The 288,358-nt window shown below is 38.0% G+C and overlaps 2 protein-coding genes and 1 long non-coding RNA gene across 11 annotated transcripts; 1 reads left to right on the top strand and 2 right to left on the bottom strand.

Annotated features, from left to right (window-relative positions):
* The first annotated feature begins 50,163 nt into the window (after positions 1 to 50,163).
* Positions 50,164 to 151,927, top strand: VPS54 (VPS54 subunit of GARP complex). 5 transcript variants are annotated; one of them, XM_006064792.4, is made up of 23 exons: positions 50,164 to 50,297; positions 76,147 to 76,302; positions 79,647 to 79,888; positions 82,213 to 82,291; positions 84,928 to 84,962; positions 86,893 to 87,024; positions 90,172 to 90,557; positions 102,614 to 102,740; positions 103,673 to 103,780; positions 105,761 to 105,816; positions 107,758 to 107,854; positions 117,056 to 117,396; positions 122,783 to 122,912; positions 123,501 to 123,682; positions 124,891 to 125,003; positions 128,034 to 128,097; positions 130,622 to 130,727; positions 131,612 to 131,699; positions 132,263 to 132,384; positions 132,495 to 132,575; positions 141,642 to 141,749; positions 143,786 to 143,880; positions 150,532 to 151,927. In XM_006064792.4, the coding sequence occupies exons 2-23, from the start codon at positions 76,167 to 76,169 to the stop codon at positions 150,635 to 150,637; spliced, it is 2,934 nt and encodes a 977-aa protein (XP_006064854.2). In that variant the 5' UTR covers positions 50,164 to 50,297; positions 76,147 to 76,166; the 3' UTR covers positions 150,638 to 151,927. The 5 variants fall into 5 exon arrangements, 4 of the variants coding, with proteins under 4 accessions (XP_006064854.2, XP_025118112.2, XP_006064855.2 ...); XM_025262327.3 differs by lacking the exon at positions 50,164 to 50,297 and adding an exon at positions 67,045 to 67,179; XM_006064793.4 differs by lacking the exon at positions 50,164 to 50,297 and having other exon boundaries at positions 79,683 to 79,888.
* Positions 151,928 to 152,548: 621 nt separating this feature from the next.
* On the bottom strand, positions 152,549 to 220,736 carry UGP2 (UDP-glucose pyrophosphorylase 2). 5 transcript variants are annotated; one of them, XM_025262338.3, is made up of 10 exons: positions 220,638 to 220,736; positions 189,555 to 189,682; positions 188,612 to 188,719; positions 161,878 to 162,063; positions 160,334 to 160,467; positions 159,315 to 159,612; positions 158,014 to 158,211; positions 157,251 to 157,493; positions 154,160 to 154,264; positions 152,549 to 153,006 (listed from the first exon to the last, which is right to left on the bottom strand). In XM_025262338.3, the coding sequence occupies exons 1-10, from the start codon at positions 220,687 to 220,689 to the stop codon at positions 152,899 to 152,901; spliced, it is 1,560 nt and encodes a 519-aa protein (XP_025118123.2). In that variant the 5' UTR covers positions 220,690 to 220,736; the 3' UTR covers positions 152,549 to 152,898. The 5 variants fall into 5 exon arrangements, with proteins under 5 accessions (XP_025118123.2, XP_006064853.1, XP_044781981.1 ...); XM_006064791.4 differs by lacking the exon at positions 220,638 to 220,736 and adding an exon at positions 209,829 to 210,064; XM_044926046.2 differs by lacking the exon at positions 220,638 to 220,736 and adding an exon at positions 209,462 to 209,486.
* On the bottom strand, positions 195,273 to 199,457 carry LOC123464771. The gene is made up of 2 exons (XR_006639803.1): positions 196,425 to 199,457; positions 195,273 to 196,348 (listed from the first exon to the last, which is right to left on the bottom strand). It is a non-coding gene; the product is annotated as an uncharacterized LOC123464771 (long non-coding RNA).
* Positions 220,737 to 288,358: the final 67,622 nt, after the last annotated feature.

The raw sequence follows: 288,358 nt of genomic DNA, 5'->3' as shown, positions 1-288,358 counted from the left end.
TACACCCATTTCATACAAAAACTTCATGGTCCTCAAAGTGAACATAAAACCGAACTCCTGATTCTACCGTTTTCCACCCAGTTAGGCAGTGCGAGCCTGAGTCATTCTGGACTCTTCTCTTTCCTTTGCACTCCGTATATAATTCATCTGCTATTCAGAACCACCAAAGGAAATGGGAGACTTTTTCTAATTGTCACAAAAGCAATGTATGGGCCAGTAGCGGCCTTGCTACTGAAACCCTCCGCCCAGCCACCAGCATGTCATTGGACTTCTCCCATTGTCTCCTCCCTGGTCTCCCCACTTCTGTGTTTGACCTCCTACAATCTATTCTCCACAAAGCCAGACTTTTCCTTTTAAAATATAAGTTAGATCCCTAATTAAATAAAAATTATTACTTCCCAGCTTCCCTGCTTTAAATCCTCCAGTAGCTTCCTATTACTCTTTGACCTGACTCTGCCTTCCTCTTCAGCCTCATCTCCTCTCTTCCAGGCCTTCCGTCTTACTCTGCTCCAGCCCACCTTTCTGGCCTCAAATACACCAGGTTCATTTCGACCCCAGGTCCTTTGCACTTACTGTTTCTTTGCTTGCAGAGCTCTTCCCTAGACAGTAACACTGTTGCCTCCTCCTCAGCCTTCAGATCTCAATTTAGATGTCACCAAGCAGCTGCATTCCACCCCAGGTACCATTGGCTGCTGCTGCTGCTAAGTCACTTCAGTCAGTGTCCGACTCTGTGCGACCCCATAGACGGCAGCCCACCAGGCTTCCCCGTCCCTGGGATTCTCCAGGCAAGAACACTGGAGTGGGTTGCCATTTCCTTCTCCAATGCATGAAAGTGAAAAGTGAAAGTGAAGTCGCTCAGTCGTGTCCAACTCCTAGCGACTCCATGGACTGCAGCCCACCAGGCCCCTCCGTCCATGGGATTTGCCATTGGCTATATTACCCTATTTAATCTTCTTCAATAGCCCTCAGGTCCTGAAACAGTATTATTTGTTTGTTTAAATGTTTATTACCTATCTGCCCTCACTTGGAATGCAACCTCCTCGGACAGGGACTTGGTTTGCCTTCTTCAGCTCTGTATTTTTGCATTAAACAATGCCTGACACATAATAAACAGTAAATATATGTGGACCGAAACCAACTAAGTTCATCCAGTGGGGAAAAGGAGAAAGACAATATTTTTAAACTCAACAAGCACTCATGGATACCTTTTTATTAGTTTACCGTTTAGAAGAAGTTTACTGCTTCTAGTTTCTATGTAAGGGAATCATAAGGTTAACGTAGCTTTCTGGTGAGAAACTTGGCTGCAAGACAGAACTAGTGTCTATATATATGTTGCTGAAAAGCAGCTTTTTCAAATAATCAAGTCAGATCAAAGTATAAATTGTTAGTCTCATACAAAATTTGAATGATTGCGTGTGTGTTGCTGTATGCTTAACCTGCTACAGATCACTGCTATTTTAAGGTTCCCTGATTGCTAAAAGTTGTTTACCTGATTCCTTTCATTTTAAGTGTAGCTGAAGAGGCACGGCTGATCAGAGGCAAGATGTAAAAAGAGAGGCAACATTAGTGGTTTTTCAGGAACACTATAAAACAATTACCCACAACCTTTAGGTATTTCTTGTACTTTCAAAACTAAAAACCAAGCTTACCTTGATATAGGCAAAAATTTGTTTTGAATAACTCATACCCTGGAAAGTCCTGAACAGTTATACGAACAGTGAAGCAGGGACCTTAAAGCTCAGCCCTGAGTGACATGTTTTAGAACAAAGATGCAAGAAAATTAGGCTTAATCTTGCTCATAATAGATGAGGTCAAACATACTTCTCCATTCCTGGTGTCACAGAGTCTGAAATTTCTATCATTAGAGCTTCATTTTTTATCCTGGAGTTCTCTTTTAAAATGCATATATTCCTGGAAATATATTAGACTAATTCATGAAGATATTGAAATTAATAAGGTCCATTTTCCTTTTAGTGGGAGAAATTATCAGCAAAAGAGTCCTGAACAAGGAGGAAAGATATATGGAGAGAGACTAGTAGCCCCAACTCTGGCTTTTCTGAACCTATACTAGGCCCAGTACAGTACAGTACTTGTTGAAGTACTTTGGCTAATAATACTGTGGGGCAAATGATTTTAAGAGTGAGTATTGTGATATGAGTTACTTAATCTAAGAAAATGGATGTTTTAAACTTCAAGTGTTGCTATGCAATATGAATTTTGATGAATTTTTCCCAGTTAGGGTCCCAACAGGAAACAGATGGTACAGTTAAATTAGGATAAGTTGAGAAGAGTTTCTTTTCAAAGTGACTGTTTGTAAGGGGGTGATGGGATATAATGAAAACCCAAGGGACAGTCTAGGAGCTAGGGGTTAGAAGAAGCAGAGTGGTTGACATCCTTGGGCCTTAAGGCAGAGATTATTAGAATACAGAAATGGAGTGCTACTTGGAGCAGACCACAGTAAGAGGTCAATGATCTTGACCAAGCCAACTAGAGGCAGCCTCACTGGGAAAATGCCAAAGGATGAATACCCTGACCTCTGATCTTCTGCAAGGTCTCACCATTGGCCAGACCCAGCTGGAAGCCAAAGAGAATACATTCATACAGGGTCAGTCTCCTTGGGCAGAGACGAAGGTGAAAAATGGTGGCGAGTGGATCTCAGGAACAGTGTAGTGATATTTCTATTCCCTTGACAAGAAGCATTGAGAAAGAGCCATCCAACATCCCTTCCTCTTCCCGCTGCAGGCTTTCAGAGTGAAGATGTCTTAAGATGGAGGAGAGGAAAGGATGTGTTCCTAGAGTCAGCTTTGGAATTTTGATTAATATCGAATTTCTGCATCAAGACTGTGTTTATAACTTAAATTGATAGTCTATGATGCCAGAGTGCCAGAAAATTTAAAAGCCTGCCAGAATTTTCAGCCTAGAGCAGAGAAAGACTCCTCTCTCCCCTTACCACCTGACTTTACATATATGTAAAGGAAGAGTCAGGGCAAAAATAAGTATATAAACTTGCCTTTTTATTAAGTCAGAGAATTGCACTTATTCAACATACCACTTACATAATCTTTACCAACTTTCTCACGTTACATATAATGAAACTAAATTCACATGCCCTCTTTCAGCAAGCCAGTGAAGTGAAAGTTGCTCAGTCATGTCTGACTCTTTGTGATCCCATGGACTATACAGCCCATGGAATTCTCCAGGCCAGAATACTGGAGTTCCTTTCCCTTCTCCAGGGGATTTTCCCAACCCAGGGATCGAACCCAGGTCTCCCGCATTGCAGCAGATTCTTTACCAGCTGAGCCATAAAGGAAGCCTATCAGCAAGCCATTTCATACCCAAATCCAAACTAGAACTATGAATGGAGACATCTATTATGTAAGCTATAGGCTTACATAAGCAATTAGCAAGGGGACAAATTTCAAACAAGGCCAAAGACATTGACTAGCTATCTTTGCTCTGTCCCTTGACTATATACATTACCTTTAGATAGCTCAGTATAAGATGAGTGAGGAAGTCTCCCTAGCCAAGCTAGGCTTCTTGGTTCAGTGATATGTACCTCTGCTCTGAGGTTTAGATCTTAGATGTGTGATTCAGAAACTTAATTTCATCTGTTCACCCAAGAATAATCAGGCCCTGATGAACCAATACATGGTTGGGGCATAGACTTGGATTATCGTGATATTGAATGGTTTGCCTTGGACATGAACTGAGATTATTCTGTCATTTTTGAGATTGTACCAACTACTGCATTTCAGACTCTTTTGTTGCCCATGAGGGCTACTCCATTTCTTCTAAAGGATTCTTGCCCACAGTGATATATATAATGGTCATCTGAATTAAATTTACTAGTTACCATCCAGTTTAGTTCACTGATTCCTAAGATGTCTATATTCAGTCTTGTCAGCTCCTACTTGACCACGTTCAATTTACCTTGAACCATGGACCTAACATTCCAGGTTAGGGAATTACTTTGGGGTGCACTAAAAATGTAGATCCCTCATATTCCCACCAAGAGAGTCTAATGCAGTAGGTTTAAGGGAGACCCAGACAAAGATGGTTTAGCATCAAAGGCTATTTTTTTCCTCCAGTGAGTGATGTCTGCTCTCTGGGAATGAAGTCTCATAAAACCCTAAAAAAAAAATTCATGGAAGGGAACAATAAGGGGTAAAATGTCTGAAGTCTTCATTGGAAGCAATAATGAAAAAAGAAGTTTAGCAACACTGACTTAGAATTAGTATTGCTTCCTGTGTTGACTATTCCTGAATTCGTTAGAGTTCTCTTTACTCCTTAGTAGTTAATTCCACTTTTAGTTAATATCCTTTATATTAAGCTTCCCGTGTTCAAATGACTGTGTCATTTAAGGACTACTGCAATGGAATTATACAGTAGGGGAGAATGGGCTCAATTCCAAATAGTGGGTAAGTGAGCAGGGATGGAGGAGTCAGCGAATGGAAAATTACTAAGAGGAAAAATCAGGGGCCAGGAGCATTCTGGCTAGAAGACAGACCAGGGTGATCAGACATCACCTGGGGGATGGTGAAGGATGAAGAACCTGATGAGATATCCAAGGTGATCAGATATCAAGGATGGGGGGTTCTGGTTAAACTGACTTAGCAGGGTTGGTTCTTGCTAAAGCTGGATCTCATAAGGAAGTTCAGAGAAGAGATGAGCCTAGGAGAAGGATTAGGAGCCTGGCTAAAGTTTGGTGAAGCAAAGAATCTTTGTCAAAACATTGACAAATGAGCATATCTATGAAACAGAAACAGACTCTCAGACACAGAGAACAGACTTCTGGTTGCCAGGTGGGGGGAGGGTAAGGTTGGAAGTTTGGGATTAGCAGATGCTAACTATTATGGATAGATAAACAGCAAGGTTTTATTGTATAGCACAGGGACCTATATTTAATATCCTGTGATAAGCCACAGTGGAAAAGAATATGAAAAAGAATATATGTATATGAATAACTGAGTCACTTTGCTGTGTAGCAGAAATTAACACAACATTGTAAATCAGCTATACTTCAATAAAAAATTTTTTTTAAGTTAAAACATAAAAACATTGACAAAGAGTGAAAATAGCCTTGCTCACAAGTAGAAACACAAACAGTTAAGAAGTTCCACATCACCAGTAAACAGAGAAATGCACATTAAGACTTTTTAAGACACCACCTTACACACAGATTTGTAAAAATTAGAAAGTCGGACAATGCTTTGGCAGTCTTGGCAAAGATGTGAGAATACAAGGACCCTCACTGCTGCTGGTAGGCCTGTGAATAGATACAGGTATTCTAGAGAGCACTTTTAACAGTATTTAATTGTGTGTGTGCGTGCTTGCACATACAGCCTGTGACTCAGAATTTCCTCTCCACGCAAGTTCATAAAGAGATGTGTCTAAAGACGTTTATCACAGGGTTATTTGTGGTACAGGGTAGTTAGCGGCAGTCCAGGTGTCCCATCACTAAGGGAACAGATACATTAAAAGTATCTGACACGATATGGAACCTTATGTAACAGTTCAAAGAAATTAGCTGGATGTGTGTAAAGGAACATGGAAAGAACTTAAAAATAGCCCTGTGTGAAAAATCGGTCAACAGAAATAAGAGCTGTTGAACAACACAGATTTAAAACACATACATTCATAAAACAATATTATATTAAAAACTTTAGGGGTCCATTCATATCCAAACACAAATCAGAGTGTCAATGCTGTAGATGAAAGGAGAAAATAATAAAACAAGAATATGCTGAAATTAAACAGGAAAAGGCCTTGCATGGATGATCATGTACCATCATGAACTGAGGAGGGTGATTACTCAAGTCTTTGCACTTAAAGTCCAAAAGAAAAAAAAAGGAAAGATGTAAACCCTATTTTTCTCGATATTTTTTCATTTCACAAATGAGATGTGATGCCTGGCTTTTGAGATAATCCATGTGAAGTGCTACATGAGTAACTCATCCATTTAACCGCACTTGAGCAAAGCACACAGCAATGGAAAGCCAGAGGACAGGAATAAAATAGAGTGGAAGACACACCTGTAAACTGAACTTAAACCAGAGCCTAAATGCAGCCTTCTCTGTGAAACTGGAAGTACAGCGTGGAAACAAGAATGAGCATATTGTCTGTGGCATCAGATCAGTGACCCTAGCCTTATTTCCGTAAGCAAAAAAGAAAAATTGTTTGAAATTATATCTAACTATAAAAATTAGAATGGAGGAAACAGGTAGCCCCAAGACATCTGCAAAGACAGTTTAGTTGGCAAAAGTAAATTGTTTGGTATCATCGGGCAGTATAAAATACACTGTATACATATGTGTGTATACATCATATTTTAAGTGAATTGATCTCAGGATTCTGTTTGTTTCCAAAGTGGCTTCAATCAAACAGAAAACACAAAAGAGCCTGGTCTGATTCCAGGACTCTTCCTTTTTAGAGCTGCCAGGTCTACCCTCTTGCAGGGAATGAGAGCGGACAAGGCTGAATATTTCTCTGTTTCTGAAAGGGGCTTGGCTCACCGAATCCTTGCAGCTGCGTAGGCCACCTGTGGAATGAATCTGTTGCCCTTTTTGAGTTCATTCTTTCTCATCTCCAACTGCCTGCTTAGACAGATGATTGCTGGGAATTCACATATCTTTTATTTTTCCTTAGCTTTAAAGCTGTAGTACCCTAACTTAAATTACACTCTCAAGTGAACAGGAGCCCTTTTAAATGGAAGACTCAGAGGTGAGGAAGTGAGGGAATGAGTGAATTCTTGAGTCTGCTGCAATATTATCATTTGACCCTCTGAATGTTTTTCTTTGGTTCTTAAAAATTCTCTTATTGGGATGTTAAAGTGAATGATCCTATAAGCTGTTTTTCATCAGAGTACTTAGATATTTGAAAACATTTTTGGCTACCATTTCATTTGGCTATTATTTCACAGCAGACTCACACTACAGGGTTTAACTAAAACTACATCAAGATATTCTTTAGCAGCATACCAAGTTTAATTCAAGAAAATTAACTTTAAAACGTATATACTACACTTAAAAAAACATAACTTGTAAAAAGTAAAGACATGCTGTTAAAGTAAAACTATCACATAGTCTGGATTTTATAGGGAAAAACTGTAGCAATTACTGATAAGTTCTCAACCTCTTTTTTCCACCCCCTCTACCTCCACTGAACAGCTCTCCTACATAATGAGTCTCACCTGGGAAGGACAAACATCTACACTATAGTTTGAAACGATTCCTCTTCTCTTTCCTTGTACCGTTTATTAGTTTTCAAAGTCCATATGGTGCTAATGATAAAAGTAACAGCATAATTCACAGACTGTTTCATGGACCAGTTCCTGCTTCACCTTGAACGGGATGACATAAAGCAGGCGTCCACGGAGCCACTGACATAAAACAACCGAGTCCTCACAGCAGAGAAGCAGTGAGTACCTGAACACTGTTTATGGCTCTTTTTAACCTTATAATTAAATTCTGCATTTCCTCTGCTATTAAAGTGTTATTTAGCACTCAATTTAAAGTTTACTGGCTAGTATTAAAGTATTTGCCATATTATCAAAAGCTTAAAATAATATTGATCAAACATTTTATGATGTAGTATCTGGATTTGGTTTTGAATGTTACTACATATTCATGTAAAAAGTTACAAAATAGAGCAAACATTTTGAACAAAAAGGAGAAAGGGCAAAAAGAGAAAATATTTTTCATAATTGTACCACCTAGAGAAGACTGCATTTTCCCGTACATACTTCTAGTCCTAGATAAGAATATTTTTGTCTTAAACAAGAATATTTTACTTGAAAATTTTCACCCAATGAGACATGATTTCTACAAAGGTGAGCTTCTGAGAAACCAACTTCCTTTGTGCAGACAGCCGATTCTACTCTGGGGGGAAGGAAATGGCTCATATCCTGAAAACAGGGCATCATTGTTACTCTATCAGAATTGGCATAAAGCCTTCTTCAGCCAGAAAGACAAATGACAGAGAATCCAAGAGCTCACCCGGTCTTAGGGGAAAGTGGTTTAAAAGCAGATTTTACTCACATACAGAGTACGCTAGGCATTTTCCATGTCATCTCTCTAATTATGACAACCCCAAAAAACATGTGTTTGAATCCCAGCTGTTCCTCACAAGGCAGGTAACCACAGATCAGTCAGAAGCCAGTCTCTGTCACATGTTCCTCATCTGTTAAACAGGGACAATAATAGCACAGACCTCACTGGGTTTTCACAAAGACCAATGAGTTAGTACAACAGAGGCCTTGGTGCCTAGCCTGCAGTAAGGTTTCCAAAACATCGGCTGCAGTGTTGGTACAGTCTTGGATTGCCTTCAGGATTGTATGAAATATTCTATTTGAAGCTCCTACCACATTTAGGAATTATTATTACAATACTTAGTATTACAAGGAGGATTTGTTCTTAACCACCCACCTTTTCACTTGGCAGCATTCCTCAGTTTTTCCCTCTAGTTCAATGCTTTCTGTGATCATGGAAATAGTCAATAATCTGTGCTGTTCAACATGGTGGCCATTAGCCAAAGATGGCTATTGAACTTAGAGGTATGGTTAGTGCAACAGAGGAATTGAACTTTTTGCTTTAATTTTAATTAATTTAAATAGTCACAGCTAGTTCCTTGATATCTGAGTGCTCCTACCCCCATCTCATCACAGTAATTGCCTTTAGTTGTTGTTGCTTAGTTGCTAAGCTGTGTCTGACTCTTTTGCGACCCCATAGACTATAGTTCTCCAGGCTCCTCTGTCCGTGGGATTTTCCAGGCAAGAATACTGGAGTGGGTTGTCATTTCCTTCTGCAGGGCATCTCCCCAACCCAGGGATTGAGGCAAAAAGCAAATCCACCTGTGAAGACTTTAGCAAACGTTTCCTCATTCACACTGTTTTGAACATCATTTTACATAAAATCTTTTATTCAATTGAAATATTGTTGACATAGTTCCTTCTTGATAAATGATAATACAATCATCCCCTTAAGAACATAGAAACAAACTGGATATATATCCAGTATCAAGCTTCTTGGCCAAGTCTGGCTTTCCAGTGAGCACTTCGCAAACTTAAAGAACGTAATAATCTTTTCCAAAAAAAGACATTTGGCAGTTTAGTTTTAAGTGTTTCTTTACAGATCTGGAATGAAAAAGGGATTCTTCTGTTATCAAACGCCCTGATTTTGTCTTTCGGTCAGTTCTTTGCCTCCCTGTGGCCTCTAACCCAGAGCCCCCTTCTGAACCTCAAGCTGATGCTTTCACCCACACCTCTTGGTGCTGAGTCTGAACTTGATGAGGTTCCCCAAGGGCAGCTACTCAGTAATTCAGAGCCTGTGACTAAGAGGCTAGGTTCCGAAAGTAAGCCAACATCCCCTTTTCCGAGTTCCAGAGTCCTGCTCCTCTTCTCTCTGTTATAAAGCCAATCTTAAATTCAGGCTCTAGATAAATCACCTTACACTTATATCAAAGAAAAGCTATAAAATCAAAAGCAATTTTGCATTAGGTTAGACTAGCTTTTCCTTCTCTTCTGGGGAAAGGCTGCCACCTGCTGTAATACATTAGCATTGGGCTTTTGCAAGGTCACTGAACAACCATTTGCACATACAAAATAATGCATCACAACCCCACCTGCCTTCACCTGTGTGTGTCAGGGTAAATAGGAGGGTAAATCAGGAGGCATTCCTCTTAGTTCCTTGACATGGGGCAAAGAAGCAAACTTATCTGCTTGAATGGAGCCCAGAAGGAACTGGCATCATATATTCTAACTGGCATCTTAAATTCTAATTCTGAATATAAGAGCATCTTTTTTTCACTATTCAGCAACACTTTTTCAAATTAGCTCATAGTAACTTCATAAAATCTCTGCTGTTAAGAGGCTTATCACTTCCTCAATCCTTCTAGCCTCATGTATGTTTATCTATTCTTCACAGGCCTGGCAAGTCTTTGGTAGGTGAAAGGATGAGAGAAGAATAAAAATTAATAATTTGCTGGATAGTATCCCTGAGCCTTGCACTCAAAAAAAAAAAAATCCCCACAACTCCCTCCCCCTTCCTATCACTCTCCACTCCCACTGGGACGCCATCAATCACCAACTAGCTGTTGTAGTCTACCTATACAGACACACACACACACACACACACACGCGCGCGCGCGCTCACTCAAAACTTTTTAGGAGTTGGTTTTACTTGTCATTTTCTTCCTGGCAAAAAGTGCTCACACCTCCTTCTCCCCTCCCTAAATTATGCCTTTGTACCTGAGAACTTAACAAACTTAAAGAATTACTTAGGGATTCCAACATTGAGTAAACGCAAATATAAACAAGATTATATTTACATCCAAAAATGCAATATCCAAAAAGTTTGCAGTATGACAAAAATAGAATCAAAACCCAGTAACTTTTAAGCAAAAATAGCTGAAAGAAGAATACCTTGATGTCTGGGTTTAGCTTTGTAGAATTCATGCCACTGATAACACTGATACAGATGTAAAATATCTGTGTAACATTTGCCAACCTCTTCAGGAAACTGTTCCTTTCCTTCCTGTAAATCAGGAAATTGCTAGATGACCACCCCAACCAACACCTCCTGCCTGCATTTACAGACAGGAAGAAGCAGGCTATGGAGGCAGGAAAGGAGAGAAATGTTTTTGTTGATGTAGGAGAAGCCTTTTTAAAAGTTGTATTAATAGTCAAAGAAATGAATCTTTGTAGTATCTGATGCTGCTGTGAGTGTGTGTGTGAGAGAGTATAGTTCTTTGAATACGATTTTTATGGCAATATTTTATTTATGGTAAGATTGTAACAATACACCTTCCCAGTTTTTATTTTCTGCTTCTACAGTTTTTTTAATCCTTTTAAAAATTCCTTTACACAGTTTTGTAACCTACACAGCACTTTTAATGTCTTGAACTATTACTTTGAGTTGTTACAGCAAAATTTACAAAATTATTCCCCAGTTGTTGAAGATTTAGTTTCCAAGCTTTTCATCTTAGTTAATACTGAAATAAATATCTTTGTGGAAAGTGCTTTTTTCCTTCTTCTAAGTTGGTTCATCATCCATTACGTGAGGGGCATGTAGTAAGAGCTTGGTAAATATTTGTTCTGTAAGTAGATTATTTGTAATAAATTATTGGGAATGAGAATATGAGATCAAATATTAAAAGAATTCTGGTGTAAACAGATAGTGTCTCTTGGTATAGATTAAGTAGATTTCCAAAAGAATTTTTACTTATTTGCAGTGTCATCAGATAAGTTGTTTAGCACATCATTTTCATCTTTTGTAATCTTGTTAATTAACAAGAGGTCACGGCATGACAATAATACTGCTGAAGCCAAAAGATGTGGAGAGGGAATCAATATGGGTCACATTTTAATTGTTTTTAAAGTCTGTGTTTAATATAGTTTAATTCTTTCTTTGAGTCATCATTCTAACTCACAGAGCAGACCATGTAATAGGATCAGTTAACGTCCCAGACTTTAACATCTTAGGCAATTTGAGTTTACTGACTTTAACCCAAAGAACCAAAGTGGAACAGAATTTGTTATAAGGTGAAGTATGGGCTACAGCAGAGGGACAAGAGGCCAAAGACCTTGGCCACTCAGACTGTGGTTCCTAGACAGCTACCTCCGCATCACCTGGGATGTAGGAAATGCAGAGGCCCAGACCTACTGAATCTGAACCTGCTGTTTAACAAGAGCTCCAGATGATTCTTTGCACATTAAGTTGGAGAAGCAGTGCCCTTGACAGTGAAAATTGCTGTGGCCAGTTGTCTATGGGCAGAAGTGGAAAAGAGAGCCACCGTGAATATTTAAGAACATGAATCTAAAGACAGTAAAGAGCTGTTGTAATTTTAAATTGGGAGCTTCTTTTGAAAGCATTCTCAATAGTATACACTGGCTTTTTAAAAAGTCAAATATATTTTATAGAGCTTGATATATAAGCTTATTTAGTGTATCACAGTAATTCAGACCCATTTATTTTTCAAATACAGATTAAGTCATACTAGCAGATAATCAATTATTTGATTTCTAATATCCTCTTAGAGATGATTTCAACACTCTTTGCTAAAATTCTTCCTGCCACCAATGAAAATAACTTGCTTCTCTATGAGATTTAAGCTACTTGAAAGCAAGAAACCTCACTTACTTATATCAGAGACTGTCTGAGTTACCTCTTTGGTTGACTTGTATCTACTTCCCTCTTGAGGACTTAAAACATCCAAAGATTTGGGTCTTAATTCAATTCTCTGAATCAGAATCTGTGGGTTTGGAGCTTAAGAATCTGTACTTACAAGTTTATTCTAATGCACAACAAAGTTTGAGAGCCACTATCTTTCAAGTTTTAGAAGAAAGCTAAACTGAGCTGTGGTTCTTAACCTCAGATGAACAATGGAACCACCTGGAAACCCTTAAAGAAACACTGATGTCTGGGTTCCACTCCCAGATATTTTTATTTAATTGTCCTTTACAGAGTCGGACACGACTGAAGTGACTCAGCAGCAGCAGCATATAGCCTCAGCATGGAGAACCATGGCGACCCACTCCAGTACTCTTGCCTGGAAAATCCCATGAACGGGGGAGCCTGGTAGACTGCAGTCCATGATGTCGCTAAAAGTCGGACACTACTGAACGACTTCACTTTCACTTTTCACTTTCATGCATTGGAGAAGGAAATGGCAACCCACTCCAGTGTTCTTGCCTGGAGAATCCCAGGGACGGGGGAGCCTGGTGGGCTGCCATCTATGGGGTCGCACAGAGTCGGACACGACTGAGGTGACACAGCAGCAATAAATAGTTATCTCATTGTACTCATCATTCACTTTGTGTGGAAAGAGAAGTGGCTGACGGTTAGAGTAGACTTAGAGTCCTGAGCAGTGACAAAGGGTTGGCCAACTGGTCAAGGTCTGAAAGAAGAAAGATTGGAAGATCATATGGTTCTAAAAATAAGTGAATTCTTTTAAGACTTACCTGTTGGTACATATGGATCTCTGCTCCATCTCTTATCCATACTGCTCTTAAGAGGCTGCTACTTTCAATGTCTAACTATTTTATCTATTACTTATCTCTTTGTACTTTAGTAATTTGCTCACTCAGCTATTTCTTGATTTATCAATTTAAGATATTGTCTTTTGACATCCTGTTATGGTGGTTGAGAATTTACCTCTTTTATTCAACCTCCACTTTCCTTCCCTACCTCCTCCCACTTTATCTTTATGATAATCTTTAAATGTCACAGGGCTTCCCTGGTGGCTCAGCTGGTAAAGAATCTGTCTGCATTGTGGGAAACCTGGATTCTATCCCTGGCTTGGGAAGATCCCCTGGGGAAGGGACCAGCTACGTACTCCAGTATTCTGGCCTGGAAAATTCTACGGACTGTGTAGTCCATGGGGTCACAAAGAGTTGTATCCCACTGAGTGACTTTCACTTTAAATGTCACATGGCAAGACTTCTTGGCAAAAATGTCACAGGCAAAAATATTTTGATTAATTCAGTAATAAGAATTTACATGATTATATATATAAAGATTTTCGAGTCTCAAATGGCCAGCAATATTTTTTAAAATATTTTTTCAAGTCTCCACATGCAAAATCATCAATCTAACAGTTCCATTTTTCTTTTTTTTTCCTCAAAAAAGAAAAAAAATCCCCTCTCCTCTTGATCTAATCAAGACTGAATGAACCCTAGGCTTGAGATATGGTTGTCGTTCTAGGACTTCTCTCACCGTCCTCTGGGTTAGCACTTTCCTTTCCTGGAGTCCTTGTCATCTTTCTCAGTTGACTCTCTTATAGCTCTGAAATAGTAATCTCTTTGGAAAGGGTATATAAGACATAAATTTTTGAAGTTTTGAATCTCTTAAAATGTCTTTATTCTACCCTCACACTATATTGGTTGGATGTAAAATCTTAGCTAAACAAAATTTCACTTCAGAATGTTGAAGATAATATTCCATTGTCATTCCAAAATGGAGTGATACTGTTGATACAATCGTCTTTACCCTCTTTGGAAGCTCTTAAGACTTTTATTTTCAGTGCACTAATATTTCATCATCATCTCCTTGTTACAGGCCTTTTTTCAAACTTTGGGTTGGAAATTTCAACCTGGAGATTCATGTTCTTCACGTTAAATAAATTTTCTAGGATTTCACTTATAATTTTTTCTCTGTCATTTTTGTTCTGTGCTCCTGGAACTGGAACTCTAAACAATGGAATTTCTGTTTGATTTTTTAAGTCTTTTCCATTTTTCTCCTCCTTTCTATCTCTCTATCTTCTTTGTCTTCAATATTCTCCTGAACTTCTTTGGGACTTTTTATTTCAGTGATCAGATTTTTAATTTTCAAATTATTTTTTTAAATATTTTTTTTTCTGCATCCTGTATCGTTTGTTTTCTCCAAGTTCCGTTTTTAGTTGTCTCTGATGTTGTGAGCTTTTTAAAAAATATTTATTTATATTGGAGCACAGCTGATTTACAGTGTTGTGTTAGCTTCAGGTGTGCAGCAAAGTGATTTAATTCTCTGTTTGCTTAGTGGTAAAGAATTTGCCTGCAATGCAGGAGACACATGTTTGATTTCTGGGTTGGGAGGATACCTTGGAGAAGGAAATAGCAACCCGTTCCAGTATTCTTACCTGGGAAATCCCACAGACAGAGGAGCCTGGGAGGCTATAGTAAGTCCATGGGGTTGCAAGAGTCCAAGAGGACTTCTTGACTCAACCACCACCACATACATATTATCTATTCCTTTTCAGATTCTTTTCCATATATGTTATTACAGGGTATTGGGTAGACTTCCCTGTGCTATATAGTAGGTCATAGTTAATTATTTATTTTATATATAGTATTGTGTATATGTTAATCCCAACCTCCTAATTTACCCCTTCCCCTATCTTTCTGCTTTGGCAATCCTAAATTTGTTTTCTGAGTCTGTTTCTGTTTTGTAAATAAGTTTATTTGTCTCATTTTTTAGATTCCACATATAAGTGGTATATGGTATTTGTCTTTGTCTGATTTACTTATTCTGATAATCTCTCATCCATCTGTGTTGTTGCAAATGACATTATTTCATTCTTTTTTATGGCTGAGCAATATTTCAAGGCTTTACTTTTTAATTTTTTGGTTGCATTCTGCAGCATGTGGGATCTGGTTTCCCCAACCAGGGATCGAACCCATGTCCCCTGCATTGGAAGCTAAGAGTACACTGCCAGGGAAGTCCCCCACGGCTTTTCTTAATTGTCTGGTGACTCTTAGATCTCTGTTCTGTTAAGTTACAAAATCAACTCAAAAAGTTACACATGTATACCTGTGGTGGATTCATTTCGATATTTGGCAAATCTAATACAGTTATGTAAAGTTTAAAAAAAAAAAAAAAAGTTATTTGAAAGCACTTGCTGAGGTGAAGCGGAGAAGGCCATGGCACCCCACTCCAGTACTCTTGCCTAGAAAATCCCACGGACAGAGGAGCCTGGTAGGCTGCAGTCCATGGGGTCACAAAGAGCCGGACACGACTGAGCGACTTCACTTTCACTTTTCACTTTCATGCATTGGAGAAGGAAATGGCAACCCACTCCAGTGTTCTTGCCTGGAGAATCCCAGGGACAGAGGAGCCTAGTGGGCTGCAGTTTATGGGGTCGCACAGAGTCGGACACGACTGAAGCGACTTAGCAGCAGCAGCAGCTGAGGTGAAGGGAGCAGGTCATATGACAGGCTTCTCTTAGGATGATCAGCTGGTACACTAGCCTTTTTTATTGGCCAATTACCTAATGCCAGTGTGTGAAAATATCTTTTTCTGAGGCTATTTAGTTTTTCCATGGAAGAATCCTCCATTCTCTTAAACATTTTGTAAGCAAGGTGTAGAAATGGATCTGAGTAACATTTGACTTACTACTTGCTGACCTTGTTTACATATTTAAGGCTGGAGATTCAAGATTCAAACCCACATTAACAAAAATAGATGGAAAGTACATATACCAATATTTAAAAATAGTTATCTCCTATTATGGATTCATGGTTGGTTTTAATTTTCTTCTTTTTCTGATTAATTAATTATGTGATTTTAAAAAATTATTAAAATAAAGATAACATATATGAAACAAACTGCTGAATTTTTTAACGGGAAAAAAAGATTTCAACATATATTTCACCAAAGAAGATAGATAGCAAATAAGGGTTAACACATGAAAAGATGCACAAAATCTTTGGTCATTAGGGAAATAACAAATTAAAACCACAATGAGCTACCACTATACACTCATTAGAATGTCTTCTAAAAACAAAACTTATACCAAGTGCTAGGACACAGAGCAATTCTGATACATAGTTAATGGGGATGAAAAATTCTGAAAAAATTTTGGAAACAAGTTGGCAGTTTTCATGAAGCTACACACTTATGATCAAATAATCCCACTCCTAGGTATATACCCAAGAGAAATGAAACTATACATTCACAAAAAAACTTGTATGTGAATATTTATAATAGATGTATTCATAATAGGAAAAATCTGGAAATAACCCAATATCCTTCAAGTGTTATACCTCTGTACCATGGAATCAGTTCAGTTCAGTTCAGTTGCTCAGTCGTGTCCGACTCTTTGTGACCCATGAACCACAGCACGCCAGGCCTCCCTGTCCATCACCAACTGCTGGAGTCCACCAAAACCTATGTCCATTGAGTTGGTGATGCCATCCAACCATCTCATCCTCTGTCGTCCCCTTCTCCTCCTGTCCTCAATCTTTCCCAGCATCAGGATCTTTTCAAATGAGTTAGCTCTTCGCATTAGGTGGCCAAAGTATTGGAGTTTCAGCTTCAACATCAGTCCTTCCAATGAACACCCAGGACTGATCTCCTTTAGAATGGACTGGTTGGATCTCCTTGCAGTCCAAGGAACTCTCAAGAGCTTCTCCAACACCATAGTTCAAAAGCATCAATTCTTCAACACTCAGCTCTCTTTATAGTCCAACTCTCACATCCATACATGACTGGGGAAAAACCATAGCCTTGACTAGATGGACCTTTGGTGGCAAAGTAATGTCTCTGCTTTTTAATATGCTGTCTAGGTTGGTCATAACTTTCCTTTCAAGGAGCAAGCGTCTTTTAATTTCATGGCTGCAATCACCATCTGCAGTGATTTTGGAGCCCCCCAAAATAAAATCAGCTACTGTTTCCACTGTTTCCCCATCTATTTGCCTGATGAGACCGGATGCCATGATCTTAGTTTTCTGAATGTTGAGCTTTAAGCCAACTTTTTCACTCTCCTCTTTCACTTTCATCAAGAGGCCCTTTAGTTCATCTTCACTTTCTGCCATAAGGGTGGTGTCATCTGCGTATCTGAGGTTATTGATATTTCCCCTGGCAATCTTGATTCCAGCTTGTGCTTCCTCCAGCCCAGTGTTTCTCATAATGTACTCTGCATATAGGTTAAATAAGCAGCATGACAATACACAGCCTTGACATATTCCTTTTCCTATTTGTAACCAGTCTGTTGTTCCATGTCCAGTTCTAACTGCTGCTTCCTGACCTGCATACAGGTTTCTCAAGAGGCAGGTCAGGTGGTCTGGTATTCCCATCTCTTTCAGAATTTTCCACAGTTTATTGTGATCCACACAGTCAAAGGCTTTGGCATAGTCAATAAAGCAGAAATAGATGTTTTTCTGGAACTCTCTTCCTTTTTCAATGATCTAGTGCTCAGCAATTAAAAGATATAAATTATTGAAATGCCAGCAATATGGATGAATCTCAAATGCATTATGCTGAGTGAAAGATGCCAGACTTAAGAGGCTATATATTATCTGATACCATTTATATAGGGATAGAGAACAGGTCAGTGGTTGTCAAGGGTTTGTGGTGAGGGGATGGACTGACAAAGGAAAGCCTTAGGGAATTTTTTGAGTGATGGCAGTGTTCTGTGTCTTGATTATGGGACTCTTTATGTTTGTCAAAACATATAATGCTATTCACCAAAGCCAGTGACTTTTATTGTACATAAACAGTAAAACAAAAACAAAAAACAAAAAAACACCAACCATCTCCATGTGTTAAGATTATAAGAAAATACATTCAGTTCAGTTCAGTCGCTCAGTCCGACTCTTTGTGACCCCATAGACTAGAGCATGCCAGGCTTCCCTGTCCATCACCAGCTCCCGGAGCTTGCTCAAATTCATGTCCATCGAGTCGGTGATACCATTCAACCATCTCATCCTCGTTGTCCCCTTCTCCTGCCTTCAATCTTTCCTAGCATCAGGGTCTTTTCCAATGAGTCAGTTCTTTGCATCGGTGGCCAAGGTATTGGAGTTTCAGTTTCAGCATCAGTCCTTCCAATGAATATTCAGGACTGATTTCCTTTACAATTGACTGGGTGCTGAGTACTTCAAAAGGATCCTCTAGTGGTTCCGTGAAATAGCAAGACCCCTCTGGCATTAAAATATAATTAAATTGATAAAATTAATTCACATAGAGATTCTGAAACATATCTATCGTATGTTGCCTTTTTTTAAAAGCAGAAAATGATACACCAAAATTTATTACAATACCACAACCACTCAATTAGCCCAAACCCACCATAAACTTGTGAAGGATTTAAAGAAAAACCTGAAAAAAAATAACTACCAAAATAGTACTCAAAACAAATACAATGTATGTCATCATTATTCTTACAGGCAATAACTTGTAAAATCATCATCACATCTTAACTATAGGAACACTAATAATCAACATTAAAAAATCCCATGCATTAATCAAAATTGTTAACAGTGCGTTTATTGACTTACCAGCCTTATCAAACAGTTCAGCATGATATCATGTTGTCTTAACACTGATAATGCTTAGCCTATGAAGTCCTAAGAACTACATCTTTAGCCTTTGAGAAGATGAGACATGAGTCAAAGAGAATTTGGATAAGACAAAGTTACATCGATGCAACTCTATCTCTCCTATTCCATTTGTTAAACACAAATTTATAATTATTCACAAATATTTGTTGGTGTCTTTATATATATAATGTGTGTATATATATGTGTGTGTGTAATATGTATATATAATATATGTATTAAAGAAGTGATAGAGAATAGAGAGATGAATCTTATGCTTAATGTCTAGTATAGGAAACAAGCCTCATAATATGTGTCCATATTAAAAGGCAGAAAATGACTAATGCCTCATAAGTGGTATAGAGGAGAGATAAGGAGAAGAATCTTGCTTTTTCATAGTAGTGAGCTCAAAAATCACTTTCTGGAATAAACTTCATTTTTAAAAGTTTATTCAAAGAAGAGATAGAATGTGTATTTGCAGATTTGGGGCAGGTAGGCAGAGGCCCAGGGAGAGTAATCCAAGAAATGAAGAAAAATAAAACAAAAAGAAACTAAAAGAAATTCTTTTTCAAATAATGAGGAAGTAGCTATGAATACACCAGCTCCCACCACCACCATTATCCTCTGAACAGATCTGATATATTGGCCACTTCACTCACCATGCTGATTTGTCTCCAACCTTGCAATAGCTATTATAGATACAGAAGAATCTTCAGCATGAGCCCACCTAGTTCTTGGGTTCTAATCACCTGAAATTTGATATTGTTGTTTGTCATTAAATGCTAATATATATGATTACTCAGTTAAAAATATATTTCTTATTTCAGCCTTTCTCTCCATGCCCTTCTTTGCCATTATAAATACTATCCCTTTAAAAATATCTCATGAAATCATAGATGCTTCTCTAGTATTTCCATTAATATTAAACTTTATTTTAAATGTTCTTGTTCATGTATTATTCAACCAGATTAAAAGGAGGAACAGATCAAGTTTCATGAGCCTCTTTAATTGCAATTTTCAGTACCTCAATCATGTTCCTTTATACTCTTTTTTCTCTCTTGCAGGCTAAATAATCACTTTGAGTCAGTTGCTGCAGTGAAACTTGAAACCTGTTCATTGCAGAAGCCTGCAATTTAGCAGAAAAGAAGACACACCAGAATCTTCTGTTCCAGCTGTAACTTGAGGATTCTGGTCTTTTTTTTTTTTTTTTTTTTAAAAGGCTTATATTTCTAGTTAGTTTAAATAAGTTTGCAAAGTTGTTGTTCTTAACCAATTATACTTGCCCACAACTCCTAGACAGCCCACTGTAGTCTTAAGAGACATAACACTGTGTGTGTTAGTTGTTCAGTCGTGTCCGCCTCTTTGCCACCCCATGGTCTGTCCATGGAATTCTCTAGGCAAGAATACTGGACTGGGTTGTCATTCCCTTCTCCAGGGTATCTTCCCCACTTGGGTCAAACCTGGGTGTCCTTCATTGTAAGTAGATTCTTTACTGTCTGAGCTACCAGGGAAACTCAAGATATAATACTAGGGCCTCCCTGGTAGCTCAGACAATAAAGCGTCTGCCTGCACAATTTGTGGGAAATGACACATGCTGGTTAAATGAATTTTCTGGTAATTCTTTCTCTCTATCTAGTTGAATGATTCAGAATTTTGAGTGGCTTCATTTCTGGAAATGGTGGTGTTATTGAAAGGAGGCAGGTGCTGCTAGTGGTCGAGTGTACGTGATAATACTGTGTTGTTGTCATTTGTTTCTTTCTCCCAAGGGCAAATCCTCTCTCTCTCCCCCTCCCTCTTCTGTGTGTGTGTGTGTGTGTGTGTGTGTAATAGGAGGTGCCAATTAATTCTAGTTGAGTTCTGGTTAACTTCAGGTTTTATTGTTAAGAGACCAAATTACCTCAGCTCTAAAATACCAGAACTATTATTTTTTTACTCTTAAAGTTACTGGGCCTTCTAAACTAAAAAAATATGTTATTCACAAAGCTATGTCACTAAACAATGTGAGACATGACATTGTTCAGTTCAGTCGCTCAGTCGTGTCCAGCTCTTTGCAACCCCATGAATCGCAGCACGCCAGGCCTCCCTGTCCATCACCAACTCCCGGAGTTCACTCAGACTCACGTCCATCGAGTCAGTGATGCCATCCAGCCATCTCGTCCTCTGTCGTCCCCTTCTCCTCCTGCCCCCAATCCCTCCCAGCATCAGAGTCTTTTCCAATGAGTCAACTCTTCGCATGAGGTGGCCAAAACTGGAGTTTCAGCTTTAGCATCATTCCTTCCAAAGAAATCCCAGGGCTGATCTCCTTCAGAATGGACTGGTTGGATCTCCTTGCAGTCCAAGGGACTCTCAAGAGTCTTCTCCAACACCACAGTTCAAAAGCATCAATTCTTCGGCACTCAGCCTTCTTCACAGTCCAACTCTCACAACCATACATGACCACAGGAAAAACCATAGCCTCGACTAGACGGACCTTTGTTGGCAAAGTAATGTCTCTGCTTTTTAATATGCTATCTAGGTTGGTCATAACTTTCCTTCCAAAGAGTAAACGTCTTTTAATTTCATGGCTGCAGTCACCATCTGCAGTGATTTTAGAGCCCCCCAAAATAAAGTCTGACACTGTTTCCACTGTTTCCCCATCTATTTCCCATGAAGTGATGGGACTGCATGCCATGATCTTAGTTTTCTGAATGTTGAGCTTAAAGCCAACTTTTTCACTCTCCACTTTTACTTTCATCAAGAGGCTTTTTAGTTCCTCTTTACTTTCTGCCATAAGGGTGGTGTCATCTGCGTATCTGAGGCTATTGATATTTCTCCCAACAATCTTGATTCCAGCTTGTGCTTCTTCCAGTCCAGTGTTTCTCATGATGTAGTCTGCATATAAGTTAAATAAGCAGGGTGACAATATACAGCCTTGACGTACTCGTTTTCCTATTTGGAACCAGTCTGTTGCTCCATGTCCAGTTCTAACTGTTGCTTCCTGACCTGCATACAGATTTCTCAAGAGGCAGGTCAGGTGGTCTGGTATTCCCATCTCTTTCAGAATTTTCCACAGTTTATTGTGATCCACACAGTCAAAGTCTTTGACATAGTCAATAAAGCAGAAATAGATGTTTTTCTGGAACTCTCTTGCTTTTTCCATGATCCAGCGGATGTTGGCAATTTGATCTCTGGTTCCTCTGCCTTTTCTAAAACCAGCTTGAACATCAGGAAGTTCATGGTTCACGTATTGCTGAAGCCTAGCTTGGAGAATTTTGAGCATTGCTTTACTAGCATGTGAGATGAGTGCAATTGTGCAGTAGTTCGAGCATTCTTTGGCATTGCCTTTCTTTGGGGTTGGAATGAAAATGGACATTTTCCAGCCCTGTGGCCACTGCTGAGTTTTCCAAATTTGCTGGCATATTGAGTGCAGCACTTTCACAGCATCATCTTTCAGGATTTGGAATAGCTCAACTGGAATTCCATCACCTCCACTAGCTTTGTTCATAGTGATTCTCTCTAAGGCCCACTTGACTTCACATTCCAGGATGTCTGGCTCTAGGTCGGTGATCACACCATCGTGATAATCTGGGTCATGAAGATCTTTTTTGTACAGTTCTTCTGTGTATTCTTGCCACCTCTTCTTAATATCTTCTGCTTCTGTTAGGTCCATACCATTTCTGTCCTTTATCAAGCCCATCTTTGCATGAAATATTCCCTTGGTATCTCTAATTTTCTTGAAGAGATCTCTAGTCTTTCCCATTCTGTTGTTTTCCTCTATTTCTTTGCATTGATCACTGAAGAAGGCTTTCTTATCTCTCCTTGCTATTCTTTGGAACTCTGCATTCAGATGTTTATACCTTTCCTTTTCGCTTCTCTTCTTTTCACAGCTATTTGTAAGGCCTCCCCAGACAGCCATTTTGCTTTTTTGCATTTCTTTTCCATGGGGATGGTCTTGATCCCTGTCTTCTGTACAATGTCACGATCCTCATTCCATAGTTCATCAGGCACTCTATCTATCAGATCTAGGCCCTGAAATCTATTTCTCACTTCCACTGTATAATCATAAGGGATTTGATTTAGGTCATACCTGAATGGTCTAGTGGTTTTCCCTACTTTCTTCAATTTCAGTCTGAATTTGGTAATAAGGAGTTCATGATCTGAGCCACAGTCAGCTCCCAGTCTTGTTTTTGTTAGAGCTTCTCCATCTTTGGCTGCAAAGAACATAATCAATCTGATTTCAGTGTCAACCATGTGGTGATGTCCATGTGTAGAGTCTTCTCTTGTGTTGTTGGAAGAGTGTGTTTGCTATGACCAGTGCATTTTCTTGGCAAAGCTCTATTAGTCTTTGCCCTGCTTCATTCCGTATTCCAAGGCCAAATTTGCCTGTTACTCCAGGTGTTTCTTGACTTCCTACTTTTGCATTCCAGTCCCATATAATGAAAAGGACATCTTTTTTGGGTGTTAGTTCTAAAAGGTTTTGTAGGTCTTCGTAGAACCATTTACCTTCAGCTTCTTCAGTGTTACTGGTTGGGGCATAGACTTGGATTACTGTGATATTAAATGATTTGCCTTGGAAACGAACAGAGATCATTTTGTCGTTTTTGAGATTGCATCCAAGTACTGCATCACGGACTCTTTTGTTGACCATGATGGCTACTCCATTTCTTCTGAGGGATTCTTCTCCGAAGTAGTAGATATAATGGTCATCTGAGTTAAATTCACCCATTCCAGTCCATTTGAGTTCGCTGATTCCTAGAATGTCGACATTCACTCTTGCCATCTCTTGTTTGACCACTTCCAATTTGCCTTGATTCATGGATCTGACATTCCAGGTTCCTATGCAATATTGCTCTTTACAGCATCGGACCTTGCTTCTATCACTAGTCACATCCACAGCTGGGTATTCTTTTTGCTTTGGCTCCATCCCTTCATTCTTTCTGGAGTTATTTCTCCACTGATCTCCAGTAGCATATTGGGCACCTACTGACCTGGGGAGTTCCTCTTTCAGTATCCTATCATTTTGCCTTTTCATACTGTTCATGGAGTTCTCAAGGCAAGAATACTGAAGTGGTTTGCCATTCCCTTCTCCAGTGGACCACATTCTGTCAGATCTCTCCACCATGACCCGCCCATCTTGGGTTGCTCCACGGGCATGGCTTAGTTTCATTGAGTTAGACAAGGCTGTGGTCCTAGTGTGATTAGATTGACTAGTTTTCTGTGAGTATGGTTTCAGTGTGTCTGCCCTCTGATGCCCTCTTGCAACACCTACCGTCTTACTTGGGTTTCTCTTACCTTGGGCGTGGGGTAGCTCTTCACAGCTGCTCCAGCAAAGCGCAGCCACTGCTCCTTACCTTGGAAGAGGGGTATCTCCTTTCCACTGCCCTTCCTGACCTTCAACATGGGATAGCTCCTCTAGGCCCTCCTGTGCCTGTGCAGCCACCACATTGTTAACAGCTATCAAAACCCCTCCTATACATCAATTTGCCAGCTTAAGAGCTGGTGATTCTGAATGCAAAGGATCTGTTTGATATGTGTATAAATGATTCACTTTGTTGTACACCAGAAACTAACACAATGTTTTACATCAACTATAGTGCAATAAAATAAAAAAAATAGATAAGCAATAAGGATTTACTGTATAGCACAGGGAATTATACCCAATATCTTATAATAACCTATAGTGGAATATAAGTGAAAATGAAGTCGCTCAGTCGTGTCCGACTCTTTGAGACCCCATGGACTGTAGCCTACCAGGCTCCTCTGTCCATGGGATTCTCCAGGCAAGAGTACTGGAGTGGGTTGCCATTTCCTTCTCCACGGGATCTTCCTGACCCAGGGATCGAACCCAGGTCTCCCACATTCCAGGCAGATGCTTTAACTGCTGAGTCACCAGGGAAGCCACAGCAGTGGAATATAGTGTCCAAAAAAAAAAAAAAAAAAAAAACCAAATTGAATTGCTTTGCTGTACACCTGAAACTAAAGCAATCTTGTAAATCAACTATACATCAGTGAAAAACTTTTTAAAAGATCCCTTTGAGTCCCAAGAAACCATGCAGATTATGTGATAAGAGGAGAATATGGGATATGAGGCAATTTAATGATGATTTGCACAGTCCGGAAGAAGCACAAGCTGGAATCAAGATTGCCAGGAGAAATATCAATAACCTCAGATATGCAGATGACACCACCCTTATGGCAGAAAGTGAAGAGGAACTAAAAAGCCTCTTGATGAAAGTTAAAGTGGAGAGTGAAAAAGTTGGCTTAAAGCTCAGCATTCAGAAAACTAAGATCATGGCATCCAGTCCCATCACTTCATGGGAAATAGATGGAGAAATGGTGGAAACAGTGTCAGACTTTATTTTTTTGGGCTCTAAAATCACTGCAGATGGTGACTGCAGCCATGAAATTAAAAGACGCTGACTCCTTGGAAGGAAAGTTATGACCAACCTAGATAGCATATTCAAAAGCAGAGACATTACTTTGCCAACAAAGGTCCATCTAGTCAAGGCTATGGTTTTTCCTGTGGTCATGTATGGATGTGAGAGTTGGACTGTGAAGAAGGCTGAGCACCAAAGAATTGATGCTTTTGAACTGTGGTGTTGGAGAAGACTCTTGAGAGTCCCTTGGACTGCAAGGAGATCCAACCAGTCCATTCTGAAGGAGATCAGCCCTGAGATTTCTTTGGAAGGAATGATGCTAAAGCTGAAACTCCAGTTTTGGCCACCTCATGCGAAGAGTTGACTCATTGGAAAAGACTCTGATGCTGGGAGGGACTGGGGGCAGGAGGGAAGGCGACGACAGAGGATGAGATGGCTGGATGGCATAGTGATGGCTTAGTGACTCGATGGACGTGAGTCTGAGTGAACTCCGGGAGTTGGTGATGGACAGGGAGGCCTGGCATGCTGCGATTCATGGGGTCACAAAGAGTCAGACACGACTGAGCGACTGAACTAAACTGAACTGAACTGAAGCCCTAACCCACTCCAGTGTTCTTGCCTGGAGAATCCCAGGGATGGGGGAGCCTGGTGGGCTGCCGTCTATGGGGTCGCACAGAGTCAGACATGACTGAAGCGACCTAGCAGCAGCAAGCCCTAGATGGGCTTCCCAGATGGCTCAGTTGTAAATAATCTGCTTGTCAAGCAGGAGATGCAAGTTCAATCCCTGGGTCAGGAAGATCCTCTGGAGAAGAAAATGGCAATCTACTCCAGTATTCTTGTCTGGAAAATTCCATGGACAGAGGAGCAAGGCAAGCTATGGCCCATGGCATCATAAAAGAATTAGACAGGACCTATTGACTAAACAACAACAACAAGCCCTAGACAGCAAGACCAAAAAGTTACCATTGCCACCATTAATTAATCTACCATGTGCAAGTCACTGTGCTAGGGGCCAGAGAGGGACACGCCATGGAGCAATAGTCTAATATGGAGCCGAAGAGGTCTGCTAATAGCTTGAACAGGAGCTAGTGTGTCGTAAATGTCATGTCTGTGTTTCAGGAAATAAAGGATATGGCAATTGAGAAGAGGAGGATGTCACTTCTGGCTAAATGATAAGGGAAGATTTCATCAAAGAGATGACATCTGGGCTGATCCTCGAAGAAGGGACAAGATTAGCAGGCAGAATTGGCAGAGCCTAGCAAAGACAGAGGCAAGGAAACCCAAGTTTGTTGGGAGGCTGTGAGAAAAGATACGTGAAGGTGAATGACAGAAAGGCTTAGTAAAGCAGGTAGGATCCAATTATGGACAACTTTTGAAAATTAGCATCTGAAACTTATTCCAAATAAATAAACATTTTTGACCAAGGCAGTGGCCAAGAGCCCAGACTTCGGCATCAGATAGATCCAAGCTCAAATCTTGACTCCACTTAACTGTGTGTGATCTTGAGCAAGTCACCTACCTTACCTCTCCAAACCTCAAGTTAATAATCTCTATCTTACAGGCTGTTACCAGAATTAAATTCAATTTGGATATGAAGCACTCATTCAGAAAAGACTTATTGACCCTCCGTCGTGTATGTCCCAGACAGTGAACTTTGAACTGATGAAACAGAGATATAGGCCAAGTCATAAGTGTTAGTCACTTAGTTATGTCCGACTCTTTGCAACCCCATGAATTGTAGCCTGCCAGTCTCCTCTGTCCATGGGATTCTCCAGGCAGGAATACTGGAGTGAGTTGCCATTCCCTTCTCCAGGAGATCTTCCTGACCCAGGGATCAAACTCAGGTCTCCTGCATTGTAGGCAGACTCTTCACGGTCTGAGCCACCAAGGAAGCCATATAGGCCAAAGCCTGTCCTAAAGAAATGCATGAGGCAAAGGGTGAGACAGATAAAACAGAAAATTCTGATACCATGTAAACAGAGTCACAGGAGCTGAGTAACTCAGATCAGGGAATGTTAAGTTGCTCAGTCGTGTCCGACTCTTTGCGACCCCGTGGACTGTAGCCCCCCAGGCAAGAATACTGGAGTGGGTTGCCATTTCCTTCTCCAGGGGATCTTCCTGACCCAGGGATTGAACCCAGGTCTCCCACATTAGAGGCTGATGCTTTAACCTCTGAGCCACCAGGGAAGCCCAGGAGATGGTAAATAAAGCTTATCAGAGGAGGCAGTCCCTAAGGCATCTGAAAGGTTTGTAGAAATAAAACTTATTTTCCAAGGTCTGAATATTTTTTTGTCAACCATTGTAATTTCTAGAAGACACAGACATTGGAAACTCCAAATGGATTTTTGCTATTAATTTTTGTTTGGTTGATTTTAGCTTGTTTAAAACCAGAGAAACAGGGAGTACCCTGTTCAGTGAATGAAAGGGAAGAAAAGAGTCTATTTGCAATCTTGTTAATAGTGGAAGAAGTAAGCAACACAGATCTTTGAAATGTGTGATAGATGCAAGAGATGAAGGGTAAATTGACCTAATCTGCTAAGTCGCTTCAGTCGTGTCCCACTCTGTGCAACTCCATAGACGGCAGCCCACCAGGCTCCTCCGTCCCTGGGATTCTCCAGTTGCTACTTCCTAATAAGAAGTAGCAAATCTGGGTTTTAATTTGCAGGAGACCGGCCGTGTAGCTTTCCTGGGTTTTCAGCCTACATTTACTTCCTCTTCTGAAATGGGGCCCCAGTTTTGTTTTTTGTTTTGTTTCATTTTTCTTTTTCTGGAGAACCACATCTTTCCTCATTCTTACCTTGTATGTTCTGCTGAAGTTCACTGTGGTTCAGGCCTGGCCAATTAAGAACCTCACACTGACCTCAGTGATGGGAATTATCACCCAGTCAGAGCCAGAGAGAGACAACCTGGACCTTTGGCTGAGTCTCTAAAACTCAGAAAGAAAAGTGCCTTGGCTTCTGGTTTGAATATGGGAAGTTGTAGAGGAGGAGCTTCTGGAAGCTGTCTTCCCGTTTCTTCCCACAGCTTGAAAGACTGAGGCTGAAGCCAGACAACACAGAGGAGAACAGGGAGCCTCACAGTAGAATATAAAATCCATGAGGGTAGGAAGCTTGGCATGGTTTTAACATCTTTTTATTGATACATAACTCATATACAGAAAAAAAACTCTTTGAGTAAACAATTATTACAAAGTGAATACACTTTTAGCTAACACCCAGATCAAGAAATAGAATATTATTTACCTCATACTTCTCCCAATCTCTCCTCTTGACTGTTAACATCATAGTTTTGAGTTTTCCAATTTTGTGTAAATTGAAGTATAGTATTCATTCTTATGTGTCTGGCCTCTATCACTCCGAATTATTATAAATGCCCTTGATGAACATATATATGTATTTTATTGGATATATTAATAAGACTAGAATTGCTAGGTCATAGAGTATACATGAATGTACATATGTTCAATTTTAGAAGATGTTGTAAAATTATTTTCCAATGTGATAGTGCCATAAAAAATTTCTTCTATCAAAAAAAAAGTGATCATACTGATTTATCCTGTTATGTACCTGTTGCTCCACATCCTAGACAATATGTGTTATTTTCAGTCTGTTGAGATTTTCATTGGGATCACATTAAATCCATAAATTAATTTGGAGAGATTGACATATTTACGACACAGAAATTCTAACCCATGAACAGTGCACATGTTTCCATTTATTTAGGTTATCTTCAATTTCTCTCAGGAGAAGGCAATGGCACCCTACTCCAGTACTCTTGCCTGGAAAATCCCATGGATGGAGGAGCCTGGTAGGCTGCAGTCCATGGGGTCGCTGAGGGTCAGACACGACTGAGCGACTTCACTTTAACTTTTCACTTTCATGCATTGGAGAAGGAAATGGCAACCCACTCTGGTGTTCTTGCCTGGAGAATCCCAGGGACCGGGGAGCCTGGTGGGCTGCCGTCTATGGGGTTGCACAGAGTCGGACACGACTGAAGTGACTCAGCAGCAACAGCAGCAATTTCTCTCAAAAAGTTCTATAATTTTCTGTGTAGATGTTTTACATTCTTTAATTAGATTTATTCCTAGGTATTTGATATGTCTGTGCAATTGTCAATGGTAACAATTTAAACATTTTTTTCTGTTTTTTGCTAGTATATAGAAAAACAATTGAATTTTGTATTTTGACCTTCTATATTGGTTTTCCATTGTTGCATAACAAGTTATCACAAACTTAGCATCTTAAAAAACAAAGTTATTATCTCACTGTTTTCATGAGTCAATCATGAATATGAGTTAGCTAGGTCATCCTGCTCAAAGTCTCACCAGGCTGAATCAAGGTGTCAGCCATGCCTATGATCTCACCTCAAGCTGAGAGTCCTCTTCTAAGTTCACTGGTAATTGCCGCAATTCAGTTCCTTACAGCTGTAGAACTGGGGTTCCTCTTTAATGCTGGCTTACTGGCTAATTAATTCAAGTAGATTCATTGAGGTTTCCTAAATATACAGTTATATTATCTAAATATAACAGTACTTTTAACATCCCAAATTCTTATGCTGTTAAAATTTCTTTTTCTTAACCTATTGCACTGGTAGAACTTCCAATACAATGCTGAAAAGTAGTGAAATTGGGCTTGTTTTTTGTATCATTGTATCGCTAGTACTTTAAATAGACATAGTAGCTTTTCAATGAATATTTTCAAATGAATAAATGAATGAAAGTAAAGGTGAAAAATGGGGAAAATTTGTTCCTGCTTGATCATTTGAATCTCTAAATATCACCATGTAATAGTCATTCCTAACCAGGGACTTTTAAATAACATAAAGTGATAAATTATCCTCTCCATATCCCATCCCCCTTTTTCTTAGTTTAAGCTATATATATATATATATATATATATAATTTTTTTTGTCAAATTCTATCAGAATACATTCCTGACCCACAGAATAGGAATGAAAAATATTTGGGAGAAAATTAATTATAATGTCCAATGGAGTTACTTTTTTTATTTTCTTTTTGAAGAGAACTCCCAGGAAATCAAACATGTTCAAATATCTACCATATTAAGAAAATCCTCCCTCACTTCACTCCATCAGTCCCTCTCTCTACCTTATTTTTTGTTCACAAGTAAGCTTTTCAGTTCAGTTCAGTTCACTTCAGTAGCTCAGTTGTGTCCGACTCTTGGTGACCCCATGAATTGCAGCATGCCAGGCCTCCCTGTCCATCACCAACTCCAGGAGTTCACTCAAACCCATGTCCATTGAGTTGGTGATGCCAACCAACCATCTCATCCTCTGTCATCCCCTACTACTCCTGCCCTCAATCTTTCCCAGCATCAGGGTCTTTTCAAATGAGTCAGCTCTTTGCATCAGGTGGCCAAAGTATTGGAGTTTCAGCTTGAACATCAGTCCTTCCAGTGAATATTCAGGACTGATTTCCTTTAGGATGGACTCGTTGGATCTCCTTGCAGTCCGAGGGACTCTCAAGAGTCTTCTCCAACACCACAGTTCAAAAGCATCAATTCTTCGGCGTTCAGCTTTCTTTATAGTTCAACTCTCACATCTATACATGACTCTGGAAAAACCATAGCCTTGACTAGACGGAACTTTGCTGGCAAAGTAATGTCTCTGCTTTTTAATATGCTGTCTAGGTTGGTCATAACTTTCTTTCCAAGGAGCAAGTGTCTTTTAATTTCATGGCTGCAGTCACCATCTGCAGTGATTTTGGAGCCCCCCAAAATAAAGTCAGCCACTGTTTCCACTGTTTCCCCATCTATTTGCCATGAAGTGATGGGACTGGATGCCATGATCTTAGTTTTCTGAATGTTGAGCTTTAAGCCAACTTTTTCACTCTCCTCTTTCACTTTCATCAAGAGGCTCTTTAGTTCTTCTTCACTTTCTGTCATAAGGGTGGTGTCATCTGCATATCTGAGGTTATTGATATTTCTCCCGGCAATCTTGATTCCAGCTTGTGCTTCTTCCAGCCCAGCGTTTCTCATGATGTACTCTGCACATAAGTTAAATAAGCAGGGTGACAATATACAGCCTTGACGTACTCGTTTTCCTATTTGGAACCAGTCTGTTGTTCCATGTCCAGTTCTAACTGCTGCTTCCTGACCTGCATACAGGTTTCTCAAGAGGCAGGTCAGGTGGTTTGGTATGCCCACCTCTTTCAGAATTTTCTACAGTTTATTGTGATCCACACAGTCAAAGGCTTTGGCATAGTCAATAAAGCAGAAATAGATGTTTTTCTGGACCTCTCTTGCTTTTTCGATGATCCAGCGGATGTTGGCAATTTGATCTCTGGTTCCTCTGCCTTTTCTTAAAACCTTCTAGAAAGCATTTACTCATTTAGTAAATGACAAAGCCATTTATATAAATGTTTTGTTTGTTCATTGATTTGAAATATGCTGATGAATGCTTGTATGGACTTACAGGCCCTCTCCCCTTCTTTTTCCTTCTCTCCCCTTCCCTTCTCTTCTTATCTCTCTACTCCCTCAAGAATCTCATACACATCTATCCTTTCAATTATTAGCTACATGTTGATAACTTCTTAATTTATATCTTCATTCAGGTTTCTCTTAGATCTAGACTCTAATATCTAACTGCCTTCTTAATATTTTGAGATAGCTAGTACATTGACATTCCAAGTTAGACATATCTATTACTAAACTTATGGTGCTAATTCTTTCTCTTCTCCAGTGTTTCCTACCTCATTAAATAGTCCTACCATCCTCCCAGTTGCTCTTGTCAAGAACCTAGGAATCATCAACTTAGAAATCATCCTTTTTGTTGTTTTAGTCGCTAAGTAATGTCCAACTCTTTTACAACCCCATGGACTGCAGCCCACCAGGCTCCTCTGTCCATAGAATTCCCAGGAAAGGATACTGGAGTAGGTTTCCATTTCCTTCTCCAGGGGATCTTCTCAACCTGGAGACCAAACTTGCGTCTCCTGTATTGGCAGGTGGATTCTTTACCACTGAGCCACCTGGGAAGCCCAGGAATCATCCTTAACATCTACTTATTTCTTAGCCCCTTTGTCCAACCAGTCACCAAGTACTATCAATTCTGTCTCTAAGGATACTTCTCAGTCTGTTTACTGCTCTTTGTCTTTATCACCACCACCTTAGCCCAGCACCTGGACCACTCAGACTCCAGCTGCAATAACAAAACACATACTGGATTACTTATACAATAGACATTTATTTCTAGCAGTTATGAGATCTGGGAAGTCCCAGATCAAGGTGCTGGTAGACTGAGTTCCTGGTGAGAGCCTTCTTCCTGGCCTACAGACAGCCAACTTCTCACTATATCCTCACGTGATGGAGAGACAGTGGTATCGCCCACTCTTCCTCTTCTAATAAGAGCACTCTTCCCATCATGGGGATTTCACCCTCATGACCTCATTCAAATTTAATTACCCCCCCAAATTCCCACCTCCAAATACCATCACAATGGGGGAATGAAGCTTTCAACATATGCTTTTGGGTGTGGGGGACACAAACATTCATTCCCTAACAGATAGCTTTCTAGTTGTCAGTTCCACATGTTTTCTTGGTTATGTCCACTAATTCATTCTCCACAGAGTGGTCAAACTGATCTTTTAAAAACATGTTTGTGTCATCCTTTTCCACAGAGTCCTGTAAAAACTTATAATCAAGTTCAAATTCTACCATGACCTATAACTCCTTGAATGGTCTGACTTAGGCCTACTTTGGCCTTTTTGCTGTTCCTTCTGCTTACCTAACTGCTTCATGTCTTGGAGTTTCTTTCTGTTGGCTATTTCCACTGCCTGTGAGTCTTCCATCACTATTGCTTCACCACCACTATTCCATTTCCTTGGCAAATTCCTATTTATTTTTCAGTTTAAATGCTTCTTCCATGGGCAAGGATTCCTTGTTCACCTACATTAAATTACACTCACCTTTACAAGCTCTCAAGGCTTCTTTTCTTTTCCATGACAATGTATCCCAACTGTTGTTGGATAGTTCTGTAATGCTTTGTTGAATGTCTCTATTCTGTATTCCCTTTCCAACCCACCCCAGGTTGTGAGTGCTTTGAGAGCATGAACTGAATCAGTCTCATTTACCATTAGCATCTAGGACCCAGAAATATGTTTGATAAATATACACTGAGTCTGAATGGATGTTTTGTCTATTGGAAAAGTAGGATTAGGGGTTAGCCTAAAAGGGGGTTAGGGAATGTTGGTATATGAAAACTTTCCCTATCTCTTCATTCTAATAAGAGATATAGAATCAGAATATTACCGCTAAGAGGGATCATGATTTTGACAAAAATTAACCTCATTCTGAGGAAAAGTACTGAGGTAGCCTCTAGCATACTGGGGTAAAAGGCAGGCAGCTCAGGCATGCAGTAAAGAATTTCCCTCTGGATGTCATTAACTAGAGAGATATGCTGACCACCTGTAATAGAAGCACTGCTCACTGGCATGCATCAGCAAGCCAGTTGAATCATAAAGACAGAGCCATTAGACAAGCTTTTTGTTTGCTCACTGATTTGATATATGCTTGTTGTAGGGATCTATGGGGGAAAAATCTATCACTAGCCTGACTTTCAATTTATAATAGACACAAAAATACTTATTTGGTAAATGGGACCTGTATGCTCCCTTTACCATTTCTTTTGTTATGTATGCTGCTGCTGCTGCTCCTAAGTTGCTTCAGTCGTGTCTGACTCTGTGCAACCCCATAGACGGCAGCCCACCAAGCTCCCCTGTCCCTGGGATTCTCCAGGAAAGAACACTGGAGTGAGATGCCATTTCCTTCTCCAATGCATGAAAGTAAAAAGTGAAAGTAAGTCACTCAGTCGTGTCTGACTCTTGGCAACCCCATGGACTGCAGCCCACCAGGCTCCTCTGCCCATGGGATTTTCCAGGCAGGAGTACTGGAGTGGGGTGCCATTGCCTTCTCCAGCTGTAAAATAAAGTTGGGATAAACTTCAGTTCAGTCACTCCGTCATTTCTGACTCTTTGCGACCCCATGGACTGCACCACACCAGGCTTCCCTGTACATCACCAACTCCCAGAGCCTACTCAAACTCATGTCCATTGAGTCAGTGATGCCATTCAACTATCTCATCCTCGTCATCCCCTTCTCCTCCTGCCTTCAATCTTTCCCAGCATCAGGGTCTTCTCTAATGAGTTGGTTCTTCACATCAGGTGGCCAACGTATTGGAGTTTCTGCTTCAGCATGAGTCCTTCTAATGAATATTCAGGACTGATTTCCTTTAGGCTGGACTGGTTGGATCTCCTTGCAGTCCAAGGGACTCACAAGAGTCTTCTCCAATTTCACAATTCAAAAACATCAGTTCTTCAGTGCTCAGCTTTCTTTATAGTTCAACTCTCACATCCATACATGACTACTGGAAAAATAATAGCTTTGACTAGACAGACCTTTGTTGGTAAAGTGATATCTCTGCTTTTTAATATGCTGTCTAGGTTGGTCATAACTTTCCTTCCTAGGAACAAGCGTCTTTTAATTTCATGGCTGCAGCCACCATCTGCAGTGATTTTGGAGCCCAAGAAAATAGTCTCTCACTGTTTCCATTGTTTCCCCATCTATTTGACATGAAGTGATGGGACCAGATGCCATGATCCTAGTTTTCTGAATGTTGAGTTTTAAGTTAACTTTTCACTCTCCTCTTTCACTGACATCAAGAGGCTCTTTAGTTCTTCACTTTCTGCCATAAGGGTGGTGTCATCTACATATCTGAGGTTATTGATATTTCCCCTGGCAATCTTGATTCCAGCTTGTGCTTCATCCAGCCCAGCGTTTCTCATGATGTACTCTGCATATAAGTTAAATAAGCAGGGTGACAATATATAGCCTTGACATACTCCTTTTCTATTTGGAACCAGTCTGTTTTTCCATGTCCATTTCTAACTGTTGCTTCCTGACCTGCATACAAGTTTCACAAGAGGCAGGTCAGGTGGTCTGGTATGCCCACCTCTTTCAGAATTTTCCACAGTTTATTGTGATCCACACAGTCAAAGGCTTTGGCATAGGCAGTAAAGCAAAAGTAGATGTTTTTCTGGAACTCTCTTGCTTTTTTGATGATCCAGCAGATATTGGAAATTTGGTCTCTGGTTCCTTTGCCTTTTCTAACCCCAGCTTGAACATCTGAAAGTTCATGGTTCATGTACTGTTGAAGCCTGGCTTGGAGAATTTTAAGTATTTGCTAGCGTGTGAGATGAGTGCAATTGTGCAGTAGTTTGAGCACTCTTTGGCATTGCCTTTCTTTGGGACTGGAATGAAAACTGACCTTTTCCAGTCCTGTGGCCACTGCTGAGGGAGTCATGAAGGAGGAGAAGTTTCCACACAATAGGAAACCCTCTCACACGTGGGTTTGTGCGGAATTTTGGAATCTCAGAAGGCAACATAACTGGGAGAAAAGAAAAACAAAATTCCCACAGAATAGACAACCTAATCGCAACTGCCAGAAAAGAGAACTTTCCATGAAAGGCGCTAACCTAACAACCTAAGGTGCAGCCTGGCCTGCTCACAGAACAAAGGATTGAGCAAATATCAAAAGAGAGCTAGTCTGCTGTGTACCAGACCCTTCCTGCCCCAGAGGCAGAGAAGCAGGCTTTTGACAGCCGGAGCCAGAAGGCAAGGGGCTGCTACAATTTCAGCTCCAGAAAGGGCATCTTCCACCAAACTGTGAGCAGGCTCCCAGCTGCTAATCACATTTTCCTGAGATCCTGGATGGTTGACATCCACCAGGAGGGTCTCAGCCTGAGATCAGCTCTCCAGAGGAGACATACAGTACATCTGAGACAGTGCTCTTGCGGCAAACCAGGAAACCAAGCAGCCGGGACTGGGGAGGTGATTAAGACACATGGCCCACCTGGAACAGTGTGTTCACCAAGCACCTGGTTGCCTGAGCTGCTCAGACCTGAGAAGGGCACAAAATGCATGCCCAACCCACAGAGACTTAGCCAGATCTGTGCCTGAGTGTCTCCTGTGGAGGTACAGGTCAGCAGTGGCCTGTTGCAGGGGCTCTGGGTTCAGCAGACCTGGGTTTGGCATAAGCCCTCTTGGAGGAGGTCACCATTAACCCCACCGTAGAATCACCAGAACTTACACAGGAGTGGGGAAATAGACTCTTGGAGGGCACAAATAAAACCTCGTGTGCACCAGGACCCAGGAGAAAGGAGCAGTGACCCCACAAGAAACTGACCCAGACATGCCCATGAGTGTCCAGGAGTCTCCACTGGAGGCGTGGGTTGGTGATGGCCTGATGCAGGGTTGGAGGCACTGAGTGCAGCAGTGCGTGCATGGGACCTTTTGAAGGAGGTCGCCATTATCTTCATTACCTCCACCATAGTTTTGTCTCAGGTCAAGCAACATGGAGGGAACACAGCCCTGCCCATCAACAGAAAATTGGATTAAAGATTTACTGAACATGGCCCTGCCCATCAGAACAAGACCCAGTTTCCCCCTCAGTCAGTCTCTTCCGTCAGGAAGTCCATAAACCTCTTATCCTTATCAGAGGGCAGACAGAATGAAAACCACAATCAGAGAAAACTAACCAAACTGATCACATGGACCACTGTCTTGTCTAGCTCAATGAAACTATGAGCTATGCCATGTAGGGCCACCCAAGACAGACGGGTCATCGTGGAGAGTTCTGACAAAACGTGGTCCACTGGAGAAAGGAATGGCAAACCACTTCAGTATTCTTGCTTTGAGAATCCCATGAACAGTATGAAAAGGGATAATCTTAGAAGAGTGGAAATAGGCTTCTTCTTTATAAAGGAGGAATACACAAAAATAAGCTACATATTTTGTAAAATGCTTCATTCTTAGACAAAATATAGGAACAGTTTCTTGGATTTGTGAACTGGTAAAGAATACCAGTTTTCATTCCAATCCCAAAGAAAGGCAATGTCAAAGAATGCTCAAACTACTGCACAATTGCACTCATCTCACACGCTAGTAAGGTAATGCTCAAAATTCTCCAAGCCAGGCTTCAGCAATACATGAACCGTGAACTTCCTGATGTTCAAGCTGGTTTTAGAAAAGGCAGAGGAACCAGAGATCAAATTGCCAACAACCGGTGGATCATCAAAAAAGCAAGAGAGTTCCAGATAAACATCTATTTCTGCTTTATTGACTATGCCAAAGCTTTTGACTGTGTGGATCACAATAAACTAGAAAATTCTGAAAGAGATGGGAATACCAGACCACCTGACCTGCCTCTTGAGAAACCTATATGCAGGTCAGGAAGCAACAGTTAGAACTGGACATGGAACAGCAGACTGGTTCCAAATAGGAAAAGGAGTACGTCAAGGCTGTATATTGTCACCCTGCTTATTTAACTTATATGCAGAGTACATCATGAGAAACACTGGGCTGGATGAAGCACAAGCTGGAATCAAGATTGCCGGGAGAAATATCAATAACCTCAGATATGCAGATGACACCACCCTTATGACAGAAAGTGAAGAAGAACTAAAGAGCCTCTTGATGAAAGTGAAAGAGAAGAGTGAAAAAGTTGGCTTAAAGCTCAACATTCAGAAAATGAAGATCATGGCATCTGGTCCCATCACTTCCTGGGAAATAGATGGGGAAACAGTGGAAACAGTGTCAGACTTTATTTTTTTGGCTCCAAAATCACTGCAGATGGTGACTGCAGCCATGAAATTAAAAGACGCTTACTCCTTGGAAGGAAAGTTATGACCAACCTAGATAGCATATTCAAAAGCAGAGACATTACTTTGCCAACAAAGGTCCGTCTAGTCAGGGCTATGGTTTTTCCAGTAGCCATGTATGGATGTGAGAGTTGAACTGTGAAGAAAGCTGAGCACCAAATAATTGATGCTTTTGAACTGTGGTGTTGGACAAGACTCTTGAGAGTCCCATGGGCTGCAAGGAGATCCAACCAGTCCATTCTAAAGGAGATCAGTCCTGGGTGTTCTTTGGAAGGAATGATGCTAAAGCTGAAACTCCAGTACTTTAGCCACCTCATGCGAAGAGTCGACTCATTTTGAAAGACTCTGAGGCTGGGAGGGATTCGGGGCAGGAAGAGAAGGGGATGACAGAGGATGAGATGGCTGGATGGTATCACCGACTCGATGGACGTGAGTCTGAGTGAACTCCAGGAGTTGGTGATGGACAGGGAGGCCTGGCATGCTGCAACTCATGGGGTCATAAAGAGTTGGACACAACTGAGCAACTGAACTGACTGACTGAACTGAAAGAATACCTAAAATATTAAATTCATCTCATTGATTATTTCCTAAGTTATTAGATATCTATTTACCAAGCAAAATCTTCCCTACAAGATGTTTTCTTTTCTTACAAGTAATGAGAACCTTCAAATTCCATACTTTGAAGAAAGCCTCAGCTTTTCTTTGGAGGAGAAGGGGAATCTGCTATTTTTTGGATTCAAATAATAAGTAATTCCACTTAACACAATTATTTGTTTTTCAGTAGTTTGTTGCTGTAGCATTCCAACGTGACAATATAATATGGGACAAAGGGCATGGGACAGAAAGTGGAAGTTCTTAAACCTGGTTTCTGATTGGAAACCAGCTCCCACCACTAACATGTTTTGTCTCAGCCCTTTGGACCTCCATTTCCTCATCTGCAAGTGAAAAACCTCTTCCTTTCCAAAGTCATCAATTTCAATATTTTTTTTTTAGTTTTTCATTTTTTTTCATTTTATATGACTCCTTAAAAGTTAATAAATAAAAGTATGGAAGGGGAAAATACTGTTTTAAATCTAAAATGAGATGTTTGGAAATAAGACTTATAGATTAAAATAAAATTCTGACTAAGAACTTGTTAACACTCAGGAATTCACACAAATAAAGAGAATAAGGCAAGAAAACAGAGATATTTTACTTCCTGGTAGATGGGAACCAAAATGACCAGACAATTGCATGAGAACTAAATGTATTTTGGTATCCAAGGAAAATCCATTTTATAATTGCAATCTATTGTTATAGTAATCTTTTACTTTGGATTATGTTGTGAGATTGTCCTGTTTCTATGATACCAAGTGGGGTTTTTTGGTCTCTGTTTATTTTGCTTCCGAAATATTTCCTGTTTGATTTTTTTTCTCTCTGTTTAAAAATATTACATTGTGGTGTAAGAATTTGTATTCCTGCTGCTGAGGGGGTCTTTTCTGAGTGATGGCTGGTATTGAGTCATGTACCCAGTTGACGTAGAAGGTGGTCAGCCATTGAGAGGCCAACCATGGCTTCTGTTTCTCTGAAAAATGTATGGTTTCTAAATCACCCATAATTTCTCTTGGAAAAGTCTTAAAGAAATTTCTCCTTAACCTAGGGAACTTATAAGTGAAAATTTTTTTTCTAATAAATGTTTAGCCATTCTTTCTCTTCATTATAGAATTGCATATTTAAAAAATTATTCCATATAATTATTACTTAAAATACTCCAATTGTAAAATAAGGCAAGACTGTCATTATCTAATAATTTAATAGTTACTTACAAATATCCTGAGCCCTATAACGTATCAGTTGCTGCTGCTGCTTCTGCTAAGTTTCTTCGGTCGTGTCCGACTCTGTGCGACCTGATAGATGGCAGCCCACCAGGCTCCTCCCTCCCTGAGACTCTCCAGGCAAGAATACTGGAGTGGGTCACCATTTCCTTCTCCAATGCATGCATGCATGCTAAGTCCCTTGAGTTGTGTCTGACTCTGTGCGACCCTATGGACAGCAGCCCACCAGGCTCCTCTGTCCACAGGATTCTCCAGGCAAGAATACTGGAGTGGGTTGCCATTTCCTTCTCCAAACATATCAGTGACAAGCCTTGAAAAAACACTGGACTAATTGGTTACAAATTCTGCTTAATATATGGGGAAAAGTGGTTTATAAGCACTAGTCTGCCTTTATCTTCTGTTCATTATTTCAACAAGTATTTATTGAACTCTCAACTAGCACCAGGCATTGTTCCAAGTATGGGCAGGGGTAAAGTGATAAACAAAACAGATAAAACTCTCTGTTGTCATGGGGGAAGATAATAAATAAGTAAAATATATGGGTGGGTTATATGATAATAAAGACTAAGGAGAAGAAGTGGAAAAACACATAGGGCATGGTGTTGCAATAAGAAATATGGGTGTCACAGACTGTCTCACTGCAAAGGTAAGATCTGAATAAAGACCCAAAGAAGGTGAGCGAATTAACCTTTTGGATACCTGGGGGAAAAGATTTCCAGGCAGAGGGAAGAGTAAGTGTAAATGCTCTTGAAGCAGGGTCATGCCTGGCATCCCAGGAACAGTGAGGAGCCCAATATGACCAGAGCAGAGTGAGAAATGGGGGGAGCAGGAGGAGATAAAGTTAGAGAATTAAGAGTGGTATGAGATCAACTAGGACCTTGTCAGGACTTTATCTTTTACTGTGAATGAGATAGAGCCACTGGTGTGTTCTAAGCAGAGGAATGACATGACATGACCTGATTTAAGTTTTAGCAAGGTCAAACTTGGAAGAAAAGTTATGACCAACCTAGACAGCATATTAAAAAGCAGAGACATTATTTTGCCAATAAAGATCTGTCTAGTCAAAGCTATGGTTTTTCTAGTAGTCATGTATGGATGTGAGAGTTGGACTATAAAAAAAGCTGAGTGCTGAAGAATTGATGGTTTTGAAACTATGGTGTTGGAGAAGACTCTTGAGAGTCCCTTGGACTGCAAGGAGATCCAACCAGTTCATCCTAAGGAAAATCAGTCCTGAATATTCATCTTAAGGACTGATGCTGAAGCTGAAACTCCAATAGTTTGGCCATCTGATGTGAAGAACCGACTCATTGGAAAAGACCCTGATGCTGGGAAAGATTGAAGGCGGGAGAAGAAGGGGACGACAGAGGATGAGATGGTTGGTATAGCATCACTGACTCAATGTACATGAGTTTGAGTAAGCTCCAGGAGTTGGTGATGGACAGGGAAGCCTGGTATGCTGCAGTCCATGGGGCCGCAAAGAGTCAGACACGACTGAGCCACTGAACTGAACTGAACTGAAGGTCAAACTGATTATTATGTTGACAGTAAGCTGGTGGGGGACAAAGACTAGGAGACTTTTGCAGTAATCCAGGCAAGTAGGATCATTGCACTACATAACTCCAAGAAGCATCATTCACCTGTTATGTCTGTGAATGGTGCTTCCTGTAATGAGCAGTATATAGCACAACAGCTGTAGTTTGTGGCCCATAGGCAAGATGTCTTGGACCAGGGTGGATGCAATGTGAATGGTGAGAAGTGTTCAGTCAAGATATATTTTGAAGATAGAACTAATAGGATTTTTTGACATGGTAGATGTGGAATATGAAAGAATCAAGTATGATTTCAAGGTCATCCATTACTTTCATGAATTATTATTTTTCATTAAACTAAATGCCATTTACTAAGGAGGAATAATTCATATTTATTTTTTAATTCAACAAACATTTATTGAAAGTCTACTTTGTAGTTCTTTGTTCCAGATTCTGTAGGATATTTGAAAAGTACAATAGCAGCAACAACAGAAAATCCTGTCCTGGAAACATAACTAGTTTGTTACACAAAGCCTCCATAGAGAAAAGAATCAGTACTGAATAGAGCAACATAAGAAAAAAATTATTATAATGGGATGGATTAGGTACTATATATATAACTACTTCTCTAGGGAAATGGTCCAATTTGAAAATAATTTTACATTTGTCAGGATATGGCCATATTTTTTATTGCTGTGTTCTACTATTTATTGCTAAGAATCTGCCTGCAATGCAGGAAACCTGGGTTCAATCCCTGGGTCAGGAAGATCCCCTGGGGAAGGAAATGGCAATCCACTCCAGTATTCTTGCCTGGAAAATTCCATGGACAGAGGAGCCTGGTGGGTGGGTTACAGTCCACTGGGTCACAAAGAGTCAGACACAAGTGAGTGGCTTTCACTTTCATTGCTATATTGCTCTTCAACAATTTATTAACTATTTTCTGATGTTAAAGGACTCATGTGTTTCCTGTTCCAAATGCAAATAGATACGCTCTATGGTTGACTCCTGCTCCAGGAGGAAGTGTAATATATAAAAGACTTCATGTCTGAGGTAGGAATTGTCTGTTTCACATGCCCTTCTCTTGCTGATGTCTTACATTACATTCCTCACAGGTTGGTTGAGAATTCAGTCTTACCTTGGCCCCTAGTTCCTACTTGTCCAACTTCTGACTTGCAAATTTTCATACTTCTGACCACCTATCTTCCTTGCAGCCCTTTGGTTTACGAGAAGTTCTGAGATCTTTTGACTTCTCATGCCTTACTTCACCCACTTCATTCATAGTCAAGTCTTGCTGATTCCTGTTCTGTGGTTTTCATTAACACAGCTTTCCTAATAATGATGAGATAGCAAAGATTATAATAATGGGTAGGATATCTAACATTTTTAAGTACTGACTATGGGCTAGGCAATGGCACCCCACTCCAGTACTCTTGCTTGGAAAATCCCATGGATGGAGGAGCCTGTTAGGCTGCAATCCATGGGGTTGCTAAGGGTCGGACACGACTGAGCGACTTCACTTTCACTTTTCACTTTCATGCATTGGAGAAGGAAATGGCAACCCACTCCAGTGTTCTTGCCTGGAGAATCCCAGGGACGGGGGAGCCTGGTGGGCTGCCGTCTATGGGGTCGCACAGAGTCGGACACGACTGAAGTGACTTAGCATAGCATGGGCTAGGCACTATGTGATGCTATTTAAATACATTTTAAATATACTTTAGGAGTTCTGGTTAGTGGGTACTATCATTATTCCAATGAGGAACTGAGCTTTAGAGAGATTAACATGCCTGAAGTAACTCAGCCAGAAAGTGGCAGAGCTAGGATGCAAACTCCAAGTGCATGAAGACTACTATGTAAACATGTCCTTCTGTACCATATGCATATTTAATATGATTCAGAGGGAGGGGGAAGCCAATCCCAACAAAGTTCTCTAAACTCTCAAAGCCTCCATGTTTAATAATTATCTTTCTAATATCATGGATTTATCCATTTTTAATTTTGCTTAGTTGAAGTTAGGAGATAACATTTTGCAATATAGTCCTATTTTTAAAGGTATTGATACTAGAGTTAGTTTTGTATGCCCCTAAGCACAGGTACAGATTTTATTTTCTAAGGCTCCAAAATCACTGTGGATGGTGACTGTAGCCATGAAATTAAAAGATGCTTGCTCCTTGGAAGGAAAGCTATGACAAACCTACACAGTGTTATTAAAAAGCAGAAACATCACTTTGCTGACAAAGGTCTGTATAGTCAAAGCTATGGTTTTTCCAGTAGTCGTGTATGGATGTGAGAGTTGGATCATAAAGAAGGTTGAGCACTGAAGAATTGATGCTTTCGAATTATGGTGCTGGAGAAAACTCTTTGAGAGTCCCTTGGACTGCAAGGAGATCAAACCAGTCAATCCTAAAGGAAATTAGTCCTGAATATTCATTGGAAGCACTGATGCTGAAGCTGAAACTCCAATACTTTGGCTACCTGATGCAAAGAGCCAGCTTGTTGGAAAAGACCTTGATGCTGGGAAAGACTGAAGGCAAAAGGAGAAGAGGGTGGCAGAGGATGAGATGGTTAGATAGCATCACTGATTCACTGGACATGAATTGGAGCAAACTCAGGGAGATAGTGAAGGACAGGGGAGCCTGGCGTGCTGCAGTCCATGGAGTCGCAAAGAGTTGGACACGAGTTTGTGACTGAACAACAGTAACAGACACAGGTATACACACAGACACATACACATTCTATGAACATAGGCTAACAAAGTAGCAACTGAAAGTAGAAATAACAATGGGAACTTCTAGTAGACCAAGATCAAAATTTAAAAAAGGAGGGAAGAGGAAGAAAACTAGCAAGTGTGTTTTGAGTCTTTCATGTTATTAGTTACTATGTTAAAATGTTCATTTAATCCTTACAACTTTATTATTATCCTCACTTTACTCAGGAGAAAAATAAACTGCCAAGAAAATATCACTCCTAATTGGCAGATGAAGAAATAAAGGATTAGAAATTGAGATCAAAATCACATAAAGTGTCAAAGCAGAGCTTAAATTACAAAGCCTGTCAAATTAATCACTGCAGGTGGTAGACAGATTCCAGGGTAGCCCCCTGATTCCCACTTCCTAATAGTCACAACTTTGTGTAATCCCCTCTTTTTGAGTGTAAGCAAAACTTGTGACTTGCTTCTAACCCATAGAACATGGTGAAGATAGAATATTATCATGGTGAAGATAGAATATGATGCTAGGTGACTCTCTTTAGAGAGTTTAGAGACCCTCCTTGCTGTTTGGATGAAGTAATCAGCCGTAGTGAGAAAACCTATATGGCAAGGAATTGCAGGAGGCCTCTAGGAGCTGAGGGCAGTCCTCAGCTAGCAAGAAACTATGGTTCTCATACAATCGTAAGAAAAGGAATTCTGCCAATAACATGCATCACCTTGGAAGCAGATTCTTCCCCAGTCAAAGCTCCAAATGAGAACACAGCCTGACTGATATTTTGATTGCAGGCTTATGAGACCCTGAGCACCAGACCAAGCTAGGCTGTGCCCAGACTCCTGATTCACAGAAACTATAACATAATAAGTATGTGTTATTTTAAACTACGAACTTTGTGGTAATTTGTACACAGTAACAGGAGACTCATAACACCATGCTACCTTGGTTTTCCCTATCTTGGAGCACAGTAAATTCTTAGTAAATGGTACTTGCAGTACATTCTGAAGGAGATCAGCCCTGGGATTTCTTTGAAAGGAATGATGCTAAAGCTGAAACTCCAGTACTTTGGCCACCTCATGCGAAGAGTTGACTCACTGGAAAAGACCCTGATGCTGGGAGGGATTAGGGGCAGGAGGAGAAGGGGACGACAGAGGATGAGATGGCTGGATGGCATCACCAAATCGATAGACGTAAGTTTGAGTGAACTCTGGAGTTGGTGATGGACAGGGAGGCCTGGCATGCTGCGGTTCATGGGGTTGCAAAGAGTCGGACATGACTGAGCGACTGAACTGAACTGATTTTCATGGTAATCAAATGAAAATTTGGAATATCAGCATGAAAGATAAATGTAACAGGGCAGTTTAACAGAGTTAAATAATTGTTTCCAAAGTAATCAAGCAGCTGATTTAGAAGATACAAGCAATGATGATATATTGAAAAATTATATGAGTCAAACAATTATTGAGTGTATTATTATCACATGAGATATCATAACATTTCTGTTGCTTATCCACACATTTAATTTTAATATCTTACACCATACTCAAAGTAAACTGGAAAGTTTTCCAATAGTCCCACATTAGATATGAAGATATTAAAACATAGTTTCAAGTTTTATCATGTTATAAATTGTGATTTAAAAACACTGTTACATCTTAGAATAGCTGAAACATGATGGATCAAATAATTCAGGGCATTGGATCAAAAAATCAAACCCTGATGAAATTACTACCAGCATAATACTTTTAGTGCTTGAATGCATGTTGACTTTGTACCAATGGTAATTTATATTAATAGAAAAACACACAATGTAATTATACATATTTAGGGGCTTCCTTTCTTTGGGACTGGAATAAAAACTGACCTTTTCCAGTCCTGTGGCCACTGCTGTTTTCCAAATTTGCTGGTATATTGAGTGCAGCACTTTCACAGCATCATTCCGATCCCAAAGAAAGGCAATGCCAAAGAATGCTCAAACTATCGCACAATTGCACTCATCTCACATGCTAGTAAAGTAATGCTCAAAATTCTCCAAGCTAGGCTTCAGCAATATGTGAACCGTGAACTTCCTGATGTTCAAGCTGGTTTTAGAAAAGGCAGAGGAACCAGAGATCAAATTGCCAACATTCGATGGATCATGGAAAAAGCAAGAGAATTCCAGAAAAACATCTATTTCTGCTTTATTGACTATGCCAAAGCCTTTGACTGTGTGGATCACAATAAACTGTGGGAAATTCTGAAAGAGATGGGAATACCAGACCACCTGACCTGCCTCTTGAGAAATCTGTATGCAGGTCAGGAAGCAACAGTTAGAACTGGACATGGAACAACAGACTGGTTCCAAATAGGAAAAGGAGTATGTCAAGGCTGTATATTGTCACCCTGCTTATTTAACTTATATGCAGAGTACATCATGAGAAACACTGGACTGGAAGAAACACAAGCTGGAATCAAGATTGCCGGGAGAAATATCAATAACTTCAGATATGCAGATGACACCACCCTTATGGCAGAAAGTGAAGAGGAACTAAAAAGCCTCTTGATGAAAGTGAAAGAGGAGAGTGAAAAAGTTGGCTTAAAGCTCAACATTCAGAAAACGAAGATCATGGCATGCAGTCCCATCACTTCATGGGAAATAGATGGAGAAACAGTGGCAACAGTGTCAGACTTTATTTTTTGGGGCTCTAAAATCACTGCAGATGGTGATTGCAGCCATGAAATTAAAAGACGCTTACTCCTTGGAAGGAAAGTTATGTCCAACCTAGATAGCATATTGAAAAGCAGGGACATTACTTTGCCAACAAAGGTCCATCTAGTCAAGGCTATGGTTTTTCCTGTGGTCATGTATGGATGTGAGAGTTGGACTGTGAAGAAGGCTGAGCACCGAAGAATTGATGCTTTTGAACTGTGGTATTAGAAAAGATTCTTGAGAGTCCCTTGGACTGCAAGGAGATCCAATCAGTCCATTCTGAAGGAGATCAGCCCTGGGATTTCTTTGGAAGGAATGATGCTAAAGCTGAAACTCCAGTACTTTGGCCACTTCATGCGAAGAGTTGACTCATTGGAAAAGACTCTGATGCTGGGAGGGATTGGGGGCAGGAGGAGAAGGGGATGACAGAGGATGAGATGGCTGGATGGTATCACTGACTCTATGGACGTGAGTCTGAGTGAACTCCGGGAGTTGGTGATGGACAGGGAGGCCTGGCGTGCTGCGATTGATGGGGTTGCAAAGAGTCAGACACGACTGAGTGACTGAACTGAACTGAGGGGCTTCCTAGTTGGCACAGTAGTAAAGAATCCACCTGCTAATGCAGGAGACACAAGGGACCAAGAGACGCAGGTTTGATCCTTGGGTTGGGCGATCCCCTGGACTAGGGAATGGCAACCTACTCCAAAATTCGTGCCTGGAGAAGTCTATGGCCAGAGGATCCTGGTGGGCTGTTACAGTCCATGGTGTTGCAAATAGTTGGACACGACTGAGGGACAGCATGTGCATGAGTATGAGCTATAGAGTAAGTTAGAGAACTTGAATGGGTTTCCATTTGATAGGTTTAAGGTTTGCTATTTAGAAAAAGAGTTTCCCAGGTGGCTCAGTGGTAAAGAAATCTACCCCAGTGCAGGAACTTGGTGGGCTACAGTCCATGGGGTCCCAGAGTCGGACGTGACTGTGCACATACATTGTAGAGAAAAGAGGGGCTAGTGCTCGTATCTAACTAACTGCAAAATTCTTTTTCTGATTGTTCCTACAACTATGTTCCCTTTCCCTTCTGTATTTATATTGGCATATGAAAGTATAGTTTCTGTCAAACAAGTCATTAAAAATGGTATTTACTGATTGAGAAACATGTTAGTCTCACAATTGCCCCATACACAAATACGTGCTGAGCATATAGCAAACATGACATAGGCTTTCATAGGTGTTGCAGCATTAGAAAATTTGCCCATTCTCCATCTAATGAGAATATCTGACCCCGGTGACTATCACCATTCATAATTCTCAACAGGTTTAATAAAGATAATGCCAGATACACTGTTAGTAATAGGGTAGCTAAATATTGCCTTGATATTTGCTTCATTTGAGGGCAATAATGATTTCTATCAGTTATTCTTAATTTTCTGTGATCTGTGCTTTCTGGAAATTAATACTAATTACATATCTCTACACATTTGTTTTCAATTTGGCCTTTCTTTTTAATACTGCAATGATTTAAGGGATAACAGGTGAACATATTAATCTGAAATATACCTACTTCTAAATTAAATTCCTTATCCAGTTAATAGTCTTTTGTTATGTTTTTGGCAAACCTGATCATCAGCATTTAGTTTTAGATTTAGATTCATGATTATGAACTGTTCTGTGAATTAGTAAAAACAAAATCATGCTGGATCCCTGAAAGAACTCAGTGCAATACTCAACATGTATTTTCTTCCTATGGTTTGTTATCTACAAATGGATGATAAGGAAAGCAAACCTGTCTGTCTTGTGCTAGTGTCTGAGAGATACTTCATAGCTATTCTCTAACCCAAGTGCCAACTACGGCAACTTGGAATCTTTTTCCGAGCAAGGTCGGGTATAAGCGCACATATTTTTTAAAAGGCCAAACCACTGGGTATAAGGCAGCTTTTGAACTACTGTTGGTTTCCTGATGTGGTTTCAAAATATAGGAACTTGTTGCATCCATTTCATAGTATAATCTATGAACTGATTCTAGATTTAAAGTGAATTATTTTTCTCTCTGGCCTTTGGTGAAATTTGGTGGGTCTTTCCTTGTGTAATGTATGTAACGTGTGTAATCTGGTTTTACCCAGGATTTAGGAGAGTTTCTTTATTATTTTTATAGTTAAATTTAGTTCATGTTGGAGATTATTGTTCTCATTCTCCTTATTACAAAATTGTAGAAAATTGAATTTAGAACAATATAAAGAATTTCCTCTCAACTATTTTTGTTTCTTCTCTATTGTCCTTCCCTTCCCCCAACCTTAGCTCTTTAGTGGGTAAAATAAAGAGTTATGTTTGCAGTTTTCAAAATGACTTCTTAGAAGTGAAATTGGAAACTTTTTTTTTCAATCTCCAACGGTAAGAGTTACATTTTCACTTTTGATTTGATAAAACACATGAAACACACTAGCTGATAAAATAAGCATTCAAAAGGCCCTTTTCTCTCTTTTAAAAAGTATCCTAACACATTCTCTTTCTTGTGGATTCTATTAACTGGATTAAGATCACCAGCCCTCCGAAACCAGGCTAAATTGGATTACTGTTGAGAATCATAGTGAGGAGGTATTAAATAATACACATACACACACACACTCTTCAAGTATTTCAATCAAAGAGCAGGAAGAACTGGTTCCACGGCTAGACAAGTGTGATAGGTGCCTGAGAGGAAGGCCTGGAACTTGGGCAAAACTTGGGATTTGGTGGGAGAAGGCCTCCATAGGGAGTGCACTATTTCCAGAGTCCAGTGGATTGTTGGGCAGGGGGTGACCTTAAACCTTTCAAAGGACACTTAACTGGGAAACTCTGAACAGCCTTCACTTTAAAGGGGTGAAAGGAGAGGTGGAATGTTGTGGAAGTATCTGCTTTAATAGGTGCTGAGTGATTGAGGGATGTTTGGTGTCGGTTGGTCGAGGGGTTGGGCGAGGGCCACCCTGAGGGGTCGCATACAGACCCCGGAAGGCGGCAAGCGGCACCTGGCTGCAGCCAAGAGCACCTGGGGGTGGGGGAGGGGTCGTAGGGAAAAGTCGAGTTCAGCGTGGGTTTCTGTCTCTGCCTGGGGAGTTATTAGAGATTAGAGGAGGCGCTGAGCAGCCGCGCGGGGTATTCCCCGCTCCGGGGTAACGCCGGCGGCGCCCGCTCCAGGCCCAGCCCTCCCGGGACGGCAAGCGCTCCCCCCGGCCCGGGCCGCGGCCTCCCGCCCCGGTGGAGCCGCGCGGTGGATTGTGGGCTGGGGGCTGCGGCGGCCTCCCGGCGGCCTCCGACACTGTCTCCCCGGACCTAGCCAGACCGAGGCGGGCGGGCGGGGTGAGGAGAAGCAGTAGAGCAGGGAGCAGAGTCGCTAGGGGTAGTGGTCGCGGCGCGGCGGCGGCGGCGGCGGCGGCTCCTCTGGAGGCCGGGGATGTGGGAGAGGCGGTGGCAGCAGCGGCGGAGGCGGCGCTGCGGACCCGGGGGAAACTGCTGGCTGACAGGACACCCGGGAGAGACGTGAGGGAGCCGCCGCTGCCGCCTCTCACCCCTGAGCGGAGCTGGGCTCGAGAGGGCGGCCCTGTGCTCCCCCGGCCGACGGGCCAGCCGGCGCGGGGCGGGGGCGGGAAGCCGGGCTCGGGCCCAGCCGGGCTCCGGGCGGCGGCGGCCGCGGAGCAGCAGCCTCGGCGCGACGTGGAGGCTTGGAGGCGGCGGCGATGCACTAGGCCTCGCTCTAGGGCGGCTGCCCGGGACCCGCAGGTAGGTGTCGGGCCGGCCCCACGCGGCCCCCAGCGCTTCGCGGCCCACCCTCGCCCCGACTTGCCGTGGAGGGAGGACAGAGACCCCACCCCCTCTGTCTCCTCCCAGGCCCAAGCCGGCGGAGTTTCGGTCACAACTGACCAGCGCCGAAGCTTCCATTCCTCCCGGCCACCACCTCCTCCTCTTCCTTCTCACTCTCCCGCCGGGATCCGGGCCGGCAGCTGTACTCTTCGCCCCTAGCCCGCGGCTGCGACGCCGCTCTCGCCCCTCTCGCCCCTCTTGGGATTTCGGCTGTGGAACTTCCACCACCCTCCTTAGACGCTGCCCCCAAACTTTCCCTTTCTTTTTCTAACCGGGCCCTTAAGCTGCTTTTTGATCCTACTGAAATAATTGAAATTTAAAAAGTAATTTTTTCTTCCTGGAGATGGCCAGCCCAGAAAATAACTCGGTGTTTTGCAGTTTGGCAGTTTAGCTCGCAATCATTTTGTTCAATAATTAATTTTCTTCAGTTATACATCTTTCCGTCTCTGCATTGATACAAAGGCAGGCCTTACCTGCCCTCCTGTCGTTGACAGGGGAACTTTTGCCTGCCCATTATGATTAACACTTGGTCTGTCCGTGTGCTGAGTTTGGGATGGTATTTTTAGAATTTTGGCTGACCCGGGTTGCAGTTTGTTTTTAAGAGTTCCCCATTAACTAGATTTATTTTGATCTTTATTTAGGCTCTCTTTACTTTCGAAGAATTCAGTTGGAATGTTTTTGTGTTTTGTTTTTAATTGGTTCTGTGTCTGATTTCTCAAACCCCAGGGCAGTCTTAATAGTAAATGCTTTAAAAAGGCAAGTGATGTCATGATAGTGTACTGAGAAATGTTATTGTGGTAACTTAAATTGCAGATTTTGACGGACATTCAGGTTGACTTTTATATCTGATGAAGTGTTCTATTTGGAAAAGTAGCTTGAGAGCCTTAATGACTTCTAAGATGGAATGATGGGATTTGTTTGATTGCAGTCAGATTCTGATTTCCTGGAAATAGGTATTACTTGATTGTTCATAGTTGTCATCATTGCTTATGATAGGTTTTGATAAAAATCAATGTGCAAATTTTGGGTGCTTGATAGTTATGGTCTAAGGGATTAGATGTTTGCGATTTTATTGTGATTTGGCTATTTTAAAATGGTACTCTCTTAATTTTAGAATTATTGCGTTATCAGGACAGGCATTACAACCTGAGGATCACTTTTAAAAGAAATTAAAAATATCTCTATGGTTTTCTTTACAAAGAGTGAACTACAACAAAACTGTAAAGACTGTCCCTCTTTGGTTGTTGATGATGATGTTAATATATTTTGCTCTTAGAGAGGTTTTGACTTTTCACTTTCATGCATTGGAGAAGGAAATGGCAACCCACTCCAGTGTTCTTGCCTGGAGAATCCCAGGGACGGGGGAGCCTGGTGGGCTGCCGTCTATGGGGTCGCACAGAGTTGGACACGACTGAAGCGACTTAGCAGCAGCAGCAGAGAGGTATTGTTACCCTAACATTTGGCTTTCTGAAATGTTTTTCATTGTGTTTAAGTTATCCAAAGTTTATTAGAAAAGATGATTAAATTTGTATTTATTTTCTGGAAAAGTTAATTTCTGGATAGGTATTAAGTTTTTGTCAGAATTAAAATCAAATCTTACACAACTCTTGAAATGGGAAACTTTGCAGAATTTGTTCTTAATCACATTCCTTTCCTATCAATAAGAGTTGATTAAAATTCTTTTTCTGCTTTAAGCTTTTTACAATATTTATTGAGTAGGGTACACTTATTTAAAGTGTTAAATTCGTCCATTTTTAGGTAATTTACATAGTTGTGCAACCATTACCATAATGTAATTTTAGAACATTTTCATCACCCCAAAAAGAAACCTCTGCCCATTAGCAGTTACTCCCCATTCTCCCCACTCCACCCTACCCCCAGACGTAGGCAACCACTAATCTACTTTCCATCTCAATATTTGCCTGTTATGGTTCACTCATATATACAGTATTACTCCCTGAAAAATTTTTCTTTTAATTTCCACGTTTAAAATAGTTTGAGTCAGGCAATAATCAACTGATCACTGGTATTAAAAAGTGATATTTTAAACAGGTGACATCCTGTTTGGTTGTATTCATCATAGATTACTACTGGAGAAAGAAAAGTTAGCATGAATGACTTCAGTGATCTGAGGAGGTGGTTTAGTCAGCTGGGAGTCAGTAAGTAAAAGCTGAAGGAGTGTTTTTGCCATTGGATATTAGAGTTGAAAAGATCTTAAAGGTCATCTGCTTACTTCTACTTCCTTCACAAATAGATGGCGGGAACCAGATGAGGAAATCTGGAGTGGAAGCTTGAATCTCTAGGACACATGATTTAAGAACCACAGTGTTACCATGTAAAGCAAGAAATGGGGATTTGCGAGTTAGAACTGTTAAGATCTTATGTGTATATAAGTATGTACGTATATATGGATGTATGTATTTGACATTTTACTAGCAGAGTAGTGAGAGAACTGGACATTTCCCCATCTTTGGGATGGAGGGAGGAAGGGGACGATACATGCGATTCATATTACAAAATCCTATAAAATGCTTTAAGCTAAAGGAAGATGGCATATATATTATTTAGGTATCTTTTTGTACTGTTACCATCTTAATTTTTTAAAAATCCACATTTTAGAAACACAATAAAAAAAAAATTATACAGGGCTGGTTGGAGGCCTCTTTTTTCCAAGACCTAGGACCCTAACTTTTAAATTGGTGGTACTCAAAGAGGGGCAGTTTTGCCCTCCGAGGGATATTTGGAAATGTCCAAAGACATTTTTGATTTCACAGCTGAGGGTTGCGTGCTGTTGGCCTCTAGCCAGGGATGTTGCTAAATATCTTATAATGTGCAAGACATATCCCATTCTACCCTGCCTCCCCCCAACCTCCTGACACACACAACAAAGAATTATCTGACCCTAAATATCAGTAATGTTCTAATCCTGTGGTTTGCATGATTCTGGTAAGGGCCTGAGCTAACGTTCCTGACTTCCACCAGATGGGAAAATATTCTCATTGGGCTCTGTTTGGTGGGTAAGGTTAAACTTTAGGTCCGCTGGCAATTCTCTCTCTTTGCAAGAGGAGGCAGTGAGGGAAGAATCTATGACATAATGCAGATACTTTAAAGTCTGCTTAGTTGTCTTCAAATCTGAAGTAAAAGAATTGATTTTCTTTCTGAAAATGGCAGCCTTATTTTATTGCAGATTTGAGCTATTATGTTTTGAATTGTTCATTACTGGTACATAGGTCTTTGAATTTAAAATAGATAAATAGTGTTTTCTTTACCTAGATTATTTTTTTTTTCTGGTAGCTTCAACTGCCAAGGAAGAGAAGTAAGCTGTGTTTTAATTAATTAATAATGTATATGATGATATAGAAAAATTCAAAGCTTACTCATGAATCGCATCTTTTTTTCTTATTGGCCCCCCTTTTTGAAAAAATTATTTCTTTTTGGTTGTGCTAGTCTTGATTGCTGCATGCAGGCTTTCTCTAGTTGCAGTGAGCAGTTCTACTCTTCATTGTGGTTCGCAGGCTTTTCACTGCAGTGGCTTCTCTTATTGTGGAGCATAGGCTCTATGTGAACAGGCTTCAGTAGTTGCAGAATATGGGCTCAGTAGTTGTGGAGCATGGGCTTAGTTGCCCCAAAGGCATGTGAGATCTTCCAGGACCAGGGATCGAACTGGTGGCCCCTGCATTGGCAGGCAGTTTCTTTACCACAATGAGAGTAAAAAGTGAAAGTGTTAGTTATTCAGTCCTGTCTGACTCTTTGCGACCCCATGGACTGTAGCCTGCCAGGCTTCTGTGTCCATGGGATTCTTCTGGGGAGAATACTAGAGTGGATAGCCGTTCCCTTCTCCAGGGTTCTTCCTGACTTAAGCTTGAATCTGGATCTCCTGCATTGCAGGCAGGTTCTTTAACATCTGAGCCACTGGGGAAGCCCCCTTTACCGCAGTACCACCAGGGAAGTCCTAGGCCTCACTTTTGACTCTTATTTAATTTCTTTGTAGCAAGTTTAATTTGGTGATGAAAGGAGATTGAAAAGTTGGAATCACTTTTGTTATTTACCAGCCTTATGACTTTATTAGATAAATTACCCAATCTTTCTGAGCCTCAGTTTTCTCATCTATAAGGTAGGAATAGCGGTAATTTTGGTATTTTAAAGTTATTGTGAGAATTAAATGAGGTAATATGTTAAGATGCTATGTCAGCTATAAAATACTATATGAGTTAGTTACTGTACCTGAAATTAATATAATGTTGCATGTTAATTATGCTTCAATTAATAAAAAAAAGAGTTACTTGTTTCAGAGGATTCAAATTAGAAAGGGATATAGATGGTGCTGAAGCAAGAATCCAGAAAGCCAGGCAGAGAAGTAACTGCTGAAAACCTCTCTAGGGAGAAGAGAGTTCTAAAAATATATTGATAATAAACTAGTGAAAGAACTAGTCAGTTCAGTTCAGTCACTCAGTCATGTCTGACTCTTGGCAGGCCCATGGACTGTAGCTCGCCAGGCTTCCCCGTCAATCACCAGCTCCCTGAGTTTGCTCAGACTCATGTCCATCGATTTGGTGATGCCATTCAACCATCTCATCCTCTGTCATCCCCTTCTCTTCCTGCTTTCAATCTCCCAGCATCAGGGTCTTTTCCAAAGAGTCAGTTCTTCACATCAGGTGGCCCAAATATTGGAGCTAGTACTATCACCATAATTTGAAGCTCTTTGACCTAGAGGCAGACTGACTTCCTTCAGTAGCACCTGAGGGCATCACCATTACAACATAATATAAAACAGATTATTAAAATGGTGAAATTGAGTTATCAAGGAAAGATTACCTTGTTTTCAAAATATGCTGTTTGAAAAGCCATAAAAAATGTATAATTTAAGAATTAAAAATTTCAAAAGTGCCTTATACAAAGAGTTTTGACCTTACCAAGGGTAAACTATAGTTATCCTGGATCATTTCCCTTATTGGGAATAATCCCTTCTGCCTTCATTTATTATTCATGCCTTCCTTTTTTCTAGAAGAATTTTTCTACCTCTGGTAATTGCTCTTCACATGTGAGGATTTAATTGAAGACATAGGGGTTTTAAACCTATCCACTATTTGTAAAATCCCATTTATTTCTAGATTTGTTTCTTTATTATTTTTCAACATCCTTTTTTATACAATAAAGAAATGTTTTGATTTTTCTGTATGTTTGATAGTTCATTGTTGTGCATTGTGTGAAATACTTGAAATGAATGGGGAGAAATGTAATCTTAGAATTTTGTTAAACTGGTCAGTTTTCCTTCACAATCATACAAAAGTAAAACTGCAGATAAAACAGAGTTCCAGCTATCCAGTGAGATTTTTTTGGACAGCATGAGGGTAGAATGGTTGGAGACAGTATTCAAAATAAGTCATGTTGTGGTATTGGTAGGATTTTTTAAAAAGTATGGTGAACTTTAATGGGAACCCACTTCAGTATTCTTGCCTGGAAAATCCCATGGATGGAGGAGCCTGGCAGGCTACAGTCCAAGGGGTCGCAAAGAGTCGGACATGACTGAGCGACTTCCCTCTCACTTTCACTTCATGGTGAACTTAAAAAATAATCAGATTGTAGGAGGTTCCCTGGTGGTCTAGTGGTTAGAATTCCAGGCTTTCATTGCTGTGACCCAGGTTCAGTTATTGGGAAACTGAGATCCTGCAAGCCACAGCTGGTATGGCCAAAAACAAAAAACAAAAAAAATCAGATTGTAGAAAGTGGGGGCAAATTTTCATGTCATAAATGCTACTAATTTGAATAATTTATATTCAATTAGTTAGCTTTTTGATTAAAACTAAGTTCAGAGATTAGGTGTTTGTGTATGAATATTGTGGTAATATGTCATGTTTTATAATGTTTTTTTTTCCCCTATGGAGTGAATAATTTTGAAATCATAATAGTTATCAAGAAAGTTTGTGACCTGGTTTGTTCTGTTTTCTTTTTCAGTCTGGCTAAATAAAATCCTAAGCTATAGCAGTGTCAGTTGGAATGGAGAGCAAGGGCTGGATTTCTGATTAAGAGTAGAGTCCATAGGACAATTTAAATTGGTGCAGAAACTGAAGAATGTAGAGAGGTCAAAGAGTTAAGTTGGCCCTATTTGTCTTTAGCTTGGTAAGCTAGATAGAGAAGGAAGGTAGAGAAGGGTGGATAAAGATAGTGAATTTAAGTTTTGGATATCTTGAATTTTAGGTGTCTCTGAGAGTTGCAGGTAAAGATACGCCCAGTAAGCAGTTACAGATTTGGGTATGGACTACTGACAAGCAGTTAGAGAAAATATGAAATCCATCTAGTTTTTTCCATCTTCTCTACTGTTATCTGAGTTGAGTCTGTTGTCATCTCTCACCTACATTATTACAACTTTCCTATTTCATCTCTTCTAGTCTTAGTCCTCTCCAGTCCATTTTCAGTGTTACAATCAGTGATCTTTCTTAAGGGAAAATTTGATTATTATCATTCCTCAGTTAATTTATTTCTGTGATTTTCTTTTATCCTCATGATGAAATCCATATTCCCTATTGCTTTAGCAAATTTATAAATTCATTTAAGTTCTTTTCCCAATTTATCTCTCGAGTCTAGTGACTCTCCACAACTCCCTGTTCCCCTTAAATAAACAGATTGAATTACTTGTGGTTTCTGACAGTAGGCTCTCTCTTCCCTCCAAACCCTTGTACTTACTATTCCCTATTCCTGAAGGGTTCTCCTTATCACACTCTTTTCCCCCTTCATCTAACTGACTCGTTTCTGCTTATCTTCAGTTCTTAGTAAGCCTTCATTGGTCCATTGATTCATATTATTATTACTGAAAAGTTTTAAACTCACAAAAAAGTCAAAAGAATAGTAGAATGAACACACACACATTTTGCCAAACCTGGTAACAGGATATGGATATTACAGTGCTTCATTCTTAATACTTAAGCATGTATCTCCCAGTTACAGGGACATTCTCTTATATAACTACAATACCATCATGATACCTAGTAATATCAACAATTGCTCAATAACATTATTAAACATATGGTCCATACTTAAATTCTCCTATTCGTTCCAAAATTCTTTATAGATTTTTTTCTCCCTTTAGTGCAAGATTCGGTCAAGAGTCATATGTTGCATTTGGCTTCTATGTCTCTTCAGTCTTTCTCAGTCTGAACTAGTCTCATTGTCTCCCTTTCTTCTTGGGTTTAGCGTTTGAAGAGTAGAGGTGTTTGTCCTCCATATTCTGAATTAGTCTTTTTTTTTTTATGATTCGATTCTGATAGAATATTTCTGATGAGAATACAAAACAGGTGATATATACCTATCACTTTATCACATTAGGAGACACCTAATACCAGGCTGTCCTCTGTTGGTGACTCTAGCTTGATCATTTGGTAAGAACTGACAGATCTCTACTATTTAATACATGATTGACTTTGTGATACTTTGTGGCCATGTAAATATCATGTTCCTAACAATCTTTTAAACTTAAGGTTTTAGCATCCCCATTAATGACCTTTGCTTGGATCAGCCATTTGCATTGGAGCATTACAAATAGTGATATTTCTAATTCTTTCATTCCGTCTACATTTATTACCTTCGCTGACTTTTGAGAGAAGTGAGAGCAGAAATGCTGAATATAAGCAACTGAATTTAGAAATCAAGTCATTTCTCACCTTTTCCAGAGCCAAGTAAGTAGTGAAGATGAAAGATGGATTGCTAAGGAGGTAGACAAGAAAGAGAATAGAGGTTTGCCAGCGAAGAGAGAGAAGACTAATTAGCTTGAATAGATAGAGCTGAAGGAAAGAACTTTAGTACTTGACTTTTTTTTTTTTTTTTTTTTTTTGATGAATTGGTGAAATTGACAATAGGAGAGTCAGGAAATAATTCATAGAACAAGGTCTTGGAGTGGAGAAAGATGAGATCAAGAACAGCAGTTTGGGGGATTAACTCTGGAAAAGAATGGACATCTTATACTGTACTCAGAAAGTTTAGGAGTTGTGTGTAGGTGAGAATTAGGTATGTTAGGGTATGAATAGAGAAGGCAATGGCACCCCACTCCAGTACTCTTGCCTGGAAAATCCCATGGGCAGAGGAGCCTGCTAGGCTGCAGTCCATGGCGTCGCTAAGAGTCCGACACAACTGAGCAACATCACTTTCACGTTTCTCTTTCATGCATTGGAGAAGGAAATGGCAACCCACTCCAGTGTTCTTGCCTGGAGAATCCCAAGGACAGGGGAGCCTGGTGTGCTGCCGTCTGTGGCGTCGCACAGAGTCGGACACAACTGAAGCGACTTAGCAGCAGGGTATGAATGGAAGAAGTCATATCTGAGGACTTAATTTTATTGATATGTGGTAGATAGTTACTTTTTGAGCATGAGATTGGAGGTAAGCTAGGGAACATTAAAGTAATGAAGTTTGTTATAAACACTGTGGGGACTGGGAAAGCGAAGTTCTTGAGGATAAATAAGTGAAAGGACTGCTGAGCAGAACCTCATTTGAGATCGGAACTCATAAATGTATAATCTGCATGTTTTACATAAATTTTCTCTGGCTGTATTCTGCAGCCAGAAACAAAAGCAAAGACAGATTGTATTGAAGATGGATGAGCAAGGAGAAAATTAAACATGCAAGGGAGACTGTTGAAGTTATTGACCATGAGATCCAAGCTAAGTAGAGAAGCTTGTAAGGCAGAACTGGGCTAAGAGACCCAAACACTGGGGAGAGGTGTAGAGGTAATACCAAGCAGTAATTCATTAAAATGCTGTTTCATTGTTGGTTTGGGATTATAGTACTAATGAACTTCATAGTTACAGTTACTTACTTTATACCTCAAACTAACATTTAAATATTTTCATTCTTGAATCACTTACTGACTCACTGCAGATGAGTTTCTAGCTATTTTGCTTTATTTTTCTCTCTAAAAAAATTTTTAGCAGCATCATCTTTATTATTTTTTATAGAGTACATACTTCTTTAGATTATTTGAAGACCATTCCCTTCAAGGACCTAGGTAAAATATATAGTTTATTAATAAAGATCGACTTAACACTAGATTATTTTTACTCTAGAAAAAAGCAAGGCAGGATAACCTAAACAGTGGATAAATCCTAGTGTCATTTTTGTCCTTCTTGAGAATACTGCTGCTGCTGCTGCTGCTAAGTCGCTTCAGTTGTGTCCGACTCTGTGCGACCCCATAGACGTCAGCCCACCAGGCTCTCCTGCTCCTGGGATTCTCCAGGCAAGAACACTGGAGTGGGTTGCCATTTCCTTCTCCAATGCATGAAAGTGAAAAAGTGAAAGTGAAGCCGCTCAGTCCTGTCCGACTCTCGGCGACCCCATGGACTGCAGCCTACCAGGTTCCTCCGTCCATGGGATTTTCCAGGCAAGAGTACTGGAGTGGGGTGCCATTGCCTTCTCCGTCTTGAGAATACATTATTATGTAATTTCCTTTTAGCAACTACTTTCAAGGTAGGGTAGATTATATAGATTTTATTTTAATTTTAATATTTTTGTAGACATGTTAATAAGTGTCTACCGATTTACATATTTTAGACATTTGTATTCTCCAGTAACTTTGAATGAGTGATTTTAGGATTTGTTACTCTTTGGCCAAGACACCAAGAATAGAATACTATGTTCTTATCTGATTCACTGCGACAGAATTTCACTAGTAATACAGTAATATCAATGCCCTAAAGGAGTAAAATAAAGCATCCAAGTTATATTTTGTTTACATTCAACTTTTTATATATTAAGACAGATTTTTCACAGTACAGTTATATCATTCAGTTCCAGGCTTATGAACCTTAATTTCAGTGGCTGCTATAGTATGTTTTTTTAGCATATTGTATGATAGATGCTGGGGGAAAAAGACAGTGTTTTTATTTTTAATAACATCTAGATTTTTAAAATGTATTTATATTATATTTTGAGGATATTTGTGATTTTATTCCTAATAAGAATGTCACACATTAAATATTACTTATTTTATAACCATTTAAGAATATGTAAATTTAATATTGTAAATATTTATATTTCTTATCCTTCCAGACAAGATTCTCTTTTATTGTTCCTTTTTGTCACTAAATCAAAAGTAAATAAGGAACTTAAGGAAACACATATATTTAGAATTTCCTGCAAGGCACAGGGTCTCATAAATGTCAAATGGGAGTGTAAGGAAAAAGCAAATTAGATTAGCACAACTCTGTTCTTATTTTCTGTGTTTCTTTAGTTTCAACTTGATTTCCCTCAATTTAGAAATACTGATATGTGCAGGGAAAAAAAAAACACTCTAATGTCCAACCAAAGATAGATTTGATAAAAATTATTAGAGATTATTTTTTAATCATAGTAAATTTAAAATATCTCAAATATGTGATATTCTAAGAAACACTTGGCACAACACTTTTGGAATTTTAAGAGCTAATTTCTGGCTAATGGTATAGTTAAACTTCTTTCCTTCAGCTAAAATGAAAATAATATACTTCTCCACTGTGTAAGATTTATCATCTGACAGAGTCTAGTTTAATCATAATTTTTAAAGTAGCTAAGTTATAAAATATTATATATCATATATATTATTGCTTACAGTGATCTCAATAATGAAGCTAACTATTAAACATAAAGATTTGAGCTTTCAAAAAATACTAACCAATTAATGCTGTCATATAAATAAGTACTTGTCTTCTCATGTTGGTGACCCATTGTAACATATTTATCCCTCATTGCAGCTCAGAAATTACCCTTTTGCTTAGAAAAATGGTAAATTATACTAATGAAAATGTATAGTGTCTTTTTCCTTAAGTAATAATTTTCTACCCATTTCAGTCTTATAAAATTATTTGAAGCTAAAACTGCCCTAAAAATAGTCATTAAAAAATTATCAAAGATATTAATTATTGTTGCCATTTATTTTTAATATAAGATGGAACTTAATAATTGGTGCTTTGGGGACAGAGATATAGAATTTAGAATCAGAAGATCTGAGTGCAAATCACATCTTCACAACTAACTAGCTAAATGGTGTGAAGCCAAGTTACTCTTGAACCTGTTTCTCTATCACAGAATGGGGATCACTGATTCATTCATTTATGAATTCATTCAGAAGTGTTTTTCTTGCAAGGTTGTTAGCAGGACTGGCAAAATCATATAAATGAAAGTAAGCAATTATGGACCATATAGTGTTTAGTAATTATTCTTGTTATTATTATTGTTTTTCTGTTGCTTCCCTCTCCCCTGCCATCCTTCCTTATTTCATGGATAACATTTTCATTGCCCTTTTGACCTTAGGACTTCAGATAATTTTCAGAACTAGTGGTGGGAGTGAGGCAGTCCAGATTCACCCAAGTCCCAGCTGATCTCCCTGCACATCATCAGTAAGGGCATTAGGCAGAAGAGTAGTGTAGAAGGCAACTCTTCTGGATCAGCTTGCTCATTTTTTTACTGTTGCCTTACAAAGTCCTGTTTTTCTCAAAGTAGGGCATAGCCCAAGGTAACTCATAGTCTCTGGGTATAACTATTCAGTATCTTTTCTGCTTCCTCCTCTCCATCCATTCCATCCCATCCCCCTAAGAATCTAATTCTTCCTTCTCTCTCATCTCCTTTTTCCACCACTTTTTCTTATTTCTTTTAATCTCACCTCCAGTTGATTTCTTGCTGTTTGCCTATAGATGTGCTTGTCTCCCATGGCCTAAAAAATTCTTTTTTTTTTTCAGTTTAATGTAATTTATTTATTTATTTATTTATTTTTGTATTTTCTTTTTTTTTTAATTTTATTTTATTTTTAAACTTTACAAAATTGTATTAGTTTTGCCAAAAAATTCTTGCTCAACTCTTAATTGCTTTTCTTTCATCACCAAAAACATGTTGATATTGTTGCCTTTGTTACTTCATCATTTACTTAACCTCTTGTGGTATGGCTTCTGCCCCAAACTTTGTCCTAAAACTGTTCTAATCCAGCATCCTTTCTGAAGTTAAAAACCTCCTTGACCTCTCTCTCTGCAGCATGTTAACACTACTGTTCATACTTTCCTTCTGGACCCTTCTCCCTTGGCTTCTGTAGGATGATTTTTCTGACTGCTTTCTTCCTTACCTCTTACGTGTATTTGCCCCACTCCTTGCTCTGAGCTCTCATTAGCCCTCTTTTTCGGCACTTTCTTCCTTTGTAATGTTACTTTCCTGTGACTAGAATTATTTATTATTCCTGTAATGTGATTGAACTAGGAATGGTGATGCAAAATTCAGGGAAGCGGGATTCTGTTTACTACAAGAGATATTTTTTTCCTAAAACAATTATAGTTGCTTTGTAGTAATAATCTGCTTTTGAAGCAGTCACTTCTCCATTACTGACGGTTTTCAAATGGAGACAGAGAGAACCCGAGTAGAAAGGATTCATATATTGATAAACAGATGAGACAGATGATCTTTTAAACTCTAGTCCAACTATCTCATCCACTCCACTTCAGTGGATTGAATTTTGACCATTATTAAATGTCTTCCAAAAATAGTTTTTCTAGCTTCTGTGCCTCATCATCCCTCTTCTTTCTAACAAACAGTTTTGCTTTTATTTTATCAAAAATTGCTAAAGTTTCATCATTATTTTCCACTACTCTTTTTTTTCTTTCCTTTGACTGGCATGGCTTTGAGGACCACCGTTGCTTTGACCACTTTTCTGATAGTAAATTCTATCTGCCCATATTGGTTTGCTTCCTCCACCTCAAACTAGAGGCACTGAAGCAATAGAGGAGGTTTGGAATCCTAAACTTTAATTTTAAAACTTTGTATGGCACTGGAGAAGGCGATGGCACCCCACCCCAGTACTCTTGCCTGGCAAATCCCATGGACGGAGGAGCCTGGAAGGCTGCAGTCCATGGGGTCATGAAGAGTCGGACATGACTGAGCGACTTCACTTTCACTTTTCACTTTGATGCATTGGAGAAGGAACTGGCAACCCACTCCAGTGTTCTTGCCTAGAGAATCCCAGGGATGGGGGAGCCTGGTGGGCTGCCGTCTATGGGGTTGCACAGAGTTGGACACGACTGAAGCGACTTAGCACAGCACAGTCCAAATGTTAAGGCTTAAGATATTTATGATGATAAATAGTAGTAGTGCAATTATTTGTTGAATGTCTACTATGTGCCAAGATTTACATAGATTATGTAAATTATATTTCATTTAAATGTTAAAACATTGCTATGAGGAAGACACTGTTGCTGTCACATTTTACAAATAAGGAAACTGAGAGCATCCTAAGAAAGTTGTCAAAGTTCACACTACTAATAAATGACAGAGGTCTAACTCACTTTATGGTCAGTTTTCTTAACCAATATATTATACTGTGTTACAGGAAAGATAAAAATCTAGAATCAAATTTTAGGATGTCAGGTAATGTTATACAAACAAGGTAACATATTTTTGCCTTAGATTTTTAGATTGTTTTGAACATGAACTTATAAGAAACATTATTATTGGCTTGTTTGTGCTTACCTCTTTTTCCATGATAGTCATTCATTTGTTCATTCATTCATTGAACATTCATCTATGATAGGTGTGGTATAGAAAGATGAATGAAACAAGTATAATTTTATGATGTAGTGAGAAAGACAGGAAATAAGCAGGTAAATAATCAGTTGTAATTTGAGAAAGTACTATAAAGATCACAAACCATAAGGCTATAGTAGAGAGTAACCAGGATATGTGTGTTGGATGGGGGATAAGGTAAGAGGAGGAAGTACTTAAATACTATGATCAGGAAAAACCTGCTATTTACCATCATTAACATTTTGTCATATACCTTTTCATACATTATATATACGTTTTTATATCAAAATGAGATTGTACTATGTATTGTTTTGTAATCTTATAATCGAGTCTCTTGAAACAATAACCATTGTGTGTTAATTTCCTCACCTATTTCACTCCAACCTCTGCATTCTGCTTCCACCCCCGCTATTGGACTTGACATTGCTTCCCAATGTGATGTGGTTACTTCCTAATTGCCAAATGTAAAGGAGGTTTTTTCCCTTAGTATTAATATTTTATTTGTGAATTCTGAGCTGATTTTTCTTCCCTTTTTCCTTCTACCTTCTTTGATATTCCTTCTCTTCTTTATCACAAGCTTTTCTTTATATCTTTCTTTCTTCAGAAATGTTGCTGGAATCCCCTTAGATACTGTACTTGGCCCTCCTTACTAATACTCTTCTGGAATGATGTATCATCAATTCAACACCAGTGTCTTAAGTCTATAATGGCTCACCACAGTCTTGTGGATTAAGTCTAAACTCCGTTGTCAAATTGCACGCAGCTTAAGGAATATTCATTTTTTATCTAAAGAAAAAAGAAGTGGACTTTTACTAATATTTGTTATGAAGTTTGATACCAACATCTTCAATCAGTCCACATGTTTATTTATCAGATAGTCACATTATATAGATAAGTGAGTAAGCTCAAGGGATTAACAGTAGTATCCTTCACTTAGTTTATTCTTGTGATGTAATAGCCTTTTATGAGTAGTTAATTAGGTTTACAAATTATGTTATCTAGTTTTAAATAAACCAACTCTTACAAAATGTTCAATAACTCCTATAGAGAAGTCACATCTTGGATAAATACTAATAATGGAACCACAGTAAATAACAAAGCACAGAGTTGGATTTTCCTACTCTTAATACAAGCTTTTCCATAGCCATATATTAAAGGTACAAAAGAGCTGTCAAGAATGTGTTAAACTCAAGAATATGTTATGTATGTTTTTATTAACCAAGAAGAAAAAGCATTTCAAACTTGCTAATTTTTTTTCAGAAATGGCATGTGACTTGACAATAATATGTAACCAGACAGAATGAAATACACAGACACAGACAGACAGACATATTAAATCTGTCCCCACAGGATATTTTTGTTTGTTTTTAAATAAAAAAGTTTTATATATAAAATTTTATATGTAAAGTATAGTGAAAAAATAGAGTAGTTGATTTTTTAGAAACACTCAAGCTGTTGTAAATCTGTTTTAAAAAATGGATGTTTGGAAATATTTCATCATTGTACTATTTTGTTAAATGATGATCTCTTTAAAAGCCCAGGGTGGAGTTTTCTTCCTTGTTTTAAAAATCTCAAAATAGAGAGTTTAGGCAGTGTGATCAGTGATTTCTTCCATTTGGGTCTACATTCATATGTGAGATACTTCCCCCTACCCCAATAACAAGCATTTAAACCAGGTATAAAAATAAATTGAACTCAGAGCCAAACCTTTGAATTACCATTTCATGAAGTTTAAATCAAGATTTTTAATAATAATGAATCATAATGAAATCAATCACATTCAGTTCAGTTCAGTTCAGTCTCTCAGTCGTGTCCGACTCTTTGCGACCCCGTGAATCGCAGCCTGCCAGGCCTCCCTGTCCATCACCAATTCCCAGAGTTCACTCAAACTCATGTGCATCGAGTCGGTGATGCCATCCAGCCATCTCATCTTCTGTCATCCCCTTCTCCTCCTGCCCCCAATTCCTCTCAGCATCAGAGTCTTTTCCAATGAGTCAACTCTTCACATGAGGTGGCCAAAATATTGGAGTTTCAGCTTCAGCATCAGTCCTTCCAATGAACACCCAGGACTGATCTCCTTTAGGATGGACTGGTTGGATCTCCTTGCAGTCCAAGGGACTCTCAAGAGTCTTCTCCAACACCACAGTTCAAAAGCATCAATTCTTTGGTGCTCAGCTTTCTTCACATCCATCACATCACATCACATCCATCACATTCCATCCAACTCTCACATCCATGCATGACCAATAGAAATCACAGTACTATCTATTAAAAATAGAGTAAAAAAGTACTTTTTTGCCAGCAATTAATAGATTATTTTAAATGTTTTTCCTTTTTTAAAAAAATTCCATTTAGCATAATTTTATATTGCATGCATTAATATAATGCATGTTGTACCCTATATAATTTATAAATGATGATTTTTAAAAAGTTTTTTAAACTGATGGGCTATAGGATCAAAAAAGTTTGTAAATTGCTGATATAGATCATAAGTATCCTAGATCAAAGGAAGGCTAGTTTTCTCAGGGTTATTGTTGTTTAGTTACTAAGTCATGTCCAACTTTTTTTGTGACCTCATGGACTGTATAGCCCACCTGGTTTCTCTGTCCATGAGGTTTTCCAGGCAAGAATACTGGAGTGAGTTGCCATTTCCTTCTCCAAGGTATCTTCCCGACCAAGGGATTGAACTTGCTTCTCTTGCACTGGCAGACAGATTCTTTACTACTGAATCACCAGGGAAGCCCTCTGAGGGTTAATAGCCATTAGAAAAGATTTATAGTGGAGGTAGGTATAAGGCTGAACCTGAACTTTTGCTGCTTAATAATAGCATTGTTCCTGATTAATGAAGCATCATAGTTAATTTTATCTGTCAATTTGACTGAGCTAAAGGATACCCATATTGATGGTAAAACATTATTTCTAAGTGTGTCTTTGAGGGTGTTTTGGAAGAAATTAGCACTTGATTCAGTGGACTGAGTAAAGATATCTGCCTTTGCCAGTGTGGGCAGGCATCATCATCATTTAATCCTTTGAAGGCCTGAATAAAACAGAAAGGAAAAGGAGGGTGATTTGTTCTCTCCTCTTGAGCTGGGGCATTTATCTTCTCTGGCCCTCACACGTCTGAGCTCTTGGTTCACAGCCTTTGGACTCGGGTCTTAATGCCAGTGGCCTCCTGGATTTCAGGCCTTCGACCTCAGACTGAATTATACCTTTGGCTTTCGTGGTTCTCTAGTTTGCAGAAATCAGATGGTGGGACTTCTCTTGGCCTCCATATCAGGTTGGTGAACCAATTCCTTGAATAACTAACTATCTTGTAAATATGCTACTGAGTCTGTTTCTCTGGAGACCCTGACTAATATGTATAGAGTAATAAGTTTTCATAGGAAAACATTTGGAAAATTCCAAAAAAGCACAAATGAATAAAAATGTCTTGTAACTTTGTCTTTGGAGGTAACCATTGTTAAAATTGTGGTATATGTCTGTGCATTTTTTTTGGAAATACATATGCTTATTTTAAATTAGAAAATTGGGATCATACTGACATACTACTTTAAGACCTATTTCCACTTAACAATATATGTTAAACATTTTTATGTCATTCAGTATTTTGCAATTCTATTAGACATTTTTTTAAATTGTAAAAATATATGTAACATAACATTTACCATCTTAATAATTTTTAGGTGTGCAGTTCAGTAGTGTTAAGTATATTTCACGTTGTTGTGGAGCCAATCTCCAGAACTTTTTCATCTTGCATAACTAAAACATTATAACATATTAAACAACTCCTTATTTTCCCACCCCTGGCCCTTGACAACCACATTCTTTCTGTCTCAGTGAATTTCACTGTTTATATACTTTGTGTAAGTGGAATCATACAGCGTTTATCTTTTTGTGATTGGCTTATTTCACTTCGCATAGTGTTGTCAAGGTTCATCCATGCTATAGCAAACGTCAGAATTTCTTTCTTTTTTAAGGCTGAATAGTAATAATATAGTATAATATAATATAATTATAATAAAGTATAATAATAGTATATATAATATACTATATATAGTATATACTAGTGTTTATATACTTATATATATAAGTATATATGCTTATATAATTATATATATAATTATAATATAAATAGTATAATATAATATAATTATAGTATAATAATACTTGATAAACTGACTTGATGAACATGAGTTTGAGTGAAATCTGGGTGTTGGTGATGGACAGGGAGGCCTGGCGTGCTGCAGTCCATGGGGTCGCAAAGAGTCAGACACAACTGAGCAACTGAACTGAATAATACTCTATTATGTATATATACCACATTTGCTTATCCATTCATCTATCAGTGAACACTTGGGTTACTTCCACCTCTTGGCTATTATGAATAATGTTGCTGTTACATGAGTATACAAATAACTCCTCAAGATGCTGCTTTCTGTTCTTCTGGGGATATACATAGAATTGGAATTGCTGTATCATATGGTAGTTCTATTTTTACTGTTGAAGGAAATGCCTTGCTGTTTTCTGAAATGGCTGCACCATTTTTCTTCCTACCAACAGTACATAAGGCTTCTAGTACCTCCACATCCTTGCCAACACTTGTTGTTGTTGTTTGATTGGTTGGTTTTGTTTTTCTTGGATAGTAACCATCCCAGTGGATGTAAAGTTTGCAATCCTATTTTTAATGATAGTGTAATCCATTGGTTGTACTGTAGCTTATTAAATAACCAGTTTCTTCTTATTTAGGAGTTTGGTTGTTTCAACTTTTTCACTTTTAAAAATAATGTTGAGATTATTTTTGTTCATATTTTAGAATGTGTGTATTTTTTCTTTTTTTATATTTTTTCTTAATATATATAATCTAGAAATGAAATTTGAAATGAACTTTGAAGGTAGAAGAGGCAATGAATAGGTAGAAAGATGGTATGAATAGTCCAGGAAGGCGCAGTCTTAACAAAGACGAGGAAGCCTTGATAGCCTGATGGATTAAAGCGACATTTAGACCACCCTATCTAGAACAGAGATTATCCATGGGTAATAGGAAATAAGGGTAGAAAGGAAGGTAAGCATCAGATTGTGGAATTCCTTGAGTACCAACTTGTAGAGCTTGGCATTTGTTTGGAAAATAATAAATAATTTTAAAGGTTTTTGATCTGAAGTATGACAGAATGAAAACATTCTAGAAGGTTAATCCTGAAGCAATGTGCAGAATGGTTTAAACTGGAAGCTGAGAGACAATTAGAGGACCACAGTACGATAGAAGGTCAATAGAGGGCAAGCACATTTAGATTTTATAAAGTAGGGTATATTATAAAGTAGAGTAATCACTTTTGAAAAATAGAAGGGAAGTAAAATGATTAGTTAGTATATCTGTGTTAACCACTCTGGTGAAATGTTTTGTATACATTGAAATGGTAGAGGGGAAAAAAAAGTCTGGCTATTACTTTACCTGTAATAGGCAGTTCCATAGATAGTTCAGAGTTGGCTGTGAGTGATTTTATAATATCAATGTTCTCTATAAGCAGCTATTACTTTAATATAGAAGCAAGAGAGATTTTTACATAGTACCTGGGTAGTGCATCTAGTAAATGTTTCCCTGTCTCAGCTTCCTTCTCATTCAGCTTTTAAGGAATTCCAGGTTCTATATATGGTATTACTCTTCTACAACATTAAAACCTGATTGAAATTTATTGATTTTTCTTCCATATTTGAAGTTGTACAATAATGCCATCTTCAGGGCAGATTAGCAATTACAAATTTAATGTTTTTCCTTCTCTCTGATACTTATATTTCACATTATTTATTTAATGTTTGAAAAATATGAAGTTTCTTTCCCCCAACTTTTTATTGTGAAAACTAAAAAACACACAGAGAAGTGAAAGAATAGAACATGTTATAATCATATGTATTTGACTTAGATAAACCATTTTTAACATTTTGCCATTTTATCTGTGTGTATTTTTTACTCAATCATTTGAAAATAAGTTGTAGGTGACATATTTCACTCCTGAATACTGTAGTGTTCATGTCCTGAATATAGGACAATTTTCCCATAATCTCAATATCATTAATCCACCTAAGAAAATTAATTCTAAAATCTCATACAACATCCAGTCCACATTCAAAATTCTCCAGTTGTTCCAATAGTGTATTAGAGCAAAATTTTTTTGAGCCAGCATCCAGTCAAGGCTCACAATTGCCTTTAGTTGTCTTTATTTATTTTAATATAGAATACTTACCCACCTTTCAAAAATGACATTGATTAAGTGTCCAGGCCAGTTTTCTCGTAGATTATCTCATATTCTCAGTTTGTTTCCCCATGTTTGTTTTAAATCCCAACATCCTATTTCCATCTATTTTCTTAGACTGGAAGGTAGGTCTAGAGCAAAAAATACTTAACCTGCAGTTCACATATTCTTTAGGGTCTGTGAATAGAATTCAGGGAGTCTGAATTTTGGATGGGGAAAAAATTACAACTTTATTTTAATTCAGTGGTTCTCAACTGGGGTGATTTGTCCTCTCACCTCTCTTTCCCCACATAGGAATGTTTTGACATTTTAGTTGTCGCAGCTGAGTGGAAGGCTGCTATTGGAATCAAATGGATAGAGGCCAGGGATGCATCTAAAGATCCTACAATGTGCAGGGGGAGAACCCCCAACATCAAAGAATGATGTAGGTCAAAATGTCAGTGTTAATGGTGCCATGGTTGAGAAACCCTGCTTTAACTGAATTTAGGATTTCCTTTAATTGTAAATGTAAGAAACCCCTCACACGGATATTAATGCTACCTATAACTTTGTTACCAAGTGAAATTTCACGTGTTTTCAGATCATATTAAATTGTTGCAAATATCTCAAAATATTTATGCTCATTTATTGCTTAAGAATTAGATGTTGTTATAGTTCAGTCACTAGGTCATGTCTGACTCCATAGACTGTAGCACATCAGGCTCCTCTGTCTTCCACTATCTTCTGGAATTTGCTCAAATTCATATCTGTTAAATTGATAATGCTGTTTAACCATTTCATCTACTGCTGCCCTCTTCTCCTGCCCTTAATCTTTCCCAGCCTCAGGGTCTTTTCCATTGAGTCAGCTCTTCAGATCAAGTGGCAAAGTATTGGCGCTTCATCTTCAGCAATAGTTCTTCCAGTGAATAGTCACAATTGATTTCCCCAGTCAGTCCTAAAGGAATTAGATAGATTTGCATAATCAAAAAGCAAAAATAGAGGCAGTTCAGGAGGGTGGAATAGAAGGACATACACTCATTTCCTCCTGTGAGAGCACCGAAATCGCAACTAGCTATTGAAAAACCAACAAGAAGATGCTGGATCCTATTTAAAAAAGATATCCCACATCCAAAAACCCAGTAAAAAAAAAAAAAAAAAAAGCCAGGAAAAAACCCCAAATTATTACTGTATTATAATTTTAAAAGATAATTTGATAGCTATATTTAAGTGTAATTTTGTAACCTTATATATTTTATGCATTGTAAATATTATTCTGCTAGGGTTCTGTAGACTTCACCAGAGTGCTGAAGGAATCCACAGAACAAAGAGGCTTGACCCTCAGTCTAGAGGGTTGATTAGATTGGGTTAAACATTTTTGGTGAAAGTGCTTCATAGGTAATGATATTTATCTCATATTGTCATTTCATTAATCACATAATATCAAGTTGTCTTACTGTTATGAATGATGCCAAGTTTGATGACTTGGTTAATTAAGGTGGTGACAGCCAGATTTTTCCATTTTAGAGATACATTTTCCCCTTTGCATTGCGAGATAATCTGTAAGGTGATATTAATTCTTAGGTATTAGGTGAATTTTCTGTTTTTGAGCAGCCTTTCACCTAATAGCTTTAGCATAAATTGATGATTTTTACATTGGGGTTTACAAATGTTGATTTTCTGTTTCAGTCATTTCTTCACACTTACTGGCATTCCTCTGTAAAGAAGAGATTTCCTTTACCTACCCCACTCCACCCCTCTTCCTCATTCCTTTTCCTCCAAGTATCATGATAGATTCATTTTTTGTTTGTTCAGTATGTTACACTCAGTTAGGGTTGGTTGTTTAGAGTGCTCAACTTGTCATAAATGTGACCAGTGGGAGCCCCTTTAACTTGGTCCTTGGTCCTTTTGATAAATCCTACTGGTCTTAGAGGATTTCCTTGCTTTCTGACACAAGAGTTCTCATGATCGACTTGTTCTTTCTATGCTCCAGGTTTGGAGTCAACTATTTCTTTAAAGAATCATTGTTTCTTTATAGGGAATGGTATTTAGAAACCAGGGTCTGAGCAGTTGGTGTGCTCATTGCTTCTGGAGTGACACTGTCTAGCCCTTTTTAATAGAACATCTTAACTAAACTTTTAGCATAAAAAGATGTTTTGAACTACAGGAAAGAAAATCAAATGTTTCTGACTTATTCATCCTTCCAGTTTCTTGCTTTTGAAATGAATGAGTCTGTTTATTCCTTTATCAGCCCAGACCTATGCTTTTATCTGTTCACTCAAGGATTATTGGTAATTGTCTCATGTTTCTCTCTTCTGATCTGTCCCGCATAACATCCATTTCATTCTTCTGTAGAATATTATATACTGCCTATGTGACAGGAACTGTATTAGGTGTGTAGAATACACAGGGAAATGGAAACGTCAAGAAGTTCACAGTCTAATAGGAAAGATCTGTATGAAAACCAAAATTTCAGTATGATTGGTGCAAAATAGAAATGCATAAACAGTGACTAAGTGTAAGAAATCAAAGAAGGCTTCAATAGAAGATATTTGTATATAGTATTGATGTAGTTATGAGAAGATTACCATGTGAAGAAGGGTAGATCTATTTATAGATTCTCATTGTTGGTGACCACTGGTTAAGTGCCCAGTTTGCATCTAGGTGGCAGTTACAAGTGCAAGTGTTATTAGTAGAAATCAGGAGTTGCCTGCGATTAGTGCTGAGAGCTTTCCTTTTTCCTGTATTCTGTGTTTTTTTTTTTTTTTTTTTTTTCCCTGAATAGACTATTCTTTGCTTACACTGCTGCTGCTAAGTCACTTCAGTCGTGTCTGACTCTGTGTGACCCCATAGACGGCAGCCCACCAGGCTCCCCCGTCCCTGGGATTCTCCAGGCAAGAACACTGGAGTGGGTTGCCATTTCCTTCTCCAATGCATGAAAGTGAAAAGTGAAAGTGAAGTCGCTCAGTCGTGTCCGACCCTCAGCAACCCCATGGACTGAAGCCTACCAGACTCCTCCGTCCATGGGATTTTCCAGGCAGGAGTACTGGAGTGGGGTGCCATTGCCTTCTCCGCTAAAACTTTCTTATTATGATGCCTCATCATTTCTGCTCTTTAACCTTTCAGTGAAAGATTATTTCTTTGAAAGATTGCTGCTGCTTCAGTCATGTCCGACTCTGTGCAACCCCATAGATGGCAGCCCACCAGGCTCCTCTGTCCATGGGACTTTCCAGGCATGAGTACTGGAGTGGGGTGCCATTGCCTTCTCCATTCGAAAGATTATTCTCCTGAAATTGTGTGGTTTAGAAGCCATGTAGGTTTACTGTATTTGTTTATACATCCATGCTTTTTGAATAAATCCAGTGTGTTTTATTACCAGTGATTACACTTATTAAATGTCTGTATCATACTTGTTATGTGGTTATGAATACAAAGTTTGGTTCTTACTGTGTCTTAATAAAAGCAGGGTGATAAGAGGATTTGAGAGATGGTTAGAAATTGGGGCTCACTCATGTAGGTAGTACTCTAATTTTACATAATCTCCTTATAGCTAGAGATTGTCCCTCTTTTCATAGGAATTAGGAAGGATGTAGGGGAAAAAACCCCAGAAACTTGTATATGTTAACCAATTCAAAAACTTTAAGGAGTAAATAAGATATCTTTATTTCTGCACCCAAGAGTGAGAAGTAACTTATAGGAGTCTAGAAATTTTTTTTTATAAGTCCTCATCTTCCCAAGTATTTCTAGATTCCTAAGATGGCAATTAGACTTTATTTTCACTGTAAAAACAATGGAGGAATCAATGTTTAATTTATCTGACATCAAGCAATGGGTGTTTGACATAAATACATTTTCCATATATTTGTAGCCTACATCTTTAAGTGTCAGAACATGTTTATTTTAGCCATTTTATTTGTTGAAAGTAACAAAAATGTTAAACAGACTTAATGTTACATTTACAGTTGTCTTTACCAAACACTTAATGTACAGGGTTCTGTGTTATCACTGTTTCTTATCTTTTGGATATTTCTATTTCTTTAAACATACAAATGCTTTTATACAGAAGTAACTGTATACTTAATGTTCAGTTCAGTTCAGTCACTCAGTTGTGTCTGACTCTTTGCGACCCCATGGACTGCAGCACACCAGGCTTCCCTGTCCATCACCAATTCCCGGAACCTACTCAAACTCATGTCCATTGCCTCGGTGATGCCATCCAACAGTCTCATCCTCTGTCATCCCCTTTTCCTTCTGCCTTCAATCTTTCCCAGCATTAGGGTCTTTTCCAATGAGTCAGCTCTTCACATCAGGTAGCCAAAGTATTGGAGTTTCAGCTTCAGCATCAGTCCTTCCAATGAACACCCAGGACTGATCTTCTTTAGGATGGGCTGGTTAGATCTCCTCGTAAAAGGGTATAAATGCAATGGGCCAGTGGTGCCTTTCAAATCAAGACCCTGATTAATTTTCCCAGATATTTTCATCATCGTATTCTTTTCCCCCTAAACTTCTAATGGCTCCTGTAGTCTGGCCATACTGTCTTTGTGTGTGTGTGTAAATATGGTTTATTTGTCAGTACTTTTGGTAGCATTTTTGTCAGCAAACAGCAAGTCAGTTTCCGTACAGTCTTATGATTATATCATGTCTCGCAACTTTTGTTCATGCTGTTTTTGCTTTCTGCTCAGGAATTTTGAGGAAATTACTTATCTCTGTTCTTTTCTTAGCAGCTTGTTTCTACTAGTCTCAGTGACTAGTATAATTGAATGTGTTTCCTTTGTGTTAGCAGGACTGAAACAGGTATCCTGGGAAGTCTGGGATATGTAATTTTAAACTTACTATCAAACTACAGAGGAGTTAGAGTGGATAACTTTTTTGTCACCAGTCTTACCCTTATATCTCTGCTGCTTATAGCTTACTCTTATTTTTCTATTCACCACATTTCCTAAATTGACTTTGCAAAAAACTTGTTAAATCACATGTATCTTAGTAAACTACCTAGTCCTTCTGGGCCTTGCTATACTTATCTCTAACACTGGGGAACTTAGACAAGGTGATCTCTTAAGTGCCTTTTCAAATAAAGGCTTCTGTTTATGTTCATTTATTTATTCCTTCATTAAAAATATTTATTGAATGCCTAGTGTTTGGTTGATATGATCAGCAATGTAAGAGTTTCTACTATCCGATAATAAAATAATACATATTCTTCATTATCCACGTTATGTATTACTTCGTTTGTAAAGTCTTACCTGACATTGTAGCCTTTATTATGTTGTCTTGCCCACAAATTCTTTCTGTACTTGTTAAAAAGTGTAGACATAGATTAACTTGTGTTTTGTTTAGGGATTTGATTATTTTGATTACCTAATATAATTGTGAGTACCTTGAAGAATGATACTTCTTTTATAAACATTTAATATAGTGCCTGTCACATAGTAATTGTAATCATAATGATAACTGACATTTGTAAACACTAACTTTGAGGTAGGCATTGTTTTAAGTGCTTTATATACATCTGTTCCTTTAATTCTTACAAAATGTTTATGAGATGAATGCTTTTCATCTCCATTTTTACAGATGAAGTAAAGCATACAAAGGTTAAATAAATGTCCTCAAGGTTATATTGCTGGTAAATGAAGCTGGGATATGAGCTCAGTCAGATTTCAAAATTCCATGCATTTACCCATTTTGCTGTAATGCTGAATTATATACTTGTTGAATGAATGGACTGTTTTCAATTTTAATATATATATTGGTTACAGTTTTGGTATCTAGTTTCACTTTGGATAAAAGGCTAAGGATATTGCACTTTGAGGAGAATACTTTTTAAACAAGGACCAATAACTTTCTTAGCAAACTAAATATAATGAATGACTCCCACAATTAATAGTATTCAAATTATGTGCTTACACCTTGATGGATTTTAAATAGTATGTTTTTGAAAGAAAATTTATGAAGTGCATAATACTTTTAGGTGAATTATGATTTGTATTGTGTCTTGATTATTGTTTTTTGCTCATTTTCAGTTGAGTGGTGATTTTATGCAATGGCTTCAAGCCACAGTTCTTCACCAGTGCCTCAAGGAAGCAGCAGTGATGTTTTCTTTAAAAAAGAGGTAGACCCGACAAAACACATTCGACCTGTGCAGTCACTGCCAGATGTGTGTCCCAAGGAACCCACAGGTAATGCTTTTTTTTTTAAGGAATTTTATTGAGAATTTGTGATAGTTAGATAGTTAGATTAGAATAGTTAGATTCCATATACTTAAAAGAGTAAATGTGAAAACTAGGATGACATATAATTTGGAAATAAATTGATTGGGAAATTGGAATATGGTTCTTTTTATACATTTCCATAAAAGAAGTCACTTAGAGAAATTGAAAAAAAAAATTGAAGATGAGGGTACAGATTGAAAGCTCTTCAGTTAAACATAGTACAGTCAATCCTCATTATTTGCAGAGTCTACATTTGCAAATTTACCTAATTCCTAAAACTTAATTGTAACCCTCAAATCACTATTTGTGTCACTTTCGTGGTCATTTGCAGACATGCACAAAGGAGTGAAAATTTTGAATTGCCTGATGTACACGTTCCCACCTGAAATTGAACAAAGCAGCACTCTGCCTTCTTTCAGCTTTTAAGCTGTAAACACATGTCCCTTTTGTGGTCTGTTTAGTGCCACACTTCTTTGTATTTTTGCTGACGATTTTGCTGTTCAAAATGGTTTCCAAACATAGCACTTAGAAGTGCTTTCTAGTGTTTCTAAGCACAGGAGGGCTACATGAGGGAAATATGTTGTGTAAGCTTTATTCAGGTATGAGTTATAGTGGTATTAGCCATGAGTACAGTGCTAAAGACTGAACAATATTTATTAAATAAAGTGTCTTTAAACAGAAACACACACAAAATAAGATTATATGTTGATTGGATGATGAAAGTTCCAGAGATTTGTAGGAGCATAACCCAGTATTATGCATAACCCATATGGAGAAGTGAAGAAGAACTAAAGAGCCTCTTGATAAAAGCGAAAGAGGAGAGTGAAAAAGTTGGCTTAAAGCTCAACATTTAGAAAACAAAGATCATGGCATCTGGTCCCATCAGTTCAGTTCAGTCAGTTCAGTTCAGTTGCTCAGTCATGTCCGACTCTTTGTGACCCCATGAATTGCAGCACGCCAGGCCTCCCTGTCCATCACCAACTCCCGGAGTTCACTCAGACCCATGTCCATAGAGTCGGTGATGTCATTGAGCCATCTCATCCTCTGTTGTCCCCTTCTCCTCCTGCCCCCAATCCCTCCCAGCATCAGAGTCTTTTCCAATGAGTCAACTCTTTGCATGAGGTGGCCAAAGTATTGGAGTTACAGCCTCAGTATCAGTCCTTCCAATGAACACCCACGACTGGTATCTTTTAGGATGAACTGCTTGGATCTCCTTGCAGTTCAAGGGACTCACAAGAGTCTTCTCCAACACCACAGTTCAAAAGCATCAATTCTTCGGTGCTCAGCTTTCTTCGCAGTCCAACTCTCACATCCATACATGACCACTGGAAAAACCATAGCCTTGACTAGATGGACCTTTGTTGGCAAAGTAATATTTCTGCTTTTTAATATGCTGTCTAGGTTGGTCATACCTTTCCTTCCAAGGAGTAAGCGTCTTTTAATTTCATGGCTGCAATCACCATCTGCAGTGATTTTGGAGCCCGAAAAAATAAAGTCTGATACTGTTTCCACTGTTTCCTCATCTATTTGCCATGAAGTGATGGGACCAGATGCCATGATCTTCATTTTCTGAATGTTGAACTTTAAGCCAACTTTTTCACTCTCCTCTTTCACTTTCATCAAGAGGCTTTTTAGTTCCTCTTCACTTTCTGCCGTAAGGGTGGTGTCATCTGCATATCTGAGGTTATTGATCTTTCTTCCGGCAATCTTGATTCCAGCTTGTGCTTCTTCCAGCCCAGCGTTTCTCATGATGTACTCTGCATATAAGTTAAATAAGCAGGGTGACAATATACAGCCTTGACGTACTCCTTTTCCTGTTTGGAACCAGTCTGTTGTTCCATGTTCAGTTCTAACTGTTGCTTCCTGACTTGCATATAAGTTTCCCAAGAGGCAAGTCAGGTGGTCTGGTATTCCCATCTCTTTCAGAATTTTCCACAGTTTATTGTGATCCACACAGTCAAAGGCTTTGGCATAGTCAATAAAGCAGAAATAGATGTTTTTCTGGAACTCTCTTGCTTTTTCGATGATCCAGCGGATGTTGGCTATTTGATTTCTGGTTCCTCTGCCTTTTCTAAAACCAGCTTGAACATCTGGAAGTTCATGGTTCATGGCAAATAGATGGGGAAACAGTGGAAACAGTGGCTGAGTTTATTTTGGGGGGCTCCAAAATCACTGCAGATGGTGACTGCAGCCATGAAATTAAAAGACGCTTACTCCTTGGAAGGAAAGTTATGACCAACCCAGACAGTATATAAAAAGCAGAGACATTACTTTGCCAACAATGGTCCATCTAGTCAAGGCTATGGTTTTTCCTGTGGTCATGTATGGATGTGAGAATTGGACTGTGAAGAAAGCTGAGCGCCGCAGAATTGATGCTTTTGAACTGTGGTGTTGGAGAAGACTCTTGAGAGTCCCTTGGACTGCAAGGAGATCCAACCAGTCCATCCTAAAGGAGACCAATCCTGAATATTCATTGGAAGGACTGATATTGAAGCTGAAACTCCAATACTTTGGCCACCTGATGCGAAGAGCTGACTCATTTGAACAGACCCTAATGCTGGGAAAGATTGAAGGCGAGAGAAGGGGACAACAGAAGATGAGATGGTTGGAAGGCATCACTGACTCAATGGACATGAGTTTGAGTAGAATGGGAGTTGGTGACGGACAGGGAGGCCTGGTGTGCTGCAGTCCATGGGGTCACAAGGAGTCAGACACAACTGAGTGCCTGAACTGAACTGAACTGTGTATTTCCCATGGGAGCAAAGGTTCATTATTTGCTTATTACGTGTTCTAGTGACTTTATAGAACAAACCGAGTAATGAGAACCAACTGCATGTTTTTCTTTCCTCTATGGTTAATGTTACAGCAGCATTTCAGTTATCTAATTATAAACTGCAGAAAAGGATATTGGAACCTGGTCTGCCATAAAACAATAGAAAAATATGCCTACCCATGAAAAAATCGGGAGTAATAAAGAACAGAAGATATATAGTAGAAGGTAGAAGAGTTTTGATGTTGAAAAAAAAGTTTTTGAAAAAAGATAAATTTCCTTAATTGTACATTAAGGAAAGAGATTAATGAAAGACTTTCTTCACCCCACTGTTCAATTATAACCCTCAAATTTTGTATATCCTTTATCTTGTACATATTTTTCTTCCCCTTTGGCAGTTGATATTGAAAGCTGAAGGTTAAGACAATTGTTATAGAAGGGAAAGTTTAGTTGCTTTGTATAATCTAAACATCTTTTTTTCTAGAATGTATTTTCAAACATCAAACTTACTTTACAAAGTTCTCTTGTTTACTTTTTGCAGGTGATTCAAATAGTTTATGTGTTGCCCCATCTCTAGTTACAGATCAACATAGATGGACTATATATCATTCCAAAGTAAATCTCCCAGCAGCATTAAATGATCCTAGATTAGCAAAAAGAGAATCTGACTTCTTCACAAAAACATGGGGATTGGACTTTGTGGACACTGAAGTCATACCTTCATTCTACCTCCCACAGATCAGCAAGGAACATTTTACAGTATATCAACAGGAAATCTCTCAGGTAATATCTAATCTTTAAGTAATAGGTCAAAAGTGAAACATTTCTTGTTTGATTTATTCTGCCAGTTGTGAGGTAGTATCTCATTGTGGTTTTAGTTTGCTTTTCCCTAATGATTACTGATGGTGAACATCTTTTCATGTGTCTGTTGACCATTTGTGTCTTCTTCACATGGCTCCTGTGGGGTTGTGACTCAGCCAGTGGCTGTGGCCTACTGGAGGGATGGGGCTGAGTCCCCATGTGGCTGTCTGCTCAGCCTGGGGTGGGCTCAGGGCTGGGTTCCCAGTGCTAATAGACTAGAGGGAGGGTTCCAAAACGGTGCTTACCAGCACTGGTGTCATTGCAGTACAGCATGCTCCCAAAATGTCTGCTCCCATTATCTCCATTCCCTGGAGGCATCCCAGTTGCCTCCTGCCTCTTCCAAGTTTATCCAGTGAGTTTCGAGCAAGCTCCTTTCGGATAGCTGTCTATGGTTAAGTCTCAGAGCATATGAGATTTTGTAAACAGCCTTTCAGAGCAGAGTCTCTGTTCCCTATAGCTCTCCAGCTGTCCTGAACGTAAGATCCTCTAGTTTTTAAAGTCACACATTCTGGAGGCTCATCTTCCCTGTGCAGGACCCTGGACTGGGGAACCTGAAGTGGGGCTCAGACCCCTTGCTCCTTGGGGAGGACCTGTGTGATTGTGATATTTCTCCCATTTTTGGGTCCCTGACCTACAGGTATGGGTCATACTTTCACCTTTCCTACCTGTGTTGTTGTGGTTTCTTTTCTGTGTCTTTAATTGTGAAAAATCTTTTCTGCCATTCTTCAGGTTCTCATTGATAGTTACTCTGTAAATAATTCTAATTGTGGTGTGTCTGTGGGAGGAGGTGAGTTCAGATTCTACTTCACCATCTTGGCCACCTCCACTAGTGGTTTTAAATGGTAAATTTTATGTTATGTATATTTCACCACAGAAGAAATAGACAAGGGATCTGAACAGGCATTTCACCAAAGAAGAGATGCAGATGGCTAGTAAGCATATGACGGAGAAGGCAATGGCACCCCACTGCAGTACTCTTGCCTGGAAAATCCTATGGATGGAGGAGCCTGGTGGGCTGCAGTCCATGGGGTCGCTGAGAGTCGGACAGGACTGAGCGACCTTACTTTCACTTTTCACTTTCATGCATTGGAGAAGGAAATGGCAATCCACTCCAGTGTTCTTGCCTGGAGAATCCCACGGATGGGGGAGCCTGGTGGGCTGCCGTCTCTGGGGTCGCACAGAGTCGGACACGACTGAAGTGACTTAGCAGCAGCAGCAGCAGTAAGCATATGAAAAGTTGTCCAATATCATCTGTCAGTCAGGAACTGCAAATTAAAATGAGGTGCCACTACATGTCTTTTAGAATGATGAAAATCCAAAAAGCTGTCAAGACCAAAAGCTGGCAAGGATGTGACTAATAGGAACTCTTATTCATTGTACGTAGGAATGTAAAATTTTACAGGCACTTTGGAAGATAGTTCTAGAATACTGCCATCAGAATTCTGAATATTACTAACCCAGCATTATTTTTCCTTACCACATTGCACTTTCCTATATGTCCTATGTATGGTATTTGAAAAGATAACAGTGTTGTTAGTGGTCATCTAATCTGAAATCAGAGTGGAGTTTCTTTCTGACTTTTTTTTTTGGACTCAGAGGATGTATTAACTAATAATCTGTCTTTCTATTTTGGGTGTGTAGGTTTTAAATTTTTCTTCCTTATTTTAAAAAAGTTGCTTAAAAAAAATTTGGCTGTGTTGGGTCTTCGTTGCAGCATTCGGGATCTTCCTTTGCAGTACATGGACGCTTCAGGGAGGCACGCAGGCTTGAGCTTCTCTTTAGTTGTGGGTGGGTGCCAGTGCGAGGGTTTCAGTAGTTGCAGCTCACAGGCTTAGGTGCTCCAAGGCATATGGGATTTTAGTTCCTCCACAGGGATTGAACCCATGTCCCCCTGTGTTAGAAGGCAGATTCTTAACCATTAGTCCACCAGGGAAGTACCCCCATTGATTTCTGTTATAAAAATAAGGGTTTTTTTAATTGACTTTTCCACTTCATTCCAAATTTATGGAGATTTTGCTGTAACTGTATAAAATGGGTAAGTATATAGACATTCATGCATCTAAGTGATATTTGGTTTATTAAGCATATTTGTTACTTGTATTTAAGTTCAAGAGGCTAGTGATTTCATATTAGAAAATTTTAGAACTTATTTGGTATATTCTGATATTTTGTTGTTAAATATTTTAATGCTTTGAATACTCATATTGCCACATAGCATTGATAATATTTATTTGTCTTTTAAATAGAGAGAAAAGATTCATGAGAGATGCAAGAATATTTGTCCTCCTAAAGATACCTTTGACAGAACTCTCTTACATACTCATGGTAAGAATATTTGCTGTTTGTAGCATAGCATAAATATTAATGAACAGAATCTTAATTTGGGGACCTTGTTAACTGTAATATCTAATTTTATTTCTAGCGAAATTTCTATAGCCTATAATCATAATCTTTTGTAGAACTGTTAAAAAGAAAAATCATGGATCTGATGGTAATGTTATCTATCCTTCAGTTCAACAAATACTTGTTTAATATTCAGGTACTTTGTACTTTGCTTGTTGCCTAAAAATACAGGAATAAGAAATAGTCTCTATCCTCATGAAGCTGATGGTTTCCTGAACAAGGTTAAGCAAACCAATTGCAGCACTGTATATTGAACAATAAGTTCAGCATGGTAATATTGTAAAGAGTTCCAACTTAGGTTTATGAAAACTCCTAGTAATGAGGATTGTCTGTGTTTTAAACTATCAAGAAATATTTATGTGGAAAAAGGCATTCCAGGAAAGGAAACAGTTTATGCAAAGTCTTAGCATGTTCTAGACCTGCAAGAACTTAGTATGCTGACTCTACTGGGAACCAGAAATGAGCTGAAGAAGTAGGTAGGAGTCAGATCATGAAGAACCTTGTGTATCATGCTAAGGAATTTTTCTTTTCTAAAAGTAGTGTAGAGCTCCAAAATATTTTAAATCAGACATGTTCAGAGTTATGATTATTCATTTCACTGTAAAAACAGTTGTGGATAGTAAATTTATAGATGATAAAACTGGAGGCAAGAAGAAAGTTGAAGGCTATTGCCATAATACAACTGAGGAATCATGTGTCTCTAATGGCAGTTATAATGAAGATGGAGAAAAAATTAGATCTTTAAGATATGCCTCAGAAATGGAGACACAAGTTTTGGTTGTCAATCGTTCGTTAGTAATGGAGCAAGATGGTTAAAGATGATTCCCAGATTTTTTACTTGGACAGCTGGCCAGGTGAGAGGTACAGTTTGGTGAGAGGTAATATTGGAAGAGCAGGAATCCTGGAGGAGATGGAGGGTGGTTTAATTGAAGTTTTGCGGAGAAGGAGAAGTCTGGTATTTAACCCAAAGCTCAGTAAAGAGATCTAGGCTGGAGATACCAAGTATAATAGATGTTTTCATAGACCACATGCTGGCCAATAGCATGGTAGCTGAATCCAAGGGCCTAGGTGGGATCACCTAGGAAGATGTGAATAGTAAGGAGAAAAGAACTAATGATAGAACAGAAAGCTGTCACATTTAAATGGCAGTAGAAGATGAGGTACTTGGAGACTAAAAAGTAGTAGTCAGAGAGTAGGAGAGTCAACCAAGAGAGAGTTCCACCTTAGAAATAAAAAGTAGCTAGAATTTCAAAGAAATGTGAATGATTAGTCCACAGTGTCAGAATACTTCAGGGATAGAGCAAGTTGGCACACTGAGAAGTCTCTATGGATTTGGCGATCTGAGAGATCTTAGGGAGAACATTTAGACTGAAGTAGTGGTTTCACTTTTCACTTTCATGCATTGGAGAAGGAAATGGCAGCCCACTCCAGTGTTCTTGCCTGGAGAATCCCAGGGACGGGGGAGCCTGGTGGGCTGCCGTCTATGGGATCACAGAGTCGGACATGACTGAAGTGACTTAGCAGCAGCAGCAGCAGCAGCAGGAGCAGCAGCAGTGGTTACAGAAATGTCAATAGTGTGTGCTAAAGGAGCAGGTATAAAAGTAAGAAGTGGAGACTGCCAGTATGAATGTGACTTGAAGATCTGAGATGTAAAGTTTTGACTAGAGGGAACAGAATCCCTCTAGTTTGTTTCTACTAGTAGTTGTGGTAGAAGGATGTTTTTGCAAGGCCAGGATTAGATGAGGCAAGAGAGATATTTGCATAATCCTGCGAGTGAGTGCTTCCTGAAATTCGCACCTGAGATTCTCCTTTGCCTTAGTCTACACTAGGCCCTGGGTTTTATCTTTCTTCATCATCATCATCTTTTTTTTTTTTTTTTTTTTTTGATGGAAAAGAACTGAGCATGTTTGTATGCCAAGAGGAAAGGCCTTCTAAAAGGTTACAGGTATGGAGAGGCAGGGTAGTTGATGAAGTGAACTCAGAGAAGAGGCAGGAAAGGATGGAGTCTAAGTACAGAAAGCTGAGTTTGGAAAGGAGGGTGCCTTGTCTTGAGATCTGATTGGCAAGACGAAGATAAAGGAGGTTCATTTTCAAGAAGCTTGTAGATGATACAAATTAAGATGTCTAAGAAGAAAACTAATATGGTATTAAAAAAAACCTTGATCAAAGAAATTCTGGATGGGATGGTAGATATTTTGAACAATAAAAATAGTATTTCTGTAAGATAGTACCAAGCTTTCTGTGTCCATTTTAAAAAGATTTGAAACGTATTTAGTTGTTTTATTGCTACTATACAAGTGATAAAAATTATTTGAAACATGTCTTATTCAGCACTTTGCCTACTACTAGACATAAGGAGGTGTTTATTGAAGAAAGAAACTTTTTTTTCTCCATCTTCATTATAACTGCCATTAGAGACACATGATTCCTCAGTTGTATTATGGTGGTTATTTAGTTGTGACCTAGTATAGTGTTGAATCTGTCAAAATATATTTTATGGAAATAAAGTGAAAACAAGTTTTAAAAAATCATATTTTTCCTTTTCTTTTTAAAAATAGATAAATCCAGGACAGATCTGGAGCAAGTACCTAAGGTAACAAAGCCTGAAAAATGAGAATACAGCTTTTTAATATTTGATCTTTAATTTTGTCTTGAAAGAAACTTTCACTGGGCTGTTTTCTGATGCTTTGACCACTTTGATTTTTCTGGGACTTTGTTGCATCACTTTTATTTGCTCTGTTTTGCATTATCAGTCTCTTCTTTATCACCAAAAACTACAAGTATGTTTAAATCTCTTCATTAAAAAAAAAAATTTGATCTTATTGCATCCTCAGTTGCTCAGTCATATCTGACTCTTTGCAACCCCATGGACTGTAGCCTGCCATGCTCCTCTGTCTGTGGGATTTTTCAGGCAAGAATACTGGAGCAGGTTGCCATTTCCTCCTCCAGGGGATCTTCCAACCCAGAGACTGAATCCGCATCTCCTGCATCTCCTTCATTGGCAGGCCAATTCTTTACCACTGAGCCACCTGGGAAGCCCCCAATGATCTTATTACCCCACCAAATTATTAGAGATATTTTCTTTGTATGAAAATTTATGTAGAGGCATGTAATAGATGAATGTGTTTTTGTTTTCTGGGGAAAGAGTCCATTGCATTCGTCAGATTCTCAGAGGTCTATGATAATTGCTTTTTAGGGTGAGAAGAGACAGAAAGATGAAAGAAACAGGAAAGGGCAGTCATGTTTAAAGTTCTTTGATTTCTACAAAACAAAATTCAAACTCTGTCATTTAAGGCCCTTATTCATTTCCATCATAGTCATGCTCTTAACTTTTGCCTACTAATCTTAGAAATCCTTTATTTTTTCTTTTTTACACATTTTTTACTTCAGACTTTTTGCTGGCTTCGTGCTTTATTTGCACTGTTCCTTTAGCCTGAAAGACTTTTACCTCTTCATATCTTATCTTGTACAGTTTCTTGCTTAAATGGCAACTTGTATGAATACATTTCCCCCCAAATGAAGATCACTGGACCCTTTGCCAAACTCTCATGGCATTTTATCTAGATCCCTACTGTCCCTTTTAAGACATTTGTCACTCTTTTCCTTATAAAATATTTATGTATATGTTTTATCACATCTTTGTGGTGAAAGATCCTTGAGATTAGGATCTCTGTAATAATTTAGCTTTGTTTCCACCTTAGTGCCTAGCATAAGAATAAATCATCATAAACATGTTTTGAATTAATCAATCCTTTTAGTTATACTAGAGGGATTAGAAAATACACTCATGTCCCTAGTTCCTAGTTCGATTTCCCAATCATCAGTTAGTTCAGTTCAGTTGCTCAGTCATGTCAGACTCTTTGTGACCCCATGGACTATACAGTCCATGGAATTCTCTAGACCAGAATACTGGAGTGGGTAGCCTTTCACTTCTCCAGGGGATCTTCCCAACACAGGGATGAAACCCAGGTATCCCGCATTGCAGATGGATTCTTTACCAGCTGAGCCGCAAGGTAAGCCCCTTGTGTTTAGAGATGGGGTTAAATAAATATTGTAAAGTGTGAGGTAAATAAAGCTCTTTATACCTTTCTAAGAGAGTTTGGTCTGTCAGTCATGGGAATTCACTGAGAAATTTAAAAAGAGAACTTGATTATAATAGTTACAGTTGCATTTTAATGGTATGTCTGACGGTAGTATAGAGCATGGATTAGGGAAGGATATCGGTAAGTAGCCATTTGCTGTAATCCAGAGATAGATTTTTATATACATAGCTTGTTATGGCAACCCACTCCAGTGTTCTTGCCTGGAGAACCCCAGGGACGGGGGAGCCTGGTGGGCTGCCGTCTCTGGGGTCGCACAGAGTCGGACACGACTGAAGCGACTTAGCAGCAGCAGCAGCAACAGCTTGTTATCACTTCCTTTTTCTGTATATGTCTGAGATTCAAGTTAATTATTTTAATGAAGGGGATATTAGATGTAAAGAAAATGTTTATCTAATTGAGGGAAATGCATTTTTTTATTAGATTTTTATGAAACCAGATTTTGCCTTGGACGATTCCTTAACTTTTAATTCAGTTTTACCATGGTCTCATTTTAATACTGCTGGTGGAAAAGGAAATCGTGATGCAGCTTCCTCAAAGTTGCTACAAGAAAAGGTAATTTTTATTTTTTCCATGTAGAAAACTATTTTAATCAAATGATACAATTGGGTTAGCCAAAAAATTCATTCAGGTTTTTTGTGATATCATACAGAAAAACCTGAATGAACATTTTGGCCAACCCAATATTTGTGTGTGTTCATAGTTAGTTATTTAGTAGGCACTAATTCCTTTAATTTCATCCTTATTGTTACTGATAATTTGAACCCTTTAAATCTTAACTGATAAAGTAATAGTATTTTGTTTCAATACAATACCAGTTGTTCTGTTGAAAAGGAGAAGCTTATTGTTTGAGTGCTTCTTATCCAAATCAGCAGTTGACAGAAATTCAGATGAAAGGATGTAGTAGATAATGCAATTAATTGTTTTACTTTTATTCCAAACAATATATTGGCTAATTTTATATTCTTTATGATTTAAATCACAGAAAATGAACTTTTCCTAAGAAACTATTTTTCCTCCTTTACACATAGTAATGATGATTCTTTTGAAGCAAAAATATCATAGTTAAAAATTACAGTGTTCATTTAGCTTTGCAAAGCTTTGCAAAGCCTAGCCTTTTGCATGTCTGCAGTTTTTCAAAATCTTACAATGTTCTATATTTCAGAAGTCAACACCTGAAAGTCATTTAAAATGTAAAACTTTAAACAGAACTCACATATCAAGACTCTTTTAAAACTGGAATAGGAAGTAAAGACCTTTGATCTCTGTTCTTTCCTAGCACTCAGTTTAGAACATTTCTGAAACTGACTGTGGTTCCTAAACTGAGATGAGGCATTCCGTTGTAGTCTAATGACAGCTCTTGGCAGTCTGAAAGCTTGTCTCATGTGGGCTATTCAATAAGTTGGGCCTAGTCCTCTTCAACTGAAGAAAGGGCAACTTAGGAAAGGAGAAGAAATGTGAGGAAAGAATTATGAGTATGCCTTCCTTATAGTTGAAAACGAGTTCCCCCTTTTTTTTTTTTGGGCAACATTTTCATCTATGAAGGTTTTCCTTGAGTAAAAATAAATTCATAAATCTTAGGAAAAGGATAGATTTATGGACATAGACTCACTCCCAGACTTTTTTACATTCCAAGTATATCCCGTTGTATACCTTAAAAGAGAAAAACAACAGAAGCCAATAAAAATTTCATCAGTCTATACAAATACTTTTATAAATACTTTAAAAAATTGTTCCCTTTATAGAATTTTTAATAGGAAATGAATTATGAAAATATTATGTCTTTGAAAAGAATATATCAATGGAATATTGATAAATTGCAAAAATCTTTGAAACTCAAATGAAATACTTTTCTTATGCTAAATGTTAAGAGTGACTAATGGATTTTTTTTTTTTGGTAAGTTGCAAAATCAGCTTTGTTACTTTTACATTTTGTTTCCTTCTCATTCTGCTCTCTTCTTAGAAAAGGAATGGAAAACAGGAATGGAAGACAGGATTCAAGCTTACTATATGATTGATGACAATTGTTTTATCTTGCTAGTTTTAAAGAGGGGATGCTAGCAAGGATTAGAGAAATTTATATCTTATTGTAGTGCTGCTATCCAAAGTTGTGTTCTGCGATGAGATTAATGAGTTTGGTTTAGAATGTAAATCATTGTACTGTTTCCTTCATTAAGAAAGTCTTTCTATGAAAAATTCTAGCCAAGTTCCTCTTTTCGTCTTGGACCTCTTGAACAGTTCACAAACTGGCAGCAGCATATGGACTGCATTCCGAGTAGCACTGTTCTAAAAGAGTTACTCGTTCTCCATTTTCTGAAAATTGAGTTACTTTAGTTTGTGATGTAACTAAGTACTTTCATCTCCTTATTGCTTTTTAGGTAAATAAATGAGCAGTCATTGAAGATAAAAAGAACAACAGCAAAAGAGTATAAATGCAAGAGATTTAAACTATAAAACAATGTCTTGTTTGTAACCTATTTATGAATATATTATTGAAGGAGCCTTATTGAAGATATGCATCATCCTGCATAGTTTTAAGGAAACAAGCTTGGTGACCAAATAATCTCCTAATTTTATGAGTCCTAAATGTAGAAAGCCCATTAACCCTTTAACACTGTGAATTCTTCTGAGATACTCAGAGATAATTCTTGAAGTTTGAGCTATGGGTTGAAGACTCTAAAAGTAAAAAAGTGAGAGACAAATAGAAAGATAATGTAGCCAAAAAAAGACATATGCAGTTTTGAAGGAAGAAAAGACAACTCAAATTTTAGGAGTCTATATTTGAAATTAGAAATCATTTTTAATATATGTTACTCTAGGAATTAATTTTGATAGTGTTACCAATAAAATATATATGAATTAATTGTTTGAGGCTTCTATCAATTATTTAAGAGGAAAGCACATTGGAAATAACCTGGATTTTATGAATTGATAAAAGAATAATTGCTGAAATGTAAAATAAACAGCCCTGGGGAAAAAAAAGATCCAAATGAATTCTGGTACATTCTACAATTAGTGACTTGATCACCAATCTGTCTTTCATGAATTCTGTAGTGTTTTCAGGCAGCGTGGTGCAGTAGAAAGAACTTCAGTTTTTGAGTTAGACAAACCTGAAATCAAATTTCAGTTTTTCTGCTTACTAATTATATGACTTTATTCAAGTAATTTAAAGTTTCTAAACCTTAGTATCTTCATCTGTAAAAGAAAATAATAATAAAACCTATATTCTAAGACTGTTGAAATTAGTAAATTATATATGTATAAAATACCAGTTCCTGATACATAGAAGGAAGAAGTCAATAAATAATAACCTATAATTATCTTTCAGTCAGATAAATGACTTGATATTGGTGATAATGATGATGTGTAGAGGTTAAGAAAATCAATATTCTCTCTCTCTCAGATCTTAGAACTTCTGAAACTAGCTTATACTCTGAGGTGACTGTGGGGTACTTTTACTTTCTAGAAAGTAGTTGGTGTTTGGAGGGCAGTAGTGGCAGGAGCAGAGGAAGAAGGTAAATCACCTACTGTGATTTTGTCTTACATTTATTAATCTTTGGGCTCTACCTTTCATCACCTTTCTATTTTGTGTGCCTAATAGCAAGCATCATATAATCTAATGGTTCACACAATGGGATTTAACATTTGGATAGTTAAAATATACTTATAATTCTATGATTTTTTTTTTTCTTTCCTCTTAAGCTGAGCCATTATCTGGATATTGTGGAAGTAAACATTGCTCACCAGATCTCTTTACGTTCAGAAGCATTTTTTCATGCAATGACCTCTCAACACGAATTGCAGGACTACCTCAAGAAAACTTCCCAGGCTGTAAAAATGCTTCGAGATAAAATTGCACAGATTGATAAAGTAATGTGTGAAGGATCACTACACATTTTAAGACTGGCACTTACCAGAAATAATTGTGTTAAAGTATACAATAAACTGAAGTTAATGGCCACTGTACACCAGACTCAGCCTACAGTACAGGTGTTGTTATCTACTTCTGAATTTGTTGGAGCATTGGACTTAATAGCAACAACACAAGAGGTTCTACAGCAAGAACTTCAGGGCATTCATAGCTTCCGGTACGTCCATTAAGTAAGCCATTAGAAATAGTGTTAAATTTTCAAAGGATAAATTTTAGTGTGTAATGAAAACTGAAAAAGTATGAGTGTATTTAGAATTACATGGGTATTTTTTTCTTCTAGATTGACCTGTTTAATATTATCATTCTAAAATTTTAGTCTTACTAAAATAAAATCTTAAGGACCAATATTTACACAGATATTTGAATCAGTTCAGTTCAGTTGCTCAGTCGTGTCCAACTCTTTGCGACCCCATGAACCTCAGCATGCCAGGCCTCCCTGTTCATCACCAACTCCCGGAGTTTACCCAAACTCATGTCCACTGAGTTGGTGATGCCATCCAACCACCTCATCCTCTGTTGTCCCCTTCTCCTCCCGCCTTCAGTCTTTCCCAACATCAGGGTCTTTTCAAATGAGGCAGCTCTTCGCATCAGGTGGCCAAAATATTGGAGTTTCATCTTCAACATCAGTCCTTCCAATGAACACCCAGAACTGATTTCCTTAAGGATGGACTGGTTGGATCTTCTTGCAGTCCAAGGGACTCTCAAGAGTCTTCTCCAATACCACAGTTCAAAAGCATCAATTCTTCAGTGCTCAGCTTTCTTTATAGTCCAACTCTCACATCCATACATGACTACTGGAAAACCATAGCCTTGACTAGATGGACCTTCGTTGGCAAAGTAATGTCTCTGCTTTTTAATATGCTGTCTAGGTTGCTCATAACTTTTCTTCCAAGGAGTAAACATCTTTTAATTTCATGGCTGCAGTCAGCATCTGCAGTGATTTTGGAGCCCCCCAAAATAAGTCAGCCACTGTTTCCACTGTTTCCCCATCTATTTCCCATGAAGTGAAGGGACCGGATGCCATGATCTTAGTTTTCTGAATGTTGAGCTTTAAGCCAACTTTTTCACTCTCCTCTTTCACTTTCATCAAGAGGCTCTTTAGTTCCTCTTCACTTTCTGCCATAAGTGTAGTGTCATCTGCATATCTGAGGTTATTGATATTTCTCCCGGCATTCTTGATTCCAGCTTGTGCTTCATCCAGCCCAGCGTTTCTCATGATATACTCTGCATATTAGTTAAATAAGCAGGGTGACAGTATACAGCCTTGATGTACTCCTTTTCCTATTTGGAACCAGTCTGTTGTTCCATGTCAAGTTCTAACTGTTGCTTCCTGACCTACATCCAGATTTCTCAAGAGGCAGGTCAGGTGGTCTGATGAACAATGGAGGGAGGTTTGTGACATTGTACAGGAGATAGGGATCAAGACCATCCCCAAGAAAAAGAAATGCAAAAAAGCAAAATGGCTGTCTGAGGAGGCCTTGCATATAGCTGTGAAAAGAAGAGAAGCAAAAATCAAAGGAGAAAAGGAAAGATATACCCATTTGAATGCAGAGTTCCAAAGAATGGCAAGGAGAGATAAGAAAGCCTTCCTCAGAGATCAGTGCAAAGAAATAGAGGAAAACAATAGAATGGGAAAGACTAGGGATCTGTTCAAGAAAATTAAGAGATAGCAAGGGAATATTTCATGCGAAGATGGGCTCGATAAAGGACAGAAATGGTATGGACCTAACAGAAGCAGAAGATATTATTGAAGAGGTGACAAGAATACACAGAAGAACTGTACAAAAGAGATCTTCACGACCCAGATAATCACGATGATGTGATCACTCACCGAGAGCCAGACATCCTGGAATGTGAAGTCAAGTGGACCTTAGGAAGCATCACTACGAACAAAGCTAGTGGAGATGATGGAATTCCAGTTGAGCTATTTCAGATCCTGAAAGACGATGCTGTGAAAGTGCTGCACTCAATATGCAGCCAATTTGGAAAACTCAGCACTGGCCACAGGACTGGAAAAGGTCATTCATTCCAATCCCAAAGAAAGGCAATGCCAAAGAATGCTCAAACTACCGCACAGTTGCACTTATCTCACATGCTAGTAAAGTAATGCTCAAAATTCTCCAAGTCAGGGTTCAACGATACGCGAACTGTGAACTTCCAGATGTTCAAGCTGGTTTTAGAAAAGGCAGAGGAACCAGAGACCAAATTGCCAACATTCGCTGGATCATTGAAAAAGCAAGCGAGTTCCAGAAAAACAGTTATTTCTGCTTTATTGACTATGCCAAAACCTTTGACTGTGTGGATCACAATAACCTGTGGAAAATTCTGAAAGAGATATTTGGATAAAGAAGTAAAATTAAATTCTCTAGTAGATGAAATTGATAAAGGGCCAGTAACAACTTTGAAACTGATAACATTTTGAAAATGTTGAAACAGCTTTGTGTCAAAGTAGAGAAAGTGGAAAAAGGAATACCACTTCATTTTAAAAGCTATTGAGTAAGTTTTAAATTAGATAATTATTAAAACTCATTTCTCATTGTAGTCTATCACATTGCAAAAAATTTCACATGATGATGGAAGATACCCAATTTCTTTTGAGGCTTTATTTTGAAAATACCTTTAAAATTAGGGTTTTAGTTATTTTATGTGTGATCATGTCAGATATTTAATTTACAGATCAGACCAGTTATAAGTCATCAAAATTTCTTGATATATTCTGAAAACCTTCAGAATATATTACATTATAGAGCACATCTTCCATAAAACTTCTCTGTAGTCACTCAGTAGTGTAAGATTTAGGTGGGTTTCCCAGCAGATAGGACTTCAACAAGGACTTTGCAGGCCTGCTTAACTGAATGAAATCTTCAATATGGGCTTCCTTGGTGGCTCAGCTGGTAAAGAATCAGCCTGCAATGCAGGAGACCATGGTTTGATTCCTGGGAGGTATAGGCTACCTACTCCAGTATTCTTGGGCTTCCCTGATGTCTCAGACGGTAAAGAATCTGTCTGCAATGTGGGAGACCTGGGTTCGATTCCTGGGTTGGGAAGATCCTCTGGAGAAGTGAACGGCTACCCACTCCAGCATTCTGACCTGGGGATTTCCATGGACAGAGGAGCCTGGCAGGCTACAGTCCATGGGGTCAGAAAGAGTCAGACACAACTGAGCGACTTTCACTTTATCTTAAATATAAAATTATTTTAATTGAATTATAAGTTCTTACTAAGAGTGTGTAATTGGAATATTTATTTAGAAAGCACTTTAAAAAAAATTGGCCCAAATTTAATTATGCAAGTGAATGATTCATTTATTTTAGAAATGGTAATTGATCATCTGTTAAATGAGAGACACCTGGCAGAATGCTGGGACTATAGCCATGAACAAAGCAGAGATGCTTCCTATTCTGTTTCTGAAATTTATTTGTCAGTAGGGATACAGAAATTACTAGGTAGTTATGATACAGTGCAGTACAGTATGATGATGAGTGTACAGATTGCTATGGAGTTTAACCTTAGGGGAAAAACCTCCAAACATTTATGTTTACAGAAGTTTGGATTACAGATCTCTTTGAAAATGTATTTTAAGCTGTGGTCAGACCTTCTTTCCATAAAAGTATACCTGTACATAATATTTTGCAATCAGTTTTGGGTGGTTTGTAGTCCTTTGAAGTCTACTTTGAATTTCTCAGCATGGGAACCCAGGGTGACTAAATGATTTTTCAGTTCAGTTCAGTTCAGTTGCTCAGTCGTGTCCGACTCTTTGCGACCCCATGAATCGCAGCACGCCAGGCCTCCCTGTCCATCACCAACTCCTGGAGTTTCCCCTTTACCTCTGAAATTTTAAATATTTCTCTCTTAAATGTGTGCATGGAATATATTTTTTAAATTAATAATTTTGTCAGTATTTTAGCAAGATGGACTTCTGTAATAACAGAAGCTGTTTTTCATTTGTCACTACTATATAATTAAAATGTTGATGAATATTAGCAACTGATTCTACAAAGTAGAATGCTTCATCCTCTGAACAGAGAAATAGAAACAAAGATTAAATGCTTGCCTGCTGAATGCAAATTCTGAAACTATTCTAATTTTTACTCCAAAGGTCATGCAGTTTATTTCATTTTCTTGACTCATAAGTTTATGCTCAATAATATTGATTAAAAGTATAGTTATCCAAAGCTATTTGGAAAATATTTAAGAACAGGGTTGAATATTTATTCCTAGTAGATTATGATTTATTGGAAGGCAAAGTGAAAATTTTATAATCTTGTAATCATCTTGAGCTGGAACGCAAGGAAGAGTTTACCTTTATTTTCAGGCTCACTTTTTTGGTTTGTATCTTAACTCAGAGGACAAAATATTCTTCATAAAAAAGGGCATATAATTTTTTAAAGACTTTCAAATATTCTAGTTGTCTACCTTTTGCTCATGTATCTTTCTAATATTTTTTAAGACCTACACTTTTATAAAGAGCATTTATTCTTCACATAAAATATATATGAAAATATATTTGATCCTTGATATATTGCAGGTTTTGTGTAGAAAAGATTTAGTTATGTTGAAATTCAGGGGTATAATGTTATTTGCTCTGTCTTATTGTAAAGGTTTATGTAGAACCTCTTCTCAGTTTTCACCATTGTTAGTTTTTTTTGTTACTACTTAATACCAGCACCACTATAAAATCCAAGAACATTTTTTGAATACTTTGGTATTCTGTACAAAATACTATGCTAAGAATATTGTATGTATTGATATTATTTGACGCCACTCCCCACTCCAGAAAACCCCTCTGAGATAGTCTTGCCTCATTTTAATAGATAAGAAAGATAAAGCATTGAAAATCTTAGATAACTTGTTGCAAGTTATACAAATAACTTGTTCCAAGTCATAGAGCACATTATAAAACAGTAGAGTCAAAATTCAGTCAAGATCTCATTGGGCCCAAGAATTATGTATACTTTTTAATATATTTCATTGAGGTTTTATAGGATCTCAAATAGATCACTCTGAACATCAGTGTTAATTTTCTAGTGCAAGGGGTGTTAAACTGTGGGCAATTTACAGATTTGCCAAGTGAGAAACCTACCATAGTAATAGATTTTAGGATAAAAATTAATGCAACTAGTTTTTCTAGTTGTTTGCCGTCGCCTTTTTCTTTTTGAAAGAAAAGGTGGGAAACATTCAGAGTTAATTACAGGTTCCAGTTTACTGTAACATGATTTTATTGATCAGAGAGGCCACCTTAGGATTCCACTTAAGGGATTTTTATTGTTGGAAGTATTAAAAGGTATTTAATATCTTGTTTGCTCCTGATATGGTCTTACATAATTTAGATTTTCAAAACATTGTAATATAAAAAATCCACATTGTATGCTCTGAGATGAAGTCAAAACAACAAATTATCTGCTATTTGATGAAAATAGTATTACTGCTGGGTTTATTGTTATGGAAGTTTTTCTGATAAAAGCAGCACAGAAGTCATTGTTGTGAACCCACAGCTTAGTAGAAGAGTTGAATTCATGGACAAATTGAGGCATATTAAAGTAGCAAGTATTAGAATTGCTCTGATTTATTTAGCTGGATATATGGACCTGTGTATGTTTTTAGAAAGGTATTTTTAGTTACTGGTCATTTCAGTATATTTCTTCCACCACTCTTAATTACTGCATGTGATTATTAGAATGTTGTTGTTGCTTTTGTTGTTCAGTCGTGTCCAACTCTGTGATCTCATGGACTGCATCATGCCAGGCTCCTCTGTCTTCCACTGTCTCCTGGAGTTTGCTCAAATTCATGTCCATTAAGTTGGTGATGCTGTCTAACCATCTCATCCTCTGCTGCCCACTTCTTCTCATACTTTTAAAAAGAACTGTTAACGGATCTATCTTTAAATATTTTTGGTAAGGTTAATAATGTTCAGTACAATTTCATCTATTGATAAAGTAGTCAAAAATATTGTAAACACAGAGCAAGGACGAAAAGGTGAATCTTATAAAACCTATAATTCTAGAAGTTTTGTTTAAGGATTCACATAAATCTTTTAACATATGTTATCTTATACCTGTGAGTACGTAATAAATATTATTTGATACTAGTATTGAAATTCATATCTGTTCTTTAAAATTAAGATGCATAGAAATGAAAGTACTTAGTTATTTTCAATAGTATCTGAGGTTGAATAGAACCTCACATTTAAATTATTATGCTGAATATCACTAGATGCAGTCCTCTGGACTTCTACCATAATTATTTGTTGGGATTTGCTGAGGACTGCTTATACCTGAAGGTAACACATACTTGAGTGGTAACCTCTAGTCTACATTCAAAAGGAATTTATGATCTTTATAAAAATTGAGAACCAAGCATTGTTAAAGTTCTGTGTGGATTTATATCCTACCCTATTACTACTTTTTAAAAAGCTTGTTGAAAACTGAAACATACACAAAAATAGAGGAAATTATATGAAGAGTTGTATGAAGCTGGGTAAACTGCATAAGACCTGTGAATTATCAGCTCATGGCCAACTTTGTTTTCTCCATATTCCTCCCCGATTCTTGGATTATTTTGAAACAAATCCAAAATATCATTTCATTTCATCCATAGGTATTCCATTATGTATCTTTGAAAGATAAGGATCTTTAAAAACATAATTCTAATATCATTTATAGTTTCAAATAGTCAGTGTTCAAATTTTCCTACTTCTCGAAATTCTTTTCATAGTGTATTTGTTGAAATAGGTCCAAAATATAACTATATTACAAATGATTGATATATTTCAAGTGTCTTTTGATATTGTTCTCCATTCTTCTCATTTTTCCCCTTTCAAAATATTTATTGAAGAAATTATCTTTGTAGTGCTTCTCACAGTCTGGATTTTGCCAACTTCATCCACATGTTTATTAGCAGGTTTCCTTTGCCTATACTTTCTATAAGCTTATAGTTAGATTTAAAGGCTTGATCAGGTTTAAGTTTTTCTTAGAAATCATATATCTGGTTGTCTCTTTTTATGATATTAGCAGCCATTTGATGATCATTGCCTAGATTTATCATCTCATTGTGGGTTGCAAATCATGATATTCTAATTCTAAACTTCCTTATTCATTTATTAATGGAATATTTCTGTAAAGCCATGTTTCTCCATAACAATTATTTGTTAATTCTGAGGACAGTTCTTACAAGGAATAGGCAAGATAAATTCTAGGTTCTTTTCCTTTATCTGGCAGTTTATGAAATAACGAATTGAAAATCTCAGTTCAGTTCAGTTCAGTAGCTCAGTTGTGTCCGACTCTTTGCGACCCCATGAATCACAGCACGCCAGGCCTCCCTGTCCATCACCAACTCCCGGAGTTCACTCAAATTCACGTCCATCAAGTCAGTGATGCCATCCAGCCATCTCATCCTCTGTCGTCCCCTTTTCCTCCTGCCCCCAATCCCTCCCAGCATCAGAGTTTTTTCCAACGAGTCAACTCTTCGCATGAGGTGGCCAAAATGCTGGAGTTTCAGCTTTAGCATCATTCCTTTCAAAGAAATCCCAGGGATGATCTCCTTTAGAATGGACTGGTTGGATTTCCTTGCAGCCGAAGGGACTCTCAAGAGTCTTCTCCAACACCACAGTTCAAAAGCATCAATTCTTCGGTGCTCAGCTTTCTTCACAGTCCAAATCTCACATCCATACATGACCACAGGAAAAACCATAGCCTTTACTAGACGGACCTTTGTTAGCAAAGTAATGTCTCTGCTTTTGAATATACTATCTAGGTTGGTCATAACTTTCCGTCCAAGGAGTAAGTGTCTTTTAATTTCATGGCTGCAGTCACCATCTGCAGTGATTTTGGAGCCCCCAAAAATAAAGTCTGACACTGTTTCCACTGTTTCCCCATCTATTTCCCATGTAGTGATAGGACCGGATGCCATGATCTTTGTTTTCTAAATGTTGAGCTTTAAGCCAACTTTTTCACTCTTCCCTTTCACTTTCTTCAAGAGACTCTTTAGTTCCTCTTCACTTTCTGCCATAAGGGTGGTGTCATCTGCATATCTGAGGTTATTGATATTTTCCCGACAGTCTTGATTCCAGCTTGTGCTTCTTCCAGCCCAGCGTTTCTCATGATGTGCTCTGCATATAAGTTAAGTAAGCAGGGTGACAATATACAGCCTTGATGTACTCCTTTTCCTATTTGGAACCAGTCTGTTGTTCCATGTCCAGTTCTAACTGTTGCTTCCTGACCTGCATACAGATTTCTCAAGAGGCAGGTCAGGTGGTCTGGTATTCCCATCTCTTTCAGAATTTCCCACAGTTTATTGTGATCCACACAGTCAAAGGCTTTGGCATAGTCAGTAAAGCAGAAAGAGATGTTTTTCTGGAACTCTCTTGCTTTTTCCATGATCCAGCCTAGCATCTTCCAAATGTTTTATAAGCACATGGTTTTATAAATGTTTAAAGTATCAATGTTTTTTGTCTTTTTTTTTAAACTTTATTTATTGGCTGTGCTGAGTCTTTGTTACTGAGTGGGTTTTCTCTAGTTGTGAGTGGGGACTACTCTTCGTTGTGGTATGTGAGCTGCTCGTTGCTGTGGCTTCTCTTGTGAAGCATAGGATCTAGGACTCATGGGCTTCTGTAGCTGTTGCTCCCGGGCTCTAGAGCAGGCTCATGTTTGTTGCTTACAGGCTTAGTTCTTCTGTGGCATGTGGGATCCTCTTGGATCAGGGATTAAACCCATGTCTCCTGCACTGGCAAGAGGGTTCTTTACCATTGTGACACCAAGGAAGCCCCAAGTTTTTTCCTTTTAAAAATTTTCATTGGTATTCATTTTGTTCTTATATAGGAACCTCCTCAAATCCTTTTGATTCTTTGAGTAGTTGTTGATGGTTTTCTTACTTCATGTTATGTCGGGATATTCATGTTACACTTTTATGTTCCAGATTTGCAAACTGCCATTTCTCTAAGGAGCCCTAGTTTTTTTAGTAGGAAATGGTACTTAGAAATTATAGTCTAGGTGTTCCTTGTAGCAAGGTGTTCCTTGCTACACCTCTGATCAAAGGCTGATTGGTCATGATTGCCAAGCCTTTTTAGTGGGTAGAGCTAGAAAATAAAGTTTCCTTTTTAAAGAAAAAATATGAGTTTGTTCTAGGAATGTTCCAGGATAGTTCTACTGTGTACTGATAAATTTAGGACTGTAGAGTTTTTGTTTCTTCAAGTTTGCATATATATTTACCTTTCCAGCAGGCTAAAAACTGTGCTTCCTTATGACACCAACAAAATTACTCATTTGTTTTATCCAACAATATACATAGAATCGGAGAAGGCAATGGCAACCCACTCCAGTACTCTTTGCCTGGAAAATCCCATGGATGGAGGGGCCTGGTGGGCTGCAGTCCATGGGGTCACTAGGAGTCAAACACGACTGAGTGACTTCACTTTCACTTTTCACTTTCATGCACTGGAGAAGGAAATGGCAACCCACTCCAGTGTTCTTGCCTGGAGAATCCCAGGGACGGGGGAGCCTGGTGGGCTGCCGTCTATGGGGTCGCACAGAGTCGGACACAACTGAAGCGACTTAGCAGCAGCAGCAGCAGCATATATTGAATTGGGCTTCCCAGGTGATGCTAGTGGTAAAGAACCTGCCTGGCAGTGTAGGAGATGTAAGAGACACAGGTTTGATCCCTGAATTGGGAAGATCCCCTGGAGGAGGGCATGGCAACCAACTCCAGTATTCTTGCCTGGAGAATCCCATGAACAGAGGAGCCTGGAGGGCTACGGTCTGTAGGGTTGCAGAGTTGGACACGACTAAAGTGACTTAGCACACACATACATAGAGTGCTCTCAGAACTAACAATATTACTACTACAAACACATAGGATTTCTTTTTGTTTTTCTTAAGGTATATCCCTTATGGGATGAATGGATAAATTCCTGTTTTCAAGTCACTTGAAATAATTTCCTCTTTTGTAGATTTGCCTCTAGTTTAATACATAGTTAAGCTCATTTATTTGACTTGCTTTTTGATATTTAAGGGTTGCTGTTTTTAGGTGTAACATTGTTTTACAACTATGTTAAGTGGTTACAGGGTTCCAAAGTCAAATCTATGAAAGAGAAGATAATTCAGAGAAATTTAACTTCTGTCTTGGTCCCCTTCCTCTCTATCTACTCCTGTTAGTCATCATTTTAAAAAGTTTTAGTCTATATTTATCCATCTATCTGTCCTTCGTCTTAGATAAGCAATTGCATACTGTACATAGTTTTCTCCACCTTACTGTTTTTACCTTACATATACCTTGTAGATCATGCTATAGTATACATTCTCAATGAAGAATATCACCTCAGGGAGGGGAAATTGGTTCTTGAAGGGTAAAAAAAGGTCTTGAATTTTACAATGGTTTATTGTGCTCCAAAGGCCATGGTACCTAAATGGATATACAGTATATCTGGGATATTAAAATTTCATGGGGGATGATTAGGAATAAAAATGTCTAAAAGGATGTTTTGGGGAGGCAGTAATGACAAAAAGGTTGAGAAACTGCTCTGTAGCAGTATATAGAATATTCAGTTCAGTTCTGTTGCTCAGTCGTTTCCGACTCTTTGCGACCCCATGAATTGATATTAATTGCAGGTTAATTAACTGCAGGGTCTTGCAGATTATATTTTGCAGATATATAGGGTCTGTTATGCTGCTGTCTATGGGGTTGCAGAGTCAGACATGACTGAAGTGACTTAGCAGCAGCAGCAACAGCATGATATAACTAGCCTTCTGTTCGTCAGCATTTAGGTTGTTGCCATTCCTTTGCCATTATCAACAGTGCTGCAATGAATGTGCATTCTTTTGTATTTTTACCTATATACTTTTGAGACAGATTCTGAAAGTGAGATTCCTAGGTCAAAGGCTAATTGCCTATGTAATTTTGCAGGACACTGTCAAATTCCTTTTATGGTAGTATTTTAGTTTATAATAGTGGATATGGTCTAAATTAGTTCGTTATGAGATGTCACCATTTATGAGAACCTTATTAGACTTATAATTAGCTGTAAGAAATATAATTTTCATATTACAAAATGCAAATTTATATTATTTCACTCATACTTTTTCAAATTATCACTATACTACTACCATATGTTGTTCATAAACGAAAAGCAATGGATCTGTCTAAAAGGCCACATGCTTTAGACTAATTTTTTAAAATGTGCTGTATCTATCTGGTCATAGTCAGGACAGTTGATGACATTGAGTTTGTTTTTCAAGTAAATGTAGCATAAGATTTTAAAATTTTTTTATTTAATTATAAATGTTTAAATTTAAGAGAAATTTCACTTAAGTTTTGAAATGCTTGGTACCAATTAGATTACCTGGTTTTCTTCAACCCATTGTTTTCATGAAACTATTCGATTGTATGACAAAAATCCCTTTGGATATTAAGATATTCATCCTTAGTTGCAGGGATTAACTACATGGAACCCTTCTTGTCATTTGGACCATACGTTTTTTTTCCAGGGAAAAGGTTCCACATTTTTTTAGTAATACTTCCCCTTATCACCCGCACAATTTGGCTCAAGTTAGAGTCCCTCTCACTTTAACCCTAACTAGGATCTGCAAATATTAAAGAGATAGGTTAAAAAGGAACATTATATTTTATGAGAAAAAGTTCCAGGGATAGATTGTAGCTCAGTATTTTTATTTTTCATTCTTATATTCTGATGACTTTCAGTTTAATGGCCTGAGGGATGTTGCACAGTAACTCAAACTGATTGTGACAGAGATTAATTGAATCAGTCTATCCCTATAGTTCTTCAGATATTTATGTATACCCAGAACAGGGCCTGGTACACAGAATGCGCTTATATTTATTGCATAAATAAATGACTGAGGAGCTACTGACATTTATATTCAGTAAGTGGTTAATGAGGAAAGGATTTTAGAACATATGGTTATTTCGTCTGTGCAAAAAGGACTAAAAAAACAGTCATGAAGTTTTATAGAACCAGGTTTCCTATAGCATATTTAAGTGTTTGGAGGTTAAAGATATAAAGGGAAAAATAGAATTTGGGAGACAACGTGAAACTGTCAACAGTTATTTTTGTTAAGTTAAAAGACTTCATTTTATTAAAATGTCACCTTGTTGCACAAGTGCTATCAGCTAGAAAAGTTTTGCTGCCTAGTTGATCCCTTGTTTTTGGAGTAAATATGGGTTTTTAGCAAATGTAAGTAACATTTCCCTCTTCCTTTGTAGGCATTTGGGATCACAGCTTTGTGAATTAGAAAAACTGATAGATAAAATGATGATTGCAGAATTTTCTACTTATTCTCACAGTGACTTAAATAGACCATTGGAAGATGACTGTCAAATTTTAGAAGAGGTATGTCCTTTGAACTCTAGAATGAAATTGATCTCATTGCTTAGGGTTATTTCCTAACGCCTTAGTATAGAACATTCTTCTTAGGTTATAGTGGGCAAAATTATCTTCAGTATCAGTCCGTGTGAGACCTATGAAATCTTTGACTACGTGACTTTAGAAAGCACTATACTTGTTTATTAACCTTTGAAATTAGAGAATAAATAATTTTATAGCTTAATTAAAAATGGAAATTAAAGTTTATATATAGCTTATAACCCAAGTTCCAAATGTAGATCTAGGATGATTAACTTATATCCTTGTGTATGCATGTAGTGGAGTGTGTCTTATATAAAAAGTGATCGTTATTGTATGGTATTTTACCTGTCATTCACATTCACTGAGCACCTGTTATGAACATATTTTATGCATGTGCATGCACAAATGCATCATATTTGGTAATTTATTTGGTAACTTCTTAATGCTGATTATTGCCAAGAACTATTAATAGTAAAGAATCCAAAAAGCCCTGATAGCAGCCTAATCGGTTAAAGAGATTTTTGTGTTAGCAGTTAATTCCCCACAAATAATCCAGGTCATCATTCCAGTGTTGTAGACCACTAATTTAAAAGCACAGGGGTTATAGAGTATTTATTAGTCCTCAGGGTTTGAGAAGAATACTTTCTAGCTTCTTATTGAAACTAGACTAAAATATATTGTTCTGCCCCCAAACCAGCTTCATTTGATCCACTGTAGTAGGATGGGATTTGACTGTTTGAGAATAATGACTGCAAAAATCTGATGACAAGATTGCTTTGGAAAGGGGTTTTTAAGGCTTCTAGAAAATACCATATGCAATATAGAAATTTCAGGGTTAAACAATTGATTATTTCTACTTCTAAGTGAGATTATTTTGTACTTAAATTGTGACATTGTATACCCTTTTGTTTTACTAGGAAAGACTAATCTCTCTTGTATTTGGACTTTTAAAACAAAGAAAACTTAATTTTTTAGAAATATATAGTGAAGAAATGATTATTACAGCAAAGAATATCATTAAACAGGTAATTGTACTTTTTTATTTTATAAATTTTGGTCTAGAATCTTTTGTGAAGTTTATTTTTACATGATCTTGTAATATATGCAGTATCATAATATTTTCTCATTTATTTAAAAATTTTAAATATAGAAAACTAGAACAAAGAAAAATATAGCCCAGCTAGTCAAAAAGATTATCATTTGACTATTTAAAAGTGTAAGTAGTTACTGGTGTTTTTCATTGGTGCTCTCATACTATATATATAATTTTGAATTGTACAAATATTTCAGTTTGAATCATAACATAAACATTTCCTCATAAGCCTTCAGAAAGATCACTTTTAAAGGTTATATAAAATTCCATCAACATCCTGTTACTTAAACCTGTTTAACCTTTCCTCTGTGTTAAATATTTAGGTCATTTTCTGTTTGGTAGTATAAAGATCACCGTGACAAACAACTTTGGTATAAAGTTTTGTTTGTTTAGTTTTTTCATATTTAAGACTGTTGTCTTAATAACTGATTCCTGAAGTAGAATTGTTGGTCAGAGAGTGAAAAGTATTCTTAAATTGTTTGATGCATGGAGTTGAGTTGCCTTTTTTTTTAATTAAAAAAAGATTTTACCAGTAGTATATACTTATACCTGGAGAAGGAAATGGCAACCCACTCCAGTGTTCTTGCCTGGAGAATCCCAGGGACGGGGGAGCCTGGTGGGCTGCCGTCTATGGGGTCGCACAGAATCGGACACGACTGAAGTGACTTAGCAGTAGCAGCAGCATACTTACACCAGCATTTCTTCTTATCCTGAGCTCTAAGAAATTATCATGTAAACTAAAATCTATTGTTTTTTTTTTGGATTCTTTGATATTTGTTTTGACTTTCCAGATAAATCTCATTCACTGAACTTTAGTTTTTCTGTATTTGAAAAATAACAATTTTGAATGTATTTGTTAGGCTTAACTGATCATCATCATTAGGTTAAATGTACATTTTTTAGTTTTTAATGTTTAAATAAAACAAGCAAGAACTAAATATACACATATCTTATGACTTAGCAATTCTATTTCTAGGTAATTTACCCATCAGAAATTTGTACATAGACCACCAAAACAGCACAAGCATTTCATGGCAGCATATTTGTAATAAAAAAAAAACAAAACAAAACTGGAAAAACCCAAATTTTTCATCAGTAGGAAAGGTAAATAAAATTGTAGCATATTTATATCACTGAATTCTATAACAGCAATGAGAATGAATAATTACATGGAACAAACAACATGGATATTCACATATATACTGTGGAGCCAAGGAAGCCAGACACAGAAGAGTACACACTGTATGATTCCACTGACCTAAAAATTCAAACATGGGCAAAATTAGTCTATGATGTTGGAAATTAGGATAGTAATGTCTTTGGGGAGGAAGTAGTGACCAGGAGGGGAATAAGAGAGGGGATGACTGGTAATGTTCAATTTCATAATCTGAGTTTTGTTTAAATAGGTGTACTCTACTTGTAAAATAAATATTGAGCTATAAATATAATTTGTTCAGTTTTCTGTATGTATATTTTAAACAGTTTTTAAAAACTGCTGTGCTTTAATTGCTAGACTTCTAAGTCTGAGCATTTATTTTTTTAAAACTTTAAACTTTTGCATGTATTATGAGGAAGTGCGACCTCCAAAGTGAATTTCTTTTAGAATTTTAGTATGAGGCTTAAACCATGTTCCTAAGAATTAAAGTTCTATGGGGATTTTTTGTGTGCATGTATTGTGTGTTTGTTTATGTGTGTAACTTTGAACAGTTTTAACAGTAGGAAATTTTAATTAGTACAGTTTAAGCATTCTCTGGAATAATTATTTAATAGGGTAAGGGTACTGCTGCAATTTGTAAGAGACAAAAGAGAGGTTTGGTAAAATGATTATCATAGTCATTGAAGCCCTTTTTAATAAACAATGAACATGTAGTACTAAAGATGTTAATCAAATTTTTTTCCTTAAATTTTGCAGTGTGTGATTAATAAAGTTTCACAAATAGAAGATATAGACACAGATGTTGTTTTGAAGTAAGTATAAATATTAAGTTGGGGTTACCAGACAGGGAAAAGATAACACATTAGAATAAGGAGGATTTAGTTAAGGAATAATTTGCTAAAGTATGGGCAGAGTATAGGAAAATCACAAGTGATAGTGCAGTGCCTTTAAGGGACAAAGAGAGCCGTTAATAGAATTCAGAAGGAGGAAGCAATGTAAGTAGTTAGAATAATTTTGTAGTAATTGAATTGAAATTCAGTGGAGGGGGCCAGTCATTCTGTGGTAACCACTCCGGGCAGAGATGGAACTATCAGCACCTTTCCTCCTTTCAGTCTTTTGCAAGGGCTCCTTAATGGCCAAGCCCACAGGTCAGCCTCCCAGGGCTGAGAGAGGGTGGAGATGTACATAGAGATGGAGGGTGGAAATTGAAGAAGAGTAGCAGTGCTAAATTTGTTTAGCCATATAATTAAAACACAGTTAACTTTGAGAAGTTTGAATGCATGACTTAGAATTGCCCATGTCTGTAATTTTTTGTTTTCCCTTGAAATTCCTGTTCTTCTACTTTGAGAAAAATAGTGATAAGTATTTTAGGACTATGAATTTCTTGTTCATATACATATATAAGTTTTATTAACTGGTCTAAGATATGAATAGTAATATGGACAACTGTAAAACTTCTCAGGGCCAAGTTCATAGAATGAGAATTGTGGAGTTCTGATTTGCACACTTAACCTAGTGAAAGCTCAGGTTCAGAATTAGTTGAAGCAGTCCTAATAAAGCAAGGATCACTAGTAGTTGGAAAAATTAAGTTATTGGACCATTGCTAAAGGTCCTACATACATGGACAGTCAGTTTTCAATTTTTTTCTTCCGTATGGAATTTTCTTAACTTAGAGAACATCCTATATCTCAAATATATAGGAGTACCTTTTGAGAATAAAGTCCTAAGTGTAGCGTCATTAATTAAAAATTTAGAGTAATAAGTCATTATAGTGTTCTGAAATATCTTTATGGAATTCTGTTTTTTATTTAAAAAATTGATTGATGTCAGCTATAAAAATGCTGGCTATACTTTTATGTATTATACTAATATAATATTTAGTGTATGTATATATATATATACACACACACACACACACAAAACATTCTAAATATAAATATTGGCTAATACATAGCATTTTTTTATTCATTGTGCATTGTCCTGAGTACTTATTGACTCAGTTAATACTCACATCTACCATATATGGTAGCTTCTATCACTTTTTCCATATGGGCTTCCCTGGTGGCTCAGTGGTCAAGAATCTGCCTGTAATGCAGGAGACGTGAGTTCAATCCCTGGGTTGGGAAGATCCCCTGGAGAAGGAAATGGCAACCCACTCCAGTATTCTTGCCTGGAGAATCGCCATGGACAGAGGAGCCTGGCAGGCTATCGTCCATGGGGTCGGAAAAGAGTTGGACACGACTGAGAGACTTTCACTCACTAAGTCACTTGGCCAGACTCACACAACTAGTTAAGTGGCAGGGCTGGATCTTGAACCAAGACACTGTGGCACAAGAGCCCATACTCTTAGCCACTATGCCATGTTACCCTTCATATATAGAAAAGTACTTTTAGTTTGTGGTTAGAAAAATAGGTTATTAAGCTTTTTAGGGGAGCTGTTATGTTTCTCATTTTTATTCCAGCATGTATCTTTTCCACATTTAACCTAAATTAGTTTATTTCTCTATCCCTTTACGTCAAATGATCACAAAGCATGTTCGCATGGAATTAATACATGATAAAGATGTCTTAGAGACGTTTAAACAAGGAGTTGTTTAGTAATTGACTTCTTCATCTCTATTGTATAATTCTAGATTAAATTGCATTTTATTCTTTTGTTACTAGATAGTATTCAGTGTAGTTTCCTCCAGCTTGTAGATAACATCATACTGGCCCCAAGACAGTCATTATTTTTGTTTGAATTTTTTTTCTAGGCTTGCAGATCAGATGAGAATGTTGAATTTTCCTCAGTGGTTTGATTTACTAACGGATATTTTCTCCAAGTTTATAATTTTCCTACAGAGAGTTAAGGTAAGCTTATGTGATTTATCAGTTTGTCCAGAATATCCCTAAAATTGTCTTCTTTCTAGACACAAAAATTTGAATAAAACAAATTCTTTATTTTTGCAATTTTTCTAAAGGAGCTTTGTTTTAAATAAGATTTGAAGTGCTTCAGAGTATTTTGGTAACTTTTTTTATAATTCTGGATGATTTATTTCATTTTAAAAAGAAATATGCTTACTTGGCATTAAATATTATACAGTAATATTTCCTTTTGTGATTTTGTGATGCTTGAATCTATCTAGATTATCTATAGTTAAAATATTGTGAAACACTCAAAAATCTATCCCATAACACTTAATTTTTCTAGGAATTTAATATTAATATTATGTTGATACCATAATATTTTGAACATACGGTTCATATTTACGTTACTCTACTAATGTTCTTTATTGTAGGTTTTTACTTCATTTTTAAACCTGGGATCCAATCATGTATCATGCATTACATTTAATTACTTTGTGGTCAAGCCAGTTAATTTTAATCCAGTCGTTATAAGGAAAATAATACATGTCACACAGCATTTTTCAGAAGAAAAGATGTCATAGACTCTAATATGTGTTTGTTGGGATTACCAACATGTCATAACTGTTTTAATAAGACAGTCCTTAGGAATTACTGAGTATAAGAGGCTGTTAGTGAAATGTGATATTCTTTGAATTATCAGGTGTCAATATTGCTTTTATGTTCTAGTCAAGATCCCTGGCACCTCCTGAGTTTCATATTAAAAATGATCTGGGGGACTTAGGTATTTATCTATAATATGACTTTCTTTTTAAAATTGGGATGATGCTCTACATCACATATATAAGCTTTCTGGTTGAAATGGGAAAAGCCTTTATAAAATGTGATTCATTGCATTTAATTTAGACTCCTACCAAAATGTTGATCTTATCTATTGATAGTGATAGATATCAAACCTGTATCTGTGAATTGTACAGTATAAGGCCATGTTTTCACTTTTTCTTGTATTCCCACCATGACTTCATCACACACTTCTGGATATATAGAACTCCTACATTGCATAGTTGGAGTTGGCCAACTTTTTGCCAGTAATTTTTAAAATAGCCATCTTACTTTTAGATTCAATATCAGTTAAACTAAGCCAAATTACTATTTGATGTATGTGCTGTATGAAAACAGTGATTTGTCCTAATTGTAGCTTCTCATTTTCACACTGAGGCCACTTAAACTAATATTGTTGTAAAACATCTTTGAAGATGATGTTTGATTTTTAAATACAGTAGTTTTTCTTTGGAAAAGTTTATGATTCATTCTAGGGCATGATTTCACTGAAACATAATATTAGAAACTTCATTTTTAATGAAGATTTTTAAATAACTACAAATTGGAAAGAACTCTGATGTCTAACATAGAAATGGTAAAATTAGTTATGCCTAGTTGGCAACCCACTCCAGTGTTCTTGCCTGGAGAATCCCAGGGACGGGGAAGCCTGGTGGGCTGTCATCTATGGGGTCGCACAGAGTCGGACACGACTGAAGCGACTTAGCAGTAGCAGTAGCAGTATACTCAATAGTACAGAATGTCATGCAGGCAAGGATTTTTAATGATTGAAGAAAATGCATACATTATAACATTAAGTGAAGAAACAAGACAGAGACCTATTTATGTAGTATGCTCTTAGCTGTGTTAAAAATGTTTTTTTATTTTTTTTACCTCTTTATCTGCATAGACCAGAGACAGCTTGTCTTTTTGTGGTTATCTTTAGATGGTAGAATTATGTGTAATTTAAACTTGTTATTCATTCTTTTCTCTTTTCCCTAAGTTTTCTACAGAGAGTCATTACATTTTTGTAACTGAAGTATAGTTGACTTACAGTGTTGTATTGGTTTCTGGTATACAGAAAAGTGATTCAGTTATTCAGTTACATGTATTCATTTTATAGTCTTTTCCATTATAGCTTATTACAGGATGTTGAATATAGTTCCCTGTGCTGTACAGTAGGACCATTGTTTACCTGTTTTATATAGTTTGTATCTTCTAATCCCAAACTCCTAATTTATCCATCCCCTGCCCTGCCCTTTCCCCTTTGGTAACCATAAGTTTGTTTTCTATGTCTGTGAGTCTATTTCTTCTTTGTAAATGAGTTCATTTCTATCTCTTTTTTCTTTGGATTGTACCTATAAGTGACATCATGTGGTATGTGGTATTGTCTTTGTGTATCTAACTTACTTCACTTAGTATGATAATTTCTAGATCTGTCCATGTTGCTGCATGGATTGATGGCATTTTTCATTCTTTTTATGGCTGAATAATATTCCATTGTGTGTATTTACCACATCTTTTTACCCATTTATCTGTCAGTGGACATTTCCATGTCTTGGCTATTGTAAATAGTACTGCTATGAATATTGGGTTGCATACATCTCTTCTAATTAGAGTTTTCTCCAGATAAATGCGCAGGAGTGGGATCACTGGATCATATGATAACTCTATTTTTAGTTTTTTAAGGAACTTCCATGCTGTTTTCCATAGTGGCTGCACCAATTTACATTCCCACCAGTGGTGTCAGAAGGAACCTTTTTCTCCACATCCTCTCCAGCATTTATTATTTGTATACTTTTTGAAGATGGACATTCTGATCAGTGTGAGGTGATACCTCATTGTGGTTATGGATAGTATTTCTCTAATAATTAGCAGTATCAAGCATCTTTTCATGTGCCTTTTGGCTGTCTGTGTGTCTTCTTTGGAGAACTGTCTAGATCTGCCCATTTTTTGATTTGGTGTTTTTTTTTTTTGACCTATATAAACTGTATATTTTGGAAATTAATTCCCTGTAGGTCACATATTTTCAAATATTTTCTCCTAGTCTTTTTATTTTGTTTGTGGTTTCCTTTGCTGTGCAAAAGCTTTTAAGTTTAATTAGGTCCCATTTGTTTATTATTGTTTTTATTTCCATAACTCTAAGAGTCAGCTCCACAAAAATATTGCTGCAATTTATGTCCAAGAGCATTCTGCCTGTGTTTTCCTCTAGGAGTTTTATAGTATCCAATCTTACATTTAGTTCTTTAATCAATTTTGAGTTTATTTTTGTAGATGGTGTTAGAGAGTGTTCTGATTTCATTCTTTCACATGTAGCTTGTTTTCCCAGTACTACTTGTTGAAGAGACTGTCTTTTCTCCATTGTATATTCTTGTATTCTTTATTGTAGATTAATTGACCACAAGTGTGTATGTTTATTTGGGGGCATTAATTGTATTTTAAATTTTTATTAGAATTTTTGTTTATTGTTTATACCCCATAGTTTAGTATAATTTGTATAGCTGAAAAAGAAAATAATCCTTAAATGCAGCTTGACAGTCTTTTCAAGTTTTTAACTCTTAGATTTTCAATTTGTTACATAGACAGTTCTGGACTATCATTTTAGAGTTTTAATTAATATGGTTACCAGATTATTTCATTCACTATTCTCAAGACTGGAAAAATTTATTTAGTTGTTCTTGTATTTAAACATGAGCTTAACTATAAATTGCTGGAATAGGAAAGTTCAGAAAGTAAATCATGTGCCTACATTTTTTTTTTTTAATGCATTTATTAGGTAGTTACTTTGTGCCAGGTTACTGTTCTGAGCACTTTATTTGTATTATTATTATTTTGGAATTTTTTATTGTAGTATACTTGCTTTACCCTACTGTTGAATCTATTATGTATTGTGAAATCTTCTGGCATTCTTAAACAAGAATGATTCTGGACTTAGAAAAAAAATAATCACAAACCTTTAAAACTTGTAGATATGGTGAAAACAGTGAAGAAGAACCCCTAAGAGAACAGCTAATACACTGTATATAGAAAATTTATTGTACTAGCTAAGATGTTGTCAGTTAAAAGTGGCAAAATGTCCAAATCAAACTAATTTAAACAATAAAAGAAATGTATTGGCTTGAGGAACTTAAAACAGTGCAAAAACAATAGACTTCAGTTTTGGTGTGGTCATTGTTTTCTTGATTAGTTTCACATTTTATTTCATTTCTACCTCCTCTTTTTTGACTTCACTTTTAAAGTAGCTAACCTAATTATAGCAAAATGTCTATATATAACAGTTTCAAGTCTTCCACATTTGTATACTATACCTCCTAGAAAAGATTTTTTTCTTCTTTGGTCATCAAATGAAAGTCCTTAGTTTTAATCCATTGGGTTAATTTAGGTCACATATCCAATCACTGTGGTAAAAAAATGCTATGCACTGATTGGTTTGGGTCTGGATTTTCTTCTTATTTCTAATCCTGTGGCAAGGAGTGGGAGCATATTGGGTGGCTATGCAGGACTGAACCTGAACCTGAACCTGGAAGGTGGACTCAGTTTTGCATAGCTGGCCTATGGGTGAGGTGCAGATTAGTTGCTAGGGGAGAGAAAGACTATGTTTAACTTTTTTTTAATGAGAAAATTTTTTGAGAAAGAAAATCACCAAGACAGAAGAGATAAGGAAGAAGATAGGAAGAAATGAAGATGGGAGAGGTAGCATATTAAAGATTAAGACAGCAGTAAGGATTAAAAGCAGCAATGGAATAGTATAGCAGGGAGCAGGTTTGTGACTATAGAGAAGTTACTGATGAGCAGAGAAGATACACAGTCTCCATAGACTTGAAGGCTCAGAATCTCTGTCTAATACTGTATGGAATATTCACTTAGAGTACATTTAGTCCCAAATACACAGGAACAGTGTGAAAAGGCAAAAAGATAGGACACTGAAAGATGAACTCCCCAGGTCGGTAGGTGCCCAATATGCTACTGGAGATCAGTGGAGAAATAACTCCAGAAAGAATGAAGGGATGGAGTCAAAGCAAAAACAACACACAGTTGTGAATGGGACTGGTGATGGAAGCAGGGTTCAATGCTGTAAAGAGCAATATTGCATAGGAACCAGGAATATTAGGTCCATGAATCAAGGCAAATTGGAAGTCGTCAAACAGGAGTTGACAAGAGTGAACATCGACATTCTAGGAATCAGTGAACTAAGATGGACTGGAACGGGTGAATTTAACTCAGATGACCATTATATCTACTACTGTGGGCAGGAATCCCTCAGAAGAAATGGAGTAGCCATCATGGTCAACAGAAGAGTCTGAAATGCAGTACTTGGATGCAATCTCAAAAATGACAGAATGATCTCTGTTCGTTTCCAAGGCAAACCATTCAATATCACAGTAATCCAAGTCTATGCCCTGACCAGTAACGCTGAAGAAGCTGAAGTTGAACAGTTCTATGAAGGCCTACAAGACCTTCTAGAACTAACACCCAAAAACGATGTCCTTTTCATTATAGGGGACTGGAATACAAAAGTAGGAAGTCAAGAAACACCTGGAGTAACAGGCAAATTTGGCCTTGGAGTACAGAATGAAGCAGGGCAAAGGCTAATAGAGTTCTGCCAAGAGAACACACTGGTCATAGCAAACACCCTCTTCCAACAACACAAGAGAAGACTACACATGGACATCGCCAGATGGTTGACACTGAAATCAGACTGATTATGTTCTTTGCAGCCAAAGATGGAGAAGCTCTATACAGTCAGCCAAAACAAGACTGGGAGCTGACTGTGGCTTGGATAATGAACTCCTTATTGCCAAATTCAGACTGAAATTGAAGAAAGTGGAGAAAACCACTAGACCGTTTGGGTATGATCTAAATCAAATCCCTTATGACTATACTGGAGAAGGCAATGGCACCCCACTCCAGTACTCTTGCCTGGAAAATCCCATGGATGGAGGAGCCTGGTAGGCTGCAGTCCATGGGGTCGCTGAGGGTTGGACACAACTGAGTGACTTCACTTTCACTTTTCACTTTCATGCATTGGAGAAGGAAATGGCAACCCACTCCAGTGTTCTTGCTTTGAGAATCCCAGGGATGGGGGAGCCAGGTGGGCTGCTGTCTGTGGGGTCACACAGAGTTTGACATGACTGAAGTGACTTAGCAGTAGCAATATGACTATACAATGGAAGTGAGAAATAGATTTAAGGGACTAGATCTGATAGACAAAGTGCCTGATGAACTATGGATGGAGGTTCGTGACATTGTACAAAGACAGGAATCAAGACCATCCCCAAGAAAAAGAAATGTGAAAAAGCAAAATGGCTGTCTGGGGAGGCCTTACATATAGCTGTGAAAAGAAAGGAAGTGAAAAGCAAAGGAGAAAAAGAAAGATATATCCATTTGAATCCAGAGTTCCAGAGAATAGCAAGTAGAGATAAGAAAGCCTTCCTCAGTGATCAGTGCAAAGAAATAGAGGAAAACAATAGAATGGGAAAGACTAGAGATCTCTTCAAGAAAAATAGAGATACCAACAGAACATTTCATGCAAAGATGGGCATAATAAAGGACAGAAATGGTAGGGACTTAACAGAAGCAGAAGTTATTAAGAAGAGGTGGCAAGAATACACAGAAGAAATGTACAAAAAAGATCTTCACGGCCCAGATAATCAAGATGGTGTGATCACTCACCTAGTGCCAGACATCCTGGGATGTGAAGTCAAGTGGGCCTTAGGAAGCATCACTACGAACAAAGCTAGTGGAGGTGATGGAATTCCAGTTGAGCTATTTCAGACCCTGAAAGACGATGCTGTGAAAGTGCTGCACTCAATATGCCAGCAAATTTGGAAAACTCAGCGCTGGCCACAGGACTGGAAAAGGTCAGTTTTCAATCCAGTCCTAAAGAAAGGCAATGTTCAAACTACTGCACAGTTGCACTCATCTCACATGCTAGTAAAGTAATGCTTAAAATTCTCCAAGCCAGGCTTCAGCAATATGCGAACCGTGAACTTCCAGATGTTCAAGCTGGTTTTAGAAAAGTCAGAGGAAACAGAGATCAAATTGCCAACATCCTTTGGATCATGGAAAAAGGAAGAGAGTTTCAGAAAAACATCTATTTCTGCTTTATTGACTATGTCAAAGACTTTGACTGTGTGGATCACAATAAACTGTGGAAAATTCTGAAAGAGATGGGAATACCAGACCACCTGACCTGCCTCTTGAGAAACCTGTATGCAGGTCAGGAAGCAACAGTTAGAACTGGACATGGAACAACAGACTGATTCCAAATAGGAAAAGGAGTACATCAAGGTTGTATATTGTCACCTTGCTTATTTAACTTATATGCAGAGTACATCATGAGAAATGCTGGGCTGGGAGAAGCACAAGCTGAAATGAAGATTGCCGGGAGAAATATCAATAACCTCAGATATGCAGATGACACTACCCTTATGGCAGAAAATGAAGAGGAACTAAAGAGCTTCTTGAAGAAAGGGAAAGAGAAGAGTGAAAAAGTTGGCTTAAAGCTCAACATTCAGAAACCTAAGATCATGGCATCTGGTCCCATCACTTCAGGCAAATAGATGGGGAAACAGTGGAAAGAGTGGCCAACTTTATTTTTGGGGGCTCCAAAATCACTGCAGATGGTGATTGCAGCCATGAAATTAAAAGACGCTTACTCCTTGGCAGGAAGTTATGACTAACCTAGATAGCATATTAAAAAGCAGAGGTTTTTGCCAACAAAAGTCTTGTCTAGTCAAGGCTGTGGTTTTTCCAGTGGTCAGGTATGGATGTGAGAGTTCGACTAGAAAGAAAGCTGAGCACCGAAGAATTGATGCTTTGAGCTGTGATGTTGGAGAAGACTCTTGAGGGTCCCTTGGACTGCAAGGAGATCCAACCAATTCACCCTAAAGGAGATCAGTCCTGTGTGTTCATTGGAAGGGCTGATGTTGAAGCTGAAACTCCAATACTTTGGTCACCTGTTGCGAAGAGCTGACTCATTTGAAAAGACCCTGATGCTGGGAAAGATTGAGGGCAGGAGGAGAAGGGGACAACAGAGGATGAGATGGTTGGATGGCATCACCTACTCGATGGACATGGGTTTGGGTAGACTCCAGGAGTTGGTGATGGACAGGGAGGCCTGGTGTGCTGCGGTTCATGGGGTTGCCAAGAGTTGGACAGGACTGTCTGACTGAACTGAACTGAACTGAAAACAGAAACAGAGTGTTTTAATTAAACAAGGGGATTTATTAGTTCATATAACTTAAAAAAATCCATAGGTAGGTCAACCTTTAGGTGTTTAATAGAGAAGTTAATGATATTATCAAGCCTTAGTTTTGTTCTCCTGTGTTTTTCTCAGTCTGTCTTCTATGTATCTTCTTTAGCTTTAAGCTCAGGTGTTTCGTTTGCTGATTGGCCCACCTTAGACCCTTATCCTATCTTTGGAGACTTAAATTTGGAGTCTGCTTCCCTAGAACCATGCAGATCCTGAAAAAGAAATAAAGAATTTTGAGAAAGGGACAGCAGGTTGTTAGAGTTCAACTTTGAATGTTAAAGTAGGAATATAGCTCCTTATTTCTTAGTAGTCCATGAAGACAATGATTTACGTAAATTTACGCTTAATTCTTCTGCCTTTCAGTATTTATTAAATACCTCCTCCGTGCACGGTACTTATTGTTCTAGGCAGTAGGATACAGTATCTCATGGAGCTAACACCGTAGTGGAAAGAGACCTAGAACTGAAAAATTAAAAGTGATAACTGATATTTTTTAAAAATCGATTAATGGGATAGGATTGCTGATAGGAGTTAGAGGAGGCTTCTTTGAGGAAGTGACATTTGTGCAAGAACCTTAGTGATGAAAAGGAAACGTGTATGTAAACATCAAGGTGAAGAGCATTCCCGGCAGAGGAAACAACAAAGGTACTGAGATGGAAACAGTGAAATTTTAAAGAATAGGAAGAGAACCAGAATGTCTCGAGAACACTGAATGTGTGAGAAAAGATGTGAGATGAGGAGAAATGGATATAAAAGTAGATATGGTAAGGAATACAGATTGTGTTTTCTTTTTAAGTAAGCACATCAATGAATATGATCCTCTGATAGTCAAGTTATGTTCAATGTAACCTATTTAAGAAGTGAGAGAAATATGCACTGTATTTTAGGGAGATCACCATTTACAAAATTAATTTCTAAGTATAGCCCTATGTCTAAACTTTAAAGGGAACCCATCTCTTCAGTAGTTCTTTTTTCACCAGTCACCTTTATTGTGTAACCGGAGATAGAAATTCTGATATATACATGACCTTGACTCGTTTGTAAAATGCTCAAACATGCACAATCAGTTCACTTTTGAAACCTTGGTACAAAATATTTTATATAAATTAAAAATGTATCCTGTTTTCTTCTAGGCAACCTTAAATATCATTCATAGTGTTGTTCTCTCAGTTCTTGACAAAAACCAAAGGACTAGAGAATTGGAAGAGATTTCACAACAGAAAAATGCTGCAAAAGATAATTCACTAGACACAGAAGTGGCTTATTTAATCCATGAAGGCATGTTTATAAGTGATGCATTTAGTGAGAGTGAATTAACACCTATAGCCATAGATACTACCTCTCAAAGAAATGCATCTCCAAATAGTGAGCCCTGCAGCAGTGATTCTGTATCCGAACCAGAATGTACTACTGATTCTTCATCCAGCAAAGAGCAGATATCATCATCTGTTACTCCAGGAGCTGTGGATATTATGTGAGTATGGTGACTGTTGCCAGATTAACAAGACCTTGAGTCATCTTATTAATGGTTTAAATAAGACTGATTATTCAGTTTATTGAAAAACCATATATAATTCAGTCTTTTGGAATTTAACAAAAATAAATAAATTTTATGAAACATATATATTTTTGAAAATTTATGGACGGTAAGGAGGTGAGTTTTGGAAATGAGAATTATAGAATTTTAAGTCCGAGAAGAAACCATTTAATTAAATACCTTCAATTTGGAGAGTTTAGATGGCTTATTTAAAGTCATTAGTGGCAGAACCTGTCCTGGAACTCAGGTCAGTATTTCCTTGGTTATGTTTCTTTTACTGTATCACTTTTGTATATAGTAAAGATGTATTTGGTTTACGATTTTCAGTTGTTCAAAGGCATGAGTTTCCAAGTGGGTCACACTGTCTTTTTAAATATTACTTTTTAAAACTTATTGTGAAATAATTTCAGATTTACAGAAAAGTCGCCAGAATTATTAAAAAAAACCTCTACCCTTCACCTTGCTTCCCCAGTTAAGTCTATATCACATTGCCCTCTTTTTCCCTTTCTCGATTTCTTTCTGTCTCTCCTTTCTTTTTCTCTCATGTTAAAATTTTTACTCAGTCATTTGACAGTAGATTTCAGACTTGATGTCCCAAATACTTTAGCATGTATTTCCTAAATACAATAACACTTTCTAATAACTGCAGTATACTAGTGAAAATCAAGAGAACACTGATCAATTATTACCATCTAATCCATACACTCCATTAAGTGTTTTGAATAGAAAGAACAGAAGCAAAATAAAGCCAATAAAATCTTTCTGGTCCGAGAACATCATTTATATTTTGTAATTATTAAGAGTAATAGCAACTCAGTATTTTTGTTCATTTTGATAAAAGTCAGATTATGGCCTAGGAGCTTATTAGGTTGCAGTTATAGTGTAGAGTCAACTGTAACACCTCCCCTCCCCGCTATCAATCAAGCAAACCCTGAACTACCTATAAATAAAAATATTTTTTTCTCTGTTTAGGCTTATATTTTCACATATATTGATTAGGGTTCAGTCTAAAACTGCTGTTAAAAGAGATGTTAAAACATATATAGTTTAAGCAATATATTAATAGAATTACCACTCAAGTTAAGAGACAGAACATTACCAGGTCTTTTGAAGCACTGTATTGCCACTGTGCTTTCACTTTTTCCCAAAGGAAACCATTAAAACTATTGATTTTTCCAGGTTTTAAACTTTTATATAAATGGAACCATTGAATTATGGTCTTTAGTCTCTAATTTCTTTCATTTCCCATTATATTTGTGATATTTTTCTAAGTTGCTTTTTCTAAGTTTATTTGTATATAGATGTTCCACTTTCTGACTGCACAACAGTGTGTGTATCATTCTGCTGTTGATGAAGTTTGGATTATTTTCAGTTTGTTGTGACTGTTCTTATAGATGTCTTTGGTGTACGTGTCATAAGTATTTCTGTTGAATATATACCTAAAAATAAGTATGTGAATAGTCAATTTAACTAAAGCCAAATAATTTCCCAAAGTGATTGTATGCCTTTACAGTCCTATCAGCTGTGTAGAAGCATTCCTCTCTCTCCACATCTTCATTCATCTTGGTCTTGTCAGTCTTTCACATGTTAGTAAAACATTTTGGTATGTCACAGGTGTAATAGTTTAAATTTCTATTTCCCTGATGATTGGTAAGAGGACACTTTTCATGTATTTACTGGCTGTTTGAATATCCTCTTGTGAAGTACCTATAAATCCTTTGCCCACTTCTCTCTTGGTTTGCCTTTTATTTCTTACTGATTATGGGAGTTCTTTATGTAGCCTCAACACAGCCCTTTGTCAGTTGGTCCATGATGCAAATGCCTTCTCCCACTCTGTGGGCTGGCTTTTCACTTTCTTATTGGGGTCTTTTGTGAACAAGAGTTCTTAACTTTAATATAATCTTATGATTCATTCTTTCCTTTAATGGTTTACGTTTTTTTGTGTGTCCTATTGAAGAAAATCTTTCACTACCCTAAGACTTTGATGATAGTTTCTTGCTTTTTTCTGGAAGATTTGTTGATGTCCCTTGCACATTTAGATCCACAGCATATCTGAAATTGATTTTTGTGTGTTGTGTGAGGTTATTTTCTTTTTTCCCATGTAGGTATCTTTTTGACCTCACACCATTTATTGAAAAGACTGTCTTACCCATTGCTATATAGTACCACTCTTGCCTTAAATTAAATATTCATATATAAATGAGTCTGTTTCTAGACTCTGTTTTGTTCAGTTGTCTGTCTTAGCACCAGTACCATTAAGTAAGATTATATTAGTTATATCTTTTTAATTAGCCTTTATATCTGATAATTTCTCCTACCTTTTATTGTTCTCCCAAGATGCCTTAGATGTTACAAATCTGTATATATTTTAGCTTTGTTAGCTCTCTTGTTACTGTCACATAAACTTTTCATATTTCTCCTTTCTATTTAAGAGCACAATTCAGAATTTGCAATCCCACATTCTAGTGGCTAGAATATTTTCACATGTCTATATATTGCTGTAAGAGAGGCTTGAGAAATAGTGTATAGCTTGTTGGCTATTTGATAGCTAAAACTGTTACTGTGGCAGAAGAGAGAAGAGATATTAAAAGATAGCTGGAAAATGTGCCTATATTATTTAGGATTCCTTTAAATAAAATGCAGTCTCAGATTTTAACCCACCCCTCCCACCTCCATTGTGGCTCACTATGCACTTTAGAGCTTCTCTGGCTTTCCACAATGATGTGCTCCCATAGCATGATTACAGAGCATCTATAAATTGTTCCTTCTGTGTTTCATAGGTACATAAATGTCTGGAAACTACCCACTTTCCATTGCCAAAGGGGCAATGGACTGATTAAATATATTTATACATTTAACCCTAACTAGTTCTTCCCTGTGTCAAGTGTTTTCTCAGTATGTAATTGTGTCACAGATACAGGACATGCAGAAATGATGTCTGATTTTTGTGTCTTTTTTAGTGATAGATTTTCCTTGTTTTCTTACATTATCAAAATAACCTACAACTTTGTAAGTTTATTGCAATGTAAATATGGGCACAAAAGAGTAAATTTCCCAGGCAGGAAATGGGAAAGAAAAAATAATGGATGGGATTAGAAACTATTGTAGATTTTAAAAACTTTTTAGTTTTAAATTGTGGTTAAAAAAACACATGCAGTTTATCATCCTAGCCATTTCTAAGTGCACAGTTCAGCAGTGGTAAATATATTCACATAGTTGTACAACCACTCTCGAGATCTTTTTCTTCTTGCAAATCTGAAACCCAGTGCACATTAAACAGTAACTCCCCATATCCTCCCCTACCAATCCCCTGGCAACTACCCTTTTACTTTGTATCTCTATGAGTTCAGTAACTCTAAGTACTTCATATAAGTGGAATCATACACTGTTTGTCCTTTTGAGACGGTCTTATTTTGTTTAGCATAGTGTCTTTAGGGGTGTCCCAGGTGGCGCTAGTGGTAAAGATCCCGCCTGATAATGCAGGAGACTCGGGTTTGATCCCTGGGTAGGAACTATCCCCTGGAGGAGGAAATGGCAATCCACTCTAGTATTCTTGCCTGGAGAATCCAGGGACAGAGGAGCCTGGTGGGCTATAGTCCATTGGTTCCCAAGAGTCAGACAGGACTGAGTGACTAAGCACAGAGATGTCTTTAAGTTTCATCTATATTGTAACATGTCAGAATTTCCTTCTCTTTTTGAGACTGAATGATATTCCATTGTAGGTATATACCACATTTTACCCATTTATCTGTCAGTGGACTCTTGGATTGCTTCCATCCCTTGCTGTTCTAAATAGTGCTACTTTGAACATGAGTGTGCAAATACCTCTTTGAGATCCTGCTTTCAACTCTTTTGTATATGTAACCAGACACTGGTTCATGTTTGTGAGCAGCTTTTTGTTTTTCCTGTCAACAGTAAAGAGATCCAATTAGACTTAAAATTTTAAAAATCTTTTTTAAAAGCAAAATTACAAATAATCAAATAAATTAATTTATGAAGCTCAAACTTCCCAGCTTTATGGGAAGTGGTACTGAAATAGCACTTTGGCTGTTTATAGAAGTAAATGTTGGAATAGAGGAAGCTTAGCAGGTTAGAAATAGAATTAGACTAATTCTGGGTTCTAGTCTCATGCTTTTAACCTTGTGACCTTGGGTAGATCACTTAAACTTTCAAGATTCAGTATCCTCATCTGTTAAGTAGGAGTTTATCTGTCTGTCTCAGAGTGTGAGAACCGTTAAGATACTGTATCTGAAAGTGTTTTAAAAATATTAATCCTTCTATTATTTTAAACACTAGTAAATAAACTTTATGACATAACTTTAAAGGATAGCAGGTAATAACTTTCTTCAATACCTTAACCCAGTAGTTTGCCTCAAATTAATAGACATCACAGCCTCTTTGAAATGTCTTTGAAAGTTGTCATTCTTTGGTCACCAAGTAGTGTCTGGCTCTTTTACAACCCCATGGACAGTAGCCTGTCAGGTTTCTCTGTCCATGGTATTTCCCAGGTGAGAATACTGGAGTGGGTTGACATTTCCTTCTCCAGGGGATCTTCCCAATCCAGGGAACAAACCCACGTCTCCTGCATTGACAGACAGATTCTTTACTGCTAAGCCACCACATAGAAAAATTATGCTAAGGCACTTCACTTTAACACTAAGCTGAATTTTTGGTACAAAATCAGTGGTCTTTATACACTCTCTTAGTGGGGGGAGGGGTAATGCATAAAAAGACAAAAAGTCTTTACATTTCTTCCTCAAAATTGGAATAAATGCATTACATATTATAAATACTCCTATTTAATTGTAAGTTCCTTAAGAAAACATATTCTCTCCAGTGTCTAGTACTTAAATACAATAAATGCTTAAGAAATATTAGTTCAGTTGATCTAACTGTTAATAGTCATTTATAATCATAAGCAAAAAGCAGGCCTGTTTGTTTCCTTCCATTTCTTTCCTCTTCCTTCCACTATGTCATCCTGGGCAACCTGTGCACAACCTGCCATAGCTATGACCTTATATCTAATGTTTTGTTTTGTTTGTTTTTTGCCATAGTTTTTTCAGAATTTCCAGTCAGAGTCTGAATTAAGTATTAAAAATACTACAGCAGAGAGAGATTATTCAAGATTAGGGAAAAATTTATTTGTACTATCTGAACTTGCTTATATGATGCCCTGCCACAAAATTAAAACTGTATGATACGTCAAAACAGATTTTTCCCTTAAATGTAAATTTTATAGCTTTTTGTTTTTTATTGGTATGTCATCTGTGGAGATCAGTGTGTTCATAACTTTTCTTGACTTAATCTTTTTTGTCATTTTCAGGGTCAATGAAGATGTGAAATTAAGTGACTTAGAGCTAGGAAAGCTGGCAAATAATATCCAGGAGTTATTATATAGTGCCTCAGATATATGCCATGATCGAGCCGTCAAATTTCTCATGTCAAGAGCAAAGGTTATTTGTTTTGATAAAGTTTAGATATTTTTTACATAGTAAAATTACTTTGAAAATCTAGAATATATCCTTGCTTGTATCCCTATATTCTGCATAATGCATATTATATTTTTAACACTTAATAAGGTACTGGTGTGATCTATTAGGGAGGTGCTGAAATGCAAAATAATCCAAATAAAAGAAATAGTAAAACTTGAGCTTGAATTTCAAATAAATGATTAAAAGACTTAATAAATATTTGAAATTAATATGCAGTTTTTATACATATATATGTGTATTACTAACCAAATAATTTATTAAGAAAATTAGTTGTTCTCCAGTATTATGAAAATTGTGTAGTATGACCTGAATTTATTTGAGTTACTTTATCTTAAAGGGATCAGAATAAAATTTAGACATCTTAAACTTTCAATGCTTGATTTCTGGGACTAAAGTATTGGGAAATTTCATTATAAATTATCTTAAAATAATTTTTAGGAATTAGTATAAGTATTATAAAATAATTAATGTTGTTTAAGTTAGTTTTATAGCTATTCCATATTTTGTATTATACTAACTCATGAATATTATGTTATCTTTAAAATTTAGGATGGTTTTCTTGAGAAGCTAAATTCCACGGAATTCATATCACTTTCCAGATTAATGGAAACATTCATTTTAGAGACTGAACAGATATGTGGAAGAAAAAGCATGTCATTACTTGGAGCACTTCAGAGCCAAGCAAATAAATTTGTAAATAGGTTTCATGAAGAGAGAAAAACCAAACTCAGGTATTATTACCATGTCCATTCTGTTCATTTTTTTCCCCCTTTTCTTTATAAAACACAGTTATATTTAAAAGAGGAAACTTCATTGATTGGTCAATTAAAAGCCCTGACAGTTGTTTTTCTTTTTAATTATAGACATTGTGTAATTAAAATCACCATTTCTTGACTTTTGAAAATGGAGTTAGGATGTTTATTTCCATGAAAGTACTTATCCTGATAGACTGACTTTTGCTTTCCCATTCAAAGTGAAGTTAATTATGTTTTACCATTCTTCTTGACTAAGTAAGCTAAGAGATATAAAAAGGAAAATATTTCCTAAAATTATTTGTACTATTTATGAATGACCTCAGTTTATTAAGCTGTTCAGCACTTTTTTTTTTTTTTTTTTTTTACTTTACAATATTGTATTGGTTTTGCCATACATCAACATGAATCCACCACGGGTGTACACGTGTTCCCCATCCTGAACCCCCCCTCCCACCTCCCTCCCCATACCATCCCTCTGGGTCATCCCAGTGCACCAGCCCCAAGCTTCCTGTATCCTGCATCGAACCTGGACTGGCGATTCGTTTCTTATATGATATTATACACGTTTCCATGCCATTCTCCCAAATCATCCCCCAGCCCCTCTCCCACAGAGTCCAAAAGACTGTTCTATACATCTGTGTCTCTTTTGCTGTCTCACATACAGGGTTGTCGTTAACCATCTTTCTAAATTCCATATATATGCATTAGTATACTGTATTGGTGTTTTTTCTGGCTTGCTTCACTCAGTATAATAGGCTCCAGTTTCATCCATCTCATTAGAACTGATCCAAATGTATTCTTTTTAATGGCTGAGTAATACTCCATTGTGTATATGTACCACAGCTTTCTTATCCATTCATCTGCTGATGGACATCTAGGTTGCTTCCATGTCCTGGCTATTATAAACAGTGCTGCGATGAACATTGGGGTACACGTGTCTCTTTCAATCAGTTCAATGTTCAGCACTTTTTAAAAGTCTCACGTACTAGCAACAGCTAATGACCATTACTGTTTAGAAAGTCAAATGCCTTGTACTGCATGGGCTTTACTTGAATTTAACTAAGATACATGTAGTCTTAAATATGTAAGTCTTAAGTACTCACTTGACTTTTCCTTTTCTTTTCACCCTAGGAGATAGGGTTGAAATATGATTAAAGTTTATCTTTATTTTTACTTTTGAATAGCCTTCTCTTAGACAATGAACGCTGGAAGCAAGCTGATGTTCCTGCAGAATTTCAGGATCTTGTTGATTCTATATCAGATGGAAAGATTGCTTTACCTGAAAAAAAATCAGGGGGTATGTGTACTCTTTCACACATTCTGTTTCAATTTTATATTGTTTGTTCATTTTGTAAGAGTGCTTAATATTTTTTTAATTGATAGTGCCTCTTGGAAACCTTAGAACTCATATTCCCAGCTTAGTTAGTAAGTAGTTGACTTGAAAAGTATGTGGCAATTTATAATAATTTAAAATATTTATTGAATATTAACCATATTCCAAACATTGGACCAAGTGCTTTACATGCATTTACTCTCCCAACAACCTATGATAAAGATACTATTGTTACCTTGTTTAATATTGAAGAGGCATGAGGCTGCCAGGGGTTAAGGAATTCGGTATAAATGAAGATCTGTGATTTGAAACCAACTTTATGTAATTTTATAGCTGTGTTCTTAACCACTGTTCTATATTGTTTAGAGAATATGTATTATACTGGTAAGCGTCTACTATGTGTCAGATATTGAGACAGATAAAGGTATAATTTTACTTTAAAAGGGCTAAGTCTAATGAAAAATATATTTATTAGCAATCATAAGTAAGGTAGTCTTAATATGATAGAGAAAAACAAAATGTAAAGAACCATAGAAAAAGAAAATTATGCAGGATACTACAGAGGAAGGGCAGGGAGGCAGGACAATCTAGAAGACAAAAGTTAAAAAATTAGAGTTTCAAGAAGAAAATTGTCATTGGTATTAAATATCAATCAGGTTTCTTGTGAAAGATACACAATGGCTAGAAATATTTTTGTATGTGAGTTAAAGTGTAATACCAGGATGCATTGTAGTTATGAAGTTCTTGAATATTTTTAATGGAGGAGGCAGTTGCACTTTCAGTTTTTATGCATTTAATGAAAATTTAATATTTTTACATAGAAATATTTAAAAATTGTATACTGTACCATAAAATGCAACTGTATTGCAAGAGAAAGACTGATAGTGACCACTTGTTTGACACACAGGAGATCATTTGCTGTCTTTTTAATTCAGTGGCCTGATAGAGCCAGATTGTAGTTCATTGCTGAGTAATTCAGAAGGTAAGGAAAGGTAGACGAGTGTAAGGCTACCTTTTCAAACAGGCCTTTCAAGTTTGGCCCTAAGGGGAAAGTAAATGATGAAGTGGCAGCTAGATACACAAGAGCTGTTAGAGAGACTATTACCTTTAAATTCACTTAGGGAATTGAGAGAAGAATTTTAAGATAAGAGAAACTGAATTATATTTTTATGCTTAATAGAAAGAGGAAGAAGGTTGATTTAAAATAAGAGTGACATAGAGTGATTGTAGGGGTAGGACCCCTGGAATTGAATCCACAGTTCAAGAGAGGGGCTCCCTCTGCCCACTGTAACGAGAGGGGGTGAGGAACAGGTGAAAATTAGAGTAATTCCAATCCAGTCGAGAGAGAAATTGAAGAAATCAAGTAAATTTCTGTTGTTTAGTGACCATTTTTAGTAGATAACAGTGTTGGGTGGTGGTCACAATTTTTAAATTGATTGTATGATATTAGCAAAGCAAAAGTGTTTAAGTGGCAAAGACTGAAAGAAAAATAAGACACTCTGATCATTCTAAATCACAAACTTAAAATTATAGGACTTATTACCCATCTGTTCTTTCAAGCTGTGTTTGATTGGAGTTCACTATCCTGAACACATTCCAGTTTTGAATTAAAATCATAACTCTAAAAGTGACTTAATTTATCATGTGTTTTTCCCACAGAGTGAACTATTTATTTTCACTTCCTCTTTGTAGGATACAGACAGTAGAAAGTTTCTCTTCCAAACCCTGCTCTGTCTTTTGTTTTTCTCTGACCAGGAAGAAAGTATATGCTATTAGAAATTCATTAATATTTTACTAGTTCATGCAAAATGAAGGATCCTGGGTTATATTCATTCACCTATCATCCATTTATTGAGTTACTAAATACTTATCAAGGCATTGGGGAGATGAAGTTTAATGGATAGCAGTAAATATTAATTTAGTGATTACCCACTGCTAGACAGTTTGTTCTAAGCACTTTACATTGTTATCTCATTTACAGGTCCATGAGCTGTAGTATTCCCATTTAACAGATATGGAAACTGAGGCACAAATAAGTTAAGCAACATACCTAAGGTTACATGGCTAGAAAGTGGTAGAGCTGGGATCCAACTGCAGGCAGACTGATGTTAGGGCCCCTTTTTAACTACTGTGCTAAGTCACTTCTCTGCAGTATTGAGTGTTGGTTAAGACACAACCCCTGTCCTGAAGAAACTTTAATCTGACATATAGAGTGAACTGTGATTAGAAATTATATCACACTGAATTTCTTTACTTGAAAGAAATGAGGATGGAGATATTTAATGTCTTAGAACAAAGGGACTTGAAACTTAGGGAATCATTATGACTGACTTGCCCACTGTACTCTGTTTAATAGGCTGATTCAAGACAGTAATCCAGTCCACTGTTCTTTTCACCTCAACATACTGAATTTTGTTTTTTAATGATAAAAAATACCACGTACTGAAAATAAAGTAACTTTTGGATAAAGATCATAAAAACTAAATATATAATCTCTCCACTGAATTTACGTATTAACTTGTATTCTAAAGATTATAATAAAGAAAATCAGTTGAAATGCTGGTTATGCCTTTCCAGACTAATAACACTCTTCTTCTTTTACTTCTTATCAGTCATCTGCCATGTACCAGACCTAGAGGATAGCCAGTTTGTAAGCATTATCTCTTTCACTGACAACTACACTTAAAGATAGATATCGTTGTCTATGTTTAATGGATACAAATACTGAGACTCAAAAGAAGTAATTGGTCCGAAGTCATTTATCCAGTAATTGGTAATATTGGAACTCAAATTCAAATTTCTCTGATTCCAAATCCAATATACTTTACTTATTTTGTGCTAAATTATTTTCCAAGAAGTAGGTTTATTTGCAAAAATGAGGTCGTTCCAGGCCTTAAATAGGAACTTTTTCAGTTTTTTTCCTAGTTTAAATTTTTTATACAGTATTTTGTTTCATCTTATACCCATGTCTCTTTATTTGCTTTAACTTTCTAGCTACAGAAGAAAGAAAACCAGCTGAAGTTCTTACTGTTGAGGGGCAACAGTATGCTGTTGTTGGGTGAGTGACACATTTTTCTTTATTAGTTGAGTCAAGTATTTAAAATATAGGTCTTCTAGTTACAGCTTGATGTAAACTAGAAATTTTAGATTAACAATTGTAAATCTTACAAAGAATTTTAAATAAATTTTATGGATTCCTTTTTATTTTGTAGTATTCTGTATCCATTAGAGACTACACTGGCTAAACAAAAAAGGGGTTGGTTGATTTTTCTCCTACCACAAGCACTTGGAGGTACATCCACGGGTGCTACAGTGGCTCTCTGCTGTAAATGTCTCAAGCTCGTTCTGTCTTTTTTACCTGCAACTTTTCTTGGTGTGCAATGTGCAGCTTATTGAAGTTGTGAGCTCTGGAGTCAAACTGCTTAGGTTTTAATCCCAGCAACTCTGTTACTTTGTGACTTTGGGCAAGTTACTCTGTGTGCCTTAGTTTCCTTCTTTGTAAAACAAAATGTGGGCAATAGTACTGTACTTAGAATTATTGTGAAACAGGTAATTCCTGTAAAACATCTTGCACAGTTCTAGTTCACCTAACAAGAAGTTGATAGTTGTTGGTAGTTATTTCCATTACCATCATTTGTCATTAGGTCTTTTATTCTTTTACCAATAACAGTATTTCAAATTCAAGTTAACTAAGAAAAATATAAATTCCAGTGTTGTTTGTCTAGGACTATATGCCTTTTATTAATAGATACTTAAGATAATATCTTCATATACTTTCATAACAATAGTTTAGGTATTTTCATATATATGATCTTATTTGATCTCTCCAACCACACTATGAACTAGACATTTCAGGTATTATTGTTCCCTTTCTATGGTTAAGAGAATTGGAGCTTAGAAGTTAAGTATTTAATATAAAATTACCCACATGGAGCCAGAATTAGAATCAAAATCTAGCTCCCATTATCTATATCATAATTCTTTGTCACTTTTCTTCTTTGTTTCTTGTCACTAAATGGGTCTTTTCTGAAATAGCCATCCCCTCCTGGAAGAATGAATGATCCTCGCCTTGTAACTCTGTGTGCCTCTATCATGGCTCTTTCTGCAGTGTAGTAGAGTTATTTATTTGTGTATGTATCTCCCTGGTTATTATCTGAATTCCTCAAAGATGGGGATCATTTACCATTTTAATTTTTCTTGGCACCTAATAAGCACTCAATTAGTGTAAATAGAATTTATGCTTTTTCTCAACTTGTATATTCTCCAAAACTCCAAAGTACAACCATTGTAAGCTAAAGCTTCCATTCCTTTCTTTCCTGGAATTCTTTTCCATTTCTAGTAGGATGAAACTGTTTTCAACCTCACTGTAATTTTAGTCCTTTGATCTAATTGTCATTTATTTCCTTAATTACCCATTGCAATTGGTCCTCTGTATCCGCGGGTTCTGCATCCCACTAACCAGCATGTAGAACCCATGGATATAGAGGGAAGACTTTACTATGCCATTTTATATAAAGGACTTGAGCATGCATGGGTTTTGGTATTCCCGGGGTATCCTGGAACCAGTCCCCTGTGGATACTGAGGAAGGACTGTGTCTTGTTACTCTTCCCTTACTTATTGGAAATGGTCCCCTCTAGCTATCTGTCTTTCTTGCTCTTTAAGCTAAGAGACTACTGCCAAAAAGCTGAACTCTCTGGGTAAAGGGGAAGTATTGTATATTCAGCGAGAAGATTACAAACGATAGCAATGGACTCCTGCCCAGTAAAGCAGACTCTAGGATTATGCATGGAGAGTAATGAATGGTCTAACAATTAAGCTGTTATAAAGGCTAGATAGTCTCCTCCTTGAAGCACTGCTCTCTCTCCTTCAGACTTATAAAATATTATTTTACATGGATCACTCATTTCTCAGAATCTCATTGAATTTAGATGTCCTGTAATGAATGGGTGTTTCCCCCTTAATTTCAACCTTATTTAACCTCCCAGTAGTGTCTCTTTTCAGCTTGTGACATATCTTGCTAATGAGCTGATAACTTTCTCATCTTTGGAAAACCTTTTGTGACTTATCAGTAAGCTTCTTAGGCGATACATTGTTCTCAGAAGCCACAATTTCTCTTTTATCTCACTAAGAAAATCTAGACTAGGCCCTTCCTTAATTCAACACCTATGATAACCTGCTACATAATCAGAAACACTGCTTAAACTTTTTTCATTGTTGGCCAAGGATTTTTAAATTGACCAAGGAATGGGATACCTGCCTTACTGAAAAAACTTACTTATTGCAAGTGTCACACAGAGAGTGATGTGCTCATAAGCACAAAATTTAAGGAAGTACTCTTTCTCAGTGTCATGAAAGCGCATGCCCTGCAGTTACACAACCTTGAAACTGAGTGCCTTCTTAATTTTACACCCTCGAGGTTTTCTGTTACCTTACTCTAGTCCCTACTTGCTCTACTTATAGGTAAAACACATCATTGAACAGTTGCCAAGATCAGTATTGATTTTTGTATGTGAAATCAGTTTGATTTTTCTTGTTTTGAGTGCGTACTGGTTCATCTCTCTCTCTTTTTTTGGGGGGGTAGAACTGTATTGCTGTTGATAAGAATTATCCTTGAATATTGCCAGTGTGTGGATAATATCCCATCTGTTACTACTGACATGCTCACTCGTCTGTCAGACTTATTGAAGGTATGTATGATTTCACTTTTATGGAAAAATAGTTGGAAGAAGTAATACATTAGGGTGTGAGTAATCTTCCAACTCTTAAGACATTTCAAGGTTATGGTATCTTTAAGACATTAATTTTGTGACATTTGGCTGTGGTTGATTCACAACATATTATTTGAAGGCCACCTGCTTCCTTCTCACTCAACATTTAGTGATTCCTCATTACACCTATAGAGTTGTTAATGACATTGGAGACAGGAGATGATTTGTTCGTTAGGTGCTGAACATGACTGAGGCCACTTAGGTCAAAAAACCTGGACTGGTTTCAAATGTGCATGGAAGGAATTCACTGAACTTTACAAAATTCATCTCATTAAGGTTAGAGATTTTTCTTTAAATCATTCTTTCAGAACCATTGATGTGAAGTGAAACTGTGGTGATAGTTTTATTCAGCCATTTCATATTAACAGATATATTAAATATGCTAGATAGAGAAAAGGCTTTATTTTTTCAAATACCTAATCTAGCAATTAATTCTATGCCAAAGTTGTCATATTTTAGTCCAGAAAGATTTTGTTACCCTTTTGAAAATAGGACTATCCAATTAAAAAGACTAAAACAACGAGTTTTATGATTGCAAATTCAAGATTAATTTTTGAACAACTGATTTTTAGAATTTCTCAACTTTTTTTCCTACCAGACTGTAAATACTATTATTGGGAAACACCCCCCCTTTTTTTTTTCTGTCATTACATAAACAAATTCTAATTGCTCCTACTAGAAAAATTCATTTGGTCCTTGCATAAGAGGAAAGAGGAATGTATTATTAGAATTAGCACATTGCCACCATATAAAGTATAGTTTTTAATAAATTGTTGGTTTTTTTCTCTTCCTTCCTTTGTTAGTACTTCAATTCAAGAAGTTGCCAGTTAGTTCTTGGAGCTGGTGCACTGCAAGTTGTTGGACTAAAAACAATAACTACAAAAAATTTGGGTATGGATTCTTGCATTTAATTCACATGCTGAGGCATTTCAGTGATGTCACTATACTTAGGTTTTTATTATACATGGTGTTTTTGTGCTTCTAACCAAAGGCTCTAAAAGTAACAGTTCTACTTTACTTTTTTTATGTATTGCCATAATTGAAAAATAACTTCTGGAGAAATGTTACAAGGAATTTTTAGTCTAATAAATGTAAGTTACTAGAAGTTACACTACTGTTAAAAAAATGTTAAAATATAATATGTATTAAGTACATAAGTGTGTATGGGGTGAAAGGTATCAATGTCATGAGAATCAGTTGTCCCCTTAGCTTCCTCATGCCATTCTACCCACAGCTTGAGTCCACTAGGAAAATTAGCATAATTCATTACATCATTCAGTACCAAATGATTGTCTTAAACAAAACGAAATATGTTGCTTTCTGTCACTGTGTTCTCCATTTATGTAATAAACTTGGGTCTGTAGAAAATTGATTTTTTACATAATTTGATGGGTAATTGAAGTCAGCTAATACCTTTTTTTCCTCCATGATATGTCCATCTCCTGGATCTTCAGCTCTTTCTTCACGCTGTTTGCAGTTAATTGTGCACTACATTCCTGTGATCCGGGCTCATTTTGAAGCTCGACTGCAACCTAAGCAATACAGTATGCTTAGGCATTTTGATCATATCACTAAGGTATCTTTTCATGTATTTTCTCCTGGAGTTTCATAAATTTAACTCCTTAATTGTTAAGTATTTTAGATGTATCCCAGGTCTTTAATGTACAATGTTATTTCTCATTATAGGACTACCATGACCACATAGCTGAAATATCAGCTAAGCTTGTAGCGATAATGGATAGCTTATTTGACAAGCTGTTATCTAAGGTAATGATTTATGGAAATTATTAAGCTTTGCTTAAAGGCGTTGTGACTTTTCACAGTTAGTTCTAACAAGTCAAAATTCTTCAGGATTTAGGGAAAAACTTGAATGTTCAGATCACCCAAATAGTTGATCTTCATTTCCTAAGGGATTTGAGGATAGGGATGAGGGAAGATGATTCCCCTCATGATGAGAGAGACCCTTTATAGAAGTAATTTTATATTAGCTGTATTGAAAATTATGTATTTTACTCAAAACATATTTTAGTTTGAAAGCCTTCCAGAGATAGAATTAAGAAAATAAAGATCAAAATAGGGAAAAAATTAAATTATTTGTGATGAAGTGTGTTACTTTATTTTTTAGGCTAAAAAGCAGAGCCTGAAGTGCTGGGTTATTTCCATCATAGATATTCAGTTTCAGTATTTGTTTCTTATTTACTTCCCATTCTAAATAGGTCATTAAAAGTAGCACTGTTTTCTAAAGAATTCTTAATTACACGGGGAAAGTATCTTCAGAAAAATGTCAGTTAATCAGGCCTAGTCACTTTTGACGTATCTCTCACTCTTTACTTTCCCTAATTATTCTGTACATGTTTTAGAGAAAAAGCAAAAATCTCATAACTTGAGAGTTTGAAGCTTTGTTTAGTTTATACTTTTGCCCCAGAGCATTTTTAGAGTAATCTCATAAAGCAAGGCACTTTGATATGCTTTTCCTTCTACTTGGATCCTTCAAATTCTGAGATGGCAAGAGCAGCAGACACATAAAAATTATAAAAAGACAAGATAAAGTGGTGCCCATTAACACACAAATGTTTGAAGTTGACAGTGAGAAAGGAGTGATTGGAAAATAAGACTGTGTCTGTTTAATGTTTAGTTCTCAAACATTTTGGTCATAGGACCTCCTTTACATTCTTAAAAATAATTGAGGACCCCTAAATAGCTTTTGTTTATGCAGATGTAGCTATCAGTGAGTACCATATTAGAAACTAAAACTAAAAAGATTTAAAACTCATCTAGAAAAATGGTACTGATGAACCTATTTGCAGGGCAATAATAGAGACACAGATGTAGAGAACGGATTTGACACAATGGGGAAAGGAGAGGGTGGGATGAATTGAGAGTAACGTTGAAATATATACATTACCATCTGTGAACTAGATAGCTGGTAGGAAGTTGCGATATAGCTCAGGGAGCTCAGCTTGGTGCTCTGTGACAACCTGGGAAGGGTGGGATAGGGGTTTCGGGGGGAAGCTCAGGAGGAAGGGGATATATGTATGTAGTTGGCTGATTCATGTTGTTATATGGCAGAAATCAGCACAACATTGTGGAGAAATTATCCTCCAATTTAAAATAAAAATTTTTTTTAAAAAGAATACATAAACACACTCAACTAGACTTCAGAATTACGTCACACGTCATCTAAAAATTTCCAATATTCAATCATGAGAGTCTGAAAGTGAATTATATTAATCTTACTATTACTATGAACATGGTTTTTGTCTCACATATTCCCTGAAAGAGCTTCTGACTCCCAGGAATCTCCAGACTGCACTTTGAGTAACTCCGGCATAGTTAGTAGATAACATATATGCTTTATGCTTCTCCTTTAAGAAACTTAAGGAATTTACAGTTGTGTGCAGACATACCTATATTATGCCCTCTAAATTACTAGTTTTGTGTAGAGAAAAATTGTTTAGAAATTCTCTATCTTCTTCATGGTTGTGAAATGCAAGCTAAATTCAAAAGCAGTTCCATTCCACCAGTTTCCTTTTTGATATATGACATTCTTCTGTGTGCCAAAAGTCAATGAATAATGCATGTAACTACCCTAAGAAGTTTACCATCTAATACAGCAGAGGACTTGACACCTAACAATGTAGACTAAAGTGAAAGTGTTAGTCATTCAGTTGAGTCCAACTCTTTGAGACCCCATGAACTGCAGCCTGCCAGGCTCTTCTGTCCATGGAATTCTACAGGCAAGAATACTGGAGTGGGTTGCCATTTCCTACTTCAGGGGATCTTCCTGACCTAGGGATAGAACCCAGATCTCCTGCATTGCAGGAAGGTTCTTACCATCTGAGCCACCAGGGTGATAATGTAGAGTGAGGTAAATGTTAAATAGTGAGACTAATAATGAGCTGGGGAATAGAATGAAGCAAATCCCCAAAAATGCTGGTACTCTTAAAACCTTTTCTTTATTCTATCAGGTCATCCAGAGTTTTTGAACAAGAATTGGGACTATGGCTAGACTTTTTCCTGTAACAGTTTATTGCATTATTTTTGGTAAAGAAAAATAAAAAAATAATGTAATGGAGTTCCCATATATTTATCACGTGTATTTAACCATCATTAACATTTTTCTTTTTTTGTTGAAATATTTTGTGGTTAATTTGAGGCCCTGTAACATTTCATCCCTAAGTACTTAAGAATATATATTTCTAAAAACTTAGGGAAGGATACTTTTTCATATAATCACATGACTATATCAAACCAGCAAAATTAACAATAATTCCTTATTATCATCTAATACTTATTCCTATTTGAAACTTATCAATTGTCCTAAGATGTCATTTTATAATAATTTGTTTGAACAAAGGCTTTTACATGATCTACATATTGCATTTGGTTATTATTATGCCTCTTTGGGAGAAGGCAATGGCACCCCACTCCAGTACTCTTGCCTGGAAAATCCCATGGACAGAGGAGCCTGGTAGGCTGCAGTCCATGGGGTTGCTAAAAGTCGGACATGACTGAGCGACTTCACTTTCACTTTTCACTTTCATGCATTGGAGAAGGAAATGGCAACCCACTCCAGTGTTCTTGCCTGGAGAACCCCAGGCACAGGGGAGCTTGGTGGGCTGCCGTCTCTGGGGTCACACAGAGTTGGACACGACTGAAGTAACTTAGCAGCAGCAGCATTATGCCTCTTAAGTCTTTTATAAATTTCAAACACCTCCCTCCCCATTTTTTATGTCGTTTTTAATGTCAAGAATGTGCCTAGACATTTGCAGCTTTGTGTTTTCTTTACTACCATCCCCACTGATGACTTTACCTTGTTACCCCGACATACATTTTCCCTGTATGGTGCTGTCATGCCCAACTGTTTGCAACCCCATGACTCAAGTCTGCCAGGCTCCTCTGTCCCCAGGGATTCTCCAGGCAAAAATACTGGAGTGGGTTGCCATGCCCTCCTCAAGTCTCTCAGTCATGCCCAGCTCTTTGTGACCCCATGGACTATACAATCCATGAAGTGCTCTAGGCCAGAATACAGGAGTGAGTAGCCTTTCTCTTCTGCAAGGGGATCTTCCCAACCCAGGGATCAAGCCCAGGTCTCCCACAGTGCAGGCAAATTCTTTACCAGCTGAGCCACAAGGGAAGCCCTGTATTATCAAGTCTGTATACCACTCCCTGCTCTACTTGCTTCCATGGGTTGTCCAGGAGTTTGATCCAGTTTTTAATTCATACCAAAATAGCAGAGTGTTTGATTTGGGTTAGTCTCTCAATTTTTAGCTTTTCATTTTTTTACCTGGAATTTTAATTTGGGGAAAGAGGAATAGCATAGTAATAAAATATAGGTTGATTCTAAGAAGCTAATAAGTAAGGGCACGTTTCCTTGAGCAGAATAAAGCATTAACATCTAATGATACTACTGGCTAGACTAATGTCCCAGCCACCATTAATTCATGTTGAGTTAAATTGTGTTAGGTTAACAGAGATACACAAAAGTGAAGAAACCTTTTATCTTGTCCTCAAATAGTAAAATATCTAGTACGATAATTAGTAACTATTACAGGAGGTAGATTATATAAAGTATCATAATAAAGTAAAGAAATGATTCAGTGCTGTTGAAGTTTTTAATGTTTTGAAAGACATGGTTGTCAGCTGGGGAAGTAGGTCTGGGAAAGTTTTATGGATGGGGATGCATATCAATTTTGCTTTTCACAATTAGAGTGGGCTTCCCTGGTGGCTTGATGGTAAAGAATCCACTTGCTGATGCAGGAGACACAGGTTCAGTCCCTGGGTTGGGAAGATCCCCTGGAGAAGGAGACGGCAACCCATTGCAGTATTCTTGCCTGGGAAATCCCATGGATAGAGGGGCCTGGCAGGCTACATACGGTTGCAAAAGAGTCGGACATGACTTAGCAACTAAGCTGCAACAATTAGAGCAGATTAAGTTGAGGCAAAGAGATACACTGAGGTAACAGTGTGAGTAGACATATTGATTGGAATCATAAGAAGGAAGTTTTGTGTCAGGTTTGGGCTTCCTTGGTGGCGCAGAAATTAAAGCATCTGCCTGCAATGTGGGAGACCTGGGTTTGATCCCTGGGTCGGGAAGATCTCCTGGAGAAGGAAATGGCAACGCACTCCAGTATTCTTGCCTGGAGAATCCCACGGACAGAGGAGCTTGGTGGGCTACAGTCCACGGGTCGCAAAGAGTCGGACACAACTGAGCGACTTCACTTTCACTTTGGAGTTAGGTAGACCTAAGTTCAAATTCCATGTTTGTCACACATGAGCCATTGAAGAACCTTCGGCAAATTCTTAACTTATTTAAGCCTCAGTTTCTATCTCTAAATGGGGATAATAATAAAAATCTCATAAAGATGTAGTGAGGATTTATGAGATAATATATGTGGAGCACTTTTCTTTTATCATATCTTTGTATCTGACTAGAGACAGTTCCAGTAAACATTGATTGCTAATGCTTTTGCTGTTGTTTTTAATAACAAAAGTAAGTAATTCCATAGAGCTAATGTATTAGGGTGGGTAAGCCCAAGAGTAGAATGGGAGATATGTTGGAAAGATAGAAGAGGGCTTTGACTCCAGTGGAAAGCTAAGCAGTTTAAGTCAGGTTGATGGAGGTATAATTTACATTGAGTAAAATTCACCCTAAGTATATAGTTTGATGAATTTTAACCTGAATGGGGTAGTAGAATGACCACAATCAAGATACAGAACAATTCCATCACTGCTAAACATCCTCTAGGGTATTTTCGAAGTTAATCCTTTCCCAATACCCCAAAACTATGACAACTACTGATCTAATTTTCTTCTATTTAGTTTTGTCTTTTCCAGTATGTCTTATAAATGGAATTATACAGAATTAACATCTTGTCCCAGGTTCCTTTCATTTAGCATAATGCTTTTGAAATTCATGGATGTTACAACATGTGTTAATATCTTGTTCATTTTCATTATAAAGTGGTATTGATTGAAGTACTACTATTTGTTTATCCATTCATCAATTGATAGATGTTTGGATTTTCTCCAGTTTCTGGCTGTTATGAATAATATACATTCATGGACACATCTTTGTGTGGGCATGTGTTTTCTTTTGTGTAAATACTTTGAATATATTGATGGTGGCATAGAAATGTAAAACTTTATGGTAACTTTATTAAAAAAACTGCCATATGATTTTCCAAAGTGACTGTACAATTTCGTGATGTATAAGACCTCTGGAAACTCTTTTATCTTCACCAGCTCTTTCTGTTGTCTCTATTTTTTAACGTTAGTCTTCTGGTGGGTCTGCATTGAGTGATATCTCATTGTGGTTTTAATTTCTATAATGACTAATACATTGAGTATCTTTTCGTGTGTTAGTTTGTCATCTGTACTTTGTCTGTGGCAGTTTTTTGGTTGTCACAGTTTCGTGTGGGATGGTACTGGTAATTAGTGAGTAGAGACTAAGGATGCTGCTGAATATCCTACAATACACAGTACAGCCCCCACAACAAAAAATTATCTAGCTCAAAATGTCAGTAGTGTAGAGGTTTAGAAATTCTGACCTAGAGTACTAACTAATGTGTAAAATAATTTGAAAGTATAATTGGTGAGACTTAGTCACTGGTTCAATACAAGGAAACAAAGAAAAGAAGGAGTTAAAAACTTTTAAGTTGGAGATTTCAAGTCTGTGTGACCAGGAGGATGGTAATACTGGTAATAGTAATTGAAACAGGTAAGAGAACAGGTTTGGGAAAGCTCATGGTAAGCTCAAATGTGGATTGGAGCATGTAATGAATGTTATAAAGGGGAGCATGTAATAAAGTGGTTCATAACTAGAGATATATTAGAAGTCATGGGATTGAACAACATTGAGAAAAGTGAGGAAGATAAGAGAGGATTAATATTAAAGTTGCTTTGCACTTAGGAGACAGGAGATAGAAGAGGGGGAAGGTTAGGAGGAAAGGAATTGGGAGAGTGTTGTACTGCACCAGGATAGCGTTTCCAGTGTGAGGTTGTGTGAAATACTGCAGAGAAACAAGGAAGGGGAACTAAAAAAGTTATTAACTTTGGAAATTAGGACCTCTTTAGTAATTTTTTTCCAAGAGAGAAATTTCAGAAGAGGGAAGATTGTTTGAATGGTGGCAAGAACCAAATTTTAAAGATTGAGAATAAAGAAGTACAGTATCAAGTTTAAATGATTGAAGCCATGTATGGTAAAAAGTCATACAGAAAGAATACTATTTTGAGGGAAAGCAGTGATGAAGGAAAGTTTTGAGGGGTATACTAGTTTACTAGGGCTGCCATAACATTCCCTCAGAGTAAGGGGCTTAGAACACAGAAGTACATTGTCTTATAGTTTTTGGAGGATAGAAATCCCAAATCAAAGTGTCCCCAGACCATGCTTCCTCTGAAGGCTCTAACAGAGTAAACTCCCTTGCCTCTTTCTAGCTTCAGGTGCTTCTGTCAGTTGTTGGCATTCCTTGACTTGGAGATGCATCACTTCAGTCCCTGCCTCTGTCTTCACATGACCATCTTCCCTCTGTGTGTTTCTGTGTCTAAATTTCCCTCTCCTTTCTTTTATAAAAATACCAGTCAGTGGATTTAGGGCCCACTCCAATCCAGTATGACCTTAGGAGGCTCCAAGTGGACATGAATCTCGGGGGGATATTATTCAACCCAGGACATGGGGGTAATTAAGATAAGGGGATTTTGCCATTGTGAGATTATTTCATACCCACTAGGATGGGTAAAATAAGGACAGCAACAAGTATTGGAGAGAATATGGAGAAAATGGAACCCTCATACATTGCTAGGTGAAATTGTAAAGTGGTACAGCCGCTTTGGAAAACATTTTGCATTTCCTCAAAAGGTTGAACATGGAGTTATCATATGACCCCGTAATTCTACTTCAAGAGAATTGATAACATCTGCCTACACAGAAATCTGTACATGAATGTTCAAGGCATTATTATTCATAATAGCCGAAAAGTAGAAATGACCCAAATGTCTATTAATTGATGACTGGATTAACCATGGTTTATTCATGCAGTGGAATATTGTATAGCTGTAAAAAGGATGATGTCCTGGATGCAACATGGATGAATCTTTGAAAGCATGCCAAGTGAAGGAAGCCAGTCACAAAAGCGATGTGCTCTATGATTCCATTAGTGACTAGTGTTGCCAGGAACTGAGGAGAGCAGGGAATGGGGAGTGCCTGCTAATGGAGATGGGGTTTCTTTTTGGGTTGATGGAAGTGTTTGTAAATTAGTGGTGATGGTTGTATAGCTATGAGTTTACTAAAAAACAGTTAATTGTGTACTTTAAAGGGGTGAATTTTATGGTATACAAATTATATCTTAGAACTGTTAGTAAAAAAAGAAAAGGGGATATTTGATATACTGTAGGCTGAAGAGAGAAATCGTTGAGTCGTCACAGTGTTGCTTGGTCCAGTCACATGATGACTTCTACATGGTTCTACTACCGCAGTATATTGGAACTCATCATTTTAATAAACTATATGAGATTAATACATCTAAAATGTAGTTATTTGGCCCAAATTTGACTTATAAATGCAAATGATGTATAATTTAAGCTGTGAACTCTATAATATGGGCCAAAAGGTGATTATCTAAATCATACCAGTGTACTGTTCCAGATGTAAGAATAATAAATGAATTTACCTAATTAAAAAATTTTAGTATAGATACTTGAAAATTAGGGTAAATATGATTACAGTATTGGCCCACCTACAAAAGAAAAAGAACATTTTAGTTCTACCAGTTTTATTGATTTCAGATATGATCAGTTTGAACACATTCTAAAAATCATGTTTAAAAAACAAACTGTTAATTTGAAGGGCCTACTTTAATGATTCATTATTCTATATTGAGCCAGAATAGTAGCTCACATTTTTGAGTACTTCCTTTATATCACACAGTTTTGAGTTCTTGTGAACCATCTTTTAAAATCCTCAGAACAAGCCCTTTGACATATAGAGAAATAATCTCACCTAATACAGAGAAGTAACTCACCCAATCTCACATAGCTAAGAATTTTAAGAGTTGGAATTTGGACCCAAGCAGTCTGTCTTTTGGAGAAGGCGATGGCACCCCACTCCAGTACTCTTGCCTGGAAAACCCCATGGACGGAGGAGCCTGGTAGGCTGCAGTCCATGGGGTCGAAAAGAGTCAGACACGACTGAGCGACTTCACTTTCACTTTTCACTTTCATGCATTGGAGAAGGAAATGGCAACCCACTCCAGTGTTCTTGCCTGGAGAATCCCAGGGATGGGGGAGCCTGATGACCTGCCGTCTGTGGAGTCGCACAGAGTCAGACACGACTGAAGTGACTTAGCAGCAGCAGCAGCAGTCCATCTTTAGGGCTTCCCAGGTTGCACCATGGTAAAGAATCTGCCTACCAGTGCAGGAGACGCAAGAGATGCAGTTCCATCTCTGAGTCAAGATCCTCTGGAGTAAAGAATGGTAACCCACTCCAGTATTCTGGCCTGGAATATTCCATGGACAAAGGAGCCTGGTGGGCTACATTCCATGGGGTCACAAAGAGTCAGACCATGACTGAGCAACACATCACATGCCCCTCTTATGAAGGGAAGCAGTCTGTGTTCTTAGCCACTAAATTATTCTGGCTGTCTCAAAGTAGATTAGAATTTTCGATGAAAAATTTTTGAGATTTGCATGAGTAGCACAGAATATAGTTGAAGTGTAAGCTTCAACTATATCAGAGTTAGATGTGTAAGGGCAGAAAATAATATGTTTTAGGAAACAGTGGGGATAGTACACATTACAGAGGACATGAATATAATTCTCATTATTTTTCCCTGCCAGTATGAAGTGAAAGCTCCCGTTCCTTCTGCCTGTTTCAGGAATATTTGTAAGCAAATGGCAAAAATGCATGAAGCTATATTTGATCTCCTTCCTGAAGAACAAACGCAAGTGAGTAGTAATTCCTAAAACTATTATATATATCATAATATGCATGCAGAATTGAAGTGTTTTTATGTACTGTTGGCACATGTAAGCTTAGTTCATGTTCCAATATGATCATTATTATGTTTTTCCAGTTGTTCTATTGACTTGTGGAACATGGATAGAAATTTCTGATTTCAAAGCCCTCCTTGCCCTGACAGGCTAGTGCAGTGGTAGCTTTGCTCTGTGCTCAGCCATTCTAAAAAGCACATTTTTATTTGTCCATTGGGTCATCAGAAGTCCCAGATTCTACCAACATTATTTATTACATTATTAGTTTGAAAATCAGGGTTAGCATTTAATCAGTGAATAGTAGAATGTTACACATTGATTATAATCCAAATTGGATAGGGAAGGAATTACTGTTTGACTTAATAACTCAAATCAGTATACCTTAATGTTTGTTAGGTCAGCATAAATGATGTGTAGTAGGCACAAATAAGGAAAAATAGCAAAATGGGTAGACTTTAGCATCTCTTGCCTATGAAGTATCCACCCTCTGCCTCTACTGTTTTCCCTATACTATCATCCGTGTTCTCTTCACTTTTCTACTACATTCCTACCCCTGACTTCCCTCAATTCCATTTCCTAGGAGTACTTTAAAGGTTCCAGTACTTCTTTTTTTCAGTCTTCTTTATCCACCTTAGTTTGTTCCCTTTATACCAGGTGATCAATCAAGCTTAGTTGTATTTAGGGTCGGGAAGATCCCCTGCAGGAGGGCGTGGCAACCCACTCCGGTGTTCTTGCCTGGAGAGTCCAATGGACAGAGGAGCCTGGCGGACTACAGTCCATAGGCTTGCAAAGAGTCGGACACGACTGAAGCGACTTAACACACACACAGTGTTATAATTAGTACAAGCCTAGTTGTTATATGACTAATGATCTTAGCTTTCACTGAAATTTTTGCTCTTCAGACAAATTTCTTATTTCAGTTTGTCTCTAATTGGTTGAGTGCATGGCATTGGTGTTTGGGGGCAAAGTATAGGTTTTGTAGTGTCTCTTCCCTGCTTTTGCTTATGCTGGTCTCCTTTTCCACACCACCTTGAACTTCCATCTTATACTAGCTATTACCATCTTCTCATGTTTTCCTAGGTTTTTATTAATCATACTAACTTTATGAATAAATATCATCCACCATCTTTTGGGCTCACTGAGGACTTAGGAGGAGCTTTGAGATACAGAGCACCCACTAGGGTCTTTTTTCCTTTCTCAGTCTTCCTAGCCAAACCATCATTTTCATTCCACATGCAAGATCCCCCACCTCTGACATTCTGACTTTCTGAATTTGCCCTCTGAGTTCTAATTCTGGAGCAAGACTTAGCCAGGTCAGTGAGCTGAATACACAGGTATTTCATGTATTTTTATCTGCATCTTCATTTAAAGTGAACTCTTTTCAAATCTGGGCACAAAGTATAGGTTTTATGTCATTATTGTCATTTTAGTACCAGTGATTCCATAAAACTTTTCCATAGATGACTTTATATATTTTTGTCATGGAAAATATATCTCACAAAATTATTTCCATAGATTAATTTTATGTAATTTCAGGTTAGGCATTTCCCAAAGAAGTACTGGGCCATTGCATTAAAAATCTGCATATGGAGCGATAAAATACTTCCAAGTAATTTAGAAGGGTAACAGTAGCCTTCCTTTTATCATTGTGACTTTTTTCTCTATCAGGTTCCTAGTTAATGTAGAATTCTCCATCTTTTCTCTATTCTTTTTACCTGTATGGTTCATCCCATTTACATATTCCAGAAGACTTTTAAGGGGCAGAAAGACAGTAGTAAATCATGTCACTAAAAGGAGTACTGCTGTGAAGGGCAAAAAGAGCTTTTACCCAACTAAGGAGAAAAACTGTACTGAAATAGCAATTTCATACTTTCAGAGGAGCATTTTAAAAGTATATGCCAAAGCAAAAAAATTTTCTCCAAATAATATTAATTACTTATGTCTTCTATGTCAGTAGAGCTTTAAGAAACTTAGTTTTGTTTCTTTTCCAGATGTTATTTTTAAGAATTAATGCAAGTTACAAACTCCACTTGAAAAAGCAGTTATCTCACTTAAATGTGATAAATGATGGAGGACCTCAAAATGGGTATGTTTTCAACATATTTTTACCACATACTACCATATAGAGTTGTTTGATTAGTTTTTATTCATTACGCTGTCCTTTACCACTGTAATCTTGCCAGGGCCCCACAGTTGTAAAATCAGCAATCTTTTGCCTTTTTTTTTCCTCTGTGGGGGTGCTGTATCTCTATATCTATCTGTCTGTTTATGTTAAAGTGTTTTATAAATGCTCAGTTAGTTAACTGATCTTACATGTCTCCTTTGAGGCAGTGTGCGTTAGTAGCACCTCCTTAGGTTGGTCACCCAGTAGTCTTCAGCTGTCCAGACAGGACTCAAAGTCCTACTTTGTACCTGTATGACCATGAGAAAGTCACTTAAACTTTGCCTTATGTATAAAATGAGAGTGATAAAATCTCTTCAATTCCTCCACAGAGTTACAAAAAATAATGTGCATATATTTTCTTGTAAGCCATTGAACAAATTTTATGTATTATTGGTGAAATAATATGACATATAAAACATAAGATTTAGAATCAGAAAACTTGGGTTAAGTTTGGCCACTTATTAGCTCTATTACTGAGCAAGTCACTTAATCTTGCCGAGCCTTAATATTTCTTATATTGGGAATGATAAAAAGTTCTGTAACAGAATTTTTGTTAAGAGCAATGTAGGTTAGGATATGAATTTAAAGATTATATAAAATGCAAGGCACTGATCATATAAGTTACACCTTAGTATGATTTCTGTACTCTGTTACCTGTTCATGGATTTTTAGGAATGGAATATTTTTTTTTCCCCATTAAAGACATTTCAGGCTTAAATTTCAAACTTACAGGGTCAAATGTAAAAACCATATTTTGGAATCAGAAGTTGGCTTTGCCCTTAAAAAAAAAAGAGAAGTATGTTTGACCTTGAACACGGTAGGGAAGGGCGTTAGATGTGCTGCTCTCTAGCAGTTGAAAAATTCGAGAATAACTTAAGGACTTGGCCCTCCATATACAGGGTTTCTCTGTATCCACAATTCCACATTCACAGTTTCAACCAACTGCAGATCATATAATGCTCTAATATTTACTATTTTTAAAAAATGGACCCACGCAGTTAAAACCTGTGATGTTGGAGAATACAGTAAATTGATTTTGCAGAAAACTGTTTGTAAGCTTCAAACTGCTGAATTTGCCTGCCAGGCTGAATTTAAGAGTTTTATGCAAAAATCTGATTTTCTTTTGATTATTACCTGGTTCTTCTTTTTTTAAAGAATTATTTTTTTTTTTCAAAAATTTCAAAGCCACAGAAAAGTTTAATGACAGTATAATGAATACCAAATATCTCTCAGACACTATTCAAAGAAACCTAATACTATATTAAAGTCCCATTCCTGTCATACATTCCTTTTATTCCCATAACTGAATCTTGCTAGTTGGTTGTTTTCAGACCAGTAGATCTGAAGCATCCAAATTAATTCATCACCTGTTATTTTCTTGTTGACATAACTATTTGGGGATTGGCACCTTCAAGATCTTCATTGTCTCATACTTTTAAAGACAGTAATACTTAGTAAGTCAAATATGTCTTTGATCCCTTGAAGGATAGAATTTCCTGAAAACTTATATCTAGACTCTAGCCAAAGACAGGAATTTTTTTTCCTGAAATGGCTCTAAAGTTTTACTTTTTTCAAGCTGAAATTGGGACATAACATAAAATTAAACATTTCACAGTTAACAATTCGGTGGCCCTTAGTGCCTTCACAACCACCACCTCTGTGCAACCACCAGCTTTGTTTAGTTCCACACATTTTACAGAATGAAGCAGGGCAAAGGCTAATAGAGTTCTGCCAAGAGAATGCATTAGTCATAGCAAAGACCCTCTTTCAACAACACAAGAGAAGACTCTACACATGGACATCACCAGACAGTCAACACTGAAATCAGATTGATTATATTCTTTGCAGCCAAAGATGGAGAAGCTCTATACAGTCAGCCAAAACAAGACTGGGAGCTGACTGTGGCTCAGATCATGAACTCGTTATTGCCAAATTCAGACTGAAATTGAAGAAAGTAGGGAAAACCACTAGACCATTCAGGTATGACCTAAATCAAATCCCTAATGATTATACAGTGGAAGTGAGAAATAGATTTAAGGGACTAGATCTGATGGACAAAGTGCCTGATGAACTATGGATGGAGGTTCATGACATTGTACAGGAGACAGGGAGCAAGACCATCCCCAAGAAAAAGAAATGCAAGAAAGCAAAATAGCTGTCTGAGGAGGCCTTACAAATAGCTGTGAAAAGAAGAGAAGCCAAAAGCAAAGGAGAAAAGGAAATATATACCCATTTGAATGCAGAGAATAGCAAGGAGAGATAAGAAAGCCTTGTCAGTGCAAAGAAATAGAGGAAAACAATAGAATGGGAAATACTAGGGATCTCTTCAAGAACATTAGAGATAGCAAAGGAACATTTCATGCAAAGATGGGCTCAATAAAGGACAGAAATGGTATGGGCCTAACAGAAGCAGAAGATATTAAAAAGAGGTGGCAATAATACACAGAAGAACTGTACAAAAAAGATCGTCATGACCCAGATAATCACGATGATGTGATCACTCACCTAGAGCCAGACATCCTCGAATGTGAAGTCAAGTGGGCCTTAGGAAGCATCACTACGAACAAAGCTGGTGGAGGTGATGGAATTCCAGTGGAGCTATTTCAAATCCTGAAAGACGATGCTGTGAAAGTGCTGCACTCAATATGCCAGCAAATTTGGAAAATTCACCAGTGGCCACAGGATTGGAAAAGATCCATTTTCATTCCATCCCCTAAGAAAGGCAATATCAAAGAATGCTCAAAATACCACACAGTTGTACTCATCTCACAGACTAGCAAAGTAATGCTCAAAATTCTTCAAGCCAGGCTTCAACTATACATGAACTGTGAACTTCCAGATGTTCAAGCTGGTTTTAGAAAAGGCAAAGGAACCAGAGATCAAATTGCCAACATCTGCTGGATCATTGAAAAAGCAAGAGTTCCAGGTAACATCTATTTCTGCTTTATTGACTATGCCAAAGCCTTTGACTGTGTGGATCACAACAAACTGTGGAAAATTCTGAAAGAGATGGGACTACCAGACCACCTGACCTGCCTCTTGAGAAATCTGTATGCAGGTCAGGAAGCAACAGTTAGAACTGGACATAGAACAACAGACTGGTTCCAAAGAGGAAAAGGAGTACGTCAAGGCTGTATACTGTCACCCTGCTTATTTAACTCATATGCAGAGTACATCATGAGAAACGCTGGACTGGAAGAAACACAAGCTGGAATCAAGATTGCCAGGAGAAATACCAATAACCTCAGATATGCAGATGACACCACCCTTATGGCAGAAAGTGAAGAACTAAACTAAAAAGCCTCTTGACGAAAGTGAAAGGGGAGAGTGAAAAAGTTGGCTTAAAGCTCAACATTCAGGAAACAAAGATCATTGCATCCGGTCCCATTACTTCATGGCAAGTAGATGGAGAAACAGTGGCAGACCTTATTTTTTTAGGCTCCAAAATCACTGCAGATGGTGACTGCAGCCATAAAATAAAAAGATGCATATTCCTTGGAAGAAAAGTTATGACCAACCTAGATAGCATATTCAAAAGCAGAGACATTACTTTGCCAACAAAGGTCCGTCTAGTCAAGGCTATGGTTTTTCCAGTAGTCATGTATGGATGTGAGAGTTGGACTGTGAAGAAAGTTGAGTGCTGAAAAATTGATGCTTTTGAACTGTTGTATTGGAGAAGACTCTTGAGAATCCCTTGGACTGCAAGGAGATCCAACCAGTCCATCCTAAAGGAGATCAGTCCTGGGTATTCATTCGAAGGACTGATGCTGAAGCTGAAACTCCAATCCTTTGGCCATCTGATGTGAAGAGCTGACTTACTTGAAAAAACCCTGATGCTGGGAAAGATTGAAGTTGAGAGAAGAAGGGGACAAGAGAGGATGAGATGGTTGGATGGCATCACTGACTCAGTGGACATGAGTTTGAATCAGCTTCGGAGTTGGTGATGGACAGGGAGGCCTGGCGTGCTGCACTCCGTGGGGTCACAAAGAGTTGGACACGACTGAGCAACTGAACTGAACTGAAACTTGTTACTACCCCAAGAGGAAATCCCAGGCCCGTTAAGTGTGCATGCTTGTGTCTGACTCTGCAATGTTATGGACTGGAGCCTGGTGCCCTCCTCCAGGGGATCTTTCCTACCCAGAGAGCAAACCTGTATCTTTTATGTCGCCTGCATTGGTAGGTGGGTTTTTTACCAATAGCACCACCTCGGAAGCCCCATTAAGCAATGTTCCCTTCCTTCTCCCCTTCCCTGCAAATTTTCTTTTTAATGTGATTTTCTTTTTCTCTATTTTAAGACATTTTAAAAATACAGAGACATATGGAGAATATTTGTACTTCTGTTACTTAGAATTGATCAGTATTAACATTTTTAATTTTCACTTGAAAACAAAGTTCAGCATTTTTTAAAAATTGGCATTCCAAACCACGCTTGAGTACCCCTTGACCCCTATCTCCAGTCCTTTTCTCTTTTTCCCAGCCCTTTGGCAGTGTTTCTAGTAAATCTGGTCTATATCCTTTAAGTTCTTCTCATTTACCTCTTTATCTCAGAAAAAATGTGGAGCTGCTTTATTAATTTATTTGCATGATATTTTGTACATATGCTGCTTGCTTTTTCTATTATTTATTTATGCTGATATATAAAAATCATCCATTTTTTATTGCTTTATTGTATTCTTCCACATGAATCAACCATATTAATGTATCCATTTCACCTAGTGATTGATTTTAGGTTATTATTTTTTTCCATTACAATCATGCCACAGTGAAGATCTTCCCTTATACATGTCTAATGATGTGATTTTTTCTTTAGGGTTCATATCTAGAAGTGAATCAGATGTACATTTTCACTCCACTAGGATTTGCCAGAATGCTCTCCGAAGTGGCTGTACCAAGTTTACATTTCCTTTTATTCCACATCTTGCCAGCATTTGCTGTTACATTTTTTAATTGTTGCCAGTCTTATGGATGGAGAAGGCAATGGCACCCCACTCCAGTACTCTTCCCTGGAAAATCCCATGGACCGAGGAGCCTGGTAGGCTGCAGTCCATGGGGTCGCGAAGAGTCAGACACGACTGAGCAACTTCACTTTCAGTTTTCACTTTCATGTATTGGAGAAGGAAATGGCAACCCACTCCAGTGTTCTTGCCTGGAGAATCCCAGGGACGGGGGAGCCTGGTGGGCTGCCGTCTATGGGGTCGCACAGAGTCGGACACGACTGAAGCGGCTTAGCAGCAGCAGTCTAATGGATACAGTGGTATTTTGTTTTGATTTGCATTTCCTAGTGTTTGTCTTCACATATTTGTCATTCAGGGGTTTTAATCTGTGACTTTTCATACTTTGCCCATTTTTTATCTGGGTATTATCTTTTTCTTGCTGATTTTAGATTTTTGCATATGCCTTCAAATTAATCCTTCATTGGTTACATATATTGCACATATTTGCTTTTCTTTTTGGTCCTTTTAGCAAACAAAAATTCTCAACTTTGATGTACAGCATATACTTTCTATGTACTTTCTTCTATAGACTATAAATAGTTGTGTTTGTTGAACATAACTTGATGTTTTTAAATGGAGAGTTATGTTAATTTTGTTTAATTTTTAATGTGGGAAACTTGCCTTAAAAAGACTTTGTTCTTTTCTGAGTCTCTGCTGTTAGTTTCAGTGTATTTACTGATCCTATTATCACAGAAAACATAATTTACTTTTTATGAATTTTAAAGCACTCTGAACTGGAAGTTTCAAATAAAAATATGGTTGTAACTAAATTCTGCCATGTGACAAAAGCTGAAACATTAAGTACATAAGTACAAATGTATCTATAGACTCTAGTACATAAAAGTATCCTTGCCCCCTTGTAGTCCAGCAATCCAGACCTTACATGCTCTTTAAAATATCAAAGCTGCAGTTCCTTTCTTTATAAAATACTAAATCAAGACCTGTTTTCTCTGTGGGCCACATCTGTCAACATATACGTCTCATCAGACTGGTCCCTATTTCTTGTATGTGGGGCTATATTTATCTGAGCCTTCTTTCCAGGAGTGTTTTTTCAAGGATAAGCATTAATGTGACAGCTAAATACTCAAAAGTGTAATTCTTGGCTTTTTGTCAAGTGTTGTTATATTGTCAATATCAAGTTTTGTATCCAGTAGTACTTACATGTGAGTACCAGCCTTCATTTAACTTTTTAAGATGGCACTCAGCAAACCTTGTCTTTTTCTTGAGTTCACTAGTGACATACACGTATACTCTAGTGACAACTGATCCAAAAAAACAGTTGACACCATTATTTTTCTGTTTCATACTGTTTTAAGATAAATTTATTTGTGAAACTGACTCCAATCTTTTGGAGAGACAGAGCTGTTTCAACAAAACTGTTGAGAGAGACAGCATTAAATGATCTAACTATATGATAGTAGGAATCCTGCTAAGAGAAATATACTGACATTTGGTCCCTAGGGCATCCAAATTTTAAATCACAGTCAGTCTAGAAGCTAGGTCTTTTACTTTGTGAGCACAGCTACTTTATTTGAAATGAAAGCATGAGATTAAAAATAATTTTCTCTCCAATGTTTAGGTTGGTCACAGCAGATGTAGCTTTTTACACTGGAAATCTTCAAGCCTTAAAAGGCCTTCAAGATTTGGACCTAAATATGGCCGAGATCTGGGAACAGAAAAGGTGATGACATACTGGAAAACTGGGTAGTTCATCTGACCAGGGGATGTGTGTTTATGACGGAAATATGGACGCCTGTGACTCAAGAACTGAATCTGGAGCCCACAGTGAACCGGGATTGGGGAAGGGAAAAAGGAGTGTGTCAGTGTTGGGAAACTGGGATTCAGTGGGATCTACAAGGAATGCCATTTGTGTGCTTCCTTCAGTGAGGAGTAACTGATCAGGTGTCTATAACATTTTTCATTCTCTCTGGAAACAGACTCAGGTTTCTTTGGACCAAATCCAAAAGAACACATAGCTGTAACACAGCTGTAGTTGACTAGAATGCTCTGTATACTTTATATTAAAAGATGCTTTGCATTTCTTCCAGTGCAATGAAATTCATATGGTGTCCCACTTTATTTAATGATGGTACAATTTAAAATATTAAAATCTTACTCAACCTCTGTAGAAAGTTTTCTCTATGAAAGTAAAGCTGTTTGAAAAATTATTTTTTTACAGATCTTTCTATAAAAAATAAACATCTTTTGATTGCTTGGATTTAGGAATTCAGTTTTTGTTTTAGTGACCAATGTTTCAGGCTTTGTGTGTTGCAAATTTAATCTTTTTATCACCGCTGTATGTCAACTGCATAAAGCCTTCCAGAATAGTCTAAATACTTGAAAGGCTGATCACAAGTAATAATTAAAGAGTAAGATTTTGGTGTTTATTTATGCAACTATTAATTTAAATACTTATCAGATGTGGTATATGAAAGCCTGCAGTTTAACAGCTGTATTTTTATAAAAGTATCTATGAAGGGTTGGGGTGTTTCTTTCCTTTTTATTTTTAGGGGCAAGAATACATTTTCATCTATTCTGCCTAATTTTGAGTTCTTGTTTTAACATTTAGATAACGTTGAAGTATGCCCCCTCCCTGGGGTTCTTGTTTTGTAAGTTACTTTCTGTGTGTATATGAACAAAGACCAGGGATAGATAGAACTTTTAAAATATAGGCTGCTGTGTTGGGGCCAGAAATATAAGGTGATGAGCAAATTATTTAAATTATAAAGACTTTTATAATACCTACCTTCAAAATTAGAATTCAATGAAAGTGCCTGTGCCTCACTTCACACCAGGAATCTTGCCTAACCCTGTCAGAGTGCCTAACCTTGTGGTGATTATGTACAATGAAATAGTCTTACTTTGTGCTCTTTGGTTTCCTAAAAGGAAAGCCTGTTTTCTTTCCTTTATCCTTATTACAGAGGTATGTCATTGGTTCTTAAACTGTCTGTCTAAAATAAAGCTATAAAAAATTATCAGACTTTAAAAGACAACTTTTTTTAATAGTATACAGTAAATTTTAAAGAAAATAAGCAGCTTACTCAAAAACAAGCATGGAAGAACTGAAAAATGTAATCGATTCTTAGAGAAAAGCTAAAATTCAAACTACCAGCAGAGCTGGATTTGGAAGGTTATTCAAGAACATTTTCAGTGACAGCAAAGCAGCTTCAAGAAATGAAGCTTCAAGGAAAGGGAACTTTTTATAAAGTTATACCCTCACCCTGCTATACTAGAGAACAAGGATGTGAAAGAAAGGCACTACCTCTGCCCACCCCACCCCCTTCAGCTGGGAAAGAAATACCACTTTGTTTCAGTAAATGGAGAGTCTGTGGAAAGCATGGCAGGCATCCCAGTTTCAGAACTAGATGAAAGATATACCTTCAAGTTTAATTCCTATGGAAATAATGATGATGTGGTTAATTCTCAGAAATGTAAAAACTGGATTTGTTAGGTAACTGGCCATTGAGTACTTAAATATTCCAGGAGCAAATCTTTCAATTGATAGACTAAATCTTTCAACTGTTTGAAAAGAGTAAACCAAAATTTTTCTTCAGCATTTCATAAAGTTAGCATTAAAAAGTATGAGTGTACACATGTATTGCTTCACAGCTTTATTTTTGAAATCACAAGCAGTTCAAAATGACCATCACTGAGGCCTCTGTTAAAAGATTTTCCAGCAGAGCTGCCCCAGTTTTAAGATTAAACAATATTGCACTTTCAGATGAATTAACTTTCAGGATCTTCTTCCAAAAAGAAAAGTATTGCTTCCATCTGTGCTTTTCTTAGACTAAAAGCATACTGCAGAAAACTCTACTTTAAAAATTAACACTGCAGGGTACAGTAACAGAGAACAGTACCTGCCTATTTTATAATCTTAGAGGAACTTTTCACTGTAAGAAACTGTTTAGCCCATAATGAGTATAAAGTGTGTACAGTATTTTTCATTTCAGTGGTCCAAGATACGCAGGTTCCCAGATACAATCTTGTTCTCTAATACTGCTCCAGGTGGGATGTCAATTCGGTCACCGTGATTTGCGATGATGATAACCGTTCCCTAAGTGACAGAAAAAACAAGAGTAATTGCAACGGCAAGCTGAAATGCAGTTGATTTTCATACAGTTATCAAGTTTATGTAGAACTTCACTTACAATGGAGTAAGCGTATTTATCAACAGTATGAAATATGAAAAACAAATGACCTGTTAAGGAAAACTGTAATGTGCCCTGTCACAACCCTGGCAGTAGTTCTGGTGCCATCTCTGATAAGGAGGCAAGGAATCTAGGAGTGGGAAGTGGCCCAGTGCCACAGCATGACTGGCCCTTTCAAAGAACTACTTGCAAGGCCACCAGCATTATCTACCTTCAGAAACTACACGGTGCTTGGTTTTTATCTACATACAGGTTTGTTTTTTTTTAAAGAACAGTTTAATGATTCATATTTCATTTCTTAAGTAAAACTGTTTAGATAAGGCAGTATCAGCAATAATTATATATAAGTATATATATATCTTTTTGCTTTTTCAAGATCTTTAAGTCACTTTAATAAGAACACATGAAATCTAGGTATGGAATTTTAAAAAAATACTTGATTAGGAAAAAACTGTTGTATCTTTGGTTCTGAACTTGAATATTCATACCCATAGTCCTTCCTATTTCTTATACTAGGCTGGATCTTTGGTTCTGAACTTGAATATTCATACCCATAGTCCTTCCTATTTCTTATACTAGGCTGGAATGATACTCAAAGTACCCAAGCACTGTAGTAATGTGAACGAACATCTTCATACTGATGACATTTTACTTTAACAGGAATAGATTATAATCAGTATAAATGGAGTTGTTATTTTTTCTACTTTCAAATAGTCATCTTTAGTGAATGCTAATTTATCAGTGATTCGATTTTAAAGACTGTCATATTTCAATAAAATAGTACCAATTCAATTATTTAATAGTGTTTGCTTTCCATTTGAATGCTATGTTCCAGAAAATTCCTATACACAACAATTATATTTTAACTATGTTGTATGTCTATGGATGACAGTATTAATACTAAATATTGTAGTAAGCTATTTCATTTTGAAAATGCATATCTTATAAGCAGTCTGGTTCAGAGTAAGAAGTATTCCTTAAAATAAAGGTAAATTTAGGACTAGAGGATGAAACCTGTCTTATTAAACTATAAGAACTATAATTTTCATCATAACACACCTTTAATGAAACATTCTTGCCAAATGTCACATCTCCTGAAACTGTGAGGTGATCCAGTTCAAGCATATCTGGTATACTTTCAAATCTTCTTAGATAATCCTGAACCTGAAAGAAAAATGGAAACATAAAAATTGTTTCAAAAATGGGTTAACAGAAAAACAGGGATTAAAGTAACAAGGTAGTTTACTTGAACTGTAAAACATTCTGTTTATGGCCAAGCTCAGGCCTTTTATGGGAAGAACCCTGTTTATGAAGGGCTCACCATGTGAGTAGTGAGAGTTTATATATCCTGTGTAGGAGAGACCAGGAGGTAAACTTTGTCCCCACAATCAAGGGTTTACACTACAGCTGAGTAGATGAGACATTAAAATAGTAATAAGTAAAAAATAACCACCATGCTAAGAGCCAGGTGAGTGGTTCAGATAATCTGGAGTTAGTTGGAAAAGAGATCATCATGGTTTGAAGCAAGCTAGACTGGAGCTGGGCTTTATGACATGGGTAGGATTAAGAAGAAATGGAATACAGTTCTGGAAGAACAACACAAAGTATCAAGATCAGTATCTTTGCCTCTTACTTCCTTAGATTTACAGGCACTAGAAATTGTCCTGTATGGCCTTGTTTCCTATTTTGCTGAGAAAAAGAAGCAACAGGAAAATTTACACTGGCCTTTACCACTACCACCCATTTGCTCTGGAGTTACCTGTCTCTCCTAGTTCTGGGGTCAGACCATTTCTATTCCAACTTAAGACTAACCCTTCTTATGGTTACTGCCCAAAGATACTGTGAAGCAATGCTCCTTTCTCCCTCTTCAGTGTTCCCTCCCTCTTGATTCTATCAATTCCCATCAATGTGTGAAAGTGAAGTCGTTCAGTCGTGTCCAACTCTTTGTGACCCCACGGGCTGTAGCCTACAGGCTTCTCCATCCATGGGATTTTCCAGGCAAGAGTACTAGAGTGGGTTGCCATTATAGAACATGCTATAAATTCTCCCAACTTAAAAATAGAACTAAAACCTTATATCCCTTTCTACCTATAGATTCATTTTTACGTTTTTCTTTAAGGCAAAACTCTTGAATAAATTTTCTCATTCAGTATCTTCAATTTCTCTTCTATTCTCTCTTAAATCCATGCCAGTCAGGCTCCAGAACCTCTATACCGTTACAGCAAATTGTGAGTTCTCACTCATCTTACTTGAGTTGGCCAGAGCACTTGACTACAAATGATCCGTTCCTCTCTCATGAAAACATTTTCTTCATTTGGCTTTCAGGCCACACACAGTCATGCTTTTCTACCCAGTTCTTCATCTGCATCTCTGCAGTCACCTTTGCTGCTTCCTCCACCATATCCACATCCTCTAGCCTTGGCGTTCCTCAGGGCTCAGTTCTTGACTCCCTACCCCGCCATTAACTGCCTCAGTGATCCTTATGGTTTTAAATACCCAGTTATAAACTGACAACTCTAAAATTTACCTTGTTTCTAGATTTTTCTTCTGACCTCTAGACTCATATATTCAGTTTCTCCATTTGAAGGTCCAAGTACACTATCTCCAAAATTTAACTGTCCATTATGCTCCCCCTAAACCTGCTCTATCCAAGCCTTCCACACCCTCAGTAAAAGACAACTCCACATTTCCAGTCACACAGGCCAAAAACCTCAGAGCCATCCATACTCTTCTCTTTCACCCTCCTACCTAGTAAATCCTGTAGGTACAACTTACAAAATATTTCATAATGTTAACGTTTTTCACTATTTCCCCTGCAGCCACCCTGCTCCAAGCCAGAATTCCAGTGACAGCCTATTCCCTGGTCTCCCTGATTCTATCCCTGCTCACCAGAGTGGTCACTTCACCTCTCCGTTGCATTCTCCAATGGCTTCTCACCCCCAAGAAAAAAGCCACACTCCCAATACTCAATTACAAGGTTCTACACAATTTGGCCTGTTAGTCTTAAACTTGGTGACCCAAGTGAGCACCCCCATTGCTCACTTGCTCACTATGCTCTAGGAACTCTAAAACATGTTCTTCCTCAGAGCAACTAGCCATTGTCCTCTCAACCCCTGTTCTCAAACTGAGACAGCCTAAAGTTCTTATCTCTTGCAGGGTATGGAAGAGGCTAGAAAAAGTAGGAGGGAAGGAAGGGAAGATGAGGTTAGGTGGAAAATGGTTAGTAATTCCATCTCAGGATCTGGGAAGACGGCAGATCCATGTAGCACCATGATTTTCCCAGCCCGAGCAGGCAGATGAGGGAGGCACCAAAGACAGGGAGACTTCTAAAATGCATGATGCTGTCCTGGAAATTCCAACCCGGCCACAGGACCCAGAACCACAGCCCAGGAATGTGTAAGGGCAGGGCACACATCCGAACCAGGTGACAAGCCATAAGCAGGACTAGAATAGACTTGGATGGCACAGGCCACACAAAGTCTAACCCTGTCACTTCATTAGCCTCACAGCATTTTATGTGATTAGATTTTTTTGGATTCCGCTTACCACATCAGGGTCAGGTTTTACTATACTTGCTATTCCTCTTGCCTAGAATGCTTTTTGCCCCAGATACCTGCAGATAAACCTCTCAGGCCACCCAATGTAAAACGTCACCACCACCACCACCACACCCTCACGTTCCCTACTCCTTTATTTAGCATTTACCACCTCTTGGCATATTATATACCTCTGACTTACTTGCTTCTTACCCCGCTAGAATATCCAGGAAGGCTAAGATTTTAATCTGTTTTATTTACTGCTAAATACCTAGAACACTGCCTTGTACATGGCAGTGGCTCAATAAACTTTGTTAAGCCAGAATTAACATCCTCTCACTGATGAAAGCAGTAATGGTCTTAGACAAGACATAAGATTTAATATCTTAAAATGGAAACATTCTTTACTGCTCTATATAGCAAGCAGTTAAAAAGTGAGTTACATCTTCATCTTCTATGGTTGATTCTCTTTAAAAGACATCAGAGTTGGAGGAATATAACAGATTAGCAGCAAAGACTGTAATCAGACTCCCAATTCACGTGTGTAGCCTATCTTTCTAATTACACATTAAGAAATACAAATTCACATGTATATCATATTTATAATTACATACCTTTGTGAAAGAACTGCCTAATTTAACCAAGGGCACTGTAGGAAATTCCCGCTTTTCACTCATTGTCAAAGATCCTGCATTAAGGCTATAGAGGTTTGACATCACAAGCAAGAGATCTGATGTGGTTTTGACAGGCAGAAAACGGCTTCTAGGAACATTAATACCTAGAGAGTTCTCAAAACTTTTAATGGCAGCCCCTACTGCAGTTTCTAACTGAATAACATTCAGGCCTCCATCCAAAGTCTGTAAGAAAGGGAACAGGAGAAAGAAACAGGTTTTAGTAACTTGGTTCTATATGGGCTATTTGGGGAGTGGTTTCAGAGATCCACTGAAGGAAACAATTTTGAGAGCGGATATCTCTGAAGCACTGATAGGTGCTTATACATATGAGATCTTTTTCAGCATCATAACTCTCTTGTTCAGTAACATTTCCATTTTACAATAAAGAGCTGAAGGTTCAGAAAACCCATGCAGATGCCTGTGGCCAAGAGGCCCTCTTAAGTACCAGAGCATCAAGACTGAGGCAGATCCTCTACTTTGGGCCCAGTGCTCTTGCCGCTACCACAGCTCAGGGTTGAGTAAGGACACCGTGGACTGCTTGGCAAACTAAAGGATGGGTGTCGACTCTGAAAGAGAGGGCCAGGAACGGAAGAAACTAACTAGGCCAAAAGGAGTGGCCCATGGACTAGATGGGCCAGAGGCAGTGGACAGTGAGTCTGTGTGTGGTGTGCTGTGACTGGAACCAGGGGGCCCTTTGGCTTACCTTTGGATTTACAATGATTTCCATGTCAATAGCATTCTGCTCCTGCAGTCTTTTAACTGCAGCAAGAGAGATCCATAGGTTGTTTGTGTTAAATATTTTGAATTTTGATACAGATTTGAACTCATCAACATGCGCTTTTGGCACTTGAGCAATTTCCACCAGTCTCAGTTTGCCTTCATACTGAGTGAGTGTCCCACCCTAGAGAGGCAAAGAAGAGTGAGTGCTTCCACATTGCTCTCAATTATAACCATGCCACGGTGTTTACAGTCTATGAATGATCTAGAAAAGTGACTGATGACAAAACCCCCCAGAAATAAAAGGCAATGGCAGTGATTCGATCTGGGATACAACGTAACACATGTATGAAAGTAGAACCAAAGAAAATAATTCAGGTTGTCAGTTATCTTATACTCCCTCTTGTCCATAATAAAAGTCCTGGGGGTACCTCAGCGTTCTCCTCACTTTCCAAACATTTGCTCCAGAAACAGACATTCCTCTTATTCTCAAACCACCGCCCATCACCAAATGACCAATCCTGCCACCTCAGACCCAGCTCTGACTACCTCTGGGATAAGGGGAGTAAAGTCAAGACAGAGGCACAAGTGGAAGAGAAGAGACTTCAGAGTGGCCTCAACCTAGAGGCCGTGAGGTGCAGGAAAAGGGGAATATTCACTCATGTGTGAGGGGGACATTTGCAAGAGAAACAGAACCCAGCCCAAGGACCAGCCACGGTATCACACACTGCCCACTTTTCTTACTCCCTGAGGCTAAGTGGAAAACCTTGTGTACTATTCGATCAAGGCCAAATATCATCACTAAACATGCAAAATGAAAAAAACTAACTTTTGCTTTGTATAAAACTGCTCTTTTTGGTTTGCAACAAAAGTATTACAGTGATAAAATATATACAGAGAGAAATACATACTGTAGAAATAGAAGTAAATTTTCATTAAAAGAACAATTAAAAACACTTAAGCATCCAACTAGAAGAATATTAATGGTTGGAACAAACACAGTGTTTTCACATATGTTTCAGATAATCCTATAAGTATGTGTGGAATTGTTTTTTAGTTAAAATTGCCCATATAGATTGTTTGAAAAAGAAAAATGATTTTACTACTATTAAATCTGGATGTATATTACACACTGATCAGATAGAACTTAGGGTACTCTAGAACACTATCCCACTCTAGCTTACAGTGATGTTATCAAGTTTCTAAGCTTAGAAACTTTTCAATAAAGAATTGCAACTATGAAATGTGAAGATGTAAATCCCCAAACTGCTTCCTCTCAGTATTTACCTTTACATCCGCACGGGTTTTATTTGTGACTTCCATGACAAATTCACAAGGTTTTCCATTGGGTGGGTTCATGAGATGATTAAGAATATAAAGATCCACTGTGGCACCCAGATTATCTATGTTGGACACAAAAATATACTCTTTGCCTTCTCCTATAAAGGTGTCGAGCAAACCAGAGTTGTAGAAACTGGCATAAATATCTCCATGACCCGGAGGATACCACACTTCTGTATTTTCCCCTGAGTATGATACATTCTTTGCTACAGGCAGTAACGATTCTTTATTAATCCTTGGGTACCTTAAGAAAACAAAATTTCTTTTTCAGTATAAACTCTGTAGAGTATTCCAGATCTTCGAGTAAAACAATGCATGTAAAGTTAAATAAAATTTCCCTCCTTTTCAATCCATCATAGTAATTTAATCATAAGTGAATCTATTTAAGAAAATCTCTCATTATCTGTGTTGACCAAAAAACCAGCTTCCTATATAGTGATATTTGCTGCAAAAAAAAATTTTTTCCATGGTTATTCAGAGGGGAAGACACCCCGTATTTTTAAGATATTCATATGTTTTGTGACTCTTCAAAAGGAAAGACATATTAAGTAAATTTTCTCAAAGTTATTTGGTGGTGGGGTTGCTCTTTTCCTTGAAAAAAAAAAGGAAATGCTCTCCATTTGGGAAATGCTGTCCATTCTTACCAACAGATATATTCAGGGGTGGTTCTCTTCCTTTCCCAGAAAATCAACAGCAGGTTGGTACTCAGGGATGTCTGCTTCTTACCACTTTTGAGAACCAAAATCTCAGGCAGATTCTCTTTTAAGAAGTTCAAGTTACATACCCACAGAGTGATTATAACTGCCACATGTCTATTAACTAATGTTTAGCCTTTAAAGGCATTAAACACCTGTAGACAGTTTAGCACATGTACATCTTGAGGCTGCTCTGTTTAAACAAAACAAAGAAGTCCTTCTTTCCCAGAAGTAACATCTCCCCAGAGTTAATTTTTTTACTCCTTGTACCTGCTTTGATTAAACGTGTAGATTTTCACACGACAGTGATTATACTTCTGTAGTATTTTTTTGGTATCTTCATCCGTGTTAAAAGAGTTCATTAGAACAAGAGGAACATCAGTATCGTAGGTTTTGTTCAAGTGCTAGGGAGGAAAATGACAATCAGGTCACTCAGACTTACTATTCTTTTGTTTCAAAGTGTAAAATTAACTCTCAATGGTTGATCACAAAATGTTCATATCATCTATAATAGCAAAATATATAGAATTGAAATAAACTATAACTAGCATCTTTACCATGTAGTTGCTCATTAAATCACAATCCTATGAGACAGAAACTCTGCCTGCATTTTATGGATAGCTAAACTGAGGCCCAGAGAAGTGGCAGGTCAGTGGCAGAGCCAGCACACCCCTCCCAACCCCCACAGTCCAACGCTGGGGCTGTGTGCCAAGCCACAGTGCCCTATGGCCTCACTGGATGGGCAAATACAGACTAAGTACTCTGTGTCCAAAGCACTGTGGGGATGAAAGTACAAACGTTACAAAGACGTCTCCCTATTCTCAGGATTCATGTTAAGGACTGTGAATAATACCCTAACTGATATCTTTTCTATCTCTAGGAAGAGCTAAGAGGCAACACAAAGTGAGAAGAAAATACAGTCTTAGAAGTCAGACTGCCCTGTGTTCCCTGTTTGATTCTGCACTTACTAACTAGCTAGGGAGGCCTGGGCATAAATCAACCTCTCTGTGTCTTGGTTTCCTCATCTGTAAAATGGTGATGATAACAGTGTTTATCTTACAAAGTTGTTGAGAGGAACAAATGAGTCAATTCATGTAAAGAGCTCAGAATGATACTTAGTATGTGCTGGATAAATGTTAGCTGCTGCTGCTGCTGCTGCTAAGTCGCTTCAGTCGTGTCTGACTCTGCGGCCCCATAGACAGCAGCCCACCAGGCTCCTGCATCCCTGGGATTCTCCAGGCAAGAACACTGGAGTGGGTTGCCACTGCCTTCTCCTTAGCTGCTGCTGCTGCTATTATAATGGTTGCTGGCACCATATGAGAAACTAGGGATATTGAGATGAAAAAGACAGGGGCCACTGCCCTTTAAGAGCTTATGGTCTATGATTAAGGACTTTATAATCTATGTAAAAGAGAAGTCAGTGACAGTTCTTATTAGCATCCACAGCCAGATACATGAAATTCTCCCCAGCCTCCAAAAGGGGGCTAATAAAGTCAGATCATCCCAACTCTGATGAAGGGTGCCCCTAGAGAAGGAGGGGAGAGAGGCAGGGAGATCAAAGGAGAATCTGAAGAGACCCAGAGATTCCAGCACCACAAATGCTATTTAAAGATCAAAAGCTTTCACATCACCCTAAGGATTTGCTTTTAGGAACACCAAACCTTTTTTTTACATGTTAATAAAAGACTAAAGATAGCATGCTCCTTGACTAGCTCAAATCCGCATCTGTTATTTTCTAAGGTAACATTTACAGTAACCTGAAAACTGAACATCATTTTGGTAGTTCATGAGAAAGGCTCAACGTTCCTACTTACTTCGATTTGCTGAACAGTCAGATCCAGAAAGGTATTCTCGTTCCTCACGCCAATCAGACTCTTTGGGCCTTTGCAGCCCATGCTGGTTCCCAAACCACCATTGAGTTTCACCACCACCAGCTTGTTCAGCACAGAAGACACATTATCAGGTAAGCCCCTGGCCTTTATCTTCTCATAGGGCTGAATCTGAAAAAAATTTTTAACGTTGTTAAGAGGTTAAACCAAATCAACACCAAGGTTATTTCCATGCTTCCTTGAAGAGGTTTGCTTTTTCTGTAGAGTTTCAGCTACATTTTCTTTAATGTCCAGGGCCCTTCTGGTTCAAAATTAAGTTCTTATCAGCAACTTCCCTTGCACACAGAAGTAGTTCAGTGGTTCATTTACAGTACAGTGGAGCACAAGAGGGGAAAAAGTTACAGTCTACAAATATTTTGGCTGGCTGGTAAGAACATCCTTCTCTTGGACTACCTTCAAAAGCACTGAATTCTCAATGTGCATCAACATAGCAAACAGGATGCACAAACTCATTCACATCTGTACATTTTTCTGGTGCACTCTGAGTCTGCTTAGGTTCTGGAGAAGTATGTATATGATCACACAGTTCTGGGTAACATACTCCTTGCAATTCTTGGAGACAGTGCCAAACACTCAGAGCAAGCCAACAATGCCTGCCCTGTTACGGGTCACAAGGGTGTGATTTTTTGCAATCTGAAAGGTTTTTTTTTTTTTTTTTTTCCAACAAAAGCAACTTTGCCTGAAAGAAAATGAGCTGTATAAACAGTAAAACAAGTTTGAAATGAGCACAGAGGCTTAATCTTCAATTTCTTCCTCACAGGAAAGGAACAATGACAGTGGAAGCTCAAATTCTTCTGTTAGAAGGAGAGGCACAAACAAGTCTAAACATCTTACAACAAGAATGGAGCTTTTAAAAAGATCACAGTATATTTTCTGTCCATTTACAGAACATTTGTTGTTACTTTTCTTTTATGAAATAGGTCATCAAATGTACTCTTTAGTTACACCATGGTGGAGGATAGATAATACTTAAGGGGACTGAAGAAATAAAACCAGAACTCCTTCATCCTGCAAAACTGGACCTACACTCATTAGAAAACAATGAGAAACAATTAGAAACAATGAGAAATAAACCTTCTACTTTCTATCTCCATGAGTCCGGCTACTCCAGATGGCTCAGACATGGAATCACGATGGACTTGTCATTTGTGACTGACTTGTTTCACTTAGCACAATGTTCTCAAGGTTTAATTAGCATTCTTTTTTTAAAGTGACTTATTTATGTTTCAGGAGATTCCAAATTAATGCAGATTTTTCCAGACAAATGCTTTCATTTAATAAAGTTGATATGTGTGTATGCAGCAGATCTGAGAGAAGAGGAGACTGATACAAAGAATTGGAATACAGGCTGACAGAGTCTATGGCAAATCGAGGCTTATGTAACTTTTTTACTCCATTTGCAGGTATTGAAATTGAGTAGAATACATGTTCTGAAGTCTTAGTTTAGTGAATCAGAAAATGGATTCTCTTCATTTGAATTTAAGAAACAGAATACACTCAGCTTTGAATAAAAGATTAAAAGAATGAAAAATAATACTACAAGTGTAACCACGGTTCTAAGAGTATAAGTCTGAGAAAACGTTGCTCTTTCAAATACAGTTGATAACAGTACAGAATGGCAGGGCTTAGGGTTTCAGACACTACTCAACACCTGAGTTATGAATTTTCCATTATCTCTTAGGAATGGGCAGCCTGTCATTTCAAGGCAGAAACTTTACAAAAATGTAAACAATGTAAAAAGAAATTTCTTCATATTTAGGTATGCAGTCAAAAGAGCAACAGGATAGCATTTTTCACCATTTTTGTCACCCTCCAGACAGTGCTAAATGCAGCTGAGGAATTGAAATTTTATTTAATAGTAATGTAAATCAACATACATGGCTAGCAGCATGTGCAGTTCTAGATGGCCTGTTAAAAAATATCAACCAAACAATCAGAATTATGTTTCAGTTTGTTTTAATAAAACTCTGCCAAAATCCTTTTTTTGTTCAATATAACCTTTTTTCTTTTTAACTTCAATGACACTGACTCATATCATCTGTGTAGATGAATTAAAAACCAAATGTCAACCTTGGAGCCTTAAAGTTTCACCAGGAGAGGAGAAAACCCCAATATCACATATATTCATGACAGAACATCTTTGATCCACATATGATAAAGAATATAAAGTATTTAGAGAAAAAAATGTTTTCTTCACATTAATCAAACTTCAAAACATGCATTTTACTAGAATGCTTTAAGAAGACAGTTCCTTACAACTGAGTCTATGGAGGCTAAACAAATTTTTTCTTGTATCCCCCAAATTTATTCTATATATAATGGTGATCATATATCCTCCTTTATTCTCTATATAATGGTGATCAAAGGTCCCAGCCTCACAATGACTTTAACACTAGGCCATCTGCCTTCAGCCAAAAGGTATATTAAATACACTTTTGGTCTTGATTCAAATCTTCCCAAGATTGGTATCTTGAGAACTTCAGTTTAAATTTAAAATGTACTTCTAAATTAGCTTTCAAATATTTGGGGTGAAATAAAATAAGCTGATCCAAGAACAGCATTAAATTCCAAAACTGAGCTAATGTAGACTTCTGGGTCCAGGTGCAGGCAACTCCCAAGTAGAAACTTGTTTATCATTTAGGTGGGAGCCCAGAATTCTCTGTGAAGTGCCTTATTTAGAACCTTGTACCCCAAGTTAAGTGGGCAGGGAGTCACCCAACCCCTACAAATGTCAAGGAACCATGGTTCTTTAGGTGGTGCTTTCAGTAATACCTACTTGTCTTGCTATAATATAGCAGCTAATTAAATACAGGCCCTGCTGAAGAACTGACTGTTAACAAGAAAAGGACTATGGAGAGAAAGGGAAGAAGTCACAAGGTGTGAAGTAACAATGTACAGCCAGGGGGAAGATGTCCAGAGTCATCGAGTCAGCATTGCTATGAGAAACCTCCACTTTCACTTATACTTCAGCTTAAATCCACCCGACTCTGCACAGACAGACTAAACACACAGAAAGGCAGCAGGCATGCATGGAAGGAAGCCAAGACAGTTTTGGTCTACAGCTTACTGCAGTTTAAATGAGGTGGCAAGCTCAGCTTTCATCACATATATCACCCCATATACCAATACAAGTTCCCTCTGTTGGTGATGCTGTCCACACCCGCCACCAGGGACCTCACCAAGCAATCCCACAGAGCTTGGTTTATTTCCAGAGCCAAGAGGACCTGTGTTGGAAGATTGCTTGGCAACAGCTGAAGTTATGCTGGACACACCTAGTCACAGGGACATTATTACATGTGTTCTCCATTTTCCCTCCCTGCGCTCCCCCAGGAGAATGCACAAAGACATCCACTCAGGCAAAGATGAACAGGGTTGGGAGATGACAGGGAGTACCATGCGCTGCTGGATACAGCCTAGATGTTATTCTGACTGAGTCACTTTAGTCAGTCACCAGTAGTCCCCAGATGGTGTTAGCGGTGAAGAACCCGCCTGCCAGTGCAGGAGAAGTAAGAGACACGGGTTCAATCCTTGGGTGGGGAAGATCCTCTGGAGGAGGGCATGGCAACCCACTGCAGTATTCTTGCCTGGAGAATCCCATGAGCAGAGAAGCCTGGTGGGCTACAGTGCAAAGGGTCACAGTCAGACAGGACTGAAATGACTTAGCACGCACAGTGCTATCTCTGCTTTCAAGCCTGATCACCGTGTTTCTCTTTCTTCAAGACATGAATAGAATTCAGTGTTCTACGAAGACCTCTGTGGCACTGTAAATATACAGCAGGGCAACCTCTACTGGTAACGCGGGGCAAACCTCAGGAGGCTCCCTGCAAAATGTGCAGGGGAGACAAAACCACTCACGTTCTCCTCTCACTGGGAGAAAACAATGTGTCAAATACTCAACCTCCTCTGTGGAATGAACAAAGAAAGTAGCTGTGAAATTATGAAAAATCATAATTTAAACAGCATTCTTCCCTCTAGGATGTAATCTAGTTTTTTTTGCAGAAACTGAAATATTTTTTAAAAGATCTTTTAAAAACTGTCTACTATGACCTGTACCTTGCCAAGTCTGTTCACAACTTAGTTTCCAGTTAGAAGAAAAGCTGAATTCATTACACAGTCATGGAGACACACTGTTCCCATTAGCAATAGTATAACCCAGTTCTTGGTAGCATATTCCTGCTATTCCTGGAGACAGTGCCAAATACCCAAAACAAGCTAACAGTACCTGCCCTGTTATGGGGTCAGAAGGGTATGATTATTGAGAAAGTTGTTTTTTTCCAACAAAAGCAAATTTTCCAAAAAGAAAATGAGCTGTGTAAACAGTAAAACAAGTTTGAAATGACATTCCATATGTGCAGGCAGTGTTCCAAGAACATTCGCGTGTTCGGCAAACCCTCACCACGCAGCCTCTGTGTGCCAAGGCCTGTGCTGGGTGCTTTCTCACTCTGTCTCTTCATTTCACATTTCTAAAGGTAACAACCAAAATCTGGGTCATGTGAGCGCTCCAACCAATTACCTAGACCAGAGGTTTGTTTTCTTGTTCAGGAAAAGCTGGCAAATCACGTATATTATCACATGATCCACCAGCAAACTTGCCAACACCTTGTCAGCCACCGAGATAAGCTCAGCTCATATCACAGGGCGAATAAAACCATCCCCTACTGCAGTGCCCTGGACCTTCTGCCTCCAGAACAGATCCCCAGGACCTTCCCGCATCACCACCTCTGTTGCTTCCCCTTCCTTCTGGTCACAGAATAGCTGTCCCCTGCCCCAAAGTAATCTCTCTGCTAGTGCCCACCTAAGAGTCCCACTTCATCAATCTCCCAGCCTCAGAGTCAGCTTTTCCCTATCTATTCCTTTCCATAGACATGAACATACTCAAATACTTTACATCTAAAAAAACAAAGAAAATAGCAAAGCATACACTCACCCCTTTCTGTCCTTTTTTCTCCATCTTCTTAAAGGCAAAGCTTAAAAAGCTGCTGCACTTACCTCTACTTCCTCACCTCACCTCTTTTTCACTCAATCAGCTGCTACAATCTTGTTTTCTCCATAGTTCAGTGAACTGCTCTTATCAAGGTCATTAACATCCTCCTCTTTGCTAAATCTGGTCAATAATAACAATGTTTCTCTTAAACTTCGGCTCTCAGATGCATCGGAGACAACTGACCACTCCCTAGACCTTGAAATGCTCTCTTCTTGACTTCTGAAAGGCCACATTCTATTTTCCTTCTCTTTCTGCCTGTTCCTTTTCAAGTTCCTTCTAAGTAGACTTCCTCTTTCTGGAAATCTGCTCCTGTCTCTGTGGCACCAGGACATACTCAACTGCAAAGCCAAGAGCCTGCTCACACCTGACCAATGACCGAGGCCCGTCAGCCTCAGGAAACTCTCTGTCGCCATGGCTGCCATCCCACCTACCCCTCATCAATGCAGTGGCCTCCAGTCACCTTAACTCCCTCCACCTTAGGGAGGTGGAGGTGGAGGTCACCTTAACCTCCACCTTGCAGGTGGTGATCTTTTGGAAAAGAGAATTTGAAGATGTTTCTCTCCTGATTACATCATTCACAAAACAAAGCAATGACACAGCACAGCAGAGATTATTAGCTGCCTACCCCAATGTCATTTTCTCCCTCCCATTTTAGAACCCTGATTTTCAGCTGGGCACACCACCACCCCAAATAAAAGACCACATGTCCAGCTTTGCTTGGAGCTATTTGTGCCAAAGTCCTGGTCACTGAGATTAACTGGAAGTGAGCTCAAAGATTCCCAGGAAGTCTCTGTGAAAGGGCAGGGGACAACATGCCCTTCTTCCTCCTTCCTGCTGTGTGGAAGACACGGTGACTAGAGTTCATTCAGGCGGCCACCGGGGACCGTAAGGAGATGTGCTGAGGATGGCAGAGGGGCAAGACTACGCATGTGAAGTGCTAAGCAAAGTGTACGGCCCACAGAAGAATCGAAGTGCTGGCTGTGCTAGCACTACATCACCGACTCAGACACATTCTCCACCCACCTCACGTTTTAACATTTCTAAAACCAGGATGAATCATACAGCCACTGTTTGCTCTTTTCTCTTTCTCAGCGGTACATAAAAGGTATACCTTATAATCAATGGCACTAATTTCATAAATATGGTATTGAATCTCTCTTTCTGCCCCAAGTCACCAACCAGCTTAGCAATCTCCTAGGTACGGGTTCTACCTCATCACTCTCCAGTTATGTGTAGCCTGAGGATAGTTTCAAGACAAGGGCCAACAAACTATAGCCTGTGGGACAGCTGGACCTACGGCCTGTTTTCACAGAGAGTTACTGGAAGGCAGCTGCTCCTGCAAGTTTACACAGCATCCATGGCTGATTTCATGGTATGGTGGCTGAGGTGAACAGTAGTGACAGGGATGCAGAGCCTCAAATATTCACCATCTGGTCCTTTACAGAAAATATCTGCCAAACCCTGGTTTAAGACAGTCTTCCGTGGTGATAAAAACCCAAGTTTTGATAACATCTCTGCCTGTTCAAGGAGAAGGCAATGGCAACCCACTCCAGTCCTCTTGCCTGGAAAATCCCATGGGCGGAGGAGCCTGGTGGGCTGCAGTCCATGGGGTCGCTAAGAGTCAGACACGACTGAGCGACTTCACTTTCACTTTTCACTTTTATGCACTGGAGAAGGAAACGGCAACCCACTCCAGTGTCCTTGCCTGGAGAATCCCAGGGACAGGGGAGCCTGGTGGGCTGCCGTCTCTGGGGTCGCACAGAGTCGGACACGACTGAAGTGGTTTAGCAGCAGCAGCTGCCTGTTCAAACTCTGCTCCTCCTAAGGCTCCGTGCTAAGGACTTCTCAGGATGGCCAGAGACCTGAAGCCGCCACAGGCAATGTTGGCCTGTGGCGCCACTGGCAAGAGCACGGCCACAGAACAATCCCCCGGGGTTTTTTCATCTCCTCATATTCATACAGGAAAGCAAAACCAAGGATTTGTAGTTGGTAGCGGAACTCTGGCAACTTTCAAAACAACAGAAAGAAAACCTAAGATTAAAAAGACGTTTATCCACTCACATGAGGGTCGAATTCATAGAGACAGAAAGCAGAATGGTGGTTGCCACAGGCTCAGGGGAAGGGGGAAGGGGAAGTGGTGTTTAATGGGTACAGAGTTTTGGTTTTGCAAGCTGAAAAAGTTCTGGAGGCTGCACAACAAGGGGAATATATTTAACCCTCCTGAAGTGCACACTTAAAAATGGTCAAGATGGTAGACTTTGTTATGAGTATTTTACCACAATTAGAAGAATTTTTTAAAAAGTCAGTCTTCTGTGTGCACGTACATGTGCAGCTATACATACACACTCTGTCAAGGCGTCAGAGAACCACAGAACAAAATGACTTTTTGTTACCCTCAGACGACCAGGAGTGAATCTGACAAAGCCCTCACTTCCTGCTTCAGGTACTACCAGCTGCTATCAGTAACTATTACACTGTCTCCCAATTTGTCTGTCTGGTGCTCCGTATCTATTACATGACTGTAAACTCCAGGAAGGCAGTACCAGCCATATGATCCTCCCTTTACCATATCCATCACCTTTAATTATATGTCATGGTCATTAGCAGCACTCATTTGTTGAGTAGATAAGTGAATAAATGAATGGAGCAAAGAGAGCTGTTACTAAATGAAATCTATTCTGTGGAACTTATTTCTTATCTTACTAAATACTAAGTGTCAAACAACGGTGGTGTCATCATTAATTAGAAAGCTGATTACAAACAACCATTATTTTAATTTTTAAAAAGTACCGAATTAGAATACATCACATACAATTTTCATAAAGAAAACCTAAATCTAAAACTATGTTCTGCATAAAAATAATTTTTACAAGCCATAATTTAGTGTCATAATTAAAAAAGATCCCTCTATGATAAAGAAACAAATAGAATGATCACATACTAAAATTATAAGCTAGGCCTAGAAAAGTACATTTCCTAAGCAAGTTCTTTTGTCTTCTTCCACTTATAAACTATAAAAACACAGGACAAACTATCAAATCAAGTATGTATTTTAATTTTGCCAGATATTAATTCCTACATCTTTTGAGTTTTTAAAATTAATTTTAATTATTCTAAAGTAGACCTACAGAGAGGAAAACATGAGGGTAATTTTTCCAGTAATAGAAGAAAACCAGCTGTCCTATTCATACACTGAGTCTACACATATCCAAAAGCAAAAACCTGTAACAGAGCAAGTAAACAGGTCCTTTCAAAGAATAAATCAGAAGTCTTGGCAACAACACTGTTTTCTAAACAGTAATACTCATCAGCACCAATCCAACAATTCACATACATACAATATCCTTCACTACAATCTGCTATCTCAGTTACTAAAGTTGATGTTAGCAAAAATTTCAGAAAGAACCAGGAGCCAGATTCATAAAAATCACTTATTTTCATCTTAAGTCTCTATTGCCCTCTCGGGGGGAGCCAAACTTGAATACTGTGCCTTTTTGTTATATAAAGGTTAAGGATCATAGCAACTCAAATCCAATAACCAACAACTAATACAAATAAACCAAAGGAAAAAATCAACCTAAATATCAAATAAAAATTTTAAAACATTTTTCATCTCAACTGGCAAACAGTTTTAAAAATACTACTACTTAATGCTTTAAATAAATGTAGCAAGACTGACAATAAAATAGATTGTAGGTCTCTACTAAATGCTGGTTCAGAGAGTCCTTTCTTCTCGCTGCCTATTCTAGCTAAAATATCACCTCTACTCCCTCACTTCCTGTACCCTTACCTTTCTTTTTTCATGTCACTTATCACTACTTGAAATTACATTTCATATCTTTTACTGTCTACACCTTGACTAGAGGTTTCTAGATACTAGAAACTAGATGAAGGCAGGGCTTTATTAGTACGGTTCTCTACTAATACACAGTTGGCACTCAAAATAACAGCTCAAAATCAATGTGAACAGGAGTACAAACTGGAAAGCAATTTGAAATGCCTAACCAGAAACTTAAAATAAGTTTATAGCCTCTGAACACAAAACCATTTCTGAATATTTATTATTAGAAATAATTCTGAGATGCAATGATTTATATATAAGTATATTCACTACAGGGTTCTTATAACAGCAAAAAACTACGAGTAACCTACATGTCCAACTATAGGAGACTCTTCGGAAGGAACACATGCACTGACACACTTGTGCAAACTCCCAGCTCTCACACTTCTGACAACTGTTTCTACTAATATATTTCCTTCAAGTGGTGAGTTAAGAGTCATTATCTTATTTCTGACCATTAAAAAATTAAGAAAAAACATTTGATTTCCAAAGTTTTGCCATGTCCAATGACAAGTGACCAAAGAATCCTATAATGGTCATCAGCTATCTTTCCTATTTTCACCTAAACTTTGATAATACAATGCCAAGAACACTTAACAAAGCCTCCCCTGCTCACTAAACCTTACACCCCACAATGAACACACAAATCCTTGAAATACCTAAACATCCACACAGTATAAGAATGAGAGCCCAATTCTTTTAATAGCTACCATAGTCCTCTGAAACAAGGCCAATCCTTCTCATCTATCTTGAGTTTAGTAGATTAAAAAAATCCATAAATATGGATGGAGTTGCCAGTCAAAGACAATTCTACATACACCTCAGGGCTTTCACTATGTGGATCTTCAATGTAACTCATAAAACAGTACAGTTAATCATTTTCATAATGGACAGCATTAGTTTTTTAGCCACAGGAGCACAGACCTCCTATAATCCAGAAAGTTTAGGAATTTCCTAAATTTTATCTCTGCAATCAGGAAAAATCATTAGAGACAGATGAACTTTATTATAACAAAAATTGTAAACTACCAATCCATTTGACACAAGAGAATTACAGGGATGGAAATTATGGTTTACTTACTTGGACTATTTTGCAAAAACTAAGAAATACAGAAAGAATTAAAGTATACATGATCATAAATAAAATATATATCAAATTTAAAATACTGATAAATATACTGATAAAAATATATTCAAAACCAAAGACAAAGAATATTTAAATATGAAAGTTATAGAATTTAAAAAAGAAATACCATCTGTAACCTTAATACAATTCTGTTGTTTTCACTGTGTCCAGGATAGCACCTGACATCTAAGAGGTACTTAGTAAATACTTGTTGAATGTAAACATTTATTCAATTCAGGTCAGTTGCTCAGTCGTGTCTGACTCTTCGTGACTCTACTGCAGCACGCCAGGCTTCCCTGTCCATCACCAACTCCCAGAGCTTGCTCAAACTCATGTCCATCGAGTTGGTGATGCCATCCAACCATCTCATCCTCTGTTGTTCCCTTCTCCTCCTGCCTTCAATCTTTTCCAGAGCACATTTATTGAGTAAATGCAAATGCTTTACATACAGTCTCAATAAAAGTCATTAAAATCTTACTTTTATTATGTCTACTTTTTATGACTGAGGAGACTGAGACTTAGAGCAGTTAAATAACCTGCTGAACGTTACATGGCTACGTAATGAAGCTGGGATTTAAAACTCTCATCTGTATTCTTGACCTCACTGCCCTTACAGTAAAACTGGAAAAAATAAAAAAGTACACTGAAGGCAGAATGAACTCAGTATGCATCTTGAGGTGGTTTTGTAATGGTGGAATATATTAATGATTGACACTGAGCATGAGGTAATTTCTCACATCAGTTCAGTTCAGTTCAGTTGCTCAGTCGTGTCCGACTCTTTGCGACCCCATGAATCGCAGCACGCCAGGCCTCCCTGTCCATCACCAACTCCTGGAGTTCACTCAGACTCATGTCCATTGAGTCGGTGATGCCATCCAGCCATCTCATCCTCTGTCGTCCCCTTCCCCTCCTGCCCCCAATCCCTCCCAGCATCAGGGTCTTTTCCAGTGAGTCAACTCTTCGCATGAGGTGGCCAAAGTATTGGAGTTTCACCCATTGACTAAGTATATGACTAAGAATATTACAGCTCAATAGCATGAGATTAGAGACTTTCAGAGGCTACCCAAGTGACTTACTGGTAGAAGACCCTGCCTGCCAATCTAGGAGTCACAGTAGACGTGGATTCTATCCCTGGTTCAGAAAGATCCCCCGGAGGAGGAAATGGCAACCCACTCCAGTATTCTTTCCTGGAGAATCCCACAAACTGATGAACCTGGTGGGCTACAGTCCATGGAGTTGCAAAGAGTAGGACATGACTGAGCAACTGAGCATGCATGCAGAGATTTTTAAACTACAAAAAATTGCTCAATACATATCATTCATGTATAGAAACTAAACTGCAAGGAAGTCACTAGCCCTTATAAGGGTGTTGAAAAAACAAAAACAAAACAGGAAAAATAAGAAGCAGTCATTTCTTCAGTGGTGACCAAGAACTACAAGAAATCGGAATTTCCGATACAATTCAGAGTGAGTGAGCCACTCATCACCTCCTAAAAATACATTCCAACTAGCCTGCTGAACAAGGCTAAGAACCTTTCACCTCCTGTATTTTACAGCAACTTCTTAGCTCAGCCTAATGGATCCCCTCCGAACTGACAATGAATTGCAGACATGGTCCCTACTTACCTTGTCCATAGTCTCAGTTCTAATGTTACCTCTTCATCTCTGACTTGCTCCAGTTCAGTTCAGTCGCTCAGTCATGTCCGACTCTTGGCGACCCCATGAATCACAGCATGCCACGCCTCCCTGTCCATCACCAACTCCCGGAGTTCACTCAAATTCATGTCCATCAAGTGAGTGATGCCATCCAGCCATCTCATCCTCTGTCGCCCCCTTCTCCTCCTGCCCCAATCCCCCCCAGAATCAGAGTCTTTTTCAATGAGTCAACTCTTTGCATGAGGTGGCCAACGTATTGGAGTTTCAGCTTCAGCATCAATGAACACCCAGGACTGATCTCCTTTAGAATGGACTGGTTGGATCTCCTTGCAGTCCAAGGGACTCTCAAGAGTCTTCTCCAACACCACAGTTCAAAAGTATCAATTCTTCGGCACTCAGCTTTCTTCACAGTCCAACTCTCACATCCATTACATGACTACTGGAAAAACCATAGCCTTGACTAGACGGACCTTTGTCGGCAAAGTAATGTCTCTGCTTTTTAATATGCTGTCTAGGTTGGTCATAACTTTCCTTCCAAGGTAGTAAGCGTCTTTTAATTTCATGGCTGCAGTCACCATCTGCAGTGATTTTGGAGCCTAAAAAAATAAGGTCTGCCACTGCTTCCACTGTTTCCCCATCTACTTCCCATGAATTGATGGGACCAGATGCCATGATCTTAGTTTTCTGAATGTTGAGCTTTAAGCCAACTTTTTCACTCTCTTCTTTCACGTTCATCAAGAGGCTCTTTAGCTCCTCTTCACTTTCTGCCCTAAGGGTGGTGTCATCTGCATATCTGAGGTTATTGAGATTTCTCCTGGCAATCTTGATTCCAGCTTGTGCTTCATCCAGCTCAGCGTTTCTCATGATGTACTCTGCATATAAGTTAAATAAGTAGCGTGACAATATACAGCCTTGACGTACTCCTTTTCCTATCTGGAACCAGTCTGTTGTTCCATGTCCAGTTCTAACTGCTGCTTCCTGACCTGCATATAGGTTTCTCAAGAGGCAGGTCAGGTGGTCTGGTATTCCCATCTCTTTCAGAATTTTCCACAGTTTATTGTGACCCACACAGTCAAAGGGTTTGGCATAGTCAGTAAAGCAGAAATAGATGTTTTTCTGGAACTCTCTTGCTTTTTCGATTTCCAACTCCTTGACTACTCTTTTTCCTGCTACACTTGTACCAGAAATCCATCTATCCAAAACACTCAAGGACAGGTAGGCAGTTAATTTAAAAAACAAGTTCAAACATGGAATGATAAAAAAGTTTTAGATACTTAAATTACTTTAGCTTTTTACAAATAATAATACAATCATTCACAGAGATCTTTTCCTTTGGTATGATATAGATCTGCTGACCAGAGCTGTCAACTTATGTAACCACACCAATAATACACTATCTGTGATTTCCAGTTTCATTTCTTCAAAGTGAACTAAGAATTTAGTCAACTGTGAAATAATCTGCATGCAGAAGAATCATTCTAGACTGATTTTCTCAATCTTTCATACTTATCATATATACCTAATTACCTTTTTTCTTTTAGGCTACTCATCTTCATCCAATTTTCTCAAAGCATTCAACTCAATTTTCATGGAAATAAATTTTTAAAGCCCATTTCATTGGTGTACATAAAATTAATTATATCATCACAAAAATATAACTAGTATTAACAAGTTTGGGAACACAATTAAGTTTTGGTGAACAAATCATTCCACTTAGTAAGACAGACTTATAAAGAATATACCTAAGCATTCACAGAAAGTGGCGAACACCAGGTAATCTCTCTAGGACAGAATCTAGTTAGTGAACTGTCTCTGAAACTACCCTCATAGCTTTTGTACTATAACGACATCTTTGTGTAAACTGAGAATTCCCCACTAAAGCAAAAATTCAAAAAATGCATGCCTGCGTTGTTGATATCTTTAAGCCTCCAGGCAGCTGCATAGAGCCTGAGGCAGCCAGAGCCCTCCTCCTAGCTAAGCAGACTCTCACATTAACCACGTTTGTTTTCTGTGTATGTCATTACACAGGAAAGGTTGGGAAGCACTGCACAAAGTCGTAAGCTATTTAAGAGAAGTGACTGTCTTTATTTTTGCATTCCCAATAATTAAAATAGTGCATATTTGATAAATTCATAGAATAAAAGTAATTAAGTAAGAGAGACCCTTCATAGCCTCCCACAGTGACTACAGGTTAAACAAAATACTTCAGCCAAGGAGACAGACGTGACCATTGACCTTAGCATGGGTCAGGACAGCAACAATGGGAAATGAGCCTTTAGAATAATCTTATTTACTTACACATTTCTAAGTTTTTTCTCTCCCACCAGAATGAAGCTCCAGTGAGTGTTGGCCCCTTGTCTATCTTGTTCACTTGTATCCTGATACCTAGAAAAACGCTTGCCACTCAGTAGCCATGTAGCCATTTAATAAATACTTGTTAAATGTGTTGCTGTTAGAATTTCAAAGTAAGGAATTTGAAGCTCTAAGGGAAGAGATAGAGCCTACTTAACAGTTCTGCTCAAGGAAAGATAGAGTAATGACAGAAAAGCCATGCTTAAAGGCTTTCAAGTTCCTTTCAAAACATGGATGGCAACTGGTGACTGCTCTAAAACATGCCAGGGTGGTTAAGAGCTTGAGCTCAGGCAGATCTGGGCCTAAATTGTGTTTCTGCCCCTTACTTCTGTTTCCACCCCTTACTTAATAGCTAAGTAAACCACTCAGTCTTGGAATTTTCTATTGTGAAACAGAGATAACAGTGAGCTCCTACAATCATTTGAAGATCTTATAAGAAAATGCACATGAGGACAATGCTTGGCACATTACTGTAAAACAAATGTCTGCTGTTATTGCTGTTATTACTGTTGTTGATAAGCACACAAAGTACACCACATTCCACATGTGCACTAGAGATGAAGATAGGACTGTACTCCTTGTAGAGCTCCATTATCGTTACTAAGGGATACCAAAGAACCAGGTCTTTGGAATCTGTCACCTGGTTCATATCAGGGATTTCTTTCGTTCAGACAAGTCACTAACTCTAAATGTCAGTTTCTTCTTTTTAAAATGAGCATAGTAATAGCATCTATCTTCCAGGTCTGTTGTGAATATTAAATGAGATCATGAACACAAAGGATTCACTACATCTGACATAACATGTACCCTAACATGACACTAAGCATTAACTATAGAATATACAGCTGTGCAGACATAGGTTTTTTATAAGGTTTTTAATGAAAAATGCTTAAAGCTCTGCTTCATTAAAAAATGAAAACTTCTAGAATGGTGTTTGTTTCATACTCTTTTGAAATAATAGAAAACTTTCCAATTTCCCAAGGGCTTTAGGACGGTATTCAAAATGAAGACACTTTTCTTCCACAAGCCTATCTATAAGAAAACTTTGCTAAAGGCTTATCTCCATCTTTTCCCATATTTAGTCCACTCATAGGTACCCCTAAGGCATTTCCATGTTTTTTTCTCAGCTATCTTTTTTTTCCTGAGCATGCAAGAAACATTCCATCAGCATTTTCAGCAATTATTTTATGCTTTCTCCTGACTCAGCAGGAAGTTTAAAAATGGGATATGGGTAACAAAACTTAGCTTGGATAGCTAGGTAATGTTTCCAGTTAAAAACACAGTGAATCTTTGCAATTTTTCTAGAAATCAAACTACTCTAAAATTAAAAGTTTATTTAAACACATACTATAAATTGTTAACTTATAATTCTCATGTGTTTACCTACCTATATAGCATTTTGTTTTTTAACTCGATACTTTTGCCTCTCAAAGTCCCATACTTACTGCCCTCCCATTAAAAACTGAAGTAACTTCCAAAATGCCAAAGAGATTTAAAATCGCAATACTCTTATTACAACTGTATACTTTAAACCTCATAAACTAGAGACGAGATGACAGTAAAAGAACTGACAGAAAATCTAAATGACCAAAACATTAAACAGAGTGGTTACAGATGGCAATGATCCTACAAAGGAGGACGTTAACTGTGAAGAAAAGGTGCCAACCGCTCCCTAAACCTTACTATAATCTAGACTTTTTAATAGACACTCTAGGAAGTTCAAAGACTTTAAGGTATTTTTTTAACTGCTAAAGGCAGAAGTAATACATGACGGACAGTAAAAAAATTCAAGCATTACAAACAGATATATGTTCATCATCCTTTTATAGAAGCGAGCTGAAATCATAAAATTAGTCAACCTTGTGAAACATCTGGCCCATGTCCTTATCAGCTAAGCTGGTAAGTTTGAAAGAACATTCCACTTCAGTATGGATTAGAAGGACAAATGCGATGATCAGAGAGTTGAAAAGGAATTCTAACAGAAGAATCTGTGTATGTGATGAGGACTAGCTCTTTACTAAAATCACCTTTCCCATATAAGTCAACTCTCGTGTTAGTATAATTGTGGACAAAAGATGCTTCCAAATAACTGAGACAATCTTAAATTTCCTAAAAAATAAAACTGAAGCCTCTAACATCAAATCTATTTATGCTCTAGGACTTCCCTGTAGTTCAAATGGTAAAGAATCTGCCTGCGCTGCAGGAGACCAGGGTTCGATCCCCGGGTCGGGAAGATCCTCCAGAGAAGGGAACGGCAATCCACTCCAGTATTCTTGCCTGAAGAATTCCATGGACAGAGGAGCCTGGCAGGCTACAGTCTGTGGAGTCACTAAGAGTCAGACACGACTGAGCCACTGACACACACACAGCTTTAAACTCTAAGGTACTAAATAGCAGTGTGATTAAAGTGTTCAAAGCAGTTAACATTGTTAGTTTAATTATATAATTCACACTGTTGGAGCAGCCCTGGAGAAGTGAAGGTAGGGCAGGGAGGAAAGGCCAGAGGCTATTAAAAGAAAGTTTTATGGAAGATTAAAGAGCAGGTATAGGAGGAGGACAAAGGCCTGATATAAAACTGAGGGTGGAGGCTAGGAGGACCTTCTTCTTAAATAAATTTAAATGAAGAAAAAGGCAAGACTTTAGGAAGACATATTTGCTTAGTATATGTGTTTAAGGGAAGATGCAAAGTGGAAATCAAGCGCTACAAGGGTTTAAGAGGAAGCATATTTTAAAGCTGAGCAAGGAAGTTGCTGGGGATAATGGAAAAGATCTATATCTTGATTGTGATGGTAGTTACACAACTGTATGCATTTGTAAACTCAGAAAACTTACACTAAAAAGAATAAATTTTACTATATGTAAATTATACCCCAATCAACGTGACACTAAAAAAAGTTATTAACAACTAAAATGATGATTAACCTTTAAAAGTTTATCACGATGTAAAAAACAAAAACAAGAATAAGCATCTTTTGTTTTAGTTCAGTTCAGTCGCGCAGTCATGTCCGACTCTTTGCGACCCCATGAATCGCAGCACGCCAGGCCTCCCTGTCCATCACCAACCCCTGCAGTTCACTCAAACTCACGTCCATTGAGTTGGTGATGCCACCCAGCCATCTCATCCTCTGTCATCCCCTTCTCCTCCTGCCCCCAATCCCTCCCAGCATCAGAGTCTTTTCCAATGAGTCAATTCTTCACACGAGGTGGCCAAAGTACTGGAGTTTCAGCTTTCGCATCAGTCCTTCCAATGAACACCCAGGACTGATCTCCTTTAGAATGGACTGATTGGATCTCCTTGCAGTCCAAGGGACTCTCAAGAATCTTCTCCAACACCACAGTTCAAAAGCATCAATTCTTCAGCACTCAGCTTTCTTCACAGTCCAACTCTTGCATCCATACATGACCACTGGAAAAACCATAGCCTTGACTAGATGGACCTTTGTCGGCAAAGTAATGTCTCTGCTTTTGAATATGCTATCTAAGTTGGTCATAACTTTCCTTCCAAGGAGTAAAGCGTCTTTTAATTTCATGGCTGCAGTCACCATCTGCAGTGATTTTGGAGCCCCCAAAAATAAAGTCTGACACTGTTTCCACTCTTTCCCCATCTATTTCCCATGAATTGATGGGACCAGATGCCATGATCTTAGTTTTCTGAATGTTGAACTTTAAGCCAACTTTTTCACTCTCCTCTTTCACTTTCATCAAGAGGCTTTTTAGTTCCTCTTCACCTTCTAGTTCACCTTCACCTTCACCATAAGGGTGGTGTCATCTGCATATCTGAGGTTATTGATCTTTTGTTTACTTGAACTTATTTTTAATTGAAATACAATTGATTTACAATGTTCTTTCAGTTTCAAGTGTACAGCAAAGTGTTTCAGTCATATATAAATTTTTTTAATATATATATTATATATATGTCATATGTATTTTCTAATTCCATTAAAGGTTATTACAAGATACCGAATATAGCTCTCTGTGATATATAGTAGGACTTTATTTACCTATTGTACATATACTAGTGAGTATCTGCTAATCTCAAACTCCTAATTTATCCATCCCTCCCATTCTTTCCCCCTTGGTAACCATAAGTTTGTTTTCTATGTCTGTGTATTTCTGTTTTGTAAATAAGTTCATTTGTATTTTTTTAGATCCCACATATATGTGATATCATATGATATTTGCCTTTCTATGTCTTACTTCACTGAGTATGATAATCTCTAGGTCTATTCATGTTACTGCAAATGGTATTACTTCATTCTTTTCTATGGCTGAGTAATATTCCACTGTGTGTGTGGGTGTGTGTGTGTATACCATATCTCTATTCATTTCTCTGCCAACGGACACTTAGCTTATTTACACGTCTTGGCTATTATACATAGTGCTGCTATGAACGTTGGGATGCCAAGTTACCTTTTCAAGTTACAGTTTTCTAAGGATATGTGCCTAGGAATGGGATTGCTTGATCATACGGTAACTCTGGTGGCTCGGTGGTAAAGAATCCACCTGTCAAGCAGGGGGCATGGGTTCAATCCCTGGATTGGGAAGATCCCCTGAAGGAAATGGCAACCCACTCCAATATTCTTGCCCAAAAACTCCTATGGACAGAGGAACCTGACGGGCTACAGTCCATGGGGTTGCAAAAGAGTTAGACACAACTCAGTCACTAAGCAACAACAAAATCATGGTAATTCTATTTTTAGTTTTTTAAGAAACCCTCATACTGTTCTCCATGTGGCTGTACCAGTTTACATTCCCACCAACAGTGTAGGAGGGTTTCCTTTCTCCACAGCCTCTCCAGCAATTATTATTTGCAGACTTTTCGATGATGGCCATTCTGACCAGTGTGAGGTGACACCTCATTGTATTTTTGATTTGCAATTCTCTGATAAACAGCATTGTTGAACATCTTTTCATGTGCCTGTTATCTGTATGTCTTTGGAGAAATGTCTATTTAGATCTTCTGCCCATTTTTTGATTGGGTTGTTTAATTGAGCCATAGGAGCTGTTTGTATATTTTACAAATGAATCCCTTGCCAGTCACATTGTTTGCAACTATTTTCTCCCATTTTGAAAGTTTCTTACATGGAAACTTTTTGTTGGGTGATGGGTTTCCTTTATTGTGCAAAAGCTCTCAGTTTAATTAGGTCCGGTTTGTTTATTTTTGCTTTTAGAACAGCATCTTTTAACTATTTGGGATGTTTTACCATGTTGAAAAATCTAACCAAACTCTTGAGGTATATAATGAAGCATGGTTTTGAAATTCTGTTCCCATCTTCCACCATTAGTGTCTCTCTTACATAGAAACTTTAGTTTGTGACAATTCTCCCATGTGACCCAGCAGCTGAGGCTCTTAGCCAGTGACAGGAGCTGCAATGTCAGGCAAAGAGACTCAGCACATGGCTTTCTCAGGGTCTTTCTTCCTGCTCTAGACATGGAGAAACAGACACATCTACCATATGCTCCACAACTAGAACACAAACTACATGCTATAAGCTTATTTATTTCTAGACTCCTATTAGCTCAAAGCTTTTTTCTCTTTGATTATCTTCCCATCCTCAGAGAAATCTTGCCTCACAGTTACCCCAAGAGTCTACTTTAATGTCAGGAAGTCTTTCCTGAGTTCCCACGCCAGTTAGAAGCTTCCATAGCACCCTATGGACTGCTTCTCATGCTGTTTCATAGGTAGCTGTTTTTGGATCCATTTCCTCTTACAAACTCAAGGCCAAAATGCTGAAGAAGGACCAAGGCTTTATTTTTTTGTAGTCCCAGCATCTAGCTAAGTTCCTGGCAGAGAGGAAGCACCCAAAAAATGTTTCTTGAATAATATCCTAAAACAGTACTTCGATCCACTTTGAAAAAAATGAACATTTAAATACAGTTTTATCTATACATTCAAGAAATCTATCTAGGGCCTACAATCCCTGCAAAGACTTCCTGGGGTCAATGCCAGGTGTAAACTTTTTCCAGTCTCCTTGTGGCTCTACAATGGGGTAAGCAGAGTCAGTTGTCCACATCTGATTTAGAATAAGTAAAAGGCATCAGTAAAATATCCCCAAGGAATTACAGACCAGAAAGGTTTAAGGGTATGTATGGGCCACCCATCTTATATTTTATAAAAATTCTCCAAGTACCAATCTTGCAGGTTGAGGGTTGTCCTATATTGAATAAAAGTAATAAAAATTCCCTCACATTGTACACAGATGAAGATGTGGGATACGAGAACCTCACAGATGTATTTTTCTCATCTGATTATAAGACACAAAATGTTTACATAAAAGCTATACTTGGAGAGTATAATAATAAAATGATCTGTATTAGGCCTTGTAATACCTAAGCCAAGGTCCAAAAAAGATTCTCTGGAGCATTGGGAAGTGGGGAAGAGTAATGTTCAAAGAAATGGTGCTACTACCTATATTCATGCTATGATTTTCCCAAGGAACTTGATTCTGTGGAATGTAACCATTCCCAACTCTAGAGAGTGGGTTAGAGACCCTGGTCTACTACTATTACCTAGAGTCTCTCCACAGGATGGATATTAAAGTGGCCACATATTTACTATTTAACTATTTCTAAAGTGAAATAACTCAGCATTCAAAAAATGAAGTTCATGGCATCCAGTCCCATCATCACTGCATGGCAAATAGATGGAGAAATAATGGAAACAGTGACAGACTTTATTTATTTGGGCTCCAAAATCACTGCAGATAGTGACTGCAGCCATGAAATTAAATTACGCTTGCTCCTTGGAAGGAAAGTTATCATCAACCTAGACAGCATATTAAAAAGCAGAGACATTACTTTGTCAACAAAGGTCCATCTAGTCAAGGCTATGGTTTTTCCAGTAGTCATGTATGGATATGACAGTTTGACCATAAAGAAAGCTGAGCACCGAAGAACTTTTGTTTTTGAACTGTGGTGTTGGAGAAGACTCTTGAGAGTCCCTTGGACTGCAAGGAGATCAAACCAGTCAATCTTAAAGGAAATCAGTCCTGAATATTCATTGGAAGAACTGATGCTGAAACTGAAATTCCAATACTTTGGCTACCTGATGCGAAGAACAGACTCATTGGAAAAGACCCTGATGCTGGGAAAGATTGAAGGCAGGAGGAGAAGGGGACAACAGAGGATGAGACGGTTGGATGGCATCACCGACTTGATGGACATGGATTTGAGCAAGCTCGGGCAGTTGGTGATGGACAGGGAAGCCTGCCATGTTGCAGTCCATGGGGTCGCAAAGAGTTGGACATGACTGAGCAACTGAACTGAACTGAAAGTGAAATAATAAATAAATAACCAGAAGAGAAGGAAGATTCATAGGCCTGTGGTCAGCCTCCTTAGCCACAACCCCTTCCTGAAATCAATTTCCTGTTTAAAAAGGCATGTGAAGGAAGATAGGTCTGGGAGAATGAAAAGACTACTGAATTCATTTTGGAATCAAAAGGTAGGGAATCAAGAGTTTTAGTATTATTTGCTAAATGAGTATCAGTGTATTAGTTTGTATTAGTAATTCTAAATATTACCATTTTAAAATTTTACATCAAGATAAGGATGAGGTTCTTGCCACCTGTGTCCCCAGGATCATTTCCTGAAATGTCACTACCTATGTTCTTTTTGTGGAATATGTTTACATTTAGGATCTCATATTATTTTTACACACACACAAAACAAGTCACTAATGGCTTTGCCATTAGCTACTGCTGACAATTGGGAAATCTTCACCATGTTCAAAGCAAATCATCCTATGTCACATCATGGCAGATCCTTAGCCAAATTGCCTCCAATAAGTCTTTCAAAATAGATGTGCAAATGTTAGCTGCAGAATATATTGTGATTCATCTCCCAAAAAACAAATAAGAAAATCTTTATTTTTACTCTGTACATGGACACTGTAACTTACTCAGAATGTCTTATTATTTAAACACACATGTTCACATTTTAATGATTTTGTAGTGATAAGACTAAGAAAAGCTCTCAGTTAATTTGTAGAGCAAAACAAACAAAAAAATCTTTTGAAGCTAAATACCACAAAATATATATATTTTCCACACCAATTCTCTGACTTGATCAAACAAACAAAAAGAGATGACCCTATATAACTCCTCCCCATACACAAATACACTCTCACCCTTTTGAGGGTTTTAAAACAAGAACAATGACAATTGTAAATCAACCAGTGATTCTGTGTTCCTATCTAAATGAAAAAGCCTTTAGAGACTATTTTTCACATAAATGATAATGTACTTTATTATCATCAGAGGTCATGGCCAGCCAAGTGATAACAGGTTTTAAGTTATGATTCTAAAGAACCTGTCAGGCCCCAAACCTCCTTGAGTAGGCTCTGTGTCTTCCCGTCTCTTTTTTTTATTTCCCATCCCTCTCCATTCTTAACATGTAAGCTTAAACATTAAGCTTGGCCAAGAACAAGATACTCTTACAGACTCTCTAGAAAGCACTGTACATGGTGATGGTCCCTCCTTGCTAAACATTAACCTTAATACGCTTTTTAAAAAACTTTCCTTTCCTTAAGCAGCTAAATATCAAGATAATCTTGATTACTACATTCATTTAATTAACACTCACAAAATGGGAGCAGAGCATTATCCATGGCATAATTCCATAAAATGCATTCTTCCTCTTAGCCTAAATCAATAAAATATGGACTCAATAGTCTTTTCAAAAAACACGTATGTCAGAGAACAGATTAGTGGTTTCCAGAGGGGAGGAGGGAGCGAAATGGGTGACAGGGATCCAGAAGTACAAGCTTTCAGTTATAAAATAAATAAGTCATGGGGATGCAAAGAAAAACATGGAGAATACAGTCAAAAACATTGTATTAACTCTGTATGGTGACAGATGTTAACTAGACTTAATACTGGTAAATCATTTAGCAATGCATATAAATGTTAAATTACTATGTTGTATATCTGAAACTACTAAAATGTGGTATGTCAATTATATTTCTCTATGTGTATATATAAATGAATATATATATAAATATATATTCATTTTAGACAGAGCTAAAATGAAGTATTCAACAAAGTAAGCAAGAATGAGTAAGTAAAACTCGACAACATAAAATGTCAATGTCTCTCTATAAGTATACTCTCCAATCTACTATTTATGAAAAAAGCAGTCTTATCTACAACGTTATCATCTAAATTGAGAAAGGCATTTGAGTCTATTCCCAAATATGCTGGATCTCGTCTGATCTTGGAAGACAAGCAGGGTTGGGCCTGGTTAGTACTTGGATGGGAAAAAGGCATTTGAGGTCAGTTTTCTGGGACCAAAGAACTAAGGAAAACTACTGAAGATCTTCTAAAAATAAATACACTAAAATGAGGTCAACAAACTTTTTCCATAAAGAGTCAGAAAGGAAATACTTTGGGTTTTGTAAACTGTATGGTCTTGATCACAAGTATTTAATTCTGCCATTGAAGTATTACAGCATTGTTAATAGCCACAGACAATATGTAAAGAGTAAGTGTAGTTGTGTTCTGATAAAACTTTATTTACAAAACAAGGTGGCCAACTGTACTCAAAAATATAGATCCTCTGTTGTAACAATGTTTTTGTGCACACCTTTGTTGAAAGCATGACATGAGAAATGTCATTCTAAATGGCTATTCTCCCACAATAATTTCTTTTTAGTTAAGAGGGTAAAGTATTACCTGCATTTAAAAAATAAAAACCTGTGTATACTATATAATGTTATTTTGAAAGGAAAATTGATCTCTATATAAACTCTATGCGCAGAGAGAAAAAAGCTTGGGGGAAAGGGAAGGGGAAAAGGGATGGAGCTGGAGGAGTATAGGGGAAGCAAAGTGAATGAATATTAACCTACAATTTCTATTTTCAGAACTATTTGCAAAAGCTGGTAGTTAACATACAGAGTATATAAGACACACTTGTACCCTCAAGAAACTCATGACATAGTTAAAAGGGCAAACTTGTTTTTTCCCTCTGCATTTCAAAACTGTAAACATTACAGGCATATGGGATTGTAAACATTTCTTTTAAAAAATCTAGGCTTTATAAATAAAGACATTTTTAGTGGAGATTTACATTTTTATAAACAAAAAGAGAAAAGACTTCATAAAATCATATTATACCCAGAATTCTATTTCTTTTTTTTTTCTATATCAACTTAGTATTTCTATCAGTAACCATGGTTCACTCCAGGGGCATAGCCTCCTGAAAGGATCTGTTGCTGGCATGGTGTTTGGAATGGTGGTGCTGAACTGGAAAAGGCCCTAGGTGGTTCTGACTCCTCTACTTGCTTCCTTCCCCACTGTCCAATCCCCACTCCAAGAAATCCTACTACATATCATAATCTCTCAAAATACACAAACGCAGATTTCTCTATTGGCAAAGGAGAATCTTGAATCACAAAATATAGTGAAAGTAACAAATTTTGGGTTCTTCCTTCAAGGTAGGCTCTATCAGCAAAAGGTTAAGTTTGTCTAAGGAGAAAAAAAAAATTCCAAGTCATCAAGAATTTAGAATAAAGCCACACCTTTATCCCCAGGTATGTCATTAATCAGAAAAGTGAGGCTATATCAACGAAGAATAAATTCCAAGCAAAAATATTAAGTATTTAAAGTGGAAAAATACATAATGTCTAAATTTTTTATTGTAATTTTAGGCCTGCTCCTAAACATTCTTTTTTTTTTTAATTTAATTTTATTTTTTAACTTTACAATATTGTATTGGTTTTGCCATATATCAACATGAATCCGCCAGAGGTATACACGTGTTCCCCATCCTGAACTCTCCTCCCTCCTCCCTCCCCGTACCATCCCTCTGGGTTGTCCCAGTGTACCAGCCCCAAGCATCCAGTATCATACAGCAAACCTGGACTGGCGACTCACTGAATTTACAACTAGATCCTTTTTAAAATTATATAACCTATCCAGAAGATTGCTCGAATTTTTTCAAGAGAAAATATGACTAATTCTACCACTTAAAAACAAAAAAATAAATCACAATGCATTACTAGAGCAAAGGAAATCAAAGACTAAAATATAAGACCCTAAAAAAAAAAGCATGCTGTAATTGACAAGCACTACAGACAAGAGAAATTTTAACTTTAACATCAAAAATGAGAGACTCCTCAAAGTGAACTCTTAGGTGGGAAATTTTTTTTTTTTTTTGCTTTGCTTTTTTTTTACCATGAGCATGTAATTCATAATTTTTAAAAGTTTAATAACTGAAAGACATTAAAGAGGTACTCTTTACCAGTAAACTATATTTAAGATTTTCTCATTTGAAAAAATATGAAGGACTCCATTAGCTTAATCCACCAGACATGGTATACCAGAGAACGTGTGCATGCTTAGTTGTGTCTGACTCTTTGGCAATCCCATGAACTACAGCCCTTCAGGCTCCTCTGCCCATGGAATTTTCTAGGCAAGAATACTGAAGTGGGTTGCCATTTCCTTCTCCTGGGGGTTTTCTCGACTCAGGAATCAAACCTGAGTCTCTTGCATTGCCAGGCAGATTCTTTACCACTGTGCCAGCTGGGACACGCTATACAAATGAACACATACAGTTAAATTCCAATAAAACTTAACCAACACAAGCAGTGCTATAGCCTTCAGACAGTAGTTTACCAAACTCCTGCTCAAAACAAACCTGTTTTTAAACCAATATTAGATTATCTCATTACATAACAGATAAACTATCTACATACAATTATTCCACCCTATTAAGTCTTTTCTACCTTTAGTGAAAATTGCCATAAGCAGCAGTGATCAAAATTGCTGGAAAGGAAAGAAAAGTCAATGTGTTAACCTAATTTGTCCCTTAAATAATCTCTTTGTTTAGATCAATCCTTCACCTCAGGATACATGGTCTCTTGGCCTCAAAGACCAGTAGGAAGACAACATATGCATACAAACCACTACTACTGATCAGGCCAGCTAAGTACCACAGTATGATAGAAATAACCACAAACTCAGCACAATGTTCATGGTTTAACATATTTCCATATGTTTCCAAATAGAGTCTCATAACAAACCTATAAAGTACAGAAAGCACTTGGTATTATTCTCATTTTATATAAAGCTCAAAAGCAGTAGAGCTCGATTAGAACCTCTGAGACTATTGTACTTGCATCTCTTCAGAGCAGCTTTCTTCAAGGGGGCTGATGACAGAAGTAGAGGCATTTAGACTGGGCCTCAAAGAATGAACAGGACTAACAGGAGAAGAGCCCACAGTGTTCCAAGGAAACAACATACACAAAAGACTAGGGATATCCTATGTGTGTGAAGGGAATGTTGGGCTGGTTCAGGAAAAGCAGGTAGGGACATACAGTTAGAAATATGGGTGGAAAGCACGGGAAGAGCTCTGAGTGGCTGACTTCATGTCTGTACATGACCCTAAGGACAATGAGAAATTAGATGGTTTGGGGAAAGAAGGAAGAGAACGTAATGAAGCTCTTATCATGTGTCTGAACAAAAGAACTTCCTCATACTAAATCATGTTGAGTTATGAGGTAGTGTTATAGGGAGATTAGACTTTCGTAAGTGCTCTGCAGGAGAGGAGGGATGAGTCTAACAAAGGAAAGTGGCAGAAGGCTATCTCTGTAGTTTCGAAGTCTGAAGTGATGGATCCCACAGGTACCCTATAGTACCCCACCCCCAAAAGTGACACCAGTGTTCTAAATGACCTTACATTTTCCTACATTTTATCTAAAACTTACCGAATCTTCTGGAGGTCTCTGGATTTTTCCCCAATCCACAGAAGGTCCCTTTTCTTGCAAAAATCTGTGAAATAGCTTCCGAAATCCATCAAGGTCTTTTTTAGTGTGCTATGAGAACAGAAGTCATTGTTATAGCTAACAGAATGCTTAGTATTTAATAAAAACAGACATATATTGTACATTTAAAATACCTTTCAGAGAAATTCTTACAGCTTTAAAACATGGAATACAGCATTTACACTCCATTTTAAAACTAAAGAGGAAGAAAGCTAATAGGAACCATACTTAAAGGAATACAAGCAATCTCCCCATCTCCCACCAGTATCATGTCATCTGAATACCATTCGGTCTACTCGAATTCCAACTGCTTCTCTACATTTACTCACCAATATAGTTCTCTACTTCCTTTAAATGCAAATTAATCTTCACCAAAAGAACAAGAAAGAACAAAAAACAGCTAACCTCAAAAGGCTAAGTACAATTTAAATTTGAAAATGAAAAGGATAATCTGTTGATTTACAAGAAAGTAAACACTTGCCTTTTCTGGGAAACCTCTATCATAGCTGTCAGAGTAGCCCAGTTCTGTTAGAACAGGCTCTTTGGAAAAGGCATCCAGGATATAAGGTTGATAAATTAACTTCTCACAATTTTAACTGAACATTTATATCCATTTTTTCCACCCAATGATATCAAAACACAGAAAAATAAATTGTAACTTTGTTCTGATTCTTTTAACTTTAGAAACTTACCAGAATTTAAAATATTTAAAAAAGACAATGGTTTTATACTGAGCAAATACTGAAAATCCTTAATTATTAAGCAATCTTAATTTTTAAAATACATCATTACATTTTGTAATTATTTCAGGCTAGATGATCAGTGGTAGCAATAACAACTCAGCATGTAGATGGATGAAAGCAAAAACATAGTGTAGGGTCCTTACTTCAAATTCATGTGATGGTGCTGTGGTGAGTATCTTTTCTAGTTCCTTCTTCACAGATAATTCTAGTTCTTGTCGAATGACTTCTTGGAACTGAGAAGCACCATCCTGAGACATTGCCTTGCTGAGATCTAAAACAAAAATGTAAAAACCACAAACTGAGAACTGACAGTCATTCAAACAGCTGGTAAACCACAACCAATTTATTTCTGGTGTACCAGTTAAATGAAAAGGGCTCAATTCTCTGGTCCCATCAACCTCCAGGAGGATTTTAACATTGCCAACTACTTATGACTTGATAATCATTCTGGCTCAAATTTGACTGTCTGGTATATCTATATGCTTTTTGAATGTATCTAAAATATTAAAAGATGAAGCAGGTGGAAGTAAAAGGATTAATCTTCATTTGAGCATATATTAAATTGTTCCATCTCTATTAATGTTTCTGTCCTAGCCATCAAAGCTGGAGACAAATGAGAACATTCAAAATAACATTCAGTTCAGTTCAGTTACTCAGTCTTGTCCGACTCTTCCTGATGCCATGGACTTCAGCATACCAGGCCTCTGGTCCATCACCAACTCCCGGAGTTTACTCAAACTCAAGTCCATTGAGTCGGTGATGCCCTACAACCATTTCATCCTCTGTCGTCCCCTTCTTCTTCCACCTTCAATCTTTCCCAGCATCAGGGTCTTCTCAAATGAGTCAGCTCTTCACACCAGGTGGCCAAAGTATTGGAGTTTCAGCTTCAACATCAGTCCTTCCAATGAACACTCAGGACTGATCTCCTTTAGGATGGACTGGTTGATCTCCTTGCAGTCCAGGGGACTCTCAAGAGTCTTCTCCAATTCCACAGTTCAAAAGCATCAATTCTTCGGCGCTGAGCTTTCTTTACAGTCCAACTTTCACATCCATACATGACCACTGGAAAAACCATAGCCTTGACTAGACAGACCTTTGTTGGCAAAGTAATGTCTCTGCTTTTGAATATGCTGTCTAGGTTGGTCATTAACTTTCCTTCCAAGGAGTAAGTGTCTTTTAATTTCAAGGCTGCAGTCACCATCTGCAGTGATTTTGGAGCCCCAAAAAATAAAGTCTGACACTGCTTCCTCATCTATTTGCCATGAAGTGATGGGACCGGATGACATGATCTTAGTTTTCTGAATGTTGAGCTTAAAGCCAACTTTTTCACTCTCATCAAGACGTTCTTTAGTTCTTCTTCACCTTCTGCCATAAGGGTGGTGTTATCTGCATATCTGAGGTTATTGATATTTCTCCCGGTAATCTTGATTCCAGCTTGTGCTTCATCCAGCCCAGCATTTCTCATGATATACTCAACATATAAGTTAAATAAGCACGGTGATAATATACAGCCTTGACGTACTCCTTTCCCAATTTGGAACCAGTCTGTTGTTCCATGTCCAGTTCTAACTGTTGCTTCCTGACCTGCATATAGGTTTCTCAAGAGGCAGGTCAGGTGGTCTGGTATTCAGAATTTTCCACAGTTTATTGTGATCCACACAGTCAAAGGCTTTGGCATAGTCAATAAACCAGAAATAGATGTTTTTCTGGAACTCTCTTGCTTTTTCACTGATCCAGCAGATGTTGGCAATTTGATCTCTGGGTCCTCTGTCTTTTCTAAATCCAGCTTGAACGTCTGGAAGTTCATGGTTCATATACTGCTGAAGCCTGGCTTGGAGAATTTGGAGCATTACTTTACTAGCATGTGAGATGAGTGCAATTGTGTGCTAGTTTGAGCATTCTTTGGCATTACCTTTCTTAGGGATTGGAATGAACAATGACCTTTTCCAGTTCTGTGGCCACTGCTGAGTTTTCCAAATTGGCTGGCATATTGAATGCAGCACTTTCACAGCATCATCTTCTAGGATTTGAAATAGCTCAACTGGAATTCCATCACCTCCACTAGCTTTGTTCATAGTGATGCTTCCTAAGGCCCACTTGACTTTGCATTCCAGGATGTCTGGCTCTAGGTGAGTGATCACACCATTGTGATTATCTGGGTGGTGAAGATCTTTTTTGTACAGTTCTTCTGTGTATTCTTGCCACCTCTTCTTAATATCTTCTGCTTCTGTTAGGTCCATACCATTTCTGTACTTTATTGAGCCCATCTTTGCATGAAATGTTCCACTGGTAACATTAATAAGGGCATATTTTGTGGAATATGTCCTTATGGATCTGCTGCCTCATAAGAGAGCTGAGGGGTTTGGCAACTGAAACAAAAGACTTCTTCCTCCAGGCCAGATGAAAAATTTAAGGATTTTTTTCTATTTTAGAAGGGGGGTCACTTCAGTTTATATTCTTCCCTAAAGAAGAACTCTTGAGAGATACTGGCAATTCCAAAGTGCCTCCACTTGCCTGGCATAAAAATTTTCATTTTAAAAGAAGGGGCACAGGGATGCCTCCCTATTTCTAGCTCCTAATTAAACTTCTATGCTTATCTGTGTCAAACAAGACTATCAGGACTTTTGACATAGCCAGGCACCTCTGTAACAGATGGATCTAACTAAAGGTGACAGAAATATCTGTTAGGTGAAAACAAACAAAAATAGAAAAATACAGAAAAAGGAAACAACCCAGACCCAAGTACCTTGGGAGAAAGATACTAACATAGGCTGTTTTACGTACTTCATTATCTAAACAGAAATTCTGTCTACTTCTTATAAAATAAGGAAGAGATTATTGTTCACGTCCCCCCATCTTCAATACCTAACTCAATCTTACAAATGTGTTTTTAAGCTACATTTCATTGATAGCTAGTCAGTTCTATAAATGTTGGTTAATTTCGAAAATCATATATCAATAATAGCTAGAAAAAAACTCCCACATGCCATAAATTCCTTAATTTGTTATCTGGGCAGAAGGAAACACATAGACAAAATTAAAGGCAAGATAATCAATATTTTAAAGATAGTTTTGAGAGCAGAAATTAAATTACTGCTAACAATTAGTAAATATTTAACTCCTGAGGTGATTTAATGCAGACAGCCTCTCCCAAATACTGAAAAATGTTAACAGGTGAGATATTTATCATAGCTTTTCCAAAAAAAGTTTATACACAATTTCCACCATGTTAAAAAAAAAAAAAAAGAATTTGGTGAAAGCACACAATCTAATCCTAAAATAGTATATTCTAACTGTGCTCCTTCTAAAGGCTAAGTTTATGGACTCCAGTAAAACTATCAAAATGACTCAAACTGTGGTTCATAAATAACTTACATGTGAGCTAAGAAACATCATAAGAAACACACACGGTTATGTTCCATAAACAAAGATACATTTCAACTAGTAATTTGCAATTTGATTATAATCTATAAAAAATGATAATAATGAATGAGCATACTGGTACAACTTTTTTTGCACATAAAGAGTTTAAGTGTTTTAAGGATAGGATAGAGTCACATAATTATAAAAATTACTTACAGAATTAACAAATTGATACTGTCTATATTTACAAATGCAGAGAACAGGTAACCATGTACATGTTGTACAAAGTAAAATTAAAATTAAAAATGAATTAAAGCTTGAAAGATGAAGTAATTTACCAATTTTAAAATGCATACACAAAGACCTCTGAACTACACACGTTCGTTCAAACTGAACCAATGATGGAAAATACAAAAAGTGCAGCATTTCTAAAGAACCAGACATTTCTACCATAATTATTTTGTTAAAAGAATTTTTCCTGTTCTGTCTTTGGAGAACCTTTCTTTTCCCTAAGACAATCATCTTAAGAATGTTTTCAGGCACTACAATTTGTAACAATCAAAAAAACAGTCTTCTAATGGGTCCACAGTATTCAAGAGATTAAAGCCCAATGCACTTCGGGGTTCAGCACTATCACTGTGACAGGTAACTAAAAACCCCTACAGAGCATTTTAAACTAGAGTTAATGTGACATCAACCACACATGTTATCCTCTGGTTAAGTTAGCTGTAATTTAAAGTTTGTCACAGGTTAAGTACCCCACTAACTCCCATATTAAATAAAAAGTCACTTGGAAGAAAAATATACTAAATATAAAACCACTAAAGAACACACATATCATTTGATTCTATGTCACAGACTGATTAAAACAGATCAAGAAGTTACTACAAAACAATTTTAAAAGTAAGTTTTTTGTTTGACTCAAAAACATCTACAAGACTCTGCTTTGTTAAGTTAGATCCTGAAGGCCAGCCTGCATAGTCACATTCCTCCAAATAATGATGGAAACATTTAACTTATATTTTGGGCAAATGCCAAAAGTGAGATAAAATTAAATTTAACTACAAAGTCTGAGCTGTTTGAGACATGAGAAAAGCCCAGAAAACAGGAAAAAAAAAACAAAAACAAAAAACACCACACCAAACTTTAGAGACTCATCCTGCAGAACAATAGCCTATCAATGTATGTGATTTAAGGCTAAAAACACACAGAACCCATGTTACTATCCTCCCTTCCAAGCCTAGCAAAGAAGGACTGAAAGCCTCACATTTAATACTAAATAAATAAATACTTAAAAAAAAAATACTACATGGGATCTTTGCCAGCTGCAGTAGGTCCAACCTTCAGGAACAGATTTGAAGAAACCTAAACACAAGATTCACACTTGAATTGTGACAAATATTCCAAACCTTATTCCTCCTGTTCATTTGATATGGCACCAAAGCAAATAAAGAACCATCTGCATTCCTTCTCCCCCTCTACAAATCTGAACAGCTTTTACAATAGAAAAATCAACAAGCCCATTACCTCTTCCACCTCTTTCCACTGCTGTTTCCTTCCCTTTCTCCTGTGTGAGGTGCTACTACAAAGTTCTGATTTTAAGTCATTTAAGAAAAGGCTTTTAATGAATAAAGAATTTTTAAGAATAAGGAAGTGTGTTTAATCAAGAAGAATGTCTATTCTTAAGCACCTGGCACAGACTAAGAAGCACAGCACTAGAACCCATTTCCCTTTGCAGTGACCTCTTTTATCCATTCCTGAATTCTGTAAGAAAGACTTGGAGTTTCTGGTAGGAAAAGAAGTATAGAACTTAGAAGCTTTCTTGGACCTAACATTCTCAAGTTACACTTCTGGCAATGGCAGCTGTGTTTCTAATGGAAGGGCAATTAAAGAACCCACTGACTAATACAAACCAGAACCTCCTAAGATGTTTTGTCCCTCCTCACTTCCTAACAATAGAGAATTGACCCCCCTCCACTTTAGATAGAGAGCATTTTAGGGACAAAACACTTTATTACCTCACTCATAAAATCAAGACATTTTTAGAGATGAGAGCCAGCATTTAATCTACTCTCAACATTTTACAAATGAGGAAACAGGTTGAAAAGTTAAATGACCTACCCAAGGTCACAGAGCAGGCTAATGCTAGAAACAAAGTCAGTTTATTCTGAGCCCAATTCCACCACAGTGAGGTAGAAATATCCTGCTCATTTCTTCCAACTAGTCTGGTTCTCTCTAATCTTTGGCACAAAATCCCTAAGTAACATTCTTCAAAAGCATTTCTATCAGAATGTCTTATTACAGGAAGCTCACATCAAACTGGGTTTACAAGTATTGTCTTAGTTGACTTAATGAGAATTTAGCCAACTGAGGATACAACAGGCAGTAGCTTTTCAGACACCTTTCCCCTGCCTCAACTTCCTAACTTTTCCCTGTTCATGAGTACTAAGATTTCAACATCATGGACTTTTCCCTATCCAAGTGGCGCCAAAAAAGCAGGAAAGGGAGGAAAAGGGGAGGAGGAAAGCAACAGAACTGAGAAGTATGAGATATTCAATCAAACAAATTATTGTTTTTGTTTCTTAATTCTGTTATTTTATCCATTTCAGCAACTAAGAAGTATACACAATACCCTTCCCCTGACATTCTGATACAGACACAGACAAAACAACTTCACATTTCAAAGCAGAAAGCTAGCTTCACAGGGAGCAGGCCAGAGAGAACACCAAGGGCAAGGAAGGTGAGGAACCCTCCCTCCCAGGCCACCTCCTATCACTCAGATCTAATTAGTCCTAACCTTCCTTGAAAATGCATAAGGAAAGGTACCCAAAGTCATAGAACCGGCGAGCTCACTTAAATCAGGAAATGACCTGCGATCCAAATAAGCATAAAACTCTAAGCATGCAATGGCAACCAAAAATAAGCATGAATAAAGCTGAGGATGGGCTTCCTACGTGGCTCTAGTATTAAAGAACCCACCTGCCAATACAGTTTAGACGCAAGGGACACGGGTTTGATCTCTGGGTTGGGAAGATCCCCTGGAGGAGGGCATGGCAACCCACTCCAGTATTCTTGCCTGGAAAATCCCATGGATAGAGGACCCTGGCGGGCTACAGTCCATGGGGTCATACAGAGTCAGACACGACTGAAGTGACTTAGCACGCACGCACAAAGCTGAGGATATATGCTGACTAGATTTATGACCTACTTAAAGCTAACCAGCCTCTCCTGGGCTCTTACTGCAGTCCTTTAAACTCAGCTGTTTGTGAATATTCCTCCTAAAAAAACTCTTCTTCTATGGATTCAGCTACCCAGTATTATCATACATCATCTCCTCTCTTTTATTATAACCATGCCTCAATTTCCGTAACTGGCTCCTCCTTTCTTCTCCTACTCTCTGGGTTTCTAAAGATTCTGTTGCCAGACTATTTCCCCCCTTATTCGTTCCCTTATTGATCTCCTTACTGATAACTCCTAAGTACATGCCTCTCATCCTGATCTTTTTTCCTGAGCTCCAGGTTAACATTCCCTACCACCTTCTAGACCTTTTGCACCTGGACACCAAGTTGGGTACCTCAAACTCAACATGGAAACCAAACTCATCATCTAAACTAAATTCATCTATTGCACCTGGACACCAAGTTGGGTACCTCAAACTCAACATGGAAACCAAACTCATCATCTAAACTAAATTCATCTCCCTGCCATGGCCTCCATGGCATTGACATTCTGCTAATCACTGGTAGGTGACCTAGAAACCTCAGCCACAGTTGGCTTGTCCTTCTTCACATTACACCCAAATCCAATACCAAACTTAACTGAATCACTACCATTCCATTCATTGCTTTTAATTCCTATTGCTGCGACCTTAATTTCACTCTCCTGGTCATGATGACAATAGTTTTCTAACTAGTCAACCCATCTGCCACTCTAATCTGGTGATACCAGGCAGAATGGATTTGTTCCCCTAAAACTGCAACTCTAATTATATCACTTCTCTTCTCCATTTGGTGGGATTTTCACTTGATGGAAAAGAAATACAAATTCCCAAGCCAGGCACATCTTAAAAAGCCAAGCTGAAGTACTTTTTTTGAGTAGCTAAAGCTAATGAAAGTGCTCAAGAAGAAAGCCTAAAGGTTCCAAGTTCCTGTTTCAATAGGACTTCTAAAACCTTAATATGCATACAGATCACCTGGAGGGCTTGTTAAAACATAGATTTCTGGGCAAGTGCCCAGAGATTCTGATTCTGGGTGTAGTGTGAGGAGAATTTGCATTTCTAATAACTGAATGTTGCTACTATTGCTTTGAGTAGTTCTGATATAGATTATACTCCAATTATCTGAACATGTTTGTAGCAGCCATGCATGTCAATGGTCTTCCTACCCCAATGCTATTCTGTTTCAAGGCCTTCAAAGATGGCACTAGGCCCAGACTGGTTGAAAGCCTTCCCAAGGACTGGTTTAAATGTGGAACATAAAATGATTCTGGCCAGTGAGCCTCAAAGATATGGTTTGCCAAAGAACTTTGGATAAAGGCATTACTCACTTTAAAGAACAGAAACCTGAGAAAAATGAGTATGTGTCTACCCCTCACCTTGGGTTTCTTCTGATATTTAGTGACTCTGAAGAAAGCTGACCCAAGAATGAAATGAGGCAAACATACTTAAAAGGACAGAAGAAAGAAAAGACTGATGCTGTTTTTGTACTGAATTAAACAACTCTGGAACATCCCACTTCAAGTCTCTCATTTTTTTTTTTTAAGCCAACTGAGTCGGTATTTTTCTGCTGTATAAAATTAAAACCATCCTAACTATTGTAAGACTGTTCCAAAACACATATCTCAAGTGTCATTCAATGCTTTTAGAGAAGGGTGGGCAGAAATGAGGAGGAAAAAATAGAAATTAAAGGCCCAGTTGTGAATTCCAAAATCATAAGAATCATTCCAACAACTGGGAAACCTCTCTGATCTCTCAGCCCCCCAAAGCTTAAACTCTGTGTGATCCGAATAATGTCTGCTATTGTCGGGGGTGGCACTCCTAGAGTTCTAGGTAGTAAGTAGCTTCTGAACACTCAAAGAGGTTCCCCCTTTCTACCCTAACTCTGCTTTGTGGAGGTTTTAATCTGTACTGTATCAGACACATATCAAAAACCCCCAAAACTAATTCTTTGCTGAGATGCCTGTCTGTAGCACTGTAGTGGTTTGAATAGCCAATAATATATCATTTGTCAGTGTTTAGTTTAAATGTAACCTCTTCCTAGAAATCTTTCTAAACTAAGCACAGTTGCCCATCATGTTTTCACGTGGTAGATCCTTGAACCTCCCCTTTATGATATCATATTTTCTAGACTTATTCAATGTATATCTTACCCAGTAATATCCAAGGATATATCATATGTATTTTGTTCACCTCTGTAATCCCAATGTATTCTTAAAACAGAGCTAGAAACATAGCAGATTCTCAAGTAATGTTTATTAAATCAATGAGTAAGAGCCTATTATGATACAACTATGTCTGGGTATAAAGATGTTAGGGTCTGGGCCAACAGAGGTAGTACCTAGTAAGGTCAAAGAGACAGTGTTCAAGAGCCATGATTTCCGGCCATGGAGAAGAAGGGCTAAGAAAAGTAGGGACAGTGTCTTGAGTCCTTGAAGTCCCTAAGGTTTCTCAAGTAGAGGCTGATTTATCAGGCAGTTTCAGGGATGTCATCAAAGAAATTTCAAACTTGTAGGCCTAGACAAAATGATCGCTAAATTTTTTTCAATTCTTTATTATTGTGTATAAATGTTACTGTAATGTTTTCACAAACTTTAGAGGTTAAACAAAAGTGGGTAATGTATATATTTTAATTTAGCTTAATTCAGTAAAATACAGAAAAATAAAGTCCATGTCATTCAATCATAAAGAAAAATCAATTAGTTGGTTTTATACAATTTTATGTGATCTTTTAGTATTAAAAGTATTGTATTTTATATTTTAATCTATTAGTATTGATTATTTTATATTATAAACTATGATTATTTACATTTGCAAAGACTTTTAAATGACTCAGCCATGTATATCCTAACAGTTGCACAGGTAAAAGCCATATGAATGCTATAAATGAGTTTTAACAAAAATTAAAAGGTACCAACCAGGCTTTTGAGAACTGTTCTAGCACCAGATATGCAGACATACTTGATTATCAAGATTTTTGTTAATCATGCATTGCTTGCTTAAAATTTTTTTAACTGTTAGAATTTATACATAAACCAGATTTCTCAGTAATAATTACGCTTAACTTTGCTCTCATACAAGATGGTAGCTCTTAAAACTTCAAAAAAGAAAGAAAGAAAAACACACAACAATTAAAAATCAAAAGAAAAACCCAGAAAATATCATTTCTGGAAAACCGAACATTCAGGAGAGATGTGCCAACTAGTTAAATGACATCACTTGGCATCAAGTTTTATGGATGGTAAGGGGCCTGTCATACCCATTTGTTGAGAGGACAGTAAAGGGATTCAGTATAAAACCACAATAAAGGACTAAAAAATGATTTAATAGGCTTGCCCTATAATTTGATATATGTTCAGTTCAGTTCAATTCAGTCACTCAGTCATGTCCAACTCTTTGCGATGCCACGAATGGCAACACACCAGGCCTCCCTGTCCATCACCAACTCCCGGAGTTCACTCAAACTCATGTCCATCAAGTCGGTGATGCCATCCAGCCATCTCATCCTCTGTCGTCCCCTTTCCCTCCTGCCCCCAATCCCTCCCAACATCAAAGTCTTTTCCAATGAGTCAACTCTTTGCATGAGGTGGCCAAAGTACTGGAGTTTCAGCTTCAGCATCATTCCTTCCAAATAAATCCCAGGGCTGATCTCCTTCAGAATGGACTGGTTGGATCTCCTTGCAGTCCAAGGGACTCTCAAGAGTCTTCTCCAACACCACAGTTCAAAAGCATCAATTCTTCGGTGCTCAGCCTTCTTCACAGTCCAACTTTCACATCCATACATGACCACTGGAAAAACCATAGCCTTGACAAGACGGACCTTTGTTGGCAAAGTAATGTCTCTGCTTTTGAATATGCTATCTAGGTTGGTCATAACTTTCCTTCCAAGGAGTAAGAGTCTTTTAATTTCATGGCTGCAATCACCATCTGCAGTGATTGTGTAGCCCCCAAAAATAAAGTCTGACACTGTTTCCACTGTTTCCCCATCTATTTCCCATGAAGTGATGGGACCAGATGCCATGATCTTCGTTTTCTGAATGTTGAGCTTTAAGCCAACTTTTTCACTCTCCTCTTTCACTTTCATCAAGAGGCTTTTTAGTTCCTCTTCACTTTCTGCCATAAGGGTGGTGTCATCTGCATATCTGAGGTTATTGATATTTCTCCTGGCAATCTTGACTCTAGCTTGTGTTTCTTCCAGCCCAGCGTTTCTCACGATGTACTCTGCATATAAGTTAAATAAACCGGATGACAGTACACAGCCTTGACGTACTCCTTTTCCTATTTGGAACCAGTCTGTTGTTCCATGTCCACTTCTAACTGTTGCTTCCTGACCTGCATATAGGTTTCTCAAGAGGCAGGTCAGGTGGTCTGGTATTCCCATCTCTTTCAGAATTTTCCACAGTTTATTGTAATCCACACACATTTATATAGAAAATTTAACATTGGAAAGGCTTTAAAGTCAGTTCAGTTCAGCTGCTCAGTCGTGTCCAACTCTTTGTGACCCCATAAACTACAGCACACCTACAGGCCTCCCTGTCCATCACCAACTCCAGAGTTTACTCAAACTCATGTCCATTGAGTGGGTGATGCAATCCAACCATCTCATCCTCTGTCGTCCCCTTCTCCTCCTGCCCTCAATCTTTCCCAGCATCAGGGTCTTTTCAAATGAGTTAGCTCTTCACATCAGGTGGCCAAAGTATTGGAGTTTCAGCTTCAACATCAGTCCTTCCAATGAACACTCAGGACTGATCTCCTTTAGGATGGATGGACTGGTTGGATCTCCTTGCAGTCCAAGGGACTCTCAAGAGTCTTCTCCAACACCACAGTTCAAAAGCATCAATTCTTCAGCACTCAGCCTTCTTTACAGTTCAACTTTCACATCCATACATGACTACTGGAAAAACCATAGCCTTGACTAGATGGACTTTTGTTGACAAAGTAATGTCTGCTTTTTAATATTCTATCCAGGTTGGTTATAACTTTCCTTCCCAGGAGTAAGCGTCTTTTAATTTCATGGCTGCAGTCACCATCTGCAGTGATTTTGGAGCCTCCAAAAATAAAGTCTGTCACTGTTTCCCCATCTATTTGCCATGAAGTGACAGGACCGGATGCCATGATCTTAGTTTTCTGAATGTTGAGCTTTAAGCCAACTTTTTCACTCCCCTCTTTCACTTTCATCAAGAGGCTTTTTAGTTCCTCTTCACTTTCTGCCATAAGGGTGGTGTCATCTGCATATCTGAGGTTATTGATATTTCTCTCAGCAATCTTGATTCCAGCTTGTGCTTCATCCAGCCCAGTGTTCCTCATGATGTACTCTGCATATAAGTTAAATAAGCAGGGTGACAATATACAGCCTTGATGTACTCCTTTTCCTATTTGGAACCAGTCTGTTGGTCCATGTCCAGTTCTAACTGTTGCTTCCTGACCTGCATACAGATTTCTCAAGAGGCAGGTCAGGTGGTCTGGTAGTCCCATCTCTTTCAGAATTTTCCACAGTTTATTGTGATCCACACAGTCAAAGGCTTTGGCATAGTCAATAAACCAGAAATAGATGTTTTTCTGGAACTCTCTCGCTTTTTCGATGATTGAAAGGACGTTGGCAATTTGATCTCTGGTTCCTCTGCCTTTTCTAAAATCAGCTTGAACATCTGGAAGTTCATGGTTCATGTACTGCTGAAGCCTGGCTTGGAGAATTTTGAGCATTACTTTACTAGCGTGTGAGATGAGTGCAATTGTATGTTAGTTCGAGCATTCTTTGGCATTGCCTTTCTTAGGGACTGGAATGAAAACTGACCTTTTCCAGTCCTGTGGCCACTGCTGAGTTTTCCAAATTTGCTGACATATTGAGTGCAGCACTTTCACAGCATCATCTTTTAAGATTTGAAATAACTGGATGAGTCTAATTCCCTTGAAAATGAAACAGGGCCCTGGAGATGCTGATTTACCAAAGGACACAGTGGCAGTGACAAGCAGGAATCCCAACCCTGCTGGCCAGTGCCCTGCTTCTCCTTCCTGGAGGAAGTTCTCCCCTTTCTCTGTTACAGTGCGTTTGTTTACATGGCTTGCCACCTCCAGGTTGTATGCCACCAAATCTGAAGGAAAACTGGCAAAAATACAAATATCTCTATTAAGTGAGGTTACTGCATAAGGTGAAAAATTAAAAAGTACACATCATAATAAAAATTCTCTTGTGCTCTTCACTTTTCCTTCTATATTGTTTATTTTCTGGGCAATGAAAAATCAAAGAAAGCTTTTATGTACTCTATAAATATTTTATTACCAGGACTAAGCATTTTACCATTGGCATAAATGAACCCGCAAGTGAACCCACAGTGCAGAACTGTGTCACTCTGTTTTCCTGCACTCTTTGGGAGTTTTAAAATTCTAGGTAGGGTTATAACATAAATGAAAATCACATCAGCCTTTGCCAGGGCAACAACCAGAGAGAAACACAAACTTCAATTACCTTTGTGGCCAAAGAGCAAGTAGAACCATTGTTAAACAGAGTGTCCTCTAGAATAGCATTTTTTACAATTTGAAGACTAACAATTAAACAGTAGACTGAACATAATGAATATGTACATGAATATAACAAATAATGGTTTTGTTTTTTTTAAGATACAAGTTAAAAAAATCACAGAGAAACATGGAACTCTCTTGATTTATACAGAAAAACTAACAAGCATCTAGCAAGGTTTGGAAAACAGAACATTTTGTTGTTTATATAAGTAACTAAGATGACAACAGTCAATTTCTCCGTGGCTCTCAAAAACAATCCTTAATTGTCAAGATGGTTTTGGAGGCACAGTCAATTTCATTTGGCAGTGACTGAGAAAAACAATGGGACTGTTGGCAGAGGCAGAATTTGAGTCCTAGACAATTACTGTGCAACAAACTAAAGGAAATGCCTGCATCACCAGTCGAGAGAACTGGGAAACAGATTTCAAATGGAGCATTATCCCCCATTTCACACATAAACCCAACCAAGAAACACATAAAGTTTAATTTTCTTTCAATAGTTTAGCAACCCAACTTGCAAAGAATTTAGTAAGCTATTAATAGAAAGATGCATGGCTGGTGGTAGAATTTTAGAGATCTAAGACATATGGTTTCAATTAATAGTCACTGTGCCTGGGATAAGCCATCAAATTACCCAAGACCAAGACGTCCAAAATTCCAAATACCATTACACCAAGTTAAAACATGAAAGCTTGGAAATGAAACTGTAGGCTGTGACAAAAGGACACAGTCTAGAAAGCCAAGCTTCCACAGAGATCCCAAGCAATCAAAGGGTGGAAAGTGAATCACACTTGCACATTCATTAAATCCCAAATTTTCAGAGGATCTCCCTGACAGTTTTATTCTAATATCACTGGGATTTTCTCCACTAGCATAAATTCTGGATATGAGGATGAATCATGTTACACAAGGTTAATACAGTCAACTCTTAATTATTCATATTTACAGATAATCCAGAGTTAAAAACTTTCAAATACTTGTTTATACTAACTTTTCAGAAATGGAGAGATCTGATGGGAACTCCTAATACCTGCACTTCCACAAAAAGTACCAAATTCAACTTGGTGGAAGCTGGAAAATTACAGTATATTATTCTTTGACTCAGAATATTTTTATTACAAGCCCAACTAATGTTCCTCAAATAAGTATCTTTTAAGCAAAGTTACTACAATTCATAAGTTACTGGAATTTTCTATGAAGAAAAATAAATACAGAGAGAATGGGAAGTGAGTATGAACTGTGAATGTGAATTATTAGTATATTACAAGAAAAATGTGACATAATATTACAAAATTAATAGTTTGTAACTGGGCCACCAGGGAAGCCCAAGAATACTGGAGTGGGAAGCCTATCCCTTCTCCAGGGGATTTTCCAGCCCTAGGAAATCAAATCAGGGTATCCTACATTGCAGGCAGATTCTTTACCAACTGAGCTACCAGGGAAGCCTCAATATTACAAAATTAACATTGTCATTTCCTTTTAAAGTTATTTTTCAATTTATCTTCAGAATATTAAACTGACACTTCCAAGAAGTATACCAGCTAATATTTCTTATTTCTCTAATGTTCAATTTCTTTTCTTTATGAGCGCTCAGCTCAGTCGTGTCTGACTCTTGCCACCCTATGGACTGTAGCCCTCCAGGCTCCTCGGTCCGTGGGATCTTCAAGGCAGGAATACTAGAGTGGGTCGCCATTTCCCCCTCCAGGGGATCTTCCTGACCCATGAATCAAACTTGTGTCTCCTGAATTGGCAGGTGGATTCTTTACCACTGAGCCACCTGGTAGACTCTCACAAATGAAAATCATCCATTTTATTGGAAGAAAGACCCACCCAGTTATCAAAATCACCCATTTTACTGGAACAAAGATGATCTGACCAAGATCCACATTAGAAAACAAAGAGTGTTCATCAGTACAACTCTGAATTTCTTTTAATTTTTCATGTATAACTGTGCTTATGAATTTAACTAAATCCTTCTCTTTCTCAAGCAACATAATGAATGTTAAGCTACATCTTTAAAAAATGAGAAGTGTGCCTTAATCATTGCTTTGCCACCTCTAGTCTTGCCTCAAATCCATGCCACAACCTCCCTGGGCTGAAAAATTCCTAGTCATCTAAATAGTCAGCTACAGGCTAAATTTGGTCTCAGTATTTGAGAAGAACCAGGCTTAGGCCTGACCTCTACAACCAAGCCCCAGAATGCTTCTCACCCTGATGTTCATCTGAGACCCCTCCTGTTATAATTAGTTCAACTAATCTTCCCTGGCTAGCTGCCATCGACCAAACAAGAATCACCAAACTAAAAACACGAAAAGAGAATTCCAACAAATGGAAAAGTTGACAGGCCTCAAATATTTTTTAAGTGACACAGAGGCACTCAAACGGCTTTCCCTGAAATAGAAGGAAGGACTTCAATTTAAGAATATTAAGGGCCATTTTTATATAATTCAGATAGATTAAGTTTTTTTTTTTCTTCTTTTAAGTTCCTCTAGGGACTTTCCTGGTGGCCAAGTGGTTAAGGCTCTGCGCTTCCACTCCAGGAGCATGGGTTTGATCCCTTCTTGGGGAACTATGACCCGCATGAGCCACAGCCAAAAAAAATTTTTTTAATTAAAAAAAAAGAAAGAAAGAGATGCTTCAAAGTTCCTCTAAATTACAGCATAAGTACATAACACAGTCTTAGTTGGCTAGATGACAATAGGCCCAGCACCATTTATAAGTTTCAAATCATGTACGGAGATTGCCCCATAGCTCTCAGATCCTTTGGGAAGCCAAATTCCAAATGCACCTATTGACACACCTGGCAAAAGTCCTAGCTGCTGATGAATGAGCAGGTCACAGGAGGAGGTGTCACCTCCAACTATGACAAGTAGTAGATACATTTATTTAGTACTCAATCAAATAGTAGTCACATTTATTTAGAATAATTGAGGACCCTGCAACAACCCCTGGGATGGAGAAAACTAGCAAATGGAGATGCAATTTTACAGGCAGACAGAAGGTGACATGAGGGCAGAATACACCAACTAGGGAATTAAGCCAGAGATCCAATAAACAATCCTCCTATGAGAAGGAATCTTAAGTGCCTGAGGAACACAGACTTGAGAGATGCCCAAAATAAGTTAAATCTTCTTCTGGCTGAGTATTACATATACTGAGAATTCTCCTACCTACTGATGTTAAATATTTTTATTAGTTTTATTAGTTACCTAATAACTTACAGTCAAAGTGCTTAAGAATGGAAATACTTAGCATTCTTATAATGCACAGAGCCTAGTTTTGAGACAAGAGATTCAAGCCAAGTGTAGCAACCAGATTTCAGGACATTTAAACATAAGTGCACACAACACACAGGTATAATACCCAGATCTGTGCCCATCATAAGGGATACAAGAGAAATCCCAATTTAGCAAATTAGAAGAGCTCAAAATTTTGTTGTTGACTGGACTGAAACAAAAACTGTCACCAATTATGTATTCACATCATCGTTCAAGCTTTCCCCTCCAACTCCATACTTTAAAAATATATGTATCACCAAGTTGCTGGAGGCCTGAACACCAAAACTGGAATAGTAAAATAAAGAACTGTCATAGGTGACTTGTTCTGCTTCTGTTGGTGACATGTGGTTATATTTATGGTGGCAATGCTATCCAAAAAGCCATCATCGTTTTAAGAAAGGAAAGGAAAGTTTACTGCCCGTCAAACTGCACTCACATAATTCGTCTCATTTCAGCTTCTCAAAAACCCTATGGCATAAGTGTTAATACCCAATGTTTATATAAGTATTAATAAAAATGAAGATTCAGAAAAGTTATGTGTCTATGATTACCTATCAGTAACAGGATTCAAACCTAGGTCCATCCCTTTTACCTTTCTCAGCAATTATATTAGAGGTGTTATTAATAAACTACAACCAAATGTGGGCTAAACTACTAAAAAAGTACAAGAAAAGTGCTGTGTTTCTCATCCGTCATCTGTGACAGGTTCTTTCAGAGCATCCACCACTTCAAGACACTGTATTTCCCCCAGGGATATAATATTATCTTTGCCCACAGGGAACTAACAGTCTAGTTGGAGAAAGGAGCCATTGTTCCTGATAAGTTTTTAGCTTAGGAGGCAACAAAAGGTACTGGAATGGACAAGCGTTTAGACACATTTATATACGAATTTCAGTGCTTACTAGCTGTGAACTTTGGATAAGATACTTAAATTTCATCACCTATAAATATACTACCTCTCAGGGTTCTTGTGAAGCTTAAATGAGACAACATATGAAAACAGCTTCAGTTCAGTTCAGTCGCTCAGTCGTGTCTGACTCTTTGCGACCCCATGAATTGCTGCGTGCCAGGCCTCCCTTAGGGGCCTAATATTTGTCCATTCCTTTCCTTATGAAGTGGTACAAGCTAAGTATCAATGCATATCATTGATATCAAGAAGTACAACAGCAAAGATCAATTTCATCTACTACCAAAAAATTCAGAAACAAAAATCCCAACCCTTTTACTTAAAAAACTGATATGTGGAGACAATGGATTTATGTGCCAATAAAGTTTATCACAGCAACAAAGTTAATACACAGAGAATTTACACTTGATGTTCAAATTTAAACAATGATAAACAGGAGCAAAATCATGTTAAACTTTTTTTCAGAGGGGAGAGGTGTGTCATCTTTTTGTGCAAAATTGTCAAATTTAAAAACGAAAACTACCCTTTAGAGCAAAATTGGATGGCAAGTAAATGCAGTGTTGGATTGAATCATGGAAAGTCTGCCTGTGGTTCAGTTAATAGTAACATTACTGGTGATAATTTCTTAGTTTTGATGTATGTGAGACTCTTTTACAAATCTAAAGGTATCCCAAGATAAAAAAGTTTATTAAAAAAGAAAAAGTGGATGACAAGAGAAAGGAATAACAACATACTCAGGTACTACCACTTAATACCTCCTGAAAGCAGTTAGTTAGCCATTAACAGCAAAAGACTTGACACCAGTCAATCCACAGCACCCCTTCTGTAAGCTGCTCTAAACCATAACAAGAACATATGGAGTTTAATAATATTCTCAATCTTTAAAAAGAAGTGACTTGTCCACTCATCTCTAGCATATTATTCCAATACTGGCTTTCTGGTAATTAAATGTTATCATTACAAAAACAAGCAAACTTCTGACAGTTACCTCTACTTTATATTCTTGACTAAGACATTTATTCAGTCTGAACATAAGCATCCTTCATCACATATAAAGCATAATATGAATTTAGAAGTTTAATGACAAGTGACATTTCTGAGCTTAGTGCAGATAAGAATCCCATCTGTTTTCAAAATAATGCAGGCAGTCAAAGTCTCTTATTTTATTATACAAAACTCAAGAGTTAATAAAGTAGTGATATAAAACCTACTATGACATTTTTATGCCCAGGGCCAAATGATGGCCATTATTGACACAATTTTTTTAAAGTACATCTGCATTTATTGAGAGCCACATTAAGTGGTTGTGAACTTTACTAGCTGTGTTTTCAGCAAGATGGCTGAAGCTTTCACACTCTTGGGTCCTCAAAAAAAGGGTTTCCTTACATACAGAGGAGGCAAGTCCCATGCTACACACTGATGACAGAGGTTTAAGGTAGCATCAGTTTCAAAGTGTACACACACACACACATACACACACATAACATTACTGCTTAAGTCAGTTGAGATGTATTCTTTAAACCTTTTTCAAACACACATGTAGAATTAGAGAGCAATTTGCTAATTTCAAAGAAACCCTAATAATCTTTACAGATTTCAAGAGGGGGGAAAAAACAAACAAACAAACAGCAATGCAGCAAAGTCATTTCTTCTGCTGAAATGACCTCCAGCTTCTACGAGCTACTCCCTGTTTCGCAATAAATGAATCTGAGACTCAGACCACGTACACACAAACGGAGAAGCTGAGAACACTAAAGCTTCCCCAACCGTCCTGGCTAAACCCACCTGCCTTTCCTCAACCCTCTCAGTTTCCCTTCCCGTCCGCACCCAGAGTTACCTCGACTTCGACCATGAAAAGAGAACAGGGATCAATCGGCAGCCAAAATCCTGTTTTATCATCATTTACAGCCACTATCCCGGGAAGCCAGGGTGCTACTAACCTGATTTCAGGGAGGCAGAACTAAATGCAGCAGACTACAAGGGTATAAATGATACGTTATCTGAAACGCCAACCCAGCTCAAATGTCAATTTAACGAAAAGGGTTTCGCAAACAGTATCTCAAATGAACATTTCCACTTCCAAACCACCCACCAACCTCTCCACTGCCGGTCCCCAAGTTCGGTACTGCTTGAGCAACCCCGGAAATAAGAAGAAGCGTGTCTTACCTTGTACAAATCTCGACATTTTAGGGATTTATTAAAAAACTCTGGCTTACAAATATAAATGTATTTAAATGTCTAGAGGAGTCAACGCTATAGAGGTCTTTCTTCCACTCCTGCTTTAACAAATGACGAATTCTTGCTTCTCTTCCTATGTTTGGCCACTTAGAATATTTACTCAAAAAACTGAAACTGCCTCAAAAAAAACAAAAAAAAACAAAAAAAACAAAAACCTTTCCCACTTTCAAAAGACAGAAACTTGGTGCGACTGAGTCTGCTTGGAACTCCAGCCTACACTGCACCCCTGACACAAATGAGGGCCAGCTGGAGGCTCCCGGAAAAGGTAAAATCACACGAACTTAAATTTCATCAATGAAAGAGGCGGATCTAGAGCGGCTTCACCGCCCCCCCCCCCCGGGTCCCCACGCCCTCGGGGGCTGGACGGCCGCGGGCACAGGCGGGCCGCACCCCTACATCCCCTCCCCTTGCTGCCTTCCGGCCTCAGGACGGTTCCCGGGGAAACTCAGGCCAACAGCGGTTCCCGCCCCAGCAGATATCGGGAGGAGGGGGAGGCCTGCCAAGGGGGGCGATGCAGTCCTTTCTACCCACTCAGAAACATCCCGGGACTTGGAGGCGCTAAGAATTCGGCGTGCCGTCCGGAGGCGGGCCGGGGCCTCCAGACGCCAGCCTCCCAGCTGCAAGCGGCCGCGGCTTTTTCCCGGGAGGGGCCGAAAGCTACAGAGCCCCTCCCCCGCAGAGGACACTAGGGGGCCACCCGCGAGGGGAGAACCCGTGTGCCGCCCCGAATCCGAGGGACAGGAGTCAGCCCCAACCCTCACACATTCTAGTTTCTCTTGGCCGAACCCCAAATTCGGCCTCCGGGGCCAAAGTGCAGGTTGAGTAGACGGGCTCTACAAGCCTCAGAAAGGGCAACACACCCGCCCCGGCCCCTCCCCAAACCGCCACCGAGACCCACCTTCCTCCTCTTCCTTTAGCAGCTGGGAAACTGGGGGCGTTTGTAGCGCCCCTGGAAGAAGACTTGCAGGCTGAGAGAATGTCACCTCTGAGGCACCCTTCTCTCTCCCTCTCTCCCCTCACAAATGCACACCTCGAGCCCCTCGCCAGTTGTCACAGCCCAGCTGCTAACCCCCACCGTCCACCTAGCTGCGGGATTCCGACATCCAAAGCCCCCACTTTCTCCTCAACACCTCCCCTCCCCCTCCATTTGGAGCGGCCCCTTCAATGCGGAAATGTACCCACCGCGCAGACAGACAGGAGTAGCCTCCAGTCAGGAGCCGAGGCGGGTTCAGGGCCTGGCCAATGAGACGCACGGAGGTGTCAGGGGGTGGGGCGTCTGCGGCCTGAGGCAGCCCCCGGAGCAGAAGCTGGGATGGGGGCCGCGCGTTCTGCGGCTGAGAAAGGAGTGTTTCACCAGTACAACTCCCAGCCTTCCACAGATACTTTAGCAAGAGAGAGAACCTGAAGTACGATTGGCTATTTTCGTACTGCTTAAAAATGTTTCCGTTTACCAGAGATTGAAGGTAGTTATGTACCCGGCGGATAGGGCCAGATCGCCCTCTGCCCCCCGCCCCCAAAAGCAGCTACCCTGAGAGACCCCAGGCCCTTCTCAGTAAACACAAACTCTTCTCACACAGCTGGTGTCGGGAGGGTGAAAATGTCGGGAGGGTTAAGGAATAAGCAGTTGGATGTATGGTACTTACTAACAGGAGGAGAAATGTAGGGCATCGAAGAAAATGCCATGTGAAGGCTCTCGCACCAGAACTACCACTCCGGTTCCAATTCCTACAGAGATAGTCGTTGTGCTAGTCGGTTCACTTGTTCGATAAAAGGGGAAGTGGCTTAGGTTACCCATCATGAGACGCTTACCTTTAGTAGACTCTTGAAGTCCTCAAGGAAAGAGGATTTTAAAAGCTAGAACGTTGGCAGTGACTTGGGGACTGCAAGAGGGCCCGCCCAACGCCGCTAAATCACACCTGGTATTGCCAACCCCACCTGCCTGTATCTGCGCCGGCCACTGTGTGTATCTCAGACTTTACAAGTCATGACTCAACCCGCCTGCATTGGGACAAGTGAATTGACAGCGCTATCTTAAGGTGCTTTCTATAAATCAAGTCACTCTAGAAGAGTTTAAGGCACTGGAAAACACTAATCAACCAAGGTAAGCGAGAGTTTTTAAATGACTCATTCTGTAAACAAACTATTCTTTTTAGTGCTGCATATTCCTATGGGAATGTTACTGAAGTAACATAGAAAAGGCCAATGATTCATTTGTCATACTGGAGAACGATAACGCTTGATATAATCTTTTTTCTGTGAAATCCAAAAATATCACACCCAAAAACCTCTCAGCTATAAAAGGAATTTCCCCAAATAAAACCAAAGAAGTGTGTAGAATCCAAATGTCTACTTTTTAATAAAAGCCTTTATGTACTGTAGAGGAATTTTTCCGGCACTAGTTAAGCAGTATTTATCCATCAGCATCAACACCAAAATAAAATACTACCAAATAATTTGAGCCACATAGCGTTGCTTAGTGAAAGGTGATAAAGTTGAAGAGTGGTGAAGAGTCTTTAATTATGGAGGTTTTATTGTAAGAAGGATGATCAGTTATTTTCTACCTACCAAAAGATTAAGGGAGAGGAAGTGAGTTTTAATTGCAGCAAGAGTTTTTGGTAAAATCTAAGAATGACATCTTGGTTTATGAGTGATTATATATTAAGATATAGTATCAAAGGATGTTGAACACTGGCTGCCTCAAGAAATCTCTAAAAAGAAACTGCCTGTCTTCAGTGGTTGCTGCTGCTGCTGCTAAGTCGCTTCAGTCGTGTCCGACTCTGTGCAACCCCATAGAGGGCAGCCCACTAGGCCCCTCTGTCCCTGGGATTCTCCAGGCAAGAACGCTGGAGTGGGTTGCCATTTCCTTCTCCAATGCATGAAAAGTGAAAGTGAAGTCGCTCAGTCTTCAGTGGTTAAGTCGTATCAATTCAGAGGCTGGCTCTTAGAGAAGTAAAACTCTAGAAGCTGTATTCCCAAATATTATTTCAAATCAGTTCAGTTCACTTCAGTCGCTCAGTCGTGCTCAGTCGTGTCTGACTCTTGCCGACTCCCTGGACTGCAGCACGCAGCCTTGCCTGTCCATTACCAACTCCCAGAGTTTAGTCAAACTCATGTCCATTGAGTCAGTGATGCCATCCAACCCTCTCATCCTCTGTCATCCCCTTCTCCTCCCACCTTCAGTGTTTACCAGGGTCTTCTCAAATGAGTCAGTTCTTCGCATCAGGTGACCAAAGTATTGGAGTTTCGGCTTCAGCATCAGTCCTTCCAATGAACACTCAGGACTGATTTCCTTTAGGATGAACTGGTTGGATCTCCTTGCAGTCCAAGGGACCCTCGAGAGTCTTCTCTGACACCACAGTTCAAAAGCATCAATTCTTCTGCACTCAGCTTTCTTTATAGTCCAACTCTCACATCCATATATGACTACTGGAAAAACCATAACCTTGACTAGACAGACCTTTGTTGGCAAAGTAATGTCTCTGCTTTTTAATATGCTATCTAGGTTGGTCATAACTTTTCTTCCAAGGAGCAAGCATCTTTTAATTTCATGGCTGCAGTCACCATCTGCAGTGATTTTGGAGCTCCCCAAAATAAAGTCAGCCATTGTTTCCACCGTTTCCCCATCTATTTGCCATGCCATGAAGTGATGGGACCAGATGCTATGATATTAGTTTTCTGAGTGTTGAGCTAAGCCAACTTTTTCACTCTCCTCTTTCACTTTCATCAAGAGGCTCTTTAGTTCTTCACTTTATCTGCCATAAGCGTGGTGTCATCTGCATATCTGAGGTTATTGATATTTCTTCTGGCTGTCTTGATTCCAGCTTGTGCTTCATCCAGCTCAGCGTTTCTCACGATGTACTCTGCATATGAGTTAAATAAGCAGGATGACAGTATACAGCCCTGATGTACTCCTTTGCTGATTTGAAACCAGTCTGTTGTTCCATGTTGCTTTCTGACTTGCATACAGATTTCTCAAGGGGCAGGTTAGGTGGTCTGGTATTCCCATTTCTCTCAGAATTTTCCAGTTTGTTGTGATCCACACAGTCAAAGGCTTTGGCATAGTCAATGAGGCATAAGTAGATGTTTTTCTGTAACTCTTGCTTTTTCAGTGATCCAAAGGATGTTGGGAATCTGATCTCTGGTTCCTCTGCCTTTTCTAAAACCAGCTTGAACATCTGGAATTCACAGTTCATGTACTGTTGAAGCCTGACTTGGAGAATTTTGAGCATTACTTTGCTAGCATGTGAGATGAGTGCAATTGTGCAGTAGTTTGAGTATTCTTCGGCATTGCCTCTCTTTGGGATTGGAATGAAAACTGACGTTTTCCAGTCCTGTGGCCACTGCTGAGTTCCAAATTTACTGGCATATTGAGTGCAGCACTTTCACAGCATCATCTTTTAGGATTTGAAATAGCTTAACTGGAATTCCATAGTGCCTTGTAAAATGGAATTTCTGTATTCAGTGCTTTAAGTTTAAATTCTGAACCCCCAAACATTTTATAAAAGAGCCTCTTACTCCCTCAGAACCTCTAGAAACAATCTCACTTGGCAGACCAGATGGGATTAAGGGGGAAATATCATGGCCATGGAGAAGTTTCAAGTCTTCTTAGAAGGCTATTGTCTATTTCTGAAATATATTTATATATTTTAATGACTGAAAAGTCATTTTGTGTGTGTATGCGTGGTCTGTTTTTTCATAATACACTACTGTGGAATTTTCGTTCAGGGTCCATGACACTGATAATCTGTAAAATTAGATATTTGTGATGTAAATGGATAGATTTACAGATGAAACTTTTACAGAAATTTAGGTGTGTGTGTGGGGAGTGGGGGCAGAATCTAAAGGAAGAAGTAAATGGTGACCTGGGAAGGAGTGTGTGTACATACAGGGATGAGTTGAAATGAGATTAACTGTAAACTAAAAGAATGCTGGAAGCCGATTTTTCACTGGTACTATATACTACCATCCAAGGATGATATAAATTCTGCTTATAATTTTCTCATTCTTTCTTCTACTTCTGAGTAGAAACTTGAGAAAATTCAGTTTAATTTACCCAGTTCTATGTCCTGGGATATATAACAACCTGTTGTATCTTTTTCTTTAGGCAGGAACATTCTATCAACACAAGGAAACAATAGCTGTTGCCTTATTTCTAAGCATCCCTTTTTTGGTGCGTATTTAGATTTAATGCTTGACATAGTATCTGGTACATAGCAAGGACTCAATAAATTTATTCTTTGGGACCAGTCTAGTGCCAGTAAATCTTTTCAACTTGCCGTGTTGCATCCTAGTCTCTACCCTTTGAGAGCTGTAAATAAGATTACATTTTTAACTTAAATTTAGAGGTAAAGAATTTTTAAGTTTCAGTTATTTCCACCTAGAATGTGAACTTGGGCCAATGTAAAAGAGTAATAGCAGAAAATGCACCATCCTGATGACTTGACAGTAAGCTTTCCTAACTAACCACCATGATCATTATCTAATATGGGGTGGTTTAGAAATTGCTAAAGTATGAAATTAGTGTACAGATCAGCAATGTGTGTGGTCTTTTAATTCTTTTCTTGTCTATCCTGACCCCGTTCCACACACACAAGAAAATAAAGTAGTGCAGTTTTGGAGAACATGTCAAAGACATAAAAATTTCTATGTCATGCCCAAAGTTTAGCCAAGAGACCAAGCAATAATTACACACTAAACTGTTGCCCACGCTCAACATTGGCACCCATCTATACTCATCTAAATATTAGGCCACCCACTGAAAGAAGAAAAAGGGGACTACAATTAATTAGTCAGAAGTTGCCAGTTATTGACTGGACATAACAGTAGGGCATTTTACTTGAGTCAAAAGGTGACCAAACAGGGTTAACTGGAAAACGATATAAAGTAATATCTATGAAACAGACTACCAATGAATGTGTAGTTTAAGAAATGAATGATGTTTCCAAATACTTGAAGAAGAGAAAGACTTCATCTTTCCTGTTGCCAACACCCTGTTGTTAATGAGTCAGGAAGTTTTCTGAAACAAGTTGTGAATTTCAATTATAACATATCCTTCCATTTATTCATAGTATGATTTTTAAAATTACATTTGAAGGTTATATAACTTTATATCACAACAATATTGCTTTATATCAAAGCAATTATTTCAAATAAGATGTTTTTAAAAACAGAGTTTTTCACATTATCTCAAGAGTTGATAAACCAATCTTCTGACTAGTCTTACAAGTTACCAGGCTTGCAAAAATGCAATTTAACCACAGCATGCATTATCTTGTTCATGTTTATGGATAATTTCCTTCCCGGTTCTCCTTTGAAAGTTGCATAGAAGTCAGGTTTTTTCTACGTTGTCTCCTGTTACTCTTATTCTACATGTTGTCCAGAGGAGAATGTTGGTGACAAATGGTGATGCCCATAAATTGTTAAATCTCACTTCTATGCCAAACTGCATATAACCCCTTGATTATAGAGGCAGAATAAACAGGCCCAGGAATAACTGTAAAGAACAGTCTGTATTCAGTCAGAGTTTCTAATAAACATAGATTGTTTATATAGTCATAATTCAGAAATATGAAAAAAACTCACTAAGGAATAATACATCTCTTACTAAACTTATAAGATAAAATAAACCTTATACTCCTTTACTAAGGTGATGTATACATAGGTGATAAAATTGCTTATTGACTTTGAAATCCTCAAAAAGAACTGATAAATAGGAAAGTATTCAGTTTAATCCTGTTTTTCTTCCTCTTTTAAACATATTAAAGATTCCCCACTGTGCATTCCATCAAACATCTTTTGATGGCTTTCCAAACATCTCTGCCTCTGGTCTAGCTTATTAAATTTCCTGCCAGTGCCACCACTGGGAAGGAAAGGATAAAGAATTTCTGTTCCCTAACTTAGGCTCAGGGAATTTATTTTAAGCATTCACACTCACCACCCTAACTAAATATTAAAAAAAAGATCCTCAGGACTGTTCTTTGGATGAAGTTTAAATAACTGGGTAACTGTGCCATTAAAATGGGTAATATGATTAGCAAACAAAAACTGTTTTTTTCCCTTCTTAGAATGAAAAGGAGTAGGACTGTCATATTAAAGACCATAGGAAAAAATGTGGTATACTGATGTTAAGTTCTGATATCATTTTTGATTGAACTTTTTAAAAACTTTTCAATAATGATGCACATCTTTGAAAAAAAAAACAAACAAACTAATGAGTACCAAAATGCCTATAAGGAATAGTAGTTCTCTCCTGCTCTGCCTTTCTTTATTCCAATCCTGTTACCCAAGGCGACCATTATTCTTCTGACAGTTACCTCAGTTATACCTGATTGTTATTTTTAAGTGCTTATTTTGCTATTTCTTTGGTTTCTGGATTTTTGTTATTGTACATTTTGACTTCTTGTTACAATAGATATGGACTTTGCTCACGTATCCCTTGGACATTCTTTCCTCCATTGTTTTAGTCTCCTGAACTGTATTTCCCAACCTTTCCTCATTGTAAGACAGAGAGAATATGGTATCCTATGGTAACTTAAGGGAATTTGTAGATATGTATACTGGACTTCCTGAAAAATTAACTGCTTTTAAAATATATATAAAATAATGAAAATAAAAGTAAATGTAAAGTAATATGAAAAATATTAACTGTTAAATTTGTAAAAAAAAAAACCCTGAGATAGTGAAGGACAGGAAAGCCTGGCATGCTGCAGTCCATGGGGTTGCAAAGAATCGGACACAGGTGAGCAACTGAACTGAGATGAAATCTTCAAATTTTTGAATGAGAAATTTGAACTTCTGTACCTGAACATATTATTTTAAAATCAAGTTTTATGCCTGAAATAGCTCTACATAGGTTCTGATAAAGACTTTCAACTGTTAATCTCTTCAAATTCTTGAGAGTCACTGTAGTAGGCTGGAAAATGCCTCCCAATGATATCCAGTTCTTAATCCCCGGGACCTATGAGTATTCTGTATGGTAACAGGGGCTTCAAAAATGGAACTAATTTAAGGATTTTCACATGGAGAGATTATCCTGGTTTATTTGGGTAGGTCCTAAATGTAATCACAAGTGTCCTTAATAAATGTATACGGAGGGAGATTCGAAGACAGAGAAGAAAAAACCATGTGATGACGCAAGGAGAGGGAGAAAAGATGATGTGATTCAAAGCCATGAGCTAAAGAATGAAGATGGCCACCAAAAGCTGGAAAAGGCAAAGAAATGTTTGTCCCTTAGAGCCTCCAAAAGTTGCGTGGCCCCTCTTACATCTTGATTTCAGCCCAGAGAAATCCATTTCGACTTCCAGAACTGTAAGGGAATAAATACATGTTGTTATAAACCACTTGGACTGTGGTAATTTGTTTCAGCAGCCATAGGAAACTGATGCAGTCACCATTCATGAGGAACGTTGCACAAATACATGGTAAAAAAAAAATTAAACCTTTTTTTTTTGCAACCGTTCAAAAATGTATAATGATTGATATTCTATTCAAAGAATCTGACAGGTTTTTTATCTACGAACACAGTGTTATGATAAGGCAAATGGATTTTTGAATCCAACTGAAGTTTTTTCTAGCAAGTATTTTAAAATAATGTTGAGGCTTTAATTTGTAAAACACACGTGCGTTGTTGGATCAATCAGGCTGAAACTACTTCGGATGACATTAAGAGGGCACATCAGCTGCAAACAATCAGAAGAATCTGATGTCTGTGAAGTCAGAGTTTCAGAGCCATAAGAGTTGCACCATCTTGGAGCTCCATGCTGGTGACAATGTGCTGAGTACAGCCAAGGATGTATTCTACCATCTGGACGTCTACTTCAGCAGCCAACTGCTGAGCGTACTGCTATGCACCTTGGATAAGAGGCCTAGTGGAACTACTAGACATTTCTTTTTTTTTTTTCTTCTTCTTCTTTTTTTCCTTTTTTTTAAATCACCCATTCCACCTCTGATTTCTTTGGGTCATCTTCTGATAAAGCCTGTGAGCAGCTGGAGGCAGCCAGTCCAGGGGGTCGCAACTGCCTGTCCCAGGCCTGAAAGGCTTAATATCATGCTTCACAGCTATAAGCCATTCAAAACATAAAATTAGAAAATTCTGGTTTGTATTACTCCTCCCACGACTGCTGTGTAGTATGCCAAGAAAATTAGAATTTGGAGCAGAGAGCAGTGCTAGGAGAGAGAGGCTATTCTCAGTTATCAGTGACTTTCAAAAAGAATGTTACAGAGAAAACATTAAAGGTTGACAAACCTACTGAAGCTTTGGCTTTGCATGGACAAATTAAAAACTAAGTTTATTCAAAAATAGAAATTTATTGAAGAACTACTGTCTGAATTTGGAGCATCACAGACAAATTCAGTTTGATATGTAAGCTTTTTTAACACAAATCAGCATGGGATAGAGATCAGATAAAGGCACAAATGGAGTAACAGGATAATGAAAGAAAAAAGGATCTAACTAGACCATAACTTTCCTCAAGTCATTTTAGCTTGAGGGCTTTTACCAGTTTCCTAGTGAAAAGGAATAAAACAATAATAATTATTTGAAATTTTCATGTGTATGTGTATGTATGTTGGTATACATGCATATTTCCATATATTTGTTTATAATTTATATACTTTCTTATTCCAAAAGGAATTTGAGGCCAAGACACACATATTCTTGGTTAAGTTCATTGCTTAGTAAACTGCAATGAATATAATTCATTCTGTAGTGGAAATTCAGTTTCATCATTCTCATCTAATCTTTCTTGTTATCTGTAGATAGCCATGTTAAAGAAGTTGTTTAGGCATTATTTCTTAAATGGCTTTTTCTCATTAGAGTGAACCCAAATGATAACAGTCCAGATTCTAGGGTTCAGAGAGATTTAGGAAGTAAGTGAACTTCATTATTGTATATTAGGTGTACTAGATTAGGTATGTTATACATTAGAGTTGACCCTTGAATAATGTGGTGGTGGCAGGGGAAGAGGCATTGACTCTACCCACACATTGGAAAATCCAACTACTGCTGTTTCTGTCTCAAAAACAAAGCAATTGATAAATGATTCACCCAAGGGTAGGAAGCTACAACAATTTAGTTAGAATCGAGACTGAAACTCTAGTTCTTAGGTTCTGCCTATTGTGATCTCTAATTGAACACAAACTCTCCCCCACACTTAAAAGATCTATAAAATGAAAATTAAGGTACTATGTTGATAAAAATCTGTATATAAGTGGACCTTTCCAATTCAAACTCCTGTTCAAGGATCAACTGTACATGATCATTCTCTAAAACTGTAAACACTGAAGTCCCTTTGGAAGTATCCCTACAAAATATGTACTATTATCTAAGGGTTAGTTTGTTTTAATTTATTGGTATTTTTTTCTGTTTCAGGGTCTATAACAGTATTGATCTAGGGAGGCAGAAGAGTGTATTGGAAAAAGCAGACTTTAGAAAATAGCCTGTTTTTTATTTTTCATCTGCCACTTAAAGCTTGAAAACCCTGGGTAAATTACTTGGTTAACTTTATTAGCCTTAATTTCCTCACTGAAAGATTAAAGTAACAACTAATATCCTGTCTTGCCTCCTGCAGATATCATAAAGATCATCTTGGTCAGTGTTGGCAGGATGATTTCAACTGATGGTTTCCTGTATCGTTTGACATAAATTAATGTCATATGTGTTATTACTTGACTGTTTAGTTCAGTTCACTCACTCATTCGTGTCCAACTCTTTACGACCCCATGGACTGCAGCACTCCAGGCTACCTTGTCCATCTCAACTGCTCAAACTTATGTCCATCAAATTGGTGATGCCATCTAACCATCTCATCCTCTGTTGTCCCCTTCTCCTCCTGCCCTCAATCTTCCCCAGCATCAGGGTCTTTTCCAATGAATCAGTTCTTGACTGTAATTACTTATTAAATATTTGTTTTTCCCTCCACAGACTGTAAGCTCCTTGAGAACAAGGACCATATCTATCTTGTATCCCCAGAGCATATCACAGTCTTTGGCACATACAGGCACTCAAAAGAAACTTGTTGAATAAGTTATCAAACGAGATATTTATGAATGAATTTTAAAAGCAGTGGAGTGCTATACAGGTCTACATTAGAGTTTTCCCATAATTTCTTTAGGAAACATATTTGGTATGGCAAATAGTTGACTTATAATTTTACTTGTAGAATACTAAAGGAGGCATTTCAAAACAAGTTTGTTGTAATAGAATATTTGCAAAGATGGTCATAATTCTTCCTACCTCTGTACCCTGCTCCTTTGCAACATCACTTTGCCACTCCTGTCATTAAGAGGTAGAATCTTTCCTCCTTACCTTGAGTCTGGGTGGTCTGGTGACTTTCTTTGATCAATAGAATGAGGCCAAAGTGATGTTGTGTGACATTCAAGCCTTAGCCTTAAGAAACTTTTCAGTAGTTCATCACCTCTGTTGAAATGCTGCCCTGAGATCACTATGTGAAGAAGCCCGTCCTGGCTTACTGGAAAATGACAGCCCACTTGAGGTAGAAGAGTAGTTAAATTATAATAGGTATGTTTAAAATCAATATAAGAGGATACTATCAGTCATTAAAAGGTGTGGTGGTTGTATATATGCTGACATGGAAAAATATTCCTTTTATCTTCAGTGGGGAGAAAAGTCCAATTTTATATCCCAGTTAAATTTCATTTACCCATCCCTCCCACCCTGTTCCCCCCATTTCTTTTGCTTAGTCTTTACCTCTGGCTCCAGGAACTTGCAGTAGAGGGAGAAGCATGGTCTGTATTTTCATTCCTCTTCCTCTCTCCTTCTGGTCGTAGTTCCTCAGGAGCTGAGAGACTGGAGGAAAAATGTGGAAGAATGATAAATATCTTTTTAGTTCCCTGGTTTGCAATTACAGTTCTTTGTTAGTTGTTACTGCTTTACTTCTATATGGCAAAGATGTAAATGCCAGCTTTCTAATGCAGCATTTATAAGATTTGTGAGAACAGGAGGAGGGTGCTTGCAACGTCTTTCAGCTATGCAGTTCCCTGACCTGGGAGATCTGGTGCAAACTCGACTTCTTTACCCTACCTCAACTCTTATAATTTGTAACACACCCACAGACTCTGCTTTAAGGATCCCCTTACCCAAAGACTGCTCTCTTAGGTGGAACATTAGCAGGATGACTTAAATCCTGCTTCCTTCCAAGGAGTCTGCTGGCTAATGTGAAAATCCTACTTCCTTGCCACACCAAATAGTCTAATAATACACTTCTCCTTTGCTTCCTAGTTTCCACTCTGTCATCTCTTTCTTTTCTCCTTTCTCTACTTAAAGTAGTGCAGGGCAGATCAACAGGAAGGCTACCTAATACTGATGAACCTATTTTCAGGGCAGGAATAGAGACACAGACATAGAGAATGGACACAGTGGGGGAAGGAGAAGGTGAGACAAATTGAGAGAGTAGCATTGACATATGTACACTACCTTTCTTAAAATGAATAGCTGGTAGCAAGCTGCTGTATAACACAGAGTGCCCAGTGCTCTGTGATGACCTAGAGGAGTAAGATGGTGGGGAGGCAGTGAGAAGGAGGCTCTAGAAGGAAGGGATATATATATATATATACACACACACACACACACACACACTTATGGCTGATTTGTGCTGTTGTATGGCAGAAACTAATACAACATTGAAAAGCAGTTATCTTCCAATTAAAAATTTTAAGAAAGATAGTAACCTAAAAAATATCCAACAAGTTGAGGTTGATGTTGATCTTCCCTTCTTGTGAGAAGTGATTTTTTAGTCTTTATACCTCCACTGGTTTGGGAAGTAGGAAACCTGCTTCCCTGCTCCCCATGGAAAAGGTGCTGTACTCTGGCCTACAACAATGCTGACAATTTCTGTTTTCATTATCCTTCCTCAATCTTCTAGTCATAGAGACTGGGGATAGGTGGGGAAGGACTGGAATTGGAAGCAACAAAGCTCCAATTATTGAAGCTTTCTCTTTAAAATGAAAGATACTCAACACCTCTGTGCTCAGCTTGACATGTCACCAGCTCTGGGGCAATGTGGTAAATCCTACTCAAATCCTGTGATGTGTCAAAAAAAGTTTTCAGGTAACAGAAAAATTCAAGGGGTGGAAATAAATAAAATGTGGAGGAAAACAGTTTTCAGATAAAGTGTGTTCATGAAAAACATAACTGGACAACTTAAACCATTTTATTTTTCACCTTCTTATGAAATTTCCAAGCATGGTTTCATTCATTTATTCATCCAACAAATATTCATTGAACACCTACATGAATCAGACACTAGTAGGCCATGAGTTTATGGTAGCAAACTTGATAGAGAAGTTCCTGACCTAAGCGAAGGTGACAGACTATAAACAACTAAATAAAATAATAGTTAAATACTGTAGGTTGAATGAAAAGCTGTGAAGGAAATAAATAGAGTGCTGTGATCCAGAATAAGAAGGAGCATTAATATGGTAAGGTGGTCAAGAAAAGCCTCTCTGAGGGCATTTAAGCTGCTGCCTGTAGGGGCTCAAATATAGTCCATATGGTACTCTCCAGAAAGGTACCTTTTCCTAATTACAAAGAATCCATGTGTGGGTTAAAGTGGAGGCTCTGAACATTTAAGCCAAAACCTGAAGGATAAAAAGGAGTCAAGTCAGTCATGTAAAGACCTAAGGGAAAAAGTACTCCAGATAGAATATCAAATTACAGAGGCTCTGGGATAGAAAGAGCACTCTGTGTTCTAGGAGATGGCAGGAGGCTGGGGTGAGGAAATAAGAGAAGAGTGGCACGAGGTGAGAGATGCATCTGGAGAAGTAGAAAGGAATCAGACATTCAGGGCAGCTGAATAGGTTTTGGATTTTATCCTCTCCTTCATTTTAAGCAAGGGACTGACATGATCTGGTTTACATTTTTTAAAGACAATAGAGCTATATTTTGAAGGTAGAAATAACAGGAGTTAACAATGAACTGGATGAAGGTAGAATTGGATGAGGAGGGAGGAGTCATGGGGAATGAATTAAAAGGGAAGAGTCAAAAGTGGCAGTTCATCATAGCACCAGGTATTGAGATGGTTAAGGCTGAGGGGGGATTCAGATTCAAAGAGAGAAAATTCTGTTTGGTCATGTTCAGTTTGAAATGCCTAGGAGACATAAGGAGATGCTAAGTAGATGTTTAAAGTTGTGAATCTGGAGGTCAAAAAGAAGTCTAGCCTGCTTATATAAAGTTAGGAATTGTCAGCAGATAGTTTTTAAAGCTCGAGGACTAATATAGGGGAGAAGACATATAGAATAGAAAAGAGGGTACAGGAACTACAGCATTTAGAATCACATTAGAAAAAGGTGGTGTTAGTGGTAAAGAACCTGCCTGCCAATGCAGGAGACCCAAGAGGCTCGGGTTCAATCCCTGGGTCAGGAAGATCCCCTGGAGAAGGACATGGCAGTTCACTCCAACATTCATGCCTGGAGAGTCCCATAGACACAAAGGAGCCTTGTGGACAGTCCATGGGGTCACAGAGCATTGGATAAAGACTGAGCAACTAACAAGCAAGAACAAGAGGAGCCAGTTATTTAAGAAAACCAGTCTAGTGTGCAATATAGAGTCCAGCAAAGAGAGTATCAGAAAAGGCCAATTATGAAAGTTTAATTAGTACAGAAAAGAGAGCCAAATTGAGATTGTTACTTTTATAGGAGTGATAGGGAGATTGAAATAGGGAGATTGAAGTTTGCCATTTATCTTAGCAACGCTAATTATAAGAAGGCAGTGGAACTTTGAAGTTCTGAGAGAAAATTAATTCTGAACCTAGAATCCTATAGACAGAAAAAGCATTGAAGGATGAGGGCAGATGAGGGAATTTTAAACTATTTTTTGATCTCTCATACATCTTTTCAGAAAAAAAAAAAAAAAGAAACATGGGAGGCTGGTAATAGGATCTGCTCTATGAATGCAATAAAAAGATGTTTCAGTGCAAATATTTAGACTTCCAAGGTGATCAGTAGTAATAAGAATGAAAAGTAAGAAGGAACTCAGAAGAACATCTTTAAGAAAAAAGTAGATTCATTTTATACAATAGCATGTTTAAAAACCTTAATAATTTTAATGAGAGTGACATGTTTTTCCTGTCATCAACCAAAAAAAAAAAAAAAGACAATTAAAATCTTTAGTAAAGGCAAAAAATTGTGTAACTCATGGTCCAAATATGAAACTAAGATGTGACAGTATTATGAGTAATCAATGGAAAAGAGAATCTGTTTGACATTGACACCTAGAACATTCTCCTTCGATAAGCATAAATTTAATAATATGGTTTACATTTGTATTTTTACACCTCTGTTTATACAATTGATTCAGCAGTAAATAAGATTTACAAAATTGTAGTATTGAAAAAAAGCTATTGGAGGTGATGGAATTCCAGTTGACTCTTTCAAATCCTGAAAGATGATGCTGTGAAAGTACTGCACTCAATATGCCAGCAAATTTGGAAAACTCAGCAGTGGCCACAGGACTGGAAAAGGTCAGATTTCATTCCAGTCCCAAAGAAAGGCAATGCCAAAGAATGCTCAAACTACCGCACAATTGCACTCATCCCACACGCTAGTAAAGTAATGCTCAAAATTCTCCAAGCCAGGCTTCAGCAATATGTGAACCGTAAACTTCCAGATGTTCAAGCTGGTTTTAGAAAAGGCAGAGGAACCAGAGGTCAAATTGCCAACATCTGCTGAATCATGGAAAAAGCAAGTGAGTTCCAGAAAAACATCTATTTCTGCTTTATTGACTATGCCAAAGCCATTGACTGTGTAGATCACAATAAACTGTGGAAAATTCTGAAAGAGATGGGAATACCAGACCACCTGATCTGCCTTTTGAGAAACCTGTATGCAGGTCAGGAAGCAACAGTTAGAACTGGACATGGAACAACAGACTGGTTCCAAATAGGAAAAGGAGTACGTCAAGGCTGTATATTGTCACCCTGCTTATTTAGCTTATATGCAGAGTACATCATGAGAAACGCTGGGCTGGATGAAGCACAAGCTGGAATCAAGATTGCTGGGAGAAATATCAATAACCTCAGATATGCAGATGACACCACCCTTATGGCAGAAAGTGAAGAGGAGCTAAAAAGCCTCTTGAGGAAAGTGAAAGAGGAGAGTGAAAAAGTTGGCTTAAAGCTCAACATTCAGAAAACGAAGATCATGGCATCTGGTCCTATCACTACATGGGAAATAGATGGGGAAACAGTGGAAACAGTGTCAGACTTTATTTTTTGGGGCTCCAAAATCACCGCAGATGGTGACTGCAGCCATGAAATTAAAAGACGCTTACTCCTTGGAAGGAAAGTTATGACCAACCTAGATAGCATATTCAAAAGCAGAGACATTACTTTGCCAACAAAGGTCCGTCTAGTCAAGGCTATGGTTTTTCCTGTGGTCATGTATGGCTGTGAGAGTTGGACTGTGAAGAAGGCTGAGCACCGAAGAATTGATGCTTTTGAACTGTGGTGTTGGAGAAGACTCTTGAGGGTCCCTTGGACTGCAAGGAGATCCAACCAGTCCATTGTGAAGGAGATCAGCCCTGGGATTTCTTTGGAAGGAATGATGCTAAAGCTGAAACTCCAGTACTTTGGCCACCTCATGCGAAGAGTTGACTCATTGGATAAGACTCTGATGCTGGGAGGGATTGGGGGCAGGAGGAGAAGGGGACGACAGAGGATGAGATGGCTGGATGGCATCACTGACTTGATGGACGTGAGTCTGAGTGAACTCCGGGAGTTGTTGATGGACAGGGAGGCCTGGCGTGCTGCGATTCATGGGGTTGCAAAGAGTCGGACACGACTGAGCGACTGAACTGAACTGAACTGAACTGAATATTGAAAAAAAAATCACTTTAAAAAATAAGTTGAAGAACAAAATACAAAAGACAATTATCCTAACACAGTAAATGTTATAATAATTATTGACTGTGTGAAAGTAGTGGTACAGCTAATGGAAGTTGGGAAGTGGAGGGAAGTGAAAGGATGCAAATGCACTAATCTTATATAATGGAGGAATTAAGAGACATTTTTAAATGTGTGGATGAACACTTTCTAATGGTAGATCAGGAAATAGAGGTTTAACGATCCAATCAAAAAATAGGCCAAAGAACTAAACAAACATTTCTCCAAAGAAGACATTCAGATGGGTAACAAACACATGAAAAGATGCTCAACATCACTCATTATCAGAGAAATGCAAATCAAAACCACAGTGAGGTACCGTCTCACGTGGGTCAGAATGGCTGCTATCCAAAAATCTACAAACAATAAATGCTGGAAAGGGTGTGGAAAAAAGGGAACCCTCTCACACTCTTGGTGGGAATGCAAACTAGTACAGTCACCATGGAGAACAGTGTGGAGATTCCATAAAAAACTGGAAATAGAACTGCCATATGACCCAGCAATCCCACTGCTGGGCATACACACCGAGGAAACCAGAATTGAAACAGACACGTGATGAACACCCCAGTGTTCATCGCAGCACTGTTTACAATAGCCAGGACATGGAAACAACCTCGATGTCCATCAGCAGACGAATGGATGTGAAAGCTGTGGTACATATACATGATGGAATATTACTCAGCCATTAAAAAGAATACATTTGAATCAGTTCTAATGAGATGGATGAAACTGGAGCCTATTATACAGAGTGAAGTAAGTCAGAAAGAAAAACACCAATACAGTATACTAACGCATATATATGGAATTTAGAAAGATGGTAACGATAATCTTATATGCGAGACAGCAAAAGAGACACCGATGTATAGTACAGTCTGTTGGACTCTGTGGGAGAAGGTGAGGGTGAGATGATCTGAGAGAATAGCATTGAAACGTATACTATGATATGTGAAACAGATCGCCAGTCCAGGTTCGATGCATGAGACAGGGTGCTCAGGGCTGGTGCACTGGGATGACCCTGAGGGATGGGATGGGGAGGGAGTTGGGAGAGGGGTGCAGGATGGGGAACACATGTACACCCATGGCTGATTCATGTCAGTGTATGGCAAAAACCACTACAATATTGTAAAGTAATTGGCCTACAATTAAATGAAGTAATAAAAAGAAATAGAGGTTTAAATATATTTAAAGCAATTAAGTAAGAAATAGAACTTAATGTACTATAATAAAAATTGCAAAGACGAGACCAGGGAAAGAAAAAAGGAGGCTGATGTAATTAAGCTAAGTTCTTATTGTTCTTTTTCGAAGTGTGGATTCAATTTTTAAAAAGTCAGGAATTGAATCTAATGGTAGTATGTGTGTATTATTTTTAAGGATAGAGGTATCTATCAGAAGTACTAAAAAACAGTTTCACGTAGCTATCTTCAGTGGTTTTCAAACTGTGGAAGTGAATCAAGTTAGTGGGCTACAATCTACATTAGAAGGGCAAAAAAGAAAAAGTATGAACAAGTAAAATTCTTGAAACTTTTATCATCTGTGTGTGTGTGTGTGTGTGTGGGTGTAAAATGTATTTCCTACTTGGGTCCTCGTCAAAAAAGTAATCCAGGAAGTAGAACTAAGTTGTGCACAGTAGTTGGGCAACATTTTATCTTTTATTTTTCTACTCCATGTATTTGAATTTTTAACTCATGCATGTATTAATTTTATAATAATTAAAAATATATATCTGTTTTTTATTACATTAAAAAATTCATAAGCTTCCATAAGATAATGTGGTATATTTCCTAACAAAAGCAAATATTAGGCAATTTTCTTAAGAAACAAAATGACACGCAATCTTACCATCACTTAGCAAGAAAGGAAAAGTTAACAGCAAGTTTTAAAGATTACTTAAGGCTCAAGAGAGGGAAGCATGGGGCAGGGCCAATAATTTAAGACTTTAGGAGTGGATTAAGTGGATAAAAGAAAAGTTCAAATATCACTTTCAGGATATAACCCAATACTAAGAATGACCTTGAATCAACAAATAATTTTACCTTATTGTCTCTATATAATGTTTCATCTATCAGTGAACAATATAATTGCTTGCATTTCTATGGTGACTTTCAACTTTCCTCAGTTTTCATCAAATATGATACAATTTTAAAGCACCTGTTTGCCCAGATCCTCCGTTTTCTAAAAGCTTTTACTCCACTGGGGTGAGATCTCTGTAGCCATGTGCAATTTGTGACCTACCACCTAGCCATAAAAGTGTTGGTCACTCAGTCAGTCATGTCTGACTCTTTGCAACCCCAGGCAATGCAGCCCACCAGGCTCCCCTGTCCATGGAATTCTTCAGGCAAGAATACTGGAGTCAGTAGCCAGTCCCTTTTCCAAGAGATCTTCCCCAGGGATCAAACCCAGGTCTCCTGTGTTGCAGGTAGGTCCTTTACCATTTGAGCTATGAGGGCTTCCCTGATAGCCTGCAAAGTGTTGGACACGACTGAGCAACTAAGCAGAGCACACACCTAGCCATACCTACTTTGACCAAGGAGACTCCTGACCCAATCTGTACTAGTCAGACTTTCTCTCCTAGGAATTTAGAACTGAGAAATGGTGGTCATTTTGTATTGATCCCCTGGGGAATAAGGGTATCATACTGGGACAGCCATATTTGGCCCATACATATAGATACCTGCTCTTCCCATGCCTTCATGTTCACACTTCCTTTGTCACCTTGCTCACTCCTTGCACTTTTCAGTGTTAGATACCCGAGATTCTGTCATGTACCTCTTGGAATACAGAGTTAATATGCATTGGAGATCAGGTCTGTGTGCTTTGAGTACTGTTTTCCTGTTAGGACCAATTTTAAAGGAGTTTATTCCAGAGGGCCGGGACACGTAGGAATCAATAAGAAAATGGCACCACAGGTAACTGACAAGTTTATATTGTACCCAAGGAGCAGAGATATTAGTTGAAAGGCTGATTTCTATCTTCCCTGTTGCCTCTGCTGGGGCTCCTGTGGTTGATAAGGTGAGGTAAGATTTCATTATATGGTCGATCAGCTAACTCTGTAGATCCCCTGCCTTTGCTTTGTTGTTCTTTAGTTGCTAAGTCATGCTTGCCTGTTTTGCAACTTCATGGACTGTAGCCCACCAGGCTCCTCTGTTTATGGGATTTTCCAGGTGAGAATACAGGAGTGGGTTGCCATTTCCTCCTCCAGGGGATCTTCCCAACCCAGGGATTGAACTCACGTCTCCTGCATTGCAGGTGAATTCTTTACTGCTGAGCCACCGGGGAAGCACCCCTGCCTTTACTGGGGCCCTTAATACCTAAGATGACCATATGTCTGATTTACTTGGGATGCAGTTTCCGCATAGCCTTAATACAATTATTAGTGCTCTTTCATTCCTAAAAATGTCCTGGTTTGGATGATAAGTCATATGGCCACCTATTCATGATCATAAGAGCTGTCTGGCACTCTGGTAGAACCAAAGCCTTAGTCTCTTCACTCCTCCTATTCACTGTTGAATGCCTCTGCTGGAAAAGCCTCCAAGCCTCCATTCTGCCCATGTCAGGTCTTTCAGCTGCCACTTTGAAGGTATAAGTTTGAGAGGCAAAGAGGTTGGGTAGTCATTTTTCTCCTTGTCCTAGAAACCACCCCCCTCCCCCCCCCCCCAAAAAGGCTGAAACCATTAAGAAAATGCTAGATCTAGAGGCTAAGTTACCTCCTCCTTTCCATATACTTCCTCTTATAGTTCTTGTCCTGCTATTCACTTGTACATTCTTTTTTCTTTCTTTTTTATTTTTTTGTTCTTTAATATTTGGCTGTGCTGGGTCTTCATTGCAGCAGCTGCAGGCTTCCCTGTTTGTGGCTTGCAGGCTCCAGAGCGCATGGGCTTAGGATTTGCAGTGTGCGGGCTTCTCTCTAGTTGTGGTGCTCAAGCTTAGTTGCCCTGCAGCCTGTGGGATCTTAGTTCCCCTCCCAGAGATCGAACCTGTGTCAACTGCATTGGAAGGTGGATTCTTAACCTCTGGACAACCAGGGAAGTCCCCTTCCTTTCTTTTTAAAAAAACTCTTCCTGTGGGTTGGTTTTTTTGCAGAGTTGATTTTGAGGAAAGGCATTTTGACGAATGATTCTCCACTGAGTTGGAATTTTTTTCCTGAGGTGTTTTTAACCCAAAGTTATGTGATATAGATATTAAAACCATGCTAAGAGTTTGGTTTTGTGGATTATCTAGCGCCAGGTACATTTGGAATAAAAGTCTGACTCTTTCAAGTGTATAGGTTGGCCCTGTGAAGAGTTTTCAGGTATTATAGTTTTTCAGGTATGTGGGCAGTTGGCTGTAGAGTATCTTTGATGACATGTAATGTCATCATTGAAGAAGTTTAAGAGACCTGAGTTAAAGGCCTGATTTCACCCGTCTTGTGATCTTAGGCTGCTGATGTTCTGCCCCTGTGGAATCATGCAGTTTTATTGCTAAAAAGAACTAATGATCATCTAACTGAACCCCTTTAGTTTTACATGTAAGAGCATAAAGGAGTAAAGAGGTAAAATGATGAGCCCAGTAGCTCACAACTAGTAAGCAGTACAAGCAAGATTAAAATCTGGGTCTTATGATGTGGTCCCTCAGTAGGGAAAATATGAGGTTCTGCATTTATGAAGAACTTCCTCAAAGTGGCTTACTCCACCAGTACATTTTATCTGCAGTTTTATTGTCTCTGGGGCTTCCCTGGTAGCTTGGACAGTAAAGCATCCAATGTGCCCAATGCGGGAGACCTGGGTTTGATTCCTGGGTCGGGAAGAGTCCCTGGAGAAGGAAACGGCAACCCACTCCAGTATTCATGCTTGGAAAATCCCATGGACCGAGGAGCCTGGTGGGCTACAGTCCATGGGGTCACAGAGAGTTGGACACGACTGAGTGACTTCTCTTCACTTCACTTCTTCACATACACAGAAGAGAATTCAGCTACCTTGAAAGAATAAAGCACAGACAAAAGACTATTAACCCATGAAGTCAACAAATACTTATGAAGTGCCTCCTGTTCCAGGTACTATTCTAGATACTAGGGATATAGCAGTGAATGAATATGAGTCTGTGCCCTTGTGGTATATATTCTTGGGATAGGGAGGCAGATGATGAACAAATAAATATTTTTAAAAATGTAAAGTAGTAAAAGGTTCTGTGAAGAAAAATAAAGGGTAAGAGAAGAAAGTTTGACACTGGGATCAGGGAAGGCCTCTATGAGGAATTGAGCAGAGACTTGAACCAGTTGCAGCAGCAAGCCAAAAGTATACCTAGAGGAAATTCTTTCCAAGCTGCAGTTCTAGGACACACAAAAGCTTTGATTTAGGAATAGTCTTGGGAAATTTAAGAGATATAGTGGCAGGAAGAAAGAAAAAAAATTCTACACCTAGATAAAAAGGAGATTTTAAAAACATCCAAAGAGAAAAGATAGATTCAGTTCAGTCGCTCAGTTGTGTCCGACTCTTTGCAACCCATGGACTACAGTACGCCAGGCCTCCCTGTCCATTACCAGTTCTCGGAGTTTACTCAAACTCATGTCCATTGAGTCAGTGATGCCATCCAACCATCTCATCCTCTGTCGTCCCTTTCTTCTCCCACCTTAAATCATTTCCAGCATCAGGGTCTTTTCAAATGAGTCAGTACTTCGCATCAGTTGGCCAAAGTATTGGAATTTCAGCTTCAGCATCAATCCTTCCAATGAATATTCAAGACTAATTTCCTTTAGGATTGACTGTTTGGATCTCCTTGCTGTCAGTTGTTAAATAAATAGGTTAAAGATGCCCTCTGTATATTGGTCCTTATGTTGTTTACTTATTCACAGCAGGCTAGTACCATTATTTCAAATCTACCAATATCAAACTCAAATTTTTATATTTTTATTTATATAAAAACCATGATAATAATGACTCATCAGGGAATATAAAAATAAATCTAAAATACTAATGGTAGTAACATGTACAGTGGGATAGAGTAAACATATTAATAGGAGAACTATCCTAGGTCTTTGTTTTATTCATAATCAAGGTAGATATATTGATTAATTTTAGTATCTATAAATGTTTATATTAAAGATATAACTAAAGGATATATGTAGAATGTACTACTCCAAAATATAATACAGAGTAAGGTAAACACAGTTTATTTAATGCAACAGATAGTAGCAAGAGGAAAAAAACAGGTTTTTTTAAAGTTAAAAGAGCTTATTTAACTTTTAAAGAGAAAAGCATGAAATAAAGTAAGAAATAAATCCAAAAATATCAGTAAATGGACTCAATTCACCAATTTAAAATTAGGCATTATCAGATTGAATATTAAAAAAAAATAAAAATGTACCTGAATTGAATTTATAGAAACTATGTCTAATATGAAGACGTAGAAATACTTAAGTAAGTAAAAGAAGAAGTTCTACAGTAAGGCAGGAGGAAAAAAAATCAAAGGATTGGAAGGACATTAATAAAACGGTCATTGTTTACAGATGATATGATTGTCTACATAAAAGAATCCAACAGTCTGCTGACAAATCATTAGACTTAATCAGAGAATTTGTAAAATGTCTGATACAAGGTTTATATACAAAATTTAAATGCATTTTATATGCAATTAGGAAAAATAATATTTTAAGAGATAATTTTTATAATAGCAAGAAAAAATATAACATCCTTTGCATATTAGGCAAGGCTTTATAGAGAAAATTATAAAACTTTAATGAAAACATAAATATATTGAGAAATATAAACATATCATTGGCTAGAAAGATAGTATTGTGAAGAAGACAAGTCTTTCAAAATTTATCTATCCAAATTTTGATTGAAATCTTAGATGAATTTCTTTAACTTGACAAGTTTGAGAGAATTTATATGAAAAGTCAAAGACCCAAAAATAGCCAAGATATTCCTCAAGAATAACTAGGGAAGATTTTCTGTATTACATATCAAGATTTCTTATAAATTTATATTAAGTAAAACATATTGGCAATGACCCAGCAATAAGAAATTGACCAGTGGAACTATGATAGAGTCAAGAGACTGATTCATACATATATGGTAACTTGATTTATGCCAGGTGGATAGTGTAGATGACTGAAGAAGGATGAATGTCAATAAAGACCGACAGGTTTTGAACTGCTGCTTAGTCACTTCAGTTGTGTCCGACTCTGTGCAACCCCATAGATGGCAGCCCACCAGGCTCCCCCGTCTCTGGGATCCTCCAGGCAAGAATACTGGAGTGGGTTGCCATTTCCTTCTCCATTTAGGTTTTGAACTACTTACCTTCAATTTTCTAGTTAAATGAGATCATAAATGTCTACGTTGTTTAAACTACTGTTAGATTTTTCTGTTACTTGTAGCCCAAAGAATTCCTGATACAGGTCCTAGCATCCTTTGGTCCCTGGTACAATTCCTAGCATCCTTTGGTCAAGGACACATGATTAAAATGGTGCAGTCAAAGTGGATCCCGAGACTTGTTAAGGAACGACAGGGAAAAGGCTACGCTTCTTCTACTAAATTTGAATCTGAGTGATTATGTGCCTGAAATTTCTGGGGACTGCCACGTGGAACCCAAGAGGGAAGCCAACACAGGGGAAGGGAGAGTGAAGGATGAAAAGAAACTGAGTTTTGATTACTAGAGTTTGAACCTTTTAACTTAATGACCCAGATAACAACGATGTTGTAGCCACTCACCTAGAGCCAAACAGCCTAGAATGTGAAGTCAAGTGGGCCTTAGAAAGCATAACCAAGAACAAAGCTAGTGCAGTGATGAAATTCCAGCCAAGTTATTTCAAATCCTAAAAGATGATGTTGTTAAAGTGCTGTACTCAACATGCCAGCAAATTTGGAAAACTCAGCAGTGGCCACAGGACTGGAAAAGGTCAGTTTTCATCCCAATCCAAAAGAAGGGGAATGCCAAAGAATGTTCAAACTACCACACAATTGCACTTGTTTTGCATGCTAGCAAGATAATGCTCAAAATCCTTCAAGCTAGGCTTCACAGTATGTGAACTGAGAACTTCCAGATATACAAGCTGGACTTTCAAAAGGCAGAGGAACCAGAGATCAAATTACCGACATGCCAACATTTTATCATAGAAAAAGCAAGAAAATTCCAGAAAAACATCCACTTCTGGTTTATTGACTATGCTAATGCCTTTGATTGTGTGGATCACAAGAAACTGGAAGATTCTTAAAGGGATGGGAATACCAGACTACCTTACCTGCCTCATGAAAAACCTGTGTGCAGGACAAGAAGCAACAGTTAGAATTTGATATGAAACAATGGACTGGTTTCAAATTGGGAAAGGAGTACATCAAGGCTGTATATTGTCACCCTGCTTATTTAACTTATATGCAGAGTACATCATGCGAAATGCCAGGTTGGATGAGGCACAAGCTGGAATCAAGATTGCCGGGAGAAATATCAATAACCTCAGATATGCAGATGATACCACTGTAATGGCAGAAAGTGAAGAGGAACTAGAGAGCATCTTGATGAAGGTGAAAGAGGAGAGTGAAAGCTGGCTTAAAACTCAGCATTAAAAAAATTAAGATCATGGCATCCAGACCCATCACTTCATGGCAAATAGATGGGGAAACAAAGGAAACAATGACAGATTTTATTTTCTTGGGCTCCAAAATCATTGTAGAGAGTGACTGCAGCCTTGAAATTAAAATACACTTACTGCTTGGAAGAAAATCTATGACAAACCCAGACATCATATTTAAAAGCAGAAATATCACTTTGCTGGCAAAGGTCCGTATAGTCAGAGCTATGGTTTTTCCAATAGTCATGTTTGGGCATGAGAGTTGGACCATAAAGAAGCTTGAGCATTGAAGAATTGATGCTTTTGAATTGTGGTACTGCAGAAAACTCTTGAGAGTCCCTTGGACAATGAGGAGATCAAACCAGTCAATCCTAAAGGAAATCAACCCTGAATATTCACTGGAAAGACTGATGCTGAAACTCCAATACTTTGGCCGCCTGATGCAAATAACTGACTCATTGGAAAAGACCCTGATGCTGGGAAAGATTGAGGGCAGGAGGAGAAGGGGGCAACAGTGGTTGAGATGGTTGAATGGCATCACTGACAATGAACATGAGTTTGAGCAAACTCCGGCAGATAGTGAAGGACAGGGAAGCTTGGCATGCTGCAGTTCATGGGGTCACAAAGAGTTGGACACAATTGAGTGACTGACCAATAACAACTGAGACCCACCTTCTCCTGTCTCCTTCTTCTATTATGTAAAAAAATTTACGTTAAAAATAATTGTATCTAAAAAAATAATTACATAGACTTTTCAATTATGTAAGCCAATACATTTTAAAAAATTTATTTGTCATTTTAAGTTGAATTGTCTGTCTTATGCAACCAAAATGATCTGAGTAGAAATGGTAAAAACTCAACTCACTTTCTCAAAAAGCTTATCATCGAAACCATGATCTTACACTGAATTTTTAAAATGTTGCTTACTGAAGATGAATGTGACTAATAAAGCTAATGTATAACCAAAATGCAGTTGAGACTATAAGAGCAGTAATTAGTTTGAAACATTTGGGTCATAGTAATATTTACATTTTTTGAAAATTCTCAGAAAGAACAAAAGACTCTTCCACCGTGTTTTAATCAATAAAACCAAAGCTGAAGGGTTGAGAAGGAGCTATGATATAAGGTTAGAAGGCGAGCTTAATTTTGTTTGCCATGTAATAAAGGTGCATGGGATTGTAGAAAATAAACTCTTGCCTCATTCTCTATGGAAACAATTTTTACAAATATGTAGTTAAAACGCCTTTTAAAATTCAGGTATTTTGTTAACTAATCTTGCTAGGATGACTTACAAAGGAGAAGGAGAAGAAAGTCTGAAAGTCATGAGACACGAGACTGTGTTTGTGTTTTTAGAGGATTTTTCAAAAGAAAAGAGACCTTAAAGCCAAATAAATACCAAATGGATTCATGACAAAGAAAATGGTCTACAATAGTAGTTCTCAAAATTAATTTTAGCGTTGGAACTTTTTTCCAAATGAAATCTTACAGAGAATTTCAATATGTAAATTAGAAAAATGTATTTGTTACTATAGGTTTTTTAATGTAACTGTATAATGTTTGCTTGTTAAGGAGAAGAGGAAGGATGCTACCTTTAGTGTGTTTGTTGAACAAACTAAAATTTTAAAATCAAGAGTTAGGGATGACAGTTCTCATCTTTTATCATCATCAGGATTTAGTTTATTTCTCTATTTAGTTTAACTATGCAGGAGTAAGATGGACATTTGCAAATAGTAATTTTAGGATACTTTTGAATTAAACTGACTCAGAAGCCTGAGAAAGGAGTAGTAGATTTTCCAAAATTTTATTTCAAAGTTAAACCATTAAGCATGTCTACTATTGGAACTAATTATCTTACATATAAAAGTTAGAGAAGCCAGAACTAAAAGTTACAAGGGTTGCATAAAATACTTATAATAGGATACAGTATTATGACATAACACTTGCTTACTTATTAGTCTGTTGTTTTTTTTGTGTAATTGGCTATTTTGCCTCAACAGAGAATTTGCCAAATGATGTGTCTGAACATTTAACTGTTTTTTAACTGAGCATGATGCATGTATGTTATGGATTTGTGCTCATTTGTACAATTTTATGTCAGTAAATGTGCTGATATGTCTTAACTTAAAAAAAGATTAACAGAAATGCAAAACCATAATTTTCAATTTAATCTTCATTTATAAGAAATTTCAGAGAAGGCAATGGCAACCTACTCCAGTGTTCTTGCCTGGAGAATCCCAGGGACGGAGGAACCTGGTGGGCTGCGTCTATGGGGTCGCATAGAGTCGGACACGACTGAAGCGACTTAGCAGAAGTAGCAACAGCAGCATGAGAAATATAAGTGAGCACACAACACATTAATGAGGAAACACAAGGACTGTTCACAGATATTTCAGTTCTCTTCCTGGGTATTGGTAAGGTTGCTCTTCTTGGCCCACTTTGGAGCTGGTTGTTGCCATGAAATGTGAAATGTGAGCAGCAATAATACTTCTGGCAGCACTTCTGGACAGATGTTTTAAGTGTCCCTGCACAGTTCTTCATGTCTCCTTTCCTCTGCCACTGTGATCAAAGAAGCACATGCATGAGGAATCTCCATCAGCCTGGATTCCTGAGTGATAATGAACAGAATTCCCTGCTGGCCTGATCTGAGCTTGTGTAAAGTCACAAACTATGGATTAGCGGAAGCAGCCAGTTAGCAGAGAGGGGAGAGTGGTACAGACTTGCAGAGAGAATGTGATATGCTGTGAGAGAGTGATGAGAGGGAGCAGCGGATCCCTAAAATTTCTTTGGTTCCACAATTCCATGTCCCATGGGTTCTAACACTAAACCCTGTATAATCCTATGGAGCTTGAACAGGACTCCTGATACAGTTCAGTTCAGTCTCTCAGTCGTGTCCGACTGTTTGCCACCCCATGAATCGCAGCACGCCAGGCCTCCCTGTCCATCACCAACTCCCGGAGTTCACTCAAACTCACGAACATCGAGTCGGTGATGCCATCCAGCCATCTCATCCTCTGTCGTCCCCTTTTCCTCCTGTCCCCAATCCCTCCCAGCATCAGAGTCTTTCCCAGTGAGTCAACTCTTTGCATGAGGTGGCCAAAGTACTGGAGTTTCAGCTTTAGCATCATTCCTTCCAAAGAAATCCCAGGGCTGATCTCCTTTAGAATGGACTGGTTGGATCTCCTTGCAGTCCAAGGGACTCTCAAGAGTCTTCTCCAACACCACAGTTCAAAAGCATCAATTCTTCAGTGCTCAGCTTTCTTCACAGTCCAACTCTCACACCCATACATGACCACTTGGAAAACCATAGCCTTGACTAGACGGACCTTTGTTGGCAAAGTAATGTCTCTGCTTTTGAATATGCTATCTAGGTTGGTCATAACTTTCCTTCCAAGGAGTAAGAGTCTTTTAATTTCATGGCTGCAATCACCATCTGCAGTGATTTTGGAGCCCCAAAAAATAAAGTCTGACACTGTTTCCACTGTTTCACCATCTATTTCCCATGAAGTGATGGGACCAGATGCCATGATCTTCATTTTCTGAATATTGAGGTTTAAGCCAACTTTTTCACTCTCTCCTTTCACTCTCATCAAGAGGCTTTTTAGTTCCTTTTTGCTTTCTGCCATAAGGGTGGTGTCATCTGCATATCTGAGGTTATTGATATTTCTCCCAGCAATCTTGATTCCAGCTTGTGCTTCATCCAGCCCAGCGTTTCTCATGATGTACTCTGCATATAAGCTAAATAAGCAGGGTGACAATATACAGCCTTGACGTACTCCTTTTCCTATTTGGAACCAGTCTGTTGTTCCATGTCCAGTTCTAACTGTTGCTTCCTGACCTGCATACAGGTTTTTCAAGAGGCAGGTCAGGTGGTCTGGTATTCCTATCTCTTTCAGAATTTTCCACAGTTTATTGTGATCCACACAGTCAAAGGCTTTGGCATAGTCAATAAAGCAGAAATAGATGCTTTTCTGGAACTCTCTTGCTTTTTCGATGATCCATCAGATTCTGGTAATTTGATCTGTGATTCCTCTGCCTTTTCTAAAACCAGCTTGAACATCTGGAAGTTCACGGTTCACGTATTGCTGAAGCCTGGCTTGGAGAATTTGGAGCATTATTTTACTAGCGTGTGCTGCTGCTGCTGCTGCTGCTAAGTCGCTTCAGTCATGTCCGACTTTGTGCGACCCCATGGACGGCAGCCCACCGGGCTCCCCCATCCCTGGGATTCTCCAGGCAAGAACACTGGAGTGGATACTAGTGTGTGCTAAGCTGCTAAGTCGCTTCAGTCGTGTCTGACTCTGTGCAACCCCAGAGACGGCAGCCCACCAGGCTCCCCCATCCCTGGGATTCTCCAGGCAAGAACACTGGAGTGGGTTGCCATTTCCTTCTCCAATGCATGAAAGTGAAAAGTGAAAGTGAAGTTGCTCAGTCATATCTGACTCTTAGCGATCCCATGGACTGCAGCCCACCAGGCTCCTCCATCCATAGGATTTTCCAGGCAAGAGTACTGGAGTGGGGTGCCATTGCCTTGTGAGATGAGTGCAATTGTGTGGTAGTTTGAGCAACAATGAGATAAATAAAACATGTGTTTCAGCGTAACAAAGTGTCCTCAAAATGCACATGCTGAATCAAAAGTTATGGGCATTTTAATATTTAATGCCAAGTGTCACCCACTAGCAAGGATGAGAATGGCCCTTTCATAATGCAGTAATCTTGACCATCCTGGATGTGCACATTAAAAAACAAAGCAAAGTGAGGGAAAAAAACTTTACTAATAGGTCCAAAACAAAGTTAAGTCTATTAATTAGCATTTTTTTTATTAGTGAGGCTGACTTTTCCAAATGTTTCTAAGCCATTCCTTTTGTAATTAAAATAATTTCTCTTGCTAATTCATTTATTAGAATCAAAGATTTCTTACAGGTGTAGGTGAGTTTTCTATAGTAATACTTATAAATATTTTCCCAATTTGGTTTAGCTTTCATAATTTTTATGTTGGTGGTTTATGTCAATTTTTAACCTTTGTGTAGGTTATTTTCCTTTACTAAGTGGCATATTATCCAGTAGTTTGTTAGCATCTCCTATGACTGTTTATGGTATAAAATTATTCTGCCTACTTTTGTGTGCTATGTAAATTGACATCTTTTATATGTAACTATTATTGTTATTTCCCATATTTTTCCTTTTAAAGATCAAACTGATTCACAAACCTCAAATCTTATTTTTACTTTTTTGAATAAAATATCTAATTATTTTACTGCACATCCCAGCAATCATACCTTCTCTGCCTTTACATGAAGATGGTTCAAACTTTGATTTTATGTTAATTATAAGGCTGCTAAAAATGATTTTACTGACCACCAAAGAAATACACCTAGCTTTACCCCTGAACTTCATACCTAATGTGTGTGTGTGTGTTTTCTGAAACTCGTTATTCTGAACTTGAGGCCAATGGATAGGGCCTTCAGTTTCAGTTCATTTCCAGCAATTGTTCCATTTTATCTAACTGCTGAAAAGAGTTTAAGGCTACAGGCAAATCAAACATTTGGAAACAATGGTGGACAGCATTCTGTCTCCTGAGAAATGTTGTGATCTAATCCTAACTTGACTTTTGTCCAGGTAGTTCACTATGGTTCACTCTCTGTCCTGTTGATTGTGCAGTTGTTGCCAGAACACAAACCCTCATCTAACTCTACTGCTTGCAAAGCTCCCAGTCACCTGCAGGTAAAGTCAAAACTCCTTAGAACAGAAGAAGAACCTTTCACCATCTGGCCCCCCTACATTTTTATCTTCAGTTGCATCCCTCTTTAAAATGAGCACAGAAGCTACAGCTATACAGAGGTACTTGTCAGTCACAACAAATTATTTCTTATATCCGAGCTTTTGCACTTGTTATCCTGTTTAAAGTGTCCTGTGCTTCTCTTCCCACCCCACCCCAATTCTTAGCATTGTTCAAATGCTGACTCAAAGTTCACTTCCATAGTGACAACTCTAAGTTCAGACTGCCTGGCAGTTAGTCACCCCTTCCTCTAGGAACTAGACAATTATTATCAAGTAGGGGAAAGAGATGTGGAAACACATAATCAAACACAGGTGAAAAAAAAAACATGAACTCCTTAAGGACAAAGACCTCATCATTTTTTCATCTCTCTGTCCCCTGCATCTACCAGTCACACAACAAATAAATGTTGAATTGAATTTAACTGAGTCATATGTAATGATTTAATAATTTCATTTTACCTTTAAGAATATCCACTATGTGGTTTTCTAAAATTATAGGTTCATAATTTGACCTTAAAAAACAAACTAAAAAATGGTTGCTAAAATTTCACAAATGTTTGTATTATGATTTTTAATGGATTTCAGTTAAATGTATATATTATTATTTTTTAAATTATGTAGTGTTTCTTTTCTACTTTAAGGAGGTCTGTATAATTCATAGAACCTATGTAAATGTCTCAGGGTAATTTTAAAGTGTATAAAGCATATAAAGAAATAATATTGAAATTGATATTTGATACTTTCTTTGCAAACATCCTCCTGAAAAAAGTTAAAGTCATAGCAATAATGGTGGTGATGGTGGTTTAGTCGCTAAGTCGTGTCCGACTCTTGTGACCCCATGGACTGAAGTCCTTCAGGTTCCACCATAGGATTTTCAGTGGTGACTGACATTTGTTTGAGTGCTCTTAATGTCCCAGGTGCTATGCTTTTTTGTCTCCTTTATTTCTCACAGGATTTTCTGGGAAGAAGGTGACTTGAACACATTTTCCTGACCCTGCCCCCTCTCCTTCCATCCTCTAATTCCTTACTGTAGCAACTTAGCAGCCAAGAGCAGCAAACCTTTGCTTGTAATGTATGTTTCTGAGGACATTCATAGGAGAGGGTAGATACTGGACAAACGGGGTCAGTAACTGGGGAAAGCCAACTCTCTTTGGGAAAAACAGGGCTGCACAAGTGAATGGAATAATTTTCCTTCCAAGTGTCTGAGAAAAATGTTTCTTTCCCTCGTATTTGGAGAGCCTGGGAATAAAGTATAGAATATTAGAGTAGAGGTTCTCAAAAGGTTGTCCCTGGACTTGTAGCAATGACATCATCTGGGAACTTCTTAGAATTGTTAGAAATGTAAATTCTTGGGCCTCACTGCTTATAAATCAGAAACTGTGGGAATGTGGCCCAAGAAGCTGTGTTTTAATAAGACCTCCAAGAAATTGTGATGCATGTCTTCAAGTTTAAGAACCGTAGAACTGTTAAGAGCAGACAGCTTAATATCCCCACCTGCTGGAAACCTCATCCAGCTGACCTAAAAAGGTGCTGAGTAACTCCTCTCCATTAGTAGGGTGCAGGAACTTGCAATGTATTTAAGTAAACAATAAATTGAGGGAGATTTATCCAGCTGACCAACCAGAGAGGGTAGCTCCTCTAAGACAGAAAGTAACTTAAATGTAAATAACAGTTCTGTTGAGTTCAGTTCAGTTCAGTCACTCAGTCATGTCCAACTCCTTGCGACCCCATGAATCACAGCACGGCAGGCCTCCCTGTCCATCACCAACTCCCGGAGTTCACTCAGACTCACGTCCATCAAGTCAGTGATGCCATCCAGCCATCTTATCCTCTGTCGTCCCCTTCTCCTCCTGCCCCCAATCCCTCCCAGCATCAGAGTCTTTTCCAATGAGTTAACTCTTTACATGAGGTGGCCAAAGTACTGGAGTTTCAGCTTTAGCATCATTCCTTCCAAAGAAATCCCAGGGCTGATATCCTTAGCTCCCTTAATAGGAATCAGGGCTTAAGTTAAATAACTGTTCAAGGTCATACCACTAGTGAGTAACAGAACCACAATTTGAACTCAGGTCCCCTCCTTACCTTCTGTATATAAATTCTAATTGTACATACTTCAGCTGTTTCTGTAGGATTTATACTTTTTAAAACTTTGTTTTAAATTGTGATATAACATACATACAGCAGCCCCTTTATGGCTGTCTTCTCCCTGGCGGTAACCACTATCTTGACTTTGTGACCCTTTTTTATTTATTAAACCATGTCTATAAGCATTCTCAAACAATATAGTTGGATTTTTTTTCCTGCCTTGAACTTCTTATGAAAAGAATCATACTGTTTATATCCTTATGTGTCCTGCTTCTTTTGCTCAACATCATATTTTGGATATTCATCCATGTTGCCAAATGTAGCCATAGTTTATTTTCATTGCTATTTAGTTTTCATTTATTAGGGTGAATAATAAACATTTTATTTATTCTGGAATCCCTCATTTCTTCATTCCCACTGTCACTCTACTACTTCAGACATTCATTAAATGATTCCTTATTAAGTTATCCCAGTGGTCTCTAACCTCCTCATTTCCAGGCTTTCCCCAGCTGCTGCCAGAGGATTCTTCTGAAAGTCAACACTGATCATGTACTCCTGTTAAATGAAGTTGTAGTAGGAGAGGGAAAAGAAAGGCTGGGAGGTAGGCAGTGACACATCTTTGGTTTTTTTTTTCTGAGGACAATGAAAAGCCCTATCTGGTGATAGTTTTGACTTTCTAAGCTCAAAGACTCTTACTCGAGAGTTCCTAGATCATAGGATTAGACTCCTTTGATAGCTATGCCTGCAGGAGTCCAAGCAAGTTGGCTAGGCCCTCCTTAATCACTGCCCACAGCCCCTTGAGATTACTTCAGCCACTGGCTAAGTTCGCCTAGCCTTGGTTCCATATGTTGCCAATTCTTTCATTTCTCTGTAACTAACTGTTAAGTTCTATAGTAGATGTCTCCAACCTCTGGACCATGGACTGGTACCTCCCATAATAGCAGCAGCAGCATTAGATTAGAAATGAAGTGCTCAATAAATGTAATGTGTTTGAATTATCCTGAAACCATCCCCCCATCCCTAATCCATGGAAAAATTATCTTCCATGAAATCAGTCCCTGATGCCAAAAAGGTTGGGAACTGCTGTTCTATAGGGGAGGCCAACTTTTACCCTCTTAGGATTCTTTTTGGATGGCTGAGAAATTGACATTTAACAGATCAACAGGAGAAAAGCATACCAATTTATTTAATGCAAGTTTTATATGAAATGGAGCCTTCATAAAGAATGAAGACCCAAAGAAATGGCAAAACCTATGTGCTTTTATATTTGTGAACAAAGAGAGCATATATAGAAAAGTGACTATGTAGGGGGTGCTAAAGGCAGATAAGGATTATTTTAACAAGGACTGTTTGTATAGAAGTTTCTTGGTCTTAATTTATAGGTCTTGATGAGAATGTTACATCCCTTCTGGTATAGGAAAGACATCTTTCATATAGGAATTTCATCTCCTGCTTTTAAGAAAAACAAGGAAAGATCAGTGTTTTTCTTGTTTTTCAAGTGCCTTTAACTCAAAATAGGTAATATACCAAAGAAGCATAGTGCTGGCATGCTCTGAACTCCTTCACTTTCTAACATACTTGACAGGTGGGACCATATAAATTAATGCATATACACACACACACGTTTGTCCATGTATCCACTGACTTTTGAACAGTGCAATAGTGAACTATTTTGTTGTTCATGGTTTTTGTTCAGTCACTAAGTTGTGTCCAACTCTGCCCCATGGACTGCAGCACAAGGACAGGGCTTCCCTGTCCTTCATTATCTCCCAGAGTTTGCTCAAATTCATGTCCATTGAGTTGGTGATGCTATCTAACCATGTCATCCTCTGTTGCCCCCTTCTCCTTTTGCCTTCAATCTTTCCCAGCATCAGAGTCTTTTTGAATGAATCGGTTCTTCACATCATGTGAAGATGTTGAAAAGTCCAAAGTGTTGGCACTTTGGCATCAGTCCTTCCAATGAATATTCAGGATTAATTTCCTTTAGGATTGATTGGTTTGATCTTCTTGCAGCCCAAGGGGTTCTCAAGAGTCTTCTCCAGCACCACAATTTGAATGTATCAGTTTTCAATGCCCAGCTTTCTTTATGGTCCTGCTCTCACATCTGTACATGACTACTGGAAAAACCGTAGCCCTGACTATATGGGCCTTTGTTGGCAAAGTGATGTCTCTGCTTTTCAGTATGCTATCTAGACTTGTCATAGCTTTAAAGTGAACAATTAATTTGCTGAAAAATGGCAAATTAAAGAAAAATGGACTCATACACTAAGAATCATAAGATTTAGCTCAAAGTCTCACCTAAATGGATAAAGACATTTCAAGCTTCGTAACAAACATTGCTAATTCATACCTTTGAGCATAATTAGAATTACAGACGGAGGAGGCAATGGCAGCCCTCTCCAGTACTCTTGCCTGGAAAATCCCATGGATGGAAGAGCCTGGTAGGCTGCAGTCCATGGGGTTGCTAGGAGTCAGACACGACTGAGTGACTTCACTTTCACTTTTCACTTTCATACATTGGAGAAGGACATGGCAGCCCACTCCAGTGTTCTTGCCTGGTGAATCCCAGGGACAGGGGAGCCTGGTGGGCTGCCGTCAATGGGGTTGCACAGAGTCGGACACGACTGAAGCAACTTAGCAGCAGTAGCAGCAGCAGAATTACAGAATATTAGGGCCTCCTTGAGGAGGACATAGCAACCCACTCCAGTATTCTTGCCTGGAAAATACCCAAGGACAGAGGAGTTTGGCGGACTTTAGCATGTACAACTTTCTAGGGCTAAAACTTCAGGAATTAAATTGACGGAAATTTATTCTCTCACAGCTCTGGAGGCCACAAGGTGTTGTCAGGGCCATGCTCCCTACCTCTAAAGACTCTGGGGGATAATCCTTCCTTGCTTTTTCCAGCTTCTGGTGGCCCAGGTGTTCTTTGGCTATGGCAGCTTAACTCCAGTCTCTGCCCCTGTCTTCACATAACCTTTTCCTCTGTCTTACTTCTCTTCTATTTCTTATATGGACAGTGTCATTGGATTTAGTGCCCATCCTCATTGAGGATCATCTCATCTCAGGATCCTTAATTATATCTGCAAAAGTCATTTTTGGCAAATAAGGTCACATTCAGATGTTCCAGGTGAACAAATCTTTTTGAGAGCCACCGTTCAAACCACCACAATCTCACACTTTGTTTACCCAGTTACCTAGTGACAGACACTTGAATTCTTTCTTCCTTCCTTCCTTTCTTCTATTATTAATAACACTGCTATGAATATTCTTATCCAAGGCTTTTTGTGGATATGTTTTCAGCTTCACAGTTTTTGAATTCCAGTTCTAATTATCTTACTATAAGATGTGATTTTCTTTTTAGCGATAATTACCCAGAATGACATTTTAATTGTAATTCTTACAATTTCTGTAAGAATCATCAACCTGCATACAGCTGATCTAAACATGTTGTATCATTGAAAACTTAGTACTGCCAAGAGGCAAGGTGTGGAATTCTAATAAGTATATTCCTTTTGTTTCTCAAGATACTATCAAGAAACAAACAAGTTTCAAATCAGGAAACATTGACTTTAATTCCTTAAAGTAATAGAAATACTTGATTAAAGTAAAAAACAAATGCACAGTTTGACTCCATTATGTCAGTTCTTTTGATACTTTGCATTAGTGCTTATAGCCATCACCTGTGGCTAATTTGATCCATTTATCTCATTATGGGCCTGACTAACATGGACCATTCCACTGTAAGGGATTTAAATACATCTCCATAAACAAAACCATTCACCTGGGATATTCTACCCTTAGATTCTGGTAGTTGCAGCCTTAACAGAAATACTGGGAAGTGGTTTAGAGGCTTTTTGCATGTATGTGGCTGGCTGCTGCTCTACAACAAAAGCATCTTGCAGAAGAGGAACTCTGTCTTCTTCATCTGTGTGTCCTCCAACTCCAGGCCCAGCTCAACGCTTATAAATGTTTCCTGACTAAATAATGCCTGTGAATAAAAAATAAGGATGATGCTGATTTCTCTTCATAGTAGAGTAATTCAATTGATATAAATTTCTTACAAATGGTTTTAATAAATGATTCCTTTTTAAATCTATTGGAAAGTCTTCCAGATTATTATTTGTTACACTGGTAGTTTCTTATTGCCTCTTTGCTTCACTTGTTCATTGATACTAGGAACTAGTGATTGGCTACACTATTCATTTATAAAAGCAATTTAAAACACTACTCAAGCCCTGATTAAACTTGACAAGTGTGACAGAGAAAGCACAGAGTTCTCATTATACTTATTAGACAACTTAGAACTGGTCCTGTAAAATGGTTTGGAGTTTTAAAAATAGGAACAAAATTATGTAATATGCTGTCACTACTACCTCAATCTTTTGCAATGTCTATAAATCAAAAAGTTGCTTAACTTTTTGAAAAATGTAGATAACAGCTCTACTATTTTGGAGTATAGTTACTTTGAAATTTCTGGGTGGATAAACTTGGAATTTTCACTAATCCTATTTTTCCATTTTTACTTTGTTCTGCCTCTTTAATTTTAATAGACCTTTCTCAAATCAGATTTGAGAAACAGACTCTGTTGAAATAATAATTTCTTCATTTTGACACAGTTGTCCACAGGATAAGGTTTAACAGAAGAGACAGTGAAGACTATGATAGCACAGTCAAATATGAGATAGTGTAACTTATGATGCATGTTTTTAAAAGATACATAGGTGCTACTTTCAAAACCATAATTTCACCAGGCATTTTGAAGGCATTTCTTATATAGCATTATTTACCAGATTGTATTATTATCCAAACTTTTAAACCTCCTCTACTTGTTTGGGAGTATTTTCAGCTACAAAATAACAAACTGAAAGATCTTAAGCAAGAGGAGCTTGTTTGTCTAACATAACAAAAAAAAATCCAGAATAGATGCTTGCTGGCACTGGTTTAGCAGCTTAATGTAAGGGAGCTTCAGTTGGTAGCTCTGTGATTCCCTTTGCCTTCTCTTCATAGTCACAAGATGGATGCAAAGCTCTTTACTAGAAAAAATTTATCTTTGTCAAATCATCTATCCAATAGTTTTCTCCTTGCAGTTAATTGACCATAATGGTGTCACATGACTACCCATAGCTGTAAAGGAGGCTCAGAAAATGAGTTTCTACTTCACCTCTCTAATGAGAGGGAGGCAAGAGAGAAGGGTTAGGAATGACTTTTGAGTCACCAATCACATCTTGCATATACTGTGTGTTCAGTAGTGAACTAGCAATTTATCCACAGTGTTCAGCAGTCAGCAGAACTAAAATTCAGATATACACCCATTATCTTTCCTATTAAATTTATATTTTATTTTCCTCATTTGTTCAGAAACATAATAGAGGTTGAACTACTTATCAACAAGCATTTGTTAAACATGCGGAATATACTAGTTACTCTGTAACTGGAGATAGAATTAGGAATGACTGATTCCAAGACTTCATCCATTTACTCAAGAGATATTTATTGACTGACTACTATGTGACAGATATTATTTTGGAGTTTTGAAATATATCTGTGAACTAAACAAAAAGTTCTGTCCTTGAGGAAGGCTATATTCTAATAAAGCATATGAACATTTTAATTGAACTTTAAGAAGTGAATTGGATTTTCATAAATATGCACAATTGGGAAATGCATTTCATTCAAAGAGAGCAGCATGAGCAAATACATGGAAATGTGAATGTATATTCTGTTTCTGGAGCATAAAGTAGCTCCATGAAGTATAGAATACATGGTGAGGGCTGAAAAGGCACTGTCAGGTTTTGTTGTTATGTCCAGGACAATGTGAATTTTACTAGATCAAAACTAACATCTCTCACAATTAGAACCAAAGCTTGGCGGTACTACGGACACCTTGAACTTACTGTGTGTTCAAATGGTCTCATTATATTTCTCCTGAAACCTGCTGTTATTCTTTTTTTTTCTGACTTGGTTTAGCCCCTCACCATTTCTTACCTGGGCTATTGCCATTGTCTCCCTACTTTCCACTCTTCTAATCCACCTTTTCAGCTACTTTAGACATGATTTTTCCAAGTTTATATAACTTTGAGATCATATTAAAGCCAAAGATTAGAAAATATCTGCCAATTTGGTGAAAGGGGAGATGGAGAAGGGGAGTTGTTACTGTTTGTGTTAGTTTTCTATTGCTGTATAACAAATTACCACAAATTTTAGAGGCTTAAGACAATATACATTTGTTGTTTCACTATCAGGAGTCTGGCACAGTTTAGCTGGATCTTCTGCTTAGAGTTTTACAAGAGTACAAAGAGTTGGCTGTGTTCTCAACTGAAGGCTCAACTAGGAAAGTACCTTGCTTTCAAACTTGCTCAGGTTGCGGGTAGAATGTATTTGTTTGTGATTATACAACTTAGAGCCCCACTTCATTCTGCCCTCGGCTCTGATAGGCCGCCCACAGTTACTTGCCATGTGTACTTTGCCCAACATGGCTGCTTACTTCATCAAACCAACAAGGAGGGTCTCTTAAAGTGAGACATTGCTAGCAAGACAGAGCAGTATATTCATGGGAGTGAAAGCCTTTGCTATAGTATATTTATTATAATTGAGTTACAGATCCTGCCCACACCCACAGGGGCCTGATCTCCAGAAATATGAACACCAAGAGGTAAAGAACGTGGGGAGCCACCTTAAGTCTGTCTGTCACAGTACTCTCATAGTCTTCTCTATCTTTGAGGTCTGCTCAGGGGGCACTGGGAATGCCTGGGAATGACCTTGAAGCTTAGTTTCTACCTAAACAAGCGAAAAATCAACGACTGAAAGTGTTTGTTAGTGAGTACTTTTTGGAAAATATAGGGACACTGCCTTTGGCTATTTTGCTGGCTTCTCTCACTTCTGTCCCACTTCCCCACAGTTGTTCTAAGGAATTCCTTCTTCCCCTGGAAAGCACAGCAGTTCAGCTTTTCCAGCTTTCTACTCACAAATATGTACAGCCAAATCTCTTCAGGGGATCAGCAGAACAGATTTCACTCTTGCTATTTAGAAGGCAGTAGGAATTAAAATAGAAAAATCTCTCATTTTTCCTGTTATATCCAAATGTGATCCTGTTTCTCCTTTGCTTAAAAAGCCCTTGAATCGTTCTCTGTTTCTTCACAATAAGCATAAGAAATATGAAATACACTTAAATTTCCAAGTATAATAAGTAACACCCTCCCTTGTCTGGTCCTTTTATGGTTTCTGGCCATTTCCCACTTGTACTCCAGTGCCCATGTTTTAAGGAACCATCTTGTAGGCTGATACATGACTCAGGAGCTTGACTGACTACAATGATAGTCTATTTCCTCCCCTTCTGTTACTTCTTCCCCTAAATGTCTACTTCTGTTATTTTCTCTATGAAGCTTTTCCTGTCTTTCTTTTATACTCACAGTACCTTATACATATTGATATTATTAATGTTTATAACACTTCCATAATTTTTTTACATGCCTGTATTTTTTTAAATGAAACTGTAAACCTCTTAAAGATGTTGCCCTGTGGGAAGAGAAATACAGGTTAACACAACAGGAAAGAAGTGATAGCTGGAGTACATGTTTGAAGGTAATTAACATATAAGATGATATTTGAAATTATAAGAGTAGATGAGGTTATCCAAAAGAGAATAGAAAAGGTCAAATCAAGGCTGTATAGAACCTCTAATTAAGATGCTCAATGAAGTGTTTAAAATAACCTTGTGTTTGCAGCTTCTTGTGGACTTTTTGTTCTGATTTTTATTTAAAAAATTACTTTTTCTCTTTACTAGATTGATTAGACAAATATTGTAGAGTGGTTTTCAGTCTGACTTGACTGTAGTCTAAATAAGGTATAGTATATATGAAAAAATTTCATTTAAAGAAAAAATATTTCTTATGAGGAAATTAAATTTTGAAACTTTAGATATAAGATTTTTTTTTCATGATTTGGCCAACTGAATGGTTTTTCAGTATCCTACCAGTTTCATTTCTGTAAATTCCTGTTCTAAATAATGTTTCTATTAAAGATCATAACATGTAAACTCATATCTTGTGACCTGAGGTATTTTATTGAAATGATGAGCCCTGAATGAGTTAAAGATCTTAATGTCAGAGCTAAAAGCCTAACTTCATCAGATTTTATAAGTCAGTCCTTGTAATAATTCAACAAGAACATTGAGCACTTATGATATGGATCTGTTACTGTCCTAGTTGATTTGGTTGCTTTCTAACTGATGGCTTCCATATGATAATTGTGAAATTCATGAGTCTGGAGAAATCATTGCCTGAGGTTTTATTTTCAAAGTCCTATCATTTATAATTGAATTGCAAGCAAAACTCATTTTCTTAGGTTTAAAGTTCTTTAATATAGAGCAGTTTGGTTTCCACTATTACTTCCTTCAAAGTAAGTTTGTTAAATTATTCATAATTTGACCTGTAAGGTAAATTGTTGTGATAAGCATTGAGAACAGGAAAAACACTTATGGTGGTTTAAACTTTATTAGTTTTTTTGCTAATATGTTTAACAGAGGTTAGTAAAAGTCTTTTGTAGATTATTATGATATGACAGGATAGATGAGCTCCGCAGGTCAGTAGATGCCCAATTTGCTACTGGAGAAGTGTGGAGAAATAGCTCCAGAAGGAATGAAGAGGCTGAGCCAAAGTGGAAACAATGCCCAGCTGTGGATGTGTCTGGTGGTGGAAGTCCGATGCTGTAAAGAACAATACTGCATAGGAACCTGGAAAGTTAGGCCCATGAATCAAGGTAAATTGGAACTAGTCATATAGGAGATGGCAAGAGTGAACATCGACATTTTAGGAATCAGTGAACTAAAATGGACCAGAATGGATGAATTTAATTCAGATGACCATTATATGTACTACTATGGACAAGAATCCCTTAGAAGAAATGGAGTAGCCCTCATAGTCAACAAAAGTGTTTGAAATGCAGTATTTGGGGGCAATCTCAAAAATGGCAGAATGACCTCTGTTCATTTTCAAGGCAAACCATTCAATATCACAGTAATCCAAGTCTATGCCCCAATCACTAATGCTGACAAAGCTGAAGTTGAATGGTTCTATGAAGACCTGCAAGACCTTCTAGAACTAACGCCAAAAAAAAGATGTCCTTTTCATCACAGGGGACTGGAATGCAAAAGTAGGAAGTCAAGAGATACCTGGAGTAACAGGCAAGTTTGGCTTTGGAGTACAAAGTGAAGCAGGACAAAGGCTAACAGAGTTTTGCCCAGAGAATGCACTGCTCATAGCAAACACCCTCTTCTGACAGCACAAGAGATGCCTTTACATATGGACATCACCAGATGGTCAATACTGAAATCAGACTGATTATATTATTTACAGCTGAAGATGGAGAAGCTCTATACAGTCAGCAAAAACAAGACCAGGAGCTGACTGTGGCTCTGATCATGAACTCCTTATTGCAAAAATCAGACTTTTTGAAGCAAGTGGATAAAACCATTAGGCCATTAAGGTATGACCTAAATCAAATCCCTTACAATTATGCAGTGGAAGTGACGAATGACTTCTGTTTCATTGACTATGCTGAAGCTTTGATTGTGTGGATCACAACAAACTGTGGAAAATTCTTAGAGAGATGGGAATACCAGACCACCTGACCTCTCTCCTGTGAAACCTGTATGCAGGTCAACAAGCAACAGTTAGAACAGGACATTACATGGACATGGAACAACGGACTGGTTCCAGATTGGGAAAGGGGTATGTCAAAGCTGTATATTGTCACCCTGCTTATTTAACTTACATTCTGAGTACATCATAAGAAATGCCAATCGGATGAACCACAAGGTGGAATCCTGATTGCTGGGAGAAATGTCAATAACCTGAGATATGCAGGTGACACCACCCTTACGGCAGAAAGTGAAAAAGAACTAAAGAGCCTCTTGATGAAAGTGAAAGAGGAGAGTGAAAAAGTTGGCTTAAAACTCAACATTCAGAACATGAAGATCATGGCATCTGGTCCCATCACTTCATGGCAAATAGATGGGGAAACAATGGAAACAGTGAGAGACTTTATTTTCTTGGGCTCCAAAATCACTGTGGATGGTGACTGCAGCCATGAAATTAAAAGACCCTTGCTCCTTGGAAGAAAAATTATGACCAACCTAGATAGCATATTTAAAAAGCAGAGACATTACTTTGCTGATAAAGGTCTGTCTATTCAAAACTATAGTTTTTCCAGTAGTCATGTATGGATATGAGAGTTGGACTATAAAGAAAGCTGAGCAGTGAAGAATTGATGTTTTTGAACTGTGGTGTTGGAGAAGACTCTTGAGAGTCCCTTGGACTGCAAGGAGATCCAACCAGTTCATCCTAAAGGAAATCAGTCCTGAATATTCATTGGAAGAACTGATGCTGAAGCTGAAACTCCAATACTTTGGCCACCTGATGTGAAGACCTGGCCACCTGATGTGAAGACCTGACTCACTGGAAAAGACTCTGATGCTGGGAAAGATTGAAGACAGGAGGAGAATGGGATGACAGAGGATGAGATGGTTGGATGGCATCACTGACTTGATGGACATGAGTTTGAGCAAGGTCTGGGAGTTTGTGATGGACAGGTAAGCCTGGCATGCTGCAGTACATGGGGTCAAAAAGAATTGGACACAACTGAGCTACTGAACTGAACTGTGTGTGTTGTATGGCAGAAACCTACACAACTTTGTAAAGTAATTTTCTTCCAATTAAAAAATAAATTAAAAAAAGAAAAATTCCCACAAATTTCATTTCATTGCCAGTTTTTCTTACTCTGCTACCTGTAGTTTTCTGGTGATAGAAGAGATGTGAAACTAGGAGATTGAAAGAAAAATGTGAAATTAAATATGGAAACATGGTATTTAATCATCAGTAATGCTAAGTACATATCTAAAAGTAAATACTGAAATTATGTGGTTTTGTGTTCAATAAATTCCCAAAGCCTGTATGAAAAATGTCTTATCTACATATTCTGAATTTAGAATATGGTGAGTGAAACTGAGGGAGAGCTCAAGTCTGAACTGTATAACCTCTTCAGTCATATTCAATAGATGAGCTACTACAAAATGGGGTTTCCCAGGTGGAGTAAGTGGTAAAGAGCCTGCCTGTCAATGCAGGAGATACTAGAGACAAGGGTCCCCTAGTTCAGGAAGATCCCTGGGAGGAGGGCATGGCAACCAACTCCAGTATTCTTGCCTGCAGAATCCCATGGACAGAGAAACTTGACAGGCTATGGTCCATAGGGTTGCAAAGAGTTGGACGTGACTGAAATGACTTAGCACTAGGAAATAGGGCTTCCCAGGTGGCACAGTGGGAAAGAATCCACTTGCTGAGGAGATGTGGGTTCAATCCCTGTATCCCCTGGAGTAGGAAATGGCAAGCTGCTCCAGTGTTCTTGCCTAGAAAACTCGCACAGACAGGGGAGCCTGGCAAGTTACAGTCCATGAGGTCGCAAAGAATTGGACATGACTGAGTGCAGCTCTAGGTAATAACGCTTTTCCCCTTTGCTGTCTTCTGTAAACTGACTGTGTCCCAGCAAAATTTACATGCTGAAGCTTAATCCCCAATATGATGGTATTTGGAGATGGGGCCTTTGACACAGGTGACTATGTCATGAAGGTAGAGACCTTGTGAATGGGCTTAAAGTCCTTGTAAGAGAGACCCAGAGAGCTTCCTCCCCACTTCTGCCTTGTGAGGACACAGGGAAAACATGGCCATCTATGAATCAGGAAGCAAAATCTTATTAGAACACTGAATCTGCCAGCACCCTGATCTTGGACTTCTCAGCCTCCAGAATGATGAGAAATAAATTTCTGTTGTTTATAAGCTTAGCCTATGGTATTTTATTGTAGCAGCCTGAATGAACTAAGATATTATTTGTTTTGTAAAAATAATGAAAAATCATAAGTGTAATGTTTGAATAATAATTTCTATAATAAGAGATATTAAAAAGTACCCATAAAAACAGTTTTAAATACAAAGGAAAATAAAAAGGAAGGGGTTATAGCAGATGGTAAATGCTGGTAAGTTATGTAATTCACCACCCAAAGTTACTTAAGCAAAGAACCAAATTTTTCAACTTTTGGTTTATGTTCAGTTCAGTTGCTCTGTCATGTCTGACTTTTTGCGACCCCCATGGACTATCCAGTCCATGGAATTCTCCAGGCCAGAATACTGGAGTGGGTAGCCTTTCCCTTCTCCGGGGAATCTTCCCAACCCAGGGATAGAACCCAGGTCTCCCGCATTACAGGGGAATTCTTTACCAGGTGGATTCTTTACCAGCTGAGCCCCAGGGGAAGCCCAAGAATACTGGAGAGGGTAGCCTATCCCTTCTCTAGGGGCTCTTCCCGACCCAGGAATCGAATCAGGGTCTCCTGCATTGCAGGTGGATTTTTTACCAACTGAGCTATGAGGGAAGCCCTTGGTTTACATTAGTCTTATTTTATTTTTTTCCTGTCAGTCATTGAATGTTTGATTTTTAAAAACTTTTTTTTAATTGTGAAAGTATAACACATTTCCAGGAGACTTAGAGAATACCAGACAAAGTTACATATAGTTCCTAAATAGTCCTACATATTACTATATATTACAGTTATTTTTTAAGTAGATAGATTAAGATTTTTAGTTGGGGTTTCAATAGAAAAATCTCAGAAATTAATAGAATGAATATACGGAGAAGTAGAAGGATATAGTAGACCTGAAAAGCACTACGAACCAATTCAACATACTTAAGATTTATACAATTTTCACACAACAGTAGTATACAAGTTTTATTCAAGTTCCCATAGACTGTAAACTAGGGAGACCCTGGAACATATCCAGGGAAGGTGCAAAAATTTCATAACCTAAAGGTATATAAGCCATACAGAGTCTGTTCTCTTATCAATGTGAGGTTATGTTAGAAATCAATATCAAAAGATATTTGAAAATAAGCCACATATTTTCAAGTGCAATATGACATTTACCAAGAGAGATCTTCCACTTAGCTATTGAAAGCCTCAATAAAGTTAGACTGAAAAAAACACAGAGAGTGATTGCAGAGAAGGAAGCATGTAAATGAGAAATTAGTATCAAAATAAAAAATTGATATTAAAGATACTTTAAACAAAATCCCATGTATTGGAATTAAATGTCCACTTTTAAATGGTGGATGTATCTGAGAGGCCATAACAAGGAAAATTACAATATATTTGTATTAGTCTAATGAGCAGTCATGTTTAGAAACAACTGGACTATATGATGATTGTTTACTTTTATCTAGTTTGTTTCACTTTTTTTATTTCATATTCAGTTCTCCCTTTTCATTTAGCTTGTTTTCCAATTTCTCTGTCTCCTTTTTTGTTGTTGTTATTCTTTCTCAAGCCTTTATCAAGAGTAAAAGAAAAGCTTTTGTATACATATATATAATATAATTCTTAATATATATATTTTAGAAAATTTATGAATTTTTGCCTAGCTTAAAAAATTTATGACATCTGATTCCACTTGTTTGACCTTAGGGTGAGTAGAATGCTAGGTTTCTAATTTATATTCACTCAAAACTTTCATATAGTTCCATGTATTTTGGCACCTAGTATTACTGCTAAAAGTCTAGAAAATTTATTATCGTAGTGATTTAAAAAAATTTGAATGAGGCTTGAAACTTCTAATCCAATTCTGAGAATATAAAGAAACACTATGTTGTAAAAAAAAGAAAAAGAACAAACAGGAAATTAACAAGTGATGCAGTATTATTAACTAAAGTATAAATTTCATAAAATTTTATGCTAGTGTAAATTATTTGTTTTCATGCCTTATTCAAGACTCCACATTATATTTAACTGAATTGAGCAGGTTCAGCTGCATGCAACAAATTCTGATTTATGATAGTTTTACATTAGTCAATAATACAGTGTGAAAAGATGATACTTTTCTGGCTTACACTATACCAATTTGGTCAGAAAGATATGTCATGCTATTTTTAGCAAAAATTTGTGACTTTATTTCAGGCAGTAAATCTGATACCAAATTTATAACTTTTCAGTATTAAATCAGAAACTCTTTTTCCTTGTATATTTGAAATTCACAGGTCACACCCAATCTTGTCTGCTTTCAGGGTTGGTGTCTCTGCCACAGAATGAATGTGAGAGTGAAAATGTTGGAATCTCATGAGACATAATTTCATATAGAAGCTTAGTGATAAACTTCTAATGACAATTAATAATAAACAATAAGATTTAAATTTTATTGAAGTATAGTTGATTTACAATATTGTGTTAATTTCCAGTGTATAGCAAAGTGATTAGCTGTATCACCTAATGATTAGCTGTATCACCTATAGAAAATTTTTTGGTATACATTTGCTGGACTAGGTATAATGCAGCAAAATTCTTAGGTGAGAAGATGTGTATACTGTACAGCTTTTTTAAAAAAAGTCATCCTCTGTAGGAAATGTTCCTACATAGGCAGAAAGCAAAGAGGAACTAAAGAGCCTCTTGAGAAGAGTGAAAGAGCTGGCTTGAAACGCAACATTCAGAAAGCTTAAGATCGTGGCTGGTATCCAGTCCCTTCACTTCATGGCAAATAGATGGGGAAACAATGGAAACCATAAGAGACTTTATTTTCTTGGGCTCCTAAATCACTGCAGATAGTGACTGCAGCCATGAAATTAAAAGATGCTCGCTTCTTGGAAGAAAAGCTATGACAAGCCTAGACAGAGTATTAAAAAGCAGAGACATTACTTTGCCAACCAAGGTCTGTCTAGTCAAAGCTATGGTTTTTCCAGTAGTCATTTATGGATATGAGAGTTGGACCATAAAGAAAGCTGAGTGCCAAAGAATTGATGCTTTTAAACTGTGGTGTTGAAGAATCAAACCAGTCAATCTTAAGAGGAAATCAATCCTGAATATTCAATTGAAGGACTGATGCTGAGGCTGAAGCTCCAATACTTTGGCCACCTGATGGGAAGAACTGACTCATAGGAAAAGACCCTGATGCTGGGAAAGATTGAAGGCAGGAGGAAAAGGGGATGACAGAGGATAAGATGGTTGGATGGTATCACTGACTCAATGGACATGAGCTGAGCAGGCTCCGGGAGTTGGTGATGAACAGGGAAGCCTGGTATGCTGCAATCCATGGGGTCGCCAAGAGTTGGATATGACTGAGTGACTGGACTGAACTGAGGAAATGTTCCTCTAAGAAACTCAGTCCAGTATTTTCCATAATATTTTGCCTTTAGTCAGAGCTAAAGTTCAGCAAGGCAGTTCTTTGGTACATTAACTTAGGACATTTATAGACTTCATTGTGAGACTAAAATATCACTGAAAATATTATTATATGGAGAAAGTTTTATAGATGGTGTTTGATGTTTATGAGTTAAAAGAAATATTTGGGTTAACTACTTGAGGCTGGTGGGTGGAGCCTCCTTCCCATAGGGCATGCTAAGAATACTAAACCATCTTTGACGGTGATGTATATGCAAGTTTGAGATTAAAGCTAAGTTATTCAGAACAATGGAGGAGAGGCAGTATACTTGTTCCTTCTTATTTTCTGTGGTTTTGAGACATATTGACAAATTCTTTGATGCTCCTCCCTTGAACAGGTGGTTCTTACCATCTTCCCTATTTCATCTGTTGAGTGTTGACTGGGACTTTGCAACTTGCCTCTTATGAATAGGCTATAGCATGAGAAACAATTCTAAGACTCAGTTACAAAAGGTGTGACTTCCTCCTTGCTCCTCTCTTGGATCACTTGCTCTGGAGGAAGCTAGCTGCCATCCCAAGAGGACACTCAAATAATGTTATGAAAAGGCCCACATGATGAAGAACTGAGTCTTCTTTTGAGTGATCCATTTTGGAAGTAGATCCTCCAACCTAGTCAAACCTTCATATGATAACTGTGTCAACTGACAGCTTAACTACAAACTCATGAGAAACCCTGAGCTAGATAACACCTAGTTAAGCCTCTTCTCAATTCCTGACCCACAGTTATTTCCAGATAATATACATTGTTTTAACCTGCTGAGTCATGTGTTATGTAGCAATCAATAAGTGATACAGTCTTTTGCCATTAAGCACTTAGCCTTACCTCTGGTTAAGTGTTGAACATATGTTTTTTAGATATTGCTTTGAAAAGGTGCCAAATTGTTATTCTACCTGGAATACACATATATTTCAGCCTGAACTATTCCTCAAATTTCTCTAAATTCATTTCTGCTAAAAGCGTTAATCTTGCCAATGTCCTTCTGAACTTCTGATCATTTTGTTTATTTATTCAATCAGAAAAAAAATGTAGTTCTCATGACTGTGCTTGATGCTGTAGGAGGTTGAAAATATGGGCAAAATATGATCTCTCTTCATATGTGACACCATAACAGTGGAGATTGGTCTTGAGAAAGGCTATTTCCATTATGTAAGAGCAAGATTGGTTCTTACTGACCTCATACGTCATATTGGTTCCTGAACTCATAAGTCTTTGGACAAAAGAACAGTCTATCATCCAAATAAAGGGAACATAAGAGCTTGTCAAATGTCTCTGAAATAATTGCCAGACTTCAATTGGGGTTTCTTAGGATTAAGTTATGTGTTGCATTCAGTTGTAAATGGCATTTGGAAACACTCTAACAACCTAAAATACTATATTTAGGAGCAGGAAATACCCACAAAGACTCTTTTAGACTTTGAGGTATGGGAACATAGGTAACTAGTTTTTTTCTTTTTAACTGAGATGATAAAAAACAAACAGACAAAACTACCTATATCATCAATATTCCTATATCAATACCTATATCATCAATTAGAAAGAGAAGATTTTAATGCTTTTCTCTCCCTCAAAATGGAGGAAGGACATGAACTCAGAGCAGAGGGCAGTTCTTTAAACTGAATGAACTTAGCTCACTACATTACCCTATTTTTAAACTTTGCTCTGGGTCAATAAAAAGTATATTGACCAACACTCTCTGACCCATAACAAAGACTGGCAAACTGCTGGTCCAGGGAACAAATTCAGCCTTCAGCTTTTAAGTGGAGCTTGAGCTAATAATGATTTTTACTTTTGTAAATGGTTATAATAAAAAAATAAAAATGAAACAAAGACTGGTTGTGGTCCATAAGGCCTAAAATATTTACTATCTGGCACTCACAGAAAAGAAAAAGATTGTAAGCATCTTATCTATGTCAGCCTGGAATTAGACCCCTTCAGAAAAGACTGGACTAGTGTCAATGAACACTACACTTGAGGCTACTTTCTGAAACTTCGGGCAAGTCACTGAATCTCAATGAGCCTGTTACCTCATTTATAAGTTGATAATGCTTTTGTTAGTAGGAAAATCTGGAGACCCTTCCTCCTGTGGGCCTTGGTTCTTGGTAAGGATGCAAAGAAGAATATAAGGTCTTACCCATTGCAAGAAAGTTTACTAACAATAAGAAAAGAAAGAATAGGTGGTGAAAAGTTGGAGGTGACTAAGCATACACAAAGAAAGAACAGAGAGAACTCCTCAAGAGTGAAGTGGGCCATGCCAAGGGAGGCAAATGGCCCTGGGGGGCTGGGCTGGAGAGTTTTTAAGGCAAGGTCATTTGCATGATCCAGTGGGGGTCATTGATTGACAGTGGTGGGGCTGGTAAATTGCTTGGTGGGATTAGGCAGCTATTGAATGGTTAGCTGAAGGAACCACCTCTCCTTGCTCTCAGCTGACTATCAGCTTGAGGTCACTTCCAAATCTAAGAGTCTAATACTACCAACATTCTATGGTTTACTTTCCTTTAAATTCTTTCTTCTTCTTTTTTTAACCTATTTTATTACAGGGTATTTTTCTTCCAATTTTATTAAGATTTAATTGACATATAGCAATGTTTAAGTTTAAAGTGTATGGCATAATCATTTGACTTATATGTATATCGTAAAACAATTACACTGGTAAGTTTAGTGAAAGTCCAACATCTTATATTGTTACACAATTAAAGAAATAGAAAAAATATTTTTTCTGTGATAAGAATTCTTAGGACTTACTCTCTTAACTTTCATATGTAACATACAGAAGTGTTAATTATATTTATTATGTTGTACATTATATTCCTAATACTTATTTGTCTTATAACTGAAACTTTATACCTTCTGACTGCCTTTATCCAGTTCCCTCTTTCTCTACCCCCAGCCTCTTGTTTGTGCATACTCAGTTATGTCCAACTCTTTGCAACTCCATTGACTGTAGTCCACCAGGCTTCTCTGTTCATGGGATTATCCTGACAGGAATACTGGAGTGGGTTGCCGTTTCCTCCATTGGGGATCATCCCTAACCAGAGATCAAACCCGCATCTCCTGCATTGGCAGGCAGGTTCTTTGCCACTTGAGCCACCTGGGAAGCCCTAACCCCTGCCTCTGATAACCATGAATTTGATCTCTTTTTATATGGGTTTGGTTTTGGTTGATGGGTTTTCTACAACAACAGTTTCTTAGTTCCTGTTATATGACATACTGATCCATTATTTCTACATGTTACAAAATTATCAGCATGATAAGTCTAGATGCCATCAGTACACAAAGATATTACATAATTATTGACTGTTCCCCACACTGTATATTTTACATGCATTTGCGTATTTATTTTGCAACTGGAAGTTTGTACCTCTTAATCTCCCTCACCTATCCCTCAACTCACTCTCCTCTGACAACCACTTTTCTCTGAATCTATAACTCTGTTTCTGTTTTGTTTATACACTGGTTTTGTTTTTTAGCTTCCATATATAAGTGAAATCATACAGTATTTGTCTTTCTCTGCATGATATTTCACTTAGCATAATACCTAGCTTCATCTATGTTGTCGCAGATGGCAAGACTCCATTCTTTTTAATGCCTGCATAATATTCCATTGTATATAAATACCACATCTTCTTTATCCTTTCATCTATTGATGGGTATTTAGGTTGCTTCCATATCATGGCTATTGTAAATAATGTTGCAGTGGACATCAGTTCAGTTCAGTCACTCAGTCGTGTCCGACTCTTTGCGACCCCATGAATCGCAGCACGCCAGGCCTCCCTGTCCATCACCAACTCCTGGAGTTCACTCAGACTCATATCCATCAAGTTGGTGATGCCATCCAGCCATCTCATCCTCTGTCGTCCCCTTCTCCTCCTGCCCACAATCCCTCCCAGCATCAGAGTCTTTTCCAATGAGTCAACTCTTCACATGAGGTGGCCAAAGTACTGGAGTTTCAGCTTTAGCATCATTCCTTCCAAAGAACACCCAGGGCTGATCTCCTTTCGAATGGACTGGTTGGATCTCCTTGCAGTCCAAGGGACTTTCAAGAGTCTTCTCCAACACCACACTTCAAAACCGTCAATTCTTCAGTGCTCAGCCTTCTTCACAGTCCAACTCTCACATCCATACATGACCACAGGAAAAACCATAGCCTCGACTAGACGGACCTTTGTTGGCAAAGTAATGTCTCTGCTTTTGAATATACTATCTAGGTTGGTCATAACTTTCCTTCCAAGGAGTAAGCGTCTTTTAATTTCATGGCTGCAGTCACCATCTGCGGTGATTTGGGAGCCCAAGAAAATAAAGTCTGACACTGTTTCCACTGTTTTCCCATCTATTTCCCATGAAGTGATGGACCAGATGCCATGATCTTCGTTTTCTGAATGTTGAGCTTTAAGCCAACTTTTTCACTCTCCTCTTTCACTTTCATCAAGAGGCTTTTTAGTTCCTCTTCACTTTCTGCCATAAGGGTGGTGTCATCTGCATATCTGAGGTTATTGATATTTCTCCTGGCAGTCTTGATTCCAGCTTATGCTTCTTCCAGCCCAGCGTTTCTCATGATGTACCCTGCATATAAGTTAAATAAACAGGGTGACAATATACAGCCTTGACGTACTCCTTTTCCTATTTGGAACCAGTCTGTTGTTCCATGTCCAGCAGTGGACATAGGGGTGGATATATCTTTTCAAATATATGTTTTTGTCTTCCTGGGCTAAATACTCAGGAGTAAAATTGCTGGGTCATACATAAAGTGATTCTATTTTTAATTTTTTAAGAAACTTCCATACTGTTTTCCATAGGGACTGTACTAATTTCCATTCACACCGACAGTACATGAGTTTTTTTCTCCACATCCTTATCAATGCTTATTATTTATTGTATTTTGATAATAGCCATTCTGACAAGTGAGAGGTAATATCTCACTGTGGTTTTGATGTGCATTTCCCTGATGATTAGTGATGTTGAGCATCTTTTCATATGCCTGTTGGCCATCTGTGTGTCTTCTTTAGAAAAATGTCTATTTAGGTTTTTTACCCATTTTTTAATCATGCTGTTTGTTTTTTTTGATGTTGAGTTGTATGAGTTCTTTGTGTACTTTTGGATATTAACCACTTATAGGATATATCATTTGGAAATATCTTCTCTTATTCTGTGGGCAGCCTTTGCTGCACTAAAGCTTTTTAAAGTGGTCTTATTTGCTTATTTTTGCTTTTAATTCACTTCTCTGTGGACATATATCCAAAAAATTACTAAGATTGATGTCAAAGAGGTTATTACCTATGTTGTCTACCAGAACTTTTATCATTTCAGGTCTTATATTTGTCTTCAATCCATTTTGAATTTATTTTTTTGTATGGTGTGAGAGAGTAGTCCAGTTTGATGCTTTTGCATGTAGCTATCTAGTTTTTCCAACACCATTTGTTGATAGGCTGTATTTTTTTCCATTATATAGTTTTGCCTCCATTGTTGTATTATTAATTGATTGTACATGGGTAGGTTCAGTCCTGGGCTCTCTATTCTGTTCCATTGATCTAGGTGTCTGTTTTTGCTCCAGTACCATACTTCTTTGATTACTGTAACTTTGTAGTATAATTTGAAACCAGGGAGCATGATACCTCTGGCTTTATCAAGATTGTTTTGATTATTTGGAGTCTTTAGCATTTCCATATAAATTTTAGAATTATTTGTTTTAGTTCTATGAAAACTGCCACTGTCATTTTTGATAAGGATTGCATTGAATCTGTAGGTTGCTTTGGGTTGTATGGTCATTTTAACAATATTAATTCTTCCAATCCATGAGCATGATATATCTTTCTATTTGTTTGTGTCATCTTCAGCTTCTTTCATAAATATCTTATAGTTTTCTGAGTGTAGGTCTTTTACCTCCTTTCGATAGATTTATTCTGAGGTAGTTTATTATTTTTGATGCAGTTGTGAAATAATGGGATTGCTTTCTTCATTTCTCTTTGTGATAGTTCATTGTTCCTGTATAGAAATTCAACAGATTTCTGTATATTAATTTTGTATTCTGCAACTTTACTAAATCCATTGATGTGTTTTAGTAGTTTTTTGGTGGCGTCTTTAGGATTTTTGGTATGTACTGTCATGTCATCTGCAAACAGTGACAGTTTTATTTCTTCCTTTCCAATTTGGATTCCTTTTATTTCATTTTCTTGTCTGATTGCCATGGCTAGACTTCTAATATTAAGTTGAATAAATGTGGAGAGACTGAACATCCTTATCTTTTCCTGATCTTAGATGAAATACTTTTCAGCTTTTCACCAATGAGTATGATGTTAGCTGTAGGCTTGTCATACATGGATTTTATTAGGTTGAGGTATGTTCCCTCTATACCCCTTTTGTTTAGATTTTTTAAATTGTAAATCAATATTGAATTTTGTCAAAATCTTTTCCTGAATCTATTGAGTTGTTTATATGGTTTGTATTCTTCGGTTTGTTAAGGTGGTAATTATATTGATTGATTTGTGGATATTGAATCATCTTTGCATATCTGGGATAAGTCCCACTTGATCATGATGCATGATCCTTTTACTATATGATTGAATTAGGCTTGTTTATATTTTGTTGAGGATTTTTGCATCTTCATTCAGCAGTGATATTGGCCTGTAATTTCCATTTTTGTGTGTTATCTTTGATTTTGGCATCAGGCTGATACTGGCCTTGTAGAATGAGTTGGGAAGCATTCCTTCCTCTTCAGTTTTTTGGAATATTTTGAAAGGGTTGGATGTTAATTCTTTTCTAAATGTTCAACAGAATTCACCTGTGAAGCCATCTGGTCCCAGATTTTGTTTGTTGTGAGTTTTTTAAATTATTTTTTAAATTGCACTAGTGTTGTCCATTATATTGGCATATTATTTTTAAATCTCTTATGATTGTAATTCTGTAGTATTGGTTGGAATTTCTCCTTCATTTCTTACTTTATTGATATGAGTTTTCTCTCTTTTTTCTTAATGAATGTGGTTAAAGGTTTATTGACTTTGTTTATCTTTCCAAAAAACAGCTCTTAGTTTTGCTGATCTTTTCAGTCTTGCTTTTTTAGTCTTTATTGCATTCATTTTTGCTCTGATCTTTATGATTTCTTTTCTTTTATTAACTTTGGGTTTTGTTTGTTCTCTGCTTTCCTGTAGGTGAAAGGTTAGGCTGTTTATTAGAGGTTTTTTCCCTGTTTTCTGAAGTAGCTTTTATCTCTATTAACTTTGGGTTTTGTTTGTTCTCCTCTTTCCTGTAGGTGAAAGGTTAGGTTGTTTATTTGAGTTTTTTTCCTTGTTTCCTGAAGTAGCCTATATCTCTATAAACTTCCCTTTGAGAACTGATTTTGCTATTTCACATAGATTTTGGAATATTGTGTTTTTGTTTTCATTTGTCTTCAGGAATTAAAAAAATTTTTTTCTTTGATTTCTTAGTGAACCATTGATTGTTTAGTTATATATTGTTTAGTTTAATGGATATTGTGTTCATGGATTTTGCAGCTTTTTTCTTATAGTTGATTTCTAGTCTGAGGGTCTTGTGGTTGGAAAAGCTGCTTTGAATAATTTCAGTTTCCTGAAATTTATTGAGATTTGTTTTGTGGCCTAGCATGTCATCTATCCTGGAGAATGTTCTATGTGCACTTGAAAGAATGTGTATTTTTCTGCTTTTGGGTGGAATGCTCTCTCTATATACATCAGCTCATCTGATCTAATGTGTCATTTAAGGTTAGTGTTTCCTTACTATTTTCTTTCTGGATGATCTATCTATTGATGTAAATGGAGTGTTAACATTCCCTATTCTTATTCTGTTACTATCAGTTTCTTCCTTTGTGTTTGTTAATATTTGCTTAATATATTTAGGTGCCCCTATGTTAGGTGCATTGGAGAAGGCAATGGCACCCCACTCCAGTACTCTTGCCTGGAAAATCCATGGACAGAGGAGCCTGGTAGGCTGCAGTCCATGGGGTCGCTAAGAGTCGGACATGACTGAGCGACCTCACTTTCACTTTTCACTTTCATTCATTGGAGAAGGAAATGGCAACCCACTCCAGTGTTCTTGCCTGGAGAATCCCAGGGATGGGAGAGCCTGGTGGGCTGCTGTCTATGGGGTCGCACAGAGTCGGACATGACTGAAGCAACTTAGCATCAGCAGCAGCAGCAGCATGTTGGGTGCATATACATTTGCAATTGTTATATCTTCTTCTTGGATTGATCTCGTGATGTAATGTTTTTCTTTGTCTGTTACTACAGGCTTTGTTTTAACGTCTATTTTGTATAATATGAGCTTCCATGTTAGCTCAGATGGTAAAGAATCTGCCTGCAATACAAAAGACCTGGGTTCTATCCCTGGGTCAGGAAGACCCCTTGGAGAAAGGAATGGTAACCCATTCTGGTATTCTTGCCTGGAAAATCCCATGGACAGAGGAGCCTGGTGGGCTATTGTCCATGGGGTTGCAAAGAGTCGGATATGACTGAGCAACTAATACACACACTTTTTTAATATAATTATTACTACTCCAACTTTACTTTTTTGTCCATTTGCATGGAATACCTTTTTACATCCCCCAACTTTTACTCTGTGTGTGTTTATAGGTCTGAAGAGTCTTTTGTAGGCAACATACAAATGGGTCTTGTTTTTGTATCCATTTAGGCACTCTGTGTCTTTTTTGTTTGTTTGTTTTTCCCAAACTTTAAATATTTTGTTTTGTATTAAGGTTATCAATATTGTGGTAGTTTCAGGTGAACAGTGAAAGAACTCAGCCATATATATACATGTATCATTTCTATGTCTTTTGATTGAAGCATTTAGTTCCCTTATATTTAAAGTAACTATTGATATGTAGATACTTACTGCCATTTTGTTAATTGGGGATTCTTTTTGTAGTTCTTTTCTGTTCATTTCTTCTCTTCTCCCCTGATTTAATGACTAACTTCAGTGTTATGTTCGGATTCCTTTCTCTTTTTTGTATGTGTATCTATTATAGATTTTTGGTTTGTAATTACCGTGAGGTTTAAATATCATAAATTTATATACATATATAAAATAAATAGCATATATGATTATTTTAGGTTGTTCACCTCTTAAGTTCAAATGTATTTTAACAACCCTTCATTTTCACTCACCACCCCCCACCCACATTTACATCTTTTACATCTTTTTGTTTTACATACCCTTGACTGCTTATTTTGGATATGGATGATTTTACTACTTTTATCTTTTAAGCTTTCTACACTAGCTTTATAAGTGGTCGATTTACTATCTTTACTATATAATTACCTTTACCAATGAGATTTTTCCTTTTATAATTTTCATAATTCTAGTTGTGGCCTTTTTTTTTCTCTTAAAGAAGTCCCTTTAACATTTCTTGTAAAGCTGATTTTGTGTTGCTGAACTCCTTTAGCTTTTGCTTGCTTATATAACTTTTGATCTCTCCTTCAAATCTGAATGAAAGCCTTGCTAGGTTGAGAAGTTTTGGTTGCAGGTTTTTCTCTTTCATCACTTCAAATTTATTACGCCATTCTCTTCTGGCTGCCTGCAAGGATTTTTGCTGAAAAGTCAGCTGATGGCCTTATGGGAATTCCCTTGTACATTACTTGTTTTTTCCTTGTTGCTTTTACGATTTTTTGTCTTTAATTTTTTACCTTTTTAATTACAGTCTGCCTTGACATTTTCCTCTTTGGGTTGATGCTGCTTGGGACTCTCTGATTCCTGGACCTGAATGTCTTTTTCCTTTTCCAGATTAGGGAAGTTTCAAGCTATTATGTTTTCAAATATGTTCTCTGCCACATTCTCTCGTCTCCTTCTGGGACCTTTATAATATGAATGTTAGTACACTTGTTCTATAGATATCTTAAACTATGTTCATTTAAAAAAATTGTTTTATTTTTCTATTCAGCTTGAGTGATTTCCACTGTTCTGTCTTCCAACTTGCCAGTTTGTTTCTCTCTATCATCTAATGTTCCTATGTCTCCTGCATTGGCAAGCAGATTCTTTACTGCTGAGCCACTGGGGAAGTTCTCTAATTATGATAATTGTGGTCTATTTACAATCTCAGATAAAGAGGTTTATTTTTATTTAATTTTCCTAATCATAAATTTCTTCTGGAAGAAAGGAAACATTTGAACATTGAAATGGTATTTTTAATATATTTTTTTAAATGAAGAACCTTAATTTTACAAGAAAGCATCAAAAACAACATACTCATTTAAGGTTGAATATGCTATTTACTTATCAATGTGTTTTCTTTAAAAAATTCAATTGTTAAAGAATTATCACTTCCTGCAAGTAGTTAATAGGTTATAATATAACCTATTAATTATATAATATAAATGCTTGTCAAATTAAATTGTATATGTAAATAAGTGACTAGCGTTTGTTAAGAAAGAAAGACTTCTTCCTAGTTCCTAGCAGAAGTGGCACAGAGACTGTATTAGTTTGCTAGGACTACTATACCAAAGTACTACAGATTGAGTGACTTAAACAGCAGAAATGTATTGTCTCAGTTCTGGGGCTAGAAGTCTGAGGTGAAGGTATTGGCAGAATTGGTTCCTTCTGAAGTCTGTGAGGGAAGAGTGTATTCCTCTCCTTGGCTTGTAGATGACTCTCTTCTCATGTGTCTTCACATTATTTTCCTTCTTTCTGTGTCTGTGTCCAAATACCTCTTCTTTTAAGTGCACTGGTCATGTTGAATTAGGACTCATCCTAAAGATTTCATTTTACCTTGATTAGCTCTGTTATGACCCTATCTCCAAATAAGACATTCTAGGGGACTAGGGGTTAGAACTTCAGCACATCAATTTTAGGGGGTCACAATTCATAAGAGATACTGAAAGTCTAGGATCTGAATTAGTATTTGTGTGGCATAACTGAATAAGTGTGTTCATGCTCCAAAAAGTACACTGGAAAATAGTATCTAGGTCAGTGTCCAGTCTCTCTGCCTCTAGAAAAGTTTGCATTACAAAATATTACAAAATATTAATCAGGTGAAAACAGAGATAAATCAGTGAGGATGCTTTGAACTGTAAGTAAAAGATGTTCTCGGTTTGAATAGATTTAAACCATAAGGATATTTCCTATTATACATGACAAGAAATCCTGAGCTAGAGAGTTTGTAAGACTATTTAATTCATTGTCTGAAGGATCCTGTTTCTTTCCATTGTTTTCATCACCAAGTATGTCAGCTTTATACTTTGCACAAAGCTCTCCGAATGGTTACCAGATGGCTGCAGCAGGCTCGTGTATCATGACCAGACATGATAAAGTGCACAGAGAGAAGCTCTGACTTCCTTGTGTAATTTTTTAGAAAGTAGGGAAATCTTTACCAGAAGTTTTAAAGCAAACTTTCCCTCGTGTCATTGCTCAATATGCCCATGTGTAAAACAGTTACCAGAAAGTTACCAGAAAGAAGAATAGAAAAATCGTGACTAGCCTAGACTAGTCAGGATTTACCTCATGGGAGTGGGCATGAGACCAGTCTTTGCTGATGCATGTGGACATGTAGAAAGGGGTGGGTACCTGAACAAAAGTAGGACCCTTTCAATAAGTAAGAAGGGAAAATGGATATGGAGTAGAAAATCAACACTATTATTTATGTCAAACTTCATACATCCTTTTCCCCACATACAATCTAAAAAAATGTCCCTACCTATGTGAGACACATTCATTGTCTCCCCAGGGGAGACAACCCAAAGTCTCAGCCAGTAACCACATCCAGCTCCAAGGCCAAGAGTTCTCTATCAGGTCTGGATTTGGCTCCTTGTGACCCAGGGACCCCAGGCTTAAAGTTAAGTTTTCTACTTCATTTTCAATATGAAATAATAGAGAAGGAACAAAATAGATATAAATGTAACTCTTATTTGGAAAGGGGAGAATGAAAATGGCATTCAGTGGATATTGGCCTAGAGCCCATATTGTATCCTATTAGAAGAGAGAGGACTGCCCACCCAATAGTGATGAGTCCCTTGGCCAGTCAGATGGCAGTCTCTGATTCTGGTTTTGGGGATAACCTGTTGCCTTCCATTAAAGGGCACCCCACTCCAGTATTTTAGCCTGAGAAATCCTATGGACAGAGGAGGCTGATGGGCTATAGTCCACGGGGTTGCAAAGAGTCAGACACCACAAAGAGTCAGATACTACTTAGTGACTAAACAACAACATTGCCTTCTATTGCCCTTAGTTCCATTCTTTTGAGACCATCTTTCCTTTTCATTGTCTTCTGTAGACACATTTGACACAAGTATTGGATTAGCACTTTTTGTTAGTGTGAGTTTGAGTGACTGGAAGGGTGCCTTAGGAACTGAACTGTCGTAGAATTGTTCATTGCTGTGAATTGGCCAGGCTTATAATTTCCCTGAAACTTAGCGAAATTAGTAGATCCTGATTTCTTTGGCTGATTCCACAGATCAGTAAAAAGGATCAGAAAACCCAATTAGACACAGTCCTTGGGTCTGAGCACTTCAGTCTTCTAACCATAGACATCTCTCTGAGATTTACCCATTCCCCCTGGTTCACACTTCGATGACCTATGTCACCAGTACAATTGAAAACAATGAATGTAGATAGAGAAGCCCCTTCTGTAAACCTGTATTTGACATAAAACTAACTGCCTTTGTCTGATGTAGATTATTTAGCAGGAGAGCCATAGGAGAAACTTTGGCAACTAAGTTTATCTCCTATTACTGCCTCCCACTTCCTTCTCTCCTTTCAGTCTAAGCTTCCCACTTGTTGTGCATTTTTAGTGAAAACCATAAGAAGTAGTCAACATATACTAGCATTCTTATTCTTGCTACCATTTTCTCTAGTACTAGAAATTGCTACAATACTTTAGTCATTTTCAAATTCAAACAATAGAATACTCCAGCTCAAATTATCTTAAACAATGAGAATATTTGTTATTCAGATAATAGAAGTCTGAAAATAGTGTTCCGTCAGTTAAATGACATTAATTATCAAGGCCTTGTATTTTTTTCCATTCTTCTGTTCTGTCATTTTAAGCATATCAACTTTGTTCTCAGGCTAATTTATTTTGTGTCTACACCAGGTTCATACAACCTATCCTTGCATGATATCACCTAGTGGAAGAAGGTAGGTCTGGATATTGGATAGACAACAAAAATGTTCACTGTAAATGTCTGGATAGATGAGTGCTGAGGTTAAGACTAAGAAAAACAGCCAATGGGTTCATCATGTTAGAAACAAAGGTGGTAGGCAAAAGGCTACATTTAGAATACTTTCAGCTGCAAATAACAGAAACCCAACTGAAAGTGGTGGCATAAACAGTATAGAAATTCATTGGTTGGATAACTGAAAGTCCAGAGGTAGACTGGGCTTCAGGTTTGGTTAAAACTCAGTTCAACAATGTCATCAAGGACCCAGAATAATATCAGTTATATCCTAAAGTGGTTTCCTCATAGTTATAGGGTGGTAGTAATGATTGAAGCTACATGCTTATTTGGTTTTTTTTTTTTAAGCCATTTTCTAATGAGTCACTCATAAATGAAAGAACTTTTCCCAGAAGTCTCCAAACAATTTTCTTGGCATGTCTTATTGTTCTAGGAACAATTATGTTCCTATTCCTGTTTCTAAAGGAATTCCGTGTGCTGACAGGTTTAAGCATTAGGTCCTAGACCAGTTATAGGCAAGAAAGATCTGATTGTATTGATTGAGGCAGACTGATCAGGACTTGCCTCACTTGCGTAGGTCAGTTCCTTAAACCAAATGGCAGATGCACAGTGTCAAGAGGTGGAATAGCTGTTGAAGAAATTACCTTAGTGTCTGCTACACAAGTGAAGCCAGCATTAGGGGTAAAAGATAAATGGCAAAATATAAGCATGAAACAGGTCAACTCAGAGCTGGGTGTTGGCTGGAAAATGCCTTTTCTGTATGATCTGGGTGACTTGTTTGACCACATAAGAAATAGATATAACCAATATCTGATATTTTAACCTAATAGTTCATTGTATGTGAGTATGATACAAGAGATACCTTTCTTATAATTCAGTTCTTTAAATTCTTTTATAATCATTTCTCAAAAATTAAATTTCTTGTCAGTATCCTAAAAATAATAGTGTGACATATATGTGAGAAAGTACTGAGTATTTTACAAAACTGAGAATTTTAAGATTTTAACATTTACCAATTGTCAAAAACATAGAGTTAATTGTAGATATAGCTCTACACTAATCTCTGGATGACTAAGCATTTCACATTAAATAAAATTTTTATTTATTAAGTCACTTTCAGTCAGACCTGTGACTACTAGGGTTACATGCACAGTATTAAGACCGTAGTATATGGAAGCATGTGTCAGGATTTTAGAATTTTATTTTAATCATTGAAGATGTATAATTTTGTTTTTTAAAAAGTCAAGAAGCTCATAATGAAATACACTTTATGTTTAAAATGGTTTTTATTTTGTTATCTTAGTACCTTTGAAATTATTTTGAAAGGATTATAGAATTAAAAAGAGAGGAGCATACTTCAAGAGTAGCATATGGACTTCTACTGTGATGGTTCTGCCTTTGTTTTCAATGCTATTCAAATCCAGCACAATGGAAGTGCTTTGGAGTTGCTAAAACATAAATCTGATCATGTTGCTCCTCTGCTTTAAACATCAGCAGCCACTTACAGCCCTCTGGTTGGATCTCAAACTCCTTAGCTCAGCCATAGGGCCATCAGGAGAGACCTCTACTTACCTTTCTATTTCCCTTGCTGACTTACTTCCCTACTCCCAGTCCATCTTCCAACCACCTTGACAAAGTATTTGGAATTTCCCAATCACCAAATTCTTCCATGCTTCTGCCAGGAGCACCTTTCATCCCCCTTTCTTACTAATCAGCTTTCTTCTTTAGGATGCTCATCCAGGATTATAACTTCCAGTTCAGATACTCCTCCGAGGAATATACATGTCACTCTGGACTGATGTCTGCCATTGCACTGTCTACAAATTTTGTTGAAGATGTCTATTGGCTTATTCTTTTTCCCTATCAGAGGACCATGTCATCTTTGCCTTTTTACCTCCTTCCAGAGCTCAATAAAATATTTGGCAGTTAAAAGGCACTTAATAAGCATTTTTGGGGCTGAATGAATTTACCTTTTCTTACATTTGCTAATAATTAAAATAGCTATCATTTGTTAAAAAAAACTTTTACATGCAAGCACTGTATTAGAGGCTTTACATTTTAAATCTCATTTAATTTTCACAGTTATCATATGAGTAGGATTTACTCCTCATTTTAATGGATGAGAAAATGGGCTTAGAGAAGTTCAGTAATTTATCTAAAATTAAGTAACAGAGCTGGGATGAACCTCAAATCTGTCAGGTTCCAGATCTCTGCTTTTTTTCTCTATGTAAGACATTATGGAGATCCTCCCTAATCCCTAAGGATGAGAAGGTGCCAGTCTCACTGTTATTCCAGGCAAATATTCACACAGTAAGAAGTGTTCCAAGATAAACAGGCATCATTTCCATGGCTTAGAGTTATCATCATCTTCGAAAACAATTTTAATCAGAAGCTGAAAGTATAGGAAATAGGATTCATACTCTCAGGAATCCAGATCCAGAGATAGATAGGTCAGCTGTCCAGCCAAGTGGAATAAGTCTTAGTGCCTAAAGCTCCATCCCAGCAAGAAACTGGAATACTAGGGGGCAGAAATTAAAGACCAGAAGTTGAAATGTATCTAAGTTGATAGGGTTAGGAACTAACATATGGCCACCCAGGAATCAGGATAGCAAGTCTATGACAACAAGGCTAATTCTTACATCCCACTTAAAATATATTGAATCTTTTAGTGTATTTCCTACTCTAGACACAGAAATTGAGCAATGATATGGGGAGAGGAGGTAAATGGTGGACCCCAGAGATTTCCAGGATCATCACAGTTTATCTCACTGGTGAGTCAGACAATGAGTCAAGAGAAAAAATGTGCCAAGCAACTTCCTAGGTGGGAATTTCTGTGAAACACTTGATAAATTAGTGTTTAGGAAGAGAACACTAATCCCTGATCCATCCTAAACTTAGAAAAAGTCCTTAATTATAGTATTTATTGACTCTTTCATACATTATTATGTGTAAAGGAAAGCTAAAGAGAGTATATTTTAAAAATATGATCATTGGATTTTTTTGGAATGTACTCAGTCGTGTCTGACTCTTTGCAACACTTTGGACTGTATGTAGCCTGCCAGGCTACTCTGACCATGCGATTTTTCAGACAAGAATACTGGAGTGGGTTGCCATTTCCTACTCCAGGGGATCTTCTCAACCCAGGGATCGAACCCACATCTCTTGTGTCTCCTGCATTGCACGTGGATTCTTTACCATTGTGCCACCCAGGAAGCCCTTGATTGTGTCTTTGTGTGTGTGTGTCATTTTTTTTTTTAATTTAAATTTATTTAAATTGGAGGCTAATTACTTTACAATATTGTATTGGTTTTGCCATACATCAACATGAATCTGCCACGGGTGTACACGTGTTCCCTATCCTGAACGCCCCTCCCACATCCCTCCCCGTACCATCCCTCTGGGTCGTCCCAGTGCACCAGCCCCAAGCATCCTGTATCCTGCATTGAACCTGGACTGGCGATTTGTTTCTTATATGATATTATACATGTTTCAATAAAACTTGTATAATTCTCTCAGATCATCCCACCCTCTCCCTCTCCCACAGAGTCCAAAAGACTGTTCTATACATCTGTGTATCTTTTGCTCTCTCACATACAGAGTTATCATTACCATCTTTCTAAATTCCATATATATGCGTTAGTATACTGTATTGGTATTTTTCTTTCTGGCTTACTTCACTCTGTATAATAGGCTCCAGTTTCATCCACCTCATCAGAACTGATTCACATGTATTCTTTTCAATGGCTGAGTAATACTCCATTGTGTATATGTACCACAGCTTTCTTATCCATTCATCTGCATCCAGGACATGCTTCCATGTCCTGGCCATTATAAATAGTGCTGCGATGAACATTGGGGTACACGTGTCTCTTTCAATTCTGGTTTCCTCGGTGTGTATGCCCAGCAGTGGGATTGCTGGGTCATGAGGCAGTTCTATTTCCAGTTTTTTAAGGAATCTACACACTGTTCTCCATAGTGGCTGTACTAGTTTGCATTCCCACCAACAGTGTAAGAGTGTTCCCTTTTCTTCACACCCTCTCCAGCATTTATTGCTTGTAGACTTTTGGATCACAGCCATTCTGACTGGCGTGAAATGGTACCTCATTGTGGTTTTGATTTGCATTTCTCTGATAATGAGTGATGTTGAGCATCTTTTCATGTGTTTGTTAGCCATCTGTATGTCTTCTTTGGAGAAATGTCTATTTAGTTCTTTGGCCCATTTTTTGATTGGGTCGTTTATTTTTCTGGAATTGAGCTGCAGGAGTTGCTTGTATATTTTTGATATTAGTTGTTTGTCAGTTGCTTCATTTGCTATTATTTTCTCCCACCTTGATTATTTCTTAATCCCACTGAATACTTTCCCTTACTAAGAGGTCTTCTTTTTCTTAGAAGTAGCCTAACAGTTCAAGTGATTTTCCTTTTGTTGTTAAGTTTTAGGTATTATGTTCTCTTTTCAAGGCCTATTTCAAAAGGCCAGTACATAGCTCAGTTCAGTTCAGTTGCTCCGTTATGTCTGACTCTTTGTGGCCCCATGGACTGCAATCTTCCAGGTTTCCCTGTCCATCACCAACTCCTGGAGCTTGCTCAAGCTCATGTCCATTGAATAGGTGATACCATCCAACCATCTCATCCTCTGTAGTCCCCTGCTCCTCCTGCCTTCAATCTTTCCCAGCATCAGGGTCTTTTCCAATGAGTCAGTCCTTAGTATCAGACAGCCAAAATACTGGATTTTCAGCTTCAGCATCAGTCCTTACAATGAATATTCAGGACTGATTTCCTTTAGGATTGACTAGTTTGATCTCCTTGCAGTCCAAGGGACTCTCAAGAGTCTTCTCCAGCACCACAATTCAAAAGCATCAGTTTTTCGGTGCCTAGCTTTCTTTATGGTCCTACTCTCACATCCATACATGACTCTGGAAAAACCATAGCTTTGACTATGGACCTTTGTTGGCAAGATAATCTCTCTGCTTTCTAACATGCTGTCTAGGTTGGTCATAACTTTTCTTCCAAGGAGCAAGCATCTTTTAATTTCATGGCTGCAGTCACCATCTGCAGTGATTTTGAGCCCAAGAAAATAAAGTCTATCACTGTTTCCATTGTTTTCCCCATCTATTTGCCATGAAGTGATGGAGAAGAAAATGGCAACCCATTCCAGTATTCTTGGCTGGCGAATCCCATGGACAGAGGAATCTGGGGGACTACAGTTCATGCGGTCGCAAGAGTTGGATACAACTTAGCAACCAAAGAGAAAGAGATGGGACTTGATGCCATGATCTTAGGTTTTGAATGTTGAGTTTTAAGCCAGCTTTTTCACTCTCCTCTTGCACTTGCATCAAGAGGCTCTTTAGTTCCTCTTTGCTTTCTGCCATAAGGGTGGTATCATCTGCATATCTGAGGTTATTGATATTTCTCCTGGCAATCTTGATTCTAGCCTCTGCTTCACCCAGCATGGCATTTTGCATGATGTATTCTTCATGTAAGTTAAATAAGCAGGGTGACGATATACAGCCTTGACATAGTCCTTTCCTAATTTGGAACCAGTCCATTGTTCCATGTCTGATTCTAACTGTTGTTTCTTGACCTGCATACTGATTTCTCAGGAAGCAGGTAAGGTGTTCTGGTATTCCCATCTATTGAAAAATTTTCACAGTTAGTACATAGGTAGGCCCTTCCTTTCCTGTATCATCAGTCAGATCTTACCTGATGCCAAGTATCTATAGTACTCTTCTTCTCTACTTGGTCCTAACTGTGAACTTAGCTTATCCTTTTGTCCTGTCCAGACCTTGAACAGAAGAGATTTAAGAGGTTTTAGCCCAATGCTATGAGATTCAGCATCAAGCCACCTTGTTACCAAACCAAACTGGGGTTCCATCATCCTATGCCCAACAAAGCCAGTCATTGACACTGGATATTATGAAGGAAAGTACAGCATTTTTTGCAAGGCACAAAGCAAGGAGAATAGGGAGCTCATATTCTAGAGACCTGAACTCTCAAGGAAGAAGTCTTAAAAGGCAGTATTAGGGTGGGTGTTGAAGGGCGTGTGGTCAGCTCATGAACTTTCTTCTGATCAGTAGTTAATAAGTTAACAGGGTGATATTTTGGGAATCTTAGTCATCAACTTTCTCATTACATTCAGTCTGGGGTCTTTGTGCTGTGGTTAGCATATAGTCATCATCCTCCACCTGGGTGGGAGTCTTAATTTCTGCAAAACAGCTCAAGGATATGGGTCAGATTGTTAGGTCTGTCCCTTGAGGAGGAACTGTTACATTGTTTAAGCTATCAATGCTTTTCTTTTCTTTTTTCTTTTTAATTCATTTTTTATTGAGGGATAATTTTTTACAGAATTTTGCCATTTCCTGTCAAACTTCAACATGAATCAGCCATAGGTATACATATATCCCCTCCCTTTTGAACCTCCCTCCCATCTCTCTCCCCATCCCACCCTTCCAGGTTGATCCAGAGCACCTGTTTGAGTTTCCTGAGCCATACAACAAATTCCCGTTGACCATCTGTTTTACATATGGTAATGTAAATTCCTGTGTTACTCTTTCCATAAACTTCACCCTCTCCTCCCCACTCCCCATGTCCATAAGTCTATTTTCTATGTCTGTTTCTCCATTGCTGCCCTGTATATAAATTCATCAGTGCCATTTTTCTAGATTCCATATATGTGCATTAGAATACAATATTTATCTTTCTCTTTCTGACTCACTTCACTCTGTTTAATAGGTTCTAAGTTCATCTACTTCATCAAAACTAACTCAACTGTGTTCATTTTTATGGCTGAGCAACATTCTATTGTGTATATGTACCACAACTTCTTTATCCATTCATCTGTTGATGGACATCTAGATTGCTTCCATGTTCTAGCTATTGTAAATAGTGCTGCAATGAACAATGGGATACATGTATCTTTTTCAATTTTCGATTCCTCAGGGTATATGCCTAGGAGTGGGATTGCTGGGCCATATGGTGATTTTATTTCTAGTTTTTAAGGAATCTCCATACTGTCTTCCATAGTGGCTGTATCAATTTACATTCCCACCAACAGTGCAAGAGTGTTCCCTTCTCTCCTCACCTTCTCCAGCATTTATTGTTTGTAGACTTTTTGATGACGGTTCATGGCAAATAGATGGGGAAACAGTGGAAACAGTGGCTTACTCTATTTTTCTGGGCTCCAAAATCACTGCAGATGGTAATTGCAGCCATGAAATTAAAAGACCCTTGCTCCTTGGAAGGAAAGTTATGACCAACCTAGACAGCATATTAAAAAGAAGAGACATTATTTTGTCAGCAAAGGTCCGTCTAGTCAAGGCTGTGGTTTTTCCAGTAGTCATGTATGGATGTGAGAGTTGGACTATAAAGAAAGCTGAGTGCTGAAGAATTGCTGCTTTTGAACTATGGTGTTGGAGAAGACTCTCGAGAGTCCCTTGGACTGCAAGGTGATCCAACCAGTCCATCCTAAAGGAGATCAGTCCTGGGTTTTCATTGGAAGGACTGATGTTGAAGCTAAAACTTCAATACTTTGGCCACCTGATGTGAAGCACTGACTCATTGGAAAAGACCCTGATGCTGGGAAAGATTGAGGGCATGAGGAGAAGGGGACAACAGAAGATGAGATGGTTGGATGGCATCACCAACTCAATGGACATGAGTTTGGGTAAACTCCAGGAGTTGGTGATGGCCAGGAAGGCCTGGCTTGCTGTGGTTCATGGGATCACAAAGAGTCAGACACGACTGAACTACTGAACTGAACTGACTGATTCTGACCAGTGTGAGGTGATATCTCATTGTGGTTTTGATTTACATTTCTTTAATATTGAGTGATGTTGAGCATCTTTTCATGTGTTTGTTAACCATCTGTATGTCTGCTTTGGAGAAATGTCTGTTTAGGTCTTTTCTCCACTTTTTGATTGGGTTGTTTGTTTTTCTGGCATTGAGTTAAATGAGCTGCTAGTATATTTTGGAAATTAATCCTTTGTCAGTTGTTTCATTTGTTATTATTTTCTCCCATTCTGAGGGTTGTCTTTTCACCTTGCTTATAGTTTCCTTTGTTGTGCAAAAACTTTTAAGTTTAATCAAGTCCCACTTGTTTACATCTGTTTTTATTTCCATTACCCTAGGAGGTGGGTCATAGAGGGTCTTGCTTTGATTTATGTCATCAAGTGTTCTGCCTATGTTTTCCTCTAAGAGTTTTATAGTTTCTGGTCCTACATTTAGGTCTTTAATCCATTTTGAGTTTATCTTTGTGTATTGTGTTAGGAAGTGTTCTAATTTCTTTTACACGTAACAGTCCAGTTTTCCCAGCACCATTTATTGAAGAGTCTGTCTTTGCCCCATTGTATATCCTTGCCTCCTTTGTCAAAAATAAGGTACACATAGGTGCATGGGCTTATTTCTGGGCTTTCTATCTTGTTCCATTAGTCTATATTTCTGTTTTTGTGCCAGTGCCATACTGTCTTGATGACTGTGGCTTCATAGTATAATCCGAAGTCAGAAAGGTTGATTCCTCCAGCTCCATTCTTGTTTCTCAAGACTGCTTTGGCTTTTTGCGGTCTTTTGTGTCTCTATATGAATTGTGAATTTTTTTTTCTAGTTCTGTAAAAAATGCCATTGGTAATTTGATAGGGATTGCATTAAATTTGTAGATTGCATTTGGAAGTATAATCATTTTCACAATATTGATTCTTCCTACCCAGGAACATGGAATATCTCTCCATCTGTTTATGTCATCTTTGATTTCTTTCATCAGTGTCTTTTAATTTTCTGTGTACAGTTCTTTTGTCTCCTTAGGTAAGTTTATTCCCTGATATTTAAATTTTTTTGTTGCAATGGTGAATGGGATTGATTCTTTAATTGCTCTTTCTGATTTTTCATTGTTAGTTTATAGAAATGCAAGTGATTTCTGTGTATTGATTTTGTATCTCAAAACTTTGCTAAATTCACTGATTAGCTCTAGTAATTTTCTGATACTACCATTCAGTTCAGTTCAGTTCAGTCGCTCAGTCGTGTCCGACTCTTTGCGACCCCATGAATCGCAGCACGCCAGGCCTCCCTGTCCATCACCAACTCCCGGAGTTCACTCAGACTCACGTCCATCGAGTCAGTGATGCCATCCAGCCATCTCATCCTCTTTTGTCCCCTTCTCCTCCTGCCCCCATCCCTCCCAGCATCAGAGTCTTTTCCAATGAGTCAACTCTTCACAGGAGGTGGCCAACGTACTGGAGTTTCAGCTTTAGCATCATTCCTTCCAAAGAAATCCCAGGGCTGATCTCCTTCAGAATGGACTGGTTGGATCTCCTTGCAGTCCAAAGGACTCTCAAGAGTCTTCTCCAACACCACACTTCAAAAGCATCAATTCTTCGGCACTCAGCTTTCTTTACAGTCCAACTCTCACATCCATACATGACCACTGGAAAAACCATAGCCTTGACTAGACAGACCTTTGTTGGCAAAGTAATGTCTCTGCTTTTGAATATGCTATCTAGGTTGGTCATAACTTTCCTTCCAAGGAGTAAGCGTCTTTTAATTTCATGGCTGCGGTCACCATCTGCAGTGATTTTAGAGCCCCTCAAAATAAAGTCTGACACTGTTTCCACTGTTTCCCCATCTATTTCCCTACCATTATGGGTACATAAATATGGTTTTCTATGTACAGTATAATGGCATCTGCAAACAGTGAGAGATTTACTTCTTCTTTTCCAATGTGGATTCCTTTTATTTCTTCTTCTCTGATTGCTATAGCTAGGACTTCCAGAACTATGTTGAACAATATTGGATACCCTTGTCTTGTTCCTGATCTTAGGGGCAATGCTGTCAGTTTCTCACCATTGAGAATAATGTTCGCTGTAGGCTTATCATATATGACCTTTGCTGTGTTGAGGTGGGTTCCTTCTATGTCCATTTTTTTAAGTTTTAATCATAAATGGGTGCTGAATTTTGTCAAAGGCTTTTTCTGCATCTATTGAGATGATCATATGGATTTTATCTTTCAATTTGTTAATATGGTGTATCACATTGATTGATTTGTGTATATTGAAGAATCTTTGCGTTCCTGGGATAAATGCAAGTTGATCATGGTATGTGAGCTTTTTGATGTGTTGCTGAATTCTGTTTGCTAAAACTTTGTTGAGGATTTTTGCATGTATGTTCATATGTGATATTGGCCTGTAATTTTCTTTTTTTGTGTTGTCTTTGTCTGGTTTTGATATTAGGGTGATGGTAGCCTCATAGAATAAGTTTGGAATTGTTTCTTCCTCTGCAATTTTTTGAAAGAGTTTAGAAGGATAGGCATTAGCTCTTCTCTAAATGGTTTATTGAATTCTCCTGTGACACCATCTGATCCTGAGCTTTTGTTTTTTGGTAGATTTTTGATCACAGCTTCAATTTCAGTGCTTGTATTTGGGTTTCATAATTTCTGTTTCTTCCTGGTTCATTCTTGGAAGATTGAACTTATCTAAGAACTTGTCCATCTCTTCCAGGTTTTCTATTTTATTGCCAGGTAGTTGTTCATAATAGTCTCTTAGAATTCTTTGTATTTCTGCATTGTCTGTTTAACCCCTCCTTTTTCATTTCTAATTTTTTTAAGTTGATTCTTCTCTCTTTTGTTCTTGATGAGTCTGGCTAAAAATTTATCAATTTTGTTTTTCTAATCAAAGAACCAGCTTTTAGTTTTATTAATTTTTACTATTAATCTTTACTATCTTTACTATCATCTTTTTCATTTATTTCTGCTTGGATCTTTATGATTTCTTTCCTTCTACTAGTTTTGGGATTTTTTTGTTCATCTTTTTCCAGTTGTTTTGGGTGTAAAGTTAGGTTGTCTATTCAATGTTTTTCTTGTTTCTTGAGGATTGTATTGCTATAAACTTTGCTCTTAGAACTGCTTTTGCTGCATCCCATAGGTTTTGAGTTGTTGTGTTTTCATTGTCATTTGTTTCTAGAAATTTTTTAAATTTCCTTTTTGATTTCTTCAGTAACCTGTTGGTTATTTAGAAATGTGTTATTTAATCTCCATGTGTTTGTGTTTCTTGCATTTTTTTTCTTGTAATTGATATCTAGTCTCATAGCATTGTGGTCAGATAAGATGCTTGATATAATTTCAGTTTTCTTAAATTTACTGAGGTTTGATTTGTGACCCAAGATGTGGTCTATCCTGGAGAATGTTCCACGTGCACTTGAGAAGAAGGTGTATTCTTCTTCATTTGGATGGAATGCCCTGAAGATATCAATGAGATCCATTTCATCTAATGTATCATTTAAGACTTGTGTTTCCTTATTAATTTTCTGTTTTGCTGATCTGTTCATTGGTGGGAGTGGGGCATTAAAGTCTCCTACTATTATTGTGTTACTGTCAATTTCTCCTTTTATGTGTGTTAGTGTTTGTTTTATGTATTGAGGTGCTCCTATGTTGGGTACATAGGTATTTACAATTGTTATGTCTTCTTCTTGGATTTATCCCCTGATCATTATGTAGTGTCCTTCCTTATCTCTTGTAATCTTCTTTATTTTAAGGTCTATTTTGTCTGATGTGAGGATTGCTATTCTAGCTTTCTTCTGCTTCCTATTTGCATGAAATATATTTTCCATCCTCTCACTTTAAGTCTATATGTGTCTGTAGGTCTGAAGTGGGTTTCTTGTAGACAGCATATATATGGGTCTTGTTTTTGTATCCATTCAACCAGTCTGTGTCTTTTGGTTGGAGCATTTAATCCACTTACATTTAAAGTAATTATTGATATATATGTTCCTATTGCCATTTTCTTAATTGTTTGGGGTTTTGTAGATCTTTTTTCTTCTCTTGTATTTCTTGACTATATAAGTCCATTTAATATTTGTTGTAAAGCTGGTTAGGTGGTACTGAATTCTCTTAACTTTTGCTTGTCTGAAAAGCTTTTTATTTCTCCATCAATTTTGAATGAAATCTTTGTGGAGTACAGTAATCTTGGTTGTAGATTTTCCCCTTTCAGTACTTTAAATATATCCTGCCACTCCCTTCTGGCCTGCAGAGTTTCTTCTGAAAGATCAGCTGTTAAGCATATGGGGTTTCCCTTGTATGTTACTAGCTGTTTGCCCTTGCTTCTTTTAATATTCTTTCTTTGTGCTTAGTCTTTTTTAGTTTGATTAGTATGTGTCTTGACATGTTTCTCCTTGGCTTTATTGTGTATGGGACTCTTTGTGCCTCTTAGACTTGATTGACTATTTTCTTTTCCATGTTGGGGAAATTTTCAACTATAATCTCTTCAAAAATTTTCTCATATCCTTTCTTTTTATCTTCTTCTTCTGGGACCCCTATAATTCAAATGTTGGTGTGTTTGATATTGTCCCAGAGGTCTCTGAGACTATCCTCAGTTCTCTTTATTCTTTTTACTTTATTCTGCTCTTCAGAAGTTATTTCCGCCATTTTATCTTCCAGCTCACTGGTTCACTCTTCTGCTTCAGATATTCGGCTATTGATTCCTTTCATATAGAGTATTTTTAATTTCAGTAATTGTGTTGTTTGTCTCTGTATGTTTATTCTTTAATTCTTCTAGGTCTTTGTTAATTGATTCTTGCATTTTCTCCAGTTTGTTGTTATCTTGATGATCTTGATGGTCAAAGCCTTGATTATCTTTACTATCATTATTCTGAATTCTTTTTCAGGGAGTTTGCCTATTTCCTCTTCATTTATTTGGACTTCTGTGTTTCTGTTTTGTTCCTTAATTTGTGTAGTATTTATCTGCATTTTCAGTTTTTTTTTTTTACTCATTGTGTTTGAGGTCTCCTTTTCCCAGGGTTCATTGTTGAATATTTTTCTTCCTTTTGGTTTCTGCCCTCCTAATGTTGGTCCAGTGGTTTGTGTAAACTTTGTATAGGGTGAGATTTGTTCTGAGTTTCTGTTCGTTTGTTTGTTTGTTTTTCCTCTGATGGGCAAGGCTGAGTGAGGTGGTAACCCTGTCTGCTGATGATTTGGTTTTGTATTTTTTTGTAGTTGTTTAGATGAGGCGTCCTGCACAGGATGCTACTGGTAGTTGGGTGATGCTGAGTCTTGTATTCAAGTGGCTTCCTTTGTGTCAGTTCTCACTGTTTGGTACTCCCTAGGGTTAGTTTTCTGGTAGTCTAGGGTCTTGGAGTCAGTGTTCCCACTGCAAAGGCTCAGGTGATATCTGAGCAACATTAGCCCTCAGTCCTTCAAAAGCACTGATCTGAAGGGCTTGTCCATGGCAATCAAAGCCTACAGAAACAGATGGGGTGAGGGGCAAAGGAGGAGGGAGGTGAGCCTTCCAGAATCAGCAACCAACCCTGGAGCACACCTCCAATCACAGGAGCTTGTGAACATTCATTTGCAGATAGTCACCATCTGTAGAAGAGTCTGAGCTTAATAAAATTAATTTTTCTGTCAGTCTTGACTGACAAATCTCTTCTTTCTTGTTTGCGAGTACAATTTCTACAGCATCTCCCACTGCCCATGGAGTGATGTGGGCACACAGCAACCCTATCAATCCTTTTCTTGATGGACTGCTTTTCCTTTGTTTCTTCATTCCTTCACTTCTGTAATTGTTAACTTATGTGTCCACTCTTTGGAACTTGGGGACTGAAGCTTTTTTCCTGCAGACAAGGAATGGGGGACACAGAGGGACTTCTGTATCTGAGAAGGCCCCACAAGGTTTTCCTTAGTTTTGATTACCTGTTTTCTAAGTAGGAGTACCCATCATGGTCAACAAAAGAGTCCAAAATTCAGTACTTGGATGCACTCTCAAAAATGACAAAATGATCTCTGGTCATTTCCAAGGCAAACCATTCAATATCACAGTAATCCAAGCCTATACTCCAACCAGTAATGCTGAGGAAGCTGAAGTTGAACGGTTCTATGAAGACCTACAAGACCTTTTAGAACTAACACCCAAGAAAGATATCCTTTTCATTACAGGGGACTGGAATGCAAAAGTAGGAAGTCAAGAAACACTTGGGGTAACAGGCAAATTTGGCCTTGGAATAAGGAATGAAGCAGGGCAAAGGCTAATAGAGTTTTGCCAAGAGAACACACTGGTCATAGCAAACACCCTCTTCCAACAACACAAGAGAAGACTCTACACATGGACATCACCAGATGGTCAACACCGAAATCAGGTTGATTATATTCTTTGCAGCCAAAGATGGAGAAGCTCTATACAGTCTGCTAAAACAAGACCAGGAGCTGACTCTGGGTCAGATCATGAACTCCTTATTGCCAAATTCAGACTTAAATTGAAGAAAGTAGGGAAAACCACTAGACCATTCAGGTATGACCTAAATCAAATTCCTTATGATTATACAGTGGAAGTGAGAAATAGATTTAAGGGTCTAGATCTGATAGATAGAGTGCCTGATGAACTATGGACGGAAGTTCATGACATTGTACAGGAGACAGGGATCAAGACCATCCCCATGGAAAAGAAATACAAAAAAGCAAAATGGCTGTCTGGGGAGGCCTTACAAATAGCTGTAGAAAGAAGAGAAGCGAAAAGCAAAGGAGAAAAGGAAAGATACAAACATCTGAATGCAGAGTTCCAAAGAATAGCAAGGAGAGATAAGAAAGCCTTCCTCAGCAATCAATGCAAAGAAATAGAAGAAAACAAAAGAATGGGAAAGACTAGAGATCTCTTCAAGAAAATTAGAGATACCGAGGGAACATTTCATGCAAAGATGGATTTGATAAAGGACAAAAATGGTATGAACCTAACAGAAGCAGAAGATATTCAGAAGAGGTGGCAAGAATACACAGAAGAACTGTACAAAAAAGATCTTCACGACCCAGATAATCACGATGGTGTGATCACTGACCTAGAGCCAGACATCCTGGAATGTGAACTCAAGTGGGCCTTAGAAAGCATCACTACGAACAAAGCTAGTGGAGGTGATGGAATTCCAGTTGAGCTATTCCAAATCCTGAAAGATGATGCTGTGAAAGTGCTGCACTCAATATGCCAGCCAATTTGAAAAACTCACTAGTGGCCACAGGATTGGAAAAGGTCCATTTTCATTCCAATCCCAAAGAAAGGTAATGCCAAAGAATGCTCAAACTACCACACAATTGCACTCATCTCACACGCTAGTAAAGTAATGTTTAAAATTCTCCAAGCCAGGCTTCAGCAATACGTGAGCCATGAACTTCCAGACGTTCAAGCTGGTTTTAGAAAAGGCAGAGGAACCAGAGAGCAAATTGCCAACATCTGCTGGATCATGGAAAAAGCAAGAGAGTTCCAGAAAAGCATCTATTTCTGCTTTATTGACTATGCCAAAGCCTTTGACTGTGTGGATCACAATAAACTGTGGAAAATTCTGAAAGAGATGGGAATACCAGACCACCTGACCTGCCTCTTGAGAAACCTATATGCCTGTCAGGAAGCAACAGTTAGAACTGGACATGGAACAACAGACTGGTTCCAAATAGGAAAAGGAGTATGTCAAGGCTGTATATTGTCACCCTGCTTATTTCACTTATATGCAGAGTACATCATGAGAAACGCTGGGCTGGAAGAAGCATACGCTGGAATCAAGATTACCGGGAGAAATATCAATAACCTCAGATATGCAGATGACACCACTCTTATGGCAGTAAGTGAAGAGGAACTACAAAGCCTCTTGATGAAAGTGCAAGTGGAGAGTGAAAAAGTTGGCTTAAAGCTCAACATTCAGAAAACGAAGATCATGGCATCTGGTCCCATCACTTCATGGGAAATAGATGGGAAAACAGTGGAAACAGTGTCAGACTTTATTTTTCTGGGCTCCAAAATTACTGCAGATGGTGACTGCAGCCATGAAATTAAAAGACACTTACTCCTTGGAAGTAAAGTTATGACCAACCTAGACAGCATATTGAAAAGCAGAGACATTACTTTGCCAACAAAGGTCCATCTAGTCAAGGCTATGGTTTTTCCTGTGGTCATGTATGGATGTGAGAGTTGGACTATGAAGAAAGCTGAGCGCCGAAGAATTGATGCTTCTGAAGTGTGGTGTTGGAGAAGACTCTTGAGAGTCCCTTGGACTGCAAGGAGATACAGCCAGTCCATTCTAAAGGAGATCAGTCCTGGGTGTTCATTGGAAGGACTGATGCTAAAGCTGAAACTCCAATACTTTGGCCACCTCATGCGAAGAGTTGACTCATTGAAACAGACCCTGATGCTGGGAGGGATTGTGGGCAGGACGAGAAGGGGATGACAGGGGATGAGATGACTGGAAGGTCTCACCGACTCGATGGACATGAGTTTGAGTGAACTCCAGGAGTTGGTGATGGACAGTGAGGCCTGGCGTGCTGCAATTCATGTGGTCAAAAAAGTCGGACATAACTGAGTGACTGAACTCAACTGAACTTAATCCAGAGGGGAATGGGGCAGGACTTGAAAGGGAATAAAGTTTTTGACAGAGAGACTAATCCTAAACTTAGCAAAGGAACTGTATTTTAGGTGGATTCAGTGCCAACATTTGGTTCTATTCTAGCTCTGACTATTGGAGAAGGAAATGGCAACCCACTCCAGTGTTCTTGTCTGGAGAATCCCAGGGACAGGGAGCCTGGTGAACTGCCGTCTATGGGATCGCACAGAGTGGGACATGACTGAAGCGACTTAGCAGCAGCAGCAGCAGCTCTGACTATATGCTCAAATTCTTATTACAAGCCTCTCATTTTCTAAGACCTGCTTATGCTTCAGTTTATTTAATTATGTTTCTGCCTTGCATCCTTGTGGCTGGTATCTGACTTAGTATCTTCAACAACGTGAGTCCTGTTTTTTATTATCCATCTCTACCGTCAACCTTTCTCAGAGACTGGACTCTATTCCTGAATGCCAGCCAGGTAGCTAAGTTTACTTGCTGATGGGCATCCCTGATATTGATTCTCTGCCTACTAGGACTTCCACACTACCTTTTTCCGAGTTCCCTGTTTCCCCTCTTGTAGGGTACCCTACTCTGAGTGACAGAACCCAAATGATATCAACTGTTTGAATCTATCTATTTCTGGGGCCTGTAGATATTATGGTGCTCTATACTTTACCCCAGCAACTTAAAAGAGGACTGTCTGCTCCAAAGCTCTCCCATCAGGGTGTACTTCAACTGTTTAATCCCTCAGTCATGTCGACTCTTTTGCAACCCCATGGACTGTAGCCCACCAGGCTCCTCTGTCCATTGGGTTTCCTAGGCAAGAATACTGGGGTGGGCTGCCATTTCCTTCTCCAGGGAATCTTCCAGACCCAGGGATTGAACCCGCATCTCCTGCATTAATAGGCAGATTCTTTACTGCTGAGCCACCAGGGAAGCCCATGCCTTTACTGGTGGGTGGGTCTAATTCTAGGAGCTGAGACCTCAGAGGCAGCTCCATCAGGAAACAGTTAACTCAAATTGTGTATCTAGAATTTACTTTGCCTTTAGTTAGTAGAGTTTCCTAGACTTTTAGCACTTGATGGAAATTAAGCAATCTAGAAATTTTGAGGTTAAAAATTACTTTAGAGTGGGAATATTGTCAAGTAGGAATGTGAGTAGTATAGCAATATCAGGACACAATATGCATTTTATTGAAGTAAGGTATTTTAATTTGGAACTCTATGTGAAAGACTTCAATTGCTTCTGAACATTAATATCTTGAGACTTGATGTAATCTTATTCACATATGTTCCACATTATTCAGTTTAAAGGGAAGGAAGAGTACCCAGTTTCTTCAAATGAGAAACATAACTCAAAAGAAAAAATTCCCAAACACTTGAAAATTAATTTGCATACTCTTTGGGGAGGGGAGAGGAAGAATTTTTAAAAATTAATTTCAGCATCCTTTA

Source organism: Bubalus bubalis, chromosome 12, assembly GCF_019923935.1.
Source record: "Bubalus bubalis isolate 160015118507 breed Murrah chromosome 12, NDDB_SH_1, whole genome shotgun sequence".
Lineage (NCBI taxonomy): Eukaryota > Metazoa > Chordata > Mammalia > Artiodactyla > Bovidae > Bubalus > Bubalus bubalis.
Note: the sequence above shows the minus strand (reverse complement) of the source record. Positions and strands in the feature narration are given on the sequence as shown.

Coding starts and splice junctions, on each gene's coding strand:
- VPS54 (XM_006064792.4), top strand. CDS start 76,167: ATGGCTTCAAGCCACAGTTCTTCACCAGTGCCTCAAGGAAGCAGCAGT. Junction 128,098..130,621: donor CAACAGTATGCTGTTGTTGG/GTGAGTGACACA, acceptor TTGGGGGGGTAG/AACTGTATTGCTGTTGATAA. Junction 141,750..143,785: donor TTCCTGAAGAACAAACGCAA/GTGAGTAGTAAT, acceptor TTTCTTTTCCAG/ATGTTATTTTTAAGAATTAA.
- UGP2 (XM_025262338.3), bottom strand. CDS start 220,689: ATGAAAATACAGACCATGCTTCTCCCTCTACTGCAAGTTCCTGGAGCC. Junction 162,064..188,611: donor AGAGACCTCCAGAAGATTCG/GTAAGTTTTAGA, acceptor AATTTTTTTCAG/ATTCAGCCCTATGAGAAGAT. Junction 157,494..158,013: donor AAATCATTGTAAATCCAAAG/GTAAGCCAAAGG, acceptor CCTTTCTTACAG/ACTTTGGATGGAGGCCTGAA.